General features: G+C 43.6%; 17 protein-coding genes and 1 long non-coding RNA gene across 33 annotated transcripts; 11 read left to right on the top strand and 7 right to left on the bottom strand.

Moving 5' to 3' along the window:
• Window positions 1–3232: 3232 nt before the first annotated feature.
• Window positions 3233–24785, top strand: slc7a8a (solute carrier family 7 member 8a). The gene is made up of 11 exons (XM_088990775.1): window positions 3233–3720; window positions 12234–12438; window positions 14160–14311; window positions 18448–18573; window positions 19042–19195; window positions 19335–19458; window positions 20013–20116; window positions 20192–20288; window positions 21908–22057; window positions 22124–22301; window positions 22394–24785. Exons 1-11 carry the CDS (start codon window positions 3588–3590, stop codon window positions 22540–22542), a joined length of 1572 nt encoding a protein of 523 aa, XP_088846901.1. The 5' UTR covers window positions 3233–3587; the 3' UTR covers window positions 22543–24785.
• A 1291-nt stretch (window positions 24786–26076) lies between these two features.
• On the top strand, window positions 26077–30702 carry gmpr2 (guanosine monophosphate reductase 2). 3 transcript variants are annotated; one of them, XM_088990776.1, is made up of 10 exons: window positions 26077–26177; window positions 26461–26555; window positions 26653–26772; window positions 26849–26932; window positions 27308–27481; window positions 27607–27688; window positions 28332–28438; window positions 29455–29497; window positions 29581–29740; window positions 29844–30702. In XM_088990776.1, the coding sequence occupies exons 2-10, from the start codon at window positions 26469–26471 to the stop codon at window positions 30031–30033; spliced, it is 1047 nt and encodes a 348-aa protein (XP_088846902.1). In that variant the 5' UTR covers window positions 26077–26177; window positions 26461–26468; the 3' UTR covers window positions 30034–30702. The 3 variants fall into 3 exon arrangements, with proteins under 3 accessions (XP_088846902.1, XP_088846903.1, XP_088846904.1); XM_088990777.1 differs by having other exon boundaries at window positions 26117–26139; XM_088990778.1 differs by lacking the exon at window positions 26077–26177 and having other exon boundaries at window positions 26468–26586; window positions 29844–30701.
• A 1555-nt stretch (window positions 30703–32257) lies between these two features.
• On the bottom strand, window positions 32258–34694 carry cideb (cell death inducing DFFA like effector b). The gene is made up of 5 exons (XM_088990779.1): window positions 34572–34694; window positions 34290–34404; window positions 34076–34225; window positions 32562–32752; window positions 32258–32438 (listed from the first exon to the last, which is right to left on the bottom strand). Exons 1-5 carry the CDS (start codon window positions 34595–34597, stop codon window positions 32306–32308), a joined length of 615 nt encoding a protein of 204 aa, XP_088846905.1. The 5' UTR covers window positions 34598–34694; the 3' UTR covers window positions 32258–32305.
• Window positions 34695–36470: 1776 nt separating this feature from the next.
• On the top strand, window positions 36471–51425 carry tinf2 (TERF1 (TRF1)-interacting nuclear factor 2). Of its 4 annotated transcripts, none has more exons than XM_088990770.1 (13): window positions 36471–36725; window positions 37704–39106; window positions 40748–40950; window positions 41065–41175; window positions 41241–41336; window positions 42097–42207; window positions 42274–42397; window positions 44480–44848; window positions 45661–46075; window positions 49188–49246; window positions 49566–49633; window positions 49714–49803; window positions 51290–51421. In XM_088990770.1, exons 3-13 carry the CDS (start codon window positions 40792–40794, stop codon window positions 51308–51310), a joined length of 1623 nt encoding a protein of 540 aa, XP_088846896.1. In that variant the 5' UTR covers window positions 36471–36725; window positions 37704–39106; window positions 40748–40791; the 3' UTR covers window positions 51311–51421. The 4 variants fall into 4 exon arrangements, with proteins under 4 accessions (XP_088846896.1, XP_088846897.1, XP_088846894.1 ...); XM_088990771.1 differs by having other exon boundaries at window positions 37701–39106; XM_088990768.1 differs by lacking the exon at window positions 37704–39106.
• On the bottom strand, window positions 50490–54239 carry dhrs4 (dehydrogenase/reductase 4). 2 transcript variants are annotated; one of them, XM_088990773.1, is made up of 9 exons: window positions 54022–54239; window positions 53497–53612; window positions 53261–53438; window positions 53092–53193; window positions 52953–53023; window positions 51538–51589; window positions 51300–51434; window positions 51129–51184; window positions 50490–51039 (listed from the first exon to the last, which is right to left on the bottom strand). In XM_088990773.1, exons 2-9 carry the CDS (start codon window positions 53550–53552, stop codon window positions 50925–50927), a joined length of 765 nt encoding a protein of 254 aa, XP_088846899.1. In that variant the 5' UTR covers window positions 53553–53612; window positions 54022–54239; the 3' UTR covers window positions 50490–50924. The 2 variants fall into 2 exon arrangements, with proteins under 2 accessions (XP_088846899.1, XP_088846900.1); XM_088990774.1 differs by having other exon boundaries at window positions 53899–54036.
• A 165-nt stretch (window positions 54240–54404) lies between these two features.
• Window positions 54405–66577, top strand: efs (embryonal Fyn-associated substrate). 2 transcript variants are annotated; one of them, XM_088990767.1, is made up of 8 exons: window positions 54405–54540; window positions 54929–55036; window positions 56822–58033; window positions 58624–58746; window positions 59728–60672; window positions 61036–61092; window positions 64764–65021; window positions 65557–66577. In XM_088990767.1, exons 2-8 carry the CDS (start codon window positions 55025–55027, stop codon window positions 65740–65742), a joined length of 2793 nt encoding a protein of 930 aa, XP_088846893.1. In that variant the 5' UTR covers window positions 54405–54540; window positions 54929–55024; the 3' UTR covers window positions 65743–66577. The 2 variants fall into 2 exon arrangements, with proteins under 2 accessions (XP_088846893.1, XP_088846892.1); XM_088990766.1 differs by having other exon boundaries at window positions 54406–54540; window positions 54906–55036.
• A 3670-nt stretch (window positions 66578–70247) lies between these two features.
• acin1b (apoptotic chromatin condensation inducer 1b) lies at window positions 70248–103538 on the top strand. Of its 3 annotated transcripts, XR_016114287.1 has the most exons (19): window positions 70248–70460; window positions 72672–72737; window positions 73009–73120; window positions 73398–73468; window positions 74834–75880; window positions 76129–76202; window positions 78249–78369; window positions 82786–82831; window positions 82918–83063; window positions 83178–83324; window positions 83404–83566; window positions 83633–83784; window positions 84766–84873; window positions 84959–85066; window positions 86039–86414; window positions 88210–88307; window positions 89556–90701; window positions 98446–98547; window positions 103408–103538. XR_016114287.1 is itself a non-coding variant. In XM_088990762.1 (17 exons), the coding sequence occupies exons 1-17, from the start codon at window positions 70326–70328 to the stop codon at window positions 89850–89852; spliced, it is 3267 nt and encodes a 1088-aa protein (XP_088846888.1). In that variant the 5' UTR covers window positions 70248–70325; the 3' UTR covers window positions 89853–90885. The 3 variants fall into 3 exon arrangements, 1 of the variants encoding a protein (XP_088846888.1); XR_016114286.1 differs by lacking the exon at window positions 103408–103538 and having other exon boundaries at window positions 98446–99979; XM_088990762.1 differs by lacking the exons at window positions 98446–98547; window positions 103408–103538 and having other exon boundaries at window positions 89556–90885.
• Window positions 90967–103417, bottom strand: ajuba (ajuba LIM protein). The gene is made up of 8 exons (XM_088990763.1): window positions 101150–103417; window positions 94910–95011; window positions 94772–94839; window positions 94635–94697; window positions 92502–92632; window positions 92382–92433; window positions 92200–92268; window positions 90967–91513 (listed from the first exon to the last, which is right to left on the bottom strand). Exons 1-8 carry the CDS (start codon window positions 102459–102461, stop codon window positions 91397–91399), a joined length of 1914 nt encoding a protein of 637 aa, XP_088846889.1. The 5' UTR covers window positions 102462–103417; the 3' UTR covers window positions 90967–91396.
• Window positions 103539–104381: 843 nt separating the features above from the next.
• mrpl52 (mitochondrial ribosomal protein L52) lies at window positions 104382–106920 on the top strand. The gene is made up of 5 exons (XM_088990765.1): window positions 104382–104468; window positions 104688–104757; window positions 105514–105581; window positions 106462–106526; window positions 106669–106920. The coding sequence occupies exons 1-5, from the start codon at window positions 104435–104437 to the stop codon at window positions 106822–106824; spliced, it is 393 nt and encodes a 130-aa protein (XP_088846891.1). The 5' UTR covers window positions 104382–104434; the 3' UTR covers window positions 106825–106920.
• A 2799-nt stretch (window positions 106921–109719) lies between these two features.
• Window positions 109720–119147, bottom strand: mmp14a (matrix metallopeptidase 14a (membrane-inserted)). The gene is made up of 10 exons (XM_088990764.1): window positions 118813–119147; window positions 113535–113683; window positions 113338–113460; window positions 112958–113265; window positions 112716–112877; window positions 112487–112626; window positions 112261–112399; window positions 111789–111939; window positions 111562–111677; window positions 109720–111490 (listed from the first exon to the last, which is right to left on the bottom strand). Exons 1-10 carry the CDS (start codon window positions 118888–118890, stop codon window positions 111171–111173), a joined length of 1686 nt encoding a protein of 561 aa, XP_088846890.1. The 5' UTR covers window positions 118891–119147; the 3' UTR covers window positions 109720–111170.
• A 1681-nt stretch (window positions 119148–120828) lies between these two features.
• lrp10 (low density lipoprotein receptor-related protein 10) lies at window positions 120829–129608 on the top strand. Of its 2 annotated transcripts, XM_088990761.1 has the most exons (11): window positions 120836–120902; window positions 121773–121802; window positions 121885–122005; window positions 122087–122122; window positions 122429–122573; window positions 122673–122866; window positions 123140–123672; window positions 125580–126025; window positions 126718–126912; window positions 126998–127127; window positions 127968–129608. In XM_088990761.1, exons 3-11 carry the CDS (start codon window positions 121966–121968, stop codon window positions 128559–128561), a joined length of 2313 nt encoding a protein of 770 aa, XP_088846887.1. In that variant the 5' UTR covers window positions 120836–120902; window positions 121773–121802; window positions 121885–121965; the 3' UTR covers window positions 128562–129608. The 2 variants fall into 2 exon arrangements, with proteins under 2 accessions (XP_088846886.1, XP_088846887.1); XM_088990760.1 differs by lacking the exon at window positions 121773–121802 and having other exon boundaries at window positions 120829–120902.
• Window positions 129609–129640: 32 nt separating this feature from the next.
• Window positions 129641–138130, top strand: cirop (ciliated left-right organizer metallopeptidase). Of its 2 annotated transcripts, none has more exons than XM_088990754.1 (13): window positions 129641–130772; window positions 132390–132483; window positions 132596–132647; window positions 134086–134235; window positions 134294–134401; window positions 134807–135043; window positions 135108–135291; window positions 135807–135876; window positions 135960–136056; window positions 136168–136275; window positions 137280–137402; window positions 137492–137592; window positions 137671–138130. In XM_088990754.1, exons 1-13 carry the CDS (start codon window positions 130508–130510, stop codon window positions 137855–137857), a joined length of 1776 nt encoding a protein of 591 aa, XP_088846880.1. In that variant the 5' UTR covers window positions 129641–130507; the 3' UTR covers window positions 137858–138130. The 2 variants fall into 2 exon arrangements, with proteins under 2 accessions (XP_088846880.1, XP_088846879.1); XM_088990753.1 differs by having other exon boundaries at window positions 134086–134238.
• A 466-nt stretch (window positions 138131–138596) lies between these two features.
• Window positions 138597–157658, top strand: rtn3 (reticulon 3). 2 transcript variants are annotated; one of them, XM_088990758.1, is made up of 9 exons: window positions 138597–138877; window positions 142878–142925; window positions 145880–147958; window positions 150176–150383; window positions 151087–151225; window positions 152368–152437; window positions 152805–152851; window positions 153764–153822; window positions 153897–157658. In XM_088990758.1, exons 1-9 carry the CDS (start codon window positions 138787–138789, stop codon window positions 153943–153945), a joined length of 2790 nt encoding a protein of 929 aa, XP_088846884.1. In that variant the 5' UTR covers window positions 138597–138786; the 3' UTR covers window positions 153946–157658. The 2 variants fall into 2 exon arrangements, with proteins under 2 accessions (XP_088846884.1, XP_088846883.1); XM_088990757.1 differs by lacking the exon at window positions 145880–147958 and having other exon boundaries at window positions 138635–138877.
• On the bottom strand, window positions 157088–177920 carry LOC148902319 (uncharacterized). The gene is made up of 2 exons (XR_016114285.1): window positions 177652–177920; window positions 157088–158005 (listed from the first exon to the last, which is right to left on the bottom strand). It is a non-coding gene; the product is annotated as an uncharacterized LOC148902319 (long non-coding RNA).
• On the bottom strand, window positions 158046–169969 carry zfta (zinc finger translocation associated). The gene is made up of 5 exons (XM_088990752.1): window positions 169577–169969; window positions 167455–167949; window positions 164005–164349; window positions 163530–163928; window positions 158046–161288 (listed from the first exon to the last, which is right to left on the bottom strand). Exons 1-5 carry the CDS (start codon window positions 169701–169703, stop codon window positions 160804–160806), a joined length of 1851 nt encoding a protein of 616 aa, XP_088846878.1. The 5' UTR covers window positions 169704–169969; the 3' UTR covers window positions 158046–160803.
• LOC148902318 (uncharacterized) lies at window positions 170314–181720 on the top strand. Of its 2 annotated transcripts, XM_088990749.1 has the most exons (7): window positions 170314–170789; window positions 172135–173806; window positions 175423–175839; window positions 177058–177116; window positions 179453–179502; window positions 180599–180895; window positions 180993–181720. In XM_088990749.1, the coding sequence occupies exons 2-7, from the start codon at window positions 172241–172243 to the stop codon at window positions 181007–181009; spliced, it is 2406 nt and encodes an 801-aa protein (XP_088846875.1). In that variant the 5' UTR covers window positions 170314–170789; window positions 172135–172240; the 3' UTR covers window positions 181010–181720. The 2 variants fall into 2 exon arrangements, with proteins under 2 accessions (XP_088846875.1, XP_088846877.1); XM_088990751.1 differs by lacking the exons at window positions 179453–179502; window positions 180599–180895; window positions 180993–181720 and adding an exon at window positions 177521–177646.
• ecsit (ECSIT signaling integrator) lies at window positions 181490–186949 on the bottom strand. Of its 2 annotated transcripts, none has more exons than XM_088990755.1 (7): window positions 186815–186949; window positions 184867–184975; window positions 183949–184324; window positions 183656–183879; window positions 182955–183161; window positions 182248–182353; window positions 181490–182160 (listed from the first exon to the last, which is right to left on the bottom strand). In XM_088990755.1, exons 1-7 carry the CDS (start codon window positions 186943–186945, stop codon window positions 181919–181921), a joined length of 1395 nt encoding a protein of 464 aa, XP_088846881.1. In that variant the 5' UTR covers window positions 186946–186949; the 3' UTR covers window positions 181490–181918. The 2 variants fall into 2 exon arrangements, with proteins under 2 accessions (XP_088846881.1, XP_088846882.1); XM_088990756.1 differs by lacking the exon at window positions 186815–186949 and adding an exon at window positions 185623–185681.
• On the top strand, window positions 186920–212051 carry eml3 (EMAP like 3). Of its 2 annotated transcripts, none has more exons than XR_016114284.1 (23): window positions 186920–187061; window positions 194091–194319; window positions 194600–195016; window positions 196187–196297; window positions 196377–196405; window positions 196925–196960; window positions 198460–198580; window positions 198661–198810; window positions 198918–198987; window positions 199950–200060; window positions 200300–200395; window positions 201960–202094; window positions 202432–202570; window positions 204021–204172; window positions 204294–204419; window positions 205194–205325; window positions 205390–205457; window positions 205548–205636; window positions 205694–205791; window positions 206356–206443; window positions 206537–206581; window positions 206737–206835; window positions 210039–210068. XR_016114284.1 is itself a non-coding variant. In XM_088990748.1 (23 exons), the coding sequence occupies exons 1-23, from the start codon at window positions 187037–187039 to the stop codon at window positions 210636–210638; spliced, it is 2817 nt and encodes a 938-aa protein (XP_088846874.1). In that variant the 5' UTR covers window positions 186920–187036; the 3' UTR covers window positions 210639–212051. The 2 variants fall into 2 exon arrangements, 1 of the variants encoding a protein (XP_088846874.1); XM_088990748.1 differs by lacking the exon at window positions 206537–206581 and adding an exon at window positions 210474–212051 and having other exon boundaries at window positions 210039–210169.
• The last annotated feature ends 3382 nt before the right edge of the window (window positions 212052–215433 follow it).

Raw genomic sequence — 215433 nt, 5'->3', positions numbered from 1 at the left:
TGAGGTGGGCTAATCCAATCAAGCTAACAATGCCAAATCAGCATCTCCTGCCATCCAAGGCCAAAAGAGTAAAGCAAGAAGGTCACGGAAGGCCAGCACGACTGATCTCGTCAAATCAACGCTGATAAGGAAACAGCCAAGTCAACTGAAGGGGGGAGGTCCTTTTGCACCTTAGTTGCATTTACTGCGCGTGTGGATTTGATGAGTCAGCTATAAAAATGCTCAATTTTGCAGCACGGCATTTATCTAAGCCGTTTGTCTGCCGGCGGTCACCAGTGAACAGGAAGCACTGGTGCCTCCAACGTGAATGAGGGCCAGGAAAGGGAGGGTGTGACTAATGAGTGTGTGTATGTGTTTGCACATGACATAATTCCTTTCATTCGTAAAATTAACTTCTTTTTTGTCCAAATGTTAAAAAACTAGGCAGGTGGGCTACAAGTATTGAAAAGCGACTTCTTGCCAGGTTTTGTTTTCTTATTTGGATAAATTTCCACATGAAGTGAAGAAATTTTTTTGTCATAAAATAATACATCAGATGAGTCTGCCAATTATTCAATTAGATTTTAATTCCCAAAACAAGCATACTAAAGTTATGTCACCATCAATTTTTAATGCAAAAAAATATATTTTCGCTCACCAATTATTTCAGGATTTTTGTATGTCCAAATGATAAAAAAGGAAGAGAGTGGGATACAGCAATAATGAAAAGCAACTTCTTGCTGTCTGTTTTTTTGTCTTATTTGGATAAATATCCACATGAAGTGATGAGCAATTTATATCGTAGTCAGCAAATTATTTAATTATATTTTAATTCCGAAACAAACATACCGAAATTTTTGTTCTTTTGTTGTTGTTACAACAACAAAAGAATAAATACACACATACTCATATGTATATATTGTGATATCATGAGAGGCTGGCTCTCAGCGGGACAGGACAAGAAGTGCAATGGACGACAGGTTTGGATACAAACAAATGTTTTAATCAAAGGTTTCAGGGGGGATTCACAAGCAACAAAGGTTTGAATAGTGTCTCTTCCAATACTTATCAAAATAAAGTCTTTTCTGATGCTTAAATCCAAATAAAGTCTCTTCTGAGGTAAAACTGAAGACGGAGTTCTTTTCCAAGAGTATCTAGGCCTCACCCCTCTTGACGTCCTCGTCATGTAGCCTAGCCACCTTAGCAAGGTCCAAATCCAGTGTCCTGTCGTATGGTCCCAACTGGCAATGAGTTCCACGCAGCAATCAACTTCTTCACAGAGCACAGGAATCGAGCTTGTCTTTCCCCAAGCTGCACACTCAGAGGCTCTCTGACTTAAGAGCCTTGCCTGCCAATCCCGCCCTGATCAGCTGCAGGTGTGTGGTTTTAATTGCTGCCTTCCACCAGATGGGGCCAAGACTCTCTCTGGGTGGAGCCATCATAGGGGGATGTATTTGCCCTCCAGGACACAGCCTCTCGTGACATCACAATATACAGTAAAGTCTCGTTATATCGATATCGGTTATATCGATAGTACCGCTTATTACGATACTATTTTCATTTCCCTTGCACATTTGTAGTCTTTTTATGTATAATTAGTACCGTTTAGTACGATACCCGGTTATTATGATAATCCGGTTATTACGGTGCTCCTTTTCATCCCCCGCCGGCCATTTTTGTTGCTTATATCGATATATCCGTCGCGCCATTGGTCTACTTGGTCACGTGTCTTGTTACGTGCGCCGCCATCGGTCGCGCCATTGGTCGACTTGGTCACATGAGCCGCCATCGGTCGCGCTATTGGTCGACTTGGCCATGTGACTTTGTCACGTGACACGCCATCGGTCGCGCCATTGGTCAACTTGGTCACGTGTCTTGGTTACGTGTCACGCCATCAGTCGCGCCATTGGTCGACTTGGTCAGGTGACTTGGTTACGTGCCCAGCACCCGTGTAGCAGAGCCATTTTCATTTTCAGACGCTAGCTCGTGTGTAGCAGACGAGATTGAAGTGTTTGTGTTAAAAGGTAAAAATGGGAAGCAGAAGAAGATTGATGACTTTTTTAAATTGTATACATAATACAGTAAGATGTAAGCGTTGCAGTTTCCCTGTTGTGTTATGTACATGCCCACTGTACTGTATATGAATGCAATCGTTTTTTGCAACAATGTTTCTTGTTTTGTCTGCTGAAGCGCAATGATTTAGAAAATTATTAACATTCCATACTGTGTATTAAAGGACAGCCGATGTCACTTTTTATTCAAATGCAAATAAAAATGACTTCACGCCAAGACGTCTTGCATTGCTTGTGAATCCAAACAATGGCCTCAGATTCGGATAATATGCTTTCTTGTTACACATCCAGTTATGAATATGTTTCAAATACACTGTAGTTCTGAAGATTAAAGCATACATGTTTACAATCATTAAAGAATTATATGTGCAATTTTGAGACAACATTGGGGGAACATCTCTCACCCAAAAAAAAGGGAGCTAATGGCCAGCTCCGTTTCTTATATGGCGCTTGGCTGCCCTCTTTTGGCGGCTTTTGTTTAATGCAGTTCGGCGCAGAATCGGATATATCGATAGTCCCGGTTATATCGATATTTTTTCGTACTCCCTTGAATATCGATATAACGAGACTTTACTGTATATATATATATATATATATATATATATATATATATATATATATATATATATATATATATATATATATATATATATATATATATATCCTCCTCTTCTTTTCCTTTCGGCTTTTCCCCTCAGGGGTTGCCACAGTGAATCAATGTTCTCCATCTATCCCGGTTTTGTGCATCCTTTTCTCTCACACCAGCTAACTTCATGTCCTCTTTGATATATATATATATATATATATATATATATATATAATCACTCGTTAACGAGCTACATTAATTAAAAAAAAATATTAATTTCTTCAGATTTTTTTGTCATTCGAGATTAATTGTATAATAAATGTATTTTCGAAACTAAACTTTGGAGTGTTAAATTCAAAACTGCTCCTGGCATCAATCTTTTTCTATTGTGATGACAATACACGATAGACAAAGCGATTTGGGAGGTGCAGGGGGTCAAATTTTCTTGGTGGAACTAAAATGACTGGATATTAGAAATCAAAAGGTCCGGGAATTAAGAGTTCCCAAAAGGAGGCAAATAAAAGCCGTTTTAGGCGGAGCTTAATGCACGAGCATGACGAGCGCGTGCATATTCCACCAGCGCACTACATAAGTCACCGCGGATGTTTACGATGCGCAGCTGACTCGAAGAGCTCCAAAGAACTCCCCCGGGGGATAAACGCTAAATTTGCTCCACGCCTTTTGGAATAGAATATGAGCGTTTGTCACGACAGGCGGACTTGACTGAGACCGCCGGTGGATTTTTTTTTTTTTTTTTTCGTGGAGTGGGGTTGGGGGGCACCTTTCCCTGTCGCATTTCAACTTGGATCCTTCCATGTGTGAGTTTGTGCGCCTTACAGGTCACTGATAAGCGAGTCGACGAACTTGGTTTATTTGGCGGAAGACCAAACGTGGGAGCCCGGGGAGGGGTGGCGGGTGACTAAGTGAGAAGACGCTCAACCTTTGCCGACATGTCGGACGGTCCCAGACAGCGGGGCGCTTCTTCCAAGGATGCTGCCGGTGAAGAGTCCGGAGACGGGGGAGGTGGAGGAGTTGCCCTCAAGAAAGAAATCGGCCTCGTTAGCGCCTGCGGTATCATCGTTGGTAAGTTGCCGTCGCAACTTGCATGGCTTCAATGTTCCACCTCAAATGATCAGCACACCTGGACTGAAACAACCGCTGCCCCCCCCCCCCCACCCAACACTCCCTAGCTGAACACATCTCGTCAATTACCATCAGTCCATTTTCAATATTATTTTGTCTGCATTTGACAAAACAGTGGTGAAAAGCACCCCTCTCGACACACATGGTTTAATCCACCGCTTCAATGTTTCACCCATCTGTCCATTTTTATACAGGCCACCATCATTGATAAACATATTTGTCTGATGTCTGTAATTTGGGACCCCCGCCCCCCAAATTTGTTTTTGTTCCCCTATCTTTATACGTAGTCTCACCCACAGACCATTCACTGAACCATATTTTATGCTACTTGAGCTCATTCGCTTATATTTCCACCTCAAAGTATAAACACCATCGGTGTTGGAAAAAGAAAGTCAAGTACAGGGGTGTCAAAGTCATTGTTGCGGCGGGCCACATTGTAGTTACTGTTTCCTCTTGGGGGCCGTTATGAATTTGGGGATGCCATGACAATGTTTCATCTCCTTCAGATAATTAGATTAGATAATTTTGTATTAGTCTCACACTGGAGAAATTTAGATTTACGTAAAGAACACACAACAAATTAATGAATAACTAGTTTTCAAATCTGAACTCAACAATAATGACCGTTATTGTGGTATACACGGGACAATTTGAAATTTTGGTTCGGACTTTAGCAAGCTTCATGGCTATAAATAAAATGATGTGGCAAACCAGATTTGGCCCCCGGGCCTTGACTTTGACACCTGGGCCAAGCAACGTGGCCCATAGCTCAATATTTCAACTGTGATCCACGTTCTAGAAACAAATATAAAGCTGCATCTCAAATAAGGAATAGCCTGGTTATTGTCGTGTTGAAAAAGAAACTTCTTCCAATTTTGACACATGGGGCACGATTATTTCAGCCATCCATTCATTGCCGATCGAGTTTATCCTTAATCAAATCAATTAATCTAGAGCATGGAGTTGATGATGCCCGTACCCCCCCTCCCCTCACACACACATGCACCATCCTGTGACACGGTTTAGCCCACGAGTCACTTTGCTCGCAGGTCGTTCGTATGTGCGGTCCTTCTGTTGACCTTGACAGGTGGAAGGGGGAGAGAGGGCTGACTCATCCAGCCGTGCGTTTCCACGGTAACCAGCGAAAAGATGAGTGAGAGTGCAAATGGGTCCAGAGAGTGAGAAGATAGTGCGGAGGTAGCACAGACGGGAAAAATATTTGATGAGACCAAAGTCTCAAATCTGCAATGTAGAGATTATCTGATTCCCTCCACTCCCTTTTAGAGTTTAAACACATTGAAACTTCTTCAAACAAACACATTTTTCACATTCTAAACATATTTGAACATAAGGATATAATTAAACACCAAATTGTTGAATCGAACCATGTCCAGTGATACCTCGGCTTACGAACGCCTTGGCTGACTAACTTTTCGGCATACAAACTATTTTTCGGGATACACATGGACCGCCACAATGAGTGATGTGTCGTTCGTGAACGAGCCCATTCTCCTAACAAGGAAATGGCAGCCGACTTTTTTTGTCCTCTATTCCCCGCCCCCAGTCTTCGGTTAAAGCCGCACGTGATTGGTCAAGAACGCAGCAGTGAGCGAAGGGGGTTTACAGAAACACAGAGCTGCAAATAATAATAGATAGGCAGATGAGAGAGAGTGAGAGAAAGTGAGAGATAAAATGGATAGAAAACAGTGAAATTTGGACTTGTTTCAACTTTATTGATAGTTCAAAGGCAGAGTGTAGACTGCAAGGTTAAAATATCACAGAAATCAGGCTCCACACATAACCCTCACAAGTCATCTGTACTCTTGATGCAAAAAGCTATCAACCCAGCTAAACAGGAGCCAATTGATGAGGAACAAGGTAAAATTAGCGCAGAGAAAGCACGGCAACTTCACTCTGATAAAGTTAAGAGGCAACCTGGAAGTTCGTCATCCATTGATGATTTCAAGGCTAGCCACGGATATTTCGAGAACTTTAAGCGTCGTAGAGGGATTCATAGTGTCATTCGTCGTGGTGAGCGCAGCCAGTTCTGACGATAAAGCTGCCAAAGCTTCCAAGGAATCATTCCTCAAGAGGGTGGAAGAAGGCTACGACGTTCCTCATCAAGTGTTTAATGCTGATTAAACCGGCCACGCCATTCCATCAAGCCATCAACGACCATCACAAAAGTAAATATAACGACTTTATTATACAATACAGTTCATTTATTTAATTACAATACCATAGCAAATTTATTATCCATAAAATAAGGTATATTTTGTGTGGTTTTAAGGCTTAGAAAATTAAAAAGTAGAAAACTATTTTTAGGGGGACCTGGGAACGGATTATTGTCATTTGAATGGTTTCCTATGGGAAATTAATGTTTGGGATACACCTTTCGCCTTACACACTGTCTGGGAACCAATTCAGTTTCGTAAGCCAAGGTATCACTGTATAAAAGAACTCTGCCTTAGCTTAATGCTAACATACAATACAAAAAGCCATAAATGGGCTACGGAAAATTAGCATTGCACAACTTGCCGCGGTTATTTGAAAGCTTCCAATTGTTACGTACTGAACATACGAAGCAGCGCCACATACCACTAAAGAAAAGCGGAACACCACACTCTTTTCTGTTGTGCTGCATCAGCAGTTGGTATAAAAAGTCGACATACCCCTGTTCAAAGTGGTTTTGGAGATATCAAAAAAGAGACAAAAATAAATTTGGAGCCTAAATGTGACCTGCACACTTCAATAAAAAAAATCATCCAATAACTACATTTGGTTGCACAAGTGTGCACACCCTCTTAAAGTTGTGGGTATGCCCGTGTTGCACCCACCCGCCGTTTTTTAAAATGCTACTTACCCCGTGATAAACTTCAAATGTTCGCATACTTTTCCTGACAGGCGTGAAGGCTTTGTGCAAAAACTGCCAGCTGTTTGGAACTGTTCATGTGACTTTGGGGCAAAAATATTCCCCACTTGGGGATGGGATGACGGTGGCAGGTTTCGCGGCCCAAGACTAGCGCTACGTGTCGGGTGTGGCAAAGAAAATGTTAGGAAAAGCTGACAAGAACATCTGAACTTTACACAAGGTTCAAGATCACGTCCCCGGTTTTAAGCGGGCGTGCGCATTTTGTGCTACCTCAGAGTTCACTGATATCAAAATGATGATGCACATATATTTGCATGCTGTCTTTTTCTCATTGTACGAGTGCAGTCAGAGGGTTTTATGGCCCCTCCAGAGTCCGGACTTTTATATCACGTGGGCCCGGCGTGATTTGTCACAACCGCAAGCAATCCTTGTTTCCAAGGACATCAAACAGTCGTACACACACACACACACACACACACACACACACACACACACACACACACACACACACACACACACACACACACACACACACACACACATGCGCACACACAGCAATTTCTAGCAAAGATTAAAAGTGAACCGTTGGCCAATTACAAGGTCCCCACCCCTGATAACTCAGTTGCATTAGCATGGCTGGCAAAGCATGCATTTAGTGGATTACATTTGTCGATTGTTTTTTTTTTTTTTTTTTTTTTTGGTGACTATATTCCAAGTGTGAATAGTCCTACTAGTCTTCTTCTTCTTTTCCTTTCAGCTTTTCCCTTGACGGGGTCGCCACAGCAAATCAGTGTCCTCCATCTTGAGAGGTTTGATCCGCATGTTTGTTTTGGCCAAGCTTTTACGTCGGATGCCCTTCCTGACACAACCCTCTGTAGTTATCCGGGCTTGGGACTGGCACAAGAAGACTTATGTCCCTTTGTGGCTACGCTCAGGAAAAAGCTCCCAAACACAAAATGCTCATCGGCACAGCATCCTACTAGTAAAAGAGTAAAATCTTCGCCAAAACAAACATGCGAATCAAACTTCTGAACATGGAGGACACTGATTGCTGTGACGACTCCCGAAGGGAAAAGAAGAATAGTCCTACTAGCGTCAGTCTAAAAAAAAATACAAGTGGTATTGAACATTCATAATTCACTGAGATAGTCAGATGCACACAACATAATACAGTGATACCTCAGTTTACGAACTTAATTGGTTCCCAGAAAGTGTGTGTTAGGCGAAAAGTGCGTCTTCCAAACATTAATTTCCCATAGGAAACCATTAAAAATGAGAATAATCCGTTTCAAGGTCCCCATAAAACATAATTTTCTATTAAATAAGGCTTAAAACTACACAAAATATACCTTATTTTATGTATAACAAATGGGCTATTGTATTGTAATTAAATAAATAAACTGTACTGTATAATAAAGTCGTTTTATTTACCTTTGTGATGGTCGTTGATGTAGTTGCCTCTTGATATCCGAGTGAAGTTGCCGTGCTTTCTCGGCAATGATACCATCCCTCACTGTCCCCTGCGAGCTACTTTTCGTTAATCCAAATCAACAGATGTTTTTCAACCTCTTCTATTGCCTGAGACCGTTGCTTTGACAACACAGAAACAACCTTAGCCACAACTAGCAATGGTGGATTTTGCATACTGGTACTGGGACACTAAGTCACACAAACGCACACCTCGTTCGTGTTTCTCGATGATCTCCTTCTTCTGCTCGACCATAATTTTGTTTTGTGTCCTCTTTGGTTGAACACTAGCCTGTGGTGGGTTCTTTTTCAGTCTCAAAAAAGCAAAAGTATACACTCGATATCAACCACATATGCCACGAATGCACTCAGAGAAAAGGGATGTGGAAAAGCAGTCCGGCAGCCACGGTGGCGCTGTTCGGCGGTGTGGTTTGGTGTTTTTCCGCCGAAAACAAGTCCGCCAGACATTGTGGCGCTCCGTGTGTTTCCCAAGAACTAGTGCGTATGCCAAGATTATATTCTTGCGAAGTTAATGTTTGTAAGGTGAAAAGTTTGTTAGCTAAAGCAGGGGTCGGGAACCTTTTTGACTAAGAGAGCCATAAAAGTAAAATATTTAGAAATGTTTTTCAGTGACAGCCACAACACACGCGCGCACGCTCGGCCACTTTTCAACAAAATGTCAGAATGTATTATTTAAACTAACTTTGTGATAGTACTCACCGTTAACATGAGTGGTTTTCCGTTCCTCGTGTTTGGTAAAAATCCAGGCAAACGATCGGAATGAAATTCAATTTGCCGGTCCAGAGGCGAAGTTACTGCTAGCTAGCCTGCACACGACTCATTAGCTTCCACACTTGCTGTGCAACATACTCGCAGAAGTATATTGATGCTAACGTTAACATGGGGCTTGTTAAAATGTCACTGACATTCGACTGTTTCATCGATGGTATTGTTTCATTGCAAATTAGAATCAGAACCTTTTCTCTCCACAAAGGCGAATCTCCGGTGCATTCAAGCTGAAGTGTACTTTGCTTTTACTCGTCGGGCTCACTTAAATGGGGCGTTTACCTGTTTCAACTGACGGTCAGTATCATCCAATCAAAATTGAGCTTTCTGCCAACTGCAGCCCCAACAGAAAATGAATAGGAAAAAAAGATTTATCGGCGAGCCATATGCAATCATCATTAGAGCCATATATGGCTCGCGAGCCATAGGTTCCCGACCCCTGAGCTAAAGTGTTCATAAGCCGAGGTATCACTGCATTTACATTTTAGGGGTCATGTCATAGTTAGGAGAACTGGTGTTGCCACTCATGGTTATTTTTGGTCAATTAATTTGATTAAAAAGCGTCTGTTGTCATGTGATGATGGAAAAAAACAAGACATTTCACATTTACTGTGCAGAAAATGCAAAAACATGATAATAATAATATTATTATTATTATTATTATTATTATTATTACGCAAACTTGATGTGCTACAAAAACAAAAGCGGGTGAAATTCAGAATCTGAAAAACAATTCACATGAAGAAGAAATTTTTAAAATTTGTCATAAGACAGAAAAAGTTATGATTATTGACTTGTTTTAATCGATTGGTTGTCGATAAATCGATTAAATGTCTCATGTGAAGTTTAAATTGGCCTCATATTTTGCTTCATTGACATGAAAGTACCACCAACAGATAAGACTTGTGTTACTGTGTAACCAGAAATCATTCACAAAACGGTCGAAGCTTTTCAAACCCTTCTTGTTTCCTTGGCTTGTTTTTCAACTCCACCATTTCTTTGTAGAAAATTAGCTTATTAGCGCCGACTAAAATTTCCACCTTTATTATTTTAGTGGTACACAAATATCTCAAAAATACACAGAATGCCCTGAACCCGATTTATCACAGTGGGTTCCGCTAATTAAAGTGGAGTTTGGGCTTTTGTCCAAAGCACCAAACAGGAACAGAAACCTGCTTCTCAAGCATGTCTTACAGGAAAGATCTTCCTTTATGAAACAGTGAGCCGGCTTCTGTTGTCATCGTGGCGACCTTTCTGTATTTGGTAGCGTGTCACAAACGCAAAACACGGCGGTTATAAAAATTAGCATCACTTGTGTGGATAGATTGCGACTACCTTGGACTTTTCGAACCGTACGGACGATCATGCAGAGCTGTAATGTTTCAAGGCATCCTTTGATTTATGAGCCGTCTTACCTCGTGTGCATCCACCTCTGCTGCGGTATCCCTAAGCCGGCTGCCTGCTCCTTATTCATTTTGCTCCATCAGCAGATTACCACTTCCCATTTGGCCTGATGACTGGGACGCCGTATCGCGGTGACAGCAAGTAACACTCCCCCATACCTCGTGCACATCTGTCGTTCACATTTTTGTGCCATCGTGTTATTTTTCCTGTGTTGTTTGCCCGGAAAGCCACATGAAAAAAAAAACCCGACAAGTGACCTTGTTTTGAAATGGAAGTAGCATCCTGTGTTGAGAAGCCGGTCAGATTTGTGGTTCCACTTGCTGGTATGGCACCCCTACCCCCTCCATTCATGACAATTGGTCTATAAACTCTGTTAGTCAGTAACTTTATCACACCATGGCTCTTATGTCACATTGAGCAAATCTTACAAATCTCAAAAATACACAGAATGCCCTGAACCCGATTTATCACAAAATACATTTGATTCACCCGCAATCAAAATAAATAGATTGCTTTATGATATGAAATGGTTTTGCCATTTCTGTACAATTTAAACTCGTTTTACACCATTTTTAAGATATCGCTCATGATTAGTATCATCAATATTCTGGTAACTCCCATTCCTCAAACTGCATGACACATAAAACAATGATTGGCCTATGATGTACTGGATATTGAAACTGCCAAATGTTCAAACAAAGCATATATTAGCAAAAGTCTGGTAGCTTGATGCTAAGCTACAACGCAGAGGACCTGAGTCTGGTTAACGGAAATTAACGAGAAGGTTGCTGTCAATAGTATATACCAGGGGTCTGGAACCTATGGCTTGCGAGCCATATATGGCTCTTTTGATGATTGCATATGGCTCGCCGATAAAAATTACATATTATAATACATTTTGTCGTTTTTTTCGTCGTTCATTTCCCGTTGGGGCTGCAGTTGACGGAAAGCGCAATTTTGATTGGATGACACTGACCTAGAATGGCCGAAAGCGCCATGTTGATTGGATGGTGGCCGTCATGTTGAAACAGGTAAACGCCCCTTTAAATGAGCCCAACTTGTGCACTTCAGCGTGAATTCACATTACATTCTGATATTTTGTTAAAGTGGCCGCGCGTGCGCGTGTGTGTGCGTGTGCGTGTGCGCGTGCGCACGCGAGCGTTTGTATGTGCGCGCGTGCGCGTGCGTGTGGCTCTCGCTGAAAAACATTTCTAAATATTTTACTTTTATGGCTCTCTTAGTCAAAAAGGTTCCCGACCCCTGGTATATACCTTTAACATTACAAAAAAATCGTTTCCTATTTCAGTTTTAAAAAACTCATATTACAACATTGCCCTGAAAAATTAAATGGCTTCTCGGTTATTTCAGTTTACTATGCTCATATATGTGCTAAAGGCTGTAATTTCCATGAACAACGTGGGATGTATCGACTACGACATTACTGCGATATCACGACATGAAAATCGCAACGATTTCGTCATCTAATAGGCCAGGTTATTTTTCAATTCAGCGCTTCTGCCACCCTCTGGTGGTTAGTTTATTTACTGCGGTTTAATATAAACCGAGCACTTTTTGGCCATTGATGTTCACAACCAAATGAAAGGGGAACGCAAGACATTTGAGTTCCTCCACTATTTTGATATCGCCAGCCTACACACAGTATTGTGATGGTTATCGTATCGGCAAGTTTGTATATCGTGATAATATCACAATGTGATGTTTGGATATTGTTGCATCCTGCCGGGAAAAAAAATGGGTATCTCCATTACACTTTTTTTCCTCTTAAATATAATAATCACTTCAACATGGTTCCTTGTGACCCATGTGCGTGTAACGCACATGGGTCACAAACGTGTAAGTGTTGAAATGTCGACACAACACATTTGGACAAACTGCCTAATCCGCATTTTTCTTTTCATTTTAGGTAACATTATTGGATCTGGAATTTTTGTCAGTCCAAAAGGCGTGATGGAGAACGCCAGCTCGGTGGGCGTGGCCCTCGTCGTATGGATCATCACGGGCATCATCACAGCTATCGGGGCGCTGTGCTACGCCGAGCTGGGCGTCACCATCCCCAAGTCTGGGGGGGACTACTCCTACGTGAAGGACATTTTTGGAGGCTTGGCTGGGTGAGCGAACGCCCGAGGCATCGATGGGGTCCGAGTCAATCTGTTTTTTTTTTTTTCGTTTGTTTTTTTTAAATGCTCAGACCAAAGCAAAAAAGTCTTGCTTGAACTCCATTTTGTGGAACCTTGATACCAAGGAACTATGTGAAGGTCAATTCTAGAGCTTCATTCCGGCAAGAGGAATGATGTGCCATCACCTTGGTGCTAAGACTCAACGTTGAACTGAGTTGAGAAGCTTCACTTGCGTCACAGTGATGATTTGCCACCAAAGGATGGCGTCTTGGTGCCAAGAAACGAAATGAAAGTGAGTTCACAAGCTTTAGTCAGACAAAACCAGTGCTTCGTTCCTGACTTAGGGCATCTTGCAGTGGAGGAACTTTGTTGTGATGGAGTGAGGAGTTTCATTGAGAGGAAAAAGTACTATGTTGCCATCTTGTGGCATTTTGGTGCCAAAGAATTCTCAAAATGACTTGAGAGGAACATTTTGACCAAGGTGATGCTTTGCTGCCAACTTTTACCATTTTCGCGTTGAGGAACTTTGTTGAAGTAGGTTGATGAGTTTCATTTATGCACAAGTAGTGCTTTGCCGTCACTTTTAGTGACAGTAATCGCTGTTGAAGTGAGCCGAGGAAGTTATACATATAACTATGTTGGATTGAGCTGATGGGGTGGCCAAAAATTTGATTTTCTCATCTCTTGATGAACAAAAATGTAAATTAAATTAAAGGTGAATAATTTCAAGGAGGCTTTTGCACCATTTGGTTTTTGTGTTCGGGCTTTGGGATAGCTTGAAAGTATAATGGAGGAAGGTCCAATGTTCTCTGTTCAACATCTGAGGTTGATTACGTTTACTGTCAATGTAATGGCTGATGGGGGGGGGGGGGGACTATGAAGAACTCTTATTAAAATTAATCAAATTTGGATTTCGGACTGGATGAGCCTGGAGATCAGACAGATGGACCTGGATTGTAAACTGGCAGGCTTGCGGGGTGGGGGTTATTGTTGCCGCTACTTGGGGCTTTCAAGTACCAGCTTACGTTTTCCTTTCCGCTCCTTCATTCAAGGTGATCTTACCGGTCAGGACTTGGCAACTATGAGATAAGTTCCCAGAAAAGAGTAAAAATAAATAATAATAAAAAACACACACTCTGCTTTGGTCCAGACGATAAACACGGATGAGAACATTGTATGCCCCCACAACGGCGCTCCCACCCGCCACCCCGCCACTTCAATTATCACCAGGGTACTTGAAATCGCAATGTATTCTGGGAGAGGAATTCGATCAGACAAAACAGCTGAGGTTTTTTTTGTTTGTCTTTTTTATCACTCTGGTTACCATCAATACGCATCAACGACCTTTACCTCGGCGTCAGGCCTCTCTGTGTCCCATATCTTGGAAAAATATGCCGCGTTTGTTTTGTGTCAGCCTCCCTTTGTCCCTCACGTTCGCCTAAACACGACTTCAATAGAAAAAAACACCAACTGCTGCTTATTCCATCTGTAGTGGTGTACTTGTAAAGCTGCTATAGTTAGTGTACCCTGACCCCTTCCCCCCCTGACCCCATTTTTTTTTCATGTCAAACATACATTCCTGTGGAATGATCCGTTATAAGCCTCGTCCGAACAAAGCTTGTTATTTTGACCGAGCGAAAACATTCCAAGAAGTCATTTTTGTGCTAATCCCTAAATGCCACCTCCCCATTTTCTTTCTTTTTTTGGTCTAGGTTCCTCCGTTTGTGGATTGCCGTGCTGGTCATCTACCCGACCAACCAAGCGGTGATCGCGCTGACCTTCTCCAACTACGTCCTGCAGCCCCTTTTCCCCACCTGTTTACCACCGGACAACGGGCTACGACTGCTCGCCGCAATTTGCCTCCGTAAGTCCCCCCCCAAGAAAACACCACTTCCAATCCACATTCATATTTTAGGGGTTCCGAAAATAACACATCTCAACTACAAAGAAACGTCATCGACAGGACTAGACCACTGGTGTCCAAACTATGGCCCATGGACCATTTGCTGCCCTCCATCTATTTGTCAGCGGCCCACAACATGACCCCCCAAAAAATCTTATAAAAAATATTATTTGGCATGAGGTAGACGGGATGCTGTCCATCTCAAAAACCCAGAAATAAATTTGAGTGATTGTTTCACACCTGAATCAGAAAACTGATAAGGCGAAACGCACAATATTCCCCACCCACCTTGCTTTAGGCCGCCATGAAAATCAATCTCTCGTGTACGGCGCCCCTCCCCTACTTGTTTTCTAGTAGTGAGTCTGTGCACGCCTCCAAAAACAGTCGACTTAACATGCTCTGGGCAAATTTTGCACGCATACGTCAGACAGCCAGTAAGAGGCGGCGGCGGCATGACGGCTCACTTTGTAGTGCCGTGTTTTTCTCAGCAAACCTTACTGGGAAATATACGTTTTGTGTGAATGTTCTCGAAAAGGAGATGGCATCCAGCTACAGCCTTCTCCTATTCCTTGAAAGAGGTGCCCGAAAAGGGGGGGGGGGGGGGGGTAAAGGGGGTGCTATTGCGCTCCAGCAAATTAATGTGCAAACACCTAAAATGACCTCGGAGATAGTGTGAATGAATGTAGCCTTATTTAAATTTAGGGATGTATGAAATATCGCTGCGTGTTTTGTTTCAAGAACAGAGTGGGAGGAAGCTCGCTGCGAGGCGGCGACCCACTCGTGTTTGCACTTGCATATGCGTAACATTTGATTTTGTATACTCATCTTACTGACAGCTGAGCGGCCCGCTGAGGAGTGCCGCGGCTGGGTATCCGTTGTTGCCATTTAGACTGAATTTGGTGAAAGTCAAAAGTAGTAAACACGCTTGCACTTTTTGGCCTGAATTCTTGAAGTATTGAAACTATCAAATGCAATCCAAGTCCAAGGTCAAGTTAAAAAAAATATCCGCTGAATACGATACACCACAATTAAGAGTGTTGTTAACTATATTAAATTTGATTGATTAAAAAATGAGGCTTCAAAATCACAGAAAGTGACCCAAGTGTGAGCTAGCTCACCAGATAAAAAGGCTACATGGGATCCACCGAGCTGCGGTGTAAATCGCAGCTTCCTGCGACGATGGATTCGGAAAGTAGTCAATCTTAGCGAGAAAACTAAATGTTGTAGTGGTTCAAAAGTGATTGGGAACTCGCGATTAACACCCAAGTGCTGTTTTCGCACTCACTTTGTAAAGGGAGTCTCCCAGTTAAAGGACAACCGACGTCTGCGGACAAGTTGTGTCCATAATTTGTAAAATGGCTTCAAATGACGTCTACTGAGCGTATTTTACAAAGATTCCACCGCATATAGCTAGATTTTACATTTTAAGACTCGCGCTGAATATTGCGGAAGTCTTGTTTTTGAGTTGGTGACGAGTCCTCACCCTACGTCACTGAAGGAACGCCCCTCAGCGAGAAAGGACGTACCTTGCATCACCTCAATGCATTTTGCAATACTTTGTTTGGTCTGAAAACTTCGTGTTGATCCGTGTTGATGGCGAAATTAGAAGGAAACACATAAATAACGCGATGGTGAATCCTTGAGTGTGGCACCGAGCATCTATTTGATATTCACTGACAAAAATTGTAAGGAATGAATCAGCCCGTTTCCACGGAGCTTTCCACAGAGCTTTGTCGCCCTCTTCTGCCTCTTTTCGGTGCTACATTTCCCCCCAGATGACACACATTCTGTGCTACATTTCCCCCCTCAAAATGACACGGAATAAATTCTTTAATCGATTGCAAATATGTCTGCTTTCCTCTTCAGAACTAATCATATTCATAACTGGATGAGTAACAAGAAAGCATATTCTCCGATTCTGAAGCCATTGTTTTGATTCTCGACCAAGGCAAGACGTCTTGCCGTGACGCCACGAACAAGGGGGCGGGACCTTCTGAAACTGGCCACTGCCGGTTTCAAATTGAAGTACTTTTTAGACACTTTAAGTCATTTTTATTGGTGTTTTGCATTTGACTAAAAATATCATATTGGGTATTTTAGATGCGATATAACGTTTTTCTGATGTCAGTTAGGAAACAAAAAAGTGACGTCGGTTGTCCTTTAAAGCTCCGCCGAGATTACAAATTGCAAAGTCGACGATTTCGAAAATCATTCGGCACTGCGACAACAATCATGGCAGAGTTGGAAGCTAACAGATTGAAAAATGATCATAAAGCGCATTGGGGCATGTCATATCCTGAGCTAGAGAAGGGGGGCTTTTCATTTTCTGCTTTTGTTTTCAGAGATGAAAAGGAGGCGCTAGACATATTGTTTCATGTCTAATAAAATAATTTCATATTCACATACAGTATGTGTAATTGGAATTTTTTTACAGCTATAAATGTTCACTGTTCATGTTGGCAGCCATTTTACTGGAAATGGTAATGATGCACTACCGTTCAGGCGTACAAATTCGCTCTGTCCCTCGAGGTACATGGTTACTACGGACAACCGTACGGTTCTCAGTCTTTGCGCATTTTCAGCAATTATCATTAGACGTGTGTCCAAAATATGTACAGTCACAAAGTCCCTCACTTGCTATCACTGCTGAAAGTTCGAATCAAGGAGAAAAAAAAATCCACACACACAATCCATACTGGCGCCACATGGTGTGTCAAAGAGGACATTTTTAACAGCACCCTATTGGCCTGAACTTACTGACCTGTAAAGATGGCTCGGTTGTGCAACCTGATGGAGAAGTTTAATGCGTATGAGCCACGTCAAAAGTCCATGTACAGCCAAATGTCCAAAGTCCGGCCCGGGGGCCAAATTGCGGCCCATGGTCAATTTTCATCCTGTCCGCAGCTCCTAGCATCAAATCAACAATGTCTGGCTTGCTTGTAGAATGAATACATTGGGCAGTAGCGCTGTTAGCTGCGTGTGCTAAGTGCTGCCATCTAGAGGCTCAATTAGGAACGGCAAAATAATATACAATAATAAGTCATTAATTGACTGAATGAGCCGCCCAATTTTCAAAAATGCCGGTTTTCTAAATATAAAAACCTATTTTTACTTGTGACAATCAACAAAAGAACACATTCTTCTGTTCAACTGTTACAAAAAGTGTTATGTAAAGTGAAGTTAATTGAATATTCAATTTCAATTTTCACCGTCAATTCAATTTTGATCTGCAAGTTTCAAATGAACAAAAAGACATGCTTAAGATAGCTGAAATTAAAATAAAAAAGGAAATGTTCTTAAATGGTGATTTCGTAAATTTTAAAATAATGGTCTAAAATGGCAACAATCATCAAAAGAACAATTACTTCTGTTCAACTGTTGCAAAAGCGTGTTTAAAAAAGTGAACTTAAGTGAATATTCTATTGAAATTTCCAATTGCTACAGCTGCGTGTTTGCTTTCAACGTTTAGCTTCTAGTCGACGTGCACATTCCACCATGATGTCCCTGATCCACTGGTGAAGATACGCTTTGATCCTCTCCTCTTTCATCTAAAACTGCTTCATGTAACAAAGAGGGTACAGAAAGTGCTTAAGAATGAATGACTCTGTCTTTGTGTTGTCATATTATTTGTTATTTAGTTTGTTTTGTTCTTTTGACTTCAAGACGGCGCCGCGAGAGTGGCTGCCTTTCCAGCAGCTCCTGTATTTTGTTTTTCTACTTTCATTCCTTTCATAACTTTGCTGCTGTGAAATGTAAATGTCTTCACTGCGAGACTAATTAAGGCAAATCCAATCCAATGTCAATGCAATGAACCAAAACCCATGCTTAAGATGGGTAACATTTAAAACAGAATGGCTCACTGAAGTTTATTTCAATGAATCTGTCAAGAACGTACGCCAAGGTTGTTCCCACCTACATTTTTAACACACCAAATCTGGCCCCCTTTTCAAAAAGTGTGGATACCTCTGATGTACAGCCTCCCCAGCCCTGTTAGCATATGGGGTCACATGACAACTCAAAAGTCCCCCTCCACACTAGGTTGCCCCAGCTGTGAAAAGTCACATCCAGATGATTGTCATGTATTTTTGTATCTCCAGTGCTGCTGACGTGGGTCAACTGCTCCAGCGTGCGATGGGCAACCAGGGTGCAGGATATATTCACGGCAGGGAAGCTGCTGGCCTTGGGCCTCATCATCATCATGGGCATTGTGCAGATTTGCAAGGGTGAGTGTCTCCTCTGGGTCAACGGGGACGTACCGCCCCCTCCCACCGCAGGGGATTAGCGTTAGCGTGCATTTGCAGCTTTAGTGGTCTCGACCCCTCCCCGGCAGAGCGCCAGTTGTTACAGGGACCCGCCGAAGATGAGGCCGCTGAGATAACAAATCGGGAGTGTTTGAAGACAAAGAATTCGAGGGCTTATGTCCGTGGTCTCCAATCACCAGACCGAACGGGAAATATATTTTCGATCGTCCGAGTCTGAACGGCCTCCGACATGTCAAACCACCCACCCGCCAAGCTCCCGCGGTAACCATAGCAAAAAGAGCAGACGTCGGCAAAGAGATCTTTGGACAGCTTATTCAGAAACAAGTCAAATGACCCGTTGGGGGGTTGCGGCTTTGTTTGAAAATCCATCGGGCTGGGGAACATAATCTGTGGGAAATGAAGTATAAATCCTTGATCTCGCACACGTAGGAGATTACTACTGGTTGGAACCGGCCAATGCCTTCGAGCCCTTCCAGGACTACGACGTGGGATTGATAGCCTTGTCCTTCCTCCAAGGCTCCTTCGCCTACGGGGGCTGGAACTTTCTCAACTATGTCACAGAGGAGCTGGTGGATCCTTACGTGTAAGACTTGGATTGCTTTCCCACAATTGTGAACGGGCCGCCATCGAAAACCCTAACCCACGATCTGATCTTCTTTGGCTTCCACCATAGAGAATGTTCAATGTTTAAACCCTCGAACACATCTGTTGTTGCCATGCAGGAACCTCCCCCGCGCCATCTTCATCTCCATCCCACTGGTGACGTTTGTCTACGTCTTTGCCAACATTGCATACGTGACGGCCATGAGTCCACAGGAACTACTGGCCTCCAACGCCGTGGCCGTGGTGAGTGGTTCCGTTCCGTAACCAACGGTGGCAGGAAGGTAACCAAGTCCTAATCCTGGGGTACCATGGTTTACTGGCCAGTTAGGCGAGCCCTTCCTCCAGGGTCCTGCTTTATAGATCTATGGCTTTCTAGAACAAACTTGGGAGCACACATAGATCCGGTTCAGGAAGCAACACCTCCTAACTAAGCGTCAGGCAGTCGAGTAGCCCGATTTTCCGAGTACTATCGCAAGATCCAATGATAGGACAGTCGGCAGGACTGTCCTATCATTGGATCTTGTGATACATGTGATTACTATTGTCGCTGCCCCTTGCCTGAACTGGCCAATAAGGCACCCACCCGATTCCCTTGGATACACGTTCTCCAAGCAGGCGAACAACATGGTGGATTATGAACCAGGGAACAATAACAAAGCAAAATAATGATGATAATAATGATAATAACAATAATAATAATATAATAAATAATAATGTCTTTGGTTATGGTCCACTGGAAAGAATCCGGTTAAACATGTCCAGAAGACTCCAATTGTCTCTTCTTCCCTGCCCACCAGACGTTTGGAGAGAAGCTCCTGGGTGTGATGGCGTGGATCATGCCCATCTCCGTCGCCTTGTCTACCTTCGGGGGAGTCAACGGTTCCCTCTTCACATCGTCAAGGTAAGTCGGTCCTCTTTCCAAACGCTTCCTGCGGGGAACCTAATGGCGACCTTTAATTTTGGTCACTCATCGCAGGTTGTTCTTTGCCGGAGCCAGGGAGGGACACCTCCCCAGTCTGCTGGCCATGATTCACGTCAAACGCTGCACGCCTATCCCGGCTCTCCTCTTCACTGTGAGTTTTTCCGCTAATCCCCAGAGGCTTGTGATTTGTCCTACCGCGCCAAGGTACTGATGCGTGTGCCGAGTAAACCGGGTTTAAAAAAAATCAGCGAAGCGCACTTTGAGTCATGTGTTGTTTACGCTTGAGGCCACAAAGCCTCGGAATGTGGCTTCTACGTCCGAAGCTTTGCCAGACGGGCTTCCTACATCATCGCCAATTCATAATTTCACGGATCATTTAAATAAAAGGTGACAATAAGCTGACGGGTGACAACGACGCACCCAACTTGCATCTTCAAACCTCAAATCAAATTGGATTTGTTCTGCATTGGACGCATCAGACACAATGAAAAAGAAGAGAACATCCCCTGTCTGGGATACATTTGAGCTAATCTCTCCCAAAAAAGGTACACATTATAATAAACAGTACAAATACAGTAAAGTCTCGTTATATTGATATTCTCGGGAGTAGGAAAAAATATCGATATAACTGGACTATCGATACATCCGATCCTGCGGCATGTAAATTTTCTCCTTGCGTTCATAGAAATAGTATCATAATAAGCAGTACTATCGATATAACCAATATCGATATAACAATACTTTACTGTACATATTGTAAACCAGTTGCGAGCTGTGCATTTTCCACCTAGGCCTTCAGTATTGCTACTTCTAACTCAATCCAACCCTTAATAACTATTTGATGACTATAGCACCTTTAATGCAGCTACAGCTGCGACTGCGACTTATCTAAAAAGTGTGGTGTGATTTACTACAAGTCCACTAGACTGTAGTGTTAGCCAGAAAATAAGGCCTGCGAGAAGGCCTTGGTGTCACCATCTCGAAATCTGGTTGGTTAAAGCAACAGTTCGATCAACACTTATTTTATGCTCCAGGGCCCGCAGAACTGAGGCGTCCAGGTAGATTTCTGACACTGGTAACAAATAATGACTGAAATGTGATTGGTTAAATGCTTAAATACGAAAACACATACCTGGAAGCAATTCAGTAGTTGGAAGTATTTCAGAAGAATTCATGGACAAAATATCATTAATGTCAGACTGTGATTCCAATACAGTAAAGTCTCGTTATATCGATATCGGATATATCGATAGTCCCGGTTATATCGATACTATTTCTATGCACGCACGGAGAAAATTACATGCAAACAGGGTCGGATATATCGATAGTCCCGGTTATATCGATATTTTTTCGGACTCCCTTGAATATCGATATAACGAGACTTTACTGTATTTTTAAGCCACCAAAGAAGGCTTTTACTATGTAAACTATTATAACATTTTTTCCTCAACAAAAATGAATGAAAGGTGTGTTTTTCCTCGTTTGTGTCAATGTCTAAAATAAAGCAATTATTCTTTTAAGTAACACAATCATTCACACTGCCATTTTGACCCCTTCAAATCCGTGGTATCATTTGAATCACTGGCTGTCATGACATTTGTTTTCCACATGAAGGAGCAATCGAACAAATGAAGCATTATAAGGCTTGGGCCCAGGAGCGAACCGGTTGGAAAGCCTCATTGCTTCATGAGGCTTCAGTTTACCATTAGTACCCTGAGGCCATCTTGTTCCAAACGCAAGTTGTGACTCTCTAACCCTCTGGTTCCGCAGTGCCTCTCCACTTTGCTCATGCTGTGCACCAGTGACATGTACACTCTGATCAACTATGTCGGATTCATCAACTACCTCTTCTACGGCGTCACCGTCGCCGGGCAGATTGTGCTGCGAATCAAACAGCCTAACATGTACAGACCCATTAAGGTGCGTCTGACGGAGAGGGCAGCTGTTTTTTGAGACTTGGGGTTAAAGTTCTTCTTTTGATTTCAGATCAGCCTGATATGGCCGGTGATTTATCTCCTTTTCTGGGCCTTCTTGCTCATCTTCTCGCTTTACTCTGAGCCCGTGGTGTGCGGCATCGGTCTGGCCATTATGCTCACCGGGGTGCCCGTCTATTTCCTGGGTGTTTACTGGGACAACAAGCCAAAGTGCTTTGACGCATTTGTCGGTAGGTTTGTCCGTATCTCCTGATCTCAGTCCTCCGCCAGTTCACTCGACGTTCAATCCGAAAAATAATGCCGCATGCGTCTCTTCCTTCAGATAAGATGACCTATCTGGGTCAGAAGTTTTGCGTGGTGGTTTATCCTGCTCAGACGGCGGACAACAGAGACGAGGGTGAGGAAATGAAGGAGGCCATGTCCCCTCTGTCCAAAGAGGATGACGAAAACCAAAAATCAGCGGACTGGTGAAGCAACAGCGTTTGTACCACAGTTTAATGTGGATTTACTGATCAACACGCGTACGCCCCCTCTTACTGTATATCTTTAGTTGTTTTTTTTATCTCTGTGCCAAATATGCTGTGACATTTGTAAGAGCAATATCAACCCCACAAGACTTCAGCTGGGGAATGTGGGAGGGGGAGTTTAAGTGTGCAATAAATAGACAGGCGAGCTCATCAACCAACTCCAAACTCCTGTAAAATAAACATCGCTGGATGTCTTATCATGACGATTGTTCAATGTTTTTACTGTGAGTACGTCTTAATGTTTTTCTACTTTTATTTTCACTCTTGTCAATTTTTGCTTTTTTTCCTCACATATTCAAAACACCAAATTTGAGTCTCTACAATTTTCTTGTCAAGTATGTCAAGTGCAAAGATTCCAGAATGCATTTGTTCTTTTATAATTGTTTTTTGATTGATTTTTATTCTAGCTAATATTTTAGATATGCTCAATTCATTACCATTTTATTTGGACTCGGAATACTCCAGAGGCCTCCAATGAATAATTATTGTTTGTGATGCTTTAGTGCCATCATGTGGCAAATGTGCTTCAAGGATCTATCCCGGAGTGAGTTGAGTGGCTTCAGGTTGACAAAATTAATGCATTTGCCACTATCTTGTGACATCTGTCTGCTATTCTTAACCGTTTTGGATGGGTGGCACTGACTTATTTTGTTTTTTTGTTATTTTTTTGGAACGGGGTACTCTGTATACCAGGGGTGTCCAAAGTCGGTCCTCGAGGGCCGCCGTCCTGCCTGTTTTCCAGCTCTCCCAGGAGCAACGCACCTGATTCAAATCATCAGGACCATTTTGATGCTGCTTCAGAGCTGGCTGATGAGCTGATTATTTGAATCAGGTGTGTTGCTCCTGGGAGAGCTGGAAAACAGGCAGTACAGCGGCCCTCGAGGACCGACTTTGGACACCCCTGCTATAGTCCTACATGCAGACGGTGCGTGAATGTCTTACTTAATTCGATGGCATGTTGTGGCATTTCCAGTCACGCCACGACTCCTGTGACAGAAACATTCATTTGTTTATCGTCTGCCATTTTATTGTAATTCAAACCATGCACATAATAGCCGGAAACTTATTTTCCCCCCACCATTACTACATTTGAATTGTTTATGCAATTAACCAGTGACGTGCGGTGAGGTTCATGGCTGGTGAGGCACTGACGTCATCAGTGACGTCACCGCTCGTCTCTACTTGAACGGTAAATGTGAAAATTCAGCGATTTTGAAAAAAATCCTAAAACGGTGAAGTTAAATGGACAAGAACTTTAAAGTACAAATCACTAAATACTACATCTAACTGTTTAATTTATTTTTTCATTTGATATTTCCATGACAGCTTTCCATGATGACAGGTGAGGCACTGCCTCACCTGCCTCCACTGACTGCACGTCACTGCAATTAACCCAAAATGCCGACCACTGAATCGTTTTCAAATAGATTTGAATGAAAAAGAAAAGGCATTGATTGTCTGGTCCATTTTTTTAAACCAATGGTTTTTGTGTTTAAAGTGTAGAATTATTCTGAGATCATTATCCTTAGAATTAAGAGTTATAAATGCATAGCCATCCATTATCTGATCCGTTTTATCCTTGTGCCGGAGCCGATCCCAAAACTGTTTGCCGGCCAATTGTGGGATGCACAAACAACCGTTTGGGCTTGAGATTACACCTGCGGACAATTTAGGGTGATCAATTGAGTTGCCGGGTGTGTTTTTAGGAGAGTGGAAGGAAATTGGAGTACCAGAAAAAAACCCAGGCAGACACGGGGGAAGAATATGTCAACGGAAGCCTCAAACCTGGAGTCGAACACACGACCTCTACACTGTGAGGCGGATGTATTAAGTTACCGCCACACACAAACACGACATACATATATATTGAATTAAACCGATGTTCATCCTCCTCCTGTCGACAATATTCCTCTCGGTTTCTCAGGGCAACCCAGCCTCCTTATCTACATTGTTAAAAACAAAAACCATCTTGACGGGTGCTACTTTGATCATTATTTCTCTCAGGGGTGCCCGCAGCCCCCAAAACACGATGGCATGGAATGTTAATCAATGCCGTGTCGGTTTAGTGTCTGTTTTTTTTGTTTGAATGAGGTCTTGACAGTGACCATGCTGTGATGATGTGCCTCGTGATATTGTGTACACGGTCGATTGTCTACAAGCAAATAAAAAATTGACAGATGTACAGTATTTGGTGTTTGTGACAGATAATAATAATACATTTTATTTCAAGCGCCTATAGTTTTACACCCCCCCACCCCCTTATACAAGTCAAAGGTCATGTACAGGTCTCCGTATGGCTTCATTACATTCACTCGCCAGTTGATTGTTCGGGTGAGCAGGTCGGGCTTCAAGTTTTGCGCGTCACCCAGTTGCTCACAAGTTATTGTCTGCTGGCCAGCAAGTGTTTTGTTTTTGAGGTGGTTATAAATGAAGAGATTTCAAGAGGCACTGCACAACCCTTCATCCATTTCCTGATGTGATGATCCTCACAAGGATCATGGGACGGTCTGAAACTTCTTCTTTGGGAAGTAGGCAAAGTACCCCCTGAACGGGTTACCAAACATCCGTGCTCACACTCGGGGATTATTTTGAGTCGGGGTGGGCAATTCCAGCCCCGAAGAGCCGTTGTCCTACACGTTAAACATGCGACACACTGTAATGATGCCTGGCTATAGACCAAAGCAGCATGTACGCTGCTGTAAGTCAGTCTGATGAGAGCATACGAAAGCCACATATGTCCATTGCCTTATCACTCCAACCAACACAGTCGTCCTAATAAAGAACCTCAACTCTATCCAGAAGTTGTATCATTTACCGAACCCGCTTACACATAGCAACACCCACACCTGATTGAAATAAAATACTTCCATATCAGGCTTCCACAGAGCCTGCTTATGATCTGATTATGAGAATCAGGTATGTTGCAAAAGGGAGCGATGGAAAACAAGCAGGATGGGGGAGGACATACAAACTCTATCTGTACATTAAGCAAGCACCAAGCATTGTGAGGCCATACTGAAGATTATTAGCTTTTAAATATCAATAGTTGACTTCATGGGAATACATTTTATTGAGATTGGGCCCTGTTTATAAACTCGCTTTGTAAAACTATCATTCACTTTTTTTCCCTTTTCTTTTCTCTGTTTATTAGCAAGTTCCGTTGACTTTAGACGGTAAAAAAATGTGGGGACAAAAATGCATTTACACGATTTGACAGTGATAATTGCCTGAAAACGTGCTGGGAAAATGTTCTGTAAATAATGTTATTTTTATTTTTATTTGTGTGAATTTGACAGAACGGCAGTCTTGTATTGAAGTGGCGTTGATATAAATAAAGTTTGTCCTAAAAAAACGTTTCCTCTTCCTCCGGATGCTCTTACCACAGCGTTTTCTTTTTTACGTGCCGTAAAGTAATTTTCAACTATGTAGTCCTAATAGCGTTTTATCTGTACGATTGGTGCGAGACAAAAAACTACAAGGCGGTTTCCCGTTCCCGCTCTATATGCGCAAACAGGAAGTTAATGCGTCTCACTCATTGAAGGTGACAGAATTTTTACTTTTAGTATAAACAGAAACCCGGTAAGTTAACAATTAGCCAGTTAACTGTCTCAAGTGTCTTCGATTTATGCCTACATCAAATTGAACCCATTGAAGTGTCTATCGTTGGGTTCAGATGTTACAATATGTTAGGGATGCACATTTTGGCAACTGATGAGCAGAGGAAAACTTAGTTGAGTGATTATCATCGTGTCATGTCAATGTGTCATGGTCGTGCCAGCCACGCTGTAAACATTCATCGGGATGTTTTAACATTCGGTGCTGTGCGCAGGTAATAATAATAACAATTGCTGTGCGTCTTCAGTTTCCATCATGCCTCGCATTGAGAATGACATCAAGCTGGATTTCAAAGATGTGCTTCTCCGGCCCAAGCGCAGCACCCTCAAATCAAGGAGTGAGGTCGATACATATCCATACCTATCCATGACACGTGAGGATGGCAATGATTACGATTACACCACAAAAAATGTGGTCACGCATTGTGTTATCTGTTTAGGTGGACTTGCGGAGGAGCTTCACGTTCCGGAACTCCAAAGGCAGCTACACGGGAATCCCCATCATTGCGGCGAACATGGACACAGTGGGCACTTTTGAGATGGCAAAAGCTTTAAACAACGTAAGCAACATATTCTGACGGGAACCAGAACCACCTTGCACAATGAGCAGTCAGTTCATCTATTCTCTTCCGCTAGTTCACTGTCTTCACCGCGGTCCACAAGCATTACTCTGTGGAAGACTGGCAGGAGTTTGCGGCCAAGCATCCAGATTGCCTTGAGGTTCTTGTCTTTTTATTTTTTGCTATAAGAAGACAATCAGGAAAAAAGACATTAGAAACCATGATATGTCAACAGTTTGTTCATCAAGAGAACATTATCGGGTGTGAAATATTTTACCGTCAGGTGGCCTAAAGTTGCGTTGGAGAAGGCAATGAATAAAACCGCTGTGACAGAGAGTGTGGGTAGTGGTATGTATGATGAGCAGCGTGTAAAGTTAAGTTTTCAAAGGTTTGGTTATTTTTGGTAAAGGGTTATGGTCAAATATATTTCTCTCAAATTTTCTTACTCATTTCTCATTCGTTCCAGTAAATGATTTCCAGTTTTACAAGACGAGATTTTGAAAAATGCCCGCCTCTTGTTCCTCCCCACCATCAGAATGTTGCTGTTAGCACGGGCACCGGCGAGGCCGACTTCCAGAAAATGTCCGCCATCTTGGCCGCTGTGCCGCAGCTACGCTACATCTGCGTGGATGTGGCAAACGGCTACTCGGAGCATTTTGTGCACTTTGTCAAGGATGTGCGGCAGAAGTTCGTCTCTCACACGATCATGGTCAGTCAGTGGGCTTGTTCTTTCTTTCTTTTGTTCTGATTCTGCAGCGTTTCCGAAACATAATTGATGGCTTTTAAAATGAACATTAACTCGAATTGGGTCATGGTGTTCCTCCGTGTTTTCAGGCTGGTAACGTGGTGACGGGAGAGATGGTGGAAGAGCTCATCCTGGCCGGTGCGGATATTATCAAAGTGGGCATCGGACCGGGTAACCATTATTGTTGCTCATCTTGTCACGTGGCTTTTTATGCCTTTCCGTTCGGGATAAGCACCAAAAATTCCTGCCAATCGTCTGTCATTATCTTTGGGAACAGAATTGTTTTTATTTTTAAGATTTGTTGATACAGACAACAAGCTAACGAATTGACCTTTGCTCACCCCAAAACAACCCAAGGCTAAAGTTAGCTAGCAAAACCAAATCTAGCATGTCAAGTGCCATGATGCTTGCTAAAGTCCAAACCAAAATTTCAAATTGTCCTATGTAAACCACAATAGCAGTACTATTTTTTTTATTCAAATTTGAAAACTAGTTTTTCATTAATTTGTTGTGCGCTCTATGCGTAATATGTGGAGGGAATGAAACATTCCCCAAATTCATAAATGCCCCCAGAAAGGAAACCGGAAGTACAATGTGGCCTGCGCCAAAAAATGACTTTGACACCCTTGATGTAAAGTATTGGTCAGTGACAGCAACCTGTTTGTTTTGATGGACTTTGTGTATATTATGTATTATATTTGACTCTATAAATGCCAAAAGTTAAAAAAAAAATTCTCCAGGGGAATTGGCCGTATCTGCACAGTTGTTTTAATGGCGAAATGGCGAAATGGAGCCACCTTTGCGTCTTCCGCAGGCTCCGTGTGCACGACGCGCAAGAAGACCGGCGTGGGCTACCCTCAGCTCAGCGCCGTAATCGAGTGCGCAGACGCGGCCCACGGACTGAACGGCCACATCATCTCGGTGAGCCTACGTTGTCAAGTAACGTTCGGATTGTTAAGGTGATGTTTTCGCATCCGCGGAGGTCAGTTGGTTAGCTTAACACAAGTCAAACATCAGTGCCGCAAAAATTCAAATGTTGTCCGTTGAGAGTGGGGGTGGATTGTGATGCTAACAGTCATGTTTTTGGAAGAAAAATTATTTTGAAATGCTATCAAAAGATGTTTTTTTACAAAAAGTAAGTTGTAATCTTTAATGATATATAGAGACAGATAAATCATTATCATTATCAAGCACGTTTATTTTTCCAAGAATTCTTGTTCAGATTTCTCATTGTGGTATGATTTTTAAAGAGAGTGATTTATGAAGAAAGGAATTCATATTTTCACATCTGAATTTTAAAACAAAATTTGTGCTCTTGAGATAGCACACCTACCCTGCGAAATAGAACGACAGTTATATTTTTGCCCCCCCAAAATGCATTTTTTTCATATATGTACAGTGATAACGTGGCTTACGAACTTAATTGGTTCCCAGACAGAGTAAGGCGAAAAGTGTGTATCCCAAAAATTAATTTCCCATAGGAAACCATTAAAATAAGAATAATCCGTTCCCAGGTCCCCATTAAACATAATTTTCTACTTTCTAATTTTCTAAGCCTTGAAGCGACACAAAATATACCTTATTTTATGTATAATAAATGTGATATGGTATTATAATTAAAGAAATAAACTGTACTGTCTGATAAAGTCATGTTATTTACCTTTATGATGTTCGTTGATGGCTTAATGGAATGGAGTAGGCCGGTTTCATCAGCATTAAACACTTGATGAGGAACGTAGCCTTCTTCTTTCACCATCTTGAGGAATGATCCCTTGGAGGTGCTTTCTCTGCGAAAATTTTACCTAGTTCTTCATCAATTGTGTTCTGTTTAGCTGGATTTATATATATATATACACACACACACACACACCCAAAAAATAATAATTCAGTTCTATTTGAGAACCAGTGCTTTATAGCCAGAACGGCGTCTCTTACAGGACGGGGGGTGCACTTGCCCAGGAGATGTCTCCAAGGCTTTCGGTGAGTCCCATGGATGAGATGTAACAGAGGTTTTTTTTGTTTTTTGTTTTTATAATTCCCCTCAATATCGTGACGTCTGTCAGGCGCCGGAGCTGATTTTGTGATGCTGGGTGGCATGCTGGCGGGCCACTGCGAAAGCGGCGGCGAAACCATTGAAAAGCAGGGCAAGAAATACAAGCTGTTCTATGGCATGAGCTCTGAAGTGGCAATGAAGAAGCATGCCGGCGTCCTGGCCGAATACCGGTAAGTCCCAATCGTTGGCAATCCAGGCGAGAGAGCAAAAGATGATTAAAACAAGTGGCCCTTTGCCCCCTCACTCCTCCCCCTCACCCCAATTCCCTTGCAGTGCGTCTGAGGGCAAAACGGTGGAAGTGCCATTCAAAGGTCCCGTGGAGGCAACGATGCGGGACATCCTGGGCGGGGTGCGCTCCACCTGCACCTACGTGGGGGCGGCCAAGCTGAAGGAGCTGAGTCGCAGGACCACCTTCATCAGGGTCACCCAGCAGCTCAACACCGTCTTCGGCAATGACGGCTGAACGCTCGATTGGGGGGGGGGGGGGGGGGTCTTCAACGCCGCTTGTATGTGCGCAAACCATCACACTGCCGTTGTTACGGAGCATTAACGGTCTGCTCGCTTATATCATTCCAACCTTTGACCTTTGGGTAACATTTCGACATCTTGTTAGTTAGAATGCGGTTTTGCTCATTTTATAAAGAGGGGGTATGAAAAGTAATCTCGCACAATACATTGCAAAAAAGTCACAAGAGTGATATCACCCCTCCCTTCCTCAAAATGGTTTATAATTGTCCCGAGATGCAACAAGATGATAGCAAAGCACTTTGCATGCACACGTTAAAAGCCTTAATTCACTTGAACATAATTTATTGACACGCATGACGCCACAATTTAGTGGCAAATCACAATATTGGACTAAATTAAGCTCCTCCACCCACATCACCATTTCATTGACATTAAAAGGCCATCAAATGGCAGCAAAACAATATTAATGTATTTGCAATGCACAATTTTTGGAATAAAACAAAAGTCCGCATCGCAATTGGACATAGTTTAATGACACGGAGATAACGGCAAAGCACTATTTTTATCCGAGCGAAACTCTTGAATGCAATTTAAAATTTTGACTCCCAAATTGGCGCCAATGTGACACTTTTATCCTCCGCAGATGAAGCAACCCCCCCCCCCCCACTCATACCCTCACCATTTTCGTGGGTTCGTTATTTATGCTGAGTGAATTATAATTTGGGGGGATTTTTAAAATGAACTTTTATAAGTGATTAGGAATCAGTGTATTTAAAGTCCTTCACGTTATATGTAACCAAACTCTTCCGTCATGCAATGTTGATAATTAAATGCATTTTTTTTTGTTTTTAACTGTGACCAATGCTAAAGTTTGAATGTTTTTAATTGATGTTTCACTTTTAAGTCATTTTTATTTTGCTTTGTGGCCTTGAAATTAAGTTGTATAATACATTAAAGGACAACCGACGCCTCCGGACAAGTTGTGTCCATAATTTGTAAAATCACTTCAAATGACTTCGACTGAGCGTATTTTACAAAAATTCCACCGCATATAGCTATATTTTACGTTTTAAGACTCGCGCTGAATATTCAGGAAGTCTTGTTTTCCAGTTGATGACGATGCCTGACCTGACGTCACGGAGGGAACGCCCCTGACCGAGAAACCGACACAATGCAATTTGGGTACTTTGTTTGGTCTGAAAACTTTGTGTTGATCCGTGTTGATGGCGAAATTAGAAGGAAAACACATAAATGACGCGATGGTGAATCGTTGTGTGTTGCACCAAGACTACTATTTGATATTGGCTGAAACAAATTCACAGCAGACAAATAAGCTCATTTCCAACGGAGCTTGGGCGCCATCTTTTGCATTTTCTGGGACGATACTTTTCAGTCCAGATGCCTCAAAATGACACGGAAGGACTTCTTTAATCGATTGCAAACATTTATGCCTTCCTCTTCAGAACGATTTGAATCATATTCATAACTGGATGAGTAACCAGAAAGCATCTTCTCCGAATCTGAATCCATTGTTTTGATTCTAGAGCAAGGCTAGATGTCCTATTGTGACGTCACGAACAAGGGGGCGGAACCTTCTGAAACTCAGGGTCATTTTGTGGAAGTTTTGGGACACTAACTCACAGGTGTCAAAGTCAAGGCCCGCGGGCCAAATCCGGCCCGCCACATTATTTTTTTCGGCCCGCGAAAGCAAATCAAACTTGTTAAATTCCATGATGATTGCTAAAATCTGAGCCAAAATTTCATATTTTTGGATGTCAACCACAATAAAAGTCATTATTCTTGACTTCAGATTTGAAAACGAGTTATGCATTAATTTGCTGTGTGCTCTATATGTAATATTTGAAGGGATTTAAACATTCTAATGGGTTCCCCAAATTCATAACGGCCCTCGAGAGCAAACCATAACTACAATGTGGCCTGCGGCAAAAAATTACTTTGACACCCCTGCTTTAACTCGTTTTTATTGGTGTTTTGCATTTGACTAAAAATATCAGCCTGCGTGTTTTGGGTATTTTAGATGCTATAAAAGTTTTTTTCTGATGTCAGTTAGGAAACAAAAAAATGGTGACGGTTGTGCTTTAAATGGACCAGAGCATTTATGAACGATTGGTGATGAGAGATGTTTATAAAAGCCTGACACCCCGCCCCCCAAACAAAAATAAATAAAGGACAGCACAAAAGCCCCCACCGACCTGCAATAAGACTTTGGCTTCCGTCCTTTTTATTCCGATACCAAGTCGGATTGATCAGTTCCGGTAAGCAGCCTGCGGCGGCTGCCATAGCTCCACCCCCTCGATGACGCGGCGGATGACGGAGGCACAGGTGATGAGCAGGTGTCCGGCAGCGTTGAGGAGGCCCGAGGCCACACGCAGGGCTTCTCTATTTTGGGACACAGAATTAATCCGATCTATTTGAATTGATCACTTTTGTAGAAAAACAAGTCCAAAAAATCTGCACAGAAGAGAAGTCGCGGTACTCGGATTTTGCAGCTCCTATACTCACTTGAGAACTTTCTTGGGTCCCAGACATTGGAAGTCGGCGCTGACAGAGTACAAGCCTTGAAAAGTGGCCTTCACGCTCAGAGAGCCAAACAAATCTTTAGGGTTCAGTTTGTAAAGGTCGAAAGTGACGCTGGCGATGTCTTTTCCTGTCTTGGACTTGGTCTTGTCATGACTATGGAGGACAGTCGCACCCTGGGGCAATTGAGAACAGAAGAAGAGCTGTAAAGGGGCGCACAGGTGAGGTGTCGGAGAGCTACGGAAGAATTAATTCAAATTCACATTGCAATGGAGTACAATGGAAAATTCAAAGCGCTTTGGGCTGTTTAATTTTGGTCTTCCACTGCTTTATTGTTAACATATAGGTGTGTATATTCAGTGTCTGAAACTCATGACAAAAAGTTAGCGGACACCAGGGCAGACAACTCTGAAAAGTTGCCTGCCCTGCCATAAAGTTGCCTGCCCCATTTTTCACAGCTTGAAACACAATAAGACGACTAATCGCGAGAAAAAAAAAAAAAAACAACATTGTTGCGAAGTATAAAGCATTTTTTTAAATTAAGGAAGTACCTACCACAAATTCTCCCTTGCTTAATTTATGGTAAATATCCCTTGCTGAAGATTTTGCTCCAGTTGTCGTTTGTCGTCATGGTGCACAATGCAATGTTTGCCTTGCGTTGTCTGCTAAAAGCCACGTGGCCTCCTCTTTCTAAGCGGCTTTCAAAACTTTCAAGTACACTTTTCAGTCACCGAGTATGCAAATTGCCAAACAAACGTTCGTTTGGCAATTTGCGTACTCGGAACGGCAGCCAATCAGAAGAACTGTTTCGTGCTTCAGACTATACCGTGACTGAAAAGTGTACTTGAAAGTTTTGAAAAGCGCTTAGAAAGAGGAGTCCACGTGGCTTGTAGCGGTTTGCTTGTAGCTTTTGCTTAATTGAATAAAACAAACGTTCGATTTGAAAAAAAAACAACATTTTCTTTGAAGAAGTTGTCACCCGCGCCGAGACGTTTTGAAACTTGTACACCCTCACGTAAAAGTTGTACGCCCGGGGCCTCCGGGCAGACGTTATTTCAAACTGGTATATTTTATGTATTCATTCAGATGGCGCCGTCTAGATAAGTTCAAGATGCAGGTCAACATATTTTGTCATGAAAAATTGGATTAATGAAGTCGCATTTATTTTCATAACCACTTAACTGCTTATATTTTTCCGCTGATGGCACAGGTGTCCAAGTCAAGGCGCCAAGTGCCGTGCCAATACTGGCACGGCACATCATTTTATTTTCATGTTTGCTAAAATCCAAACAGAAAGGTCAAATCGTCCCATGTAAACCACAATAAGCTAATATTTTTTACTTCAAATTTAAAAACTAGTTATTCATTCATTTGTTGTGTGCTCTATATATAATATGCGGAGAGGATTAGACATTCTTCCCCAAATTTGACGGAACTACAATGTGGCCCGTGGCAAAAAATGAGTTTGGCACCCATGGTTTGTGGCAAAACAGCAGTACCGATGGCGGTCGCCACATCTGTCCATGCTCCAAGGCCACGATGGCAGCGTTGTCCGGCAGAGTTGCCAAGAAGTCATCCGAGTCCACCTCTGTCCCATCCTCCTCGCATACCAGGGACGCCAGAGACACGAGAGGCAACGCCCGACAGACCTGGAATCAAAACACGGAGTTGAAAGAATCCAGAATGACACTCGGAAATCAGCGAGGAAATCACCCTCTCTTTCAGTTCCTCCAAAGTCCCGGCTGTGATGCCTTTCTTGGCCTCCAGGTTGTGACTGCGCACCCTGAAAGGTCGCTGGGGGGCGGCCCACACTCGCTTGGTGACCGACCTGGAGGCACCGAGAAAGAAAAAAAAAGATTCCAATACAGTACATGGTTTAACTTCCATGAGAGTTTAATCTGTATAATTTTGGAAATACATTCCATTCCAAATAGGTAATACAGTATGACATTTCTCTCAAATTTTGCCAATCAACCACACCAAACTTTTACTTACTTAATCAACGAGGACGTCGTGTCCATTCTGGCAGATTCTCTTGTTCTCAGTGGTCTGACGAACGAAAACAATGTCAGCTTTCCTTTCAGTCCGGCAACCCGGACTTTGTTCCACAAGTGATGACCGTTCAGAAACAGCTGCGGGGAGGCAAAGTTCATCCAGATTGTGTATTCAAGTGTAAATATATCAACAGACGCACCCGGTATTTATTTTATAACATGACTCGAAATATATTTTTTACTCTTTCAGATATCGGAATATGATTTTTTTTCTGATTAATTTATACTTTTACTCCCGAGAATTGATATTTTTATTTCTTAATTGTAACCCCCCCCCTTCCCGATTAAAATATATTTTAAGATATACTGTAAAGGCATATTTGCTTTGCTTGCCGAAAAAAACCCAACAGATTCTGGTATTCAAAAATTATCTGAATTTAAAAAATCGGGTATTGAGTTTTTTTTTCACATTTTAATCACTAACAAATTTGGATATGCCTTTATTAGTCTCACAGTGGAGAAATGTACATTTCACAGCAGCAAAGTGATGAAAGGAATGAAAGTAGAAAAATAAAATACATGAGCTGCTGGAAAGGCAGCCACTCTCGCGGCGCCGTCTTGAAGTCAAAAGAACAAAAAAAACTAAATAACAAATAATATGACAGCATAGAGACAATATGACAAAACGACACAGAGAGACATTCATTCTTCAGGACTTGCTGTACCCTCTTTGTGATGACATGAAGCAGTTCTAGATGAAAGAGGAGAGGATCACAGTGTCTCGTGTAGTGTTTCGTGTTCATGTATTGTTTTGTACTGACATATTTTTTCTGTCTACATGATGACGTTTTCCTTAAAAAGTAGATATTCGTTAATCTCTACTTTTTTGACAATTGTGTTTGTTACTTCCGGGTTGAGTGAACGCTGGCGCGTGTGGCTGCCACTGCTCACCCGCAGAAAAAATATCTTGTGACTGTAGTGTCCTTGACAGTTTTGAAAGCCGCTTATAAATGAAATGTATTATTATCAGAATCAGAATCAGAATCAGAATCAGAATCATCTTTATTGCCAAGTATGTAGAACATACAAGGAATTTGTTTCCGGTAGAACACACTGCACTAGTATCGTCGTCAAAAAACTGCTAAGTGGCACTATACAGTTCCATTTTGGCTACTGTTGAAAGAGTTCAAAGAGTTCAAAGAGTTAATGGCTTGGGGGAAAAAGCTGTTTAAATGTCTGCTGGATTTGATGCGGATGGATTGGTAGCGCCTGCCTGAGGGGAGTAGCTGGAAAAGGTGGTGGGCAGGGTGCGGAGGGTCCAGTAGGATTTTCCGAGCCCTAGTTTTGATTCTTTCAGTGTGCATTATTATTATTATTATTATTATTATTATTATTATTATTATTATTATTATTATTATTATTATTATTATTATTATTATTATTATATTTTATTTCACGATAAATGTGAGTCATAAATTGAAATTTAAGAAATAATTACTTACAACATACAATACAGACAAAAAAATACATAAAGAAAATTATGTTTTATGGGGACCTGGGAACGGATTATTCTCATTTTAAATGTTTTCTTCTGGGAAATAAATCTTCTGCAGACGAACTTTTTGCCTTAGAAACACTTTCCGGGAAACAATTAAGTTCGTGGGCTGAGGTATCACCGTACTGTAATTATTTTCCCATAGGTCTCTAACTCTGAAAATTATTTCTAACGTTTAAACAAAAAAATAAGGATGCGTAAAACGCGTCATTTCCGTAAAAGCAGTGGGTGTGTTTGATTTGTAATCAACATTGCTCGGGTGAGCGGGGTACGTCAGATGACGGTGTTTCCAGACAGTCGATTTAAGCACCGCTCTCTCAGTACGCTCGGGACTTAAACACATTATTCATGTGAGTTTTGAAGAAGCGTCAGCGGAACTTTCAGTTAAACGCGGGCTGAGCGCGCCCCACAATCTCTAATCCAATTTCTGCCTGCACTCCTTGTCGAAAATAAAACATAAATTCAATCTTTGCCAAAGAAGCGCCCCTTTTATTCGTTTTAGTGAAATCAAGGAGCGCGTTGGGTCCTGGCTGAACTCCCTGTAAACACTTTATCCGATCCGAAGAATGGTATCAAAGATGCCGAACGACATGGGTGCTGGTGAGTAACCTTAACCTATCTATAATTAAATTAAATTGTGCGTTTCTCATGAAACTCGCTTTGAACGACAAAATGTCAGGTTATCTACGATATATGGAAGTATACACAAAGAGGAGAACCCAGTCAATTTCACCGAATCGTTGCATCGATCATAACCTGGTCCGTCCATGGCAAGGGTGGGCAATTAATTTTTATCAGGGGTCGCATGAAAAACCTGAATTGTGTCAGAGGACCACCAACTTTCTTTCAAAATTCTCAAATTAAATATTTTGAATAGCTGGCACTGATACTCAGAAGAATAAAGCACTCAGTAAATATTTAAATTAGGTTATGTGAAATTGTGGTGTATTGGTTAAAAAAGAAAAACAAATGTTGAACCAGTGCATAGAGTCAGTCATAGAGGATCTGTGTTTGGATTTGTTGAACTTCATAACTGAGAATGTCTGTTCACAATGATAGGTTGATTCAAAGAGGACTAGGGTCCTCTGAGTGTGTCAGACTGCAGATCAATGAGTTCCATCTGAACCTCATTTGGTGCATCATCCACACTGCAGTTGAAGGGAGAAAAAACCATGTGCATTTGTGGCGTCACCGCTGAGCACGCGGCTTTGATGTCTTTCAAGCCCTTGATCTCTTTGTAGTGCGTCTCAGCCTGACGCGTGTCCCACACTTGAAAAGGGTATTAAAAGTATCCGTCGCGGGACAGAGACAATTGGATTGGATTGGATTGGATTTGCCTTTATTAGTCTCGCAGTGGAGAAATTTACATTTCACAGCAGCAAAGTGATAAAAGGAAGGAAAGTAGAAAAACAAAATACATGAGCTGCTGGAAAGGCAGCCACTCTCGCGGCGCCGTCTTGAAGTCAAAAGAACAAAAAAAAAAAAACAAATATGACAACACAAAGACAATATAACATCAAAGACACAGAGTCATTCATTCTTTAGCACTTTCTGTACCCTCTTTGTTACATAAAGCAGAATCATCTCGGACTCAGACCCAGACAGACACGTAGCTCGCAGAGACCCGCTCAGCATCGGACGGAGTTTCACAGCACGACTTGCTCGACTCCACGCCACAATCAAACTCTGCGTGTCAACGAACCTACTTACAAATAAAGAGAAAAATCTCTTTACATTTCACTCTCAAGAGTTTTGAAATCTTGAAATTGTCTTGAAAACTGCATGAAATGCTTCTAACATGGTTGAGTATTTTTGGAGGTGATCTCCCTATCATTTGGTTTCCTTAAAGGACAACCGACACCATTTCTTTGTTTCCTAACTGACATCAGAAAAACGTTTTATAGCATCTAAAATACCCAAAATACGCAGGCTGACTGATATTTTTCGTCAACTGCAAAACACCGATAAAATGAGTTAAAGTGTCCCAAAACTACAGCAGAGCCTTGGCTTATGAACTTAATTGGTTCCCAGACAGAGTGTGTCAGGCGAAAAGTGTGTAGCCCAAAAATTAATTTCCCATAGGAAACCATTAAAATGAGAATAAAATAAATAATAATTTTAAACTAAATAAGCCTCACAACTACACACAACATACCTTATTCTATGTATAATAAATATGCTATTGTATTGTAATGAAAGAAATACACTGCAATGTATAATAAAGTCACTTTATTTACATTTGTGATGGTCGTTCGGGGCCGCCACAAAAATGGACAAAATATGACTTCAACGGACAGTTAGCACGGCGGAAAAAAATCATTGGCACCGCGCTACCCACTCTCGAGGACTTGCACACTGCAACAATCCAAACTAGGGCTCGGAAAATCCTACTGGACCCTCCGCACCCTGCCCACCACCTTTTCCATCTACCTATCCATGCGCACCAAATCCAGCAGACAGCAGCTTCTAAACAGCTTCTTCCCCCAAGCCACTAACTCTTTGAACTCTTTCAACAGTAGCCCAAATGGAACTGTATAGTGCCACTTGGCAATTTTTTGATGATGATACTTGTAACTGGCGGGTATCTGGTTATTGGTTGACACGACAACAAAAATATAATTTATATATACTCGTTGTTCTGTAAAAGTGTTTAATGTATATGTGAAACGTTATGTGTGTTTTTCTAAAAAATCGTCTGATTATAATGTTTGTCATTGTCACTTCCGCTTCCGTGTCAGGTGTTGTAGATAAAAGCGAGTACGGCGAGACAGACGGCACGAAAGTCTCGAGAGACAGACACAAGGAGAGCGACCGCTAGATAGAGAACGAGTCTCAAGAGAGAGACACAAGCAGAGTAACTAAAGTCTTGAGAGGGAGACACAAGCAGAGTAACGAAAGTCTCGAGAAAGAGACAAGCAGAGCAACGAAAGTTTCAAGTCTACGTCAACGTTTATCTACTTTCGGTTAATAAGGTGCACATGGTACGTTATTAATTTCCTTATTGACTGAATGTTTTGTCGAACTTATTGTAATGTTGTTGTTTCAATGTTCTTTATAGTTTTCACGGTGTTCACGGTGTTCAAGTGTTTCACAATAAACGTTGTGACATCAGTACGAAGCGTCATCCTTGACCGGGGTAGATACAATACTAGTGCAGCGTGTTCTACCGGAAACAAATTCCTTGTGTGTTCTACATACTTGGCAATAAAGATGATTCTGATTCTGATTCATTGATGGCTCTTAATTGACACCTGTTGCTTTCTGACCTGTAAGGTCTTACGAAACTGAGGCATCACATTATCATTCATCATGTTGATGATTCTCATAGCCACTGTCTTTTCTGGATGGAACTGTTCAATAAAAGCCTGCACATCACAAATTCTTCCATGCTGCTTTCAAGGATCGAAGGGTAACATCATGCCAAGCCTTTTCTATCAGCTAAGCAGGCGGCAGAGATTTTATTACAACAAAAGGCGCGAGTCCGATGATTCCACGGACCCGACAAAAGAAGGCGGGCGGGGGTGATCCGTTCAGCCTATCAAGCTAGGCAAATAATAATAAATGTGCTATGGTATTATAATTAAAGAAATAAACTGTACTGTCTGATAAAGTCGTTTTATTTACCTTTGTGATGGTTGTTGATGGCTTGATGGAATGGAGAGGCCGCTTTCATCAGCATTAAACACTTGATGAGGAACGTAGCCTTCTTCTTTCACCATCTTGAGGAATGATCCCTTGGAGGTGCTTTCTCTGTGATAATTGTATCTCGTTCCTCATCAATTGTGTTCTGTCTAGCTGGGTTGATAGCTTTTTTCATCAAGTGTACAGATGGCTTGTGCGGGTTGTTTGTGGATTGATGGGGTATTTTAACCTTGCAGTCTCCACTCTGCCTTTGAACGATCAAAGTTGAAACTCTCTCACTGTCGTCTACCCGTCTCTTTATTGTTTAAACCACCCCCCTCACTGCTGCGTTCTTGACCAATCACATTGCTTTAACGGAAGACTGGGGGCGGGGAATAGAGGACAAAAACAGTCGGCTGCCATTTTGGTGTTAGAAGAACGGGCTCGTTCGCGAACGACACATCACTCATTGAGGCAGCTCCGTGTACGTAAAACGTTCGTATGCCAAGGTAAAATGTTCATAAATGTAACGTTCGTAAACTGAAAAGTTCATAAACCAAGGGGTTCGTAAACCGAGGTATCACTGTACCATTCTTTGATGCGTCTTGTAAAAACAGATATCATATATTCCAAAATAACCGCTTTGTCATCAATTTAAAAACAAGCTCAGATATTTCAACTACTTTTACCTTGAATCAGATTCAGAATCATTGTTTTATTGGCCAAGTATGTAGAGCACATGAGGATTTTTTCCCCGGTAGAACATGCTGCACTAGTATCTTCATAAATAAAGAAATAAATACGTGTTGCTGCTTCGCCAAGAGGTCTTGAGAACATGAGTTACGTCCGGATTGAGTGAACGCCGCTGCTCACCCACAGAAAAACTTATCCTGTGACTGTAAAGTGACCTTGAGAGTTTTGAAAGTCGCTTGAAAGTGAAATGTATTATTATTAGTAGTCTGGAGGTCTTTCATTGCCCTTGTGTTGTTCCTCCTGCCTAGGCGTCAATCTCCCCATCGCCACCTTGCGGCAGCTGGCTCCGCCTATGCGCTTGATGTCGGCCGCTTTCTGGAAGGTCATGAGGCAGCGGGATGTCGCGCAATACGGGGTGCTGGCAGAGTTTGTGGACTCCACTTGCGACACGGTCCCTGGTTTGCTCACTTTGAGGCATCAGGCCAAGCTCTCATTGGGGCTGAGAGCGCGGGTGGGTGTTTGTTTTTTCTGGAGAAGAGTGCCACATACAGTAAATAGTTTGTCTCCGTTTCAGCTAAACCGGTGTCTTTTTGACTGCACCTGTGTCTTTCCTCTTCGTTTCCAGCTAATCTTGGAGCTACTGCGGCTACCCCAAGCCGATGCCGCCGTCATCAGGACCCAACTGAAAAAGATCCGCGCTCCTTCTCGACCGTCCACCTCTTCAGCTCCTACTGAGGTCGCCGCGCTCTTTCTGATTGTTTTACTGTCTGCTCTCAGCTAATTTAATTTTTGTCCCCGCAGAAGACGGACGTCAAAGTGAACATGTCAATCAACAGTTTTCACACGTTGGTCCACGAACTGCTCACTGACCAGGTTGCAAAAGAGGAGTTTTTCCAGGTGAGTACAATTGCGAGCATTGTACATTAAAAAAAAAAGACAAATGCTAGGTTTAACTCATTCACTGCCATTCCCAAATTTCTTCGGGAATTGAAAAGCTCGATGTGGAGCGTCATTCCCGAATTTGTTCGGGTTTTTTCATGCTAGGGAGGTGTGTTTGAGGCTTCGGTCCGACCTCTGGCAATGTTTATCTCTCCCATGATGGGGCAGCATTTACCTTTTGCACAGCCGCCCTCACTTTAAATGCAGATAACTCTACAACCAAGTAAGCTCGAAATAAACTTTTATTTCTGTTGAAAGAAGAGATTTTTTTATTTTTTTTACACATTGAATATCGGTAAAAAGGTTTCTCCAGCCGTCATCTCTACTTCTTTGAAGGCGTTGAACGTTTTGCTCCTCATCCGAAGAGCTTTTTCAGCGAACTAACAAAGCTGAGGAGCGAAACATCCGACACCGTCAAAGAAGTACAGATGACGGCTGAAGAAACCTTTTCATCAATGGACCACTCCTGTACGACTGTACAGATGTGCTGCATTGAATATTTATGTAGTCCTCAAACTCAATATTTTGGAGGTCCAGCAATTTGAGTGAAAATGACAATAACCCGGGAACTCAAGTGAACACATTTGTGCACATCGTCTGGCAGTGAATGAGTTAATAATGATTAAAATCGCATCTCTCTGTCAGCTTTTTGTCCCCCTGGTGGCTGGGCTTGGAATGTATCAACTTAAGAAATGGTTGGACTGTCTGTCACCGACAGGAGGAGTTTTTAAAGGGCTACGGTCCTTTGTTCGACCAGTCGATGGAGAAGCTACTGTGGGAGTATCTGGTCCGGTTGGATCAACTTCTCCCGGTGCCCAGCCTTTCCCAGGTAAGACAGAAATGACCCTCCGTCACGGTCACCCGCATTGATGAGTGTTTTCGGTACGCCGTGCAGACGGTGTCCTGGCTTGGTGAGACTCCCGCCGTTTTGGATGGGTGTGCCCATCCCGGCAGCCAGCAGCAGCTTCTGAAAATTTTGCTCAACCATGAAGTCAACCTTGGGCACCTCGACGCCGCAGGTAAACCTTTCATGGTGGAATGTTCTGTTTTGGGAAGTATGACCCGCCATTTTGAGTAGTGTACGCTGGCGCGCTTTTGCCTGCCGGTGCTCGCCCGCAAATATTTTTGGCTTTTTAGTTTTTTACGGTTCCAGTAACCTCTGGAAATACCCGTCAGTCACCGGAGGAACTTATGGTCCTATTCCAGTCCGTCTTGGCTGTCGAATTGTCTCATGATTCCAGTCGTTTATCACAGACGAGGACACGTATCATCTCCACCCACCTGTACCCACTGATGACAGTTAACCTGGCCTCTGCCTGTCTCTGGACGTTGCTCTGCAATATCATGTTGCTCCTCCATCGACCCATTGGACGGCTAATGCCCCACGAAATGACGACACCACCAGCGTCAACTTCGGTCTCCTCAACGTCTGCTCGCTTACGGGAAAGGGTTGTCTTATCCAGGAAATCCTTACTCACCGTAAGCTTGACTCTTATTGTCTTAATGAGACCTGGCAAACTTCTGAAGACTTTTCCCAGCTGAACGACTATACTCCCCCAGGGTTTGTTTACCTTTCCAAACCCCGCCTCTCGAGCCGCGGAGGTGCTCTCGCGATATTTCACCGCGACAACTGGAAAGTTCTTCAAATCTCAGTCCCGGAAACTCTTTCGTTTGAATGCCTTGCATGTCAGACTTTTGGACCCTCTCCCACAATTATAGCCAATGTATATCGTGCTCCTAAACCACATTGTGACTTTTAAAAATATTTCTCTGCTGTCCTCACACACCTCTCCTCTCTGTCACCAAATATAAATATTCTGGGGGATTTCAACATACACATGGACAATTCCGCCCTTTCTCTCACCAAAGACTTCATTTCCTCACTCGACAGTTTTTGGCCTTCATCAATTCTCTGACTTTCCCACACACATAAAAGGACACACACTGGATCGGATTTGCTGTTCTGGTCTTACCTCACTCCAACTGTACAGCAAATGAACTTCCTATAACGGACCATTTCCTAGTCTCATTTAACGTTTTCATCACCCTCTCTCTCCCCAAATCACCCCGCATCATCACCTACCGTAACATAAAAGACATCAACACTACAACCCCCTCCTTTCACCACATCACCGCTGTCCTCCAGCAGCTCCACTGGCTCCCTGTTAAACTTCATATTGAATTTAAAATACGACTGTTTACATTCAAAGCCATCCATAAGCTTGCCCTTACCTATCTGTCTGACCTGCTTCAAATATCCGTTCCCTCTCGGTCCCTCAGATCCTCATTGTTCCTTCACCTCTATGTGCCTTCTCCCCGTCTCACTACGATGGGGTGCAGAGCTTTCAGCCGCTCAGCTCCCAAACTCTGGAATTCTCTTCCACCCAACATCCGTAATATTGACTCCATTCCTACTTTCAAATCCCACGTCAAAACCCATCTGTTTAAAATTGCATTCATGGTCTAGTTAAATCCGCTATTTTATTATTTATCATTTTATTTATGGTTTTATTGTTCTGTGTATTGTTCTTTTGATTGTAAAGTGTCTTTGAGTGTTCAGAAAGTCGCTTGGAAATGAAATGTATTATTATTATTATTATTATTATTATTATTATTATTATTATTATTATTATTATTATTATTATGAACAATACTAAATGGGTATCGTTTTGATGGAGTGGGAGGGTGGTCACAGTAACTGACAGTGTTCTTCGCAGAGGATGAATAATTTATGACTACTGAATATAATTTTGCAATCTTTGTTGCTTCTAGCGGCACAGCCACACCAATGCTTTTCGTTAGCTAGTCATTGACATTTTACATTGTGTGTTAGCATTTAGCTAAATGGATCACATTGTTTATTTCATATCATTTCTGTTAGAGATCGTCAGATCAGGGATTGGGCTGGATTTGTTACCACATGTGGAATAATAATTTCGAGTATTTAATAAGTCTGCTAAATATTCATTTTGGGAATGTGGTGTGTAGAATTGTGAGGAAAAATATGAATTGGATTCATCTTGAAACAAAGTTCTAATTTAACAAAATATTGACAAAAAAAGCAATTATTGTACTGTTATTTCTCTTTTTTTCCTCAATAGCAACCCTCCCACCAAAATTGGGCGACTCCATCTTGACATCCCTCTCTTTACCGCTCTCTGGAAAAGTGCTCTCAAATCGGCGACGAGGCCATGGGTCATCCTACTCCGACGATCAGGCCCCCACTGTCGGCCGTCTGACAGCCGACAATGACGACGCCTCGCCAAAGAAGCAGCCCAAGCAAGATGCCGGCATGCTGACAAACTTGAAGCCACGGAACAGTAACCGTACCCGAGACAGCAGCGACACCGAAACCCTCGCGTCCCCGAAGCATTGCCCCAAAATGGTGGCATGTCTACGCCGCCAACCTCGAGTCGTGATTCGGAAACTGCAGCGCTCTGAGCTATGTCGAAGAGCATCTTGTCGAAAAGGTGAGGCTTTATAATTTTTTTTGGGGGGGAGTGATATACAGTGTGTGCGTGCGTATGTGTGCGTATGTGCGTGCGTGCGTGCGTGCGTGCGTGCGTGCGTGCGTGCGTGTGTGTGTGTGTGTGTGTGTGTGTGTGTGTGTGTGTGTGTGTGTGTGTGTGTGTGTGTGTTAGATAGATAGATAGATAGATAGATAGATATACAGTAAAGTCTCGTTATATCGACATTCTCGGGAGTCGGAAAAAATATCGAAATAACCGGACTATCGATATATACGATCCCGCGGGCATGTAATTTTCTCCTTGAGTTCATAGAAATAGTATCGTAATAAGCAGTACTATCGATATAACCGATATCGATATAACGAGACTTTACTGTATACACTGTATTAGCAAGTATTAACACATACGCCACATACAGCATCTGAAGTGGCATGGCAGAGTTGTTTCCCATCCCTTTCCCAATTTATTGTATTTTTTTTTTAGTAATTTCCATTTGTTTATGTTGCCTCGGCGACCCACACGCCCCCCCCCCCCCAATGGTTACAAAGCACTGGTGGAGTACATTCGCGTCAAGTATGACTCAAAGGAAAACGATACAGCAACACTGATGCTACTCGTTAGCCTGTTGTTGGCATTTTACATGTTTGTTTGTATGAAGGTCAATGGATGAAGTTGTAGTTGTTTGAAATCATGATTCAACAAACATTGGTCATCAAAAGTGAAGCTGGAATTGCTCCCGATGGTGCATTACATTTGTTTTAGAATTTCAGGATGAATTATTGTTTATTTTAATGTATTTTTTGTTTGTTCAGCAACCCTCCCACCAAAATTGGGCGACTCCATCTCTTCCCCGCTATCTGGAAAAGTGCTTTCAAATCGGCGACGTAGCCTCAGGTCGTACCCTTCCGACAATCAGGCCGCTCAGAGAAAAGACGCACCGCCCTCCCCCGACCCTGCGCGCTGCCGTCTGAAAGCCGATAATGATAACGCCCCGCCAAAGAAACAGTCCAAGCAAGATGACGGCATGCTGACAAACTTGATGCCATGCAACGGTAACCAAACCCGAGAGGGTCGCGACCAGGAAGCTTTCACGTCCCTAAAGCATTGCCCCAGCATGATGGCCGGCCTGTGCCGCCAACCTAGACTTGTGATTCGGAAACTGCAGCGCTCCGAGCTATATCGAAGAGGAGCGTCTTCCAATTGGCTGCGGAGTAATGACGATAAAGAGTAAGCATGCATTATTTGCACATATCGGTTGTACAGTGGATTGTATGCCTGCGAGTGGCCAAAGCTTCATCTCACTTGGGGCAGCATTCATTTTATTTTCATTTTTATTTGTTTTAATTTCCCCCCAAATCACTTGGAAATGACATTTTTTGTGTGTATTTTTTTCTACCGGGCTCTCCAGTTTCCTGCCACATTCCAAAAACATGCATGCATTTAACACTCCAAATTGACCCAAGGTGTGAATGTGAGCACAAATGGTTGTTCGTTTCTGTGTGCCCTGCCAATGACTGGCAACAGATTAAGGGTGTCCCCCGTTTACTACCTAAAGACAGCAGGGATATGCTCCAGCCCCTCCCACAAGCCTAGTGAGGTTAAAGTGGTCCAGAAAATGAATGAAAAATTTCAAAAAAATTGAACATTTGCCTCTCCGCAGTTTGTACAACTGCAGGAAGCTTCACATTAGACATAATTTCAAGGGCAGACCATGAAATTTCTGAGAGTTTCCTGTCAGCACCCAACATTACAGTGATTCCAAACCAGTTAGTGTTGTGAGAAACCATCAAACAAGATTTAGGATTCCAATTTTTTACCCCCCCCCCCCCCCCCCCCCCCCCCCCCCAAAAAAAAAAGAAAAACAAACAAACAATAAAATATTGTCCGTTCAACAATGCCAATATGAAGCCTTTTCCTAGTAGAGTAGTAGAGTTTTGAAAGGCGCATATTATTATTATTATTATTACAGTAAAGTCTCGTTATATCAATATTGTCGGGAGTCGGAAAAAATATCGATATAACCGGACTATCGATATATACGATCCTGCGGCATGTAAATTTTCTCCTTGCGTTCATAGAAATAGTATCGGAATAAGCAGTACTATCGATATAACCGATATCGATATAACGAGACTTTACTGTATTATTATTATTATTATTATTTATTATTTATTAGTCTCGTAGTGGAGAAATTTCGATTTCACAGCAGCAAAGTTATGAAAGGAATGAAAGTGGAAAAACAAAATACGGGAGCTGCTGGAAAGGCAGCCACTCTCGCGGTGCCGTCTTGAAGTCAAAAGAACAAAAAAAAACTAAATGTCAAATAACATGACAACACAAAGACACAGAGAGTCATTCATTCTTAAGCATTTTCTGTACCCTCTTTGTTACTCGAAGCAATGAGAGGATCAAAGCATCTCTTCACCAGGAACATCATGGTGGAATGTGCACGTCGACTACAAGCTAAATGTTGAAAGCAAACATGCAGCTCTAGCATCCATTGGCGAAAAGAGATTGTCTCACATCTCCTGTCTTTTCTTCAGTGGCACCGTCTCCAGTCCAAACATCATGGCTGGTCTCACCACCGTTTTATACACTTTTCCTTTGATCCCCGCTGAAACCTTTCTATCACACCTGACATTTTTCTCCAGCCGCTCCAGCCTGCCTGGACACGCTTCTTCACCTCTTTTCCACACTCTCCATTGCTCTGGACAGTTGAACCCAAGTACTTAAAATCCTCCACCTTCTTTATCTCTTCTCCCTGTAGCATCACTATTTCACTTGGATCCCTCTCATTCACACACATATATTCCGTCTTGATGCGACTGATCTTCATTCCTCTCCTTTCCAGGGCATATCTCCACATCTCTAGTTTCTCCGTCACCTGTTTCCTGGTCACAATGTCATCTGCAAACATCATGGTCCAAAGACATTCTTGTCTAACATCGTCTGTCAGCCTGTCCATCACCATAGCAAATAAAAAGGGGCTCAGAGCTGACCCCTGTGGAGTCCCACCTCCACCTTGAATTCCTCAGTCACACCGACAGCACACCTCACAACTGTTTTACAGTCATGATACATGTCTTGCACCGCTCTGACATACTTTTCTGTCACTCCAGACTTCCTCATGCAATACCTACCACAGCTCTTCTCTTCTCAAACTCCACATAATAATAATAATAATAATAATAATAATAATAATAATACGAATACTACTAATACTACGACTACTAATATTACTACTACTAATACTAATACTACTACTACTAATAATAAAATCACCTGGAAATAATTGATTTTTGCATGTTTGTTTGTTCATGTATTTCTCTCATCTCATCTCATTTTCCGTACCGCTTATTCCTCATTAGGGTCGCGGGGGTTGCTGGAGCCTATCTCAGCTGTCTTCGGGCACGAGGCGGGGGACACCCTGAATTGGTTGCCAGCCAATCGCAGGGCACACAAAGACATACAACAGTCACTCTCACACTCACAATAGGGGCAATTTGGAGTGGTCAATCTGCCTGCCATGCATGTTTTTGGAGTGTGGGAGGAAACCGGAGGACCCGGAGAAAACCCACGCGGGTCCGGGGAGAACATGCAAACTCCACACAGGGAGGCCGGACCGGGACGCGAACCGGCGACCTCTGCACTGTGAAGCCGGTGTGCTAACCACTCGACTACCGGGCCGCCCTGTTCATGTATTTATTTTTATTCATTTATTTATTTATTTATTTTGGGCAATGTAAAACATGTTGAAATAATATTCAAGCACTTTGGAGCGTAGTCTGTAGCATATTCATTGTTTAAACGAGTTCTTCTCAAACTCCACCTAATCATTATAATAATGATAATAATAATACTGTAATTTAAAAAAAGATTGACCACTTCAAGCACCAAGATAATGACCGTCATTAAATACAGTTGCGTAGTCGGTCTATGTGCTTCTGAAAATAATCACGCAAGTCGATGTAACATTATGCACACTTCGAATATCGACCCTGAGCCTATTTACACTTGTCACTTGTCCTGAAAAAAGTTAAATACAACTGATATGTATTTGAAAAGCGATACTTTCAAGTTCCACGAGAATGGGTTGAAATACACTTAAAAAAAATATTTAACTCACTGGTTTTATCGATTTTATTTTTGCATGTTTTTTGTTTTGTTTTTTTTAGGGGGGATGTGCATGATTGTTATTGTGCTATGTACATGGTGAGTTTTTTTATTTAAAACCATGCTATCCATGATCTTTGTGTCTTATAACTTTTTAATATATATATATAAACACCAATATAAGACATCTCCAGTTTTAACTATTTTTTGTGTGTGTACTTAACAGGAATCGTCCCAAAGTAAGCGGAGGTGCCCTGTCGTCCCCTCTCCGGCGGAGCACCGCAGGTAGCAAGTGCCACATTAGAGGAGCAGTTTTTATTTCACTGCTGTAGGAGACATTGCCCAGCTCTTGATTTGGTTCACTTGCACATCTCAAAATGTTGGTCGCTTTAGAAAACTGTCTTTTGCAACATTTTATATTTGTGGTGTTCCACAGGGAAGTGTTCTAGGTCCTGTTTTTTTATGCTTCCTTTAATATCATTGTGCTGCTTCCGATACACAAAGTGACAAACCTTGACAAAGACTTCAATATAAACTTTATTAGTCTTTTTTTTCATTCCTAATTTCATTCCTAATTTTCTGATTGCCTTCCATCTGCGTGTAGGTGTACAACCAATGACCCCCTCTGGCGATGACTACGTAGCTGATTCCGAAGACGAGGTCACTGAGCGGGTAAGTGAAGACTTTTTCCACCGCTTTACATCGACCTTTGTGCAAAAAACCCGTTCTTGCTCTCTCACTCTCTCTCTCAGCTGTTTATGAAGCGTTACTCAAAAACCAAGCACGGCACGTATTTCCCCACCCTACGGGAATTCTTGAAGCTGGGAACCGCGGCGCGCCAGGTGATGGCCAACGATAAATATGATTTTTGTCATGTCAGACAACTTCTTCACGAGAATAAATGATTGAGTAATCCACAAATGCGGTAGTCATCAGAATGCCGTGTTGGAGCTGCATCGAACATATTGGAAATAATTTTTCTGACTTCACTTTCCCTTTTTAAGAATCACGTGGCCAATAACTAGACAAATACAACTTTTCTTACTCTTATTCTTCTTAAACTGTGACTGCTGTTTTTTAATAAATGTTGAGTTTTGTATGTTTGGTGCTTTTCCTCCTCGGGTTACGACTTTTTTTTTCAGTTGCTTGAATGGTCAATTAACCACTTTTCATTTACAAATTACATTTACAGAGCTCTAAAATGAATGAATTAATGTACACAATTCGACATAAAGCCCTCCAGAATAACCATGCTGAGGTTTTGGAGTGATTTTCTTTTGCAAATTTAAAAGGAGAAACAAAGAATTCTACAGTTACTTTTTTGCAATAAGTGTGGCCCAAAAAATTACATTCAAAATTTAGATGGGGGCAATATTGAACCACAGAATCCCTTCCATATGTACTTTATATTTGTGCTGCAATCGGATAATTCAAATACGCTGATGGCAAAATGAAAAAGGCACGCAAACCCTTCACCTGCATCATTTTGTGATGTCCCCACAAGTGGCTAGAACCAACACAACCAAGCTAGTGCATAATTATTTGCTTTATTGGAACCATCAATCCATTTTCCGTACCGCTTATTCCTCATTAGGGTCCATTGTTTAAAAAATGACAATAATAATTATAAATAAGCACATTCATACACAAGCCTCTGCAACCCGACACCGGCACCCAAGTCACTCACCAGGCCTGGCATTACATTCTAAAACAAGTTAGCACAAAAAGACAAATGCACTTTTTTCCCTTCAGAGGTCGCCACAGCGAATCAGTGTCCGCCATCTTCAGAGGTTTGATTCGCATGTCATGATATGTTTAATAGTGAACGATCTATTTGAATCTAATTAATCAGAAGAGTACTCAATCTCCCTCCCCCCAAAAATGGCTATTTCCAGTCCTACAAGTGGCTATTCCAAAAATAAAGGAAACAATATCTGGAAGGCGTCAGTGATGGCTGAAGGAATTACAGTCGACAGCCCATCCCCCCAGTCGCTGCGATCGTTTCCCCCGTAATATACGAAGCCTCTTCCGAGCACAGGAAGGCCACCACTCCCCCGATTTCATCTGCTTCGCCAACTCTACAAAATGGGAGAAGAAAATGAAAATAAAATCTGCACAGTCACGTGGAGATACGGGTTTTAACACACGAATGGGAGGTGAACGATACCTTTTGATGCACATCTGCTTTTTGAAGTGATCCATGATGTCGTCATTTTGCCACAACTAATAAACATAATAATAAAGAGAATGTCAAGTTATACTTTTTTTTAGATGAACTTTATCTTCACTCATTGTTATTTCACTTTATGTTGTCATGTCGATATGTAGGACCCCTCACTGGTGTGCTGAAATGGGTTTTGATGATGCCGGGGGCCACGCAGTTCACCCTAATGTTGCTCTGCGCCAGCTCGGGGGCCAGCGCGCGGGTCAGACTCAACAAGGCCGTCTTACTCACGCTGTACGCACCCAAACCCTGCAAAAACACCAATCCCCGAGCCCATCCCCCCCCAAAAAAAGTCTGATTACAAGCCAAGAAAATAATAATAATTCATGGTTATATGTGATGACGATCAGACCTGCATTGGTTGGTAGGCAGCCACGGATGACACAAACACGATATTTCCCCCTCTAAATGAAGCACATTTGGAGGATCTTTATATTTATTTTTACACATTACAACATAAAACAGAGATAATGAGATTAAAAATAAAATAAAATCCTCCTGTTTAGAAAAAAAACAGGCAAATATTTCTCGCTGTTGTGAAGTTAAAAAAAACTATACTGTATAATAAATGCAAATTGCCAAACGAACGTCCGTTTGCCAATTTGTATACTTGGCACGGCAGCCAATCAAAAGCCTGTTTCGTGCTTCGGACTACCGTGACTGAAAGAAAAGTGTACTTGAGAGTTTTGAAATCCGCTTAGAAAGTGGAGTCCACGTAACTTAGGGCAGACAACGCAAACATTGCATTGTGCACTATGATGACAAACGACAACTGGAGTAAAATCTTCAGCAAGGGATATTCACCATAAATTAAGCAATGGAGCATTTGTCATAGGTACTTCCTTAATTAAAAAAAATCCTTTATACTTTGCAACAATGTTGTTTTTTTGCGATTCGTCGTCTTATTGTGTTTCAAGTTGTGAAAAATGAGGCAGGCAACTTTTCAGAGTTTTCTGCCCGAGTGTCCGCTAACTGTTTGTCATGAGTTTCAGACACTGCTATTATACACCAAAATGTTGACAGTTCATTTATAAATCTTTTAGTGTCATTTTAATCATTTTATATTTCGTATTATCGATCTTTATTCCTGTGTCGGCCCACACACTTTCTGCTGACCCAAATCCGCACGGCTTCCCAAGCATGCGAGCTTTCCAAAAATGGCTCTCCCTACTAACGGAGAAGCCAGAAGAGGTCACTTGTCTCAAAGAGCCGGCCGGCGGCGCAGACCGTGAGCGCTGCGTTTGCGTCGCGGCGATCCCACCTGCTCTACCTCGGTGTCGGTGGACACCCCTCCCTCCCCCCGATTGCTGTGCTGTCATACTGGAGAAAATTGTCGTATGCGTTTGTTACGAAACAGTTATTTTGTATCGTCCTTTTGTGCAATGCTGCTCCGGCAAATAAATGATATTGTCACATTCGGATTGACAGTTGGTTGCCCCCCCCCCCCCCCCCCACTCACACTTGGTATTCTTTGTTTTTGATTAGTCCCCTGGTCCTCTTTTTGGGACCAGTGCTTTGTGTTGTAGCTTAATAAATCATCCTGCACGGACCTCTGTCTTTGTCAGAGAAAATTGTGAAAATGTTTAAAAAATGTTTTTTTTAATTATCATTAATTTATGGTATATTATAATAATAATGATGATTTGCTTGTCTACAAATACAATTTTTTATGTGAAAAAAAGAATCCCTAAATCAATGCAACAAATGATTCTTGATCACTCCGATGCTTTCTTGGATTAATTCCAATTATTTTGGCTTGTAACTCACCCCCTTTTTGCCATATGTGGTTCCACCAACTTGGTCATGAGGAAGGCTGCTTTTACATTGACGGACATCACCTATAAATAACGAGACGGCAGTTCATTTGGAGGGGATGTTAGAAATAAAAGTTCATTCTGAAACAAACCTTGTCCCAAACTTCCTCTGTGGTGTCAATGAGGTTTCCAAAGAAAGGGTTCACTGCCGCGTTTGACACCAGGATGTCAACTCCGCCGCAGTGATCCAGAGCCTGCATGAAAAGTATAAGATTTCCACTCCATCTTGAAAATATTCCCCGCCCTGCACTTTTTTTTCACCGTCTGAAGCAGCCTTTCTCGGTCGCCTCCGTTGCCGACATTACAGGTTGCGCCAGTGACCTGGATGTTCTGGCTCTTGAGCAGAGCCACGGCTTTGTCCACGCCGGCCTGACGTCTGCTGCTGACCACCACATGGGCCCCCCTGTTGCCCAGGGCACGTGCAGTGGCCAAGCCGATGCTGAAGGAAACGCGTTGTGAGAGGTCTGTTCCTTTGAAAGGCAAAACAAAATTCTTACCCAGCCGTCGAGGCGGTGACGATGGCCACTTTCCCAGCAAGACTGCTCCGAGACATGCTTCTCTGCCCGGTGTCGGGAGTGGTCGAAATGCGTCTGAAGGCAACCCTCAACAGCACCTATGGGATCACGAACAGAACATGGAGGTGAAATCAGCGACGCGAGCATCCAAGAGAAATTCTGATCGAAAAATTATTGTGCATGCCAAGAATGGTATCTATCAAAACACTGTTTTTGTCCCACTCACTCAACTCACTTTAACATAGTTCCATCGGAACAGGATAGTGACAAAGCGCTGTTTTTGTTTAACTTAAAGTCAATAATAGAAACCAACACACACACTCAAAAAAATCAACTTCGAATTGGGGTTGGGGGGGCAAACATGTTTTGGCCGCCACTACTTACAGTTTAATGGCCATTTGTGCAGCAAAAACATGTTTAAAGACAGCGCACTGGTTATAAATTGTGTTGTATTGTCAACATAAACTAAAGCAGAAATTAAGCATTGGGTGGAAAAAAATACAAGACCTTTAGAATCCCTCCTCTCCGTGATCTGGAATTACTGTTGTTCTTCCGGGTTACAAAAAAACTACTTCCACAGTAAAAGCAGTCACCGTCTACGAGTTTGGTTCGAGTAGGTATTTAAACGAGCTATTAATTCACGTTGTCATTCATTCTATTCTGTTATTATCTAGGATTTTGATTTAAATGCCACAGTCTGATTTCCAGCTATTTGTATCTCGCCATTAACCGCAAGTCACAGCAAGGAGCCAATCAGAGAACGAGAAAGTGGCCGAGTTATACGAGCTCACAAGTAACTGGATTGCTTTCATTGCATTTGATTGGATCACAATTCTACCGGGTCTTTTGTAATACAACTAAAATGCGTCCTACGTAGGAGAAAGGCGGGGATCATTATGTTGTCATCGGTCGAAAATGATGGAACGCCAATGGGCACTGGTTTTTCACGCTTGAGAAGAAGCGCTTTTACCTCATCTCGGTCTGAAAAACGATGTGAAGTTTACCGGCGAATTCGACCAAAAAAAGGTAATATACGTGTTTGTTTTAAATTATTTTATTTTCACACCACATCTAGGAAACCTCGAATGGTTTGGACCTCCTTTGTGTGAAAGATTCTGAATCCAAGCAGCGTTTTAGAATCGCTAATGTTCACAACCTAGGCCGCGGAAATTAATTACATCCCAAAGGGGACGACATTTAACATTCATCCAGTGGCACAAACGACGAATTCTGGTATCATTTGAACGCCGAACCGGATGCTAAACTGGGATTAGATTCTAACGTTACTGGGCTGTGGAATGACGGCACAGGTGGTGCCCAGTCAATCGCCTTCGTGTCGGTGTGATTTCGACAAATGTGTGCTTTGAGTAACGGTTCCGAACGATTTACAGGCCCTGCGTTTCTGATTCACCAGGCAGAGACAATGTGAGCTGAATGGACCCCGTTGACGGAACGGAACACTCGAGTTCGACGTTCACTGAAACCCGATAACTCTCACTACCTATCAGCCATGTCTGTTTCTGTAAGTATCCCAAAAATGTCTTTACATTGAGTGGGTGCAGGGCTGCTTTTTCTGGACCTTCTATTTTGGCTGTGAGGTCCCACATGGCACTGGTCCCCAGGGGGCTTTGGCTTTAAAATGAAAGGGAAGGGGGGTAGTGTGTTGACAATTAAGGTCCATAGCAAGGGACAGATGTGACTCTCATCCCCCATTCCCTTACCACCCCCCCCTCCTGCGCTCATCCCCCTCATGACCATTAAGCCGCTCTGTCCGTTTGACCACTGACCCTTATTTGGCACTTCACGTTCACGGCATGTTTTAATATGCAGTCAAACCTGGGTTTTCGAATGTCTCGGTTCACGACCAATTCGGTTTTTGACAGCCAAAAAAGGGTTCTCGACCAACCTGGGTGCACGTGAATTCACCACTCGACTCACCTCTGCTTCCTTATATCACTTTCTGGTTTCGTGTCTCATTGTGACTGACTCATTATCCTTGTGTACCGTTCATGTTTATATTGTTCAATCACAATTTAAAAAAGCAGACATTAATTACATTGATTTTCATAGGAAATGTTTCTGTTTTCGAACAAATCTATTTCAAGCACGTTTCTGGAACGGATTATGGTCAAAAACCCAGATTTGACTGTATTTAAAGGCCAAGATGGTGTCCAAGTAGGGAGCTGTCAGCAAGTGGACCACCGTACTGTTCAGACAATCCGACTTAAAAGAGAGACTCTGGCTTTCTTTGGTCTTCTTGTTTGATTTGCTTGGATGCTTCTCTCTAGTTTCCTGAATCTTACTTGATAGGTGTAAGCATGTCTCCTTTTCTCCTCCTCCTGACTGCCCCTCCAACTGTATGCTTCTGATGTGAGGCCCTAACTCCTGTTTGTACAACTTGTATCTGGAAACCACGCCTACTAGCATGAAATCAACACCCTGATCAGATGCCACACAGAACCCCATCAGATGTACCAGGGTAGACATGTTTTGCTTGTGGAAGTTTTGCTATCACCAGTCCGACCTTTCCGCTTTGTTCAGCGGAAAGGTCGGTGTTGTTGGTCAGTCTGCGGTTGGATGGATGCATGGCTTGAGGAGCCCGCGATAAGAAGAAAGGAGCGTGAGCGCAGAGCGCCGATGCATATGTGGAACTGTCGCGGCTTGGAATTGAAGCGGATTTATGTGGGACAGGAGATGTGAGACAATGTCTTTTCGTCAATGGATGCTACTGCTTCGTGTTTGCTTTCAACATTTAGCTTGTAGTAGACGTGCAAATTCCACCATGACGTCCCTGATCCACTGCTGAAACGGATGCTTCTCCCTCTCCCGGCAAATTGGCGCTTTCATGTTTATTATGTTTGTTAAAGTCATTATAAGTGCCTTACATGCTGGGTCCGAGAGGACAGTAATTTAATTTGTGCTGTATGTCATGCATATTAGCATATTTGACGATAAAGCAGACTTTGACTTTGACTCAAAAGTGTCATACTATAAGCCTGTATGTGTACACATGCCTCGAGATTGGCGGGCAACCAGTCCGGGGTGTACCTCACCTCTCCTACAAGGACCACTGAGACTAGGGACTATAGAAAATGGGTGGGTGGAACTTGAGTCTATTATTCCTTGACAACGTCCCTCTTCGCTTGTATTCAAGCTGTGAAAGAACCGAGCTGTTTTGCGTTGCCATCAATGTACTTGTTGTTCAGGATGCACAAACACAGTTTGTCTTGCCAGTCTGAAATAAGACTAAAAAACCTGTTGGGGTTCTTTTGGGTGGCATTTTAATACGTGTCCCCTTCTCCCTCAGACGGTGTTGGCGAAGGCGCTCTTTGACAACACAGCAGAGAGCCCAGAGGAACTGGCTTTCAGGAAGGGGGACATCCTGATGGTTTTGGAGCAGGAGCAGAGCGGCGGGCCCGGCTGGTGGCTCTGCTCCCTGCACGGCCGTCAAGGCATCGCCCCGGCCAATCGTCTGCGCCTCCTCCAGACCGCTCCGGCCCCCGCTGCCGACTCCGTGTATTTGTCCCCCGGTCCGCCGATGTTTCGCGGTAGCGTGGATGATGCAGAGGCCGTGTACCGCTCCCCACCGGCCGCGCGTGAATGCAGAGGAGATGGAACGGCGACGAGACCCGATGAGCTTCGCAAGGCGGACCTCGGTCGTCCCCGCTCGCACTCCAGTTCTGGATCCCGACCCAGGCCCGACTGGGAAATCGGAGTAGCGGGTCGTCCCCGCTCCCCGTCTTTAAGAGGACGGGCCACAGATGTGAGCGGAGCTCTCTATCAAACGCCGGTGAGCCCCTTGCCCTTATCCGCTCAGCATGCCCGGCAGGTAGGATCCCAAATGGCTCCGGAGTCGGTCTATCTCTCCCCGAGCGGAGTCGCAAGACCGAATGATGATTCCGAGGACGCCACATATTTGGTCCCTCGGGAAACGCTAACCGCGGGACCCTCTGATGACTGTTACTTGGTGCCGAAAGGAACACCACTTGCTGGTGAGGATGTTTACCAAACCCCCACGGGAGGACTCCTGGCAGCCTGCCCCCGTACCACCTCATCAGTCAACGGAACTCATCAGTCTAAAATGGGCCAGGACATTCCTGGGATGTACCAAACTCCCTCTTCCGTGGCGATCAACCTTCAAAGAACTTTATCGTCCCCCCAAGCGCCTCCTAGGCCCCTCCTGAAGGGCCCGTCACCCAACCCTGCTGTAGCCAGAGGCACAGCAGGGCTCGCCGGCCCCCGGGGGTCCCCTTTGCTGGTCCGAGCCGCCCACCCTCGAGTTCCCGGGTCGCCGAATTTCACCCGGAAGCCCCCGCCGCCGGCTCCCCCCGTGCGAGGAGTCACGCGGAAAGACGGGCAGCTGTCGGCGGCTTTGTCGGGTGATGGCGCCGTGGCCCCCAACGCGGGATCTCAAGCTCACGAGGTGAACAGGCAGACGAGTCAGGACGCGAAGAAAGGCGGCAGCGCGCACAACACCAAGGCGGAAAACCAAGATTATGCAGATCCTGTGAACGATCAGGTTTGTGTCGAGTATTTCATGATTATTTACATCCCCTTTCGCCGGTTCGCGGGGACAGCAGATTTATCAGGGAAGCCCAGACTACCCTTTCCCGGGCCACTTCTTCTAGGTCTTCTTCTAGGCCCCTCCCAGATGACCAAGCTTCTCAATTTATCTCTAAGGGAGAGTCTGGACATTATACAGAGAAAACTCCTTTCATTTTAAAATGACAAGTATATTTCCCATACCAATTCCAATTAAGTGGCATTGAACGTGAATAAAAACAGAACGCATGGACTATTTTCTCATGGAGTTATTCACAGAGGGTGAACCTCGCCTCACCTGTGCTCATGAACGACTGAGCAATCCTGGTGCAACTCTCCTCATCTGTGTTCCAAATGGGTGTATCAGCATTCCTCAATTGTCTTTTTTGGCCACCTGGCCATCGATCCAAGCTTTTTTTTAAATTATTTTGGACATGACAATAACAAAAGTCATATCTTCATTAGAATTGGGTTTGAGCAATGTGTTTCAAAAAATAATTGGAGCAATTAAAAGGTTATAAATTATATATATTGACTAACCTCATTCTTTTTTTTTTATGATGATAGGTATACGACACGCCGCCCAGCAGCCGATGGCAGCGCGCCACGCCAACGGTCCACAGCAACGGCGGCGATGGAATCTATGACACACCTCGCACCGCCCCACCGCACGTTGACTCGGAGACGGAGGTGATGACATCTTGTTTGTTTGTTGGTTGAGCCGTTTGGGGAAACTGTTTCGAGTGTGTTATTATTATTTTTCTGAAAACATTAATTATACTCGGGCCAAAGTAATATTTCAGGGGTGTCGAAGTCATTTTTTTGCCCCGGGCAACGTTGCAGTTACGGTTTCCTTGTATGAATTTGGTGAAGCCATTAGGAGGTTTTGTCACCTCCACATATTACATAAAGAATACACAACAAATTAACGACATGGGAAAATTTGAAATTTCGGTTGGGACTTCAGCAAGCATCATAGCATTTGACATGCTTGATTTGCTTTTGCGGGCCGAATAAAATGATGTGGCGGGCCAGATTTGCCCCCCAGGCCTTGACTTTAACACCTGTGGAATAGTCGATGCCATTTTGTATCAAGGAGCTATGTTGACGAGTAAAAAGTAGTGCTTTTGGACAGGTTTTTTATTTTTATTTTCCAGGGGGATTGATAGAGGGCGTAAACTCGGTACAAGTGCACTTTCCAGGACTGAATTCCAAAATGCTGTCAAACCACTCTTCTCCCCACCCCTGCTCAGAGTCCCTTTTGCCACCCCGACACTGAGGCGAGGCCACACCTGTCTCGGACGGCTGCGGTGGCCCGTCTATCTGGTCCAAGTGCTGCTGCTATTTTCTCCCGGTCACGCCCATCTGTTCGGGGTGGGCCAAGGCCGTGGCAACAGTGGTCTCACTTTGATGTTCCTTGAATGTGCCTGCCAGCTGTTGGGATTGTTTTTGCTCCGCTTATATATGCTGACACAAGGATGTTCGGGCTCCCAAGCATATCCTGGGCTTCGTTTTGGTGGTTTAGTGGTACTTTGATGCATCCGCGCACACGGTGGGGGGTTGTGGTTAGTGGCTCCAGGAGGTTTTTACTTCACCAAAGGCGTACTCCCTGTATACGCTGCGGTGAGGATAGACATTGGATGCTAACCAATTGGTCATTTCCACTCGCAGGTGTATGACGTGCCCACCATAACGCTAAATGGCTCCACATCGGACGCCCAACCAAGCGGCGTTCCCCTGGGCGACGCGGACGACGTCTACAGCGTACCCACACTTCCGGGTGTGCCCGGGGGTCCCGGCGAGGCCGCCGGCAGCCTTTCCGGGGAGGAGGCGAGCCAGAACGGTCAAACTTACTGTGTCGCTAGCTCGGAAAAGCGAGCGAGCGCAGGCGAGCGCCGACGGGACTCGCCGGACTGCGAGATCTACGACATGCCCGCCCCAAACGCGGACGCGCTCCCTCACTCGTCGTCGTCTTCGTCCACCTCCACCCGCCGTCTCTCCGTGTCCAGCAACGGGTCCGGGGACGTCCAGTGGAGGTCCTCGCTCTCCAGCCTGGTCCACGGCGTGCTGAGCGCCGCTTCCTGCTCACCCGCCGCCCCGTTGTCTCAGGATCTGGCGGCGTCACTCGCCGAAATCCTGTCTACGTGGAAAGCCAGCCACTCCGGGGACCCTCCCCCGCCCCTTCAGCAGGCTTGGGCCCGCCTCTCTGACCTTCTGCCCGCGTTATCGTCCGTCGGCAGCGCGCCCCCTTCGGACGGTCTCCTATCCCTGGTGCAGCGCTCCCTCGAGGAAAGCGCCCTCCTCCTGCAGGCTCAGGGTCGGCCCAGACTGCCTTCCCAGGAGTCTTTGTCCCGCAGGCCGCTTCCCGCTCTACCGGTATTGGACGGCAAGTCAACGGGGGGCGGAATGGGCTCCCGGAAGAGCAGCTGGATTCAAGAAAGACCCCTGCCCCCGACTCCTCAGCCGGCTTTCCCCGCGCCTCCTGCCTTGGCCGCGGTGACCCTCGCCGTCGGCAACGGAGACGAAGATCCGAGCAACGAATACGCCGGGATTGGCTTGACTCCCGTCCCGGCTCTGGTCCCAAATGGTGACAGCGTTGGATACGTGAAGCTGCAGGTCAGTTTCCAAGTTATCGGATTCTTCGCGATACTTTTATTTTGTTTCGACTGAGCTCGTTTCCAGTGTGTGTGACTGTGGAGGTTTTGGTTCAGTGCAAGTTTTTCCACATACAATTCCCACATGATTACAAAGCAAATTTGGGAAATGAATTGACAAAAATCAAAAACAGTTCGCTTCATCAACGTTAAATGCGCTTTCAATTGTTTTTTTCATTGTGTTTTTCATTGTATTTCTTTAACTAAAACTGTTTACAATATTAGTTGGGGTCTTTAAAATTTCTTTGACCTTGATACCCACAGAGCATTTTTTTCTTTTCCCATGTATTATTGACGCTGTTGTTTGTTTTCTTTCTCCGCGTAGGGAAAACCAGATCTGCCCCTGGCTCAGAACGGACAAACAATCACCTCAGACCCGACAGTAAGTTTCCCTCTAAGTGGCCTGGAATCACTGGTGGATGAGTCATATCTGTTTACCAATGACGCTGGCGATCAGGAACAGGGTCCCCGTTTAGGAATCTTCATTGTAGTCAGTTTATATCTGGTTAATTTTTTTCTGTTAGTTTTTCTCCATTTTTAGAGCAGTATTGTAAGTTACAGGTGACAGTTTTTTGTATGTATTGAAAATACTAAAATTACTGTACAGTACTCTCCACACGATGAAGCGCATCTCAAAGCCTTCAAATTGTTTAAAAGTTTACCATGCCCCTTATAATCCGATGCGCCTTACATATGGAAGGAAAGGACTTCATCTGTCTTCATCTGTACTTCTTTGAAGGTGTCGGACGTTTCGCTTCTCATCCAAGATGCTTCTTCAGCTAACTAAAGTCTTACTGGTAGTATAGGCTCTATATATATATCCCTACTTTCCAGATATGGCTGTGCCGGACACTGCTATGGTAGGTCCCTGCTCTCAGGTTGGGGGGAGCAGAGGACTAATCCCTGCACCTCCACTGATAGCTTCTATTGTCCTGGCTGAGGACTGGCCTGATTGCCCAATTGGCCCTGGTATCACCTCATCAGCTTGACTAATCCTAATGTTGCCTAAACAGTCTATTGTACGAACGATCCAAATTGAACCTCACGCCACCATTACGGTTCAGGGAAGGATTTTGCTGTTTTATGAAAATAGCTTTTCAAACCATCTATGGGGTGAGGTCCAATTTGGGTCATTCGTACAATAGACTGTTTAGGCAACATAATGCATGCTGATGAGGTGATACCAGGGCCAATTGGGGAATCAGGCCAGTCGTCAGTCAGGACAATAGAAGCTATCAGTGGAGGTGCAGGGAGTAGTCCTCTGCTCCCCCCAACCTGAGAGCAGGGACCTACCATAGCAGTGTCCGGCACCGCCATGTCTGGACAGTAAGGAGATGTATGTATATATATATATATATATATATATATATATATATATATGTATATATATATATATATATATATATATATATATATATATATATATATATATATATATATATATATATATATATATGTATGTATATATATATATATATATATATATATATATATATATATATATATATATATATATATATTAAAGTCTCGTTATATCGGTTATATCGATAGTACTGCTTATTACGATACCATTTCTATGAACGCAAGGAGAAAATTTACATGCCGCAGGATCGGATATATCGATAGTCCGGTTATATCGATATTTTTTCCGACTCCCGAGAATATCGATATAACGAGACTTTATTGTGTATGTATATATATATATATATATATATATATATATATATATATATATATATATATATACACACACAGGACCAGTGGTAAAGGCTGCCACTCTCGCGGCACCATCTTGAAGGCAAAACTACAACAAAAAACTAAATAACAAAGACACAGAGAGTCAATCATTCTTCAGCACTTGCTGCACCCTCTTTGTGATGACATGAAGCAGTTCTAGATGAAAGAGGATAAGATCAAAGCGTTCTTTTCAACAGTGGACCAAGGACGTCATGGTGACATGTGCACATCTGCTACAAGCTAAATGTTGAAAGAAGCAAACACGAAGATGTAGCATCCATTGACGAAAAGAGATTGTCTCACAGCTCCTGTATTACGTAAATCCGCGATAGTTCCCTATTCGCATCAGCGCTCTGCGCTGACGCTCCTTTCTTCTCATCGCGGGCCATGCAGGTCCAAAGAAACACAATCGCCCCAGAGCTGTCCAGTGATGACAGTCAAATGGCCATATTCCTCTGAATCAAAAATGGTGCTGGCATATTCGTGCTGCCAAAAAGGCGCACCCGTTCAGCACAGTCTCCTCCTTGAGGAATGTCGTGGCCAAAAATGCAGAAAAAAAAGTATCCGTTCCACACGACGCACAACAACTCAAACTGACAAAAGAAAACACAAAAAAGCAAGACTAACTGACGGCTGCCTACTTGGGTGCCATCATGGACTTCAAATAGTCAAACCTGGGCTCTTTTACCATAATCCCTTCCAGAAACCTGTTCAAAGACCGATTTGGTTCAATACTGAAACATTTCCTATTATCATTATTGTCCACTTTTTTTCAACGTGATTGAACAATACAAACATGCCTGCTCAGCTCACAATGGATCGCTACATGAGGATTGGATTGGATTTACCTTTATTAGTATCGAATAATGCGTCAGTCACAATGAGACGCGACAGGAGAAACGTATAAGGAAGCTGAGGGGAGTCGAGTGGTGCATTCCGGTGCGCTCAGTTTTGCCAAGAACCGATTCGTGCCAAGAATTTGCCAAGAATCGAGACGTTCGAAAACCCAGGTTTGACTATATGTCACTCGTTGAAGGAACATACAGTAATTTTAGTTATTTTTCAATCTATGGAGTAAATAATAATAATACATTTCATTTTTAAGCACCTTTCAAAACTCTCAAGGTCACTTTACAGTTTCTGTGGGTGAGTAGTGCCAGCCACACGCCCCAGCATTCACCTAACCCGGAAGTAACTCAAATAGAATAGTAAGACAAATAGTTAGAAAGATAGCGAGCAACCCACTAGATAGCTAATAGCTAGCCAGCCAGATAACTATTGTATGGTATCACAGAAAAGACAGAGAATTGACTTAGCACAATATTTCTTACTAATGTCTACATTAACAAAAGTCAAAAGAACAAAAAAAAAGAAATAACAAATTATATGACAACACAACTATAGTATCATTTAAAGGACAACCGACCCCATTTTTTTGTTTCCTAACTGATATCAGAATAACGTTTTATAGCATCTAAAATACCCAAAACACGCAGGCTGATATTTTTAGTCAAATGCAAAACACCAATAAAAATGACTGAACGTGTCCCAAAACTGCCACAAAATGAGCTCGGAACTGGGCACATTCAGAAAGTCCCGCCCCCTTGTTCGTGATGTCACTATTGATCACACACTGCCTTGCTCCAGAATCAAAACAATGGCTTCAGAGAGTTCAGATTCGGAGAAGATGCTTTCTGGTTACTCATCCAGTTATGAATATGATTCAAATAGTTCTGAAGAGGAAAGCATACATGTTTGCAATCGATTAAAAAAGTCCTTCCGTATCAATTCAAGCCGTCTGGACTCCAATGGAGCGCCCAGAAAATAAACAAGATGGCGCATAACCTTGCTCTGAAGTCCAGCACATTGATGATCTTACCTATAATGTTGTTAACCTGCACCACCACCATGACCCCCTCCACTGCTACCACCTATGGCAAATCACGGCGTCAATATTAAGACGTCACGGGAGTTTGAGACACAATTGGCCAGTGTCATTTTCTTATCCAGTCTCTTCTGGAAGACCGTCATCTACGTCGTCTGCGTTTTTTGGCCCGCTCGCTCAAGTCCCCGCTTGCGAGCAAACAAAAGCTCTCTTTGTTTTCCGGTGACAATCTCTCCTCACATTGGATGTCAGCGTTGCTCCACAACAAGCCAAAAACAAGGAGTCCTTCAACAGAACATCCAGTGACGTACCGTATCCAATTGTCTCCGACTCCCGGCCGGGTGCCATACAGTACGAACGTGTTTGTTCCGGGCCGATTTTGCCGTTGCACACTCGGCACGAATGCAAATGTGACGTTTTATATCTTTCAGCTGACGCCGTCGCCTCCCCTGCCGGTGTCGCTGTCGTTGGAGGATTCGGAGCTGCTGTGCTTCTACTCGTCGCAAAGTCTCGCTCACCTGTCCTGTTTGGCCGACGCCATTGACGTGCTCTTCACCAGCGTGCGAGGAAACCAGCCGCCGCGCATCTTTGTGGCGCGTGGAAAGAGCCTCATCGTGACGGCGCACAAGCTGGTGTTCATCGGCGACACGCTCTCACGCCTGCTCACCTCTGCCGATCTTCGCGCCAAGGTGCTTGATCCCTTTTCTTGATTGCTTTGGAGTTCTGTTCTTGTTCCAGCTTTGCGCTTTCCATTGTTCCGGATTTCCTGTCTTCTTGCATCTTTGTCTCATTTGTTCCTGTTCCATCCTTTTTTTGCATCTTCCTTCCCTCCATTGACTTCCTTCTTGCATCCTTCTGTGTTTAGTTCCTGTTCCATCCCTCTTGTTCCCGTTCCATTCCTTTTTTTGCATATTCCTTCTCTCCACCGACTTCCTTCTTGCATCCTCGTCTCCTTTTGTTCCTGTTCCATCCCTTTTTTTCCATCTTCCTTCCCTCTATCAACTTTCTTCTCACATCCTTGTCTCTTTTGTTCCTGTTCCATCCCTTTTTTTTCCCATCTTCCTTCCCTCCATCGACTTTCTTCTTGCATCCTTGTCTCTTTTGTTCATGTTCCATCCCTGTTGTTCCTTTTCCATCCCTTTTTTTGCATCTTTTTCCCTCCATCAACTTTCCAGAAGAAAAAAAAAAATGTTGACATGTGACCTCTCCTCTCCCCCTTTCCAGATCACAACCTCCGGGGGTCACCTTTGCCAGGCTTTGAAGGCGGTGGTGGTGGCGACGAAGGGCGCGGCGCAAAATTACCCGTCAGTGTCAGCGTCTCAGGAGATGGTGGACCGGGTGGCCGAGCTCTCTCAGCAGGCTGCCGGTTTCTCCACTCTGCTCCAGCGCCTGGCTGAGATCTCCTCGTGATGTTTTGGAAAGGCCGCGGTGGGGGAAAAAAAAACCTTGTTGACGGCACTCCCTGTCTTTCTCTCTCTCTCTCTTGGAAAATGCCTTATTTTGTGACATTTTTTTTTTTTTGGGGGGGGGGGGTCTTCAGTTGCATGGCTCGACTCTGCCATTTCCCTTCTTGTGTAACTTATGGAGGATCTTCTGGGCTTTGCTTTCAAATCTATTGCCTCCTTACGATTTTAAGTTTCACAGGTGGGGGGTTTGTGTGTTGCTGAACCATATCCATGTTATGTTTGTATGACTTGACCTGACGAGTCTGGTCACATTCAGGAATCTGCAGGTTTCAGGTCCACTCAAATTTGTTTGTTGCGATGCGACGTAGCATACGCACAAACACGGCTGTAAACTGTGACGTGAAGCGGACGCTCAAATGCGGTCTGGGGGCGAAAAAAAACAATGAAAACAGTCATGAAATGTGGAGTACAATCCTCAATTCAAGAAGAACGAACTCCCCAATACAAAGAAAAGTTGTTTTGGAGCTGGTGGATTGAAAGAATTCTGGAATTTGCTTTTGGCGTGACTTCAACTCGCTTGAAATTTCGCCGCCGCTTGGATTGACACGCGTGTAGATTGCCGACGTAACCGGACACACGTTTATGCTATCTCACAAAAGTGAGCACACCCTTCACTTTTTTTTTGTGGAATGATTTGAAGAGATGATATGAAGCGGGGGGAGGGGTGCAGCTTGTCTAGCTTGTCTAGCTGTCAATCAATGTGCTGTTAATTCCTGTTCATGTCGAAATTGCTGGCAACAAAAGAGAGCCCCCCACCCCCACCCAAAAAAAAATGAAAATATCGTCTCGCTAAATCAAGCTCAGAAGGAAACATTTCCATTCTGCAGTCCTCCATCCCGGCACTCTTTGCGTGACCATTCCTGCCCGACAACAATTCCTGTCGCGTGAACAAGTCGGGGGGGAAGGGGGTTTTACTCCCGGGCTGCTCCTCTTTTCCCACGATCGCCGAGAAGCTAGACCTCCGAAGCTCATGAACCGAGTTGACCAGCCTGTGCATGTCGCGACCTGCTTTTTGACAGTTAGTCACGTGGACACGTCGTCTCGACGCTCCCTGTCTTGCTCTCGTCCTTTTGGTCTTCCTTCATTCTTCTCCTCCTCCAATTCTTGGGGTTCCTTCATCCCTTCCTTCTCCGTTTTCGTCAATCTTTTATAATCTGCTTGTTTCCTGCTCTCCTCTTCCATTTTTTTCTCCATCCTGGCTTCAAATCTGCCCGCCTCCCTTCTTTCTATCCTACCGAGCAATATTCCTTTCTTCCTCTCATCATTGGGCCTTCACTCAGTCCTGCGTTGCTTTCATCTTTCAATTATTTAAACTTTCACCTCATTTTTCCTTTTGCGTATCTTCCTTCAATTTGCCAATCTTTCCCTTAATCCTTTTCTCCTTTTTCGGACGCCCTCGTTTCCTTCCTTCTGTTCTTCCTTTAATTTCTCCTCGCAGGGTTTTTCACTCACTCCTTTCTTTTCGCTCATCCTTAGGTTTCTCCTTCTTTTCACCCTTAAATTATGCAAACTGTCGTTTCTTCTTCCTTCCTTTGCATCCTTTTATTCCTCTTTTTCTACCAAACAGCTTTCCATTCATATGATTGTTTTTTTTTTTTACGCCTTCCTTGATCTTTACTTTCTTTCAGTCTATTCTGACACCCTTCCAAATTTCCGCCTTTTTTTCTTTGGCTTGCTTTTCATGCTGTCCGAGTATCCTTCAATTTGACCATTCACCCTTCCGACCATCCTGCCTCTTTTTGGGGCGGGGGTATAAAATTGCCCCCATCCGCTTCTTATTTGCCTCAGTGTCACAACATGCAAAACCCGTCAGCCAAGTTTACCCGTCACTACACCTTCCATGCATGTCGCCGTTGCTTGCTTGCCTTTTTTTTACGTGGCACTCTCCAGAGGACTGTGCTCATGTTTTGTTCTACAAAGACCTCATTTGGACCATCGTCAAGCCATTTTGCCGAGGCTACTAATCAAATGATACTTTGTCCAATTTTGGAACATATTGACACACCCTAATTATGTATCTCATCCTCCCAAGCATGCTTTGAGGAACCCTTTCTAGCTCATTTTCTCTGCTGTAGTGTCACCTCGTGGATGTTTGAAGTATTAATGGAAACTACGCCTATAACGAATTTGAAGAGAAGCAAACAACCTTTATATTTATTATGATTATCTATGTTGTCATTTTCCCCACACACCCATACATTTATAGCTTTACTATGCTTGACTTTGTCATGCACTTTTTTTGTGTGTGATTTTAATCGCGCTGCATTGAAAGCGATTCGAGAAGTGGTCGCTCAAAGGGGTGCATTTGTCAAGCAGCACTTCTTGAATTCAGTGGAAATTTGTTCAATTCCTTTAAAAAATTGAATATTTAGGATGTAATGTTACTAAAATAATTTATTTTATACATGTAACGGTTATGTTTGATTGGCGTGGCGATTATGAAAAGGCACCCCTGGACTTAAAAGGTTTTTGAACTATTTTTAAGTGTCCCCCCCACCAACCCTTACTTTTTCCTGGAAAAAAAAAATATCAATTCTTGTTTATGTTGTTCGATGCAAGTTTTTACACTCATGAGAACTCATCCCCGTTTGCTGAATTCTAGCAATACAGAACTACACAGTTACACTTTTGAACTATGTCATGTCTTGCCTTGTATTGCAGTCCAGAATAAACAAATGTTTTTTTTCTTCAATAATGAACAGTGTTACTTTGTTGCTGTTTAAAGTTATACATTCATGGGTATCACACATTTATGGCAACTTTTTATTGAGAGACGAAATTTTAAGTGCTCAAAACGATTTGCAGATGGTGACCCATATACATATATGGGGACAAACAGTCACATTTGAAATGTCAACCCTTGGAAGAAGCATTTACGAGAGTGAGATGATCCAGTTACGCCCCTTCAAGGCACACCAACTCACCTGACTTATAGTACAGTATGGCGGTGACATTACACGGTCAATTGCTGTGCGACAGTGAGATACTAGCTGGCCAAAATTGCCCTGCGAGGATGTTGTGGTGCCTGGCGTAGAATAAAAAAATAGGGTCTGGCGGTTGAGGTCGTTAGTACGGGTGGTCGTATGTTGCACCGGTCGCAACTCGGATGCTATCTGTGTGTGTGTGTGTGTGTGTGTGTGTGTGTGTGTGTGTGTGTGTGTGTGTGTGTGTGTGTGTGTGTGTGTGTGTGTGTGTGTGTGTGTGTGTGTGTGTATATATATATATATATATATATATATATATATATATATATATATATATATATACAGTAAAGTCTCGTTATATCGATATTGGATATATCGATAGTCCCGGTTATATCGATACTATTTCTATGCACGCACGGAGAAAATTACATGCAAACAGCAGGGTCGGATATGTCGATAGTTCCGGTTATATCGATATTTTTTCGGACTCCCTTGAATATCCATATAACGAGACTTTACTGTATATATATATATATTGCAGGCTCTCCAGCATCAGTGCCTGCACAGAACAGCAACATGCAATCAGACAAACGTGGATTTTTTTTTCAATTAACCTTTATTGGCTTAGATGATTTTTAACATTTACTATGATAATGACTTGACCACTGTGTTTACATTGGGTACTAATTTCAGCACAGCTACAGAGAAAAAAGGTCAATCTGTACTCTTTTTGCTCTTTTTGTCATGTTTGATTTTATATATATATATATATATATATATATATATATATATATATATATATATATATATATATATATATATATATATATATATATATATATAGCACACCGGCTTCACAGTGCAGAGGTCGCCGGTTCGTGTCCCGGTCCGGCCTCCGTGTGGAGTTTGCATGTTCTTCCCGGACCCGCGTGGGTTTTTTCCGGGTACTCCGGTTTCCTCCCACACTCCAAAAACATGCATGGCAGGCAGATTGACCACTCCAAATTGTCCTTAGGTGTGAGTGTGAGAGTGACTGTTGTATGTCTTTGTGTGCCCTGCGATTGTCTGGCAACCAATTCAGGGTGTCCCCCGCCTCGTGCCCGAAGACAGCTCAGATAGGCTCCAGCAACCCCCGCGACCCTAATGAGCAATAAGCGGTATATAATATATATAGAGATATATATATATATATATATATATATATATATATATATATATATATATATATATATATATAGTATGTGTGTGCTGGAATTGATTATTGGTACTGGTCATGGAACGACTTTAACTTAAAATTACGGTATAAAATCAATTCCTGCATTGTTGGGCTGTACTTGAAACGTCAATAGGAAGTGCTGAGGTTTTCGGGAAACTGCCGAATCACAACGCTCGGCGGTCATCAATTGGACAACTGTCGACAAAAGCGTGCCTGACACTCCGGAAATTGCGAACTGCGATGTCGAGTCGCATCCCTGACGAGTGTGCTCGGCAACTGTTTGCCCTTGAACTGTCAGTCGGGCCGCACCGAAGTTTTCCGGAAAGTGCCGAATTCTAACGCCGAGCGTCAGCCGAAACGACGCTTGTCGAGAGTACTTTGGACAAGATGGCGGACGAGGATATTACGCTTGATGGACAGCCTTTACAATCCCTCCGAGTCGCGGATTTAAAAGCCGCGCTGGAGCAGAGAAACCTGTCCAAAAGCGGAGCGAAGAACAAACTCATCCAGCGACTGAAAGGGGTAAGTTTACTGACTGTTTTATATTTTTCGGGGGGGCGCCTTGTGTTGAGTGTAGACAAGTTTTTTAGCAGGAAGAAGAGACTGGCGGAGGAGGGAAGGGGGGCCGTAGGGTCTTAACGGTGAGTGTCTGCTCGAAAGCGGGAAGAAGCCAGCAAGTCGCGACGGTACCAAACCTTACACATAAACATTTGCGACGGTCAACTGTAATGGTGGACGTCGCCAGGACGGCTAAGCTAACATCGAGTCTCGCTTCGCGACTGAATTGCTTACGAGTTATGGGGGCACCGTGTTGCACAGTTGGAGTGTGCACCTGTCAATTGGAGGCCCACAACGTGAGAAAGCGACCCAACGACCGCTCTACGTCGACCACCCCCCCCAACCCCAAAAAATGCTAAAAGAAAGAAACGAAATCAATAAGCACTCGTCTGGTGTGGGCCCGCGTTGTCATGTTTGTTGTGATATCTGCCACAATAGCCTGCGGCTGTATCAAGGCCGTGGAGCTCGGTTGACATGTGGACTTGAATTGCCGCCACCTTACCGCGCACGCCGGACACTTTCTTCGGTACACAGCTCGTGACGTGGGCTCCTCGGTTTACAGAGCAGATACCGTTCCTGCGGCGACGATGTAAACCGAATTTGGACACATTCATCGGAATTCTCTGCCTGTCACGGATCCACGATAACTCCTTGTGAAACTCATGATTACAGTAATTATTGGTTTTGAACAAAATTTGCGAGGCCACACAAAGAAAAAAACACGCAAAGTACGACGGTCGCTGAGTGCAACCCTATGAAGTTACTTAGTTTTACTGCATGGGTCTGTGTAAGCTCTCAGTTGTACAGGAGTGGTACATCGATGAGAAGGTTTCTTCAGCCGTCATCTGTACAAATTTGAAGGTAGGAGGCGAAACGTCCGAAACCTTCAAATTTGTACAGATGACGGCTGAAGAAACCTCATCGTTTTACTGTATGGCTAATATATGCTAACCCCGGAGTAAAAACATACGTACAGTAATTTTTTTTAAAAGAGCAAGAAAACCGAATGTGCATTCTTGTGCCCATGACATGTTTAACATATTTTTTATTGACAACGCTTTTAGGTCTGAAGTGCAACACAATGACAGCAAGCAAATACAAAACGGTTTGTTACTCGCGTATGCTGAATTACAATTACATAATCTATTTGTTAAAAAAAACTTGAAGTACATATAACTTAAAGGACAACCGACTCCTCCGGACAAGGTGTGTCCATAATTCGTAAAATCACTTCAAATGACTGAGCGTATTTTACAAGGATTCCACCGCATATAGCTATATTTTACGTTTTAAGACTTGCGCTGAATATTCAGAAAGTGTTGTTTTCGAGTTGATGACGATCCTCACGTGACGTCACGTTTGGAACGCCCCTGACTGAGAAAGCGACACACAATGCATTTTGTGGTACTTTGTTTGGTCTGAAAACTTCGTGTTGATCCGTGTTGATGGTGAAATTAGAAGGAAAACACATAAATGACGCGATGGTGAATGGTGTGTTGCACCAAGACTACTATTTGATATTCGCTGACACAAATTCCCAGCAGACAAATCAGCCCATTTCCAACGGAGCTTGGGCGCCATCTTTTGCATTTTCTGGGACACTACATTTCAGTACAGATACCATTGATGGCTCGAATTGATATGGGAGGACTCCTTTAATCGATTGCAAACATTTATGCTTTTCCTCTCCAGAACTATTTGAATCATATTCATAACTGGATGAGTAACAAGAAAGCATATTCTCTGAATCTGAAGCCATTGTTTTGATTCTCGAGCAAGGCTAGACATCTTGACGTGACTTAACAAGGGGGCGGTACTTTCTGAAACTGGCCATATCCGGTTTCATTTTGAAGTCATTTTTGGACAGTCATTTTTTTTCATTTGCCCAAAAATATCATCCTGTGTGTTTTGGGTATTTTAGATGCTATAAAACGTTTTTCTGATGTCAGTTAGGAAACCAAAAAATGGTGTCCATTGTCCTTTAAATTCAAAGCAATGAGATCAAAAACAGTACAGATGGGCCCATTTTTGTGTAGCTGTGCTGCAATTAGTAACCAATGTAAACACAGTGGTCAAGTCATTATCATAGTAAATGTTAAAAATCATCTAAGCCAATAAAGGTTAATTGAAAAAAAAATCCACCTTTGTCTGATTGCATGTTGCTGTTCTGTGCAGGCACTGATGCTGGAGAACCTGCAAAAGTCATCCACCTCTCACAGCGGACTGCAGCCAAACTCTCAGGTAATGCCTCTTTCACTCTCTCTGTTTCATTTGAAAACCATCCCATTGACAACGCGATTGGATTTGATTGGATTGGATGTACCTTTATTCGTCTCGCAGCGGAGTAATTTACATTTCACAGCAGCAAAGTTATGACAGAAAGAAGTCGAAAAACAAAATACAGGAACTGCTGGAAAGGCAGCCACTCTCGCCGCGCCATCTTAAAGTAAAAAAAACTAAATAACAAATATGATGCTGGAATTGGACACTATGGAAATATTCTTTTTTTCAGATTGGTGAGGAGATGAGCCAGAACAGCTTCATCCAACAGTATCTGGCCAAGCAGCAAGAACTCCTCCGTCATAGACTGGAGAGAGAAGCCCAGCTTCAGGAAGAGGCTGATGGTATAGCAAGATATTAAAAAAGACTCCCAATCTTTGAGTATATATGCTTGTTGTTCCATTATCTTCAGTCAGACGTTGTAAAAGAGACTCAAGACAAATCAGGAACAGTCTAAAATTACGTGGCGCAAATGGACCCTTTTTTAGAGCAAATAATTGGAATTGTATTTTATGGATACATTTGTCCATTGGCAAGAGTTTATCGACAAAGCAGAAACCGGCCCAGCCATGAGTAATAAATAACTCTTGCTTTTCTTTTTTTCTTGTCCCCGCTTGACAGAAAGCTCAGCAATGCCCGAAGAAGATGAAGACCAATCAGACAATGACACCTCGTCCTGTGTCTCTGATAAGGTCAGTGTCACAAGTGTTGACCGCTACAGTGGTTTGCGCGAACTATACACTTAAATAATGATTCAATTCAAATATATGGCTGGTTTAAATCGATATATTTATAATGATGTAATGGTAGTGTCCATTTCACTTTATAATCATACATAAGCGCCTTTCAAAACTTTCAAGGTCACTTTAAAGTCACCGGATAAGTTTTTTTCTCTGGGTGAGTAGCGTCAGCCACACACGGCAGCGTTCACTTAACCCGGAAGTAACTCAAATAGATGGCGAGCTAGCCAATAGCTAGCGAATAGATAGCTAATACCTAGCTGTTTCCATCCCATAGACAACTCCTTGTATTGCGCTTGAAAGACAAATACAACTGAATGTGACTTAAAATGTAAAAGCCATTTCTTTTTGGCGGGCATACTAGCGCAAATTTTTCAGTTGTGCGTATGTGATTTTATGTGACAGATTTTTCACTTCAATCCAATTGCAAACTTTTGCAGTATTTTGCGGTTTATAAGGCGCAACCAAAAAAAAGCCTTGATTTTCTTGAAAAGATGACCCTGCGCCTTATACGCCAGTATGCCATACATGTGAGCCACATCAGGTCTCTGGACTACTGTCAGCTGCCACCAACTCCATTTTGCCCCCCACTCCCAAAGAAGTAGTAATAATAATCCATTGGATTTATAAGTGACTTTCAAAACTCTCAACTAGTGCGTAACCCAGCCTCTACTGGAGTGCCTTATATTTGGAAAACTTTTATAATAATAATAATACATTTCATTTATAAGCGCCTTTCAAAACTCTCACAGTCACAGGATATTTTTTTCTGCGGGTGAGCAGAGACAGCCACAAGCGCCAGCGTTCACTCAATCTGGAAGTAACAGTAAAAAATAAGAATAATAACAAATAATATGACAACACAAAGACACAGCGAGTCATTCGTTCTTCAGCACTTTCTGTACCCTCTTTGTGACATGAAGCAGTTCTAGATGAAAGAGGAGAGGATCAAAGCGTCCTTTTCAGTAGTGGCTCAGGGACGTCATGGTGGAATGTGCACGTCTACTACAAGCTAAATGTTGACAGCAAACACGCAGCTGTAGCATCCATTGATGAAAAGAGATTGTCTCACATCTCCTGTCCCACATAAATCCGCTTCAATTCCAAGCCGCACGGTTCCACATACGCATCGGCGTTCTCTCTTTATGTATTTAGACACTATTTGGAAAACATTTGTCATTCATTGAAGGTGCGCCTTATACACCGGAAAATACAGTCAATCAAAAAATGTTGTTTGTGTGTATGGCGTGAAGCCATTTCCTGAAAGTTGCGTGGCTGTATTTGAATCATTTTTATTTTACTTACTTTTTTGCACAGCTGAATCTTGCTTTGGCAGAGAGGGCGAGATGTCTGAGAAGTGAAGGGGTGTCGCATCTGCCAGATGGCGCCACTGGTCACCAGGAGGCTCCAGAAGCTCCCGGAGCCTTAATATTGATGCAGAGGGCCACCTTTCCTCAAGAACACAAGGAGCCACCGGCTCCCTCTCCCCCCCGCGCCGTGGCCTCCCTGTCCGTGCGCGTTCTCGGCCAGCCTGACCGCCAGGGACTGCCCCCAGCCTTATCCAGAGCCCAAGAGAAAGAAGGCGTGGCGCCGAGCGAAACCGGATCGCCCCACTCGGTCCTCCACCTCAGCCGATCAGCCGGCGTATCCGCCGCAGTCCGGCAGGAGAGCGACGAGGACGATGACGACGAGGACGACGACAATAGCGGGGATGACGAGGATTGGGGGCCGGGCCCCGTCGGCGCGCGAAAAGGCAACCAGGCCCCTCCGCGGCCTCCGCAGATGCCTGCCGGTTCTGTGAGGTCCAAACGTAAGCTTCAACCTCCACAGCACATCCCGCCTCCACAGCCGCACCAGAATCTGATGCAACTGCGCCACCCGACGCCACCTCCCTCGCCGCCGCCTGACCTCTTTCCCCTCCCGGACACTCCCAAGCAAAGTCCACCGGACACCGATGAAAAGGAGGGCGAATCCTCCGTAGCGCCACTTGGCATCCCGCCTCACACCTCGCAGGGGCGAGACTCAGACTCCAGATCCCGCTCCAGCAGTCCCGAGCCCCCTGTGAAGCGCAGACCAGGCCCACTCTCTTTACTGGTGCACAAGATGGAGTCAGAGGAGGCGCAGACCGCCACCGGCGAATCTTCAGAGGGGAGCGAGAAGAAAGAAAATGAGATGAGCGAACGAAAAGCGCAAGACGTAAAAGTGCGAGGTGAAGAAGAGGTCGGGGAGAAAAAACAGCCAGCTGGTGCAAAGACCGCGGACTCTGGTTCCTCCTCGGATCCGGACTCGCAGTCCGACTCCTCGTCAAAATCGTCATCCTCATCGTCCGTCAGGGTTCAGTCAAGCCACGTGAGGCAGCCCAAGGTCAGTGTCAGGCTCATAGAGCTGTGTTTCACCCACGTAAGCAAATTGAGCAAATATACGTTATTTGTAGTAAAAAAATAGTCGTTTGGGGACCAATTGGATCATATGATAGTGGTCTGCTATCACTGCGATAGAGCACTAATGAAGATCTGAGACAGCATTGTTGTTCTTATGTATTTGAAAGTGAAAGCACTGTAATTTCCATTTGAATGTGCCTCCGTACGTGTGTGTGTCCTATCATTTAACAGGGAACCGAACCAGGCCACGACGCAGATAAGGAGACAAAAGGAATGGGGATAGAGAAAGGACACCTCTTGAAAAGGTTTGCATTGACACTCACATACAATTAGCCTACACCGCTATAATTGCTAATAATTGATTGCATCCATCTCCTGCTATCTTTGGCCTTGTCTACAAGTAGATCCCCCCGCCCTCAAGATCGCAAATCTGGGAACAGCCACTTTGGCCAAAGTTTTCAGAGACGTTAATTTTTAATGCAAAACAATAAATCTATGGGCTCATGTGGATAATGGGGGAAAACACCTGTACACAAGGCCTTGCTTGACAGCAAACGTGGGTGTGCGTGTGTGCTTGTGTGTGTGTGTGCGCACGTGCGCAAGTACTTTTGGTATGTCTAATGAACCATTTTTTGTCATAAGATCAAAATGTCAAAACTACAATGACGAGCAGTAGTCCCTCAACTAAGTCTGGCGAATAGATCCCGTGTCCGTTGTCACCATATCAGAATGTCCTTGAGCAACATACCGAACCCACGGTTGCTTCTGATGATGTGTCATCAGTAGATGAATGAGGAAACAGTGTCACAGTTTATAATTACAGTAAATATTTGAAGCGCTTTGTGTACCTAAAGTAGAAAAGCGTGATACAAATGAAAGCCCATTTACTGTGTAAAGAACATGACCCGGTGGTCAACTCTTGAAACAAAAAGGACAGTAAGAACGAGTCAGATTTGCTTTACTGTGTGATTTATGTTTTTATTTATCACAGGAAAATGTTTACTTGATTGTAATGTTGTTGTCATAGATAGCGACAACATGTTAAGCGCAAAACAAAATAATCTAATTAATATTTCATTCACTGCAGTGGGGTGTATACTCCTCGTCTTGCCATAGGGGTTTGAAAATGTGTGTGGTAAATGTCTGTTTTCTTGTTTGTTTTTTGTTTGTTTTAGTTTACAATCCAGGAGTTCTGATTGTCGTCAGACGCTCTTGCTCTCCAGTCACAAACGAGTCTAGCTAAACTAGTGTGGACTAAATGGACGAACGGGTGTTGTTTTTGGGTGCCTGAATAAAAGTATTTGATTAACGTAAATACATTTTTCCACTGTCCGTTTCACAGGTTTAGTACCATTTGTGTAACAAAACCCTTCAACCGAAAGCCGGAGTAATCCCAATGTCATGACGTCGCCGAATTTGATTTATTGTATTTCGATCAGGCATTTCTCTTGACGCCCTATGGGTATTGGCTGCAGCCTTTTTTCCCTAATGGGTCCTCTAACTCCTCCTGTTCATCTTGGTGTGATTTCCACTCGTAGCTAACGGCGCTACCCGGCCTTTAATTGATTACGAGGCGTTTTAGTAATATCGTTTTATGTTTGTATCACGAATTGATAAGAGTCGTTGGTGTCACTCTTTTTTGCGGGTGAGATAATATAATAGGCGTTAATTTTTTAGTTCGTTTTTTACTCGGCGCCGCTTTCGCTAGCCAACATGGCTGGGGTGTCCACATTGCATCTTTGATCGCGTCGCTACCATTCCAGGTGCTTCGACTATAGCACGTCCGACGGGAGTCAATTTTTAAAAAACCGCTCCGTGCACCTCAACGATCGCTTGGCGCGAGCGGGGTTCGTTTGTGTTACGTCCCTTCTTCGAGACCGGCGAGAATGGTATCCGAGGCAAACAAAAACGGGTACGAATGGGAGGGAGACAGGGCGACACTGGCGCTGCATCGGGAAGATGTGAGAATGGCGATGGATGTCTTGTGGCGTGACGAAGTGGCCATTTTTTTTACTTGCAATTATAAATCGTGAGAAGATGAGATTTAATGTGGCCCACCACAAACACATCCCAATGTTACTTGCTTAGTGCATTGTTGATGAGAAGGTTTCTTCAGCCTTCTCATCGATTGACCACTTCTGTACGACTGAGAGCTTACACAGACTTAGTGCATTGTTGTATTCTAATACCAGTCATTTTTTTTTTTCTGGGTGAATTTTACATGACATTTTAGTGCAACGGCTGTTTAGCTAACCAATTGCCCCTGTGAGGCGAACCACACCAGAAAATAAATGTTTCTAATGTAGATAAACACCTTAGACCCATATATCCCATTTCTTCTCTTCCGGCAGAGAGATGTCAGAGACCAGTGAGGCAGCCGTGTCAGAGGGAGAGCCTCACTCAGAGAGCAGAGAGGCCAGACAGCCAGGGCCAAATGGGGAGCCCATCGACGGCGAGGGTCAACTGGAGGAGGTAAGTCTGCCCAAGAAGGCTGAGCGTTTGGCCGTCTTCCGCTAAAACTTCGCATCCTCATTCATGATCAAGCATGGCGAGCTGACACGAGGCTTACTTAAACCCAACACAACCTGGAGAAAAACCCAAATACAGTGGTACCTTGACTTTTGAGGAATCTGACAAGTGTTTTTCAATCGCATTTTGCGTTGCCAATGATATGACAATGTCAAGCTAATTATAAAACCAGGTAAATACCCATAGCTTAAAAAAACAAAACTTTGCCAAATAGGTTCCGATAGTGTAACACAAATGCACCTTGCATAAGCACTTAAACGGACTAACAAAACTAGCATTGCATTTACAATGTTATAACTCATTCACTGCCAGTCATTCACTGTTATAACTCATTCACTGCCATACGATGTACAAATATGTGTCCACTCCAGTGCCACGGTTTTTGTCATTTTCACTCAAATTGCAGGACCCACAGAATATTGAGTTTTAGGACGACATAAACATTCAATACAGCATTGGAAACCTTAAACTCTCTTCTTGCATCAGAAAAAATAGTTGATTCATAAGTTATATAGGTCTGGAGTTATCTGAGCTTGAAATGGGTTAGCTGTACATTATACAGTTCAATACATATTGATTTATACAGCAATTTAACAACAGCGGGAGCTATAACAAAGCGCTAACATGGACAAAAGGCAAATGCTGCCCCCTCGCGGAAGGGAAAACCATTGCCAGAAGTCTGACTAGCGCTTTATCGGCAACCCCCGCAAGAAAAATCAAAACTCGAACAAATTCGGGAATGGTGCACCACGTCAAGCTTTTCAAATCCCGAATAAATTCGGGAATGGCAGCGAATGAGTTAAGCATCTGATATTTCACGGTAAGCAGTGTAGCACCATAACTAAGCTGTTTTTTGCAACGACGGAAGGACGGGCAACTGGTTTGGACGTCCGCCTCACATTGCAGAAGTTGTGGTTTTCATCGGCCTTCCGGTATGGAATTTCCATGTTCTCCCTGTGTCTCCGTGGCTTTTCTTTGGGGACTCCGGTTTCCTCCCACATTCCAAAAACACGCATGGCAGGTTCATGGAGCACTCTAAATTATCCCGGGGTGTGATTGTGAGTACGAATGGGTGTTTTTCTCTGTGTGGTTGACTGACAACCAGTTTAGGGTGTACCACACCTACTCCACAAAGTCAGCTTGGATAGGCTTTAGCACACACTTGAGGTCAAAGCGGTTCAGAAAATGGATGGATGTTTTGGTGTTCCTTCACAAATTGACTGGAATCACCATGTGTGCGTGTCGTCCGAAGTCGGTGCCTCAAAATGTTAGCAACCCAACACAGCATTGTGGTGCTTGCGCCGCTAAGCCAATCGTAGCAATGAAATGACTAGTCAATTCTGTTTCCTTGTCACTGGTGTTCCATTAAAAAACACATATTGTCCATCAGTTATTTTTCTGTAAAATTTTATCATGTATTTCTATTCAGTCTGCTGAATTTTTTTTACGCTGACATCCCAACAATATTGTGATAACTATCGTTTTGTGGAGTTCATATTATGCTAATTATCGTATTTCGGTGTTTGGATATTTGAGAAAAAATGTCAGAATCGGCCCTGGCGTGTGAATGTGAACTGGGCACATGGTCTACACTACATGGTGCCTACTCAGAGACAGGAGGAGTGGTTTGGAAAATGGAGGGATGTTTTATTGCACTTGCATGGCGCTGCAGAATAAATGATTCATGATGCTCACACTTTTTATCTTGTTTCAGATGTTGTCCTGGTCTTGTAAAGTACAATATGTTCAGGTGCTTTTTTTTCATTTATTTTATTTCTTTGACATTTGTGATTTTTAATGTATATTTTATTTCATTTTTTGGGGTGCTGGGTGAGTGCGTGAGTACCAGATGAAACTCAACTCAAGGCACCACTGTATTCATTGGGTCCACCTTAACCAGTTTTTTGCCATGACAATCATTGCATTTTAACCCAACTAATTACCCAGAATGCACCTCATCGGCACATTGTGCTTTCACTATTTGCGCAAAGTTGCGCTTGAAGCGCACATACCAGGAGGTAATTTGGTCGAGTTGTTAGTCTCAGTAAATATTCCCGTCGAGTGATTGCTGGGGTGTGTCGTAATGCATCATGGCTTCTTTCTTGCCTCTTTTCTTCCTCTCTTCTAGCCTTTTGTATCCCCTCATCAACGATTCTCTCTGAATATATATATATATATATATATATTGATGCGGTGTGATTGTTGTTTTAAAACCACATTGATTGCTTTGTTATGAAGGTGCCCATGTCTCTTCCATTGCCCCTAATGGTACAAGCTGCGTACTACTACCGCCACCGCCACCTCCTCCAACAACACCTCCTCCACTCCTCGTACTCCTCCTTCAACTCCTGTCGCGATTTGTCCCGCTGGCCCCGGTTAAGCCCAGAATCTGCAAGCCCTTTGCGGCAATGACTAAAGTCTGAGGCTACCAAGCAGCAACCTGAGAACACGTCGCACTGGTGACGATAACGGCAGACCGGTGTTGTCGCAGTCACCTCGCCTCGAAAATCGGGGAGCCGAGCCGCTCGCCGAACAGAACTGGACCGTACTTTTTCGCGGCGCCGAGCGGGGCTCAGGTGTGCCATCTGACGTCCTGACAACCGGGTGCCAGCTTATTTCGTGACACTGGACTGAACTTTGACCACCAATCCAATCTGGACTTATGACAAATGGAAAAGAAAGCTGTCACGACACTGTCTGAACCGCTTCTCCATGGACTCCTTTTGACAAACCTTCGGTGGACATTAAGCCATGGAAATCTCATTTGTGGTTTGGGCTCACTGACTGTGGAGCCAAGAAGTTCCACATCGTGTTCCGATGCCGTGAAATTGCTTTTTCGGTATCCGTGACGTCTTTTCGCCCACAACTTGGTGTTTCTCCCAAGTTCTCCTGCATACGCGACTTCCAGGATTACAAATCGGAATGCCACAGACTTGATAATTTTTTTTTCACAATACCTTTTATTGATTTGTTTTGAAAGCCCCCCAAGAACTTTCTAAAGACTCACCCGGTGGACTTATGCTTTACCCGTGGAATCAAGGACATAAACGTGAACTTTCCTCCCGTCCACCACACCCCCAGCCCACGGACGCAATTGTGACACTGAACCGCCACTTGATGAACATAATGAAGCGACCATCGCCTCCCCCCATCAAAGACTAAAAGTCCACCCCAGTGATCAGTTCCTGGCACACTCAAATCGAGGCACAGCCTCACTCCTCAGCCTTCCCTGATTGGATCCTTGTTGCCTAGATACAGTGCGCAGGGTCGTGTGCGCTTGGGCCCTAGTCGAGCCAGTAAGGAATCAGGTGTCAAATGGTACCAGGCAATCACTTCTCACCATTTAAAATGTCTTAATTACTAGAAGAGTTTATATTCCTCATATTTTTTTTTTGATACTGCACTTTTATTTGATAATCTTACTCAAATGGTAGTGCTAAAGCTCTGCAGTCTATTGTTAAATGTGGCTACCCAAAAATAAGTCTCGTGGGCTCAGTTTTCCGCCTCTGCTTGAAAGAACACATGTAAAATTAAGGGATTTTTTTCCACATCGAATTATCATGTCATTAAGCCATTTTTTATTTTCCTTATTACCGATACCGATGTACAAGTCGCACCAAGAAAACCAGCATTTTTTTTTCAAAAGATGATCCTGCGCCTTATACGGCATGCGGTGCACCATATATGCGAAGTCACATTGAGCCACAACAGGTCTCACGACTGTCAGCATCCACCGACGCCATACCCCCCCCCCCCCCCCCCCCCCTTGTAGAAGTAGTGCGTATTGTAACCCCAGCCTCTACTCTCACGCCTTATGTGGTGCGCCTTATACATATATTTAGAGAACTTGTATATATTTATATATTATTTGGAAAAGGTTTTTCATTCATTGAAGGTGCGCCTTAGTCTGCTGCGCCTTATATGTGGAATATTTTTGAAAATGCACTATGTGGGGGTGCGTATTATACACCGGAAATTACGGTGCTTTACACACCGTTAAAACTTTTTCATTTAAAATTAGAGGAAAATACAATGTGGACACATTAAGCTAGTTTACCGTATCTCTATCTTAGTCTCATGTATATATATACACACACACACAAGACAGAAATAAACGTGGCATGTTAGTGATTTCTATTTGCGTTCTTGAGCAGAGGTGGACCACGGATGTCTCAGGACTCTCCTCAAACACTTTTTAACACGCCATAAAAAAGAAAAAAACAAACAAACCAACCTCTTCCTCACCATATTTTTCTTGTTTGACTTGTTGTTTTGCGCATTCGGAGTTCCCGTCTCACCCGTTTCCCCCTTTGGGGTTTCTGTATGTTCTTTTTTTTTTCTTTTTCCTTCTCATTCCAGAGCACCACTCCAAAGGCTTTTGCCGCTCGCAAGATCTCGCTGACCAGTAGGTGCACTCGAATGTGATATAATCCCTTGGGTTTGAGATTCTCCAATTTGACTGACCCTCACCCCGCCTTTCCTCCGACACAGGCACCAAGACGCCGCCCGTCGATGCTGACGGAGGAGCGGGAGACAGCGACGCAGGAAGCGCGGCGGGGAGGAAGCGGCGTTGGGGCTCCAGCACGGCGGTCACTGCCAAGAAGCCGTCCATCAGCATCACGACTGACTCTCTCAAGGTAAGGGGCGGGGGCTGGATGATGAACAAATTTGTTTGTGGGCCAACTCATTTTTGTCTTTTCGTAATGTCCCCCCCCCCCCCCCCCCCTCCCCGTCCGTGTGCGTCCCTGCAGTCTTTAATTCCAGATATCAAAATGGCCAAGGAGGCCGTGGTGGACCTCCATCCGGAGGAGCTGCAGCTGTCCGGGGACGAGGACAACAAGGACAATGGCCAGGGAGACGAGGACGACGGTCTCAAGATTCGACGCACAGTCACACAGGCAAAGGGAGCCGTCGGAAAAGCGGTGCCACTCTTTTGTACGCCGCTCTGTCAATGTCCCCCTCTCCCCTTGGCCCCAGGTGGTCCCCGTGGAGAACCAGGAGAACGGGCGAGGCGAGCAAGCGGGAGACGCGGAGATGGCGGAGAGCGAAATCCCGCGACCGCTCCTGCCCCCCGTCGAGCAGCCCAAGCCGATTCCTCCCGAGAAGACGGTTGAGAAGCCCAACGGAGACCTGAAGAAAAGTGAGGCCTCCAAAATATCTTCCTGCCAACCTCTGAGCTTTCCACTCACGTTCTTCTTGCCCTTAGCGTCCGCCGCCGTAGACGAGGGTGTGGTACGTCGCTCCATCAGTCAGCAGCGGTCCAGCGTTTCCATCACAATCGACGACCCCATCCGATCCACGCGCAAGCCCTCGCCCCCCCGCGGCAAACTTTCCAATATCATCCATGTGACCAACCTGGTGGGTTTCGGAGCTCACGCAACGCTATCTCGCGGTCATCCCAAAAAGAAATCAGATCATCTCAAGGATCAAAATAAGATGGTTTACATCGCCACAAATTCATGTCTTTTTTCTTAAATCAATTTCGCTTTGCTAGAGGACCAAATAACCCAGTTAGAACTAAATTTGACCTGAAATATTTTGATTTAAGGGAAATTGCGCTCACTGAAAACAAGTATGGACGAGAAAATAAGTTTGCAAAAGTTTGGATCGAGGGATGACTTTCAATCGATCGCAGCGATCGAGCTGCTCTGCTACTTAACGACACCCTGACCCAGAATCAGGTCGTTTGCAGGTCATTTAGCACCGAGTCTTTGATATGCATGCGATGTAGGTAACTGGAGAGGGTGTCCCCATCATCCGGGCGCACCCCGGCCCAGCGTCGAGCGGCGTTCCGCGCGACGGGGGGGCCTTGGCCAGCCGTAAGGCCCCGGCGCCGCGGTATCGGCGCGTCTAGGCGGGATTCTGATTTAGAGGCGTTCAGTCATAATCCCGCAGATGGTAGCCTCCTCTGCCAAACGTGCTATTTGTGATGTGAATTTGTGAAATTAAAAAAAAAATGTGCCTATGTTGCCTAATCAGCCTATTGTGCAAACGATCCAAATTAAACCTCACCCCACCATTACAGTTAAGGGAAGGATTTTGCTGTTTTATGAAAATAGCTTCTTTTACTCCCCTTTCAAACCAAACAAACAAAATTTTTGTTTGTCTGGCAGTGAATGAGTGAAGCTTGGTGAAGTCACAAAGGAAATGAATTTGTTGAATTTTTACTAGATTATTGTCGATTAAATCCCCCTGGATCAGGTCCCACCTGCAAATACGTTCCTCAAAGAAAAAAAAATCACATCAAACCTCAAATCTATTTTTGAATTCATTTTCAGAATACATAATGATTGGCCTCTTCTTACGCAAAAACCACACTAAAATTTTGTCTGGTGAAAGGTCCGACCCTTCACTGTGGGGCAACTCAAAGAGCTCCTGAAGCAAACGGGCAGCATGGTGGAAGAGGGTTTCTGGATTGACAAGATCAAGTCACATTGCTACGTCACGGTGAGCCCCCATCGTCACAGATTTTAACAGCTCTCGAAGACCCTTGTGGTCCACAATTTCTCTTTCCCCTGTCCCCCCTTGCCAGTACACAACGACAGACGAGGCGGCAGCCACCAGGGAAAGTCTTCACGGAGTCAAATGGCCTCAGAGCAATCCCAAAGTGCTCGGTGTGGACTTTAGTGAGCAAGATGAGGTAACGCTTAGTTACTGCTGCTTTGTCAGCGTACTGTTATAGTACCGAGACTGGCCACAGTGACATTCTTGTTTTTCCCACCCCAAATTGGCTCTGGTTTTTAAGTTATTCCATGATTTTTGTTCTCAGTGTAAACGACAGTTTAACAATAAAAGTACAGTTTGGATCTGTCAAGGCACATACATACAGTATTTTCTGGTGTATAAGGTGCACAGGATTATATGGCGCACCTTCAATGAATGACATTTAAAAATGGTATCTATATATAAGGCACACTAGAGGCTTTGGTTACGTTATGCTCCCATTATTTAGATGTATTGTATTAAACGGTGCTGCTATAAAAGCAATGTCAACAAAACCGTCAGATGCTGAATATACACAAGAAAATCTGGACTCACCTCATCCATATTGTAATTATCGAAAATATTCCTGGGTTTTATCAATTTATCACAATATACAACATTATTTCCTTCTTTCCTTTCATCTTCCTATCATAACTTTGCTGCTGTGAAATGTAAATTTCTCCACTCCGAGACTCGTAACGGTAAATCCAATCCATCCAATTTTCTGGTGTGTAAGGCTCACCCAAAAGCCTTCATTTTCTTGAAAAGATGACCCTGCGCCTTATACGCCGGTGTGCCTTATACGTGAAGTCAGGGTAATCTTTTCAAGAAGATGAAGTCTTATGGGTGCGCTGCACAGTGCGGAAAATAGATTCGATGAATATAGCCTTTATGAGTCCGCCAGTGGAAAAAATAAATTTCACAGCAGCAAAGTTATGTGGTACAATATCACACAATTTGTGAAAAATAGACTGACAATTAACAAAACTAGAGCCAATTTAAAGACACGGACGCCCCAAAGTGAGCCAGAAACGCTTAAAATAACTTTGCTACACAAAAGGAAAATATAAAATAAGAATCAAAATAATTTCTCACCATTTTTTTTGTGACTGTCCTCATCCGCACGCAGCTTGACTTTCACAAAGGTTTGCTGAAGCCAAAGCACACCGAGCCGCCAGTTCCGCCACCGGCCCCACCACCCAGCCGACCGCCGCCGCTCATGCCCGAGCGGGACCGGGAGCGAGATCGAGATCGCGACAGGGAACACGAGCGCGGCCCACCCGCCGTGCGAGACCTTTGGGCCGAGCGTCAGCGGCAAATGGAGCGTCGCGAGCGGGCCCGAGGGGAGCGCGAGTGGGATCGCGACAAGATCCGGGAATTCGCCAGGCCCGGCGCAGAAAGGGGCGAGCGGCGATCCAGGTCCCGGGACCGAGACAGGGAACGGGAGCGGGAGCGACGCCGCCGGGAAAGGCCGAAGAGCAAGGAGAGGAAGACCGACAAGAAAGGTGGGTTGGAAAAAAGATTTTTTTTTCTTTTGCTATCAAACGCGTTTTAACTCATTCGTTGCCAGAATATGTGCAAAAATGTGTCCACTCCAGTGCCAGGGTTTTTGTCATTTTCACTCCAATTCCAGGACCCACAGAATATTGTTTTCAGGACTACATAAACATTCAATGCAGCCGAAGGAACCTTACTCTCTTCTTGCATCAAAAAAAAAAACGTTTATGCTGATCTGATTTGGCTCTAGAGCAGGGGTCGGGAACCTTTTTGACTAAGAGCCATAAAAGTAAAATATTTAGAAAGGTTTTTCAGTGAGAGGCACACGCACGCACACGTGGCCACCTTTCAACAACATGTCAGAATGAATTATTTAAAATAACTGTGATAGTACTCAGCATTAACATGAATGGTTTTCCGTTCCTCATGATTGGTAAAAATCCAACCAAACGATCGGAATGAAAGTCAACTTGCCGGGTCCATAGGCGAAGTTACTGCTAGCACGGCTCATTAGCTTCCACACTTGCTTTCTGCTGTCTCTCGTAGAAGTATATTGATGCTAATGTTAGCATGGGGCTTGACATTTGACTGTTTCATCGATTGTATTGTTTCATTGCAAATTAGAATGAGAACCTTTTCTCTCCACAAAGGCGAATCCTTCGGTTTATTCAACCTGAAGTGTACAATAATCGTCTTTTTTTTTACTCGTCGGGCTTATTGAAAAGAGGCGTTTATCTGTTTCAACCTAGGTCAGTATCATCCAATCAAAATTGCGCTTTCCGCCACCTGCAGCCAAACAGGAAATGAACAGCGAAAAAGCGAGAATATGTATTTAGTTTTATCAACGAGCCAGATGCAATCATCAAAAGAGCCATATGTGTCTGGCGAGCCATAGGTTCCCTAACCCTGCTCTAGAGTTATCTGCAATGGAAGTGGGTATGGCTGTACAAAAAGTAAATGCTACCCCCTCGTGGGAAGGAAACACATTGCCAGAGGCCTGACCGAAGCTTCAAACACACCCAAGAAAAAACGTCATGCTTTTCAATTCCTGAATAAATTCGTGAATGGCAATGAATGAGTTAAAAGGCTATTGATTTTTTTTTCTCATGGTACTTCCACTCGGGATCAAAAAATGGACATAAAGGCAGTCTGTAATCAATCAATGTTTAAAATGTCGATCATTGAACAGTAAAAGGAAGCCGCCAAACTCCACGCATGGCCGCCCGCTTCTCTCACGACCTTTTCTCGTGCCGCGCCGACCTCTGCAAAATATTTGCAGCCGGGATGCACATTCCTTAGGTCAAAAGTTTTTCCAACGTGTCAATAAATCCCTTTGTCTTTCGTAACCCAAAGTCGTTCCACCCGCTGTCCCTTCCGTGTTTGCAGCCATCATGTTAGTCCAAGGGGTGCACGTCAACCCCCCCCCCCCCCCCCCAAAAAAAAAAAAAAAAAAAAAATCAGACAGACCAAACTGATTTCAATACGACCCATCCGCAACGGGCGAAAATCCACCAAACAGCCAAATTGATGAAAATTCTGTTGAAATTGTGTTTTTTTTTTTAATGAATATTGACCCCTGACTGCGTTTTAGTATTTATGCTTCCAAAAAAATGATATGCCATTACAAATTGCTGATATACAACACAGGAAACACAAAATGGTGGGATTGATTGGTCTCCCCGCCCGCCTCAATACAAGTCTGTGCCCTTGTTGTGCTTCATTTCATTTATTTATTGTGCTTTTAAATTGTCTATTTTATGTCTATCTCTCCATTTATTTATTGATTTATTTATTCACCTTCAGAGAAGGCAGACGAGCCTCCCGCCAAGCTTCTCGACGACTTGTTCCTCAAGACCAAAGCAGCTCCTTGTATATACTGGCTCCCCCTCACTGAAGAACAGGTGGGTGTTTCATCGCCCGCACTTCCACTTTGGTGGATTGCGCGAATACTTTGGGATGCTCTCCCCATGCCGACATTTTTCCAGAATTTCAGTACATCATATTGCATCAATTGTTGGGTATTGTCCGCACTATCAGGCGCACCTTCAATGAATGAGATATTTTCAAACTTTTTCCATATATAAGCCGCTTTCTGACAACCCCATTCACTCCAAAAGGAGGAAACAAGTATTTTATTATTTATCCGAGAGACAATTGTGGCAATAAAAATGCCTGCTGTTTCGTGTTCAGCCTGCGAGAGCAAATCAAGCATGGCAAGTTTCACGATGCTTGCTAAAGTCCAAACTAAAATTTCAAATAGTCCCACGTGAACCACAATAACAAGTCATTATTTTTTATTTCAAATTTGAAAATCAGTTATTCATGGATATGTTGTGCGCTCTAGATGTAATATGTGGAGGGGGGTGAAACATTCCCCAAATTCATAACAACCCCCGAGAGGAAACCGTAACTACAATGTGGCCCGCTGCAAAAAATGACATTGACGCCCTTGCTCTAAAGCAATAGCATAATTGTTCCCGCATTAATGGCCATATTCACAAAATGAGCAACTTTGTTCAACTGTAAACACAAAAGAAACACATAAAGCTCACTTTATCACTTCATTCCATCTATAAGGCGCACCAGATTGATTATAAGGTCATCTCTTTTTTTTTTTTTTTTTTTTTTTTTTTTTATGATCAAGACTTAGGCGCACCTTATAGTGCGGAAAATACAATACTTAGGGGGCGGGACCTTCTGAAACTGGCCACTTTCGGTTTCAAATTGAACTACTTTTTAGACACTTGAAGTCATTTTTATTGGTGTTTTGCATTTGACTAAAAATATCATCCTGCGTGTTTTGGGTATTTTAGATGCTAAACGTTTTTCTGATGTCAGTTAGGAAACAAAAAAAAAAGTGATGTCGGTTGTCCTTTAAATGCGGCGTTAGAATATTTGAACATAGGCTTATTTTATTCATCTGGCAAGCTTGTTGACTTCCAATATTTGTGAGATTTTTATCCTTGCTATGACAAAACATTTACACGCGCGATGGCATCATCGGGGGAAAAAATTACAATGCAGTACTTGTGTTGATGACTCGATTACTTTTGGGAAGAAATAATTGGTAACTATAATGACTTTTTAAAGCCCCATTCTCAACCCAGTGAATGTCCACTCAGTTCTATATTTTTTTATTCCACCACCAGGTGGTGCAGAAGGTGGTGGAGCGCGGCGAGCGGCAAAAAGAGCGAGAGCGGCGCCTCAAGGAGCTGCAGGACGAGCAGGAAAAAGTTCGCGAGGAGCGAAAGAAAGAAAGGCTGAAGGCCCGGGAAAAAGAAGATCGAGACGGCGCGACGGCCCCCAGCAGAGAGGCCGACCGGGAAAAAGAGCGAAGCCGCAACAAAGACGGCGAGCGGAGGCGGGAAGCCGAGCGCCGACCCGGGCGACCGCCGCTTGGGCGGCGCTCTCGTAGTTGTAGCGACACCCGAGACCGGCGCCACTGAAGCACGCGGAAGAAGGGAACCCGCCCCCCCGTGATGTGGCCGTCCGGTCCTCCTGAGGTTTGGGAGGCCTTTTTTTTTTCCTTCTTTCCTTCAAGTTCTGTGGTTCCGCAGTTTATTCCTCCCCAAGCCCTATAATAAAGTCCAAAATAGATCCCCTCTCCTTCCACACTCGCCTCTTGAGCGGTTTTAGTGTTTCAGCTTCAGCATGGAACGTTACAGACCTCTCTGATCAGTCTTTTTTTTTATAAGTTTTTTGTTTTTACATTTTGTCAATAACCTCCAAACGTCGATAGAAGATGCTATTGTCATACTTGTTATATTTTAAGACATTAGATGAAAATTTGCCCCCTTCGAAAAACTCCTGTACTGTACACCAATTGCAAAAAAAGAGGGTGGGGGCTTGCATCGGGCCTTGTGGTGAAATTTCTGGGCGATCTTGTATAAGTGAACTTCCCCATTTGAAAACGTCTCATTCTGTCTCGCAGGAATTTGTCCCACTTCCCTTTTAGCAAGGAGCTAAACTGCAATATTCACGACACTGTTTCAATCCGTAAAAAAAAAGATAAAAATATCAATAATAATAATTAGCCATCAAACAAACTAAATATAGCTCAGTAATTAACTGGTAGAGTTACAGAAAGGCCCATGGGAGGTGCTATGATTTATTTTATTTTTAATGCATCAAGCCTCTGTTGTGAATTTTATCCTTCAGCCGCCCGCGAGGAGCGAAAGAAAGAAAGGCTTTGGGACATTAAAAAAACAAAAAAGTTCAACTTGTTCAATGCCTGGTGCACTTGTGGTTGGTTTATCTTGAAATGTCAACGGCAAGTCGCATATCCAGACGTCTCGGTGAGTAGTAAGGAAGAGGGGGGGGGGGATATCTAAATGATTTAGTCATGTAATCATTCTGCCCAACGGCCCGCTGGTTTTTACACTTTGTTTTAGTTGAAAAGTTGATTTTTTTTGTTGTTGTTGCCGTTGAATGTATGGCGAGTCATGACATATAAATTAATAAATTGAAGTGCTTGACTGACTAGTTGGGAAAAATCTTGCATGCACCCTGTTAGGGTTCGGGGGGGGGCTGGGGGATATAATTCAGACACGGACCACATGGGAAGCATCAAAATCTTTTTTATATGAACTCTGAAATGTACAACCACAAAAGGAGTCATTACATCTATTAAACACAAATGTGTTGTTACAGCATACAGAAATAACAGTAATTGTCCTCAAATTTGACTTAACGAAATCTCAAGAGCGAGATTTTAAGTGCAAAATGTTTGCTAACAAAATATGTACACTTAAGCAGGATCCTTTTTTGTGTTCTTCTACAGCAAATGAGCAGTAGTCTCGTTCCTGTTCCCTTTTTTGTGTTTTTTTGTGACCATACAGTAAAAAAAAGAACAACAGCAGGTTCGGGCGCGGGGGTTGTAAGTCAAAAAGGTGCCGCGGGAATGTCTTCAAAAATCAGCAGTTACGTGTGGAAAGTCAATAAAACCAAAGCGGGCGCAAAGGGGAAGTCGGGTCGGGGGAGGGGTGGTTGGTCAGTTTTGCGCAGCGTCGCTGCAAACGCGGGTCATGTGACACGGATGGCAGAGCAGATGAGAGTCCAGGGGGAAACACTGCGAGCCGGGCTTATCAGAGAGTTGCTTGCCACACTCCTGTAAGGGGGAGGGGGGCATACAGGAAGTGATGTCAGCCAGCTAGTGCACAAACAAAGCCATAAAATTATAATCTACCAACGTCTACTAGCCTAATACTAACATTGCTAACCTAATACGGTTAAAATACTTTAACACAATTTTTTTGTAACGGTTGAATGGAAGTAATTGTTCTTCTGTTGATTAGCGTCATTTTAGATTTTTTTTTAATGTTGAAAATCTCCATTTTCGAAAATTGGGATGCTAATTTAGTCAATTATTCCCCATAGAAAAACTTATACTGTGACTGTTAAGTGTCCTTGAGCGTTTTGAAAGGTGCTTATGATTTAAATGTGTTATTAATATCTTGATTTATTTACCTAGGCGCTTAGAAATGAAATGTATTATTATTAGCTATCTAGCTAGCAATGGCGCGAGCTAGCTATTTGCCATCTATTTGCTATCTAGCTCCCTGGCTGCTATCTAGCTAGCTATCTATTAGCTATATAGCTGGCTGCTAGCTATTAGCTATCTATTTGAGTTACTTCCGTGTTGATTGAACGCTAGTGCATGTGGCTGCCGCTGCTCACCCACAGAAAAACTCATCCTGTGACTGAAAAGTGACCTTGAGAGTTTGGAAAGGCGCTTAGAAGTGAAATGTATTATTATTATTATAAAAGAAGTGTTTGGTGTTGCGTCACACTCACCTCACAGTGGTAACACTCAAAATGGTAGTCCTTGTTCATGGACACAACCCTGAGGATCTCCTCGCTGCCCTGCAAAAATCAGTCCAGAAGGAATTGAGCTCATGTTCAAAATCTGGCCCGTTTGGATGCGATTGTCAAAAATGAAAAAAGACCCCAATTTTGGAAACCGTGACGACGCTCACCTCGGTGGGCAGGATGGGCTGCAAACAGGCAGCGCATTTTGGGGCAAAAGTCCTGCGGGGATAGAAAAGAACAAAAAGTTGAGAGGCTGAAAATTTAAGAAGGTGCCGAGACGCCCGTACTTGTTGTAGTCGGCCACGCAGTAGATGTTGCTGTGTTGGTCCACGGTGAAGGGTACCCCGTCCAAGGCCTTGGCGCACACCACGCAGCGGAAGCAGCCCGGATGGTACGAGTTGCCCAACGCCTGCAGGATCTGCGGCCGCAAAGATAATATTGGAGACGCCGCTTGGGGCTCGCCGTTCCCGCGCCGCTTTTTAAATAGAACGGATTTGTTTCATCCAGAGGACTGTGACAAACTCCATGGGGAATCTTTGGCATTTTCTCATGTATTCAGAGCTGCGGTCCGTGTACAGCTACTGAAATAGTGTTTGGGAAAACTTTTCCTTGGAATTTTGCAGCAAAGTAGGAACACTTTTTTTTGGGTGGGGTTGGAGGAGGGGGTCACGCAAAAAAACTCTAACTGGACATTCCCTTAACGGGGCTGTGACATCATAGCCATTGGAATCAGTTGCAAAATGTTTAGGAAAATCTTGCCCCAGAATGTTGCGGCAAAGTAGGAAGGTTGAAGTCATGGGGGACTTTGCGGGAATGTTAATGTTTTCAAGTGGGAATAACTTTGGAATTTCTTCAAGGAGATCATCTTTGATTTGAAAATTGTTTGGGGGGGAAAAAAAAAAAAAAGAGTTCGAAAATTTTCATTTGGAGAATCTTCTCATGGAAGACATTTTTGGGACATTTCAGATCCACCCACCCCAAGATGAATAAAAGTTGACATTTTTGATGGTTTTAGTTTTTGAGATACAGTATGTGGAAAGATATACTCAATTGATACAAAAAAAATGATTGTTGAAATGTTCTCACGGGAATGGTGGGAATTCATTTCCTCATACAGTCACGATAGTCCAAAATGGATTCACACAAAGGATAATAATAATAATAATAATAATACATGTCACTTCTAAGCGCCTTTCAAAACTCTCATGGTCACTTTCCAGTCACTGGATCAGTTTTTTCTGTGGGTGAGCAGCGGCAGCCACATGCGCCAGCGTTCACTCTACCTGGAATAACTCAAACAGATAAAAAAAACTATCTACTAACTAGCTACCAGATAGCCAATACATAGCCAGCCACCTAGCTAGCTAATAGATATCCAGCCAGCCGGATAGATAGCTAACAGATAGCCAGCCAATCAGCTATATAGCTAATAGATAGCTAGCCAGCCGGATAGATAGCTAACAGATAGCCAGCCAATCAGCTATATAGCTAATAGATAGCCAGCTAACCAGTCAACTAGCTAATAGATAGCTAGCCAGCCGGATAGATAGCTAACAGATAGCCAGCCAATCAGCTATATAGCTAATAGATAGCTAGCCAGCCGGATAGATAGCTAACAGATAGCCAGCCAATCAGCTATATAGCTAATAGATAGCTAGCCAGCCGGATAGATAGCTAACAGATAGCCAGCCAATCAGCTATATAGCTAATAGATAGCCAGCTAACCAGCCAACTAGCTAATAGATAGCTAGCCAGCCGGATAGATAGCTAACAGATAGCCAGCCAATCAGCTATATAGCTAATAGATAGCTAGCCAGCCGGATAGATAGCTAACAGATAGCCAGCCAATCAGCTATATAGCTAATAGATAGCCAGCTGACCAGCCAACTAGCTAATAGATATCCAGCCAGCCGGATAGATAGCTAACAGATGGGGAAATTTGCAATCTACAGCAACAACATTGAAAGTAGTAGGGGTGAAAAGATAAAAACAAAGTATTCTTTGCACAAAATAAAATGTCAGGAGACTGAAATGTACAACTGCAGAAAAAAAGGTTTCCTAAAAAGAACTGTACAAAGTATAAAAATACAGTATAAAAAACATTTTATATAGTGATATATGTAACTGTAATATCAACGCAGGGTTTCATAACTGACTCGGCAAACATCTGTGTTTGAGTATTACTAGATTGGAAGGTCCCACCAATTAATTGGGTGGCCGATTTTAGCTTTAAAAAAAAATAACCAAAATGGCTTTTCTTTGTTGTTTGTTGTTATTCTAGGCTAACGTGATCCACCCTGACACCGAATTGATGAGCCCTGTTCTAGTTTCAAATATTGTAAAACAATCAAATATTCTGGATGTAATTCATGTTAGTTCTTTGAAAAAGAAAAATAACTTGAGGTCAAGGGTCAGCTCACCTGTTCCAGAATGAGGTGGCCGCACACGCTGCACTTTTCGGCAGCGGCCTGGAATCCCGAAAACTGCAGAGTATGGGAAAAAAGAATGAACATTGGCAAAAAATAAATAAAATAAAATGCAAGGAAAAGAGACTCACCATGTAATCTTCTTTACAGTACACAGAGCCATTAACGTTATAAAAGTCCTTGTTTCTCAAGGCACGCCCTACAAAAAAAAAAAAAAAAAAAAAAACTTTAAAAGCCATTTTGCGCAAACTTAGGTTTATTTAACTCACCACAGGATACGCAGGTGAAACAGCGCGTGTGATAAAGGCTGTCCAGAGCTTGGCAGGCATTGTCCGCTCCATACACGCCTTTTCCACACTTGATGCAGGTCCCTACGTTGGGGGGAGGTCAGAAAGGTGAGATTTGTGTCACTCCTTCCCACCGTTTGCGTGGAGTTAGGATTCACACCCAGGAGCCAGGCCCGTTTGCTCAAACGCCGCCGACATTAAAGGGAAATTCCAACACTTCCTGTCAAGCCCCCCTACACCCACCCACCCACTCACCCGTCTCACACGTTCTTTGAAGCAGGAAACTTGCATTCTACTTGTTACCTGAGGCGCAAAATGGTGGATGGGTGGGGATGGGTGGGGAGGTCATCGGGATGAAGCCCCTGATAGAGGAATGGCCAAGATGGCTCGTCATTGGCTTAGGCAGCAATGACGACTCCATTTTCGGTGCTTTTCAAATTGAATGAAACATCGTCAGGCAGTCCGAGTGGTGTGATACACCCCCCCCCCCTCTCTCTCCCCCCACTTCACCAGCCAGCTCCACCCCACCCACTGTGATCTATTCCGGGACCTGTCCACATTTTTTTTTGTGGCTGAGGGAGTGCCACGCAAACAAAGAATTCTTGTGCTCTCCTGAAAATCAGCATCGCTGAAATCCTTGAAAAAAAAACACCATCAGACTTTTAAGACGAAAAAAGGGATTTTTGGTTAAAAAGTGCATCCTTGGAAAACTATTTAGACAACTCTGAAAAGTTGCCTGCCCCATTTTTCACAACTTGAAACACAATAAGACGACTAATCGCAAAAAAAAAAACATTTTTTTTATTAAGGATGTACCTACCACAAATGCTCCCTTGCTTTATTTATGGTAAATATCCCTTGCTGATGATTTTGCTCCAGTTGTCGTTTGTCCATACACTTCCCGGCAGGTTGCACAATACAATGTTTGTGTTGCGTCGTCTGCTACAAGCCACGTGAACTCCTCTTTCCACTATTCTTTTAATAATAATAATAATAATAATAATAATACATTTAATTTCTAAGCGCCTTTCAAAACTCTCAAGGAAACTTTACAGTCAAGGGGTAATGTACGTTTATGTTAGCTTCTTCGAAATCTTTCTTCTGGGGCTGAGGTTCTGTTCGTCTACTTTGGAAAATGATACGTAAATGCACGCCCTTATAACGCTCGGGAAAGCACGAAGCAGGCTTCTTATTGGCTGCCGTGCTAAGCGTGCAAATTGCCAAACGAACCGAAATTTCCAAACCAAAACGAAGAAATCTGAATAATTTATACAGATTTCAAAATCTTTGTGCAAATGTTTGCTTTATTAAAAAAAGCCAATGTTTGATTTGAAAAAAATATTTCGTTATTTTTTTCATTTACTTTTTTTTCTCCAAAAAGTCGACGTAAAAGTTGCACGCCCCGGGCGTCCAGGCAGACGTTATTCCAGACACTGACAAATATCACATCTGACTAATTTACATATTTTGCACCGGTGGTCCGTGCATCGGTGAACAAAGTCACGCGGTGACTCAGGGCCATCACGATGCCGTTAATGTCGGATTTTTGTTGGTGAAAATGTGTCTGCGTCGTACACCAGCCATGTCTAAACTGTGGCTTGGGGGCCCAATACGGCACATTGTCCATTCTCATCTGGCTCACCGCCTCCTTCATAAAATCAATCACATCTGACCCATGTCTAGAATGAAGACATTGGGCAGTAGTGCTGTTAGCTGCGTGTACTAAGTGCTGCTATTTAGAGGCTCAAGTTGGAACAGCAAATTAGTAATCGAGTCAATGACTGAATGAGCCCCAAAACGGTGATTTTCTACATTAAAAAAAATGTAAAATGGCGACAATCAAAATAGAATGATTACTTCTGTTCAACTGTTACAAAAAGTTAGTTTAAAAAAAAGTGACGATTCAATTTTCAATGTCAATTCAAAGCTGTGAAGTGTTCTTGAGTTTTGAAAGCCATTTAAAAATACAATGTCAATACAACAAAAATGTATCTGCATGTTTCAAATGAACCAAAACATGTTTAAAGGACAACCAACGTCTCCGGACAAGTTGTGTCCATAATTTATAAAATGGCTTCAAATGACTTCTACGGAGCGTATTTTACAAAGATTTCACCAGATATAGCTATAATTTACGTTTTAAGACTCGCGCTGAATATTCAGGAAGTCTTGTTTTTGAGTTGGTGACGAGTCCGTACGTCACGTCAGAAAAAGACCGTCTCCTCACCGTAAAAAAGACGCATTGTAGCATCTTTCCATCACGTCAATGTATTTTGCTGTACTTGTTTGGTCTGGGGACCTCATGTTGCACCCAAAAGCCGCCAGAAGAGGGCGTCCAAGCGCCTTATAAGGAATTTATCAGCCTGTGGAAACGGAGGTGGCTACAGGAAGTCGCCATTTTGTGCCTCTTTTTTTCCCCTCAATGTTGCCTCATAATGGCACAAATAAATTCTTTAATCGATTGCAAACATGTATGCTTTCCTCTTCAGAACTATTTGAATCATATTCATAACTGGATGTGTAACAAGAAAGCATATTCTCCGAATCTGAAGCCATTGTTTTTTATTCACTAGCAATGCAAGACGTCTTAGCGTGACGTCACGAACTGGAGGCGGGACTTTCTGAAAATGCCCAATTCGCAGCTCAATTTTTTTGGGGTAGATTTTGGACACTTTCAGTCATTTTTATTGGTGTTTTGCATTTGACTAAAAATATCATACTGTGTGTTTTGGGTATTTTAGATGCTATTAAACGTTTTTCTGGTGTCAGTTAAAAAACAAAAAAAGTGACGTCGGTTGTCCTTTAAGATAGCTGAAAATTAACATAAAAAAGCAAATGTGAAACACAGAATTCAAAAGCTTCAAGCAAGATTCAAAAGCTTTCCAGTGGTACCTCACTTATTAAGCTCTGCCAAAAATTAAGAAAGTTATGATAGTTTAAACTGTAATAAAGAACTCGGTCACAGATTTTCATTTTTTAACTGTGTAATTACATGCAGAAAATCCCCTCATATTTCAAAAATTAAAAATGCCATTATTTCCTTATTATTTGTCATAGACAATAATCTACACATCATTTGAAAGCTATTTAAATGCACTTTAATGTGGTATTATAAAATGCGTGATGAATTATTGAAAATTTTTGTCACATCCCTACGAATAGATAGCAAATACCTAGGAAATAAAATGCTCGCAAGGTAGCCCACCAGATAGCTAGCCAGATAACTTATTGGAAATGTCACAAGTGTATGTTTAAAAATACAGTGATACGTTGGCTTACGAACTTAATTGGTTCTCAGAGTGTGTAAGGCGAGAAGTGTGTATCCCAAAAATTAATTTCCCATCGGAAACCATTAAAATGAGAATAATCCGTTCCCAGGTCCCCATAAAACATAATTTTCTAAGCCTTAAAACTACACAAAACGTAACTTATTTCATGTATAATAAATGTGCTATGGTATTATAATTAAAGAAATAAGCTGTACTGCATAATAAAGTCGTTTTATGTACCTTTGTCAGATGGTCGTTGATGGAATGGAGTGGCCGGTTTCATCAGCATTAAACACTTGATGCGGAACGTAGCCTTCTTCTTTCACCATCTTGAGGAATGATCCCTTGGAGGTAATTTCTCTGTGATAATTTTACCTAGTTCCTCATCAATTGTGTTCTGTTTAGCTGGGTTGATGGCTTTTTGCATCAAGTGTACAGATGGCTTGTGCGGGTTATTTGTGGAGCCTGATTGATGGGAATTTTAACCTTGCAGTCTACACTCTGCCTTTTGACTATCATAGTTGAAATCCATTTTCTCACTCACTCTGTCGTCTGCCTGTCTCTTTAATGTTTAAACCACCTCCCCTCACTGCTGCGTTCTTGACCAATCACGTGGCTTTAACGGAAGACTGGGGGTGGGGAATAGAATAGAATAAAAAAAGTCGGCTGCCATTTTGTTGTTAGAAGAACGTGCTCGTTCGTGAACGACACATCACTCATTGAGGCAGCTCTGTGTGCATCCCGAAAAAAAGTTTGTATGCCAAGGCAAATTTTTCATAAATTTAACGTTTGTAAACCGAAAAGTTAGTAAGCCAAGGGTTCGTAAACCGAGGTATCACTGTACATAAAAAAACACATTTGGACCTCGTGAGCAAGTAGCCTTGATCTTGCCAGCAAGTGTGCGCTGCGGCCCGCTATTCGCCTCTATTTCCGGAAGCGCAGCCCAAACTATGGTTGAGGGAGTGTTTATGAAAACCATTCAACTTGTGGTTACGCATCCACTTCCTGGCCAAATGACGAAAGGCAAGGCTCATATTTCTTTCCCAATAGGCAAAGCACTTCGCCCGCCGGTGTGCGTCCCCTGAGGGAACGCATACCTGAGCAGAAAAACAGGCTGCAGCACACCGCCCCAACACACACACAGTGAAGCATTACTGTGGCCTGAAGTCACCAGGGGAAAACACACCCTGCCACAAAGAAACGACACACACACACATTCATCCAGCCACCATAACACACACCAATTCAACACGCACTGGGCCCCTTGGCCGCCTTGTATGACTCAAACGAGTGGCTTGAGCTCATATCCCAACCGTGCAATTTTCTCCCAGCATGTTATTTTATACGTCGGATCCCCAGCATCAGGTATAGCAAAAAATGGAAAAATGCTTTTACGATATCGCTTTGGTGATAATTACGTCATAGTGACGATCAAAAGGGCCAGTCTCCAACGTGTCCGGATTAGTTTTTGAAAACATGCCCGCATGTCTCAGCAGGTTTGATGCGGTAGAGACCAAAATATGACGACCAAAAAAAAAAAACAATAATAAGAATGAATTTCACCGGAAATCTGCGGTATCGCGTGAGCTTGAGTGCTTTGCTCTACGTGACCAGGATGATGGCGTTGAGAGAGAGCAGTTGTCGTGCCCACACTTCCGATGTCTTGAACCCCTTTGTACTGTTTGTCTTTATTCTGTCTAATTTGTCTCCTCACGGGGATGCACGAGGACCAACATGAGGAATCGATATTGGTCAGATACCGGCTTTAGTTGAAGATATCGGCTGGTGTCAAAGTCAAGGCATGGCGGCCCGCCACATCATTTTATTCGGCCCACGAAAGCAAATCAAACGTGTGAAATTCCATGCTCAACTATTGAGATCGCTAGTTAGCTAGGTCTCTTTATATTCAGCTCGCTGGCTAATCCCTTACATCACAGGTGTCAAAGTCAAGGCCCAGGGGCCAAATCTGGGCCGCCACATCATTTTTATTCGGCCCACGAAAGCAAATCCAACTTGTGAAATTCCATGCTCATCTATTGAGATAGCTAGCTAGATAGCTAGCTAGCTCTCTTTCTATTCAGTTAGCTGGCTGATCCCTTACATCACAGGTGTCAAAATCAAGGCCCGGGGACCAAATCTGGCCCGCCACATTATTTTATTCATCCCGCGAAAGCAAATCACACTTGTGAAATTCTATGCTCATCTATTGAGATATCTAGCTAGCTAGGTCTCTTTATATTCAGCTCGCTGGCTAATCCCTTACATCACAGGTGTCAAAATCAAGGTCCGGGGGCCAAATCTGGCCCGCCACATCGTTTTATTCGGTCCGTGGAAGCAAATCAAACTTGTGAAATTCCATGATGCTTGCGAAAGTCTGAACCAATTCTATTTGTCGAATGTAAAGCACAAAAACAATCATTAATTTTTACTTCAAATCTGGAAACTAGTTATTCATTAGTTTGTTGTGCGCTCTATATGTAATATGTGGAGGGGATGAAACATTTCAATGCCTTCCCCAAATTCATAACGGCCCCCGAGAGGAAACCGTCACTACAATGTGGCATACCTGCCGCCAAAAATCACTTTGACACCCCTGCTTTAAGATATCGGCTGGTGACACTGCCTTCCTTTTCTGACAAAAAGGAAGTCCTTCTTGTGAGTAAGTGCCAGTATGTAGAGTCTACATCGGCACATCGGCGAATTATCGGGTGCTGATGAAGTTTCATACATCGCAAATTATCCTGATATTGGCACTCTGTATCACCGAGGTACTCCAGGAGTGTATTTTGTTTTTCTACTTTCATTCCTTTCATCACTTTGCTGCTGTGAAATGTAAATTTCTCCACTGTGAGACTAATAAAGGCATATCCAATCCAATCCAAGACTGCGATTGGACACAAGCCAAATCTGGCCAAAGGGTGTTGGAGCCACACGAAGAGGGAAATTGTCTTACCAAAAAATTCCTGACGGTTCTCGGCGGCGTCTCGTCCGGCGGGAGCCCCGAGATCCTCCTGAGCCCTGGTGGCGGACGACGATCCTAACGCCGCGCCGGGTTTGGTCAACGCCAGCGCCACCGACTGTTCTTTGAGCACGAGACCCTCCAAGAGACCGAGACCGCTTCCATCCAGCGCCGCATCCCTCAGGAGAAGTCGGGTTAGCTCTTCCTGGTAGCGCATCCCGGGCAAGTCGGAGTGGCGGCTCTTCTCGCCTGGCGCGCCCCCCCCTTCACGGCCCCCGGCTCCCGACCGCTGCTCGTCCCACCATTCGGGTCCCGCCTGGTAGCACGCCGCGGCGGGACTTCCCACCGCCGGCGGGTACGAGTGGCGGCTGTCGTAGGCGCCTTGCCGCATCCCGCCGCCGGGATACTGGGTCCAGACTTCGGCGGGGGTCCTCGCATAAACGGGGCCAGTCTGCAAAGACGGGGACTGCTGTTGCGGCGGGACGGAGTAGCGGGAGTCGTAGCCCAGGCTGATCCCGCTGGTTCGGTTGCTGCTGCAGCGGCTCCCCATGGGGCTGCCGCCCCCACCGCCCCCTCCGCTGGCCGTGCTGGAGGCGAAACTGGACCGAGGGCTCACCAGTACCGACTCCTGGAGGCTGAAGGACGAACACGGGCTCATGGCGGGCCCGGGGGGGTAGAAGAAACCGTCGGCCAGGCGGTGCGGCGGATGAGACAGGGACGCGGGTCTCGGGCTCTCCCACAGTTCGCTCCCCGTGCTCAGACGTTTGTAGAACAAAGCCTCCTGGAGGGAAAGGCGCTTGTGTCTCTCGGGTTCTGGAAGGTAGCCAGTCTCGGCCGTGCCTCTGGGACCTGAGCCGTAAGCCACGGCGGCGGGGTACGGGGGCGGCGGCGGCTGGGAGAGCAGCTGCTGCCTTCGGACCAGCTGCTGGAGCTCCAGGGAGTAGCGGCGCTGGTTCAGGGACGCCTTGTGACCCGGAGCCTCGCATTCGGAACCCGGGCCGGACTCTCGCCTCAGGTGGGAATCCAGGCCTTCGCCCAGGTAACACGAGGCCCTTTGCTGGGGGGAGCGACGCCTCAGCGGGGCCAAGGTGGTCGCGTGAGGCGCCTGTTCTCCGTCCGGCTGCGCAGACGACGGCTGCGGAAGCGGCGAGGGGGGCATCGCCAGACCGGGACCCCCGCCGCTGTTCCCGTTGCTGTTGTTGGCATTCCCGACCCCGTCTGTTTTTTTCTTGGAGCTGTTGAACTTGACGCTGCCTGAATCTGTCAGCTTCAACTTCTCCAGCAATTTACTGATCGGCCGATCCATGACGTCAAACGCTTCCCCGAATGTTCTTACACCCTCGGGCGCAGCTCAAAAAGTGAACGGATTGATTGACTGCAGAAAATAAATAGCTAGATAAATAAAACCAAAGGGGGTCAGCAGGAGGACTCAAGACATGACTTTATCCTGACTATTGGCCATCAGGCGGACAACCTACAGGCGCCCCATCGGTCTAGTCGGTGGAAGCACACATCCTAGCGGTGGAGGGCCTCCTTTGTGGCCCCTCGCGTGGCTCCACATCTGCATTGTCCCTAGGTTTAGCTAAGATTTACTTTTGGCTCGATGTGATGGCGAAGTTGAACTTCTATCATTGGCTTAAGGGGGGGTGTATACTCAAGACAACAGATCCGCCTGTGCACGACTCACCCGTCTCCTGCCATTCATCTCGGGAATAAACACAACAAAAACCTCGCTCGTAGTCCACAAGAAAACGTACGCGGTGCTCGACCCCGTCCCGGTCGTGGAGAATTTAAGAAAGACAAGGGCAACTCTGTTCTGCCGACTCCTTTCCGTCACAAAAGACCTTCTCGGTATAAATGAAATCCCTCCCAGAGTGCATTGCACGGTGGACAACTTTCTTTCTTTCTTTCTTTCTTCCCCTAAATAATGATTTACCTCCCCCTCTTTTTTATAGTAGTCACGAAAACTCTGGATGTCTTATCTCACTCCGGTTACGGATTTTCAAATTAAACCACATATTGCTTTAGTTGTGTTATGACCAACTGGTGGCGGGGGTTTAGTGTTTTATTTTGAAGACCAGACAGCAACCATATCGTTCCGTCACTGTGTCACTTGACTCTTTCGTCGTTCCTTTATCAGTCAACGGCGGCGGCTTGGTGCCCCCCTCCGCCCCCCGCCCCCCGGTTGCAAACCGGAACACCTCATATTATTTCATACGAGTTCTAATTTTATATTCTTGTTTCACACACAGCTCTTCGACTTTACTTAACGCGAAAAAAAGATCACAGGAACAATGTGCGGCTTTCTTTGGGTGGCACTATTTGATTGTACCAGCAGCCTGTGGAATGCGCGGAGGTGCACAGTCGGCGTGAGGCGGCCTCCGGGGAGAGATGGAGCCCTTCACCCCGGATTCCCCCCCGTCGCCGTCGGCCTTCCAGATCATACTCGCCCCGTTCGCCTCTCCTGGACCTGCGAGTGGCAACTTGTCTAAAAAGCTAACAGAGGAATTCTTCTGGGCTTTCGTATCGCAGCCAAATCCAAACAACACTTTGGAACGTAGCAAATACAGAACCTGAACATCAGGAAGCACGTGTTCACAACGTTAAAACTGTTATAACCTCGTTATTGGCTTTACATTAATCTATGAGTGTACTGTTTTGTGAAGACAACAAGTCGGTTCTTAACCTTGTTAGAGGTGGCGAATTTGCGCATTCAGTGAATTGGTGAAAAAAAATCAATACATAAAAACACATTTATTAAAAAAAAAAATCAGATAATTAATTAAATAAATAAATACATACATACATACATGTCCAAGGCATAAGTGTCACTTTTGTTTAATTGTGCATTAACAGAACCAGCCAGTGATGGCCAAGAAGGCATAGCGAATTGACATGTTGAGTCGAGTGTGTTTTAAACCTCAACGATAAGAGGCTCCATCGAACCCCTGAGACGGATTTAACGAACCGCATTTGTAGAGTAAGAATTTCAAATGAATGGTTTGAATCAGACGCAAAGCGCGGAAATATTTAAGTTAAAAATGCATGATTGGTTTTGGATGATTGAAAATGTGGAACAGGGGGATTAAATATAAAAACCCAGGTGTGCTAAAATAATGGATATGCGTTGAACTATAATGGTTTACATTTTGCGAGAAATGTAGAAATACTATTTAAGTTGACAGGTTGGAAACCACGCAGGGAAACCCAAAAGGGCGTTATGGCATCATCTAGCGGCAATTTGGTGTACTTGCTGTCATTTACTGTGGCGCCGGCAACATGGCGTCTCCCATAAGGATCATCTTTATCTCCGGTGAGACAAGATATTTTGCACTCGTATTGAAATGGGCTTGCTATCCGAGTCGATTTATTTGCTTTTACATGGTGGTTGTATTTTCGTCTGCCTTTTAAATTCTCCGTAAACAGAACGCTGACGTCCTGTTAGCGTGGTTATCAGCTAAGGCCACGGTGTCAAGCATAAATTCACGACGCGTTTATCGCGTGTTGCTCTGCCGTTTTTTTTTTGTTGCAGCGTTCAGACACTCCTGTCGGCGGCTGAGCACGACGCGAGGAGCTCAAGGGGGAGAAAAGTGGAGAAAAGAGTACGTAGCACCCAAATGTTGCTCAGGTGTCAAAATCGAGGATATAACCGTGATTCGCGAACTCATGGAATAGGGATATGTGTACCCGAGTAGAAAAGTACAGATACAGTGGTACGTCGGTTTTCAACAGTAGCCAAAATGGAACTGTATAGTGCCACTTAGCAGTTTTTTTGACAACGATACTAGTGCAGCGTGTTCTACCGGAAACAAATTCCTTGTGTGTTCTACATACTTGGCAATAAAGATGATTCTGATTCTGATTCTGTTCGAAAACTGATTTGTTCGAACACCGAAACCATTTTCCCATTATAAATAATGTAAATCATTTTAATCCGTTCCAACACCCTGAATGTTTACCTTTTTAGTACAGTATTTTATACATTATTTTATGCATGAAATTGTACATTAGAACTGACCAACACATAAAATGCAATGTATATCTCAGGAAATGTTAAGCAAAATGGCAAAGACACAAATAACATAAACATAAATGTAACCCAGGCTAATTGTACATACGGAAAGAAAAGTATTATGAATAGGATTTTTTACCTTTGTGGTGGTCAGCAGAAGGCGCAGGTGGACGGAGGAGGAAAATTTATTGTTTGGAAGGAGTATCGAATATTTTGTTCAGACTCCGATTTGTTTGAACTGTGAGTCGTTCGAAAACCAAGGTTCCACTGTACTTGTAGAATACGTGTGTCGATTCAAACAAATTACAGACCACCTAACGATGCCCATTTTTGATTGTTTTTTTAGGCATGGACTTGCACGCACTGGCAGCGAATATGGACCCCTGACAGATCTCCCCGATTGGTCTTTCGCAGGTATACATTCACTGACACAAAGTTAATATATCTCCTTAAAAGACAAGCGACGCCTCCGGACAAGTTGTGTCTACTGAGCGTATTTTAGAAAGATTCCACAGCATATAGCTATATTTTACGTTTTAAGACTCGCGTTGAATATTCAGGAAGTATTGTTTTTGAGTTGGTGACTATTCCTGACGTCACGGAAAGAACGCCCCTGACCGAGAAAGGACACACAATGCATTTTGCGATACTTTATTTAGTCTGAAAACTTTGTGTTGATCCGTGTTGATGGCGAAATTAGAAGGAAAACGCATAAATAACGCGATGGTGAATCGTGTGTTGCACCAAGACAACTATTTGATATTCGCTGACAAAAATTCCCACCAGACAAATTAGCCCGTTTCCACGGAGCTTTGTCGCCATCTTCTGCATTTTTTTTGTGCTACATTTTTGTCCAGAGGCCTCAAAATGACACGGAATAAATTCTTTAATCGATTGAAAACATGTATGCTTTCCTCTTCAGAACTATTTGAATCATATTCATAACTGAATGAGTAACAAGACAGCATCTTCTCTGAATCTGAAGCCATTGTTTTGATTCTCGAGCAAGGCAAGACGTCTTGGCGTGACACCACGAACAAGGGGGCGGGACCTTCTGAAACTGGCCACTTCCGGGTTCATTTTTTTGCAGATTTTGGACACTTTAAGTCACTTTTATTGGTGTTTTGCATTTGACTAAAAATATCCTACCGCGTGTTTTGGGTATTTTAGATGCTATTAAACGTTTTTCTGATGTCAGTTAGGAAACAAAAAAGTGGTGTCGGTTGTCCTTTAAGGCTTTGTGGATTTCAGAAAGGATCCACTGGGTTCCAATTCTGCTTATATTGTTTTGCAGATGGCAGACCAGCACCACCAATGAAGGGCTTTTTGAGAAGAAGGGAGGAGAGAGAGAAATTGGCGGTGAGTATTATTATTTTTCTGATTAAAAGACATATTTTGTGTCAATCTTATTTATGGTAGCATGAAAAGCTACCAACATTTTTTTACCATGAAAAATTCATTTCTTAAGGTGAACTTTAAAAAAAAAATGTCTCTTTCACAGAGGCGCATCGTTATGCTCGACTCCGAGATTGACAAAGGCATGGAGTTGTGGCGGCAAAGACAGGAAGAAGCTCAAAGGATCGAGGAGCACCAAAAGTCTCTGCTGCTCAAACCTAAAGGGAAGCTACTCAGGAAAAAGAATGAACCTCAAAGTTAGCAACACCTTGCTAAATAAACCCCTCCTTCCCTATTTCGTCATTGTGAAACATCAACATTCGTGTTGCATTTTCATACAATAAATGATGTGGACTGATTTGGGGGCCATCTTTGAGTCTTTTCTGCTAGTGAAGTTTTTCCACCTTGCACTGGAGGGCAGCATTTGCCCACTAAATGGGCATCACATTGTAGGATCAGGCGCCATTTTGTGCTTCTCTGCAAAGGGAGGAACCCACTTTCAGCCTCTTCAGTTAGCAAAATATGGCCCGGGGGCAATCTATGACCCAATATCTTCTTTAATCTGGCCCATCAAGCGTTTTTATTAATACAGTCTACAATTGATTTTAGTCTTTATATATATTTCAGTGTCAATGTCACAGATCCTAGGTGTCATCCTTGACCGCATGCTATCTTTCCACTCCCATATAAATAACTTAACCCGATCTGCTTACTTCCACCTACGCAATATCAATCGTCTTCGCCCGTCTCTCACTCCTCGCACCACTGCTATCCTCGTTCATAGTCTTGTCACCTTCCGGATTGACTATTGCAATTCACTTCTCTTTGGTGTCCCTCAGAAGGTTCTCCACAAACTTCAACTCGTCCAGAATTCTTCCGCCCGGATCATCACCAGAACCTCATCCTTTCACCACATCACCCCCGCGTCCTCCAAGAGCTCCACTGGCTCCCGGTCAAATATAGAATCAACTTTAAAATACTTCTTTATCCATTTAAAGCTATCCATAACTTTGCCCCCCAATACCAACTGACCTTCTTCAAATTTCTATTCCCATTTGTTCCCTCAGATCCTCTTCCTCCTTCCACCTCTGATTGCCCCCCCTGCCCGTCTCAGCACGATGGGGGACAGGGCTTTCAGCTGCCTGACCCCAAACTTTGGAACTCACTTCCTCCCAACATTCGTAACATCGATTCTCTTCCCACCTTCAAATCCCATCTCAAAACACCTATTTAAAATTGCATTTTGTCGCTCTATCTCTTGTTTCTACTTATCATTGTATTTTATTTATTGCATTCTACAGTAAAGTCTCGTTATATCGATATTCAAGGGAGTCCGAAAAAATATCGATATAACCGGGACTATCGATATATCCGACCCTGTTTGCATGTAATTTTCTCCGTGCGTGCATAGAAATAGTATCGATATAACCGGGACTATCGATATAACGAGACTTTACTGTATTTGTAATTGTATTTTATTAATTATAGTATCTATGCTTGTCTGTGACTGTAAAGTGTCATTTAGAGCTTTGAAAGGCACTTAAAATAAAATATATTATTATTATGTATCTTTTTAAATTATTTATTGTCAATCAAATATTTTTTTTCATTAAGATGGTGACTGCAAAAACCATTTAAAAAGTAAACACATGGACGATAAATATGTTTTTCTTTCATATTTGCTGTATGTTCCATGTTCTCCCCGGGCCCGCGTGGGTTTTCTCTGGGGGCAGGCAGATTGAACACTCCAAATTGTCCCTAGGTATGAGTGTGAGAATGACTGCGTGCCCTGCAATTGGCTGGCCTCCAATTCAGGGTGTCCCCTGCCGAGTGCCCGAAGACGGCTGGGATAGGCTCCAGCACCCCCCGCCACCCTAACGAGGAATAAAACATTGTAAATTAATTGGGGAATTTAAAATATACAGCATGGCTCTTATTAAATAACCAGAGTGGTTTATTGTAAATAATTTCATTAAATCATCAAATCAAAAGGTAACTTAGAGCAGCTCGTGTATTTTGTTTTTCTACTTCTTTCTTTCCTTTCTTCCTTTCATAACTTTGCTGCTGTGAAATGTAAATTTCTCCACTGCGATACTAATAAAAGTAAATCCAATCCAACTGATTAAAAAAATAGGAGACGAAAGTGCTTCATGTATTTTTTATCAACCAATTTGAAGACCCAATCAAGTGAGTCATTCCATTCTCAATAATGTTTTGATTCCTGAAGCCCCCGGGTGAGGTAAGTGGTTCTCCAATCCGATTTTTGTTTTCAGCTAGTGCTTCAAAGTGGAGTCAGCAGTATGAGATTTGACTTGTAAGCAATGTTTACCCAAAGGGGTAAACCCGCATAAATGATACTTTTGCTGACCTAGAAGATGATCTATTGCCAGAATGTCCTGAATGGTCTGTGTGAGGCCTCAACTGCTCCCCCCACCACTATCTACCCTCGACTCATTGTCTCCCACCCCTCTTTGCCTTGTTTTGCCTTGGAGGAAATGAGAAGCAGATGTTGGTCATTGTGAGGAAGGGGGGGGGGGGGGGGGGGGGGGGGGTTCCGTGGTCTGTTTGGGTGAGGGGAGATCAGCTGACAAGACGGGAAGTTGATGACGATGAGTCCATATGAGGTTGCAACTTTTCAGGCTGGATTCAATATGGACGAAAATAATTTTATCCCAAAGATCGGTACACAACTCCCAATTATGATTTTGTTGTCTTTGTTTAAAAAAAGAATGAATAAAATGTTTATACACAAATGATTTAGACCTTCAAATGTCACAAGTATGGAGCACCTTTTGACTTTCCTTATGCGATTAAAAAAAACAAATCCGTTTTGGAATGAGACAAGAGCACCGTGAATACTTTCCAGATGCACTGAGACTTATTATTTTGCAAGGTATACAAAAAAAAAGGAAAAAAAAGGGGGGGGGGGCTGCTGCATCATTACTACTTTTTCGCAGATGGTTTCCTGAGTTGGAAAATGTAGTTATTGAGGTGCCACTATGTAGGTCAACTGGACTAAAAAGAATCCAGGTTAGACTGCGAGCAAGCACTTCCTACCAAAGCATGGAGACCAGACGGAGACAGTGTGTCAGCACAAAAAAAATCAGTATTTTCCTAGGCAGGGAGAGAAGAAATTCAGCAATAAAAATCCACAAAACAATCTCATTCAGTTTTATTGATACACTCATTATAAATATAATTATCGTCATGAGAACATTTTTTGTGTTTGGTTTAAGAAACTCTGCACCATGTGTTCATGAGTAGCGTCGATTATCGAGCTAATGTCCGGAAAAATCCTTCAAAGAAAGGATCACCTGATTTTGATTGAATTTCTCTCCATGCCCTGTAAACTGGGATGACTCGCTTGATCATTGTCATGCTGTGCCTCTGTCCAGCAGGACTCTTGACAATGTACAGAAGCAAAAGAGAAAAATGAAAAAAAAAAAAAAAAATAGCCGACACCAATAACTATAACCGTACTACAAAAACACAGACACACACACAAATGCAACAATAATTAAAAACAAAAGAATTGCACCGTATCGTTGGGATCCCTGCCGATCCGCTTTTTTGCCCGTAGCTGTGCAGCTACGAACACAAGAAAATTCGAAAATTCTGTACCACATGGACTATCTATGCAATCTCTGCTTGTGCCACATTTTCATCTGTGTACACAATATGGATAAAAAACGTGCAGGTAGAAAAAAAATATGGGCATTTGGATCCAAAATACGCCTTTTTATACGTTTAGCGACAGGAAATGGATTTCATGCCTCGCAATCAAACAGCAGTTCAGCCGGAGTCGTCCAGTTAACTATACATGGCTCCCAAAAAAAGTTTGGGATTATGGGCTTTCCCATCAAATCTTCTGATGAACATAAAACACGGCAGAACCTTTGTGGGTTAGTTCAGTTTGGCTTTCTTGAAACCTCTCCCAATTATTTCAGTCCTTTTCATCCAATTGGCCCATTCCATAGCAAGCACCCGAATGGCAAACTTCCCATCAAGTGTCCGGTCCCTGAATGAACCCAAACTAAACCAAGGATATTCGGATTTTTGCCTTTCTGTGATTCCTCCCAATTTCTCATTTTGTTCCAACCTGCTCATTACACTTGAAGCTCAGTGGCGACTTCCCTCCTCGAAACCCTGCTTGAAACCTCACCTGTGCGTTCCCAGAGTCAAGTCAAAACAAGTTCTCTTTTAATGGATCTGGAGCATTTTAGGCTGATCCAGGAACAGCAGTCACAAACTCAAAATGCTCAAATTTTGAAGACAAGTGTTTTTAAAAGAGGGTAAACTTGGAATATGAGCAAGGAAACTGGGAAGTCCTTGTCTTTTTTTTTTTTGGGGGGGGGGGGGCAAAGGGGGTATCCCTTCTGGAGTCAAGGTTGTAGTCATTTTCTTAATCTGTGAAAGTACATGTAAATAGTTACCATACAAATACAGGTTTGGGTTTCGATGGCGCAGACTGTGGAAACCACCCAAATACTTGGACATCCGACCATTTTCTCAGTGCTTTTGCCGTTCTGTCTCCCAGTTTTCGTCTTCATCTGGCCCTCCCTCACTGAGGTTTGGCTCCCTTTGTGCTTGTCCATCAGTCAATGGTCCCTAGACCTTGTCCAGAAGTGATCTCTGGCAGTAAAGGAGGCGGCGGGGTGTGCCGTATTTCCGGAAGAACAACAGCGCCCCCAGTGTGGCAACCACCAGAACCAAGAGGAGGAGCGGGATGACCACCGTGACCGGCCCGACGCCGCCCTGCGCCTCGTCCACCTCCAGAATGATCACTTCTTCTTCCCGGCCCTTCTTGGGTTCCTCGCCCTCGCAGCCCATCCAGTCGCTCAGCACAGACTTGGGGTAGCCCGACTCCACCTTCATGTACTGGTTGTTGAATTTCCAGTATTTGTTGGCTTTGTAGAAGTACGTGTACGCTGAGGGGAAAGGCGGTTCGGTCACTCGCTTGCTAAGGAGAAGAACCGCGATCGGACCGTGCCATACTTACAGCCGTCCTCGCTCATGATGGCGGCCTTGATATTGTCCGGTGCGCCGCTCCACATCGTGATTGGCTTCGGGTAACCGCTATCCACTGTGCGGGTCCTCTCGTTGAAACGGTAATACCTGCACGCACCACAGTCGTTTGAGTGAACAGAAAGTCGGAATACGTGTTCAGGAATGAACCATGAAGATATTTCTGCATAGACCGGTTATGAGGGACAATGGGAAACTCACTTTGCGCCTCTGAAGAAGTATGTCTGTCCCGTGGGGGTGTAGAAGAGAACCGCATCCATTTTGTCTTTGGGGAGACCGGTCCCAATTTCTTTCAGGCTCTTTGGGGAATCCTTCTCCATGGTGGACTCGCTGAAGACCCAGTACCTGTCACCTGTTGATTTGTTCGGCTTGTTGTTAGGGTCCAACATGAATTCCAAAGTTGGATAGTATTCATAAGCGGTTCTACACCAAGATTTGGCTTGAACAATACGCGCCTAAGTGACCAAACCACAAAAATAGAGTTCACGTTCAGAAGCCCTAATGGCCACCAATCAAGAACGGACAGTTGGGGAGGGTTTCCGCATGGAGCTTGACTTAAAAATTGAAGACCAACCAAATATTGTGGACCCTTACACTTGGAAGTCAATGTACCAGAGGATAGCAGAGTCGCAAAATACTAATTTCTGACCCACAGCCACAAGCCCAAACTTACCCTTGAAGAAGATGAATTTTCCATCGTCCCGCTCGTACGCAGCATTGATATTGGAAGGCAGTCCCTTCCAGAAATGACCAATGGGCATGGGGTAGCCCGGAAGCACCTTGTTGTTGCGCACGCGCCAAAACCAGTTGTCCTGGAAAGTAGGTCAATTGTCATGGAAAGTAGGTCAATAGTCATCACTTCAATCAGATTTTAAATAACGTTTGAGGGGTGTCAATACCTTAAAGACAAACTTTTCTCCTCTGAGAATGGCGATGGTGTCAAAGTGTCCCTCGCAGATGTCTGGACCTTGTTCTGGTCTCTTGGGATTTGAGGGTTTAGTGGGTCTGGGTGGAGGCGGAGGACCGCCCGTTTTGGTGCCTGCGGGGGAATTGTGTTCAATCGGCGTGAGTCCTATCCATTTGCTACGATCACATTTTCTCCAACCATTTCTTTGGACGGCTTTGTACCGTAGATGGCTTGGATGCCTCTGCGGTCATCATCTGGAAGATTGAAGTTCTCCGTGTCCATCCACTGATAGAAGGGAGCCATGATGGCCAAAGGGTTGTTGGAGTGCTCCAGACCCAGAGCGTGACCCAGTTCGTGGACGGCGACCAGGAACACATCATTCCCTTGGTGAAAAGTAACCCAGTGTGTGGTTTCATTTCTGGGTGAAACAAGTCAAAGAGAAGAACTACCGTCTATGGCTTACCACCCTGGTCCACGTTGCCTGTCGTCCAGGGCTCGGCGAGGTCAAAGTGTGTGTCTCCGCCAATCCCTTGACCGGGGAAGTAGGCGTGAGCCAGGAATCCTCCCTCACCATCGAACGGCGTGCTGTCGCCATGGAAGCCCTCCGAGAAGGAGAGCATGATGTCGGCATAGTTTTCCACCTTGCCCCGGATGCGGCTGTAGGGGATCTCTTTGAACGTGACTGGGATGGCACTCTCCCACACTTTGAAGGCCTTCCGAATGGCCTCGTAGGTAGCACGCTCGCCCACTTTGGGTGTGTAATTCTCAATGCTAAAGGAGGAGTGAGTAATTAATACTTGATCCGCAGACAGACGACCAAGAACTGCGGCGTGTCATCCTGACCTGAAAGTCACCTCGGACTTATCCCACTTCAGTCCCTGCACGGCATATCGCTTCCTCCTCAGGTTGCTTTTGAGCTGTGGCCCGAATTTGTCTGGAACTCCGCACCGTGGACGATTCATCGCTCTGGCGATGGTCAAAGCAAACTTCTCATGTCTTTGAATAGCAAGGACAAAATTTATATTCCTCAAAACACTCACGCTAATGTGTCGGTATCCATTGAGCCGGTGACCGTCAAACCGTAGAACCTCTGCATGGCTGCGATGGCCGTCTCAATGGACTGTGGCGAACGCATGGCCTGCACTCTGATGTCCCCGGGCGGCAGGTAGCCATATTGCTGAAGCCACGCCTTTGAGTAAAAGACAGAAGTGGACAGCAAACCATGAAGTCTATTTAGGGATTTTATCTAAGTGAGCAAAGTATTCCGACTGGAGCCTAGCCGACACCTTGGATTGGATTGCCAACCAATTGCAGGGCGCATATGGACAAGCGATAACTCAAAGAAAGATTACATCCAGGAGCTAACTGGTGTTTTAAGTTGATGGCTGGTGAGGTATGAATGAAACTTGTACAAGGTGCCCCTATTTTTCTTTATCTGAGACGGAGTCCTTTTTACACACCCGCTTAGATTTCCGGGCAAGATTGAAGAGGAATTTGGACAAGGTCTCCATTGTGCGGATCTGCAGGGGGGTGCCCGGGTTTTCATGCGTCAGCGTACAGTTAGCTTCCCATGCTTGTTCGGACCTGCGCGGCACACTCGGACGGTGCAACAGTCTCATTTCATGCCCGGGTGCTGAGCGTTGAGAGTGGAACTCGTGCCAAGTCCAAACATGATCCTCTTGAGAAAAACTTTGGTCGGCAAGAACTCATACGACTGTCTGCAGTCCTGCAGCCAAAGACAACTCCCAACGTCGGAAAAGTAATGGAGGCCATCCTCTCACTGTAAGTGACTTAAGCAGATCCTCTGCTTATTCTTAGAGAGGCACACCCTTTTTCCACTACCGGTGCTCTTTTTAGATGAGGATCTCAGGGACATTTTACCATAACCCTATGAAGGCAATCTGATGCACAACCTTAAGTAATGTAGTAGCCGCTGTCCCTGAAAGGGTTATACTTCAGCACAGGAGTTGAATCAGAACTTTGACTTTAACCACGGTCTGGATTTTTTTTAACACAATCTCCAACCCTCTCTCTTCTCACGCTGGTTTTCTCCAAGTTTCCAGCAGCATGTGACTTGGGAGAGGGAGGAATGGAGTGAAGGGGGACACACATGGCTACCTGTTGGTGATGTGGCAGCGCGGTGGCTAGGGAACAAGGGTCACTTATGTCCACACACAGTGGCAACTTCTTTCCTCATAATCAGTGACGTCACCCCAACCCCTACCTCCAGATCAGACCTCTAAGTATATTGATCATCACAGCCTGAAATGAGTTTTATTTGGCAAATGGTTCAGTTTTGGGAGTCTTTGTATTTGTCTCTGCATTGTCTATCAAAATATTGATTCATGTGAAATTGGTCATGGCACAAAAATAATAATAATAAGGGGGATTTTGGATTACTTAAACATATTATTGGAGTCATCCTCATCGCTTCCTGACTGCTGGAACTGTTTCCTTATTTCAAGAAGAAAAAAAAGAAAAATGAGCCCAATGGAGCAGGCTCCATCAAAGCTTCTATTTATCGAGGCTTGAACATGGCTGCTATTGTTGGCCGCGTGTGGCCGGCGGGGTGGCCGCTGCTGCTCTTGGTAAACACACACTTGAGAGTGTGCAGTGTGTCTCCCGACGCAAATTTGCACTAAAACAAGAGTCGTGTCATGGCAAGCGGTGGGAGAATCTTTTGGAGAACTGCTTCGGGGAGCTTCTCAAGCATCTTTTTCGGCATGGCCTTCTCCTACACTCAATCGTACATACACCAGGATGTTCTGTGACCGCACTTGGAGGACAATTTTGCACCCCAATAGAACGACAACACATTATGACTCTTTTTTTTTTTCACAAAACCGCATTTTTTTGTAATCCGTTACGACATTACTGTTCACTAGTAAGTAGAATTTCAAGAATCTCTGAGTTATCATGTTTGGAAAGGCTTTTTATTTGACGTAGTGGCCACTTTTGAGAACAACAATTGGTCCCATACTGTCTTTTTTTCCACAACATTGCATTTTTGTACTCTTTCATGATATTACTGTTCATTTGTAAGTATAATTTAAAGAACATCCGAGTTAAGATCATGTACAGTATGTATGGAAAGGCTTTTATTTCGAAGGTAGTGGCCACTAGTGGCCAGTAGGAGAACAAGAGCTCCCTTACTGTCTTAATTTTTTTCCACAACAGGTTTTTTTTTACTCCTACATGACATTACTCTTCACTAGTAAGTAAAATTCCAAGAATATCCAAATTATCATAGTGTCTTGCTAGAATGGACGTGCTAGCGAGACACTAAATGTTAACTCAATGGTGGTCGGCTCTTCCCCAAAATAATTTGGAGGTGTTATGGTCACGGGTGTGCGGCCATCGTGATTTTAAAAGAATACGGTGACGGGATACCACCCGGAAGTTCCTGAGGGCCACGCTGCTTTTACTCACTCGTAATACCAAAGCGTAGTCGGGTATCAACTAATGCACAGAGTTAATTCACAAGTAACACGCATGGACCGCATGGTTCTACTACCGTGCAGCAGAATTAATAATAACAATCATAATACATTTTATTTTTAAGCGCCTTTCAAAACTCTCAAGGTCACTTTACAGTTACGGGATAATTTTTTTTCTGTTGGTGAGCAGCGGTAGCGACACGCGCCAGCGTTCACTCAAGCCGGAAGTAACTCAAATAGAACAGTAAGACAAATAGATAGAAAGCGAGCTAGCAAACCAATAGATAGAATTGTCAGAGAGTAGTGGAAGACAGTCATAAGAATGACTCTACCTTATTCTTCAGCGAGTGTGCTAAATAGTTTTACCCTGTGAAGTCAAAAAGCGCGTTTTTGTGGCTTTCCATAAACCCGCTACGACCTTGCCATGTGACTCCTCGCATTGGAATTGGATCATTGGAATTCTCCGAGGTCTTTTAGTGAATGAGGGGTTAAGGAGAAAACCACGGTGTCGACTTACATCAGGCGAGGTCAAGATATTCGACTCGGAGGCGGTAGAAATGTAGACGGGACAGGCAAGGGAGTTTGCAAATATCGCTGAATTTCACTTTAGGACTAAGTCAGTTGTTCCTTTGTCTGTGCCAGCGGAGGGAAAAAAGATGCAATCACGTGGCCACATTAGTTGAATTTCTTTCGCAGGGCGACCCAGTTTCACACCGGCGCTGCGGTTCGTGGGCCAACTCGAACGACGTCGAAAACAAACCTCGGTGGTCGCTTAGGGTTGGGTTGTTTTGAGTTTTTGGTTTGTCCTTGACGATTCATCCGTTCGCCGTCTTTGATGCTCACATTGGGTCAAATGAAGGCAATTGAAGCCATATGGCGCTGAAGCGCTGGCATCATCACTTTCCGGACGCCTTTTGTTTTCACTGCTACCCACTTTTTTCCGCTCACAGGCTCCAACGAAAGACTTTTAGTCGGCAAAAAGCACCGGTGAGATGTCACCGAGAGTAAATACTCTTACCGCATTATTATTTATTTATTTTTGACTCCTCTTTATGTCTTTGCTACTTACTTAGTCCAAGCACACTCATAAATGGTTATTTTTTCCAACCCCTGAAACAACACACAGATTTAAAAAAAACCGAAGTGGTGAGTTTCTTCTTAGTTGAACGGAAGCCGCTACCATTAGCCGAGTGGCGGCGCCATGGATGCAGACGTCCCCGCCAATCAAATTATATCTCGCTGGATTGCACATGGTACTATTCGGGGTACGTTTTGAAATGGAACTGTTTCAAAATGATCCGTTGCCATCTTTTCAATGAAAATTGATTTTTCAATTCAAATTGGTGTGGGTTATGCGCTGAAAGCTGATCTGAAGCAGGTTACCATATGTGGAAGTGTGCATCATCGTTTCTCTGAATTTTGCGCAACGACAGATTGTTTTCAGTTCATCATGCTCCTGTGGTTTCGCCATGTGTCCTTGCCCACTCCGTGACGTCACGGTCCCCTTTTATTTATTTTTTTTTGGGGGGGGGGGGGGAAATCACATGCTTTCACATGCAGGTGATGCAACATTACAGCCTATCTATATTCTGTTCAGGGCTATGGACGGCCATGGTTTGGTCGCCACGTCTTTGCCGTCTGTGGTCAAGTGACTAAGGAGATCCTTCCCTCCCGCATCCTGCACAGTCAAGTCGCAAAAAGTGTGATTCACTTCCCGTTTTGTTTGCTCGAGTGCATCAAACTACCGTCAAATTGATGCTTATGGTGGTGAACAATATTTGAACTTGGCAGGGAGGCGCCGGGGTTCCATAGAAATGGAAAAGGATTCTCAAAATATGAATCAAGAATGATGTAGCCATGATTAGACTGAGTGAAGCTGGACTTTCAGCCGTTTAAGTGTGTTTAAACATGGTGCGGGGGGAGGGGTGAAACTCTTATGAAAATACTCTTATGAAAATATTAGATTGTGCGTCTGTATTGCTTCATTCACTGTTGTAACGCGTACTCGACTGTCTTAATTTTCTTTTGACGCCATCTGTCTGTGACTGGGACGTTGAACTGAATCAAAATGAGCTGAGTCAATTGAGCCGTTTTATTTCAGATCGTTTTTCGTGGCGTGCCAAAAAGTCATTTGAGGAGATTTGCATCTGCGACGTCACCATCTACACTGTGAGGACCGGAGTTTGACACCCCTGGCTTCGACTCTACAGTCGAAGCCTAAGCCAAGTGTGGTGTCAAACTCATTATTTTGCCAAAATCACAGTTACGATTTCCTCTCGTGGGCCGTTATGAATTTAGGGAAGCCATTAGAATGTTTCATCTCCTCCATATATTATATACATATAGAGCGCAGTACAACAAATTGATGAATGGCTAGTTCTCAAAATTGAGGTAAAAAATAATAACTAATATTGCATAAATGGGACAATCTGAAATTTTGGTTCAGACTGCCATGCTTTATTGAGTTTGATTTGCTTTCGGCGGCCGAATAAAATGATGTGGCGATTCAGATTTGGCCCCTGGGCCTTGACTTTGACACCTGTGGTCTGAACAGACCCAGATGAGAGAAAAATCAGTTAATATAACCCCCCTCTGTTTTTGTGTGTCTCTGAACAAAGCAAAACCACCTCGGACAAACATGGCTGTCACCATGGGCAAGATCGCGAAATGACGAAGCTGCGCGTTGATGACAAGGCTTCGATCATTTTTCCATCCAACGGAGCATCAGTTGCAGAACTGCATGGCTCTTGTGTATGGAAAATCCCAGTTGGTTAAGGGTCTGGGGGGTGGTCTAGGAAGGTTATTAATTTAAAAAAGCTCATTTTAAAAGCTCGCAGCGGTGTCAAAAAGCGGAAATCATACATATGCGACCGTGACTTACCTCCGCTCTCAACACATCTGCAGTGACCGAAAAGCAGCGGATGGCGGAGGCCAGGGCGACAACCACGAGCGGCAACATTTTCTTCTTTCTCCCCCACCGCCGTCGTCGGATGATCAACTTGCACAGATTTCCCCGCTCCCCAATCTTCTTTGGTCAGTCCAAGAGAAAAGTTACTCACGCGACTCTGGAAGTGAACGACGCAGTCAAGTCTAGAGTGAGAAGCTCGAGACAAAGAGATGAACTCATCCCATCTGTTGTATCAAAACTTCTCCCCCGCCTACCCCCTCCCGCCACTTTCCTGGGATTGTTTTACAGCGTGTGGCTACGTGGTCGGAGCAATTTGGGTCCTCCTCCAGATGTGCTTGAATATTTCTTTTAACTCCCTCTCTCCCTGCCTGCTCCGGGACGAGGATAGGTCGAGACGCATAAACGCCGCCTTGGGGGCTGACTCGTACGTCAGCTCCACAATGGCAAAGTTTCACCCACACTCTAGTTGCTCCCAAAATATACAAATATAATATACATAGGAATCATTTTACTAATACAGGGTATTGGGTCAATGTGTTTTGATTTGGTGGTTGAGCAAAGGTTGTGCTTCTTATTCTGCGATTAAATCCTTCATTTAGTCGTTGTGTTAAGTCAGGGGTGTCAAAGTCATTTTTTTCCGCGGGCCACATTGTAGTTATGGTTTCCTCTTGAGGGCCGTTTTGAATTTGGGGAACCCATTAGAATGTTTAAATCCCTTCAAATATTACATATAGAACACACAGCAAATTAATGAATAACTCGTTTTCAAATCTGAAGTCAAGAATAATGACTTTTATTGTGGTTGACATCCAAAAATATGAAATTTTGGCTCAGATTTTAGCAATCATCATGGAATTTAACAAGTTTGATTAGCTTTCGCGGGCCGAAAAAAATGATGTGGCGTGTCGGATTTGGCCCGCGGGCCTTGACTTTGACACCTGTGTGTTAAGTGCATACTGTCTCTCAATGAGAAGGTTTCTTCAGCCGTCATCTGTACTTTTTTGAAGGTGTCTGACGTTTCGCCTCCTTTCCAAGAGGCTTCGTCAGCGAACTAAAGTCTGACTGGTCGTATCGGCCCTATTTATATATCCCTAATGTCCAGACATGGCGGCGCCGGACACGGCTATGATAGGTCCCTACTCTCGGGTTGGGGGAGGCAGAGGACCACTCCCTGTGGCCCCACTCATTGTTCCTCCATTCCTGACTAACGACTGGCCTATTTGCCCCACTCCCACCGGTATCACCTCATCAGCATTAAGAATGTCAAAAAAGTACAGATGACGGCTGAATAAACCTTCTCATCAATGGACCACTCCTGTACAACTGAGAGTTTACACAGACGTGCATACTGTCTCGTTATCTAATGTGGAACGTATTCTTTTAATACAGACAGTGGCGTGGAAGGCGGAATTCCACGCCGAAACATGTCAGGTAATTAACAACCAATATCGCCACTGTCTGTAATAAAATAATCCGTTCCAAATTAAATCCTTCATTTGATTCAAGAATATGATCGTGGACAAGAACCATGAAGGTGAGACTGTGGCGTCACACATGCGGTACCAAAATGTACCGGGAGACAGTTAAGGAATGCCAGAAGAGGAGCAATGTGCCCTCCCACCTGACAAGCACCAATTAAGAGGCAAGCAGCGGCATTCTGGACCAACTGGAGACAAGTATTATTATTATTATTATTATTATTATTATTATTATTATTATTATTATTATTATTATTATTATTTGTAATAGTAATACGTTTTATTTATAAGCGCCTTTCAAAGCTGTCAAGGATACTTTACAATTGCAAGACAAGCACAATAAAACCACAAAGCACAATAAAACCACAACAATCTTCTCATGAGGCAGAACATTCTCTTAAGACCACAAATTGAAATCGAGAAACAGTGCTATCTATCGATATAAAAGGAAACTGCTTACACTTGAGGAAACACGTGCTTACCCTTGAGGAAACACGTGACACCATAATCCCTCCCCTTTACGTCATTGTGCTAAAAAAATAAGGAAGTTGTCCTGAACTTAATCAACAAGAACCGAAAGACGAGGTAACGTCCGACGCACTTTTGATTATTTAATTCCATTTTGACGACTCTTTCGACGGTTCACATTCATGTGCGAAAGTGCTCGGCGTCAACCGTTGGTCAAAATCCGCCCAGGAAGGAAGCGCGACGTTAGCATGTAGCTCGACCAGATGCTAATGGCCAGTAAAGCTCTTCTTGTCTTTCGATCAAAACGAATTTGGTTGACATCGATTCGGGTACACGTGTCGAGCAATGTGAGATTTTTTAATGTGTCGTATGCGAGACTTTGCTCGCTTAAAAAAACTTGTGGCGTCCTCAAATGCACAATCCGATGAATATTTCCTTCTCCAAAAATGTACAGGAAACAATGTTTCGAAGTAGCACAGTTCGTAAACGTGCTAAACTTTTTTTCTTCCTAACATTGTACATTGACGTGACAACAACCTTGGTTGTGATTCTCTCCCCACCAAGACCAATGTAATTAATTGTAAAGGAAAAACTGGATTGACGTAAAACGCGGAGTTGTCAACATGTCAAGAATTCAATAAATTCCAAAAGGCTTCAAATAGCGAGAAAAAATCTCGCCAACTTTCTCCGTTGTTGCATGAAAATGGCTAATACAGTCCAGCTTTATTTTTAAAGCGCCTCTATAATAGTTGCGGAGGCGGGGGTGACACAAAGCTTTAAAATCGAAAATGAGGCGACAGAGGACATTCCAGTGTATGTCGGATTCTTTTACAATGTTTTACATTTTATTTTATTATTTCTAACTAGCAAGAGTTTTTTTCCGGAAAGGAATTAAAAACAAACGTGACTGGATTACATCTTTTACGCAAAAATGGCGGAAAGGAATGTTGTCAAATACTGTACTTTCAATTTATGTTTCTGGCATAGATTGGTCATACTACTTTCTGGAATAATGAGGTGACGTTGGATAATTTGTTTTAAACTAGTACTGTATTTTATAGCCTGCCATTTTACAAAATGTTTGTTTTTGACTCTACAGGTGACATCTTCCAGAGCCAAACCTCCCGAAAATGCACCTTTTCTGATTTTTAAAAACAAATCCTTGTACATTATCACCATAATGGCGTACATGCGCAGGCTCCTGCTTTTTTGCTTTGCTGGTGGGTAGATGGAAATGAATGAAACATATTTTACAGTGTTCAATTTGAGTGTGCCAACCTCATGTTTCTGCCTGTCCACAGCATGCAGCAGCTGGACACACCTGGCACTTTGTTTTGGTAAGGGCTTGTCGTTCAATGTCAAATTCTGTTTCTTTTTTTTAAACTGTGAAAATAAATTGTAGCCAAGGGTTGGGTATCTCAAATCAGACCCCTTCTCACTCAAAAAATGTGAAAGAAAATATTGCTCCCCCCCCCCCACATATTTTGGTCCTAAAAAAATATTACAAGTTCTTATTCAAATTTAAATGGGGGTTACGGTCACATTTCCGTTGACATGAACTTTTCCCATATGAAATTACCTGGTTACATTTTTCAATGTCAGTTTTTGTAGTAGAATCTCATTTTTCCCCTCCCCTTCGCCAGACCATTGTGGATATTCCCCTCAAGTGTTGGACAGCGACGTGGGAGAGATCAGGAGTTCTGCTTACCATACTTATTCCTACCATTTCGGGCCCACGTATGACTGCTGGACCATTAAGGGTTCAATGGGGGAACCTGTCATCCTCAGGTGAAATACGCTAGTCACAAAAAAGGAATCATTGTAAAAAAAATAGATCATTTGTATATTTTTGTAATTGTTATTTTTCCTACCTCTTACTTCTTCTAGCTTCACCCAGTTTTCAGTTCGGTGCCGGAAGGAGTGGCTGGCCATCAAATCATCTGCCGGAGGCACGCCACTTGTTCTGTGCGGTTCCAAATTGCCCCCACCTGTCGAATTCCCTGGTGGAAACATCACAGTGGTGCACCATTTCCTGCCACACATTTATCCCGTTTCATCATTTCGCTTGGATTACGTCAGAGGTGCGTTTGTTCAATTGTGGAGAGGCTTCAATGGCATGGGTTGCAACATGTATGGTGATTAAAAAAAAGTGACATTTCAATGCAACGTTCATGTGGGGAGTTATTTTTTAAATTGAAGTATTCAATCCAGTGAATTTAAATGACAGGTGCCATAATCAAACATTTTTATTAATATTTTTGTCATGACAAGAGATCCAAAATACTCCAAAATATTTCCAGTTTTTGGTCAACTTGCACCTGCTTCCACTCAATAGTTTTGTGTGATCCTGGCAGATCCATTCTCGGGTGAATGCCCCGTGACGTCGTTTGAATGCCCGGGAGGCCGCTGCCTGCCGCTGTCGTGGCGTTGCAACGGACAAGTGGAATGTCTCGGCCAAGGCGATGGCACAGATGAGGAGGGCTGCGGCGCCGAGGAGACCTCGCCCGGAATGCCACGGGACAGCGAAGCGACAGAGAAGAACGGCGCCAGGGATTCTGAGAATCTGAGTCCCGCGGTGCAGAGCCACCAGGGCGACAGGACGGATGAGCTGTTGGCCCTTCTGAAGGAGAGGCAGGAGACGGAGCACCTCAGGGAGACCGCGGCGACGCCCGCCCCCTTCCGCTGGCCATGCGGAGGACTTGTCCGCACCTTCTATGGGACTTTCTCTCCCCCGTCTCTTCAGGGCCCCCCGTTACTCTGCGTTTGGACTGTGGACCCGGACGACTCCCGACCCTTGAGACTGGACCTTCAGCAGCTGGTGCTTGGGCCCGGCGACACGCTGACGGTGCACAACGGGGCGGAAGGCAAAGGAGACGTCATCAAAATTGTGAGTGCTCGTCACGCGCACCCACACAAAGCACCTTGGGGAGCCGTTTCTCATTTGGGCCACGTGCGGTTGGGCCAAGTCGTTTGGAGGCGAGGGGCGAAAAGTGAAACACCCAAAATAAATTAATTAATGAAAAAAAATAGGATGACAGATTTGTAATTAGTTCACACATTGGTAGTCGTATGCGTACCTCTAGATCAAGGGTGTCAGTCATTTTTTGCCGCGGGCCACATTGTAGTTACGGTTTTCTCTCCAGGGGGCAGCTAAGAATTTCTGGAAGCCATTAAAAACTTTAATACCCTCCACTTATTACATCTGGAGCCACTTATTACATTTAGAGCGCACAACAAATTTAAAGGACAACCGGACCCATTTTTTTGTTTCCTAACTGACATCAGAAAAACATTTTATAGCATCTAAAATACCCAAAACACGCAGGCTGATATTTTTAGTCAAATGAAAAACACCAATTAAAATGATTTAGAGTGTCCCAAAACTGCCACAAAATGAACTTGGAACTGGGCAGATTCAGAAAGTCCCACCCCCTTGTTCGTGACGTCACTATGGACCACGCACTGCCTTGCTCCAGAATCAAAACAATGGCATCAGAGAGTTCAGATTTGGAAAAGATGCTTTCTTGTGACTCATCCAGTTATGAATATGATTCAAATAGTTCTGAAGAGGAAAGCATAAATGTTTGCAATCGATTAAAGCAGTCTGTATCAATTCGAGCCGTCTGCAAATGATGAAACCGGTGAAGATCAGTGGTAGCGCCCAGAAGATGCACAAGATGGCGCACAAGCTGCGTTTCGTCCAGTATATGAAATGGGCTGATTTGTCCGCTGGGAATTTGTGTAAAATTACACCTTCTTTATGCGTGTTACCGCAATTGGCTGCCACACGATTCACCATCGCCTTATTTATGTAGTTTTCCTTATAATTTCGCGATCAACATTGTTTTCAGACCAAACAAAGTACCCAAAATGCAATGTGTGTCGCTTTCTCGGTCAGGGGCGTTCCAAACGTGACGTCACGTGGGGATCGTCATCAACTCGAAAACAAGACTTCCTGAATATTCAGCGCGTGTCTTAAAACGTAAAATATAACTATATGCGATGGAATCTTTGTAAAATGCCCTCAGTCGAAATTATTTGAAGTGTTTTTACAAATTATGGACGCAACTTGTCCGGAGGTTTACGTTGTCCTTGAAGAATAACTCGTTTTCAGATTTGATGTCAAGAATGTCTGTTAATGATGGTCTACATCTGACAATTTGAAATTTTGGATGGGACTTTAGCAAGCATCATGGAATTTCGCTAGTTTTACTTGCTTTTGCAGGCCGAATAAAATAACATGGCCGGCCAGATTTGGCCCCCGGGCCTTGACTTTGACACCTGTGCTATAGATAGATAGAATTGTTTTTAATTAACATTTACATTTTATCTACAAAGTTTGAATTTTAAACCATGTATGTGAACCTTGTAGATTGTTTTAATAATATAATCTTGCCAAAAAATGTGCTAATGGGATTATTTTTTTTCTTAAAGTTGCTCTCATTGCTGCCAACCATATTTTCCCCCCAGTCGCTAAAACAGAACAGATTTGTTTCTTAATTATTTCTGAATTATTTAATAATATATATATATTTTTTTAATAATTTGAAATCGGTGTAATTCATTGACTTGAATATCTGAATATTTTTATCCTGACGATAGTTCACGCATCGAATTTCCGACTTTTCATAATTAAAAATTCTATTAATTTCACTTACAGCTGTTGTGAAAGCGGCTATAAATCAGGATGTAGTGTATTGTCATGAACACACACACGCAGATGAATGAATGAATTAGTTACTGAATTAATTCGTTGCTGAATTAATTTGTCCACCCGCTTTGACGCAACAACAGATCACCAGCGCCTCCAATTACAAATCGGTCCAAGTGGAGTCCCGCACCGGCCTGCTGTCGCTAACGTACCGGACGCTCGCCGGCTCGGAGGGCAGCGGCTTCAACGCCACCTTCCGCGTGGGCTCCTACTGCCCCCCCTGGGAGGGCCGTTGCGGCGGCGCCTTGGGGGGCTGCTACACACAGGAGCAACGCTGCGACGGTAACTGGGATTGCCCCGAGACCGGGAAGGACGAGGAGGGCTGCCGGGGATGCGGCCGCGACCAGTTTGCCTGTGGGGTCCCCGGCCAGCGGGGAGCAGCGGCGGTGGTGGCGGGTCGCTTCGCCGGGCGCCCCCTCTGTTATGCCATCAGCGAGCGGTGCAATTACCAGCTGTATTGCGGCGACGGTAGCGATGAGAGGGACTGCGCCGTGTGTCAGCCCGGAACCTTCCACTGCGACAGTGACAGGTCAGCTCTGGGAAAAAAATGGTCATTCGAAAAATTTGACTGGGTTATACTTCACTAGAAGAACATGTTAGCAGTGAGGCTAGTTGATTAATTCGAATTAATGGATTAATTGACCACTGCGTTGGGCTTTATTTGATTTGATTGGATTGGGTTAGCCTTTACTAGTCTCGCAGTGTAGAAATGTACATTTCACAGCAGCAAAGTGATGAAAGTAAGAGGAAAGGAAAGGAAGAAGTAGAAAAACAAAATAAATACAGGACCTGCTGTAAAGGCAGCCACTCTTGCGGCGCTATCTTGAAGTCAAAACAACCACAAAAATAAATAAATAACAAATAATGTGACACAAGACAGACACAGACATTCATTCAATCCTAAGCACTTTCTGCACCCTCTGTTGTATAAAGCAGTCCTAGATGAAACAGGACAGGATCAAAGAGTCCTTTTCATCAGTGGATCAGGGACGTTGTTAAATGTGCTAAAAGCTAAATGTTGAAAGCAAACACGAATCTCTCGCATTCATTGACGAAAAGAGATTGTGTCACATTTCCTGTGCCACGTTAATCCGCTTCAATTCCAAGCCGCGACATTTCCACATACCACATTAACGCTCCTTTATATTATATTATAGCAACTTGAATAAGTTCTCTGACGACTGCAGCGACTGACGACGTTCCGCTCTGGCCTTGTCCCAGGTGCGTGTTTGAAAGCTGGCGCTGCGACGGTCAGGCGGACTGCAAGGACGGCACGGACGAACTCAACTGCACCATCATCCTGCCCCGTAAGGTCATCACGGCGGCCACGGTTGGCAGCCTCGTATGCGGGCTGCTGCTGGTCATCGCCATGGGCTGCACTTGTAAGCTATACTCGCTCCGGACCAGGGAGTACAGGTAAATGCCAAAATACCCCAGAACCGCTTTTTAAAAGTCGTGGTGGAAGCTTGAGAATGCTTGATAACGCGCGCTGTTCCCGCAGTATGTTTGCGCCGATCAGCCGACATGAAGCGCAGCTGATTCAGCAGCAAGCCCCGCCCTCTTACGGTCAGCTGATCGCGCAAGGCATTATCCCCCCGGTGGAGGACTTCCCCACCGAAAACCCCAATGAGGTGAGAGATCCTTTTGGGCCAGCTCAGAAAGTCAAACTCACCTCCTCGGTTACTCGCAACCCCGTTTGTTGTCATTTGGAATTTTTAGACCTTCCTTCTTGTGTACGGTTGTACTGTAATGCCAAAAAGACATTTAAAATAAACTCTGAAAGCTCAACACTGTAATAATAAAACAAATCCACAGACATGTTATAATCATAAAAATAATAATACATTTCATTTATAAGCACCTTTCAAAACTCTCAAGGACACTTTACAGTCACAGGATGAGAACATAAAAGTTTTCTGCGGGTGAGCAGCAGCAGCCATTTCGTGATGCATTTTATCCAGAGTGAATGAGTGAATGAACGATGAAAAAAATCAACAGAAATGTTAGTAATTTAGTGATTCATTTTATGGAATGAATGAATGGATGAATAAATGAATGAATAATGAAAAATTGAGACCTTTAGTCCTTTAGTCATTTAGTGATTAATTTTATCAAAAAAAAAATCAATGAATGAATGATGAAAAAAATCGACAGACATTTTAGTCATTGAGGGATTCCTTTTATCGAATAAATGAACGAGCGAATGAATCGCTGATGAAAAATCGACAGGACATTTTAGTGATTCATTTTATCAAAACAATGAATAAATGATGACAAAAATTGACAGACATTTTAGTCATTTTAGTGATTCATTTTACCAAATGAATGAAATTTTTCAAAACCCCCATTGAATGTTTGTATTTTTTCAATGTGAATTTTTGTGGACTGTCATAACCTCGATTGCAACAAGACTGTCTTAACTCCATGAAAAACAAAGTGACTGACGCGCCTCCGTTTTTCCCCCGCCTCAGACTTCGTCCTTGTCTCTGAGGCGGATTCTGCAGCTCCTTCGCCAGGACGCCGTCACGTCCCCGCACCGGAGACGCCGTCCCCGCATCGTCCGCCGCCTGGTCCGCCGCATGAGGCGGTGGGGCCTGATCCCCAGGCAGTCCTCCAGGCCCTCCCAGGCACCCGGCGGCGTGCAGCCGCCGCCCGAAACCGCCCCGGCGAATCAGGAGTCCGGTCGCCCCGGCTCCTCGTCTTCGTCGGACGGCGCCGACCGTCCTGTGCCTCAGAAATTGAGCCTGTCGACTCGGGCTCCATCGCCGTCCCGCACTTCCCCGCCGCCGCCTCCGTACTCACCGCCGGCGCCCCCCGCTGAGGCGCCCCAAACGCCTCCGGTGGCCATCCCGCCTAGCAGCCCCTCACTTGCGTCCATCTTCAACACGCTGGGCCTCAACCTGTCCTTGTTCAGAGCGTTGCCTTCGCCCTCGTCTGGCAATTCCATGCCCCTCTCGGCCTCACCCTCGTACTCGTCCTCGTCGTCGTGCTCTGACGATGACGTGCTGCTCATCCCGCTTTGCGAAGACACCGCCTCGGAGGACGATGTGCCCATGCTCACTTGAATCACCCACCCCTCACCCGCTCCACCTTTGACTCGTGCCTTCCTTTCCTTCTGTCCTTTCAGTCTTTTACCATTTCGAAAAGCAACTTGAGAGAGTTTTAGACCTGTGATTCCTAAACTTTAGCCAGCCTTGACATATTTTTACAAATGTCAATTTTATTTGTATTTACATTACAATTTTAACGAAATCACATAGCTCCCCAATTGGACAAACAAAATCCTGCACCTTTTTCAGGGATAATAACACTTCCCCTGGAACATTGTTCAATTGCTGATATGGATCCCCGGCTAAACCTGAGAAAAAATATTATTCATATGTTTGATCAGTTCCTGTTTTTATGCCAGGTTGATATTTCAAATGAGAATCTGCCCTTCACTTACTTTACATGTCATTTGATTTTCAAAGAGTTAAATAAATACATAGATAAATAGTAAATAAATGATAAATAAATAGCAAATACATGGTAATTAAATAAATAAATTGATGGATGAATACATTATGTGGACACATAATAAATACAAAGCAAATGAATAAATAAATAAATAAATAGATAGATAGATAGCTACCTTGCTCTATTAGAGTTATTATTCATAAATTTGATCGGTTCCTGTTTTTATGCCAGGTTGATATTGCAAGTGAGAATCTGCCCTTCACTTACTTGACATGTCATTTGATTTTCAAAGAGTTACATAAATACATAGATAAATAGTAAATAAATGATAAGTAATTGGTAATTAAATAAATACATTGATGGAAGATTGGATTATGTGGACATATAATAAATAGATACAACGCAAATAAACAAATGAATGAATGAATAAATAAATAAATAGCTATCAGTCATGTATTAGCTAGCTAGCTAACTACTTCCGGGTTGAGTGAACGCTGGCGCGCATGGCTGCCGCTACTCACCCACAGAAAAACTGATAAGACTGAGAAAACTAAAGTGACCTTGAGAGTTTTGAAAGGCGCTGATAAATGTATTATTATTATTATTATTATTATTATTATTATAAATAAAACTAATATATATATATATATATATATATATATATATATATATATATATATATATATATATATATATATATATATATATATATTTTTTTTTTCCGGGCAAAGGCGAGGTTGACGAAGGCTACATGACATTGGGTGAGCTGTGTGCACACAGCAAGACTCTTCCCGGTCCATTTTTTTGACTCCTTCCCAACAAAATTTTGGAAGCAAATGTGTTTGACGGCAGCGGCGTATGTTTTTCAAGATGCTCATTTAGTATCCCGGGAAGAAGAAACGCACCCCCCATCCCCTCGTTCCCGACTGAAGTGCCTTTTTGGAGACATTTCCCACCGGTGTTCCCCCTCCGAGTTTCACACCATGCTGATGACTCGCTGGCAATAACTCTTCAGATGTGGGTTTTAGTGTCCTTTTCCTCCACTCTGCCCAAGAGAATGTATTGAAATGTGTTTCTTTGATCCTGGTTTTTAGGACGTGTGAAAGAGCCCCCTAAGACACCCCCCCACCCGCATTTATTTTGACACCCGTGTCATTCAAATGAATTCCTCGTCTTGTTGCTTTCTGTCGAATGTATCGAATAGCTCAGAGGCTTTTTGAAGTTTGCAATGTTATGAGGTGAGGACGAGAAAGTTGAACGTTCTTTTGGGTCAATTTCACTGTATAAGTCCAAAATATGGCTGCGATTAAAATATTTGCACTTTTTAGCCAAAGTTTTTTTTGGTTTGCTCCACATTTGTCGCTTTGTATTTAAAAGAAAACGACCTGTGAGATTTCACACCTGAAAGAGTTCGTGCGAGACGGGAAGAATCAGTCTGTGGTGGCCTCTTGGCCAGACTTGAATACACGTCGGTCAACTGGTAACGAAAATTATCGGTTCCTGTTTCAAAAAGAAACAAACGTTCTAATTATTTTGTGTTTTCATCGAACAGGTGATGTTTAGCCGACTGTGTCTGCTGCTACTATGCGCCGACAAACTGCTGGTTTCCCCGCACCGGTGCGTCTTCGATGAGGTTCAGCCACGGGTGCGAGTGGTTCGCGCCGCCCCAGGGAGTCTGGCGCCGGGCTCAGGAGAAGTTTCCCCGATGAGGATCAGAATTTGGTTTTCCGGCGAGAGCGAGCGCCTGTCGCTGGGCGAGGAAAGGCAAGCGAAGGCCACTGTGGAGCGGGCCGTGAGGACCGTGTCATCCTTGCTTTCAGGTATGTGATGGGTTTTTGTCATTTTTACAAAAAAAGTGGCGTATATGACTTGTGCAAGTCAATTGGGCAAGAGTGTCATCTCAAATTACACCCCCTCAAAAAAGAAATGTCGTAGCACGTGTATCAGAATCAGAATACCTTTATTCGTCCCACAATGGGGAAATTTGCAGATTTTCACCAGCTTCTAACTAGAGTTGTCATTATTCAAAATTAACCAATCACATTCATCTTTTTTTAAAATATAATCAAAAATGGGCTTTTATGTCAACTTTAATATCCACTCTACCATGCATACCCCTCCCAGAAAAAGTATTTTTTGAGGGGAATAAAATGACAAAATGTATTCTTTTGAGGCAATAAAAATGTCATATTTGGAGAGTTATTGTATTTGCACAAGAAAAAAATAAATCTAAAGCGCGGATATTTAGTCAAATAAAGATAAAATTACACTATGAAATTTAAAAGAAGGGTCTTTCCTCATTAATAAAAATCACAAAAATAATGCAATACTGTATTACAAAATATTATCTGAAATGTTCTTTTAAATGAGTCATCGTATGCAACAAATTGATTAATTCATGATAAGAAATGCTTGCGGATTTGACAATTTTTTCCGAAGGAAGTCTTAAATTAGCGTTGTTTCCGATTTGGATTTTATGTTGCTAATTCTTTTGTTTTTATGCACCTTTTTTACATTTACAGCTGCTCACAAACTATAATTGTCATGCGTAATGACAGTGACGTGCGGTGAGGTTCATGGCTGGTGAGGCACTGACGTCATCACAGTCAGATTTACAAACATATGAACTCCACAGAGTAGCTTATTCACCATTTGATTGGCAACAGTTAACGTGTTTTGTTTAAAATGTCATGTCAGCATTCTTTATATACTGTATACAAACTGTAGCATAGCAAAAAAGAATTAAAAAAAACTTTATTATCGTGTTACCTTTACTTATAAATGAAGTCCAAGTCTCTCTGTCGCAATCCATGGTGAGGCTCAGCCGGCTGGTGCCTCACTGCTCGTCTCTACTTAGTATTTGAACGGTAAATGTGAAAAATTCAGCGATTTTGAAAAAAAAAAAAAAAAAAAAAAGGTGAAGTTAAATGGAAAAGAACGTTAAATTACAAATCACTAAATAAATATAACTTTAATTTATTTTGTCATTTGATATTTCCATGATGACAGGTGAGGCACAGCCTCACCTGTCTCCCCTGACTGCACGTCACTGCGTAATGAATTCATCTATCAAACATGAATGAATCCATTTTTGAAAAGGCATTCTTTCCAAATTTCCATCTTATCATACAAAAATTATTTCAAATTTTGATCCATAAAATGCACCAAAAATTGAATTTGTTAATTGCTTTGGTCTGTAACATGCCCAAAAATATCAAAACATTCATTTGGTTTACTACGGGGCCCCCTGGTGGTGTTCCGCCAAGTGGGCAGGGCCACTTCACCAATTGGCTGTAACCTGCAAAGTACAAACAGCAGGTGAGCAGGCAGCATGGACATTTCCCCATCAGATCCTTTTGCACGGAAATTGTCCGATCGCAGTCGTCGGCCAACGGATCCGGACAAAAAAAAACGAATATCATGTTTGCTTTTGACAGTGAAGCGATCCTCCAGCCCACTACTTCTCAGCAGGGACGTCAACAAATACTGCAAGTTTCTCTGGAAGAATTCCAGCGTTGTCAACTACAACAGGTGTGTGTGCGTGTCTGTGTGTGCGCATGTGTGTGCGCGTGTGTGTGCGCGCGCGTGTGTGCTTTGTCTCACTTAAATGCTTTTCAATCACTGAATCAAGTGATGCTTTCAGGTGTGGCCAAGCAAACAAAAACTACAGATATGAGACGTGTTTGGACGTCAAGGTTGGTGCATATTGGGGCTGGGTGACGTAAAATAGTCTTTTTTTTTTTTTTGTCTTTTTTTTTCCCCTCACACCCCTGAAGAAAATTGGAAATCTAATTGGTTGTGTGTAGGAAAACTGCTATTGTGACTGTAAGGCAGCCATCTTGATTTATCTTATTTCCCTTGGCAATCAGATGAACATAGCACCATACCAGGATGAAAAAAATAGATGTAATGAGATTAACATGCCATATTTTCCGGTGTACAAGGCGCAGGATATATAATAGGCACACCCCCAATGACTGGTGTATTTTCAAACTTTTTCCACATATAAGGCCAACCGTAAGGCGCACAATGATTGAAAAATGTTTTCCAAATATAATATATAAAAGTTTTCCAACAATAAGGCACATGATATTAAAGTCCGAATAAGAATCATCTTTATTGCCAAGTATGTAGAACACACAAGGAATTTGTCTCCTGTGGAACACGCTGCACTAGTATCATCATAAGAAAAATTGAGGCTCTACAGAAGAGGCTAAAGTTATGCACTACTTCTTCTCCAGAGGAAAATGGAGTCGGTAGCTGCTGACAGTAGTTGCAAGACCTGTTGTGACTCAATATTACTTAACATATGAGGTGGGCCTCCGTATCAGAATCATCTTTATTGCCAAGTATGTAGAACACACAAGGAATTTGTTTCCGGTAGAACACGCTGCACTAGTATCATCATCAGAAAAATTGCAAAGAGGCACTATACAGTTGTATTTAGGTTACTGTTTAGACTTGAGAGTTAATGGCTTGGAGGAAGAAGCTGTGTAAATGTCTGCTGGATTTGGTGCGCATGAATCGGTAGCGCCTGCCTGAGGGGAGTAGCTGGAAAAGGTGGTGGGCAGGGTGTGGAGGGTCCAGTAGGATTTTCCGCACCCTTGTTTGGATTCTTGCAGTGTGCAAGTCCTCGAGAATGGGTAGGGTGTTGCCAATGATTTTGTTTTCCGCCGTTCTAACTGTCCGTCATAAGGCGCAGGGTCATCTTTTCAAGAAATCTTTTGGGCACACCTTATACACCGGAAAATATGTTACACTATAAAGCACTGGTGTCAAAATCAAGGCCCGGGGGCCAAATCTGGCCCACCACATCACTGTATTCGGCCGGTGAAAGCAAGTCAAACGTGAATTTCCATGATGCTAAAGTCTGAACCAAAATTTCAAATTGTCGTATGTAAACCACAATAACTGTCATTATTTTTTCCTTCAAATGTGAAAACTAGTTATTCATTAATTTGTTGTGCGTTCTATATGTAATATGTGGAGGGGATGAAAAATTCTAATGGCTTCCTCAAATTCATAACGTCCCCCGAGAGGAAACCGTAATTACAATGTGGCCAGCGGCAAAAAAATGAGTTTGACACCCCTGCTATAAAATAAATAGAATCGTTTTTTTCCCACCCACCCCAGATACCAGATGATCACCTCGCAGGCTACGAAGTTTACCCGCAGTCCAACTCAACCCGCGGTGTCGTTCTCAGGCATCCAGGAGGCGGGGTGGCTGATGTCGACTTCTTGCTCTACGTCCACATCCAAACATTGGACAAATGCGCGGCGCAGGTAGTGCTAGTTTCCGACCCGTTCCGTCGGAAGGCTGACTTTGAATGATTTGCGACAGCCTCGCCTGTTGGCCTACGCTGCCCACTGTCAGACGGACGCCGGCGGGAAACCTGTGGCGGGCGTGGTGGTCATCTGCAGGGATAGACTGACAAGATTGAACGTGCAGGTGTGTCAGATTGGGTCCGATGAGCTGCTTTGTTGTCAAAGTGATCTTGCATTAACCTCCCTTGCGTGATCTAGACCACAGGTGTAAAGGCCCGGGGCCCAAATCCGGCCCGCCAAATCACTGTTTTCGGCCCGCGAAAGCAAATTCGACTTGTCAAATTCCATGATGCTTGCTAAAATCCTAACCAAAATGTAATATTTTTGGATGTAAACCACAATAACAGTCATTATTCTTGATTTCAGATTTGAAAACTAGTTATTCATTAATTTGTCATGCGCTCTCTATGTAATATGTGGAGGGGATGAAACATTCTAATGGATTCCCTAAATTCATCACGGCCCTCGAGAGGAAACCATAACTACAATGTGGGCCGCGGCAAAAAAATGACTGACACCTCTGATCTAGACGGTGATCCATGAGCTGTTCCATGCGCTGGGCTTCTCCAGAGATCTTTTTCCAACCTGGGGAGACTGCTCCGTCGAACCAGAGAGTTCCTCCGGCGTCGCCTGTTCCCCTCGGGGCAAAGTGACTCACACCGATGGATCGGGCCAGATGAGGCTCTACACCCCGGCCGTCATCTTGGCACTGCAGAGGCACCTGGCGGCCGACGATCCCGAGCTGGGTGGGCCGCTCGAGAATTCTGTACGCGAACACCCGCCGAGTGACTTTGCGCGACCCCTCTTTGGACTCGGTCTTATCTCCGCAGGACGCGGCGCCGGGAGGGGTGTCCTCCCACTGGGAAGCCAGACTTCTGCAGGGTTCCATCATGTTAGCGGCGCCAGGACCGTCCGGTGCGGCGCGTGTCGACCCGGTAACCCTAGCGGCGTTTCATGATACGGGCTGGTATGTCGTCAACATCAGCCAGGCCCAAAATCTGGTCTGGGGAAAAGGTCAGGGACCGCAAAGTCATGCTTGTATGTCAAATTGTATGTTTTGATGTAAACATTTTTGGAGTTAATCTTTTTTTTTGTCACAATCGACTTGATTCATCAGTGATTTAATTAAATAAATCAAACATTTTGATTAAATATTTACCAATCAAACATAAAAGTGTTTTCGGATTTATTCACTCATGATTTACTTGCAATTTATAAGGTTGCATGTATATCACTATGCTGCTGTGAAATGTAAATTTTTCCACTGCGAGACTAATAAAAGCTAATCCAATCCTATATGCACGTCTATACTGTATATAGACGTGCACACTCATATTTTTGCATTTGATTATTTATCTAATATGGTTTTGGCATGCTAATGCATGAATGAGGACAACCAGTCTTTGTTTGAAAACAAAAGCAAAAAGAAAAAAAGAATGGAACAGATGTTACAAATTTTGGATCATGCTCATTCTCAGTGAAGCAAACAGTAGAAAAAGAGGACTTGAATGTTTTTTTTTTTTTTGCAGGTGAAGGAGCTTTGTTTGGTTCCAAGTTGACCTGCCATAACAACTCGTCATCCTTTTTCTGCACCGGCAGGTCGATGTGTGCCATTTGTTTACTTCTGTCCGATTTTCTGAATTCAAATGTCAATTTTAACCACATTTGTCCTTTCACTCTAGTGGACTCGGGTGCCATCATTTCCATCTCCACAAAGGTGAGTGCCAGACTGATGCCCACCTGGACGGCTGTCGCATCTACAAAGCTCTTGAGAACCGAGTAAGTACCTCTGGAGAAGGTTGACTGAAATAATTTATTATTATTATTGTTATTATTGTTGTTGTTGTTATTATTTCTGTTTTTTTAATCGATTCATGTTTTGTGTTTCAGAGTGAATGCTGGAAAAAAGAAAACGAGAGGCAGTCAAGTGACGAGCGCCAAGCCGGGGAGGTCTTCGGCTCAGCCAGCCGTTGCTTCTTTTCCAATGTAACCACACTCGTAAGTACATACTTGCAATTGCCTTGAAATGACAACCTGAACATAAAGTTTAGAACATGTATTCAAAATAAAACTTTAGAAAATCATTTTTAAAATAGCGTACATTTGCCATGATGTTGAAGTGATCTGAAGATTTTTCTTTTGACATCATGTAGCGTCTTCTCGCCAGCCAGTAATGTAGAAACGAGTTGAGTTTCATTTAGACTAAAATAGTGCTTTGCTGACTTCTTACAACATCTTATGGTGCTCAGGACTCTGTCAAAGTGTGCTGAGGAGTTTCATTCAGACAAAGGTAGTACTTTGATACATTCTTAGTTCCAATGAACTAAGTTGGATTTCAGAGGTTTCATTTTAAGGGGGAAAATGTGCTCTGTTAACATCTTGTGGCATCTCAGTGTCAAGGAACTATGTTAAAGTGAGTTGGAGAGAAGTCGACAAAAAATGTGCTTTAATTCCATCCTGTGGCATCTTAGTTTCAAGGTTTTATTTTGATAATAATAGTAAAATGTAAATTTCACCACTGCGAGACTAATAAAGGCAAATCCAATCCAATATTGCTTCCATCTTGTTGGCAGTTCAAAATATTTTTGTGAGGAGAACTGGAGATTTTTGCAATCTGCGACAGGGCTTAGTTAAAAACAGGGCAAAGACTACATTTAAATAATGCAAGAGATGATTTCTTAGTTATGTATTTGTACTAAATAAAAAGGCTCCTTGTTGCATGTTCTTTTATTCGTGCTGAAATGATATATGAAAAAATATTTTGTTCAAATACGGAATTACGACTGTACCAATGATAGTCGTAATTTAGTACAGTGTACCATAACTAAATGTGAAAAAAGTGAAACACGCAGTGAACACTTTTCACAAGTTTTGTATAACACTCGAATGTATGAGAACGCGACCTCCTTCAGGGTTCCGTATTAACTCCATAACTGAGTCCGGTACCCCAAACACAAAGATGCCAAAGCGTCTCAACCAACTGCATCCTCTTTCTTGAACAGAACCACAGTGAGCTCATCGTGACGGGACGCTGTTACAGACACAGGTGCACTGGACCAAACCGCTACCAAGTCCAGGTCCTGGACTCCGACTGGGTGGACTGCCCCGCAGGAGGCAGCATTCAGGTTAGCTGTTTGCAAAGTGGACCAAAATGATTGTACAATGTTAAAATAATCGACTTGACGCTTCTTCCTCTGGTCTTTACATACATAAGATAACAGGATACCGGGGTTCCGTTTTCTGCCCGGACAAGAGGTTGTGTCTGGAGTCTGACATCGGTCCTTTTTCAGAGGCTGAAGATCTTTTCCCCACAGGGCAAGTCAAGTGTTTTTCTTCATTTCTATATTTATCGTTAATTTAATCAAGTCCTTTTTTTTTGCTGTCGCAAACCAGTCAACCGAATGAGACGTTACTCCAGGACGAAATCCGGTCAGCATATCGACCCACCGCAGACCCCTTGGTCACGGCTGTGTTCTGTGTTTTGGCAGCACTGGGTGTACTGATTCTTGGTCTGACGATTACCAGGTGTACATGGTGCAAAGTTCGGATCCATGCGACTTCTGGCTTGTTGGATTGTTGAGATCATCATTATACTTCCAGTTCAGTGTTTCAAAAAACACATTGTATCGCGTCATTTGTGGTCAGTGACGAAAGTAGAATTTTCTCCCTGGGGTGGTCAAGGCTATCTAAACATGTAAATGATATCAACAGTCAACACACGCACACAGCTACCGACCCGGGTAAATATAAAGATTGTTTTTGCTGTTTTCGTCTTTTATTCTGCTGGGTGCAGGAAATTTGTCTTTGTAACAAAGCCGTCGACAATGCTACCTTCTCTCCGAAATTCCGGAACACGATGAAAGCACCGTGTGCATGTGACGACTGTGGACGGAAACGTGATTGGTGGAAACCCAGGAAGTTGCGTTATAGATTATAAAATATAGATAACCTGGTGTTTTTCACCCTCACATGACCCAACGTGTCCAGTTGTTTCGGACTTTACACACATTTTTACTCTTATCATAATCACAATATAATGCGATTCCAATTCACGTTTTTAACGGTCAAACAAAGGCTGAGAAATCGAGCAACTGTTCAGGAAATGTTCAATATTTTTTTACACTTGCGACGATTTTTGGTCGTACATCTTCTTGACATTTTACACGACAACGATTTCATAACTCGTGTATTACTGGGTTCCCACAATGGAATTATATTTTATTTCAGATGCGCGGAGTTAGTCAGTGGTATTTAAATGTACGCCTCGCAGATCGGGTCCTTGAACGCTTCACGATCGACACGACGTGTTTTCTCCTCCTCCATTAGCCCGCCTAGTTCCTTTCCATCTTCGGCTTTGAATCGCTGGCCCTTTTGACGGACCCGAAGGTGAAACGCACAAGTCCCGCTCTCTGAGCTTGGGGAAACAAAAAAGACGACGACGTTTGAGACCAATTCGATCGAAACGGGACATTTGCAGCCACATTTTCCCGTCGTCTTCGAGCACGCAGTATGGATCCAATGACTCAGTCTGCCCAGATATCCTCGTCGCAGGGGCTCGCCGATGGACAAAATTCTGCTTTGAAAGAACCGAGGCCCTCCGGTAAGAAACAGTCTGAAACCGTCACGTTTAACTAACCTTTTATTCTTCTTTAACATATTAATTGAATCGTGAACGTCCGCTTCCGCCATTTAATCTTTTTTTTTGTCGATGGCCATTGTACTGTATTGACGTTAATGAGTGAACCTGTTGTCGTATAAAAATAGCATCAGCGTGCTATTGACTCGCGTTTTTAACCGTTTTTCTCAATTTTCCGCATTAATATTTTAAAAATAGTTATTGTAACATATTTGTGCAAAATGTTGCTTATTAATCGCTGCGGAGGAGTGTGTTCCTGAAGGCAGCATCTCTTCAATGCGCAGTGCTTTTCTTCTCCACGTTTCTACGATACAAAAAAGCTCGACTATTGGTACGCAAGACAATACTCTTTATTTATATAACCCTTTCACAACAAAATAAGGTAGTTGTCATTTACTTGTTCATAAAGTAATTCAAACAAGCTAACTGTGTTTTCACCTCTGGCCAGATAGGTTGCTCATTATTATTTTTTTTCGTAAGGGAGTGGCATTCGATGCTAGCGATATGTCGCTAATTGGACTCCCTAATCAAAGTCCGGAAGTTGTGATGCCAAAGGATGCTCTTGCACATTGTGTCATCCCTTCTGTGTGCTTTAGAATATGTCAGAATTGATCTTTGATTACGCTCAGCGTTATGGCCAAGAATCAGGTAGGCTCTACCTCGTCTTCTTATTCTTACTGAAATGCAATCCCCACTATCAGCAGCTGTCGTTTTTTTTCACCGCTCAGCTGTTCCACACGTGTGTATTAGACACCAGGCATACCACAATGGGGTCTATTGAACCAAATTCCAAAATAGGTCATTGAATGTCATTTAAATGTTTGACTTCCGTCAAAAATCTTTAAATCCCCAGCTGCAAATTTCCCCATTGTGGGACGAATAAAGGTATTCTGATTCTGATTCTGATTATATGGCTGACTGGCTCGCCTCAAAACATGGATTTCAGGCACTCACTTGCATTCTCAACAGGGATTATTCTCAAATGAGGTATGGTATCTCTTTAAACCATACAATACAATATATCCTGATTTGCATAGCGCTTTTACGACAGCCAAAGCTGTAACAAAGCGCCTAACAAAATAGTTAGCATAAAGCAAATTAATAAACACAACCCCTGTGTACAGTGTGCTGTACATGGAACAAAAAAATATTCATATAACAACAATAACTTCAGAACAATAGACAATAGAAAGCATCAAAACATTAAAAGTAAAAAAAAAAATAAGTCTCGGGCTTTGTCAAAAACCGAAGAATAAAAATGAGGTTTGAGATGGGTTTTAAAGATCATCAGCGAGGGGGTGGGGGTTGCCAAAGGTCATTCCAAAAAGCGGGACCAGCAACTGCAGACCTGAGGCCCCGCGGTCATGAACAAAGGAGCTCAGAGAGGTAAGGTGGGGGCCGGGCCATTTTAAGATTAGAAAATAAATAGGAATTTAAAAATGAACCCATGAAGAGGTGTCAGATTAGGTATGATGTACCAGTTATGAGTACCAGTCAAGAGGCGATCAACAGCATTCCCGACCAACTGAAAATGCTTGATGTAGGATTGACTGACTCCAAAATTAAGCGGATTACACTAATCCAAGGATGTGACAAAGGCATCAGTGACTTTTTAAATGTACTTTTGAGAAACCTTGACTTGAGCCAGCTGCATATCTGTAGTGAAGCAAGAATTACTGCGACAGGCAAGTGGTCCACAGAATACCCCCCCCCCCCCTGTGAATTAGTGGGGCGGCGGTACGTGAAACGACTGAAACGTGTTATAATTGTCAACAGGGCCGGTCGCAGAGGAAGTGGCACACTTAAAATGAGGACCTCATTTCTCCAACTCCATTGCATCAGAGGAAATCTGTCCACAGAGTACATTTCCTATGCAGCCTGATTTAGACTTGACATAAATGAACGGCAAGTGCCCGCATATAAACAGTCGCATGCATCTCATTTCAATGGACGCTTATCTGAAATCACCGCGTTCGTGACAGCGCACCTCGTGATGTATCTATAATAGGAATAGCGCAAGACGAAAATTTGCCGCAACATCGTTGTCGATTGACAAATGGACTCGATTAATGACAAATGCGTGCATGAGCCCATAAGTGCCTCAAAATGGAGTCTTATTAGCCAAATGCAGCATAGCCATAAGACAAAAGGAGCGATTGACAATACAACAAAATGGCCAGTCCTATTTCTTTGTCGCTGCCGTAATGTACAAAAACAATATTATGCCCCCCCCCCAAGTATTATTTTTTTCGAAACAATATTGTGAGTTTATTATACCTGATGGTGATCTTTTTTTAATCTTGCCGACTTCCCCGCAATCTTGTGATAGTCATCGTGTGTCGCGAGGTCCACATTTTGGCCATGTCGTATGGTGACAGCGTCGCATCTCGAAGCACACCGTTGATTTAAATGAAGATTTAACAAAGCAGGTTGCACTGTCGCGCCTTAGTATGCGCCAAGTCACAAATGTCGCGTAATTATGCAACAGTCTGATTCCTCTAATTAGTGCAAAGTGGGAAGTTCATATTTTCCCGGTGACTGTCGTCTGTGAGTACACCCGCGTGCACCCAATTTATATCGTCATGCTCGATGGTTGTGCTCCAAGAATTTTTTTAAATTCTTTTTTATTTTTTAAAATGGAGGCACTGCTTTTTTGGTCACGCTGCACTTTCAGTGGCAGATCCTTGTCGGAATTTTTTCCCCATAAGAAAGGGGCTTGATTTCGGTCTGACAACATCCGATAAAAAGAACAATTCCCTCATGTTGCCAAAGTCTGTCCTCAAACAAATGAGGGAGAAGGAATTTAGAAAGTTGATCTGCCAGTAGAACAGACAAATACTGACTTGATGATAAAAGCCCAATTTGTCTTGATTTAACCCCTAAAACGTTGGGTGACGTTTTGTATTTTTGCAGCATTTTAACCTATGTTTAACTTTCTGGGCTTCACTTTTACAACCTTGTCCCGCCACCTCTGCTGACAAGAGTCCATTGGTTAATCTGGGCAGGGCTGCGGAAGGCTCCAGAACACTCAGTCTTTTCCGCTTTGGATCATCTCACCGAGGTCATCAAAGTGAGGGGGAAACGACGACACGGCTCAACGTTAGGCGCTTTGGCAGCAGGACATCCAATAATACCATCCGCACAAAATCAAACAAACACATTGATGTCTTTCAATCCAAACTAGTGTGGGAAACCTGAGCGTTTACAAATTGAAGGCGTGGCATCTGGGGGCAAAGCGCTTCAAGTGAGCCAAGAGATGGAATGCCGTTAGTCAAGGGCGCACCAACCCCAACCTGCAAATCCTGTACCACATCCACGTGCCACGCCCCCCCCCCCCCCCACCTCGCCAACCCCTAAAAAGGGAGTCGATGTGAAATAGGCGTAGTAGTCATAGCTCTCCACGCATTCCTCGACATAAACGAGAATGCGGGACTTGCGGAACGCCGGCCGGCCTATTCAAAACATTTCATTGTCAGCCATCAAACTCGCTGCAAAACCATGCGATGTCAGCACTCTATGTCCTCGAGAGAAAGTGAGCAAAGGGGCCATTGTCCAGTTTGGATTTATTAATTTTTTTATCTTCTCAGAAATGAAACGGAATCACCATGGCTGTGTGCGCATGATCTTATTATTTATTTATTTTAATTTGTCATGTTCCATTTTTGCAACACAAGCCCAGAGAAAGAAGCCCTCAAATGGCAAAATGTGCAATAGGAAGACCACTGGAAGTCAAAATAAATATCCAGTACTCCAAAGTCCAGCTCCCGAGTGTAGATCTACCGAAGTCAACTCGCAAAGTATTTGTACTTGGTTACGTCCCATAAACGGTAAAAGCTGTATATATATGGCCGTCGATGTTGTGCGTAGAATTGAATTAAGATACAGTGTGGCTTGCCCTTGGATTCATTGTTCTCCTTGCATTTACCACTCTTCTGGCCTTTTGTTTGTTTTCGTTTTGTTCCAGATTCCTTTTTTTCCTCCTCGCCCGTAGCTCTCATTCAGTCGTCACAAGGCAAGTGTACGCTTCTTTTAATGCTGCTCGCTTGCTTCTCCATTCCTCTTTCTAGAGCTCCCAAAGTCCAAATTCCACTCTTTGCCCATAGCGCTCATGCTGTGCCCTTCCTTACCAAAGTCACAAGTTTCGAATCGTGTGACGCACCCATAAAACAAACAAAACAAAAAAGTGGCTCATTCTGATCACATCTATGTCTTGTTTGTGTGTCTTTTTAACCAAGACACGGGCCTCTGCAGCTGCCGCGAGGCCGATCTGTTTCAGTCCTTATCGCCTGCGAGTGAACATGATTGAGGTCAGCGGGCCCAACTGCAGGTTTGAGATAATCCCCAGATTGCCACCCTTATTTTAAGACGGCAAGAGAAGTTGACGCCGTGGTAGGAACCTAAAAATGGACCAGGTTGGTGTCCTGAGGGGGATGGTCCCATCCTCCTCCTTACCCAGTATCCGACCTTTCACCCTACCACCATCGAGCGACCCCAAGGGAGGAAGAATGGCATGGAAGAGAACCCCCCCCCCCCTCCCATGGCCCAGTGGGGACACGGGCTCGCCTTCCATCCATCTCACTATCTGCTTGTGGCTTTGCACGTCACGCTTCCTTGCTTTGACCTCGCTTATATTTCATTCTTTGATAGGCTGCTTTTCACCATTTAGTACCATCAGTAGGGCTACGTAGTGCCTAGCTATGTTCACCTCGATGGTAGGCTAGCTTTCTTGTTGACACCCTAAGGCAGGGGTCGGGAACCTTTTTGACTAAGAGAGCCAAAAAAGTAAAATATTTAGAAATGTTTTTCAGTGAGAGCCACAACACGCGCACAGACACACACAGACGCGCACACACGCGCGCGTACGCGCTCACACACACACGCGGGCATGCGCACATACAAACGCGCGCGCACACACACACACACGCACGCGCGGCCACTTTTCAACAAAATGTCAGAATGTATTATTTAAACTAACTTTGTGATAGTACTCACCGTTAACATGAATGGTTTTCAGTTCCTCAAGATTGGTAAAAATCCAGCCAAACGATCGAAATGAAAGTCAACTTGCCGGGTCCATATGCGAAGTTACTGCTAGCTAGCCTGCACACGGCTCATTAGCTTCCACACTTGCTATGCAACATACTTCTCGCAGAAGTATATTGATGCTAACATTGGGCTTGTTAAAATGTCACTGACATTCGACTGTTTCATTGATGGTATTGCTTCATTGGGAATTAGAATCACAACCTTTCTCTCCACAAAGGCGAATCCTCCGGTGCATTGAAGCTGAAGTGTACTTGGTTTTTTTTTTCCTTGTAGAACTCTTTTAAAGGGGCGTTTACCTGTTTCAACATGACGGCCAGTATCATCCAATCAAAATTGCGCTTTCCGCCAACTGCAGCCTCAACAGAAAATGATCAGAAAAAAGCGAGAATATGTATTTCGATTTATCGGCGAGCCATATGCAAACATCAAAAGATCCATTTATGGCTCACGAGCCATAGGTTCCCGACCCCTGCTCTAAGGTTTTATGCCAGAGTGAAACGCTGTGACTTAATGGTAAGGACCCTTTGTGTTCACTTTGCACACGTGGACAACGGCAACTTTCAAAGAACACTTTAGTAACGTCTGTCAAATGTCGACCCGTCGTCTCACTCATTTTACGATAGTCCTGTTAAAAATGAAGTGATGTACAGATTGGATCTTGACAAAGTACGCTCGGGAGTGTGAGGAGGTTGACGTGCATTGCTGTGTCACAACCCCTCAAAATAGCAATTACTACTTTCCTTTGAGAGATTTTTGACTCACAAAGACATAAAAAGTACACAGTCGTTTTTGGTCCATACAATATCACAAACAACTTGTTTTAGTTTGGCATTTTGTACAACTTATAGTAGGTCATGAGGTATAACTTGGACCACCTTTCTCTGCATCACCTTGAGAAGTTTACCCTACTTTCTCTTCTTGGCTTCCTTAAATCTTCCATTACGGTGTGAAGTTGATCCACTACCCGCCTGTCGCTGGATGCGGGTCTTTTTCCATCCATCCATCCATTTTCCGTACTGCTTATTCCTCATTAGCGTCACGGGGGGTGCTGGAGCCTATCTCAGCTGTCTTCAGGCACGAGGTGGGGGACACCCTGAATTGGTTGCCAGCCAATCGCAGGGTACACAAAGACGTACAACAGTCAACAGTCACTCTCACACTCACACCTAGGGACAATTTGGAGTGGTCAATCTGCCTGCCATGCATGTTTTTGGAGTGTGGGAGGAAACCGGAGGACCCGGACAAAACCCACGCGGGCCCGGGGAGAACATGCAAACTCCACACAGGGAGGCCGGACCGGGACGCAAACCGGCGACCTCTGCACTGTGAAGCCGGTGTGCTAACCATTCGACTACCGGGGCGCACAGGTCTTTTTTATTTTATTTATTTTAAGAAAAGGGAGTTTGGTCAGACTCTTGTGGCATGGCAGGTTATTGCTGAAAGAACACCAAAAATCTGTCGCGGTTAGTGTTTTGTTGAAGAGCTCAGGGTAAATAAAACCAAAATGGGTCAATACGAAAGATTGAGCATTGCCTGGCCCTGCTTTTCTCTGTTGGTCAACTGGAAAAGGTACGATGAAAGAACAAAGTCTTGAATAGTTAGGGAACTGTATTGCAAGTTCTACATATCCAAGGGACGAGTTGTCGGGTCTGCTGCTCCGTGACCTCATTTTGACTTGGGTGCCTCAAGTCAGTTGCCTCTTCGTCATAGCTATAGCCCTGCGAAACGAAAAGGCCCATATCGTGCGCTCATCGACTTCATGTTCCCATGAGCGAATGCATGAATGCTTGGGCTGCTACAGCAGTAAGGCCATACATAGATAAGAACATCACAATTGTGCGGTAGTTTGGATATGATTTGTATGACCTGGCCTGCTTTCTTTTCTCCCTTGTCAATGCGTGTTCGTGGGTGTCAATGCAGACATAAAGACGGGGCTGGGTTCCAGCAGGCCCGGTGAAGGGGTCACAACGACCCTTCGCTTTTCCCCTCAGCCAGGCTCAATTTCCTCTGAGCATTATGGAGGCGAGGCGATTTCAGAGCCGCTCATAATGATTTCTCCGGTTTCTGAGCGCATCAAGGCTCTGGAAGCACTTGTGGCCAAAAAGGACATGGATTTTCGAAATGACTGTGTCTCGCACCACAGAGTTCGGCACTATGACAAATCTCCTTCCGATGTCGCGAAACCTCACAAGCGTTGCATGGAGGAAAACAAGGCAACAGTTCCAACCAAAAGAGGCTCTCCTGATCAGGAATCGCCTGAATCGCCCTTTGAAGTACTGGGAGAATTGCGACAAATTGAGTTTGAAGAAACTGAAGCTTGGATGAAAGCTCACCGACCGCCGGTACCAGACTCGCACGTTGTTTCTTCCGAATTTAACCCAACTAAGGAAAATCTCGCTTTTGGGACACCTGCTAGCCTGCCCGGTCCTTTCGTGGACTCGTCCCATGATCCTCTGAAATCAAAGGAACCAGAGAAAGAGATCCCTGCCAAGCAGGCAGACTTTGACCTTAACTTTCTGCCAACAGCCGACATTTGGGCTCAGCAGGACAATTGTGGCGTCCAAGCTTCGCCGCAGCTTGAGTCAGCGCATCCAGTTTTACCTCTGGGCCTGACTGACTTTGAGTCACCGTGTCCTCCAGTCTCCCCTTCAGATGAGGGCATTTCGGATGTTGCCGATGACAAGAAGACTGGAGATCTGGAGCCTGTAGAGGCCAGCGAAGTTGACAGTTCAGGAGAGTCTGACGAAACAGTTATTGAAGATGATTTTACTCCCGACATCCCTTCTCCAAAATCAGAACCGCCATTAGGTGATATCACCTCTTCTCCTGCCGTCTCCCTCCCCGATCTGGAAAGGGTGACACCGCCAGTCAGATCAGAAAGAAAGCTCATGCAGGTCCCCACCATTAATATCATAGAAACCGAAGAGCCGAACTACAGCGATGATGAGATGGAATTTGAGGAACAAGACGACGAGGTTGTCAACGAGGGACCAAAAACTGCAGACTCTTCACCAGATTATGGCCATGAAGCACCCAATAGAAGGCCTGTCAAAACGGCATTAATCGAAGGTTATTCTCCACCTTCCTCTCCTGTCGAATCTGATGATGAACGCAGTCCTCAACCAGATGCGTTCTTAGAAAAAGCAGAACTGAAGGAGTTTGGATTTGACTTATTCCCAGAGCAACTTCAACAATCAAAGACTGATCCCGGAAACACAGACATTGACGCACCAAGTAATGATGAAGAGTGGCCAGATGAATTTCAACAAGACCAAGTTGATGTTGATCTTTCTCGGAGCTCACCCCGCAGAGAAACGGACATGAGAACTAGTTTTATGCGAGGCGACACTTCCGAGGGGCAGTCATTTGACTACGAACCGTCGTCTCCCTTCTGTGAGAATGAGCTCATGACAAAATCAGCCAAAGAGGACTTTGTTTCAGACACTGTCCAAGCTGATACTCCAACGCAGGATGCCTTGCCGAAGCATGACGAAGTGGACGCGTCTGCCAGCCGTCGTTCCTCCGGCGACTCGTCTGACATTTCGGATGCTGCGGGGACACAGAACGTCTCCCCTTCCGAGCCAGTTGATAGTTTTGTGGAATTCATGAGGGAGTGCCTTAAATCGAGGGAGGGTGGAGAACCGGATGACTCTCAAAGCATTCCCTCAGACGACGTGGGCGGTCTGCAGTTAACTCAGATGCCGCCGATGGATATGGAAGAGGACCAACCAACAATCAGTTCTCGCAACCAGTTGGATGGCAGTCGATCAGCCGGAGAAGAAGCGCCGCCTCCTCGATCCAAGACTCCAGAAAATGAGAACGCTCCATGTATCCAGCAGGCTTCCGTTACTCCGGCGACAAGCGTTCCTTGTTCTCAAAGCAATGTGCTTGGCGTCGACTGCACATATTCCGAAGCGGTAGATGCCGTTGATCTGTGGGTGGCAGAGGCCTCTCATCTGGCGGAACATTTCTTGATGGCCATACTAACCTACGTATCAGGTAATGCTGGCCGCCAAAGTCAAACCTTAGTCACTGGATTTGCTGTGGTTATTTAAGTCCATGACAGTAGTTTGTTGTACCGCCCAGGGCAAAGTACGAGTTCAAAGTACTCCCAGGCTGTCTGCAAACAATCTCACATGCCTCGTCATCTCTGCTCAATTGGTTAGTTTGGAACCTCATGACTTCGGTGGAAATGCCATGTTGTTTCCTGATGGTGACTTTTGGGGGTGGTATCTGGGATTATGAGTAAGTATGCACCCCGTCAGACCTGGTGCTTGCGGTTTCTCTTGCTTCACTTGTTTCCATTATCGTCTGGCTGTGTACACCAAGAGGGTGTACTTTTCCAAATCCCACCCTGCATCCCCCAAAAAATTGGTGCTCATTTGGTGCTAGTGTTGTGCTGAGTTGGTGCTTAACAAGTTCCTTACGAAGAATGCGTTTGATTTTACACCTGCTAAGGGCCAAGTGGCAGCTACGTCATGGGAAAGCGTCCAAAGCCTCTGTCAATGTTGACGTTGACCCAAGAGTGCCTGCGTTTTTCATAATAATGATAATGCAACATTAGCATCTTCTAGGTAACTTAGCATACCATTGGTTATACTTATATGTAACTGATCTTTCATAATCATGGTAGCTGATCCCAAGACTGGCCGCGAGTCGCCGACCGCGTCCCAGCCACATCCACGGTCGCGATTCTGGTGAGACACCATTGAGCCGTAGTTCAAAACTCAACATTGGGTGTAAAACATTTGTGTCTTCATCTGTCATCATAGTGATGACCAGAGTCTGATCCGACAAATAATTGGGGTCATCTTATTCACCAGATTTAAGCATCAGAACTCAAGCCAATCTTGGTGGTGGAAAAAGAAAGAACCGGCCCCAACCTAGGGACTCGGCAGAAACCAGCACAAGCGCAAGCGCTATGATGGAAAAGGGCTCGAAGCGCTTAACGGCGCACTGCCATAAGAGAGCAAGGCCGCGCAAAGAGAGCAAACAGATACAGTTAGACTGGCCAATCCGTCTGCCGGTTGGCCTCTAGCCAATCCGGGACCGAGTGTGCATGCACAGCCCTTTGTGTGTGTGTGCGTGCGTGCGTGTGCAGAGCCTTGAAGAATTCTCGTCATTGCCTAAGTTGACCCTTTTCCGTGGGACGATGCAGGCAAAGTTCTCCCTTGGCGGTATGAGCTGTTCACGCAACCTCGCTGTTGGCTTATCGCGGCCCGAGTCCCGAACAATAGAGCCCTCTTTGTTTCCCTTTGAGCCCCAGCCAACAGCACTGCTGCTAGTGAGCGACTGAACACGTAATCTCTTGTGCATGATCTGAATTATTAAACGGTTACCTTGTTAGACGGCTTTTTTGAAGAGGTTGTGGAGGTGAGGTTATTTGTTTTTGGTTCTTCTGGTTAAGACGTGTGGTTGATTCAGTGCAGTTAAAGTTGTGTGTCTCAAGCTTGCAAAATGAATTGCACAAAATGATCTTGTTGCATTTTTTAAAGCATGCATACCCCCACATGTCTGGCGATACAAACAAAAAACGATGACTCATCCCAGCAGCTCGCTTTTGAGTAAATTAATCTCAAATGAAACAAGATGTGACGTATTGTCAAAGAAATGCGACATGACAAATTGCCTATTACAGGACAAGGACAAGGTTGAAAGAACATGCCATGATGTCACCGTATTCATAAATTGATTGAAAAGTGTGTTTTTGAATTTGTGACATTTGTCACAAAAAAAGGAAACCCAAATTTCTAATTTTAATTTTAAGCAGATTCTTTACTTACAGACAGTGTAGAATTTCTACAAATTTCAAATTTCTACGTCTACGGTCATTTTGTTAAATTGGCGTTAGGATGATGAAGGGCTCCTCGAAAAAAAAAGGACTCAAGCTAAAAATATGACCCCCATGCCTTTGAGCCCCAACCACCAGACGTAAGACATCTCAAGGCGGTGAGTCACATGACACTCTCTGACGCGAGACTTTCGCACCTTGATTCCCCTCCGGCGCTTTGAGAGCGCCGAGCCACTCCGACGTTACGCAACCCGCGCACAGAGGCAATTGTTTCTGCATGCGCGACTTTCCACAAAACACGGACGAGGGGGCGGGGCGTTTGGGGGGGGCACCCAGCGCGACCCCGCGGTTCAAGCGTGCGTGCTTCCCTCGGGCCGATTTCTGTCCCGATGCACAACTCGCTCACCCTCCATTTTTTTCCGCAGTCAAGGATCTGATTCACTGGCGGGACCCCAAGAAGTCGGGCTTGGTGTTTGGCCTGTCTATGCTGCTGCTGCTGTCGCTGGCCGCCTTCAGCGTCATCAGCGTGGTCTCCTACCTGCTCCTGGCGCTGCTCTGCGTCACCATCACCTTCCGCATCTACAAGTCGGTCGTCCAGGCCGTGCAGAAGTCCAGCGACGGTCACCCCTTCAAGTAAGCCACCTCGACCACCGGCCCAATCCAAGAAAACCACGGCCAGCTCCGAAGCGCTATCGCGCTGATGACGTTTCCATTTTGTTCCCGGCATTGCCTGCCGGGTGACACCCCTCATGCCCCTGGGAGCATTTATTTCAAGGCAAACCTCCGCGGTGTCCTCTGGGGATCTGTTACTGATGTCATACAGTCAAACCTTGGTTTTCGAAAATCTCGGTTATCGACCAATTCGGTTTTTGACCAAAAATTGGGATTGTTTTTTTTTTTTCCTGCCTTGGGTTGTCGACCAAACTGAGCGCTCCTGAATGCACCATTCGACTCCCTTCTGCTTCCTTATACGTCACTTCCTTGTGCCGCGCTTCTTTGTGACCGTCACATTATCCTCGTGTAGCGTTCAATTGTGATCAGGCGTCTTTGAAAAGCACACATTGATTATAGTGGGAAATGTTTCGGTTTTCGACCAAATCGGTTGCCGAACAGGTTTCTGGAATGGATTATGATAAAAAACCCAGGTTTGACTGTACAGCCACCAGAATTCTCAATCACACTTGACCGGGACCCCATCCAACTTTTTCCCTCTTATTTCCGCAAAGAACCAGCACCTGGACTGGCGCCGACGGTTGGGGACCACTGAACGAACGGACTTGCGCTATCAACACCAAAGACCGGTTTCCAAAAGCTCATCTGTTCTTCCCCCCTGTAGATCTCTGATGGAAAAGGAGGTCAGCATCCCCCCTGAGACCTTCCGCAAGCATGTGGACACCAGCCTGACCTACATTAACAGAGCCCTGAAGCAGATGAGCCGCCTCTTCCTGGTCGAGGATCTTGTGGACTCCCTCAAGGTGAGCCAGCTGCTTTTCTGCAAATAGGGGGAGGCCTAGTGGGGACATTTGAGACTTGACTTGGACTTTGACGGCACCTATTCACGCTTCACTTTACACAAAGATCTGCCCACTTCATAATCGAGCCGACCAATAATTGGTCAAATATTGACAAAAACGCAATGTGTGGATTCAGTTTATACCGGTTACTTAACCAGTCTCAGCCCTTGTGCACCAAAATGGTGGGTGGAGGGGTGTTGCTAGCTCTGTGTTTAGTTAATGCTGAACAAGTTCTTACTCTGAACGTGTTTGGTTTTCGGCCATGAGCCAATTGGGAGCGACGTCATGACATCATAAAGCGTCCAAAGGTCAAGACTGACGTAGACATTTTACCTAAGTTTGCCTGTGCTATTATTAATAATCATAATGCGCTGCGAACATCTAATGGGCAACTTAGCATAGCATCGATTCCACTTGTATGAAGCATATAACAATCGGGGACATGTACCATATTTTCCGGTGTATATGGCACACCTCCAATGAATGGTGTCGTTTTCCAAAATATAATATATAACTGTATATCAAAGGTTTCCAAATACATGCATAAGGCGCACCACATTACAAGTTGTTACAGTAGAGCCTGGGGTTACGCACTACTTCTTCTGGGGGGTCGGGGGTGGAGTCGGTGGCTGCTGACATTTGTTGCTGGGCCTGTTGTGGCTCAATAAGACTTGCCAAATAAGTCACACCTGCGTATAGGGTGCAGGGTTATCTTTTGAAAAAAAATCAAGGATTTTGGGTGCGCCTTATACACCGGAAAATAAGGTAATCAAATCTGACACTGGCCCCGAGTCTGAGATTGCGTGACAGGGGTGGTGGAGCACGGAGGGGGGGAGGGGTCATCCTAGCTCACCTTTTTAAACAGTTTTTTAATGAGTCACTTGGTTGAGGACTTGCTTGAAATTTTGCGGTGGTGGGGCACCCGGTTAATCCTTAGACACGTGATTTAGGAGCACTCCGTTCTACTCCATTTAATCCCTCCACCCTCCCGAATGTTCTTTAGTCTTATTGAATTGACGCTAAGTGATGCGATGAAAAGCTGGGCAAATATGTTTTCCCTCCGCCACGGCTCGGTAACGTTTTCGCTTGTCATTTTTGTGTAGTTGGCCGTGGTCATGTGGCTGATGACCTACGTGGGCGCCGTCTTCAATGGCATCACCATCCTCATCCTCGGTAAGACAGAGACGCCCTAGTGCCCGTTAATCAACTGAACTTGTTTCCGTCTCTTTTCAAATTACAAGCATGTCACCAAACATCATGTGCTTGCCTGATTATCATCTTTGGTGTTCCCCTTATTTGGGATGGTCAATAGGAATGCACAAAAGAGCATAGCTTGTTGTCTGATCTGCACGATCGGCATTTTTTTTAATACTGCAATTTGACCTGCGGTTTTAAAAGCATGCGTGTTGTAAATAAAGGAGCTATTCTTCTTTTTGTTTACAAAAAGTCCCAGTAAAGTCAAAAGGAAAGAAAGAACTTTGCTGACTTTGCCCTGGTGGCCCAATTCCCACTCGCTCACTCTGTTTGGCTTTCTCCGCAGCGGACATCTTACTCTTTGCCGTGCCGCCCATCTACGAGAAGAACAAGGTGAGCAGCAACTCCACGCCACCACCACGCCGTTGCAAAATACACAAACACGGTTCGGACACGTCCGAATTGAAAATGTGTTGGAATCTGACTTGCGTTGATGCCGCATGGTAAATGTTGACTAAATTTAAATTGGTGACCCCTGAGTCCGACTTGGATTCGTCCTGGGCGGCGTGGCCGCTGGAAAGTGCATCATGTGCTAAAAAAAAGATAATAATAATAATTCAATCCTAACTCAATTAGGTACATTCATGTTCTCTATTGGGTTGAAGTCAGGGGCAATTTTGAAAATTCAGAAAACTGGTCAACAACAAATTTTAATCAAGGATGCACTTTGTTGCCATCTCAAACTCAAGCAACTGTGAAAATGAGTTCCAGGTTTGGACCACGTGATGGAGAATGAAAGCCACTGGTGGCCATCTTACATTGCCACAAACTGATGGTAAAAAAATAGTAATTCAATTGGGTATATTTGTGTTCTCTATTGGGTTGAGGTCAGAAGTTTTCAAGAGCTCTTTATAAAGACAAAACTAGTAGGCAGGAAATTTTAATCAAGGATGCACTTTGCTGCCATTATCGAACTCAAGCAACTGGGAGTTTGGATAGTGTGATGGAGAATTAAAGCCACTTACGTTGCCACAAATTGAGGGTACCTAACTTGAACATAATGATGGTTCCGGAGCGTTTTCTGACTATTTTGTGCCAAAAATGCAATGCGTGGTTGTACGGTCATATCAACAAGTTTGTGTGAATATCAATTCTGTTATTTTTATTTATTTTTCAAATATTTCAGTCCTTGTCAAAAAGAAACTTGTCAGTGATGAGCTCACCCGAGGCTATGCGCTGTTTGTGCGCGGGTGTGCATCATTTGTTGTCGACGCTCACAAAAGGCCCCATTTGTTGTGTCCGCAGACGCAGATCGACCACTATGTGGACCTGGCTCGTACTCAAATCAACACCACCATCGCCAAGTAAGCGCTGCCGCCCTCCGCGGCCGTCTTTGGGTTTAACCGCAAATATTTGAGTGTTCTTCCCCCTCCCCCAGGTTACAAGAGAAACTGCCCGGCGCGGTGAAGCGCAGCAAAACCGAATGATCCACTTCCCAAAACACAAAAAGAATTTTTTTTTTCCCCTCCCACTCATCTCGGTCATCGGCTCCCCAACGCACCGCCCGTCTACACTGAAACCTTTGTAGGTAGCAACCAAAATGTCTCTTTCATGTCAGAACTACTGCGTTATGGTACCACAGCGTGAACTAGACTGAATCTCTGGCCTGGTTTCAAAGGTGCATGTGAGCAAAATGTCTGTACTAAAAAGCACACAATTTCCCTCGTCTTAAGTCAGGAAAACATTTGAGAAATTGCATCAAAGAATACTAACCATGTTCTCTGCGTTTTTCCCATCGCTCCGTGTAATTTTTTTTTTTTTTTGTGCTGTTGAAGCGAGTTTGCTTGTCGTTCACGTGTGTTTCTGCGCTGCTCTTTTATTCTGAAAACATCGGCCGGGGGGGGGGGGGGGGGGGGGGGGGATTCACAACAATAAACGCTTTTGCAACACTCAGCCCGGCTGTGGTGATTTAGTCTAGTTCACGCGGGGTAGTTGGAGCATTTATTCCATAGCTGACCCGTATGCGTACCCGTAGTGGAACGGCTGTCTTTACGAATAATGTTTTTAGTTTTATTTCCCGCCCCGTTTTCACCACAATGACATTTCTGTGCACTGCATGTCTTACTCGTGTTGATATTTTGCCGCTCTTGCGGCGACAATTTTGCGCTACTGGTCCAAGTTGTGACAAAAGAGCCGACTATCTCACACTTGGCTCGTTTCGATAGTAGCTTAGCAGGGAATTTGCGCGTTGACGTGCCTGTGGACTCGTGCGGTTTGTCCTCACTCTTAAGGCAAAATGCAGCGCAGCCGTAGGAAGCCAAGTAGAGCAGACGAATCGGGTTTTTGGCGCCCGACAAATTTTCCAACTGGTTTGATCGCTACTAGAACGACTGCAGAATAACTGTGTTACTGGTGAGGCAAAATATCGGTGCACTACGGATACAATTAGTGATACAGTGAGACCTCAACTTACGAACTTAATTGGTTCCCAGACAGAGTGTGTAAGGCGAAAAGTGTGTATCTCAAAAAAAAAATCCCATAGGAAACCATTAAAATAGGAATAATCGTTCCTGGGTTTCCATAAAATATACTTTTCAACTAAATAAGCCTTAAAACTACACACGACATACCTTATTCTATGTATAATAAATGTGCTATTGTATTGTAATGAAAGAAATACACTGCATTGTATCATAAAGTCACTTTATTGACATTTGTGATGGTCATTTATGGCTTGATGGAATGGCGTCGAAGGTCAAAGGGAATTGCTGTTCGGAAAGAGATGCACATTACATGAGGACTGTAATTAAAGAAATAAACTGTGCTGTAAAATAAAGTTTTATTTGCCTTTTTGATGGTCGTTGATGGCTTATGGAAGGAGAGTCACCTTCCATAAGGACTGTTGGTAATTTAACCTCTGGTGCTGTTCGGTCGTGTGCTTCCGCCGAAGATCACTCCGCCAGCCGTGGTGGGTGTGTATTATGAAAATAGCCCTTATTATAAGGTTTAATTTTCATAAATTTGACGTTTGTAAGACGAAAAGTTTGTAAGATAATGTGTGTGTATGGTAGTCGAGTGGTTAGCACAGTGCAGAGGGTGTAAATTGACGTCTCACTGTATATTAATATATATATGTAATAGGGCGGCCTGGTAGTCGAGTGGTTAGCACAGTGCAGAGGTGGCCGGTTCGCCTCCCATAAGTTGAGGTCTCACTGTATTATGACAGTTTTAGGATATGACTAGGAGAAAGGCTGCCATTTTTAGACCCTTCTCAACCCTGGGGGAGTGGAGGGAGGACGGGACATACCAGATTGTCCACACTGAAAGGCGCACTGGATTATGAGGCCTTCAAAGAATGCCATATTATTGTTGTTTTTTCATACATTGGGCGCACCGCATTATGAGATGCAATCTACACTGCAACCACTAAATGGAGCTACGCTCAAGAAAATGCCAACAGAACGATCGGATGTCTGTAAAACGTTTTTTTTAATAAAGCTGAACCGACAGCAAGTTATAAAATTAACTCGTTAACGTTAATCTCTTGCCGCTGTTCCGTTTCTGTTATCAACTGCGTAACCGATCGTCTTAAATTTGAACTCTGTTGTCATCGTCCCTCTAGCAAGGAGCAAATTTTAGGATTGAAAATATTGCTGTAATGACCATACACAAAGTGTATTGGATTTTAAGGCACAGTGTGGGGATTTAAGAAAACTGAAGGCTTTTAGATGCGCTTTTTAGTCCAGAAAATATGATAAAGAAAAACATTGAATCTACAAAAATAAAATACAATTTTAAAGGACAACCGACACCATTTTTATGATTCAAATAGTTCTGAAGAGGAAAGCATAAATGTTTGCAATTGAATAAAGAAGTCCTTCCGTATCAATTCGAGCCGTCTGGACTCCAACGTAGCGCCCAGAAAATGCACAAGATGGCGCACAAGCTCCATTGGTAATGGGTTGATTTGTCCGCTGGAAATTTGTGTAAACTTACACCTTCTTTATGCGTGTTTCCGCAATTGACTGCGACACACAACGATTCTCAATCGCGTTATTTGTGTAGTTTTCCTTCTAATTTCGCCATCAACATGGTGTGTTCAGATGAAAAAAGTATCCAAAAGCATTGTCTCGCTTTCTCAGTCACAGGTGTTCCCTCCGTGACGTCACTTAGGGGATCGTCATCAACTCAAAAACAAGACTTCCGGAATATTAGCACGAGTCTTAAAAGGTAAAATATAGCTATATGCGCTGGAATCTTGGTAAAATGCGCTCAGTAGAAGTCATTTGAAGTGATTTTACAAATTATGGACACAACTTGTCCAGAGGTGTTTTGTCCTTCAAGTGGCATTGATTGAGTTAATAAGACCATGTAGTTGTAGTATTCAGAAATGCCATACGGTGGTGGGAAGGGGGATAAGACGACATGGTTGTTCAAGTAGTACGCTAGTTTGTCTGATGAGTGAGGACAAAGCGTGGACATGTCAAATAAATGCTCAAATGCTTTGCAGATACTTGTACATGTATATATGCTAGTATTACGGAAATTCTAAAGATGTGGCAGTTAAGTCATTGCAATTTTAAAGGCGAGATAATAGTGTGAGTAGATTTTGGAGGGTTTTTGTGTGTGGGGAGGGGGGTCACATTTTTTCAGGCCTCGCGTCGTTCTCAACTATATTACATTTTCTATTGACTTGATGGGTTTTGGTAAGACCACTGGTGTTCGTATCGTCGTGCGTCCGTGCTGCAAAAGAAAACGAGACGTGTTTGTGTGTAGCTCGCCCGTGACGTTTCATGACTTAGACCGCTCCGACATTCCCCGCTTTGCATGCTCACGGGTTCCGTGTTCAACCTCCCCACGTCCCACTTCCTGCTGTCTTTTATTTTGCGCGATATAATGAATGAAGCCGCTTGTGCGCGCTCGTGTGTGTGCGCGCATGCGTGGATGAGAGAGGTAGGTGTGCCGTGTTTTGTTGCTCTTGATGTCGTTCTCTTAACATGTTATGTTTAGTGTTAGACTCCTGTACGACTGAGAGCTTGCACATATGTTATGTTTAGCTCTTTAGGTTCTGCCTTTGGTTATTTTTCTTGTTTGTTTTTATGCAATTGCGAGTGATGTCACAGGAGAGAAAAATGCTGGGGGCGGTATGTGGTCTCTGTACTCGTGTTCAAGTGAAATGAATAAAAACACGTCAAAGAACTGTCAGCGTCTTCTCTTTTGCTGAAAAAAAAAGTAATTTCCAGTGTATCAGGCGCACTGGACTGTAAGGCATACACCCAATGAATTATGTATTTTCAAACTTTTTCCAGCTGACTTGTTGTGTGGGAGGAAACCGGAGGACCCGGAGAAAGCCCACACGGAGAACATGCAAGCTCCTCACAGAGGGGCTGGACCGGGAGGCGAACCGGCCACCTCTGCACTGTGCTAACCACTCGACTACCAGGCCGCCCTATTACATATATATATTAATATACAGTGAGACCTCAATTTACACCCTCTGCACTGTGCTAACCACTCGACTACCTTACACACACATTATCTTACAAACTTTCGGAAGCACACGACCGAAGAGCACCAGAGGTTAAGTTACCAACAGTCCTTATGGAAGGTGACTCTCCTTCCATAAGCTATCAACGACCATCAAAAAGGTAAATAACACTTTATTTTACAGCACAGTTTCTTTAATTACAGTCCTCATGTAATGCGCCTCTCTTTCCAAACAGCCATTCCCTTTGACCTTCGACCTCCAACACCATTCCATCAAGCCATAAATGACCATCACAAATGTAAATAAAGTGACTTTATGATACAATGCAGTGTATTTCTTTCATTACAATACATTAGCACATTTATTATACATAGAATAAGGTATGTTGTGTGTAGTTTTAAGGCTTATTTAGTTGAAAAGTATATTTTATGGAAACCCGGGAACGGATTATTCCCATTTTAATGGTTTCCTATGGGAATTTTTTTTTGAGATACACACTTTTCGCCTTACACACTCTGTCTGGGAACCAATTAAGTTCGTAAGTTGAGGTCTCACTGTATTTATATACATATTTTTTCCATCTTAATTTTGAGACGGATGGAATAATGACATTCTTTCACAAGCGTGGGAGGTACATCATTAAGTTGCGCATCAATCAACAGAATAAGTGGTGGCACATGCATTGGGAGTAAGTTTTTTTTGGTGGGGGATATTGTTTAGGAAACACCAAGTTGAAGAAATGCATCTGAAAATTAATTTGCTGTGATAATGGAAGCCAAGATAACGTGTTTCATAATCGGGCCAAAGTCATAAATCTGTGGAGTGTGGACGACTCTGCGCTCTATCTTGCAATGTGGCAAAGGCCGCCAATGATACAATCGGGAGCAAAGATATATGTTGTTGAAATTGGGTGGTTATAGAAGGACAAAAGGGCATCCGTTTATTGCATGATTTAATCAAAGGTGACATGGGGGTCAAGCATGTGTAACAAAAACACATCATTTCATTGCTGTCATTTCAAATGAGTTTAAGTGCTGAAAAGTTGAGTGGACGACCCCCCCCCCCCCCCAATTTTAAGTGCCATTGTCTGGAAAACACAACAGTGTTATCCAAGTGCCTCTTGACCGATGTCGTCATGTGGGCCTTTTTGCTTCCGACCTCCCCCGATGGGTCACACGGCAAAGCCTTCTTGCATCAGACCGTCGTTAAAACGGAAGCACGATCCCTGAGATTTCCTTTTTTTGTCTCCAAGATGAGAAGCGTTCCAAAGTTCGCCGCTGCCGCCTTGTAAACATGTCGAGCGACACTCAAGCGCTTTGGTCGCGAGAGGCGGAGTGGCCAGCCAATCAGAGGGCACCTACGGTGCATCTGGAAAGTCTCCGGTGGTCACATGACATCAACACGTGAACTTGATTCGTTGTTGTGTTGAAACACTAATTACGACTCAACCGGGAGACGTATAGGTTCATCCGAGCGTTAACCGCCCACCCCACCACCACCATCCCCTGCGGTGAATTTCGCAATCCAGTTCACAACAACAACATTGAAGCTCTCAACTCAATTCAACATAGTTCCTTGATGGCCAAAAGGCTCTTAAGCCGTTTTGGCGAACAGACATTAAGACTTGATTGATTTAATCCACATCGGAATAAACGTGGAACATAAAGCGAGCTCTGCGAGTGTGCGATATGATTAGCTTTGTTTGTGGTTTGAATCCATTTGACAAAATCTACACCGAAAGTTATTGAAATTGAAAAGGGGAGGGGGGGCACCGCCCTCTCAAGCCACCCTTTTGCACACCCCTGGATTTGGAATAAGCCTGTTCGATGAAGATTGACAAAAAAAGGCTTGATCAAGATGAGAAAAGCATTTTGAATGCTTCCCTGTGACTTCCTACCTTTTAACTCATTCACTGCCATTCCCAAATTTTTCGGGTTTTGGTATTTCTTGGAGGGGTTTCCAATAAAGCCCTGGTCAGACCTCTGGCAATGTTTTTCCCTTCCACGAGAGGCAGCATTTGCCTTTTGCCCATTTTAGCTAGTGCTTTGTTCCAGCTTCAGTTGTTGTTAAGCACGATATATATCAATATACAGGTAACATCCGACTTACGACCGGCTCGACTTACGACCGCCCATACTTATGACCACGACCTCCAGACCCTATTTTTACCATTTTAATTGTACGCCTGGCACCACAACGCGCTAGCAGGCCAGCAACGCGTATGACAATTTTATCCAGCCAGCCAGCATCTCACTCTCGCACAGCAATCGACCGTGTGATCACACCAGAGGGGGTGGGGGAGTTTGCCAGTCATTTAACCTCAGAGTCTCTATTCAACATTTTGAATGTATTTCAACTTACGACCATTTTGACTTACGACCGTTTGGTTGGAACGGAACTCGGTCATAAGTTGGATGTTACCTGTATATGTATTGTATTCTATTTTGTACAGCCACCCCCACTTCAAGCTCAGATAACTCCAGACCCATATAACTTAGGAATTAACACTTTTTTTCTGATGAAAGAAGAGAGTCTAAGGTTTCTTACACTGAATTGAACGTTTATGTAGTCTAAAAGTCAAGATTCTGTCGGCTCTGCATTTTGAGTGACAATGACAATAACCCTGGCACTGGAGTGGACACATTTTTGCACATTATCTGGCAGTGAATGAGTTCATTATAAGGGCAAAAAAAAATCATAAGTGGAATTCATAAAAACTCCCCAGATGCAGCGTATATCTCAGAAGGCTTTTAGGGAAACTTTGAAGCTCTGCGCTGCTTGGAGAAGAAGCACTTGCGCAATAACTGGTTGCAAGTTTTGGGACAACCCCCCCCCCCCCCCAGCCGCCCCCTCCTCTCTATGTGGCGAAATGGCTCATGTCTGCGCGTGCGTGATCCTGGGAAAGGAAGCAGTCGTCGGCGTGGACGAAGCATCCGGCGTCTCGGTTGTAGGCGAGAACGGCGCGGCGCCGGTCGTGGTCGTCGTAACGCAGCGAGTGCGCGTGCACCTGCTGGATGTGGCGCTTGATGGTGCTCACCTTGAGCGTGGCCAGCGCCGCGCCGCACACCATGCAGATGAGCCCGTGACGGCGGCAGTCGTAGTCCATCAGGAAGTCGGTGCGCCAGCGCACTTGGTAATTCCGCCGCTGGTCCTTTCCCAGGTAGTGGCCGTGGCGAGGAGGGGCGTCCTTGGACGTGTCCTTGACTCCTCCTCCTCCTCCTCCTTGTCTGTCCTCTTCCTCCTCGTCTTCGTCCTCTTCTTTCACCGCCGGTTCAGTGTCGGGGGAGCTGTTCTCATTCAGGCCGCCGCTATTGAGGACGGCGATGTCACTCGTGCTGATTTCTGCAGATTTGCCGAGTGAAAAGTTAAGATGGGCAAAAGACGCTTTAAAAAGCGTTTAAAAAAAAGGAGGTCGAGCCAACCGATGGATGCCAGATCCGGCAACTGTTTTTCACTTTGTTTTCCTTTACATTTTTCCTTGTGACAGCCTGATTACAAATGTTCATATTTTTGTTTATATTTTTTGGAAAAAAAAAATGGCCAATTTTCTCATATATGTCACTGTGACTTTTTCCACATTTTATTTGATAGCCATGCACATTTGCACGACTTTTTTTTTCTTTTTTGAATTTGTAAAAAAAAAAAAGTGAAATAGCATTAATTTTTTTTCTACATTGTTATTTGACACGACATTATTTTACGTGAAACGGCAAGTTTAACAAAAAAAAAATCCTCACATTTTCCCATGTGACAGCCTGATTGCAAATTTGCGTTTTTTTGGGGGGGTATTCTTTGGAAAATAAATAAAGAACGAAACTGTCAATTTGCTCATAAGTGTAAACTTGAATTACTCTGGATTTTATTTAACAAACTCGTACAGTTGCAGATGACTTTTTTGGGGGATATTTTTTTTTAATGGGAAATAGCATTGATTTTTCCTACAGTTTGTTAATTGACCTGACCTTATTCTCAAACGAACAAATTAAACTTCATGTAAACCAGTGCTTTTTAACCTAATGATGATAATTTTATGTTACTTCCGGGTTGAGTGAACGCTGGCGTGTGTGGCTGCCGCTGCTCACCGACAGAAAAAATATCCTGTCACTGTAAAGTGTCCTTGAGAGTTTTGAAAGGCGCTTACAAATTCAATGTATTATTATTATTATTATTATTATTATTATGTAATGATGATCATTTTATGTTCCTTCCGGGTGGAGTGAACACTGGCACGTGTGGCTGCCGCTGCTCACCCACAGAAAAAAAACTTATCCTGTGACTGTAAAGTGACCTTGAGAGTTTTAAAAGGCGCTTAGAAATGAAATGTATTATTATTATTATTATTATTATTATTATTATTATAAGCAGCAGCAGCAGCTCATGTATTTTGTTTTTCTACTTTCATTTCTTTCATAACTTTGCTGCTGTGAAATGTAAATTTCTCCACTGTGAGACTAATAAAGGCATATCCAATCCAATATCCAATCCAATCCAATTATTATTATTATTATTATGAACCTAATTTCTTGTTCATTCAATTCAGCAACCAGTTTTCGCCCTCCCCTACCTATCATTATCATAATGTGTTTCATTCTTTAGTTAAATAAATGACCAATTAAAACGACATAAAATACAAATAAATATATATTAAATAATGATTATAATCAGAATTAGTTTACAGCTAGCTATAAAGCTGAACTTATTCACTGGCAGCCGTGCAAAAATGTGTCCACTCCAGTGCCAGGGTTTTTGTCATTGTCACTCGAATTCCGGTGCCCGCAGAATACAGGTATAGAATACATCCCAGTTACGGGTTCCGTTCCGACAAAACGGTCCTAAGTCAAACGCTCGCAAGTCGAAATCCATTTAAAATGGCCAATGTGACGTTTACACGACAGGATAGTTCACGATGTCAATCTGTTGTTTTTCAGCAACGTTTTCTATTGAATACTATTATATACCAAACTGCTTACAGTTCACTTATAAATTTGATAAATAACAAAAAATTATAACCTTTACTGTCATTTTTATCATTTTATATTTCGTATTATCAATTTTTATGACTGTATAACTGTACCTGTAATGTATACAAAACTGTTTACTGTACAGTTAATTTATAAATGTTATACTTAACATTTAGTGTCGTTTTTATCATTTTATATTTCATATTATCAACTTTTATGACTGTTTGTATTTTGTATTACTTCAAATCCAAGGATGTCAAAATCATTTTTTTGCCAGTATGAATTTGGGATAGACATTAGAATGTTTCATCCCCTCCGTATATGAAATATCGAGCGCACAACAAATGAATGAAAAACTCGGTTTCAAATCTCAAGTCATGAATAATGACTGTTATCGTGGTTGACATGGGACAGTTTTGGGTTGGATTTTAGCAAGCATCATGACACTTGACATGCTTAATTTTCTTTGGCGGGCCGAACAAAATGATGCGGCGCGCCAGGTTTGGCCCCCGGGCCTGAACTTTGACACCTGCGTTCTAACCTTTGGAAATGTCCTAAAATACACCATTTGGCGGAAAATCGCATGCCTCCAGAAAGGTGGGCAACGGGTAGCTCATCTTACCGTCTTGCGCCAGGATGCCGTCGGCGCAATAGTCTTTGGTCCAGGCGGCCGCTCGGGCTTCTCGTTCTTCCTGACTCAGGGCGAGCGTCTCGGGATGGCGTTCCTGGATGTGGCGGCGGAAACTGCGCACTTGCGTTCCGCGCAGCACCTGAGAGCACACCATGCAGTAGACGCGGCGGCCCCGGGGCCCGTACGCCACCAGGTAGTCGAGGCGCAGCTGCCACGAGTCTCCGCAGGCGCCTCGGTGCCGCTTGGTGCGAGCGGGGCCCGGTCGGGAAGCCTCGGCGCCGCCGTCCTCGCCAGTCGGACCGCCGTCTCGGGACGGCGAGGCGTCCCACGTGTGGCGATCCGCCTCGTCTTTGGGGGTTGCTTCTGATTGGATCGAGTTCTCCGACTCGTCTGCCGAAAGGGACAAAGATTTTTTGTTTTGTCGCGAGTCTATACTAGTGCGCAAAAAGCTCGTCTCAGTGCTGACCGTGGGAGTGAGCCCAGGCCTGCAGGACGCAGTGCTTCTGCTCCGAGGAGTAGACCAGCGAGTCGGGGTGGCGCTGGAGCACGTGGTTCTTGATGTGGTCCAGGTGCAGCGAGGGCAACTGGCCGCCGCACAGCATGCACAGCAGGCGGCCCGCCTCCGCCTCGTATTCCATCAGGAACTCTTGGCGGAACCACGCGTGCAACGATGCGTTCAGGTAGCACTCCAGCGTACGGGTTTCCGCCGCCGCCGCCGCCTCGCCGGCCTCGTTGCCCGTCACCTCGGGTTTTGGGGAGAAGTTCTGCTTCTGCTCCGGCTGCGCCTCGGGTGCCATTACTCCTGGACGATCTGGAACACGGGTGGGTAGGAAAATAAATTGAATGTGCCAATTTGTGATCAAATAAAACCAATCGAATTTTCCAGGTAATGTTAAAGGACAACCGACGCCTCCTGACAAGCTGTGTCCATAATTTGTCAAATCGCTTCAAATGACTTCAACTGAGCGTATTTTACAAAAGATTCCACCGCACATATACCCCGCTATAGTATATGTGGACAACCGACGTCACGTTTTTGTTTTTTAAACTGACATCAGAAAAACGTTTTATAGCATCTAAAATACCCAAAACATGCATGCTGATATTTTTAGTCAAATGCAAAACAATAAAAATCACTGAAAGTGTCCAAATTCTGCAAAAAAAATGAACCCGGAAGTGGCCAGTTTCAGAAGGTCCGCCCCCTTGTTTGTGACGTCACGCCAGGACGTCTTCCCTTGCTGGAGAATCAAAACAATGGTACGTGACGTCACTAAAGGAACGCCCCTGACCAAGAAAGCGACACACAAAGCATTTTGGGTAATTTGTTTGGACTGAAAACTTTGTGTTGATCCGTGTTGATGGTGAAATTAGAAGGAAAACACATAAATAATGTGATGTTGAATTGTTGTGTGTTGCACCAAGACTACTATTTGATACTAGTTGACAAATACCCAGCAGGCAAATCCACCTATTTCCATTGCAGCTTGGGCGCCATCTTGTGCATTTTCTGGGCGCTACATTGGAGTCCTGATGGCTCGAATTGATACGCAAGTCCTTCTTTAATCGATTGCAAACATTTATGCTTTGCTCTTCAGAACTATTTGAATCATATTCATAACTGAATGTGTAACAAGAAAGTATATTCTCCGAATCTGAAGCCATTGTTTTGATTCTAGAGCAAGGTAAGACGTCCTGGCGTGACATCACGAACAAGGGGACGGGACCTTCTGAAACTTGGCATCACCGGGGTCATTTTGTGGTAGTTTTGGGACACTAAGTTATTTTTATTGGTGTTTTGCATTTGACTAAAAATATCAGCCTGCGTGTTTTGGGTATTTTAAATGCTATAAAATGTTTTTCTGATGTCAGTTAGGAAACGAAAAAAAATTGTGTCGGTTGTCCTTTAATTTGATGTCAAAATTATTTTAATTGTGGAATCGTATTAAAAAAGCAACAATTGAACGCACCAATTTTTCAATGAAATAAAACAATTTAATTTTCCAGGTATTTTGAATTTGTTGACACAATAATTTTAATTGGTAAATCATAATAAAAAAGCAACAATTGAACGTGCACATTTTTGATCAAATAAAACAAATCTTGTTTTCCAGGTATGTTCAATTTGATGACATCATTTTTCTAATTGGAAATTGTAATAAAGCAACAATTTAATGTGCCAATTTTTTGATAAAATAAAACAAACCTCATTTTCCGGGTATTTTGAATTTGATGGTGAAATTCATGACAAATTGTGGGGGGAAATTGTCGATTTTGTGTTTTTTTTTAATCTATTTTTATTTTTTTATTCAAAATGTCTTATTTATCATGTCACTAATAATTTATCACCACGCCCGTTGTTTTATTTTATTTTTTTAACTGCACCACAATTCGCAATGGACAAAATTATTACATGCATTTTATATGATGCAATTGTTTTTACAACATTTTATAGCATCTAAAATACCCAAAACATGCATGCTGATATTTTTAGTCAAATGCAAAACAATAAAAATCACTGAAAGTGTCCAAATTCTGCAAAAAAATGAACCCGGAAGTGGCCAGTTTCAGAAGGTCCGCCCCCTTGTTTGTGACGTCACGCCAGGACGTCTTCCCTTGCTGGAGAATCAAAACAATGGTATGTGACGTCACTAAAGCAACGCCCCTGACCAAGAAAGCGACACACAAAGCATTTTGGGTAATTTGTTTGGACTGAAAACTTTGTGTTGATCCGTGTTGATGGTGAAATTAGAAGGAAAACACATAAATATTGTGATGTTGAATTGTTGTGTGTTGCACCAAGACTACTATTTGATACTAGTTGACAAATACCCAGCAGACAAATCCACCTATTTCCATTGCAGCTTGGGCGCCATCTTGTGCATTTTCTGGGCGCTACATTGGAGTCCTGATGGCTCGAATTGATACGGAAGGACTTCTTTAATCGATTGCAAACATTTATGCTTTCCTCTTTAGAACTATTTGAATCATAGTCATAACTGGATGAGTAACCAGAAAGAATCTTCTCCAAATCTGAAGCCATTGTTTTGATTCTAGAGCAAGGTAAGACGTCCTGGCGTGACATCACGAACAAGGGGACGGGACCTTCTGAAACTTGGCATCACCGGGGTCATTTTGTGGTAGTTTTGGGACACTAAGTTATTTTTATTGGTGTTTTGCATTTGACTAAAAATATCAGCCTGCGTGTTTTGGGTATTTTAAATGCTATAAAATGTTTTTCTGATGTCAGTTAGGAAACGAAAAAAAATTGTGTCGGTTGTCCTTTAATTTGATGTCAAAATTATTTTAATTGTGGAATCGTATTAAAAAAGCAACAATTGAACGCACCAATTTTTCAATGAAATAAAACAATTTAATTTTCCAGGTATTTTGAATTTGTTGACACAATAATTTTAATTGGTAAATCATAATAAAAAAGCAACAATTGAACGTGCACATTTTTGATCAAATAAAACAAATCTTGTTTTCCAGGTATGTTCAATTTGATGACATCATTTTTCTAATTGGAAATTGTAATAAAGCAACAATTTAATGTGCCAATTTTTTGATAAAATAAAACAAACCTCATTTTCCGGGTATTTTGAATTTGATGGTGAAATTCATGACAAATTGTGGGGGGAAATTGTCGATTTTGTGTTTTTTTTTATCTATTTTTATTTTTTTATTCAAAATGTCTTATTTATCATGTCACTAATAATTTATCACCACGCCCGTTGTTTTATTTTATTTTTTTAACTGCACCACAATTCGCAATGGACAAAATTATTACATGCATTTTATATGATGCAATTGTTTTTACAACAATGAATGAACCCCCCACTCCTGAAAAAAAGCAGTTTCATGCATCAATGAATTGCCAACTACTTTTCTGACGTAAAACGAAACAGAACGGACTCACCGTCATCAACGTCTGCAAGCTCCTCGATGTCGGCCTCCGGGTCCTCCCGAGGCGAGGTCTGGACGTGTCGGGTGCCGAGGCTCAGGTGGCTCTCCCAGCCCGAGCGGATGACCTCCTTGTCGGCGGGGCTCCACAGCAGCGAGTCGGGGTGCTTCTGGCGGATGTGGCGCTTGATGGTGCTCAGTTTGAGGGTGGCCAGCGAGCTGCCACACACCATGCAGATCATGCCGTGCCGGAGCGGGTCAAAGTCCATTAGGTACTCGCTGCGCCAGTACTCATGGTAGTAGCGCCGGTGGTCTCGGCCTGGGATGCGACTCAGGCCGGGCCGCGACGCACGGCGCACTTTGCGTCCCGCCGGACCGGGTGCCGGCGACAGGATTGGGGGCCGGTCCGGGCCCTCGCTGATGCTCCAGTAGCTGGTGCCCGGCGATCGGACCGCCGACTCCGCCTCGGATTCGTCTTGGGCGGTGTGGCCGTTGGAAAGTGGATCCTCTGCTATAAAAAACAAAAAATACAACTCTAACTCAATTGGGTACACAGTATACCGTATGATGGAGAATTAAAGCCACTGGCGGCCATCTTACGTTGCCAAAAACTGGGTATACCTCCCTTGAACATATGTAATGATATTTCCGGAGCGTTTTGAGACCATTTTCTGTCAAAAATGCAATATGCGGTTGCACTGACATACATGTACCAATAAATCTGTCAGAAGCTCTAAATCAGGGATGTCAAAGTAATTTTTTTGCCGCGGGCCACATTGTGGTTATGGTTTCCTCTCGAGGGCCGTTATGAATTTGGGGAACCCATTAGAATGTTTAAATCCCTTCAAATATTACATATAGAGTACACAGCAAATTAATGAATAACTCGTTTTCAAATCTGAAGTCAAGAATAATGACTTATTGTGGTTGACATCCAAAAAAAATGAAATTTTGGCTCAGATTTTAGCAATCATCATGGAATTTAACAAGATTGATTTGCTTTCGCGGGCTGAAAAAAATGATGTGGCGGGCCGGATTTCCCCCGCGGGCCTTGACTTTGACACCTGTGCTCTAAATGCTCATTTCATTGATAAAAAATGTAAACAAAATGTTTACATTGGAATGATGCTGATGATATAGCTAGCTATCCATGAGCTGTCTGGCTAGCTATCTATTGGCTATCTATTAGCGATGTATTAGGTAGCTAGCTTGCTATCTATTTGAGTTACTTCCAGGTTGAGTGAACGCTGCCGCATGTGGCTGCCGCTGCTCACCCGCGGAAAAACATCTAAGAATGACTGAGAGTTTTGAAAGGCGCTTAAAAATGAAATGTATTATTATATTATTATTATTATTTTTATCACTGTGAATCTAACATCTTTGAATCATGATTCACAATACTGAGATGCAACCGTCTATCAAAATCACGTTTGCCAGACATCCTGGTGTAATAAATGAGGTGATAACAGATAATAAAAAAAACATACATCGCTGCTGCCCTCTGTCTCTAGCCGCGAGAGCCGATTGGCAAACCAGGTTAGTTTGTCCGTCAGGGAGTTGGAGCTCATCCCAGATGACTTGAGAGCCACGAGACTGCGTGTAGCCTTGTATTTCGTTGCCAGATGGTCACAGGGCACATCAAGACCCATCCAGGCATTTTCAGAGTAGCGGCTGGTGAGCTGGAGCCCATTCCAGTTGTTGCTGACTAAAATGGGATGATGAGGTGCATCTCACATGCAAGCAAATGAGAGGAGGCTGGATAGAAGATTGAATTTGTGGGGTCTATCCTAGTGGGGCTTAATGAGAGCGCCCAGTCCAGGGTACATCACGCCTCTAAATGAAACTCCTCCGTGAAAAACTCCAGGAGAACTTTTAAAAGTGAATTAGTAGTAATTTCTGAGGCCTTCGCGCTAAGCTAGCTCTTTCGCTGTTTTTAAATGGTGTAATATCGCCACCGTCCACACGATGGGGTCCGCGGGCGCCTCGGCGCGGTTAAGCCTTTGTTTACAGGAGCCCACACAGACAGAGGGGCCAAGCCGTATTGGTATTGTCCCACTGACAATGGCCGTGATTTTGACAGCCACGCACGCACGAAAAAGAATAACACAGAGTTTCCTTTTTCCTCAACGTCACCTCACCTCCCGAGTCGCTATGCCCGCGGGCCGCTTCTTCTTCTTCCTCATCCTCCCCGCGTACGGTTAATGAGAGCGGCTCCGGCGTTGGCCGAGCCCGCTCGGCACCCCGGAGTTCGGTGGCGTTGTCCATCCCGCACTCGCTCCGTTTCCGGGACGTGTCACGCGCGCACGAGCACGTTCGCGAAGCGCATCTGGCATCGCACGGAAGCCCCGACCACCCGCGCGTGCTTGCGCCAGCGAGCGACACTGTCAATGTAAACCCCCTCTGTAGACAAGTTAACTTTTTTTTCTCCCGTGTAAAGGTGCGACAAACGCGTGAGCGTGGGCCTCCAGTCGCGTATTTTGGAGACTCTTGCTTGTCTTCAGGGTGGGGAGCCGGACAAGGGGCCCCTGGGGCTCCTTAAGGGGCTCCTGGGTAAATTTAAAGAGACAGTACTCGTGTCCACGAGAGCCCGTAACCGCCGTGGCGTCATCGCACGTTCGACGGGGCGTCCTTTATTATCATAATGCTTAAAATTAATCACAGATAGAAGGATGGGCACATGTTTCTTGCTTTTAAATGCGGAAATAAAAATCAACGCCAATGTAATCTGAATGTGTGGAATTAGTTAAAACTTTCATTTAAGAAAATGAATATTATTTAGTTTTAATTTTTGTTTGTATTTGTATTTTTTACACACAAATTCACACGCAGGCAGTACGTATTTCATATAGTTTATTATTTATTTTTATATGCAGACCAACATTTTTGTTTTGGATTATATTTACCGGTAATACAGGCACACGTTTTAAAATGTGTATTTCATACATTGTTTACCATTTATTTTAGTTACATTATTCAACACACACGCAAGTTACGAGATTTTCGACTTGCGTTTTTAAGCTGTTTCGTTTTCCTTCGTGTTTCATTCCATGTTGTTCATATTTTAGGAACGCGCCTTTAAACTATTTTTATGATGATTCGTTTTTTATGAATATATTTATTAGTCACAATATGACCCTATTACCACGAACATGTGTACCCGCCGAGTGGGTCGGACCAACATCCGGGTCCTTCCGCGCGTTGTCAAGGCAGCCAGTCCCTGGCTGCTAGTGTTGGGAGCTAATCGTGCGGTCCTTACGGAGATCTGTCCCCACAGAGCCCGAAAAAGAAATCCACATCCCTGTTAAAAACAAACAACACCCCCCCCCCCGTGTCAAATTACTCAATGACCAGGTAAACAACCGTGCATGCTTCTACTCCACTCGCTCCTTTCTCGCTAGCCGCTCGAGGCCCACGGGCGCAGACAACCGACGAGGACAAGATGTCCATTGTGAGACGTGGTTCGTAGCGTCGTCGGGCGGCTCGTTCGACGACATTTCCGTCGCCTACGCCGTTTTGCGCTATTGTCTGGTCACGCACTCGCCAGGGTTCAAATTTACTTTGGTTGGAATGATGCATAATCGGACATTTTGTCAGTCGGCGGTTGAAATTAAGGTAGCAGTTGAAGGAAAAGTGTCACGGTGACGACATTTTAAAGGGACAGTTGGGGATTGGTACACCTCGTTTACTCCCACCCAGCCTAAACGTTAGATAAAAACAAACGTGTAATATTGTGTACCCTTTTCAAATGAACTGCACTTAAATAGATAATTCAATTCGAAGGTATTCTTGATTACATTAAAACACTGTTTCAAACAGATTTTGCCCCTGGGAGCTACATCCGGCCCGCTCCATCAATTTTTGTGGCCTGTGAAAGCAAATTGTGCGCATTGACACGTTGGTTTTCACTCCAATACCAAAACCAAAACTATGTATATTTTTCTAAAATGCTGAGATGTTGCAAAGCATTGTTTATGACCAGACGTCAAAGCTTGGCCAAAATAAACGTGAATCAAACCTCTGATGATGGAGGACACTGATTCGCTGTTCTGACCCCTTGAAGGGAAAAGCCAAAAGGAAATGAAGAACTGAAATGTATTGCACATAAACATTTCAAAAAGATTGTACTTCCAATAATAGTTTATAATAATAATAAGAATAATAATAATCATACATTTCATTTATAAGCGCCTTTCAAAACTCTCAAGGTCACTTTACAATCGCAGAATAAAGTTTTTCTGTGGGTTGAACAGCGGCAGCCACACGCGCCAGTGTTCACTCAACCCCGAAGTAACTCAAATAGATCGAAAGCTAGTGAGCGAGCTAATGGATAGCAAATAAATAGCTAATAGCCAGTTATGAGGATGTGCGAAAAAAAAGATATTTTTGGCAATCTGGCTGGCTAGCTATTAGCTATCCAGCTGGCTAGCTATTAGTTGTCTAGCTGGCTGGCTGTTAGCTATCTATTAGCTATTTATTAGTTATCCATTAGCTAGCTGGCTAGCTATTAGATGTCTAGTTTACATACCTATTTGTTTTTTATGCACATGTTTCTTTTTAGCTTCTTGAAATTATTTTTTTCCACGTTTATTTTTACTTTTGGAAATTATTTAGTAAAAAAAAAATCCACGCACACTCTTGTTTTTTTTTTTTTTACCTTTTTTGACCTCTTGTTTTGTTTTGGCTCCCGATTCCGTAGAACACCCGACGGACGCTTTGCATAATCTGCACGTTGTGGCACAAAACCTTGCAGACGGAAGGAACGAGGGACTCCATGGGATGAGATTTTGTGGGTTTGCAGTAGCATGCCGACGGTCAAATGCGAAGGTGATGAGGCCTCCGAGTTGGATGGCGCCACCTCAACGACTGCCGGTTCGAGTCTCCCGGTTCAAGCCACTCGAGCTGTCGTGACCATGACCAACGGCGGCCGTACTCGAGTCACGCGGGTCAAAACTGAGCCCGCCTCAACAACCGAGAACGAAGAGGATCTCGTGGCTCGTCGTCGCGAGCAATGGAGGCTGAAAAAGCGAGAGCAGCGGGCCAAGATGGCCACCAGGCTCGCCAAAAGCAGAGAAAGAATCTCACCGGTGATCACCGCCTCTGCTCAATTTCTTTTTCCTCACGCCAACCAAGATGACCGAACCCAAACGCGGACTTTGCGCAAATCCGCTCTAACGGCAACAGAATCGTTGAGAAAATCTCAGCATTTTGCGCCTCCATCAAGCATCACTCGTTGCAAAACAATTTGGCAGAGATCATTGGAAGCGCAGAGGCATCAAAAAATCAAATCGCGGTCCGCCAACTTGAAAATGAAACGCATCTCACCACCGGCGGCGGACCCCGGGGACACTCCAGAGCAGATCGTCGCCAAACAGAGAGAGCACTGGCGGATTAAAAAGCGGGAGCAGCGAGCCAAGATGTCAATGGAGGCGAAGGCCCGGCTCAAGGAGAAAGACTCCCTGAAGCGGCGTGTCAGACGCTACCAGAATATTATGAATGAGATGAGGAAAGCGCGGGTGTCGGAATGCGGCCTGGAGACCATCGGGGTCTTCATCGAAGAGGACGGGACAGTCACTGCGGGCCTTCCCCCAACAAAGCGCTTCAATGGCATCGCCGAGAAAGACAGGCTTGAGCTTCCGAGAGCCCCCACCCAAATCTCAAAAACGACACCTGTCAATTTGAGTCACCTCACCCTCACTCGCACTGAAAACCGGGACAAGCCCGGCGTTCCCCAAGTCGCCTCGCGAGTCGGACGGGCCGCCTGCGTCATGAAAATGTTCGTTTCGGATAAAACGTCAACGACTGAAGACTGCATGGCGAAGAAACGCGAATACTGGAAGGTGACTAAGCGGCAACAGAGGGCGGCACGCGCCGTCCGCCTCAGGCAAGGTCCCCCACCAGCTGTCCAAAGCCGCAAAACGCCCCTTTTGGACACGAATGAGACGACTCGTGGCATCAAACGGGAGCCTGACCTAAACCCGAGCCCGGAACGAGACAAAAGTCCGGCCCCTCGTCCCCCGGCCGTGGCGCCCCCCTCCGCCGACTCCCATACCACCACTCTACTTGTGGTGGCCTCCATGAAGAAGCTTCTGGAAGAGTCCCTGAGCACGCCGAACGACGGCAAAGACCAAGAACCTAATATCGGAACCAAGGTCAAAGGTGAACCGGAGGTGAAAGAGGACCCCGACGGACCACTTGCGGCCCCACGCGCGGTCCCCCGGCGTTACCCGAGTGCGTCGGCCAGCCTGCAGAAGAAGCGGGAGTACTGGAAGCTGATGAAGAGGCAGCAGAGGGCCCGGCAGAGGGAGCGGCAGGGCGGAGGGGGGCGTGGTACTGGCGCACGGAATCTTCCTGCTCTCAGTAGCAACCAGGTGATCCCCCCCCACCACCACACCGCCCCCCTTTGACATTACCAGTGTCTGAAACTCATGACAAAAAGTTAGCGGACACCAGGGCATTACATTACATTTTAAGCGCCTTTCAAAGCTGTCAAGGACACTTTACAGTCACAGACAAGCATAGGTACTATAATAAATAAAATGCAATCACAAATAGAATGCAATAAATAAAATACAATTAAAAATAGAAACAAGAGAGAGAGCTACACAGAAAATGCAATTTTAAATAGGTGGGTTTTGAGATGGGACTCTAAGGTGGGAAGAGAATCAATGTTACGAATGTTAGGAGGAAGTGAGTTTGGGGGCAGAGCAGCTGAAGGCTCTGTCACCCATCGTGCTGAGACGGGCAGGGGGGCACACAGAGGTGGAAGGAAGAAGAGGATCTGAGGGTACGAGAGGGAATAAAAATTTGAAGAAGATCAAATAGGTATGGGGGGGGCAGGCAAGGTTATGGATAGCTTTAAATGTATAATGAAGAATTTTAAAGTTGATTCTATATTTGACCGGGAGCCAGTGGAGCTCTTGGAGGACGCGGGGGTGATGTGGTGAAAGGATGAGGTTCTGGTGATGATCCGGGCGGAAGAATTCTGGACGAGTTGAAGTTCTTCTGAGGGACACCAAAGAGAAGTGAATTGCAATAGTCAATCCGGAAGATGACAAGACTATGAACGAGGATAGCAGTGGTGCGAGGAGTGAGAGACGGGCGAAGACGATTGATATTGCGTAGGTGGAAGTACGCAGATCGGGTTAAGTTATTTATATGGGAGTGGAAAGATAGTGTGCTGTCAAGAATGACACCTAGGCTTTTCACCTGATGGGAGGTAGAAACAGTCGAATTGTCAATCGTGAGAGAGCAACTGTTAGCTTTGCTCAAGGTGCTGGCTTCTGATTGGCTGCCGTGCCGAGTATGCAAACTGCCAAACGAACCGAAATTCCAACATTTCCAAACCGAACGTAGATTTCGAAATCAGAATAATTTATTCAGATTTTGAAATCTTTGTTCAAATGTTTGCTTTATTGAATCAATTTATTTAAGAATAAATTTTGTACGTTGTACGCCCGACGTAGAAGTTGCACGCCCGCCCCGGGCGTCCGGGCAGACGTGATTTCAGACACTGACATTACACACATTAATGTGTTCGAGCTCTTTACTCGACACCTATTGTGCGTACACCTATCTCATGGGGTGTGAACAAACTCATCTGTCTGTTTGCCATCACCCCCCCCCCACCCCAAAGTTATTTCCATGATGTCCTTGATCCACTGGTAAAGAGACGCTTTGATCCTCTCCTTTTTCATCTGGGGTACGGAAAGTGCTTAGGAATGAATGACTCTCTGTGTCTTTGTGTTGTGGTGTTATTTATTTATTTATTTATTTTTTGTTCTTTTGACCTCATGACGGCGCCGCGAGAGTGGCTGCCTTTCCAGCAGCTTCTGTATTTTTTTCTACTTTCATTCCTTTCATAACTTTGCTGCTGTGAAATGTACATTTCTTCACTGCGAGACTAATAACTGCAAATCAAACCCAAAAGCATGTTCTTCTTATTTGTATTTTCTTTCCACCTCATCGATGCATTTTTGTCTCGCAGGCCGTGCACTCCACGCCGCTGCAGCTGCTCCCTAAAGCGACCTCGACTTCGGGCAGCATTCCCGCCGCGCTGCTCAAGTTGCCCGAGACCCCCGTCGTCAAACCCTCCAACCGCACGCACACGGACCCCGCGCTCCCGGCTCTGAAACCGCCGGACAACCCGCTTCCCAACATCGTCCTGCACCTTGTCGAGCCTCCCGCTCCAACCGCGTGTGCCGTTCCCTTGAAGCCATTATGGCCACCGTCCCCGCCGCCGCTTGACACCATGAGCACCCCCAAGCGGCTCTCTGGGGAGTCCGAGGAGGACTTTCTGAAGCGGAAACGCGAGTACTGGAGGATTAAAAAGAAGCAGCAGAGAGCACGGAAGTCTCGGGGTGAAAAGGGGATCCCCTGCGCGCCGCCCGCTTGGGACGTCCAGGTAGGAAAAAAACCCGGGAGCTGCTTAACCAGGGATGCATCTGAGCCGTGCCCTTGCGCCATTTGCGCATTTTGACAGCCACTAGCGCAGGGTTAGGGTTAGGCTCCACTGCGCAAGCCCTGGCGTATCTCTATTACGATTGCCGCATATGAGCCGCGCCACTTCTGTTAGAATAGCTTCTTCTTTCTTCTTTTCCTTTCGGCCTTTCCCTAATAGCTAAGGAACTAAATTTAGCTAAATAGGTTTTAACTTTGGTCGTCTGTCATCTTGCCCAAGCGATATCGAGCCATAATCATCTTGCATTTGTTTCGGTGCGTTCCAAAGTCGTGGTCGAGCACATCTCGGACTTTTCCGTAATCCGCCGGATATCCCCAAAAAGATAATTGAATATTCATTTACCCATGATGCATTGCAGTATTTACATCAAACATGGGAGGTATTTGCAATATGTAGCGTGAGAACAGGAGTAAAACTGTAAAAGACATTAAAAAGAGGCAGCAAACAAGCATATTCTGATTTTTTTAAGAAACAATCGAATACGTCTGCAGAGGGTAGTGACAATTGGTTGCGGCAAACTGCTGTTCATGATTCGAATTTTGTGCCTAATGGAAATGATTTCAGAGCTGTTGAGGCACATTGGAAATGTTAAAAGCAAAGAAATGTGTTTAAGTCGACAATACTCACAAATATTGCACTAAGTCTGTTCCTTTGTCTTTTCTGGAACAAAACAATACACTACAATATCAAACTAGTACCGGATTGATTGTGTCGTCACTAAAGAAAATTGAAAATGTTTATTTTAGGTACTTGAATTAAAATTGTTTATATATGAGAAAAATACATATTAGTCAAATAATGTTTTTTTTTATTTGCAATTTAAAAATATCATGCTCCAATGAATGTATTTTCCTTGATCTCAATCAGTTTTGTATACTCTCGTTAAATCGGGCCCATCCATTTTAGAATGTGGCCCCCATTTCAGACACAAGTTGGCCCCCTTTTTTAATTTCCCAGATGCATCCCTGTTTACCGACATGGTAAAAAAGTAGGCCATTTGAAGTTACCATGGCAACACCAGACACTAATCTCCTTATTTCAAGCCAGACATTGAGATGTACGGTGATTTCACCGTCACTGTGCCGCAGCATACGAATCGTTTATGGATGCTAGCGACGTATAGCGACAACCAGATTTTTATTTTGTTGTATTATCACACAGGAGTTTTGTCAGCAGGCGATTTCCGACCCTTTGTGTGACCCGGCAGAGCATCTTACAAGGTAAAAAAATATACAATATATAATTTTTTTAAAGGGGGAGGGGTGCTTACGGACAGAGGATGACCACCTTGGGGCACACATTGGGGGCCCATCCAATCAGTGATGGGCATTAGCAAAACCGTAATCAGTTTAGCGGATTGAAAGCTGACCCCAATATAAAATGGCTTGGATTATAAAACGACACTCCACCTTTTGTAAATTTGAAAAAAAGACTTTTTGAACACCAAATGATTTTTTTATACAGAAAATAATTACCTGGCCGAGTTTTGAACCTCTTCTCTACGGATTGTTGCTATGTTTTTCCATTTCTGCTATTGCTCCTATTATTGTTTATTTAATTCTTTTTTAATCAATATTTTTTTTTTCTTCTTCGTGCTGCAGCTATTTTTTATTCTTTGTGACAGGAGTGTTCGCTTTGGTCTGGGGAGTCAAGTTCAGCATTCGTTTCAATTATATCTGGCGCCATCTAGCGTCCAGAATGGGTATAATGTCTCGACCCCGATTCAAATACAGTGAGACCTCAACTTACAAACACCTTTTTGTCTTACAAACGTCAAATTTATGAAAATTAAACCTTATAATAAGCACTGTTTTCATAATACACACCCACCACGGCTGGCGGAGTGATCTTCGGCGGAAGCACACGACCGAACAGCACCAGAGGTTAAGTTACCAACAGTCCTTATGGAAGGTGACTCTCCTTCCATAAGCCATCAACGACCAACAAAAAGGTAAATAAAACTTTATTTTACAGCACAGTTTATTTCTTTAATTACAGTCCTCATGTAATGCGCCTCTCTTTCCAAACAGCAATTCCCTTTGACCTTCGACCTCCAACGCCAAGTGACTTTATGATACACTGCAGTGTATTTCTTTCATTACAATACAATAGCACATTTATTATACATAGAATAAGGTATGTTGTGTGTAGTCTTAAGGCTTATTTAGTTGAAAAGTATATTTTATGGAAACCCGGGAAAGGATTATTCCCATTTTAATGGTTTCCTATGGGAATTTTTTTTGGAGATACACACTTTTCGCCTTACACACTCTGTCTGGGAACCAATTAAGTTCGTAAGTTGAGGTCTCACTGTACTACTAATAATACGTGCATCAAATCTCTAAAGATGGAGGACACTGATTTGCTGTGGCGACCCCTTGAAGGGAAAAGCCGTAAGGAAAAGAATACATTTCATTTCTAAGCGCCTTTCAAAAGTCAAGGTCACTTGACAGTCACAGGATATGTTTTTCTGTGGGTGAGCAGCGGCAGCCACACGCCCAATTGTTCACCTAACCCGGAATAACTGAAATAGATAGAAAGCTAGCTAGCTAATAGATTGATAGCTAATAAATAGAGAGCAAGCTAGCTATATAGCTAATATCTTTATATATATTTATATATATATATATATATATATATATATATATATATATATATATATATATATATATATATATATATAAGATGACACCCCACTTTTTCAGTCTTATTTCAATGCAAAAAAACACCATCTTATATTCGGGCCAATACAGTATACACCCTTTTTTGCACACCAACTTCAACGAATGGCCTATTTTTGTTTTTCACACATTGGGTGCACCGCATTATAAGACGCAATGCACACTGCATCCACTAGATGGAGCAACGCTCAAGGAAATGGCAACAGAACAGAACGGTTGGATGTTTTCAATTTTTTTTTCATGAGGCATCGACATGATTCACTTAATCTCCAGCAAGTTATAACTTTTGACTTGTTAACGTTGAACTCTCTTGCCGCCGCTCCATTTCTGTTTTCAACCGCGTAACCGATCGCGGTAAGTTTGAACTCCGTATTGTCAGCATGTGTCAAGTGAGGAGCCATTTTGGGAGTCTAAATATTACCGTAATGACTATACACAGGGGGATTCCGATTTTGAAGGCGCCCTGTGAGCTTTTAAGAAAATTGAAAGCTCTCGAAACAGTAACCCAAATATAACACCTCATAATGCCTTGATGGATTTTTTTCATGATACTAGTGCAGCGTGTTCTACCGGTTGTACTTGGTAATAAAGATGACTCCGATTTAGGTGCACCTTTTAAATACGGAAATTAGAATGGATTTACTTTTAGCTGGTTGGGTTCAGTACCTCCAATAAGGTGAAAGTTGTTGAGTGTAAAAGTCCTTCACAAAGATGGCCTTGGCACTGTGTATGTCTTTTACTTTGTACTCAGTACCTCTGACCACAGCAAGTCAAAACATAGAACGGTTTAAAATCCTTATCGACTGGGCTAAAGTCATGTGAACACGTTCGAGTATTTTTTTTATATGTTTATGTATTTTTTTGTGTGTGTGCAGCAATTCGGTGGACAGCAGGGACGACTCGCACGACACGGCAGCATTACAAGGTAATGTAATGATAGATTTAAGCTATGAAAAAATATATATACAGTGGGACCTTGGATTACGAACTTAATTGGTTCCCAGACAGTGTGTAAGGCGAAATGTGTGTATCCCGAAAATTAATTTCCCATAGGCAACCATTAAAATGAGAATAATGCGTTCCCAGTTCTACTTTCTAATTTCCTAAGCCTTAAAACTACACAAAATATACCTTATTTTATGTATAATAAATGTGCTATAGTATGATGATTAAAGAAATAAACTGTACTGTACAATAAAGTCATTTTATTTACCTTTGTAATGGTCGTTAATGGCTTGATGGAATGGAGTGTCCGGGTTCCTCAGCATTAAACGCTTGATGAGGAACGTAGCCTTCTTCTTCCACCATCTTGAGGAATGATTCATTGTAGGTGCTTTTTCTGTGATAATTGTATCTCGTTCTTCATCAATTGTGATCTGTTTTGCTGGGTTGATAGCTTTTTGCATCAAGTGTACAGATAATTTGTGCGGGTTATTTGTTGAGCCTGCACAAAAGTGTGAGAATAGTGAGAAAATGGATAGAAAACAGTTAAAATATATGGGATCTTTTAACTGTTCTCACACTCTCAAACTTTTGTTTTTTTGTTTCAAGCTCTGTCATCTCCCTTTCGTGTGTGTGTGTGTGTCTTTTCTCACTGTCTCCCTGTCTCTTTAATGTTTAATCCCCCCCCCCCCCCACTGCTGGGTTCTTGACCAATCACGTGGCTTTAACTGAAGACGCCATTTTGTTTTTTGAAGAACGGCCTCACTCTCTCTCTCTGTCTGTAACCCGATGCCCCACTGCTGCGTTCTTGACCAATCACGTGGCTTTAACCGAAGACTGGGGGCGGGGAATAGAGGACAAACATGGTGGCCACTATTTTCTTGTTAGAACGGGCTCGTTTGTGAACGACACAACACTCATTGTGGCAGCTCTGTGTGTATCCCAAAAAATAGTTCATCTGCCAAGGTAAAATTTTCATAAATGTAACGTTCGTAAACCGAAAGGTTCGTAAGCCAAAGGGTTCTCACTGTATTATAATAACATTAATACATTTGAATATTCTTCAACCTTGTCAACAGATGAGCTCCTGTTTGCCCCCGCCGAGGAAGATCCCGTGTCGGAGTGCACCTGGAGGAATTTCTACCTAATGGACTACGACCCCCTCAACCAGCTGCTGGTATGCATGGCGTGCGGTGAGCAGCAGCACTCGCAGAGCCTGGAGGGGGCGCTGGCGCACATCGACGAGGCCCATCCGCACACGCACACTTTGGAACCCGCCGAGCGACGCCGCATCCTCGAAGCCTGGGACGAGCAGGTTTCCCGTCGCGAGCGCTTCTTCACTCGGCAGCTACAGCGGCGTGACGCCACTCCGGCGGGTAGGCGTGTCATGAAATTCGATTTTGTATTCCAAATGATTACGCGCAAAGTTTTTCCGTCAACTTATTCATGAGTTTCTGTTTGTTGTTTTTACAGAAACGTACAGGAACTGAACTGCGGGATGAAAGCAACCTTCTCTGGCATGACGAGAACTTTAAGAGATTAAGAACTTTATAGCTATTTTTACACATCAGAAATCGGCAACTAAGGGTATCTGGGGCCCCAAATGTGTCATTTTCTTCTTCAAAGTTGCACTGTTCTGACTTGACTTGAGTCTTCTTTTCCTTTCGGTTTTTCCCTTGACGGGGTCGCCACAGCGAATCAGTGTCCTCCATCTTTAGAGGTTTGATTCGCATGTTTGTTTTGGCCAAGCTTTTACGTCGGATGCCCTTCCTGACACAACCCTCTGTATTTATCCAGGCTTGAGACCAGCATAATAAGACACTGGCTTATGACTTGACTTGAGTCATCCGGTAAAACCTCCTTATCCAATCAAATCTCGTGGGACAATCAGCAATTGGGAGAAGGGGGGGAAATCCGGCGCAGCGAAAACATGTTTTGTCACCAGATAAGAGCACAACAATACCCGGGGGAACTTTTGAAACTGCAACTATTGTTGCGTCGCTAATTTATTGCATCATCTGGCAGGCCAGATATAGTTGGTGTTGGGCCCATTTTCGGCCCGGGAGCCAAATGTTGCCAACCCATTCTGATTACAGCACAATTGATTACAATTTGGGGTCAACCACTTCGAGAGTGGATTTGGGTCTTGTTTACAGTTTTCAAATGCATTTTTTCAGCAATTAAATATTTTCTTTTTTACATTTGCAATAATTAGATATTCTTTTGTCACATGTGAGTAAGTCCGTAGTCCAAGTATTGGCGGCGTCCACAAAACACATACGTTGGATTCATTGAGGACTCTGAACCTACGATACCAGTCCAGGATGGCGCCACCTTACCTGCGACGCCTTGTGAGGACAAACATTTTCGCAAATGGAACGTGTGGATTCATCCTATGGTCAGTTCCTGTCCCGCTTGGCCTCAGCTGTGACATCAGGTTCCTCGGGCGTCAATTCCTCCCCAGGGGATTCCTCTCTTGAGGTTTCCGCTTGCAGCTCCCTTGCGACAGCTTGTAAGCGGAACAAGGTGGGGATCCGACCCAGGATGGGGTTGCTCTCCTGGAGACCGCAGATCCACTGGTTGAGGGTAGCCTGGTCCCCCTGGCTGGTCATGCACATGGCAAAAACCGGACCTTCGTCCACTGGATTAAAAAAAAAAAAAAAAGTTAACCAACATATTTTTATTTTATATGTATATATTTTTTTACGAAGCCACATCAGCATCTTACAATCTTCGACATCAAAGGCCTCCATGTCCCCAAAGTCCCGATCAAAGTCAAGGTCGAGTTGCAAGGGGTAGTAGAAACACCGCTCGGGGTCAAAGGGCTCCTCCACCTTCATTAAAAAATATATATATCATAATTATAATAATAATTAACTCATTCACTGCCATTACCTAATTTATTCAGGAATTGAAAAGCATGATTGTGGAGCTCCATTCCCTAATTTGTTTGGGTTTGTTTTTACTTGCGGAAGGGGAAGGGTACGTTTGAAGCTTCGGTCAGAGCACTGGCAATGTTTTCCCTCCCACAAGGGGGAAGCATTTGCCTTTTGTACAGCCGCCACCATTTCAAGATCAGATAACTCCAGAACTTGTGATTTATTTATTTTTTTTCTGATGAAAGAAGAGAGTCTAAGGTTTCTTACACTGCATTGAATGTTTATGTAGTCATAAAACTCAATATTCTGTGGGTCCTGCAATTTGAGTGAAAATGACAAAAACCTTGGCACTGGATTGGACACATTTTTGCACATTGCCTGGAAGTGAATGAGTTAATGTAAGAATTTGTTTTTTTTCAACCACTGCAGAAGATGGTATTGAAAAATTCAACATCCATGCAGGTATTTTTTTTTAAATCATTCGCATTATTTTTGTGACATTTTTGGATGTCTTTTTCAGTTCTATTGCAACCAGGTCTGGCCTTGCCTTCCGTACCTTTTCTCCAGGTGGAATCGGTTCAGCTCGGAGGACGTAGTAGTGTACGCACGTCTTCCTCAGCCAGAGGGGAAAAGGTCCCTCCACGAAAACGGGCCTGCTCGCGTCATGTTTGCCGAGGAGCTCCATCTGGTCGGGGCTTTGGATGCCCACGATGTGGGGGTGCCTCATCTGGTGGCCGCTCTCTGTCACGTCTGTGTGGGGTGTCTGATAGGACACCCAGTAAGGAAAGGACTGCAAATTTCTAGTTTTGCTTCGTTTTAGGTCACAGTAATCACGGGGTAAAAATGTAAGAAATGATTTATCTTGGTTTCATTTTATCTCACCAAATCCAAGCATGTTACGACAACAGTCGACTTTTTAAAGCTACTGCATGTCTAGGACACAGGTGTCAAAGTCCAGGCCCGGGAGCCAAATCTGACCCACTGCATCATTTTATTCGGCCCATAAAAGCAAATTAAACTTGTGAAATTCCATGATGCTTGATACATTTTTCAAACCTGAAGTCAAGAATAATGACTTATTATGGTTTTCATTCAACAATTTGAATTTTTGGTGCGAACTTTAGCAAGCATCATGGAACTTGATGTGGTTGATAGGTTTAGTGGGCCTTGACTTTTGACACCTGCGGTCCAGTTTTTCTGCTGCTACTGGACCTTAAAAGATGTTCATCGCAAATGAAACGACTTTAAAAAAAGCACCTGGTAAACTGTGATTTTGGCGTCTAGGTCATTGGCGATGCGTTTCAGGCTGAAGCTAGCCAGGTCCACCGGGTCTTCGGGCAGCTGATGCGGGATGGGGAAAGGGTTGACGTTTTTGAATTTGGGGAACCAGTACATGATGCGTTGGTACTTCCTCATCGGGTGGGTCTTCTCGCCAAAAATTTGCACCAGCAGGACTTTGGTTTCCACGTTGGGCATGACACCTGGCGTGAAAGAAAAACAAATTGAGCTAGCTTGGCCTTTTGAGTCCATGATGAAACTCGGACACGCACCGTAGTTCTCCATTTGTTCCAGTAGCTGCACAGCGCACTCCTGCTGCCGGGGGTAGTGATTAAACATGCGCTGGATGAAGTTCCTGGGCACAAACACCTCCTTAGGGAAGACGTCCAACAACTGGTTGTAGACGGCCAAGTCGCGCTCCACGCCGTATTCGGGCATCTTGTTGAGCGCCGCGTAGATGAACTCCACGTGACCCCGTCGCCTTACGTCGGCCTTGGCGAACGCCTGCAGGGCCTCTGCAAAGGTGGCTTTGGTTTTGTGCTCCGCGGCGAAGGGGTCACGCGTGGCCACGCCTGTCTTGCCGCGGTCCTCGCTGATGAACTCGGCGGGAACGGGGCCACCTTTGTTTGGGCGGAAACACCTCACGACCTGTGAAGAGTCGTCATAGGATGCGGTGTTAATAAAGGGAGCAGCTATACAGTGGCATTGTCGTTGTGCTTGTGAAAAATGAGACTTGGGGAAAAAAATACTCTCAGCACAAGCAATTCTTCTTTTCCTTTGGGCTTTTCCCTTCAAGGGGTCGCCACAGCGAATCAGTGTCCTCCATCTTCAAAGGTTTGATTCGCATGTTGGTTTTGGCCAAGTTTTTACGTCGGATGCCCTTCCTGACACAACCCTCTGTATTTATCCGGACTTGGGACCGACACAAGAAGACACTGGCTTGTGTCCCCTTGTGGCTACAGAACAAGCAACTCTATGAACTTAATAAAGATGAAGATGCTCAGTCAAAGGCTCCCAAACACAAAATGGTCACCGGCACAGCAACATTCAAAAACGTAAAACTATACTCACCATTTGATGACAATGCTCTGATCTAACCGTGAAATGGTAATTGTACTCAGAAAATACATGATGTAGTTGTTTTTTTTTCGATGGCCAAAATTAAATCACTGAGCGCACTCAGGTTTTACCTGATCATGTTGCGGACCACGTATTGAAGTGGGACGACTGGATCGGGCTGCGAGGTAGCAGGACTGACCCACCAGCCGCAACAGGCACCGTGTGCACTTCATGTTGCAACTGCAGTGGGAAAGAAAGCGCACGACAGTTGACGACACAAAATACTGTCGGGTCACCATTTGCTGTGTGTTTAGCTACTTTGGGGCAATATGAATGGAATCGTTTTCACACTGATAAAAAGGAGTAATCGAACATGATCTTATAATTTGTCCAACACTTTATTACAATATTATCCGACTTTAAAGCATAATACAGATATAATTTAATGGAATCATTGTTTACATATTTTTATCCTTTTTTAAGCAGTGTGTTAATCTTTATTACACTATTTTTTAATCTGCTGCAGTATTTTCTTTAACTTTACAAGCATTTCGTAAGATCCAATTTAGCTTAAGTATAATTATTTTTTTAGAACAATTTTTGTGTGGAGTTTTGATTTCCCTCTCATTCAATACAAAGCAATTTTAATCGAGATTTAAGTAACTTAGTTCAACTGAAGTGCAGTCCAGTTCTGATCTCATACAACCTAAGGTTACAGTGACTTGTAATAATATCAAATGTGCATTTTAGAAATAAAACTCTACCACATGTTTTATTCAAACGGCACATCGTGATTGGCATGGGGGTCGATATTAAAACGCAGTTTTTTTTAATGTAGCACGTTGAAGTTGCGTGTACAGTATTTAAAAAGCTTTTTCGCCCCTCACCGAATCCTTCAGGTTACGCTCTTCATGTGTCACCGTGCATAAACACCGACTGACTTCCGTTTTCCCTCGACAAATACCGTCGGCCGTAACAAAAGGCACGTTGATTTCGTTCCGCTCTTTTTTAATTTATTTGTTTTTGTTGACGATACATGGACAACCTGAGCGAAAAGCATTCTTGTGGGCTATTTTAAAAGTTCATTTTGTTACAAGAACATACATGGGTGTTTAAATTCCACCATTTAGCACTCAATGTGTAGAAGAATAGAAGCATGAAGAACTTAAATGACTTTATTTTCAACAGTTGTATTTATCATAAATTCGGTTCAATTCGTTCGCTTCATTTAAAAAAGAAGCCATGATCTGGGTGCCATCCAACCTCAAGGCACATATCGACGAAAATCCACCACACTCGCACACGTACCGAGGGACAATTTAGAACAAGGGTATTAAATGCAGCCTTTATGATAAAAAAAACTCAAAAACGGTGAATTAATCTCTTATTTATTATACTGTAATGAGGGGGTTTATAACAAGAAAATTCTTACAATACTACTCTTCTTATGCAAATAACAATTTGAACATTTCCTAGCGATTTTAGGAAGCACCGTGAAAGTGGATATGGTGTATTTGATTTGCTTTCATGGGCCACATTAAATAATGCTAATACTCCCAGCTGGCATGGGAACGCATCGGGATCCGCCAGGACGAGTTGGAAGATGAGGCTGGAGAGAAGGAAATCTGGGCTTCCCTACTGAAGCTGCTTCCCCTGCGAACCGACCGCGGATAAGCGGCAGAAGATGGATGGATGGATGGATGGATGGATGGATGGATGGATGGATGGATGGATGGATGGATGGATGGATGGATGGATGGATGGATGGATGGATGGATGGATCGATGGAAGTGAACCCACGCAAGCACGCTGAGAACGTGCAAACCCCGCTCAGAAAGGCCGGAACTGAACTGGGTTCGAACCCTCCATCTCTTCACTCTGAGGCCTACACATTAACCAGTCGCCCAACAGGCCCCACATGAATTAAATTCCAGTGCAGTCCCTGTACGTATTTGAATATGTCGGTAAAATTCCCGGAAACTATTGTAAAACTGCAGTAGTAAAAATGTCCACACTATGGCGACAAATACGCGGCATGGCGTAGCCTACGGTGTTAAACGAGAAGCGAATTGGACTCACTCGTAACGTTGTGAATACTCGACATGGTGGATGGACTTCAGTGGCAAATCTTCTCTCGGCTTCTCTGACAACTTAACGTCACGTGTGTGAGCGTGCCTGTGTGTTTTCTGAGCGACATTCTTCCCAAGCATGGGGACGAAGCACACTTCTTTCGGGTCACCTCAGGACTGTCGACGACACGCGTCATATAACAAATATTAAATCGAATCCAAAAGTCACAGCATGGAGTCTTCGACTAATAGTCTGGGTGAGTACTTCCGTGTTTCGGCCTCGTGCAAAGTGGTGTTTAAAAAACATTGTATGAACATGCTTGTGCGTGACATAAGTGCGTGGGCGTGGAGGCCAACGCTAGCTGGTTTGGGGAGATGTGTGTGTGTATGTGTGTGTGTTTACTTGTTTGTTAAAAAATATCAACAAGGTTTCGTAGCCGTGAGACTGATTAAAAGTTGCATAGTGTATCGTGCAAAAAAGGTTGTAAAAAGTTTTAGTGTTATTTCCTTATTTGCATATTTATCACGTTTAAATGTTTCAGATGGATACAACATATTTAATACAAGGCAGCCTAGCCCGGAGAAAGCGACATACAATGCATTTTGGGTACTTTGTTTGGTCTGAAAACTTCGTGTTGATCTGTGTTGATGGCGAAATTAGAAGGAAAACACATAAATAAAGCGATGGTGAATCGTTGTGTGTTGCACCAAGACTACTATTTGATATTCGCTGACACAAATTCCCAGCTGACAAATCAGCCCATTTCCAACGGAGCTTGGGCGCAATCTTCTGCTTTTTCTGGGTGCTACATTGCTGTCATTGACGGCTCGAATTGATATGGGAGGACTCCTAGAATCAATTGCAAACATTTATGCTTTCCTCTTCAGAAGAACAAGAACAAGAAAACATCTTCTCCGAATCTGAAGCCATTGTTTTGATTCTCGAGCAAGGCACGACGTCTTGGCGTGACGTCACGAACAGAGGGGTGGGACCTTCTGAAACTGACCATTTCCGGATTCATTTTGAAGTCATTTTTATTGGTGTTTTTCATTTAACTAAAAATATCAGCCTGCCTGATTTGGGTATTTTAGATGCTATAAAACGTTTTTCTGATGTCAGTGGGAAACAAAAACAAAAAATGGTGCCGGTTGTCCTTTAAATGTAGTATGTACAAACCTCATAGCACAGTAAAAACACTACAACCCAATTTATTAACTGTCTTTCAAATGTGAAAAATATCCCTGATCAGTTAATAAATTTGTCTCAAGGAATATGCAAGATATGGCATTTACAGACTATTTCGCAGATACTTGGAGGAGGAAATGGAAATAGATTAAAATAACATATGCACTGTGATTTATCAAGATTGCGTCTGTTTTTAAGTTTCCATCGAAGGGGCAAAGAAATCAACATTTATTGAAAAATGGAATCACTTTCAACATTCAAAACATATTATTACACAACGAAATATTCAAGCTCAATAATACCTACTTGTGTTAAATTCCGCCAAATCATAGATGGTTTGTCCTGACCGCGCGCTCAACAAACTCCTCACTGACGCTCTCGCCTTCACGCGCAAACAGTACACGTGTACCGTCGCCGAGCACACAAACATAGACTACCTGCAGTTGAAATTTGCATACTCGGCTCGGCAGCCAATCAGAAGCCTGCTTCTTTCTTCCGGACTTTCGCAAGCGTTACAAAGTCGTGCAATTGCATGTCATTTTCCAAAATAGATGCACAGAACCTCAAACTAGAAGAAAGATTCAAAAGAAGCTAACAACATATGTGACGCTACAAAACGTAAATTTACATTAAACCGTGACTGTAAAGTGTACGTGAGACTTATGAAAGGGGTTTAGCGGCTCGTAGGAATCAATGCAAACGGTGCATTGTGCACCACAATGACAATCGACTACTGTAGCAAAATTTACAGTCATGCTCATTTGATGTAAATTAAGCAAGGTAGCATTTGAAGTTGGTGCATTCTTGATTTAAAAAAAACTTTATACTTTGTGACAATGTTTCTTATTGGGATTGGTCTCATTTTGCTTCAAGTTGTGAAAAATGGGGCAGGCAGCCTAGCCCAAGTAAATAAGAAGTTTTAAAACGATCAGATCCAGCGTGAGAATTTTTACACAAATGTCGCGCATGCCAACATCCTCTTGCATCATAATGCCATGGAATTATATTGAATATGCCTTCCTAACATTTTGTTAACTATTAGTACCAAGGAGCTTTGTCATAGTGAGTTGTGACACTTCATTTAGACAAAACTAGTACGCTGGCCACCATCCTGTGACTTCTTAGTGCCCAGAAACTATGTTGAAGTGAGTTGAATCCCTTCCTTTAGAGAAAAGTAGTCATTTGTCATCATTTTGGTAGCAAATGACTATGTTGAAGTGAACTGAGGACCTCAGTTCACTTTTTGGGAACCTCTTGAACCGTCTTAAAAGCCACAATCCCACCATTGATTGGTCGCGTGTGTGCGTTTGCGGTTTAAATCTGTCTTTGTTTCAGTCAGCTGCTTTCGAGACATGATGTCTGCGCTGAATTAGATCTTTTCTTTTCCAAATTCTTCCTCATTATACCGATCATCTGTTTCTCTCTGAAGGAATTTACTTCATAGAAATAATGTTGAAAATCAGCAATGGAAACAGATTATAAAACAGAATGAGAAAAGATGAATGACAGTTCCTTTTTTGTTTCTATAGATTAATGGCATATCAATAGTTAAATGCAAATCAATAAAGAAAAGACACACATTGTTGTCAGTCAAGCCACCACCATACAGTAATTAAAGAAGAATCAATAAAAAGGGGTAATTAAAGTCCTTATCTCACAACAAAATGGATGGCAAAGAATCCAAAACAACTTCTGTCATGGGACATTGGGAAATATCATTGACGTATTCGTGTTGGGTGGGAGCAAGCTGGGTCATGCCGATTCGACCGCCATTGCCAAATCCGGTACGACGGTACTTCAGTAGCTGTAGATGGATTGACATCGGACGGGGCCCAACCTTTATGTGACTTTTTGTGCGACGATTTGAGGCTTCATGACAAGGAGTAATTTGGCAGAGAAGATGAAAAAGCTTCAGGTGGTTTCTCGTCACTCCCGCTTGAAGTTCCCTGCCAGAATAAACTGAGCTGAGGTGCGCCTGGTGTGCTGAAAGCAAATCAGTCGCTTCGCCGATTGCGAATGAACAATACAAAATGCCATGGAAGGGCTAAGAGAAAAATAGCACTCATAAAATGAATTTCAGCAAGCCATTCTGTGTTTCACATTTGCTTTTTCATTTCGATATTCAGTTATCTCAAGCATATGTTTTGGTTCATTTGAAATATGCAGATCAAAACTAAATTGACATTGACAGTCAACTCTCCTCCTTTTGTTAATTGTCGCCATTTTAGATATTTTTTTAAATAGAGAAAATTGCATTTTTCGAAATTTGGGGGCTTATTTAGTCAATGATGCATATTCTAATTTGCTGTTCCTAATTGAGCCTATAGACTGCAGCACTTATCACATGCAGGTAACAGCGCTACTGCCCAATGTATTCATTCTACATGCGGGACAGACGATATTAATGACGAGAGGCTGCGGGCCGGAAGAAAATTCACCTCTGTCTGTCTGTCTGTCTGTCTGTCTGTCTGTATATCGATGAGAAGGTTTCTTCAGCCGTCATCTGTACAAAAGTGAAGGTTTCGGACGTTTCGCCTCCTATCCAAGAGGCTTCGTCAGCGAACTAAAGTCTGACTGGTCGTATCGGCCCCATTTATATATCCCTAATGTCCAGACCTGGTGGCGCCGGACACAGCTATGATAGGTCCCTACTCTCAGGTTGGGGGGGGGCGTGGGACCCCCCCCCTGTGGCCCCACTGATTGTTCCTACATTCCTGACTAACGATTGGCCTATTACACCCACTCCCCCCGGTATCACCTCATCAGCATAACGACCCTCATCAGCATTGCGAAAGTTGCCTAACCTGTTTTGCCTGAGCAGGCTATTGTATGAACGATCCAAATTGAACCTCACACCACCAGACCGGTTTAATGAAGGATTTTGTTGTTTTATAAGAATCGCCTCTTTCACCCCCCTTTCAAACCATCTATGTTCTTTCGCTAAGATTTTAACCTCATTGTCGTCAAATGAGTGGTTGCTAGCTTTTAGGTGCAAATGTACTGCCGATTGAGGCCCACTAGTATTATCCCTGCGATGTTGATAAAGTCTTTTTTTGAGAATTTGTTGAGTCTCCCCAATGTACTGCTCTTTACAATTTTCATTCTTACAATGTATGGAATAAACTACATTACTTTGTTTTTCATTTGGTAGCCTATCTTTTGGATGCACTAATTTTTGCCTTAACGTGTTTATCGGTTTGAAATAAGTAGGAATTTTATGTTGCCAAAGGACTCTTTGTAATTTTTCAGAAACTCCTGCAATGTACGGTACTGCTACTCCTCTCCTTTTAGAATCTTGAGAATTATTGGTTTCGTTCGCTATTCTTTCTTTCTGACATTTGTTGAATGACCACTGAGGGTACCCACAGTTAGTGAGTGCTCTCCTGATATGTTTTGCCTCCTTTTCTCTACCTTCAGTGCTAGTTGGTATTAGTTTAGCCCTATGCTGGAGGGTTCTGATAACTCCTAGTTTATGTTGTAAAGGGTGGTTAGAGTCAAAAAGTAAGTATTGGTCAGTGTGCGTAGCCTTCCTAAAGACTTCTGTTTTTAGCGCTCTGTCCTCTTTTATAATTACTTTACAATCCAAGAAGGCTAGTTGGTTCTCTTGAATGTCCTCACGAGTAAATTTAATGTTGAAGTCTACAGAGTTGAGATGATCTGTGAAGGATTGAATTTCTTGTTTCTTAATTATGACAAAATAATTAAGAAACAAGAAATTCAATCCTTCACAGATCATCTTTATGACAAAATAATTAAGAAACAAGAAATTCAATCCTTCACAGATCATCTCAACTCTGTAGACTTCAACATTAAATTTACTCGTGAGGACATTCAAGAGAACCAACTAGCCTTCTTGGATTGTAAAGTAATTATAAAAGAGGACAGAGCGCTAAAAACAGAAGTCTTTAGGAAGGCTACGCACACTGACCAATACTTACTTTTTGACTCTAACCACCCTTTACAACATAAACTAGGAGTTATCAGAACCCTCCAGCATAGGGCTAAACTAATACCAACTAGCACTGAAGGTAGAGAAAAGGAGGCAAAACATATCAGGAGAGCACTCACTAACTGTGGGTACCCTCAGTGGTCATTCAACAAATGTCAGAAAGAAAGAATAGCGAACGAAACCAATAATTCTCAAGATTCTAAAAGGAGAGGAGTAGCAGTACCGTACATTGCAGGAGTTTCTGAAAAATTACAAAGAGTCCTTTGGCAACATAAAATTCCTACTTATTTCAAACCGATAAACACGTTAAGGCAAAAATTAGTGCATCCAAAAGATAGGCTACCAAATGAAAAACAAAGTAATGTAGTTTATTCCATACATTGTAAGAATGAAAATTGTAAAGAGCAGTACATTGGGGAGACTCAACAAATTCTCAAAAAAAGACTTTATCAACATCGCAGGGATAATACTAGTGGGCCTCAATCGGCAGTACATTTGCACCTAAAAGCTAGCAACCACTCATTTGACGACAATGAGGTTAAAATCTTAGCGAAAGAACATAGATGGTTTGAAAGGGGGGTGAAAGAGGCGATTCTTATAAAACAACAAAATCCTTCATTAAACCGGTCTGGTGGTGTGAGGTTCAATTTGGATCGTTCATACAATAGCCTGCTCAGGCAAAACAGGTTAGGCAACTTTCGCAATGCTGATGAGGGTCGTTATGCTGATGAGGTGATACCGGGGGGAGTGGGTGTAATAGGCCAATCGTTAGTCAGGAATGTAGGAACAATCAGTGGGGCCACAGGGGGGGGGTCCCACGCCCCCCCCCAACCTGAGAGTAGGGACCTATCATAGCTGTGTCCGGCGCCACCAGGTCTGGACATTAGGGATATATAAATGGGGCCGATACGACCAGTCAGACTTTAGTTCGCTGACGAAGCCTCTTGGATAGGAGGCGAAACGTCCGAAACCTTCACTTTTGTACAGATGACGGCTGAAGAAACCTTCTCATCGATGGACCACTCCTGTACGACTGAGAGCTTACACAGACGTGTCTGTCTGTATGTATGTATGTATGTATGTATGTATGTATGTATGTATGTATGTATGTTTGTTTATTAATTTACATATGTGTTTACGTATGCATCTATTTTTATTTATTTATTTATTTATTTATTTATTTCAGGGGGGAAAAAGGCCATTTGCTCAATGTTCTGTATATGAGAGAGAGGGATAGAGAGAATCCTAGTTAGCTATCGATTAGCTAGCTAGCTTTCTATCCGAGTTACTTAGCTAGCGAATTGCTAGCTCGCTTTCTATCTGAGTTACTTCCAGGTTGAATGAAGGCCTAGCTAGCTAGCTATCTGTTAGCTATCTATTAGCTAGCTAGCTTTCTAACCAAGTTACATAGCTATCGAATTGCTAGCTAGCTTTCTAGCCGAGTTACTTCCGGGTTGAGTGACCGCTGGCGCATTTGGCTGCCGCTGCTCACTCACAGAAAAGCTTATCCTGTGACTGTAAAGTGACCTTGAGAGTTTTGAAAGGCGCTTATAAATCAAATGTATTATTATTATTATTATTATTATTATTATTATTGTGATTATTATTATTAGTAGTAGTAGTATTTGTATTTGTATTATTATTATTATTATTATTATTATTATTATTATTATTATAAAGAATAGTGAGAGAGAATAGAGAGAGAGCGTGATATATGGCGTTTGAGTGGTCGGATACAGTAGGAACAAGTGGACCATTGAGGAGAATGACACTCTCATTCTGGAGTCTTCTTTTGGGGCGACTCCACAGCAAAAACACGCTGCAGCTAAAGAAATTAGCATCCCAGTGCCAGGGCGGCTACGTTTCATCTGTATTCCGACTGAAGTCTAGAGTGTGTGTGCTTTTGCAACTTCAGGCCACCGGCCAAAAAATGTCAGAGCTACATGCTGTACCGTGTTTTCTTGACGCCCATTTCAAACAGGAAAAAAACGCAGGAAGAAGACGATAAAACTCACGGGTTGTCCGCCAAGTGGAAAGGCGGCCGCCAAAAGCAGAGGCGGGAGTGGGCGTGGCCACACCGCAGCCCATCAGGCCCGCAGCCCATTCTTGCTAAGATTTGCTGAAGTGCACCCTGGTTCGTTACGTCCGCAGATGACGCGTCGGCAGACGGCAGCGCCGAATCGGCCGAGCGGACGTCGTCGATGGAGACGCGTCTTCAGGCGCAGGAGGACGAGATCACGCTGCTCAAGGCCTCACTGGCGGACGCCTTGCGACGCATTCGCCTCCACGATCGATTGATCAACCAAGTTTGCTGCCATAAGGGCGAGACACTTTCTGCCAGCATCGGTGCAGAGGATGGACTCCTTTTGTGCGGTGACAGGTACTGGGATTTTTCTGAGGGGTTGCGGGTGAAATCGTGATGAATGACCACACATACAGTAAAGTCTCGTTATATCGATATTCTCGGGAGTCGGAAAAAATATCGATATAACCGGGCTATCGATATATCCGATCCTGCGGCATGTACATTTTCTCCTTGCGTTCATAGAAATAGTATCGTAATAAGCAGTACTATCGATATAACCGATATTGATATAACAAGACTTTACTCTATTTCAAAACTTGACACTTTGATCGCGTGTACGAATGTTTGTCATCAGCCGATCGTCACGAAACGTCACGGGCACGACGAATGGACACACGCCACGCTCGCCTCCCGCCCAACTGAGACCAATGACAGCCGACCGCTCCACCCAGACAGAGGTGAGCGAGATGCAAGGCCAGGTGGATTTATCTGGGCCAGTCCAGCCGGAGGCCACCGTCCCTCAGCGGGGCAAACTGTACCGCGCTCCCAGTGTGGATGATGAGGACGACGAGGACGACCTCGAGGACGACCAAGAAGCGGAGCAGCAGGACAAGGAGCTGAGTTGGATGCCGTCGGTTGAGGAGCCCCTACGGGCGAACCCCGTCGGTGGACCCCAGGACGGAAGCCGATCCCCGGAAGAGGCTGACAATAAGAACCTCGGTCCTTCGTCAAACGCCCCGTCCCCCGTCCGGCAAGAACCACAGAAACCTCTGTGCGTGAGTTCTACTTTCTCGAGTGTCGCTCAAAGAAATTCACGGCATGATTTACCATATTCAACTTGTTAGCCAAACATTGCATGTCGTTGCTGATATCCCCATGTCAGGGCGATATTTCCTTTAATTGAAGTGGACGTGTGTGTGCGCGCTTACTTCCCTGTTGTGGTTTGCCAACGTTGCTGGGCGCCGACTCGCACACGTCGCGGTTCCTCCGCGGGCTCTTTCGGCCGAGCTTCCCGAGTGGAGCGGATTTGGTTGGTTTTCACTTCCTTCATCTTGAGGCCACTTTGACATCGTCACCACTCATTCACCAGAAAGGACCAATTGAAAATTTTCACCGCTGCGTTGGAATATTTGCGGTGCATCCGGAAAGTAGTCACATGACTTCACTTTTTCCCCCAACTTTTGTTTGTCAAAGTCCTGGTTAGAAGAAATTGGTGTTTTCAATAATATTTAGTTTTAATTTAATTTTTACTTTTTTATGCAATTGGCTTTTATGGCAATTTAGTAGTCTGGTGCTTTCTACTATCTTTGTGACTGCTTTATTTCCTGTATATGATAGCTGTCCATGCTCAGCGCTTTGTTACAGCTTCAGCTGTTGTTAAAGCTCAATATAAATCAATATGTATTGTGTTGTATTTATTTATGTATTTGGAAACTTCTTCATTTTGATTTTTTTTTTCATTTGCATAACTATTACCGGTAGTGTCAATTCAATTTTTTTGCCCATTATATGGTTTATTTGTCGAATGCAAGATACAGTAAAGTCTCGTTATATCGATATCGGATATATCGATAGTCCCGGTTATATCGATACTATTTCTATGCACGCACGGAGAAAATTACATGCAAACAGGGTCGGATATATCGATAGTCCCGGTTATATCGATATTTTTTCGGACTCCCTTGAATATCGATATAACGAGACTTTACAGTAATTAAAAAAAAGAATAAAATAAAGAAACCACAGTTCTCAAACAACTGATCTTCCTTATACGGTAACACTGTAAAAAGAACAATTTCAAAGATAAAGTGATGCATATGACACCCCGTGATGACAAAATGAAAAAAAGATTTACGCAACTTCATAACGTCACTGAAATGTGGAAAAAGTGAAGCACCATCCATGATTGGCCGATGCAATATATTTGACATTTGTTTTTCAGAATTCGAAGGAACAGCGAGAAACTGGGGAATGTGCAAAGGCACCTCAAGCGCCTGGACAAAAAAGCGATGTCCTCTGCCAGCCTCCTCACCCGCTCTCCAAGTTTAGAGAAGTCAGCAGACACCCATGCCATCGTTTGTCCACGCTGTCCAACGCTTCTGTTCACCCTGTTTGTCTTCTTTTCTTTGCAGTCGTGCCAAGGAGCTTGTCGCCAGCGCAGGTGCTTTAAAAAAAAATGACCCCCTTTGTATTGTTGTTTCTCAAGTAAAAAGTGAAAAAAAAAAAATCATCGACAAGGTACAGATGGCCAACGAATCCCAAGCAGAGTAACAAAATATTTGGACTTTGATAACTTCCCGCCACAGTTGATTGATGACTGGGACGAAGTGACGGGTTCAAGCCAGCCACGTTTGCGGTTCCGTGCAGCTTTTTATGGCACCATACAGTTACAATTTATTTTAAGGCCGCGTCTCCTACAGCGGCGAGGAACATTCACCCCCCCCCCCCCCTGGAATTAGAAAAGCAGCTGGAAACTCTCATCTGCTTGAAAAAAAATCCTCAAAAGTAAAGATTTTGATCAGGACTTATTTTGTCCCTTGTTGAAATGTAACTTTTCTAACAAAATATCAGAACTTCATATTGAAAAAAACATCTCCTAACATCTTGCCTATTTGTCTCATTGTGAAGCAATTTAAAATGGAGTTTTCCATAATACCCACCTCTGAATTCTCATTCGCAGGATCCCCCGGCTCCAGAAGAAAAACTTACAGTCAAGGTAGGAAGATAAATCGTTGAAATATGGTCGGTGATTTATATATATATTCACAGTGGCCCACCCACTTGCAAAAGCTGTGTGAGAGACAGACAGACGGACAAATATGTATATCCATGTGTTGTAAGTCCAAATTGTGACGATCTTAAAAATTATCCATACTGATACTTCAGCTCCCGAACTTAATTGGTTCCCAGACAGTGTGTGTAAGGCGAAAACTTTGTCTGCCAAACATTTATTTTTAATAGAAACCATTAAAAATGAGAATAATCCGTTCCCAGGTCCCCTAAAAACATAATTTTCTGCTAAATAAGCCTTAAAACTACACAAAATATACCTAATTTTATGGACAATAAATGTAATTGTATAGTAATTAAAGAAATAAACTGTACTAAATAATAAAGTCGTTTTATTTACCTTTGTGATGGTCGTTGATGTAGTTTCATCTTGATGATATACGAGTAAAGTTGCCGTGCTTTCTTGGCGATAATACCCTCACTCACACTGTCCCCCGCGAGCTGCTTTTCATTAATCCAAATCAACAAATTTTTCAACCTCTTCTATTGCCTGAAACCGTTGCTTAGACAACACAGAAACACCCTTAGCCACACGTAGCAATGGTCGATTTAGCGTACTGGTACTGGGACGCTAAGTCACCCAAACGCACACCTCGTTCGATGATATCCTTCTTCTGCTCGACCGTAATTTTCTTTTGTGTCCTCTTCGGCTTAACACTAGCCTGTGATGGGGTCTTTTTCGGTCCCATAATAGCAGAAATACTCCACTCGATAACAAACCACATCTGCACTCAAAGAAAGGGGTTGACAAAAACTAGTCTGCCAGCCACCGTGGCGCTGTTTGACCATGTGGTTTGGTGTTCATCCGCTGAAAAGTACTCCGCCAGCCACCGTGGCGCTGTGTGGTTTGGTTCGTTCGCTAAAAACTAGTTTGTCAGCCAAGACTATGTGCTCGGGAATTTAATGTTCATGAGGCGAAATGTTCGTGAACTAAAGCGTTTGTAAGCTGACGTATCACTGTATTTTGGTACTATAGATTGCAGTACTCTATAGTCGACTAATAATTGGGTACATGGATATGTTCATGTCAACAATGTTCAATCACCTAAATTGAAGATCGCCTACGGTGTTCCTCAAGGGTCTTTGCTACGTCCTAAACTATTCATATGGAACATAAATGTTATCCGCCATGTCTCAAAACTACTTACAGGTTTTGTTTTTGCGATGACACAAGTCTTTACCGCCCTGGAGAAAATCTGAAACTGGTTCTCATGAGCTTGGAACACATTAAAAAACTGGTTTGACATAAAAAGAGCAAATTCATACCTCTGAAATGTTATGAGCTAGTTCAGCTCAAGGCAGCGGACATAAGTTACAGCGATAAGCGACTCAGCCAAAGTACTTATAAACTGTTCTCAATTAGAGAGAGCTGTGTGTGTTCCTCGTTGGGGTGTCCCGATTTCAAATCGGCTCTTTTGTTTCCAGGCCAGTCCATCAAAATGTTCATCCGCGGCCGACCAATCACCATGTACATCCCTTCCAATATCCAAAACTATGAAGATCTAAAAATGGAGCCGCCCTCTGAAAGATTGGAACTGGACTGGGTGTATCCTTGCCGCCATCCTCATTGGTGTAATCCATAAAAACAGTAGTCACATACGTCAACCTTGACCCCTGCCACAACAGGTATGGCTACCGGGGGCGAGACTGTCGAGCCAACTTATACTTCCTCCCGACCGGCGAGGCGCTCTACTTCATTGCCTGCGTGGTCGTCCTCTACCACGTCAACAAGCGAACGCAGCGCCATTACCGCCAGCACACGGACTGCGTTCGCTGGTCCGTATGGGGGAGTGTAAGGGTGGGGGGGCGGTCCACCAACTTTTCCCTCCATCGCATAACACGAAATGTGATGATGGATGCGTACACGTGTGCTTTTCCGGCAGTTTGGCGTTGCATCCTGACAAAGTGCGAATCGCTTCAGGGCAAACGGCTGGCGTGGAGAAAGACGGCAAGGTGCTCTTGGATTGGATTGGATTGGATTGGATTTGCCTTTATTAGTCTCACAGTGGAGAAATTTACATTTCACAGCAGCAAAGTGATGAAAGGAATGAAAGTAGAAATTGTGAAATTGTTGCACGTGGTGATTAGTCATTCTTGTGTCAATCCACAAGCGAAAAATCGATTTTCATTTTACGTTTCAGCCAATACCGGACCAGATGAAAATCACGCAATTGGCCCAGATTTCTGGTCATGTGACATCCCAAAGTTTAATACCTGTCTTTGAGTCATGAAAAGTCAAGCGTGAGAACGATTCTTTGAAATATCTTCAACCGTTTTAATAAATAGACAAAAATAACTAGACAAATAAATAAAAAGGTGAATAAACTAATACTTAAATAAATAAATAAATAAATACATACATAAACTTATGTATCTAACTGTAAATAAGTACATAGATAAATAAACTAATAGATAAATGGATACATAAATAAATAAATGGATAAATAAATGAGTAGATAAATATCTGTCTAAATGAATGAATAAATGGATAAATAATTACATAGATGCATAAATACATAAACTAATAAATTAATACATACATAGATAAATAAATGCATAAACTAATACATAAATGAATGGATAAATAAGCAAATAGATACACAGCTAAATATATGTCTCAATAAATAAATAATATGCATAAACTAATATATTGATAAATGGTTAAATAAACAAATAGATAAATAGCTAAATATATACAGGTATGTTTAAATAAATGAATGAAGGAATGCATGAATGAAAAAATAAATAAATAGGATGGCGCCACAAAAGTGGCTGCTTTTACAGCAGTGACACAATCGATTTCTGATCAGAAGTCTTCATTGTGATACTTCACGAATGATCAATACAACTCATCATTGATGTGGTTGTGTGTGTGTGTGTGTGTGTGTGTGTGTGTTCGTGTGTGTGCGTGGCAGCCCCTGCAGCCTTGCGTTCATATTTGGGACTCCGCCACTTTGGTCACCCTGCAGCAAATCGGACTCGGAACTTTCCAGAGAGGAGTGGCATCTGTTGCTTTTTCCATGATGGTGGGTATGCATGTGCAAATTCACAACAGGATAGACATTGGCAATGAGCAAAAATGAGGCTTAGGTTTTGAGGAAAGGCCCTCCCCTGTGGGAATGGAGAACCACAGTTAGAAAAGATAAACTTTCTGGCTGTTTATTGAAAATCTTGTACCTTACCTGCTGATCGCTGCCATGCTTTGAGCTAATTTAATAATCTTAGGTAAGAGTTTCTTGTACCCGTCTGAAAAATATATTTGCAGGACTCCGGACTGTTCCTGTGTGTGATTGATGATTCCAATGAGCACATGTTGTCCGTGTGGGACTGCGCCAGGGGGACCAAGCAAGCCGAGATCAAGGTAAGGAACGAAGGGTCAAATGTTGGAGGACCTCCCGCTAACGCCTTGGCGAGCACCTCACGCACAAGCGGCGTGCTGCTTGCATGGGAAGGCCGCTTTAAAAACACACAAGGTTGTCCAAAAGGGACAAAATAATTACAGCAACCCTCCCCTCTGCACCGCTGCGGGATCGTCCATATGCCGCTTCACCGCGCTACCATGAATGGAGCTTTGTGTGCATGCGCGTGTGTGTGTGTTTTCTTTAAATCTTGCTACATGGTGAAAAACATCTGTCAGGGATCTCAGCGAGGCTCATTTAGGTGGGTTTTCATTGGCGGGATAGGCAGGAAATAATGTCACAAATATGTAAACGAACCCACAATCTTTTTTTTCCGTTCATAGTTCAACCATATATATATATATATATATATATATATATATATATATATATTTTTTTTAAATTTATACCTGTCACGTTTTGCAAGGTGGTGATGGCGGGTGCGGATCCCAAAAAGCAGGCAGGAGGGAGCAGGAGGTTGTTTGACAAATTGTATTAAAATAAAGGTCAGCAGGAACAAAATGTAAAACATCAAAAACATCTGAACAGAAAAAATACAAAGTATCAAAAGAAAACCAAGTGTAAAAGTCAGCCAAGGTTAAACAAACACATGCACAGCATACAATGCATGCGATTGCAGACAAAGCATGCAACAAACAATGACCCGACACTGGATGGTCGTGCCGGGAGTCCTTTTAAGTGTCACTGATTAAAACGACCAGCACCTGCGAGGCTGCAGGGAGGGGTGACGTCGCTACCCGTTGGTCGCCAATCCGAACGGTGCAGTCCGCCACTGATCGGGACGACCAGCACCTGTGCAGGTGCAGGCGGGCCGACAGCGCCACCCGTTGGTCGCTAACCAGATCATGACAATACCAAATTAAACTGGATGGAATGGATTTACCTTTATTAGTCTCGCAGTGGAGAAACTTACATTTCACGGCAGCAAAGTTATAAAAGGAAGAAAGACGTTGAAAAACAAAATACACTCTCCCCATTTTGAAGTCTAAAGAACAAAAAAAAGAGGAAAACGAGCCTTCAGCAATGCGCTTTTGATGAGGTGTTTTTATTTGTCATGTCAAATGTTTTGCTATTTGGCACAACCATGTTCTAAATAATCAGGCACTTAAAAGTTTAAAATACAAATCAATCAATCTTTTACTGTTAGTTTTTTTTTCTGTGAATGCTTATTTAATGTCAATACAACTCGAATTCCAGTCGCCAATGCGAATGTTTGCTCAGCAGTAGCTCATCTTCTAGCTGCTATGCTAATCGCTCAAGAACAAGCTGTAAAAGAGAGAAACTTGGATATTCATTTCGGAATGAACATTTTGCAATAAATTTGTTGGTGTGGCATACTCCTGAATGGCTGAAAAGAAATTGGGAAAATAATGGAAAGGACTACGTCTGGTTGCAAGAGTTAGCTTGATGATGTCATGTGTGCTAAGTCCTCCCATTGTCGACATCAAGCTTGGTTATTACTACACTGTGGGAGAGTCGTTGACTTTTTCTTGTTTTATTTTCAAGACCACCAACGAGACGGTGTTCGCTGTCGACTTCCACCCTGGCGACAGCAGCAACATCATCACCTGCGGCAAATCCCACGTGTACTTTTGGACTTTGAACGCAGGGCAGTTCACCAAGAAACAAGGCATATTTGGAGTAAGACTCGCTCCCGTCAACGCCCTGCGACTCGGTTTCACTTCCCTAATCATCTCTTTAGAAAATCAAGAGAGAAATGGAATCCACCCAAAAAAATTATGTTGGGAAGTTTATGTATTTATGTATTTAATGTAGTTGTTTATGTAGTTATTTATTTATTTATCTGTCTATTTATTTATATATCCTGGTGTTTTTTTATGTACAGTATTTATTTTGGGTGTTTATTTATCCTGGTGTTCATTTATTTATGCTTTTCCTCGCCAGCTGGTACCAATGATGACGCGACACAAGAGTGCCCTTTATTGTTCTGAAAACATTTTCTTTACACTTCTTCCAGAAATACAAGAAGCCCAAGTATATCCAGTGCTTTGTGTTCAGCCTAACGGGTGAAGTTTTAACCGGGGATTCGGAGGGGAACATCCTGACATGGGGCAAATCCGCCGCAGATATCAGAACGCTTGGCAAAGGAGCCAAAGGTAGGCCACAGAGGGGAGGGGTTTACGTTTCAGAGTTGCCCATCACGGGTTAAAATTTGTCAGCTAAAAGCAAGTTCCTCATTTTGTATTGCTGTACGCATGTGTCGTGAAAGTCGGTCATCCTCCATGTCACAGGTGTCAAAGTGAAGTCAAATCAAAGTCAAATCTGGTCCGCCACATCTTTTCAGCCCGCGAAAGCAAGTCAATCAGGTCAAGTGCCATGATGCTTGCTAAAGTGTGAACCAAAATTTCACATTGTCCCATGTTAACCGCAATAACAGTCATTATTCTTTCAAAGGTAGCTATTTATTAATTTGTTTTGTGCTCCATATGTAAAATGTGGAGGGGATGAAACATTCTAATGGCTTCCCCAAATTCATAACTGCCCTCGAGAGAAAACCATAACTACAATGTGGCCCGCTGCAAAAAATGGCTTTGATACCCCTGCACTCTGTCGTGCCCTCCTACAATCAATCATTCATTGTATGTGTTGATGCAATACAGCTACATATATCAATATACAGTAAAGTCTCGTTATATCGATATTCAAGGGAGTCCGAAAAAATATCGATATAACCGGGACCATCGATATATCCGACCCTGTTTGCATGTAATTTTCTCCGTGCGTGCATAGAAATAGTATCGATATAACCGGGACTATCGATATATCCGATATCGATATAACGAGACTTGACTGTACCTTTTCTTTGATACTTGCACTATGTACAGTTTTTTTCTGAAATATTTTTGCACGTTTACGGTATACATGTCAGTCTTCTGACATTTTTACTATGCTTTGAATATCTTGTTTTTTTATCATTTCCCCCACGCCCCTTCAAATTGCTGCTGCGGACTGCAAATTTCCCCATTGTGGGACAATTAAAGGTTTTCTGATTCTGATTTCTTATTCTGATGTAGATGTCTTTGTGAATCGAGCACAAAGCTGAAGAAACGTGTATCTGGCTTCTAAAATTGAAATGATCATTCACTTCTGTTTTGAAGGCATTTGAGATTTTTTAAAACATCAGTGCTTTAATTGTATGGGGTGTCAAAGTCATTTTGCCACTTTGAAGGGCCGTTTTCAATTTGGGAAACCCATTAGAATGTTTCGTCCCCTCCAAATATTCCATATGCAGCGCATAAACAAATTGATGAATAACTCCGTAATCATAGTTTACACACGACAATTTGAAATGTTGGTTCAGACTTTAGTAGTATGATAAAACTTGACATCCTTGGTTTGCTTTCGCGGGCCGAATAAAATGATGTGGCGGGCCAGGTCGGGACCCCAGCTTTGATTTTGATGCCCGTGTTCTACAGGATATTACCAATTTCAAAAAATGGAAAAACAGGAGGCAGACCGCAAATGGCCCCGCAGCTGTAGGATGGACACCCTTATATCGATATCGAACTCGAACAATTTGTAATTTCATGCTAACTTGCCCTTCAGAGACCTTCCAGATCATGCGACAGACCAGAGCGCACGAGGGCAGCGTGTTCACCTTGTGCGCGCTGCAGGGAGGCGCCTTGCTCAGCGGAGGAAGCAAAGACCGCAAAATCATCCGCTGGAGTGCCGATTTGGCTCCCGAACACGAGTGTGAGGTGAACCAGAAGCGTGTCTTGTCTGTCTCGTCCTTTGAACTTTGAAAGCATAGCTTTTTGGTTATACCGTCCTTCGAAAAGGTCCTCCCTTGACCCTTGTCCATGTGCCTGTGGCATGTAGATCCCCGAAAAATTTGGGGCGGTCCGCACCGTCGCTGATATTGACGGAGAAGAACTGTTAGTCGGAACAACCAGGAATGCCATCCTGAGGGGCACCTTCTCCACCGGCTTTGTGGCCATCGTGCAGGTAGGTGCAAGAACCTTTCGAGCCCGAAATCTCTCTTTGAAGCGGGTATTCCCTACCCTGACTTACTTTCTTGCAGTTTTGAAGACACAGACACCCATTGCTTTTCAAATGGTCGTCATTCCGACCGATCGCTAGTTCACAAAGCAGGCTTACTCAAAGATAGCCTCGTCCCCAACATGGGACGTGCGAAGGCCACTTCAGGACAAACATCTTCACTTTTATCTTTTTTGTCATTGGAATTAAAGAAATTTTGTGCATCCAGGTCTGGATTTACTTCAGGCAGGAAAAGATATTATACCGTAACCACCAAAGAGTGTTTGTGTTAAAATAATTGTTCAAACTAGCCAGCTTGTTTAGCTAACATTAAATCAACAAAAAACAAACAAGAAAACAACCTCTGCCTAACATTCCTGCTGCTTTCTAAAATCTCTAAGATTCGTTTTCAAGATGTGTGGATGAGGATGAGTGGAAAATAAAATTGGCGCAAGCTAACACCCCCGCTCACTTTGACTGCTAGCGGTTGGCTCGGGACCTTTTACAATCCCAAGTCAACGAATGTTTTTTATTTCCTTGTCAGGTGACACATTTATTCTGGCCTATTTTATTTATGAACCGTATTAAAAAATGTTGCATATATTATCTTATTTTCTTATAGCATCATGTGACCAATTCTTGCTTTATCATACAATGTAAATTGATTGAGCTCAATGGGGGTCTCACGTTTTTGACAGCATCATGCTGGAATTAAAATGCCGTTGACTTTTTCTCTCTCAGGGTCACGTGGATGAGATGTGGGGGCTGGCGACGCATCCGTCCGCCAACAACTTCTTCTCATGCGGCCATGACAAGCAGGTGTGCTTATGGAACGCTGAGGAACACGCCCTGCAATGGAGCGTCACCCTGGAGGTACAAACAATTACTCTGTTTTTTTTCTGCGACGCGGAAAGTTATGACGGTTTTTGTTTAACAGGAGTATGGCTTGTGTGCGGATTTCTCCCCAAATGGATCGGTGGTCTCGGTTGGGCTGAGTACGGGAAGGTATATAACGCGGTCCCGAAAATATTCACCGTCGATGTTCGCACCCGGTTGGGAAAGAGCAGCTTTAGCCATTTCTCGATCTTGGGACAGATGGGTGGTCCTGGACCTGCTGACCGCCGAGGTCATCTGCGAGTTTGTCGACGGGAACGAGCAGCATTCCGTCATGAGATACTCTCCAGGTATCGGAAGGTCCGACCCCTTTGCTCTTTCTGCATCGTGACCATCCTTGTTTTCAGACGGCAGCTGTCTGGCGGTGGGCTCCCACGACAACTTCATCTACATCTACAACGTGACTGAAAACGGACGACGTTACGCCCGTTTTGGGAGATGCAACGTGAGCATCGTCGTGTCTTTATTGGTTTCCTGATTTATTTCTACACATCCTTTGCCGTTTCCCGTTCCACTCGACCGCTTCACCAGATGTTGAAAAGGCCGAAAACAAAAGTCACTTGCTTGTTTGTACCATTTGTCTGTTTTCATCAACGTTGGCTTCACTTTGGCGCAAATTTGAACTCATTCACTGCCAGACGATGTGAAAATAATGTATGTGTCCACTCCATTGCCAGGGTTTTTGTCATTGTCACTGCCCACTGCAGGACCCACAGAATATTGACTTTTAGGACAACATAAACATTCAATGCAACGTAAGAAACCTTAGACTCTCTTCTTTCATCAGAAAAAAAAGAGCTCATAAGTTATATGGGTCTGGAGTTATCGGACCTTGAAGTGGGGACGGCTGTACAAAAGCCAAATGCTGCCCCCGCCTATGAGTGATAAACATTGCCAGAGGTCTGACCGGAGCTGCCATTCCCGAATAAATTCGGGATAATAAGTTTAAAAATAAGTTTAAAAATAAGTTTCAACTCGTGACTTTTTTTCCCCTCATCTGTCCTCACAGGGTCACTCCAGTTTCATAACTCACTTGGATTGGTCCAAAGATGGGAAGTATATTATGTCCAATTCAGGCGACTATGAAATTCTCTATTGTAAGTTAATACACTTTTTTTATGTTGTGTTATTTTATTTTTGTTATTATTACAAGTCATGAACGTGTTTCTGTCTTCGCTCCCATTATGTAGTGGCGGGTCGAAGAATTAAATGCCCTTCCACTTAATGCCAGAATTGTAAGTCATAGTGACTGAGAACTTTGAAAAGACAGACCCTTGCTTCATCCTTTGTAAAATTCATCAAAAAATATATATATAATGTATTTTGTATTTATATATTTTATTTTATACATTACTCTGGCGTGAATGCTGCGCATGTTGTATTTTGTCAGGGGACATTGCTGCAGGATGCAAACTGTTGAGGAATCGCTTTGAGAGCAAAGACCGGGAGTGGGCGTCCTACACCTGCGTACTGGGCTTCCACGTCATGGGTGAGGAAACTTAACAAAACTAAAAACAATAACAATACAACACCCCCAATCCCTCCGCAAAAAAAAAAGATTTTGTAAATGGTCATCCAGGTGGACCTTATTTGCGCGTTGCCATTTGAGAACGTCAACAGAATAAAAGTATTCGTTTGTTCCGGTCTCATTGGCGGCTTGGCGTCTAGGCACTATGTCGAAGTTAATTCGGCAGCATGGTGGAAACAAAAGTAATGTTTTGCTGCCATCTTGTAACTTCTTGGTGACTCAAATGTGTTGAAAGGTACATTTAGAGAAAATGATGCTTATTACCATCTTGTGGTGGCTTGGTGTCAATGAACTAAGTTGTAGTCAGTTGTGAAGTTTCATTGACTCAATGCATTGTGACCATTTTGTGGCATCTGCGGTTCATCGGAAATGGTTTTGGGGTGTCATCCATTTTCACCGTTTGCAACAGGACTTTAATTGACCACTATTACACCTTGCAAAATATTTCATGTTTTTTTCTTTTGTAAATGCTTAACACGTTTAAAGGACAACTGACACCATTTTTTTGACATCATAAAAACGTTTTATAGCCTCTAAAATACCCAAAACACGTAGGCTGATATTTTTTTGTCAAATGCAAAACACCAATAAAAATGACTTAGTGTCCCAAAACTGCCACAAAATGAGCTTGGAACTGGGCAGATTAAGAAAGTCCTGCCCCCTTGTTCGTGACGTCACTATTGGTCAGACACTGCCTTGCTCCAGAATCAAAACAATGACTTCAGAGAGTTCAGATTCGGAGAATATGCTTTCTTGTTACTCATCCAGTTATGAATATGATTCAAATAGTTCTGAAGAGGAAAGCATAAATGTTTGCAATTGATTAAAGAAGTCCTTCCGTATCAATTCTTCTTCTTTTCGTTTGGGCTTTTCCCTTCAGGGGTCGCCACAGCAAATCAATGTCCTCCATCTGTCCCGGTTTTGTGCATCCTCTTCTCTCACACCAGCTACCTTCATGTCCTCTTTGACCACATCCATAAACTCAAGACTCAGCATCCTTCTCCCAATATCGTCACTCTCTCTCCTCTGGACATGTCCAAACCATCTCAGTCTGGCCTCTCTGACTTTCTCTCCAAAGCCTCTAATATGAGTTGTCCCTCTAATGTACTCATTCCTGATCCTATCCAACCTGGTCACTCCCAAAGAAAACCTCAACATCTTCAGCTCTGCTTCCTCCAGCTCTGCTTCCTGTCTTTTCTTCAGTGGCACTGTATCAATTAGAGCTCAGAAAATGTACAAGATGGCGCACAAGCTCCGTGGGAAATGGGTTGATTTGTCCGCTGGGAATTTGTGTTAACTTACACCTTCTTTATGCGTGTTACCGCAATTGGCTGCGACACACAACGATTCACAAGTGTGTTATTTATGTAGTTTTCCTTCTAATTTCACGATCAATACGGTGTTTTCAGACGAAAAAAAGTACCCAACATGCATTGTGTGTCGCTTTCTCGGTCAGGGGCGTTCCCTCCGTGACATCACTTAGGGCAGGGGTGGCCAAATTTTTTGACTCGCGGGCCACAATGGGTTCTAAAATTTGACAGAGGGGCCGGGCCAGGAGCATTCGGAGGGAGTGTTTGGACGCCCTCGCCTTTACGCGCAAACAGTACACGTGTATCGTTGCTCAGCACACAGACATAGGCTACCTGCTGTTGAAATTTGCATATTCGGCACGGCAGCCAATCAGAAGCCTGCTTCTTTCTTCCGGACTTTCCCAAGCGTTATAAATTCGTGCATTTGCATCATCATTTTCCAAAATAGATGCACAGAACCTCATCCCGTGAAGAAAGATTCAAAAGGAGCTAACAAAATTTGTGACGCTACAAAACGTAAATTTACATTAAACCATGACTGTAAAGTGTACGTGAGAGTTATGAAAGGCGCTTAGTGGCTTGTAGCAAGCAACGCAAACATTGCATTGTGCACAATGACGACAAGCGATAACTGGAGCAAAATCGACAGTCACGGCTATTTACCGTAAATTAAGCAACATAGCATTTGTGGTAGGTACAGCCTTGATTTAAAATATAAACTTTATACTTTGCGACAATCTTTTATTTGCGATTACTTGTCTTATTGTGTTTCAAGTTGTGAAAAATGGGGCAGGCAGCTTTTCAGAGTTGTCCCACCTCTTGTCCGCTAACTTTTTGTCATGACTTTCAGACACTGTTTTTACTATAATTTGGACAACGATGAAAAGGTTTCTTCAGCAGTCATCTGTACTTTTTTGAAAAAAGTACAGATGACGGCTGAAGAAACCTTCTCATCGATGGACCACTCCTGTACGACTGAGAGTTTACACAGATGTATAATTTGGACAAGTGCGGCGGGCCGGATTAAAAAACCTAACGGGCCGCATGTGGCCCGCGGGCCGTAGTTTGCCCATGCCTGACTTTGGGCATCGTCATCAACTGGAAAACAAGACTCCCTGAATATTCAGCGCGAGTCTCAAAACGTAAAATCTAGCTATATGCCCTGGAATCTTTGTAAAATGCGCTCAGTAAAAGTAATTTGAAGTGATTTTACAAATTATGGACGCAACTTGTCCGGAGGTGTCGGTTGTCCTTGAAACACCCCCTAGAAAAACAATGTTTATATATATATATATATATATATATATATATATAGCTCTGCTGTAACGTTAAACAGATACAAAAGGACAATTGTTGTTTTAAAAAATGAGATAATCCAAACGATATCCTGACTATCAAAGTCAAAGTCAGCTTTATTGTCAAATATGCTAATATGCATGACATACAGCACAGATTAAATTACTTTCCTCTCGGACCCAGCATGCAAGGCACTTATGACTTTAACAAACATAATAAACATGAAAACGCCAATTTGCCGGGAGAGGGGAGCCGCTGCGTGTTCACGCGCCGCCATCTTGGGGAAAAAAAAACTATCAAAAATAAATTAAAATGTCGTCAACCATTTGTCAATGAGTGAATACCTGAATATCCCTGTTATATCTATTTTCTAATTAATTGCCGGATTATTCTGTTCTCAGGTTATTACGTTGCAATAGGCCACCCCGAAATAATTAACCAAATAAATACATCAATAAATCGATTAATGCATAAAAAAATAAATGAGGACAGAAATAGATAGCTGAATGAATGAATGAATCTTGGCTGGGACTTAATTTGTGTATTTTCTTTCACCAGGTGTGTGGCTGGAGGGCTCGGATGGGACGGACATCAACGCGCTGTGTCGCTCCCACAGCGAGAGCGTGGTGGCTGTGGCGGACGACTTCTGTAAAGTGCATCTTTTCCAGTACCCGTGTCCCAAACTCAAGGTACGCACGGCGCCGCGCTCGGTTTTGCCGGGAGGAAAAAATATTCTGCCACGCCTCCAAACGTCTAGGCAAAACCTGTTTTGGAATTTAACCTGACGTGCGTGAGAGCAGGACTCACTTCATTTCATTGCTGCTTTCAGTTTGGATCCCCCTTGCCCCCTCACATGCCTCTTTTGTTTCATTTATTACTAAATGTTTCATTTTGACATTCACTTGGAGGGGAAGAAAATGTAAACCCTTGGCTTAGCTGTTGTGGGTTTTTTTTTTACATTGATTTTATTCTTTTTTTTTTTTGGGCCCCCAGGCGCCGAGCCACAAGTACGAAGGACACGGCAGCCACGTCACCAACGTGCGCTTCACCCACAGCGACTCCCACCTGCTCTCCATGGGCGGCAAGGACACGTGCATCCTCCAGTGGCGGGTGGTCCGAGGTGATGCCCGCAGCTCTCTGGAAACCGTTGTCAGCTAGTAGGTGGCGATGACATAAAAAGTGGCCACATAAAATGGAGTCAAGTGACAAGTTTCCAGGACCTCATTGGAGATGGTCTTGCAGGTGCAAGAATGTGACTTTGTTATTGTGATACTCGGACAACATTCCTGTGTTTACTGTGTTTTTCCCCCATGCTTTATGACACTGAAAATAGCCTGGAAAGACCATCGTACCTTGACTTTCAAATTCACTGTATTTTGTGACCAATAGCAAATCACCCCCCCCCCCCCCCCCCCACACACACACACACCACCACTACCACCGAAATGCAGTGAAATGCCAATAATCCGTTCCAGAAAAAAACAGCCCTGTATTGTCAAAAAGAAATATTGTGATTAATTCCGATATATTTGTATAAAATTTTATGTGGCCAATGCCGGATTCTGAAATTTGATGAAGTGGTCGATGATTTAAAGGACAACCTACGTCTCCGGACAAGTTGTGTCCATAATTTGTAAAATGGCTTCAAATGACTTCTACTGAGCGTATTTTACAAAGATTCCACCGCATATAGCTAGATTTTACGTTTTAAGGCTCGCTGAATATTCCGGAAGTCTTGTTTTTGAGTTGGTGACGAGTCCTCACCCTACGTCACTGAAGGAACGCCCCTGACCGAAAAAAAGGACACATTGTAGCAGTCCTTCCATCACGTCAATGCATTTTGCTGTGCTTGTTTGGTCTGAAAACGTCGTGTTGCACCAAAAAGAGGCAGAGGAGGGCGACAAAGCTCCATGTATTTATCAGCCTGTGGAAACCGGCTGATTAATTCCCCTCACGGAGCTTGGTCGCCATTTTCTGCCTCTTTTTTGGTGATACATTTCCCCCCATGTTGCCTCAAAATGGCACGGAATAAATTCTTTAATCGATTGCAAACATGTATGCTTTCCTCTTCAGAACTATTTGAATCATATTCATAACTGGATGTGTAACAAGAAAGCATCTTCTCCGAATCTGAAGCCATTGTTTTGATTCTCCAGCAATGCAAGACGTCTTGGCGTGATGTCACGAACTGGGGGCGGGACTTTCTGAAAATGCCCAATTCGCAGCTCAATTTTTTGCAGATTTTGGACACTTTAGGTCATTTTTATTGGTGTTTTGCATTTGACTAAAAATATCAGCCTGCGTGTTTTGGGTATTTTAGAGAAAACGTTTTTCTGATGTCAGTTAGGAAACAAAAAAGTGATGTCGGTCGTCCTTTAAATAAATACTTAACGAGTCAAATAACACAAATATATTACGTGGAACTTTGGTGTTTGTTTACCTTTACAAAAAGGCGGGAAAAAGACTGCTGGTTTTTTGTGAGGTTGTACATCTTTATGTCTGTCTTATGTTATGTGTTGTTTTATTTTGGTTTTTATTAAAAAGGACCAATTGTGAAAGAACTAATATTAATCATTTATTCTCGTGAGTGCTTTTGTTTTAATCTGCGTGTTCGAGAGTTTGTCCTGTTCTATAGATAAACGTAAATTGCATCGAAAACTGATTTGTTTTGACTGAACTCAAGTGTTGAGGTAATTGTATTTCATGGTACCACTGTTTTTGGAAACACTAATCTCCCTGCTTTGAACCAGCGGCTTTCAAATTGGGGCTTGGGAAGCCCTCTGGGTTCATGAACCATGGCTTGAGGGTCCGCAAAATAGTTGGCAATCACTTACAAGATTGTATCTTTGGGAAAAAAAAGCCAGCAGGCCAATAAACCATAGTAAACCAATTTTTGCGAAAGATAAAGAATATTGTTGCAATAATTAAGTCCTGGGTTTTAATTTAATTTTTTAACATGATAAAGTAAATTGTAACAAGATTGTTTTTCAACTTCAATTGCCTCAGGAAATCACTTGCATGCTTGGTTTGGCACAACATTACAGGAGTATTTTTGACATTGTGTTTTTAGAATAAAGCTGTCTTATTTTAATACTAAAATACATAATCTGAGAATTAAATTTTATACACCACTACTCTTGTTAATATACGACTTGTCTTCCCTGTTAAATTTTACCCTGTGTATGTTTCTACTACATTCTGGAAAAAGACTATTCACCTATAATTTCACATTTCCCACCCCCAAATAAACATGACCATGTTCTCACGGCATTACAGGCTTTAAAAAATATATACTTGCTATTCGTGTCGGCAAAGCCTACATCAGATAATGGTTGAGTGGCTATAATGAGGAAACTGCCGTTAACACACTGACAAAACCTGTTTCGAGGAAGTCTACCAATGTCACCTTTGAATGGCTTGTCATGCATTTGAGTATACCCCGCTCCATACCCAAACAACAACAAAATAATGCTAATAGAATGAATTAATTGGCTTTTCTCAACTTGTCTTCATTCAGTTCTGTCACGGTTTGCAAGGTGGTGATGGTGGTTGCGGATTCCAAAAAGCAGGCAGGAGGGATCGGAGTTTGTGTTTGACAAATTGTATTAAAATAAAGTCAACAGGAACAAAATCTAAAACGTTAAAATCATTTGAACAGAAAAATACAAAGTATCAAAAGAAAACAAAGTGTAAAAGTCCGCCAAGGTTAAACAAACACATGCATACAACAATGACCCGACAGCGAATGGTCGTGCCGGGAGTCCTTTTGAGTGTCACTGATTGGGAACGGCCAGCACCTGCGAGGCAGCCGGCAGGGCTGACAGCGCTACCCGTTGGTCGCCAATCCGAACGTGGCAGCCCGCCACTGATCGGGATGACCAGCACCTGGGCAGGTGCAGGCGAGGCCGACAGCGCCACCCGCTGGTCGCCAACCAGACCATGACAGTACCCCCTTTCAAGGGACTGCTTCCAGAAGTCCCAAGAGTCTCCCAAAAGGTCCAACTCGCCAGGGAACAATGGTGGAGACGGCAACCGTCGCCTCTCCAGCATATGATGGGCGGTGGCCTGATGGGAACAGGACTCGGCCTGAAGTGGACGTGGACGCGTCACGGATCGTCGTGGGCGTGAGTGCGATCCATCTCGCACGTTCACGTGACGACGCATGGAACGACGTGGACGTTGCACTGCCAGGCGCAGAGTGGCACCCCGGATGGCCGTATGCTAACGGGTCTTGACATGACGTTGGTGTGGACATTACGGCTCGTCGAGTGACTCAATTCAAACTCGACGCGACATGGGCTAACGTGGACGCGAACTGCCCTGCACCGGGGACACGAGACCAGTCCATAGCAGCTCCAGGATCCAGCGGTGAGTGGGGTCTCAGACTGACGTGGACGCGGAAGTTGCACGGCTCGTCTTGGATGTGACTCAATTCAACATGCACGACGACAGCGTGGCTGCACGTGGGCACTGCCAGACACCCAGTGTCACCCTGGACGGACACCTGGAAGGAGTTCTCGGCCGGACGTTTACGTGGACGTTACGGCTCGTCGAGTGACGCAATTCAAACTCAACGAGGCGTGGGCTAACGTGGACGTTTCACTGCCAGGCACAGGGTGGAAATGAGACCGGTCCGTTGTACCTTCGGGATCCGATGGTTGGTCGGTTCATTCTGTCACGTTTTGCAAGGTGGTGATGGCAGTTGTGGATCCCAAAAAGCAGGCAGGAAGGAGTAAGAGTTTGTGTTTGACAAATTGTATTAAAATAAAGTCAACAGGAACAAAATCTAAAGCGTTAAAATCATTTGAACAGAAAAATACAAAGTATCAAAAGAAAACCAAGTGTAAAAGTCCGCCTCGGTTAAACAAACACATGCACAGCATACAATTGCATACAAAGCATACTACAATCACCCGACAGCGAATGGTCGTGCCGGGAGTCCTTTTGAGTGTCACTGATTGGGAACGACCAGTACCTGCGAGGCAGCAGGCAGGGCTGACAGCGCCACCCGCTGGTCGCCAACCAGATAATGACAAGTTCTTTGCCTTACCCAGCTGGGTGATTTCATGCGACAGGAGTGGTACACCCTGAACTGTATGCCAGCCAATCATAAAGGACATAAAGACAAACAACCCTCCACACACACATTTACACATAAACTGAATGTTTTTGAAATGTGGGAGGAATCAAGCCACTCGAACACAATAAAAACGTTAAAAAACAGCTCCCCCGCCGAAATTGGAATGTGCCTTCAACTGTCTATAGGGGGCAGTGTTGCTCTGCAAGTGATTGTGTGGGTCAACTTTTTGGACATTTTTGTTTTTAAAACGTTTTCGCTTTTTTTTTCATTTCATTGCTCGTGGCCATTTTTGGGGCGGCCTACATAGGGTGGAATTTTGAGATAGTAATGTCTAATAGGGGAAAACATCAAAACATCCCAAAATCATACATGTTAAGTCTCACGATTTGGTCGGCACACTCCCGATTTTGACCACAATAATCGCAATACAGTATTCACTTTATAAAGCAACTATTGACACAATACTGAAAAATCAGTTCATTTGTAAGGTGAAACAAAAGAAAACGTAAAAAAATACATTTTATACCAATTGAATGTATAAATAACGCTGAGTGAACGCTGGCGCGTGCGGCTGGCGCTGCTCACCCGCAGGAAAAAATATCCTGTGACTGTAGTGTCCTTGAGAGTTTTGAATTTCGTTTATAAATTAAATGTATTATTATAAACAATGAAAACATTTTTGTGTTTTTTTTAACGACCAATTTCCACTATAGTAACGCTCACATTATTTTAACACGCACCACGGAGTCGTAAGTACGAAAAGCTCCCAATTTATGATTTCTGAAATTTAACATGTATGTAAAATGAAAATGTATATTTCAGTATAAAATCTGAAATTGGTACTGACTGAGTCGTGCTTGCTAATGTAGTACT

Source organism: Hippocampus bargibanti, linkage group LG02, assembly GCF_051943395.1.
Source record: "Hippocampus bargibanti isolate YZ-2025 linkage group LG02, ASM5194339v1, whole genome shotgun sequence".
NCBI lineage: Eukaryota > Metazoa > Chordata > Actinopteri > Syngnathiformes > Syngnathidae > Hippocampus > Hippocampus bargibanti.
Note: the sequence above shows the minus strand (reverse complement) of the source record. Positions and strands in the feature narration are given on the sequence as shown.

Bases quoted from the DNA above. Each gene is read 5' to 3' on its own strand.
- slc7a8a (XM_088990775.1), top strand. From the start codon at position 3,588: ATGTCGGACGGTCCCAGACAGCGGGGCGCTTCTTCCAAGGATGCTGCC. The intron at 18,574-19,041 runs GTGAGTGTCTCC...TCGCACACGTAG, and splicing joins CATTGTGCAGATTTGCAAGG to GAGATTACTACTGGTTGGAA. The intron at 22,058-22,123 runs GTGCGTCTGACG...TTTTGATTTCAG, and splicing joins ACATGTACAGACCCATTAAG to ATCAGCCTGATATGGCCGGT.
- rtn3 (XM_088990758.1), top strand. From the start codon at position 138,787: ATGGATCCAATGACTCAGTCTGCCCAGATATCCTCGTCGCAGGGGCTC. The intron at 138,878-142,877 runs GTAAGAAACAGT...GTTTTGTTCCAG, and splicing joins GAAAGAACCGAGGCCCTCCG to ATTCCTTTTTTTCCTCCTCG. The intron at 153,823-153,896 runs GTAAGCGCTGCC...CCCCTCCCCCAG, and splicing joins ATCAACACCACCATCGCCAA to GTTACAAGAGAAACTGCCCG.
- efs (XM_088990767.1), top strand. The intron at 61,093-64,763 runs GTAAGTTTCCCT...TATATCTTTCAG, and splicing joins CAATCACCTCAGACCCGACA to CTGACGCCGTCGCCTCCCCT. The intron at 65,022-65,556 runs GTGCTTGATCCC...CCCCCTTTCCAG, and splicing joins CTGCCGATCTTCGCGCCAAG to ATCACAACCTCCGGGGGTCA.
- gmpr2 (XM_088990776.1), top strand. From the start codon at position 26,469: ATGCCTCGCATTGAGAATGACATCAAGCTGGATTTCAAAGATGTGCTT. The intron at 26,933-27,307 runs GTTCTTGTCTTT...CCCCACCATCAG, and splicing joins AGCATCCAGATTGCCTTGAG to AATGTTGCTGTTAGCACGGG. The intron at 27,689-28,331 runs GTAACCATTATT...CGTCTTCCGCAG, and splicing joins CAAAGTGGGCATCGGACCGG to GCTCCGTGTGCACGACGCGC.
- lrp10 (XM_088990760.1), top strand. From the start codon at position 121,966: ATGGCGTACATGCGCAGGCTCCTGCTTTTTTGCTTTGCTG. The intron at 122,006-122,086 runs GTGGGTAGATGG...GCCTGTCCACAG, and splicing joins CCTGCTTTTTTGCTTTGCTG to CATGCAGCAGCTGGACACAC. The intron at 126,913-126,997 runs GTAAATGCCAAA...CTGTTCCCGCAG, and splicing joins CTCCGGACCAGGGAGTACAG to TATGTTTGCGCCGATCAGCC.
- cirop (XM_088990753.1), top strand. From the start codon at position 130,508: ATGTTTAGCCGACTGTGTCTGCTGCTACTATGCGCCGACAAACTGCTG. The intron at 134,239-134,293 runs GTGCTAGTTTCC...GATTTGCGACAG, and splicing joins ACAAATGCGCGGCGCAGGTA to CCTCGCCTGTTGGCCTACGC. The intron at 137,593-137,670 runs GCAAGTCAAGTG...GTCGCAAACCAG, and splicing joins GAAGATCTTTTCCCCACAGG to TCAACCGAATGAGACGTTAC.
- dhrs4 (XM_088990773.1), bottom strand. From the start codon at position 53,552: ATGTCTCGGAGCAGTCTTGCTGGGAAAGTGGCCATCGTCACCGCCTCG. The intron at 53,194-53,260 runs GTGAAAAAAAAG...CTTTTCATGCAG, and splicing joins GAGAAAGGCTGCTTCAGACG to GCTCTGGATCACTGCGGCGG. The intron at 51,185-51,299 runs GTGAGGGGTCCT...TATGTTTATTAG, and splicing joins AAACCCATTTCAGCACACCA to TTGTGGCAAAATGACGACAT.
- cideb (XM_088990779.1), bottom strand. From the start codon at position 34,597: ATGGACACGACGTCCTCGTTGATTAA. The intron at 34,405-34,571 runs GTAAGTAAAAGT...CGGTGCCTCCAG, and splicing joins ACGACGTCCTCGTTGATTAA to GTCGGTCACCAAGCGAGTGT. The intron at 32,439-32,561 runs GTGAGTATAGGA...GTCCCAAAATAG, and splicing joins GGACCCAAGAAAGTTCTCAA to AGAAGCCCTGCGTGTGGCCT.
- LOC148902318 (XM_088990749.1), top strand. From the start codon at position 172,241: ATGCCGACGGTCAAATGCGAAGGTGATGAGGCCTCCGAGTTGGATGGC. The intron at 175,840-177,057 runs GTAGGAAAAAAA...ATTATCACACAG, and splicing joins CGCCCGCTTGGGACGTCCAG to GAGTTTTGTCAGCAGGCGAT. The intron at 177,117-179,452 runs GTAAAAAAATAT...GTGTGTGTGCAG, and splicing joins CCGGCAGAGCATCTTACAAG to CAATTCGGTGGACAGCAGGG.
- acin1b (XM_088990762.1), top strand. From the start codon at position 70,326: ATGGCGGACGAGGATATTACGCTTGATGGACAGCCTTTACAATCCCTC. The intron at 83,567-83,632 runs GTGAGGCCTCCA...TCTTGCCCTTAG, and splicing joins CAACGGAGACCTGAAGAAAA to CGTCCGCCGCCGTAGACGAG. The intron at 86,415-88,209 runs GTGGGTTGGAAA...ATTCACCTTCAG, and splicing joins GAGGAAGACCGACAAGAAAG to AGAAGGCAGACGAGCCTCCC.
- mmp14a (XM_088990764.1), bottom strand. From the start codon at position 118,890: ATGTTGCCGCTCGTGGTTGTCGCCCTGGCCTCCGCCATCCGCTGCTTT. The intron at 112,878-112,957 runs GTAAGCCATAGA...CTTTTCACCAAG, and splicing joins AGGCAACGTGGACCAGGGTG to GGAATGATGTGTTCCTGGTC. The intron at 111,940-112,260 runs GTAAGTTTGGGC...ACAAATCAACAG, and splicing joins AAAATTCATCTTCTTCAAGG to GTGACAGGTACTGGGTCTTC.
- ecsit (XM_088990755.1), bottom strand. From the start codon at position 186,945: ATGCTTGGGAAGAATGTCGCTCAGAAAACACACAGGCACGCTCACACA. The intron at 183,880-183,948 runs GTGCGTGTCCGA...CTTTCACGCCAG, and splicing joins GGAACAAATGGAGAACTACG to GTGTCATGCCCAACGTGGAA. The intron at 183,162-183,655 runs GTGCTTTTTTTA...GTGTCCTATCAG, and splicing joins CCAAAATCACAGTTTACCAG to ACACCCCACACAGACGTGAC.
- eml3 (XM_088990748.1), top strand. From the start codon at position 187,037: ATGGAGTCTTCGACTAATAGTCTGG. The intron at 195,017-196,186 runs GTGCGTGAGTTC...TTTGTTTTTCAG, and splicing joins CAAGAACCACAGAAACCTCT to AATTCGAAGGAACAGCGAGA. The intron at 196,406-196,924 runs GTGCTTTAAAAA...TCTCATTCGCAG, and splicing joins GGAGCTTGTCGCCAGCGCAG to GATCCCCCGGCTCCAGAAGA.
- ajuba (XM_088990763.1), bottom strand. From the start codon at position 102,461: ATGGATCGGCCGATCAGTAAATTGCTGGAGAAGTTGAAGCTGACAGAT. The intron at 95,012-101,149 runs GTAAGACAATTT...CCCCCAACGTAG, and splicing joins GAACCGTCAGGAATTTTTTG to GGACCTGCATCAAGTGTGGA. The intron at 92,633-94,634 runs GTGAGCTGACCC...TTGCGGCCGCAG, and splicing joins GCCACCTCATTCTGGAACAG to ATCCTGCAGGCGTTGGGCAA.
- tinf2 (XM_088990768.1), top strand. From the start codon at position 36,692: ATGGTATCAAAGATGCCGAACGACATGGGTGCTG. The intron at 40,951-41,064 runs GTGGGTGTTTGT...CTTCGTTTCCAG, and splicing joins CATTGGGGCTGAGAGCGCGG to CTAATCTTGGAGCTACTGCG. The intron at 41,176-41,240 runs GTCGCCGCGCTC...TTGTCCCCGCAG, and splicing joins CCTCTTCAGCTCCTACTGAG to AAGACGGACGTCAAAGTGAA.
- mrpl52 (XM_088990765.1), top strand. From the start codon at position 104,435: ATGGCGTCTCCCATAAGGATCATCTTTATCTCCG. The intron at 105,582-106,461 runs GTATACATTCAC...ATTGTTTTGCAG, and splicing joins CCCCGATTGGTCTTTCGCAG to ATGGCAGACCAGCACCACCA. The intron at 106,527-106,668 runs GTGAGTATTATT...TCTCTTTCACAG, and splicing joins AGGAGAGAGAGAAATTGGCG to AGGCGCATCGTTATGCTCGA.
- zfta (XM_088990752.1), bottom strand. From the start codon at position 169,703: ATGGACAACGCCACCGAACTCCGGGGTGCCGAGCGGGCTCGGCCAACG. The intron at 167,950-169,576 runs GTGAGGTGACGT...TGTTTTTTATAG, and splicing joins CGGGCATAGCGACTCGGGAG to CAGAGGATCCACTTTCCAAC. The intron at 164,350-167,454 runs GTGAGTCCGTTC...CCCGTGTTCCAG, and splicing joins GCTTGCAGACGTTGATGACG to ATCGTCCAGGAGTAATGGCA.